General features: G+C 47.2%; 12 protein-coding genes across 15 annotated transcripts; 7 read left to right on the top strand and 5 right to left on the bottom strand.

Moving 5' to 3' along the window:
- Positions 1-59,783: 59,783 nt before the first annotated feature.
- Positions 59,784-110,520, bottom strand: eipr1 (EARP complex and GARP complex interacting protein 1). 2 transcript variants are annotated; one of them, XM_080870356.1, is made up of 10 exons: positions 110,340-110,520; positions 110,147-110,230; positions 105,370-105,502; positions 102,491-102,647; positions 90,441-90,540; positions 87,961-88,119; positions 81,857-81,993; positions 67,697-67,864; positions 62,445-62,612; positions 59,784-60,084 (listed from the first exon to the last, which is right to left on the bottom strand). In XM_080870356.1, the coding sequence occupies exons 1-10, from the start codon at positions 110,379-110,381 to the stop codon at positions 59,910-59,912; spliced, it is 1,323 nt and encodes a 440-aa protein (XP_080726482.1). In that variant the 5' UTR covers positions 110,382-110,520; the 3' UTR covers positions 59,784-59,909. The 2 variants fall into 2 exon arrangements, with proteins under 2 accessions (XP_080726482.1, XP_080726483.1); XM_080870357.1 differs by lacking the exon at positions 87,961-88,119 and having other exon boundaries at positions 59,785-60,084.
- A 32-nt stretch (positions 110,521-110,552) lies between these two features.
- trappc12 (trafficking protein particle complex subunit 12) lies at positions 110,553-140,741 on the top strand. Of its 2 annotated transcripts, none has more exons than XM_080870352.1 (12): positions 110,553-110,677; positions 112,100-113,365; positions 113,483-113,599; positions 128,657-128,770; positions 131,018-131,156; positions 133,644-133,756; positions 134,094-134,166; positions 134,938-135,011; positions 135,884-135,982; positions 136,951-137,054; positions 137,788-137,875; positions 139,165-140,741. In XM_080870352.1, the coding sequence occupies exons 2-12, from the start codon at positions 112,109-112,111 to the stop codon at positions 139,405-139,407; spliced, it is 2,421 nt and encodes an 806-aa protein (XP_080726478.1). In that variant the 5' UTR covers positions 110,553-110,677; positions 112,100-112,108; the 3' UTR covers positions 139,408-140,741. The 2 variants fall into 2 exon arrangements, with proteins under 2 accessions (XP_080726478.1, XP_080726479.1); XM_080870353.1 differs by lacking the exon at positions 110,553-110,677 and adding an exon at positions 110,708-111,054.
- adi1 (acireductone dioxygenase 1) lies at positions 140,285-142,366 on the bottom strand. The gene is made up of 4 exons (XM_080870361.1): positions 142,146-142,366; positions 141,581-141,700; positions 141,008-141,187; positions 140,285-140,923 (listed from the first exon to the last, which is right to left on the bottom strand). Exons 1-4 carry the CDS (start codon positions 142,266-142,268, stop codon positions 140,807-140,809), a joined length of 540 nt encoding a protein of 179 aa, XP_080726487.1. The 5' UTR covers positions 142,269-142,366; the 3' UTR covers positions 140,285-140,806.
- A 615-nt stretch (positions 142,367-142,981) lies between these two features.
- On the top strand, positions 142,982-146,416 carry dnal1 (dynein, axonemal, light chain 1; the record flags this gene model as incomplete). Its single annotated transcript, XM_080871122.1, is given in 10 exon segments — positions 142,982-142,990; positions 143,591-143,626; positions 144,940-145,049; positions 145,747-145,802; positions 145,856-145,911; positions 146,015-146,052; positions 146,054-146,084; positions 146,088-146,139; positions 146,245-146,279; positions 146,330-146,416. Coding segments are annotated over 10 exon segments (510 nt in total).
- A 222-nt stretch (positions 146,417-146,638) lies between these two features.
- tedc1 (tubulin epsilon and delta complex 1) lies at positions 146,639-151,119 on the top strand. The gene is made up of 8 exons (XM_080870358.1): positions 146,639-147,128; positions 148,095-148,176; positions 148,252-148,451; positions 148,522-148,659; positions 149,006-149,068; positions 149,323-149,409; positions 149,534-149,671; positions 150,590-151,119. The coding sequence occupies exons 1-8, from the start codon at positions 146,988-146,990 to the stop codon at positions 150,935-150,937; spliced, it is 1,197 nt and encodes a 398-aa protein (XP_080726484.1). The 5' UTR covers positions 146,639-146,987; the 3' UTR covers positions 150,938-151,119.
- A 137-nt stretch (positions 151,120-151,256) lies between these two features.
- pth2 (parathyroid hormone 2) lies at positions 151,257-155,596 on the bottom strand. Of its 2 annotated transcripts, XM_080870360.1 has the most exons (4): positions 153,666-155,596; positions 152,085-152,189; positions 151,760-151,939; positions 151,257-151,478 (listed from the first exon to the last, which is right to left on the bottom strand). In XM_080870360.1, the coding sequence occupies exons 2-4, from the start codon at positions 152,186-152,188 to the stop codon at positions 151,304-151,306; spliced, it is 459 nt and encodes a 152-aa protein (XP_080726486.1). In that variant the 5' UTR covers position 152,189; positions 153,666-155,596; the 3' UTR covers positions 151,257-151,303. The 2 variants fall into 2 exon arrangements, with proteins under 2 accessions (XP_080726486.1, XP_080726485.1); XM_080870359.1 differs by lacking the exon at positions 153,666-155,596 and having other exon boundaries at positions 152,085-152,775.
- A 140-nt stretch (positions 155,597-155,736) lies between these two features.
- rin3 (Ras and Rab interactor 3) lies at positions 155,737-187,027 on the bottom strand. The gene is made up of 14 exons (XM_080870351.1): positions 186,572-187,027; positions 178,340-178,844; positions 177,084-177,198; positions 176,938-177,010; positions 176,679-176,770; positions 170,543-171,581; positions 169,155-169,335; positions 168,889-169,060; positions 168,600-168,721; positions 168,233-168,419; positions 167,817-167,948; positions 167,567-167,733; positions 157,858-157,972; positions 155,737-156,554 (listed from the first exon to the last, which is right to left on the bottom strand). The coding sequence occupies exons 1-14, from the start codon at positions 186,604-186,606 to the stop codon at positions 156,286-156,288; spliced, it is 3,204 nt and encodes a 1,067-aa protein (XP_080726477.1). The 5' UTR covers positions 186,607-187,027; the 3' UTR covers positions 155,737-156,285.
- Positions 181,010-214,736, top strand: LOC308389632 (uncharacterized protein). Its single transcript, XM_080871121.1, has 5 exons — positions 181,010-181,539; positions 197,506-201,538; positions 202,901-203,024; positions 205,851-206,723; positions 207,338-214,736. Exons 2-5 carry the CDS (start codon positions 198,121-198,123, stop codon positions 207,909-207,911), a joined length of 4,989 nt encoding a protein of 1,662 aa, XP_080727247.1. The 5' UTR covers positions 181,010-181,539; positions 197,506-198,120; the 3' UTR covers positions 207,912-214,736.
- A 27,638-nt stretch (positions 214,737-242,374) lies between these two features.
- gphna (gephyrin a) lies at positions 242,375-266,948 on the top strand (the record flags this gene model as incomplete). Its single annotated transcript, XM_080871534.1, is given in 25 exon segments — positions 242,375-242,385; positions 242,387-242,434; positions 242,436-242,536; positions 249,707-249,785; positions 249,870-249,927; positions 250,373-250,465; positions 250,540-250,634; positions 251,151-251,217; positions 252,271-252,576; positions 253,782-253,883; positions 254,308-254,445; positions 259,042-259,084; positions 259,193-259,330; positions 259,769-259,861; positions 259,955-260,010; positions 260,465-260,584; positions 260,660-260,718; positions 260,804-261,079; positions 261,307-261,394; positions 261,775-261,848; positions 262,122-262,186; positions 262,723-262,826; positions 262,970-263,066; positions 263,704-263,842; positions 263,917-266,948. Coding segments are annotated over 24 exon segments (2,445 nt in total). The 3' UTR covers positions 263,838-263,842; positions 263,917-266,948.
- Positions 266,949-267,641: 693 nt separating this feature from the next.
- Positions 267,642-269,943, top strand: LOC308389934 (mitochondrial import inner membrane translocase subunit Tim9). The gene is made up of 4 exons (XM_080871541.1): positions 267,642-267,863; positions 268,103-268,151; positions 269,308-269,403; positions 269,488-269,943. Exons 2-4 carry the CDS (start codon positions 268,113-268,115, stop codon positions 269,620-269,622), a joined length of 270 nt encoding a protein of 89 aa, XP_080727667.1. The 5' UTR covers positions 267,642-267,863; positions 268,103-268,112; the 3' UTR covers positions 269,623-269,943.
- Positions 269,944-270,484: 541 nt separating this feature from the next.
- On the bottom strand, positions 270,485-272,604 carry slirp (SRA stem-loop interacting RNA binding protein). Its single transcript, XM_080871539.1, has 4 exons — positions 272,502-272,604; positions 271,374-271,432; positions 271,025-271,132; positions 270,485-270,772 (listed from the first exon to the last, which is right to left on the bottom strand). The coding sequence occupies exons 1-4, from the start codon at positions 272,563-272,565 to the stop codon at positions 270,704-270,706; spliced, it is 300 nt and encodes a 99-aa protein (XP_080727665.1). The 5' UTR covers positions 272,566-272,604; the 3' UTR covers positions 270,485-270,703.
- Positions 272,605-272,846: 242 nt separating this feature from the next.
- alkbh1 (alkB homolog 1, histone H2A dioxygenase) lies at positions 272,847-278,995 on the top strand. The gene is made up of 6 exons (XM_080871536.1): positions 272,847-273,165; positions 274,469-274,577; positions 275,061-275,223; positions 276,145-276,235; positions 276,368-276,561; positions 276,639-278,995. The coding sequence occupies exons 1-6, from the start codon at positions 273,028-273,030 to the stop codon at positions 277,078-277,080; spliced, it is 1,137 nt and encodes a 378-aa protein (XP_080727662.1). The 5' UTR covers positions 272,847-273,027; the 3' UTR covers positions 277,081-278,995.
- The last annotated feature ends 6,670 nt before the right edge of the window (positions 278,996-285,665 follow it).

Genomic DNA, 285,665 nt, shown 5'->3' with positions numbered 1-285,665 from the left:
TCCACAGCCGGCACGCCAACATGCGGACACCAGCGCGCAGCTTCTCCGTGAGATAAGATCTTAGAAATGAGCTGGATGCTGTTATGAACGTCGTTCTGGAGCTTTTCTGTTGATCTCGACGAGGCGACCTGCTCAGACAGCGATTTCTGACAGCGGCTCTCATCAGGCTGATTGATGCTGCTGAGGATGTGCTGGCACACCGATGCACTCTGCAGCATGTTCCTGCAGAACATGTGTGCGCATCCTTAAGCAGCTTGTCCTTCCTCATAAATCATTTGCAAAGATGATTTTGGAGAAGAGCTGCAGAGGTGATGGGACTTCTTTTCTCCGTCACCTGCAGTGTTACTACCACCTGTAGCTCACCTGCAGAGCGCCCTCCCCCCACGCTACAGCAGCATACATGCATGAGATAAACCAAAGCGGGACCCGCCCAGACACCAGCTCCACCGTCAGAGCCTTTAAAGTCGTTTTTAGTCACCACTTTTATCCAGTTTGTTCCCTGAGCACTAAGAAGTCGGAGGAAACTACTGAGGCACAAAAGGCCAAATGTGCCAATATATGTACGCACACCTCTCCACATGCTGAGGAGAAGCAAAGGAGACCGCCAACAAATAAATGAAAAGAATATTTTGCTTCTCCACATTGTTTTGTGTCACATGACTGACTTACCTTTGAGATCACTTTGCATCAGCAGTCATTCAAAGGAAATTCCTCTGCAGTACTTTGGTCTGATGCAGAACACATTCTCAGCTCTGTGGAAGTCACCATGTCACCAAACATACAGCTGAGGTAAAGGTCGGCTGTAAACTCAAAGGCTGCTCACACAGGGTCAACATGTCTGCCTATATTTGGTCCTCAGTGTTAGCTACAATTAGCTCAGGTGAAGCTTAGCACACAGCTAGCAGCTACAGCCACCTGTGTCATTCACCTGTCAGTCAAAGAGGCCACGCCCCTAATAATGCAGATTGTAAGTCCAACTAGCGATCAGCTGCTTGTGCCTTTCTAATTTCTTTTTTACAGAAATATCGCTGACATCTGCCGAGCTTCTACTTTGTGACCTGCATGTAAAAAACCTCAGTAAAGCGGCGCTAACCTGCTTCTATTTGCTCCCCGAGGCTGCAGGAAGAACTCACTTATCCGAGCAGATTGACTGTATACTCGCCTTGAGCTGCAATTAAAAAAGAGCATTTGGCCCCCTGATATTTTAAGAAGGATTGGGTTATGAGGAAGACTGACATTTTTTAAGCCAGCTAAGGGTTTTTTGTTTTTTTTTTAAGGTGTTTTCTCAGCATACAAAGAGAGCAAACAGCATCAGGCACGATTTTCTGGTTTAAACGTGGACTTTTTAATAAAAAAATGACAATTTCTGGTTGTGATTTTGAGGTTAAACGGTAAGCAGGCAGGAAAGGACCAGATTTAAAATGAAAAAGTGACAGCTGGTGGTAAAAAAAAAAAGAGCTAACACAGTGAGGTGATGTGATCATATTTCTTGGTTGAGATATCAGGATGTAATGCTCTCGGTAAGCAGGCTCGCAGTGCTTTTTTTAAGGATACAGGACAGAAGACAGCCATAAATAATGAGAAAAAGCAGGATGGAAATATGCCGCGGACACCAGACGGTGATGAAGAACATAGAGGAGGAGGGGAAGACAGGCATGGAAAAAGAAAAGGATGAGCGAGATGAAAGGAGGAAGAGGGAGCGAGGGAGAGGAAGCCGCTAATTCGGTGGCCAGGCAGGCAGGCGTGGAGGAAGGGATTTGGAATGAGCTCTGGTCCAGATCCCTGCCTGTTAGACTGACACAGCAACAACCCTGCCACGGGCCTAATCCTCCAAATCAGCCCTCCACCACGGGAGCAGAGACGAGCAAGGATTGGAGGGGAGGACTGCGAAGGGGAGAGGAAGTAAGGAACGAGGGGAGGATGAAACATGGGAAGAAGTGGAGGGAAAAGATAAAGGATGGAGGGACGAGAGCGGGGAGAAGTGAAAGGAGGAACGGGAAAACAACAGAGGGCCAATTTGGCTGAGAAGGATGGAGCGGGGAGAAACAGGCGAGAGGAGGAGAGGCGGGCGAGAGACACCAGGGGAGAATGGAGGAGAAGGGAAGAGAGAGAGGCTGTTTGAGCTGGCGTTTCAGCTCCATCCAACAGCAGGTCTGCCCGGCACTAATGAGTGTGGCTGCTGCATGTGTGTGTTGTGAGGGTGGGGAGGAGGAGTTGGTGGAGAAGCCTGGCACTGCCAACCACCTCCACCACTTCAATCCTTGTTTCTGCCCCCCCCCCTCGCTCATTAGTATGATTGAATGCCCCCCTCCCTCTCTCGTCTGCTATCTGCCAGGGTCAGTGTGCATGCACAGCTTCTCCAAACCCACCACCCATCTCTTGCTATCTCTCTCCCCACAAAGCAGGCACTGCCTCTGGGCGCTTCTTGCAGCTCGGCTGGCCTCGCTCCCAACATCCGAGGAGTTAGAGGTTGTGGCCTTGAGTCACTCCCGCCTCTTTCACCTCCTCCGGGGGAGAAAAGCAGCTTCTCACTTGAGATGGTTTCCTCATCAGCCTCCTCCAGTTCCCTGAAACCACGTCCATCATTGATTGGTTAAAGGTGTCAAAGGGCAACGAGGCCGCCTCGGTGAGCACGGAGACGGGGGCCAGGTCAAACTGACTTTAGATCCCGGGCCACAGATTTGATCTCACTGCTTAAAACACTTTTTTCTTCTGAACACACTCACATCCATAACACAATGACACATCTGAGATGAGCAGCTATGGGTTTATTTTTGGTGCTTTCAGAGGTGTCTGGCTTCCATGAACTCTAAAAAACAAGATCTGGATCTCGTTTCTTCTCTCGGGTTAGAAGTCAGCACCTTCCTCTCCCTTGCCGCAGGGTTTCTTCTCCCCTCTCTGGAGGCTCCGTCTCTGGTTGGTGAGGTCGTTGCAGCAGAAACAAAAGTCCTAAAGGTTCTGCAGATGAACCTGTTGAAGGATTGTGAGCAGTTGCAGCTGACTCCCTCCGGCTCTATGACGGGGTCTCACCTGTGCAGCTTTCCTGAGGATGAATGATGTGGATGCTGTAGCGGTTTGTTTCGGTAAAAAGGAAGCTGAGCCTGAAGGTCAAAGCTCCCATCCTCACTCGTGACCTTGAGCTGTGCGCAGAGGCTGAAACAGGCTGGGCTTTCCCTTAGAGACGGGGAGGAGCTGTTACTTCTCCACATGGCTGAGGTAGTTCAGCATGTGACCAGGATGAATCCTGGACGAGGTGTTTCAGGCTCGTGGAACAGGGAAAGTCCGAGCACTGCCCCTGCAGCCCACCCACAAAAGGATGGACGGATTAAATGTTCCTGTTCTGACGCTTTAAGTTTGAAGTTGGAGATTTCTGATGTGTCACATTTCACTTTTTCTGTCACAAACATGGGGGTAGATTTGGTTTGAGCATGGAGGAGGGTCTGAAAGATGCTACCAGGACACTTTGGGAGTCAGACACTTCTTTCCTGTTTTTATGAGCTGATTTATGGTATCAATGAAATGAAGCACACTGACAACAAGGACAGGTGAGTCGCCGGCTCTCTTAGCTGTCTGTGTGTTAATAAAGATTTTGTGATGTGATATTTTCCTTATTTAAACTTCAGTCCTACTGCAGTAAACGGTCTGAGAGTAAAGCTATCCTTCTCTGCAGTTCTCACTATGAGCAGAGCCATCCAGCAGGCCGGATCGGACCCTTCGGTGGCCAGCTTTTAGTCCACACGCCACATGTTTGACAGCCGTACTGTGGAGACAGGATGATGGAAATGAGGCTCAGGTGTGGGGAGCATTTCTGTTGATGGAAAGAGAAAAGCAGGAGTGCAGTGTTGTGGGATGGTGCTCAGTATGGCGTTACACAGTCACACGGAGAGGCGCGCTACCCCCCCACCGAGGGCCCTCTTTAAAAATTCATTCAGTCAATAATGACCCTTCGCCCTCCCAGCCTCTCTGAGGAGCTCGCATGGCTGCCTCCTCCCACACCGCCACCCTCTTCCTCAGCCTCACACACACACACACACTCCTCTGTGTCTCACATTAACCGAGCCGCAGCAGCGCCATTAGCTCTGCTATCACGTACGGCTAACTGCTAGCTGCGCGCTGCAGTCACATCTCTCATGATTAACTGCTTCTTCTGCGTCTGACAGATGTTGGAGTCGATTTTCCCTCAAACGACACGAGCAAAGAGACACCTTCTGATTCGCCACTGGCTCAACAAATTAGCAATGCTATGTGGCGGCGAAGCTAGGCGAGATAAGCGTCACGCCACGGTGAGGATGGGACTTTGATCCAGTCGGCCATGTTGCCGGCTCTCCTCTGAGATAATTCCCATTTATCTGATTACTCTCTGCTGCATCTTGGAGCAGGAGAAGACAGTAAATTATATGTTTCGGGGACGTTGGAGTGGCACCGGGACCTGGATGAGAAGCAACAAATTGGATGTAGTGAAAGTCTGGGCGGAGAGCCAAGCTGTTCCTCGCAGCGGTGTCACCGAGACTGAGCGCGAGCCATGTTTGAACTTCATTTGGCGGTTATGCAGAGTAGGACTTCTTCTCTTGTTTCCTCATTCACAGCCGATGAATAAAACGGACGTTTAATTGCCCGAGCGAAGCTAATACACTCTGCAGAAACAGGAAGTCCACTTCTATTTAAACTTCAAGGCCACAACCTTAAAAACAGCAGTCAATAAGAATAAAAACAGCCTACCATCACCTCAGCGAACATCCCAGAGCTGCCCACTGCGTCCTGCAGGGGGCGCTGTGGAGACGATTGTGATTTTACATCTGTCATTAAATGGATTCCTGTCAGCAACATTAAAGTAACTAATAAATTAAGAATAAATTGTGTTATGAGTAGAGATGGACCGATCCGATATTACGTATCGGTATCGGTCCGATACTGACCTAAATTACTGGATCGGATATCGGAGAAAAATAAAAAATGTAATCCGATCCATTAAATATCACGAAAGCACCTCACAAAACTTGCAACACGCCGTAACTCAACTCAGAACGTATGCATCACGTGATAGAGCAGCTGTGGCATGCGGGTCCTGTCGTGGTCTGGATAGCATGTGGAGCTTCGCTAGCAACCTGGCATTTCATCTCCGACAAAGTTATCCCCGAGAGAAGTAAAGCAAGTGTGTAAGTCCATCTCTGAATGTTTGTAAAGCATTCCCACGTTAAGCTTAACAAGCGACTGCCTCTCGCTCTCCGGCTGCTACTTCAATCGTGAAACTGCTTAAATCAGCTGATCGGCTTTTCTGTCGCGAGTCCGTCTCTCTTGTTTGTTTTTGGTCCACTTTGCGCCAGAAAGAGCAAACCAGCGGCTGAACAACAGCAGCACGTTTAAGCTTGATAAGCTGTTGTTAGAATGTATTTAATATTACTTTCTACTCGAGGATCTTTTTCTACAGCTGACGGCTGGTAACTGTGCAGGGGCGGATCTAGCAAAGTTTAGCCAGGGGGGCCGATAGGGCATTAACAGGGAAAAGGGGGCACAAAGACATACTTTTCTTTCTTATTCTCATTTAAAATGTCTAGCTTTTAATAAATAATTATCTGACACCCAAAGTTTTAATTTGATGTAAAATGAATAGAAGTCAATTACTGTACATAGTGACTATTAAGTCTAATATATATACCCTAGTAAGCTATAGTACTTTTTCCTTTGGGAAGGTACCATCTGTGCAGTCTGCAATTTTGTTGAAGAAAGAGGTTGAATCTATTTAATATTTCTTGAAAAATAATTGATTTCTGTGCATTTTTTTTCACACTGCATCAAATTAAGGTTGATTACGTCGATTAAGCATCATGAGGTGGAGCGTGAGGGGTGGTTCCCTATTTTTTATTTATTTATTTTTGTTGTTGCTGGGAGTTGGAACCCTATTAGTTAGGTTGCTTAATATTTACGCTAAGTACTCTTTAAAATACCAGAATAGGGAGGATGGTGTAGGTCTAAGTTTATTAGATTGATCAGTATTGCTGAACTATGAAATATTTTTTTTGTATACAGGTATAACAGAATAGCTTTAGTGTAGTTGTTGTTTTAAACTTGAGTATGAACTTATACAAAATGCAGCAAGATATTTAAAAAACAGTTTTGTTGATTAAAAAACACTATATCGGATTCATATCGGTATCGGCAGATATCCAAATTTATGATATCGGTATCGGTATCGGACATAAAAAAGTGGTATCGTGCCATCTCTAGTTATGAGCAGTGTTGGGTAAGTTACTTTAAATTAGTAACTTAGTTACATTACTAGTTACTTCCATCAAAAGTAACTCAGTTACTTCAAGTTACTCGTTACTTTCAAAGTAACTAGTTACTAGGGAAAGTAGCTTTGGTTTTACTCAGAATTATCTTGTTAATGTGTTGCTTCTGTAACTGGATACCCAGCCAGATTGCCAGTCTTCTAGCTTGCTTACTTGCCACAGTGCACTGTGCCACCTGCCAACAGAAAGGAAAAGATAATGTTCATATTTCCACGAGAGAAATCCCACGCCTGTACCGTCGCTGACCACCGCCAAGATTCTAGCCTACGTCACAGTGTCATGTGCGCTTTTTACATCCAACACAAAAACTGCAGTCGTGGTGCTTTTGATTGTACTCAGAACTCGGAAATTCTGCCTTCTGAATAGGAAGATGTAGGCAACACCAGACTGCAGATGAGCTGCATACAGGGCTGGACTGGGACAAAAAATTGTCCCGGGCATTTTGACTAGAGACTGGCCCACCATTATAGGAAAAATCATAAAGCCTTTGAATGAACATAAACACTGTTGTGACAGTGATGTACACTGTTCTGATGGTATATATGCATCAATCTATAAATCGTTTGTTGTAAGACTCAGATAATTATTTATTAAGAGCGAGACATTTTAAATGAGAATAAGAAAGTATTTCTTTGTGCCCCCCTCTCCCTGTTAATGCCCTACATGCCCCCTGGCAACACTTTGCTAGACCCGCCCCTGCACAGTTACCAGCTGTCAGCTACATAAAAAAGGATCCTGGTGTTATTTGTCTCTCAGAAACAGTTCATAACTTCCCTTCAACTCATTCATGTCACCTAAAAGGTAAACCTGTTTCTCCATCACCTGTTCAGCTCTGATGATTCAGTAAGGACATCTCCTGGTTTCATCTTCATGTTTCCCTCTCATCACATAACCAAACCGATATCATGACCAGCAGGTTTACAGCTGTGGCTCCAGCAAACATCAGCTGATACTAGAAATTAATATTAAATAAATTCTAACAACAGCTGATCAAGCTTAAACATGCTGCTGTTGTTTAGCGCGACATCCGCTGGTTTCCTCTTTCTGGCGCAAAGTGAGCGATAAACAAACAAGAGAGAAAAGCCGATCAGCTGATCATTGATCAGTTTCATGATTGAAGTAGAAACAGGAGAGGGAGGGGAGAGAATGAGAGAAGAAGAGGCAGCTGTGCAGCAAAGACACAGAATAACTCCAGCTTTGTATCTTTTTCATTGTAGCTGAAGTCCGGGACAAACTGTGTTTCTTTTCACCTCAACAGGAAACGTGTAATATTTTCTCTGAATACCAGACGATTCCGTTTTTTACAGGATGGTTGGCAACTCTACTAACGAACCTTATGAATAAAATAAAGTTCACTATCAGTAACATCATAGCACCCACCCAGCTGTATAGAAACTCCGTCATTTATTATTATTATTAACCTTTATTTAACCAGGAAGATCCCATTGAGATTAAAAACCTCTTTTTCAAGGGAGACCTGGCCAAGATAGGCAGCAGCAGATGTCTCACAGTTACAGAAATTACTGAAACACAGGCAGCAACAACACACATGCAACAATAAGTGAAAGAATACAAATAAAATAAAATTCAATAAAATTCTAATAAAATAAATAAATAAATAAAAAGGTCAGTTAAAATGACAATCTAATTGAAACAGTTGCATGTTATGGACTTGGCCTCAAGGATCCGTAGTTTAGATTTAAAAGCACTTAATGAAATGAATTCAGTCATTTTCCTTCTGCAGTTTGTTCCAAGCCGAGGGTGCTAAATGGACAAAAGCTCTTTTACCAAGTTCAGTTCGGGCAAATGGAACAGAAAGCAACAAGTAGCCATGCGGACGAAGAGAATACCGACCAGCATGTTTCATTACAAGCAGGGAACATAAATAAGAAGGCAGCAACCCAAGTATCGCCTTATATATAAAACTGTATAGATGAGAGTTCCTCCGACTTACCAAAGCAGGCCGTCCTACCTGAGAGTATAACTCACAGTGGTGAGTCTGAAATTTACAGTTAGTGATGAACCTCAGAGAAGCATGATACACAGAATCAACCATTTGAAGACATTGAGCAGAAGCATTCATATATAGAATATCACCATAATCCAGCACAGGCAAGAATGTTGCAGCAACAAGCTGCTTCTTTGTATCAACACACAACTTATTTTGAAAATAAAATCTCAGTTTTAACTTCAGGTTTTTCACAAGATTCTCTACATGTGGTTTGAAGGTAAGCGAGTCATCAATTAAGATTCCCAGATATTTATAGGTGTGAACCAACTCTGCCTCTACCTTCAAGAGTGGTTACTGATGGGATTGTTTGGGCTCGTCTGTTAGGATGCCTGGTTCGTTGACCCAGGGTTTTTGAGTTTATTATTTATTATTTCTAGTCTTTGGTTTCTTTGAATTCTGTCTTATGGTTTATGTCTCTGTCTTCTCTAGTTGCTCTGTCTCCCCTGTCAGCTGTATCCCCTTGTCTAGTTCCCGTCTCTGTGTATCCTTAGTTGCTATATCCCCGTGTCCAGTCAGTGTCTGTGTTTGCCCTGGTCCCACGTCTCTGTTCCCTCTGTTGTAGTGCGTGCATGTGAGTCTGTGTCTTTTGTTCAGTCTGTGTTATGGGTTTCCTGTTTTACTTTGAAAGTCCATGTCTGATGTTAATGTGTCTGGTTTTGCTTCCCCTTGTCTCGTTAGGCCTGATTTGCCCCAGCTGTGTTTCCCTCCTGTTACCCATTCCCTGATTGCTCCCTCTGTGTATTTGAGCCCTGTGTTTCTTTGTGGCTGTGTTGCGATCCACCGTTTACCTAGCTGTGTGTTCTGTCAGTCCTCCGGTGTAAGTTTATTTTGATTTTTTCCAGTTATGTTATATTTGAGTTTAACATTAAAGCTGTTTTGAGTTCACATCTGCAGACACACACCGGAGTCTGCACCTTGGGTCCTATTCCTGTCTGCACACAGCCTACACATAACATCGTCTCCTTGATTTAGAAAACAACATGAGTTTTGTTTTGTCTGCATTGAGAACAAGTTTAAGCTGAAGTAATGAGTGCTGGACAGCAAAAAAGGCTTTCTGCAAGGAGTCAATGGCTTGGACAAGAGTTGAACCACAGCTGTAAATAACTGTATCATCAGCATAGAAGTACAAGTTTGCATCTGGCACATGTAGACTAAGATTGTTTACGTACAGTGGGGCAAAAAAGTATTTAGTCAGCCACCGATTGTGCAAGTTCCCCCACCTAAAATGATGACAGAGGTCAGTAATTTGCACCAGAGGTACACTTCAACTGTGAGAGACAGAATGTGAAAAAAAAAATCCATGAATCCACATGGTAGGATTTGTAAAGAATTTATTCGTAAATCAGGGTGGAAAATAAGTATTTGGTCAATAACAAAAATACAACTCAATACTTTGTAACATAACCTTTGTTGGCAATAACAGAGGTCAAACGTTTACTATAGGTCTTTACCAGGTTTGCACACACAGTAGCTGATATTTTGGCCCATTCCTCCATGCAGATCTTCTCGAGAGCAGTGATGTTTTGGGGCTGTCGCCGAGCAACACGGACTTTCAACTCACGCCACAGATTTTCTATGGGGTTGAGGTCTGGAGACTGGCTAGGCCACTCCAGGACTTTCAAATGCTTCTTACGGAGCCACTCCTTTGTTGCCCGGGCGGTGTGTTTTGGATCATTGTCATGTTGGAAGACCCAGCCTCGTTTCATCTTCAAAGTTCTCACTGATGGAAGGAGGTTTTGGCTCAAAATCTCACGATACATGGCCCCATTCATTCTGTCCTTAACACGGATCAGTCGTCCTGTCCCCTTGGCAGAAAAACAGCCCCATAGCATGATGTTTCCACCCCCATGCTTCACAGTAGGTATGGTGTTCTTGGGATGCAACTCAGTATTCTTCTTCCTCCAAACACAACGAGTTGAGTTTATACCAAAAAGTTCTACTTTGGTTTCATCTGACCACATGACATTCTCCCAATCCTCTGCTGTATCATCCATGTGCTCTCTGGCAAACTTCAGACGGGCCTGGACATGCACTGGCTTCAGCAGCGGAACACGTCTGGCACTGCGGGATTTGATTCCCTGCCGTTGTAGTGTGTTACTGATGGTGACCTTTGTTACTTTGGTCCCAGCTCTCTGCAGGTCATTCACCAGGTCCCCCCGTGTGGTTCTGGGATCTTTGCTCACCGTTCTCATGATCATTTTGACCCCACGGGATGAGATCTTGCGTGGAGCCCCAGATCGAGGGAGATTATCAGTGGTCTTGTATGTCTTCCATTTTCTGATGATTGCTCCCACAGTTGATTTTTTCACACCAAGCTGCTTGCCTATTGTAGATTCACTCTTCCCAGTCTGGTGCAGGTCTACAATACTTTTCCTGGTGTCCTTCAAAAGCTCTTTGGTCTTGGCCATGGCGGAGTTTGGAGTCTGACTGTTTGAGGCTGTGGACAGGTGTCTTTTATACAGATGATGAGTTCAAACAGGTGCCATTCATACAGGTAACGAGTGGGGGACAGAAAAGCTTCTTACAGAAGACGTTACAGGTCTGTGAGAGCCAGAGATTTTCCTTGTTTGAGGTGACCAAATACTTATTTTCCACCCTAATTTACGAATAAATTATTTACAAATCCTACCATGTGGATTCATGGATTTTTTTTTTCACATTCTGTCTCTCACAGTTGAAGTGTACCTCTGGTGCAAATTACTGACCTCTGTCATCATTTTAAGTGGGGGAACTTGCACAATCGGTGGCTGACTAAATACTTTTTTGCCCCACTGTAAATGATAAATAGAAGGGGACCTAATACCGAACCCTGTGGCACTCCGTTGTGCACTGTAACAAAGTCAGAACATAGACCGTCAGATTTAATGCACTGAGTCCTGTTACTGAGGTAGTTTGAGAACCATGCCACTGCTCTCTCAGAGAGTCCTGACTGGAAGAGTCTACGTTTTAAAATGCAATGATCAACAGCGTCAAATGCTTTTGACAAATCAATAAAAAGGGATGCACAGTGTTGTTTTTTTATCAAGTGCAATAGTAATATCATTTACCACTAATTGCAGCTGTGATAGTACTGTGATTCTTCCTAAAGCCTTATTGATATTCAGATAAAATGGCATTGGTGTGTAAAAACTCCTTTAACTGCTCACACACAAGAGCTTCAAGAACTTTAGCCAGCACAGATTAGATATTGGTCTGTAATTAGTTAACACTGCTGGGTCGCCCCCTTTTAATAGTGGAATAACAAAAGCTGATTTCCATACTGAGGGAATTTTATTCGTATCCAGTGTGAGGTTGAAAAGTGTTGTGAGAGGCTCTGCCACAAAATCAGCTGCCAGTTTCAAGAAGTAAGGATGTAGTAAGTCTGGCCCTGGAGATATTCTAGGATCTAACAGTTTAAGAGCTTTACAGACCTCCTGCACAGAGAAAGGAACAAAGTTAAATGGCTGACCAGTGTACACCGGAAGGTTTGTGCCAGATTTTACAGAGACTGGGTTCAGAGAGTCAAACAAAGAGCCAGAAGATATAAAGTGCTTGTTAAAGCAATTCATAATCTCCTTCCTATCATAAACAGGAACAGAATCCTTAAAAACATAGGTGGGTAGAGCGTGGGAGCCTTTACTCACTAGCTAGAACGCAGTACAAGTTATTGTAAATGACTGTAAAAAGTCAGCACAGCTAAAATAAACTCCACCTAAACTTGGTTTATATCTGACCCAGATAGACTGCAGGTCATAACTTCTTACCTGAAGTTCAGTCCACCTGACACTCGGACCGGCGGCCGCCTCGGGTCTCTGCTCCTGCCTCCCCTTTCTCTCATCCACCTGCTGGCCTCCACCACTTGCGGAAGCTCCGCCATAGCCACCACCAAACAACTGAGTTATTTTTACACATCTGCCAGCATCTGGCTAATCCACCACCTCTCAGTGTTTATACCGTTACGGGAAAAAAGAAGAAAAAGAAAACACTGGCCCATCAAAACGAAAAATCACCATCGGCCCACTGAGTCCAGCTATGGCTGCATGTGTGTTTAGTAGTAATTGTTTTTTGTAGAGAGCTAGCAAAACAACCGTTTTCGAGGGCGTCGTCATATTGGAATCCCAACTTCTCTGACGAGGCTAACCAGAACGCCGTTTACTCGAGTGTGACATCATTCCCAGGTCCGTGTTCTGATTTCCGAGGTCAGTAACGAATAACGAGCCTAAATCTAAATCCCAGTAACGAGTTCCTAGTTTTGGTATAATAACTACTTACCATGCTCGTTACCACAATAATAATGTAGTTACTGTAACGCGTTACTTAATAACGTGTTAGTCCCAACACTGGTCATGAGTACTTTAAATTCTCTACTCTAAATTCTTTCAGCGCTTTTTAAAACATTTATTTATCATGAGCCAGGTTTAAACTCTTGTGTAACCACTTTCCCTGTAAAACCATCTGTATGAGGACACGGAGCCTCCAAATCACACCAGAATTTATTTTCTACACTCAATTTATATCTAAACTCATCTTCTGCCTTGCTGTGATATGTGGGGGCTCATCTGGGATCTTTGGGACAGTTTGTGGACACGTCATCAGAGGCTGGCTGATGGTAGCATTATGTCCAGGGGCCCGTTCTTCGTACGTCGCTTACTACATCCAAGATCAAATGACACATCCAAGACCAAATCATCGCGCTAACCGTGAGCTCGCTAATCCGGTTCTCCGAACACACCTGCTGTTGACGATTAGTACAGCTGGATGAAGTAATGTGAGATCACTGGGTGTCGTAAAAGGGGCTATGCATCCATAGTAGAAACATTGATCGGCAACCCTCTGATTGGTCGGCGAAAATGTCGAAGGAGCGCGCTCGGTATTTTTCGGCAGCAGAGCAAGAACCCTTGAGTGAGGGATTTCAGGAGTTTAATCAGAACGCAAGGGAACACTGCAAAGGCTGCAAAGCAAGGAGAGAGGGCTGGCAGAAAGTTGCTGACAAATCAAACTCGTAAGTAATTTAATAATAACAATAATAATGGAGTGGATTTACATAGCGCTTTTCAAGGCACCCAAAGCGCTTTACAATGCCACTATTCAGTCACTCTCACATTCACACACTGGTGGAGGCAGCTACGGTTGTAGCCACAGCTGCCCTGGGGCAGACTGACAGAAGCCAGGCTGCCATATCGCGCCATCGGCCCCTCTGGCCAACACCAGTAGGCGGTAGGGTAAATTTATTATATTATATTACATTATATCCCCTTTCACATTAGAGCCACAACAGGACCCACTAGAACATGGGAACAAGTAAAAGTGAAATATAAGAATATTCTACAGAATGGTAATATTTATCACTTATATTGCTTTTCGTCTCTTGGAAAGAGACCCTGGAATAATCTGTTTGTTTGTTTATAACAGCAACCAAGAAAAGGGCAGAGCAAAAAAAGACAGGTGGTGGTCCTGCACAAGTTGGTTAAGTAAATAATACCCTCACGGGAATATCGATATCTCTCAATGAGCACACTGTCGCGCTGAGCTAAAGGATCCTGTCTGTCCCGCAATATGCGCTGAATTCTGAAAACTCTCCTTATCAATCTTGCACCTTCCGCAATGGTATACGGACAGGACATGGCTGCGACAGACTTCCCAAATCCACCTTCGCTTTTATAGCCGTGGTCTCCCATCTTGATTACACGAAGTAATTTACAATTACTACTCTAAAATATGAATTACATCTGTAATAATCACATACATGAAATAGAATGATTAATAGTACATTTCCCTTTTTTAGGAAATGACTTGTATGTATCTGTGTGAAATCAATAAAAGGATCAAGTGCTGCATTATCTTTAGTTACATTGATGTTATTTATTTATGGTGAAACAGTGGTGGAATATCGCTGTTGCTTTCGTATAAATGAAGCGGACATACCTGCGTGGCCGCGATCTAATCCTGTTTACATGAAGTAAGCCTGCTCCCAAGCAGGTTTACGCTTACGGCTCTGTTGCTATGACAGCAAGTCCCGGATGAGCTTCGGGGAACCGAACGATCCAAGATCACGCAAAATCGTCAACAATCAAATCCAGCTAACTTACTTAGCGAGGTACGAAGAACGGGCCCCTGGCCTTGGGTTTTCCAGCCAGTGTTTGAGTTGTGATCTCTTATTCTTAGTTTAGAATATTCTTTCTTTTGTATTCTTATTTTTGGTTTTTGTAAGTTTGAAGTTTGTTTTCTGTGTCTTCTTTGTTTCCCAGTCGTGTCTGTTTTTCTGTCTGTATGTCTCATTCTCAGTGTTAGTTTCCTGTTTTATTTTGATAGTCTCCTGTCTGCGTCACATTCAGTTTTGTTTTCCCTGTCATCAGTGACGTAGTTCACCTGTGTCTTGTTATTTTCCAGCTGTGTTCCATCTCCATAATTACCTCCTGTTTCCATCTGTTCTGTTTGGCGATGCTGCCAGCTCACGAGTTCAGCGTTTAAAGCTGACTCAAACCTGGTGCAGCAGTGTAGGCGAGGCTGGCTAGGCTCAATGCTGGTTTCTCCAACCTTATAAACAGTATGTTTACACAATGACCCAAAGAGTTTACTTCCATGACTGTTACTATGCAAAATGTGGTGACCATTGATCAGAGCTGAGGAGCGGCTGCAGGGAGCCAGACGTCTGTGATGGCTGGAGTTAGATTCCCACCCTGAGTCCTTTCTTCTGTTATACATAACAGAGCTCTCAGGGTCAAAATTACATGTTAAGATCATGTAGTTAGGGTTAAAACACAAATTGAGGGTCACAGGCAGTGTTGGGAAGGTTACTTTAAAAATGTAACCTACTACAGATTACAGATTACATGCCCCAAAATGTATTTTGTAACGTATTTGGTTACGTTACTTAATGAGAGTAACGTATTCTGAATACTTTGGATTACTTAATATATTATCATGGTTTTTACAACTACATGAATGTGATTTATTACTATTACTGAAGGTCCACGGCTCCGAACCGTAGTAAAGGGACCTCTGGCTAATACGTTGGGTTCGTGTCGGGCTCGTAGCTGAAAATTAGCTTTACTTTGTTGTCTGGGTCAACTTTGCTAGAGAGAGACAGAGAGAGGCGTTGAAAGGCTGCTGCAACGGAGCTTATTGTTTCAGAGGAAAACACGAACACGGTGTACAGTCGAGTCTTAGTAGCTTACTTATAGCTGGGCTCGTCAGGCACTCTTCTTGGCTGCAGTGGTTATTATTATATTTACATGCTTCCAGCTCCCGTTTCTGCTCAGTGACAGCTCGTACTTTTCCTTTTTCTCCCTCCTCGCTCACAGACACATAACGGGTATGGCAGTCCATTCTCCCTGCAACACGGACTACACTGCCCATGAGGCTACATTCTTTAGAGCTATACTTGTAGCATTCTGCCTGTTAGCTTAGCACAGGGGTGCTCAATACGTCGATCGCGATCGACCAGTCGATCGCAAAGGTAGTATTGGTAGATCGCATGGCATTAAAAAAATAGATGCCAGCCTATCATCCATCCCGTCACTTGATTGATACAGGGAAGCCAGTCAGATGACATCGGATTTTTTCTGACGCTTAGGTCGCTGCGCATGTGCAAACAGCGGCGCGAAGTGTAGTAAAACTGACAAGCTAGTCAGCGAGTTAACTCCAATTTTTAGCTCTCGGTTTTTTCTAAACCTAAGAAAGGGTTAAAAATGAGTGAGGGAGCTGGACCAAGTAAGAAGACAAAAACGTATCACTTTCATACGGAATGGGAGGAAGACTTTTTTTTCACGATGTCATTTTCGAAGTGCGTTTGCCTCATCTGCCAGGCTGCCATCGCAATGCCAAAGAAGGGAAATGTGGAGCGGCATTTTCGAACTGTTCACGGAAAATACGACACTACATTCCCGCCGAAAAGCGAGCTAAGAAAGAAAAAGGTGAAGGAACTAAAATCCCAGTTGTCCGGACAGCAGTCATTTTTCACACAACAAACTTCAAAAGCGAAAGCCGCCACCGAAGCATCATTCCGGGTGAGTCACATCATCGTTAAAAACAAGAAGTCTTTTCAAGATGGAGAGATGGTAAAAGAGGCATTCGTTGAAGCAGCTGACTCATTGTTCCGAGACTTTAAAAATAAGGCAGAAATAACATCTTCGATCAAAGCTCTCCAGCTGTCAAGAAGTACAGTTACACGGCGCTGTGAAGCCATGGCGGAGGATTTAACCCAGCAACTTTGGAAGGACATCGGAGATTGCCAGTGTTTCTCACTGCAGTTGGACGAATCTACGGACGTGAGTGACACAGCCCAGGTGTGCATTTTCATTCGTATGGTGTTTACTGATATCACTGCAAAAGAAGAGCTATTAACAGTCCTGCCCATGAAAGAACAGACGCGAGGAGAGGACATATTTCAGTCGTTCAAAAACTTTATCGAGAAAACCCAGCTCCCAGTGTACAAATTGGTGTCTATTACCACAGATGGAGCACCCGCAATGGTTGGCCACTTGAATGGATTTATTGCCAAGTGCAGGCAGGACGATGCTTTCCCGGACTTCCTAAATTACCATTGCATAATCCACCAACAAGCGTTATGCGCTAAAATGCTCAACATGAAGGAGATCATGAATGTTGCAACGAAGATCGCCTGTTCTATTCGCGCCAGATCTCTTCAAAGACGGTTATTTCGTGCACATCTAAAGAAGGCTGACTGCGACCACTCTGAGTTGTTGCTACACACTGACGTGAGGTGGCTTAGTCGAGGGAAATTCCTGCAAAGATTTCGAGAGCTCTGTCCGGAAATTAAGGAGTTTTTCCGTGTAGCTGGACAAGCAGAATACATGCAACTTAATGACGGTCAGTGGCTGTTAGACTTGGCATTTTTAACCGATCTGACAAACATGTTGAATGACCTTAATCTACAGCTGCAAGGAAAAGACAAAACAGTGATCAACATGATCAGCTCAGTTAATGCTTTCAAACGAAAGATGCAACATCTCTCTTTAAAGCTGCAGCGCCATGATTTGATAAACTTTCAAAACCTGGCGTCAGAGCTGGAGATGCAGGGGATGGCCTGTTTGCAACTTGACAGTGCACGCTACACAGAGCAGATTGACAATTGTCTGTCAGAGTTTGACAAACGCTTTCAAGACTTTTCTTTGCTCGAGCCAGTCGCTACCTTCATGTGCTATCCTTTTCGGGAAGATGCTGATGTCGATTCACTCGCATCAAAAATTGCAAAACTATTTCACCTGAACTCTTCTGGAGTGGAAGATGAGATTTTGACACTACAAGCCGACATTGAGCTGAAGTCCAGAGATCATGGACAGTTCTGGAACTTACTCACAGAAGTAAAGTACCCCAACATGAGGAAATGTGCTGCCTCTTTGACTGCATTATTCGGCTCCACTTATTTATGTGAGTCATCATTTTCCCACATGAACATCATTAAGTCCAAGTACCGTTCCACCATGACTGATGAACATTTGGAAGTGTGTTTGAGGCTGGCCGTCACCAGCTACTGTCCGGACTATGCATCCCTGGCTGATTCAATTCAGTGCAAGTCATCAGAGTAAACTCAGGTAATGACAAAAAATTTACATTGTTAATTGTGTTGTGAAATATTGGATATTGCGGTTATGCATGTATATACATTGTAGATATAAAGAATCCTCAATATATTTATAAATGAGTATATGTTTTGGATTTTTGTAGTGGGTAGATCATGTTGACTTGGTCATTTTATAAGTAGCTCACATGCGGAAAAAGTGTGAGCACCCCTGGCTTAGCACAACAACAACAACAACAAAAAGGCGCTCTCTCACCCAGGAAACACACAGTCCCAGAGCGCGTCACCCTGTAACCATGGCAACCGTAATGCTGCCGCCTGGAACAACAGAACAAACGAAACCCAAACAGTCCTGACCCGCGACAATATGAAACAGGAAAGTACCGCCGTGTAATCCATTTATTTCAACAAAGTAACTGTATTCTAAATACCACCTTTTAAATCAGTAACTGTAACGGAATACAGTTACTCATATTTTGTATTTTAAATACGTAACGGTGGTACATGTATTTCGTTACTCCCCAACACTGGGCGCAGGTACATCATTAGGTGGGGTTAGTCCTTTTTGGGTGGAGGTGCTGCAGTCTTTGGGTGTTACCTGGGCTTACCTGTAGGAGGGGAGGCACTGCTTTCTGCCAGGCCCCATCAGGCTCCATTAGCTGTCCTTGTAGCTGAGATGATTAAATATTTTAAAATAAGACCAAAGTTCCTACAGACTCTGGTGGTACAGACAGACAGACCTCCTCTCAGCCTCTGAGACTGAAGACGTCACCTGGATGATGATGATGATGTTTCTCCCACTGACATCCAGATGATCAGCGTTTTGAGATTTCCTCACCTGGATGATTGAGCACGCATCACGACGAGTTGACTGAAACATATTCAATCATTGCCTTTTGGTCAGGCTCCCCAAACTAGAACATTAATTGGATAATCTCCCCGAGGCCACGCCTACACCTGTGCGCCGAAGGCAGAGACTGCAGATTCGTTGACCTCCTTTAAATGACACAAACCCACTGAACTCCAGTCTCAGAGCAGTTCTATATTTTAATGCACAGATATTTTTCTCTTTAAACCATATTCAGAAATAAAAGCACATTATTTAAAATCCTATGCACTGTGCCTTCTCTCATTCTTCCACTAAAAGCTTTGGGGAATGCCGACCTAAAGCAGCGGGATCACCTTTGACCCCACCTGTGTCCGCTCCCATTACATCCCATTACCACCATTCACGGCTCTGAGAGGAGGTCCCTGGTGGCAGCGTGTTCTCGCGGTGCACTCCGGGGGGGGAGGGTTCAGCTTCTCCTCTCCATCACTTCGTCCCTCCATTCATCCATCATCAGCGGGCTGCTAAATGGAGCAGAGCGCCTCGCTTCTGACCCCTTTCAATGAGCCACGGGGTCTTCCAGGGGTGCCGCGCTCCCTGTGGTCCCGGGGGGTGCAATTTGGATCAAGCCGCTCACGTCGGTAATGTCCTGTTGCTTTCAGGCTACATTAAGCCTCTGGACATAGCCTCCATCTACTCCACGCAGACCTCTGCACCTCCGTCTGTCTGCATACAGACGTCCTTTCACTCGGCAGCCTCAGGTTTGGTTCACGCGAGGAGAAAGAAAGCAGAAGGAAAAGGGAAATAAATCTGTCTTAACTTAATGCATTCGAGGAGAAAGTCGCACATTTTAATTGTGACACAAATTTTCCTTGGAGAGCTGTAAATCCCAATCTTTCCATTATTCCCGAATCTCCGTGCATCTCTGCCTACCCGTACATACTCGCTCATCTACCACCTCTCTATCCCATCAACAAGTCCTCACGCTCCCCTCTCAACACTTCTCCTGCCACTCATCCATCCACTTGTCTCCCCCCATCCATCAGTGCATTTACTCCCTCTGTGCCTTTAGCACTTCCGCGCTCCCCCGTCCATTATTTCATCCCTCCCTTCTTATTTTCCTCGGACCATTCAGTCTCTCCATCCATCTATGCCAGCCTCCGTCCATTCCTCATTTCAACCATCCATCCTTTACTGCTGTCACCTTCTTCTTCACTCAGAGGTCATTTCTGTCCAGCGGCAGTCTGCCTGTCAGAGCCCTTCAACCCCGGCGAGTGAAGAGAAGCTCATCAAAGATATCGAGATCTGAGCCGAGCAGCCTGAGCTCACGGGGATTACTGCACCCAGACCGAGCACATTATTAGGAAATACTGCCATGTTCAACATTCACCATAGGACATATATGACAGGAAGTGAAGACAAGTAGGATATTTAGACTGTGTACCTCAGTAGGAGTCGCTGGCATGTTGAAGAGACTGATCGAGGATGTGTCAGCTGCAGGTCTGAGGAGGGAAGCCTGTGAATCCCACAGACGTTTGCAGCTGGGAGCCACTGGATTCCTCCTGAGGTCAACGTCCTGTTTCAGGACGAAACACCTGATGATCCCACGGTCTGTCAGCTGTGGACTGGCTGGCGTGGGATCATCAGAAGACAGAAGAGCTCTGAGTGTCCTTCAAGAAGCCTGGAGAACTTTTCCTGAAGATACTTAACAAGATGATAGAAAAGCTGCTCACACCAAACAATTTTAAACTCACAAATGTATTAATTTATTATAAATGAATCGAGGGCCCACTGACATAGACTGTACGTAAAAGATGGACAGAGCCACCCAGCGAGTCTCGTTTTGAAGCCTCGAGCTCGAGTCATCTGTTGTGTCACCTGTGCTTGAACGGAAAGGAAGCTGCCACCAATCACATCAGTGTGTCCATCTTTTAGATACAGTCAGTGACGGCGGCACTTTCTTTACACTTTTTATATTTGATTCTTTGGTTTATTTGATGTTTTTTTTAAAGACTCGAGGGTTCGTCCTCGCTCATGTTTCAATTAAAACAAACGAATCCTCACATAAAATTCTGTCCATTACTTTCTGGAGCTTTTGATCCTTCCTCACAAAGAAGACATTGATCATTTTTGTGTTATTGGCCGACACTCAGCTCCAGATTATTGGATTTGTGACAATCATCCAAAAAGCATACGGAGGAAAATTAACATCCAGCCCGGGACCGCCGCGCAGTCACGGAGCCGGGTTTAGTTCAAATAATTCCCGGTGCGGAACAATCAGACCCACCTAAACACACTCATCTAACAAACACACAATCAGCCTGTTTTAGATGCAGCACCTGGATTCTCCCGCAAATCCCCTCGACGCACCGAGCAGCACAACGCAAAACAAAGAGTTGGCGTCGTCAGCCTGCGATTCAATCCTCCATTGTAATCCCCGAGTTTTTAATCAAGCCGTGTAATTACTGCCTATGATATAGCATTAGTTCTCGTAGCCTAAATTATGATTGCAGAGAAACTGTGATTATTTCTCTGGATCTAACTCTTCCTCCACTGGTGTCATTAAGGCCATATTCGCTCTCAGCAATGGGATAACATCCACCCGCAGGTCAGCCCATTTTCTGCCTCGTTCCACGGGTGTCCACGCCGTTCTTAACAAATGTACCTCTGCAGCGCCTCACGGAGCGAGAATAGCTCCACATGAATGAAGCAATCAGTGCTTGGTGGGTACCAAAGAGTCATAGAGGCTGATTGCACGGTGGGAGCCGCAGAGCGCAGCTCCTCAGACTCTCTCCATGCTCGGAATAACAAGCTCCATCGCCCACAGTGTGAAACAACAGACTGCTAATTGGAATCAGCACGCCTCTCCCCGAGTCTATTCTAATATCTGCCGGCTCCCTGCTTCATCTTATAGGTGAGGCCTGGGGGCGTGCTGACGCGTGTGGCGCAGACATCCGCCGTGGCGCATTTGGCAACGCGTCAAGCCAGAACGCCAGAAAGGGGATCCTACCGTACGCACGCACGCAGCGAGTCTGACCTCGGTTTGTCTCACACGGACCGTCGACGAAACACGCCCGCATCAGTCCCTGAGGCTAAGACAAGAGTCTGTGGACGCTTACGTTCAGCCGACCCCGTCGCCACGATCCAGTCTCACGCTACACGACCCCGACTGGCTGCACAGCTGCTCATAAACTGTGGAAACCAATGAATACACACATTTATTTACATACAGCAACATTATCAGCGGAGACGCTACATTTAAAGACTTCCTGGAGAGTTTCTGCAAACACTCGATGACTGCTCTGCAAACTGGAAACGTTCCCTTTCAAAGTAAAGGTTGTGCCTTCCTGCCAAAAACAACACGTGTCTCTGCAGCGAGCGTGTCTGCGTCAGTGTTTGAGTCGACACTGAGGATTTCATCCACAGAGATGTAGAGTCACATTCATGGTAATGAACATTTGAGCTGTAGTTTGGAATGACAGCTGAAGGACGTCGTTTGGGTGGAGCTGGACCTTGGTGGATGCGCCGCAGAGCTCTCTCCTCCTGATCGCGGACGCTCGTCGTTCTCTCGTGTTTTCCAGCTGAATGCAGAGCAGCTGTTTCCGAGCCTACGCTCGATGTGCGTGTTCAACACAGCAGCTTTAAGATCAAACTGTTCCTGCAAACACAACCCACACAAACTCACAGCCGCACACGTGCAGGGCTTGTAGACGTGCTCATACACATGCAAAACATGTACGAGCTGGAAGCGGAGTGAAGCCACGACTCACTGACTGCAGGGCTGCGTTACATTACAGCTGGGAAACATGCAGGCGGCTGCATGCCCAAATCCATCATCCATCTTCTTAACAACTTACCCAAAATCAGGGTGGGAGGGGCTGCACCCTGGACAGGACCAACACAGAGAGACACTCACTGGCCCTCTCACTGCCACAACTACAGTAACATCATAACTAAGCAGAAGTTTAATAAAAGGAAAATTAAGAAGTGATATGTGAGTCTCCCACACACAGGCTGCTGAACGTGTCCCCCTCCCTCCTCGAGCCAAACCCACACCAGTGTCAGAGGTCAACTGGAACATCTGGAGAAATCCCACACAGGCGTGTTCAGGTTAAACCACGGGGAGGTGAACCAAGAAAAACTCAGAAAACACGGGAACAGAGTGAAACTGAGAAAACAAGGGTGACTCTGATTGGTTAAAGACGTCACTGGGAGGTAAACTGGTGAGCTGACAGAGAAACGCTGAACAACACGAAGCAAAGATCGAGGACAGACACAGTGAAGCTGAGCTTGAAGGCTCTGCCTCCCATTCTACTTTTAAATACTCCAGGAACAACAAGCAGGCCTGCAGTGTGAGAGCGAAGTGCTCTAATAGGGTGATATGGTACTACAAGGTCATTAAGATAAGATGGGGCCTGATTACTGTACACAAGTACTGCCATTGCAGCATTTTGGATTAACTGAAGGCTTTTCAGGGAATTTTAGGACTTCCTGATAATAATGAATTACAGTCGTCCAGCCTTTCTCAGCGTCACTCTGAGACAGGATATTTCTAACTTTAGAGATGCTGATCAGATGACAGCGAGAGCAGTCGTACATATGTGTCTGATGTCGTGTTGGGCTGCAAGGTAACGCCACTGTGGGTTTATCACATCGGTCGGTCAGCGGAGAGGGAAACGTGAGCTGGAGCTCATCTTGCTCCAGGATGATGAATTACCTGGTTTGACGATGGTGGGTGGAGCCACTGTTCTCCATATCTTTACAGCTTAACAAGAGTTATCATACGCAGGAGCAGCGAGAGAGCGAGAGAGCGAGAGACAATGGTGGGTGGAGCCACTGTTTGTCGTGATCCTGGGCCATGTTGGCCCAGCATTCTTAGTTTTCGTGTGTTTTGTTCTTTATTTATGCCTTCGTTTCTAGGTTGCTCTGTTAAGATGTCCCTTATTTGATTACCCCCTGTGTGCGCCTTTGTGTATCTGTAGATCCTCGTTTTTTACCTCGTGTTTTATTTCATGCTTTCCCCAGCCCGTCATGTCGTGCACTCGCTCCTCCTGTCCGAACCTCTGTACTTCATGTTTTACTTTGCCCGTCTCCCGTCAGTGTTGCGTTCACTCCTGCCGTGTCTTGTTATGATTATCTGTGTCACCTGTGTTCCCCGTGTGCTCCCACTTCCCTCGTTAACCCTCTGTGTATTTATGTCTGCGTCTCCCTCAGTTCAGTGTCGCGTTCTCCCTCATGACTGTGTGCCCCTCTGTGTGTTTCCTTGTGAGTCAGTTCCTTAGTACTTCCCAGTTTAGTTTCATGTTATTTTGTATCGCCTTTATCCTCTGTCAGGAATAAAGCTGTATTTTGAGTTCAGTCTTGTTTTCCCGTGAGTTTGCGTTTGGGTCCTCTCCTGCCTGCACACAGCCTGATCATGACACTGTTCTTCATATCTTTACAGCTTAACAAGGGTTATCATACGCAGGAGCAGCGAGAGAGCGACGGCAAGGGTGGAGGCGTGTGTGTTTCCTCATCACACACACACACACCAGTGCCACCACAGTCTGCCATGTGCTGATCACCTGATATGTGGGCGGAGCTGAACTGGTGGCAGGAAGTAACAGTTCTGCAGTATCATTATAAATATTAAATATTGGGAAAAAACAGACATCAGAAAAAGGCAGAGGTGTGTGTGTGTGGGTGACGATGTGCAGCCTGTAGCTCGAGGTGTGGAATATCTGCCACAGCTTCCACAGACTGTCACTCCAAGACGAACAGTGTGGGTTCTGTGGGTCTGCTCATGGTGCACCTGTCGCTTTAAGAAGTGATCGACCCATAAAAATAAAACTGATTTTAAACTAATTTTAAATTCAAGATCAGCCTCTCGTGCTTCAGAGCTCAAACATCACAGTATAGAGTTTCACGTGGAGGATCGTCTGTGGCTCGTTACAGTTTTTAGTTTTTAGTCTCAGTCTATGAATCCTCCTGATCGTGCTGATCTTCGCCAACATCCTGTGGGATCTGAACGCCGGCCTCTGGGGCAGATTATACGCTGTGTCCACACAGTCTCCAGACAAAACTACATGTAGCAGAGCTGGATTTTACTTATTTACTTTTCTGGGTTTGCTGACCGTTCAAAGAGCTTTAGAGTTTACTAACACATTCATCCAGAGCTTTATTCTCTAAATTAGGGAACCCTGCCAAACTGCACCTTTCCAGGATCTCATCTCATTTCAGAAGTGATGGGAAAAGCTGTCAGAGACCCGTCTCGAACACTGGGTCGGCTTTAAGAGTGAAGCCGTTCAGCTGGTGTGGTACAGATGGGGATTTCTCCGTGTCTGCTGGTCAGTGTTTCTCATCCTCTGCTTCCTTTTCTAGCGGTGTTCCTCAGGGTCCAGCCTCTGGGGGATGTTAGTAGGAGGTATAACATCGGTGTTCACTTCTACGCTGATGACCTACAGGTTTATCTTCCACTAACGTCTCAGGATACGCTGTTAAAGGCTGGATGACTAATGAACGATAATCTGTGGTTCAACCACACCTGCTGCCAGCTTCGTCTCACACAAAAGACCCGTGTGTTTGCTTCAACAAAGATATTTGTCACCAGCTAAGACTGGTGACAAACACATCCACGTCCCGACTGCTTTAACTCTCGTGTCTCTTTGAACGCGTTGGCCTTACTGCTTCCTGTTGTAGAACGCACCTGTTATATCACTGATTCATTTACGTTCAGCTCCCAGGTCTCTCTCCTCAAACTCAAAGCAGAGTTTGCTGCTGCATGATTGTGGAGTCAGAGCACCTGCTCTTTGCTTTCAACTCTAAAACTGAGCTTTACTCTGAGGCCTGACCGGCGCTGTCATTACGTGTCTGCTCATTGTCTTAATCCTGCACTCGCTGTGTCCACGTTTGACCTTTTTTAAATGTAACTGCATATCTTCGTGCGCCTTCAGCATGGGTTTGCTTTATTGCAACGATCTGACTCGTGTGTTTCTGTAAGAGAGGACCTTTACAGTTTCTGCAGCTGCACCTTGACCCTCGGCAGGTGAGATAACATCCACGTTTCACCTGTGATTGCCGAGTTACTACGATCGCATCGATTCCTCATTAAAACTAAAAATACAGACCGAGGTGGCTGCCATCCACCTGAGGAGTGCAAACTCTGAGCTGAAAACCTGCACAGCTAAAAATATGAAAACACGCACCCACCTGCAATCGTACGCCACAAACACGTTCACACAGCGTCCACCCTTTGTGTTACTGAGCGCGTGCAACCCTTCTTGTTTTTTCTTCCTTTTCCCACCCCTCCTCACCCCTTTTTAATTAAAGCATGCAGTAAGTGTGAAATTAACTCTCTCCTACACCAGGCCTGACAGCTCCAAGCGGGAGGAGGGAGAGTCAGACGCCTTTGTCTCGGCACATAATTAGTGAGATGGAGAGAAAGACATGGGAAGAGCAAGGAAGAGAGGAGCAGTCGGTCAACCGGCAGCAAGAGATAAAGGAAAAGGAGGAGAGGAGGTGATAAAGTGGAGGGAGGAAGATAAAGTAAGATGGAGAGGGGCATCAAGAGGAGAAGAGATCTGGGGATAGGAGAGGTTAAAGAAAGAAAGAAGGTATGTGGGGGGTTTGTGAAGGGGTCATTACCACCTGCATTAAAAAAAAAGCTCACGGCGAGGATAATGTGGCGACGAGCTGCCGCGCTGCCTCGATCTGCAGAGAAGAAGGAGAAGGCAGAGGTAGCGGAGTCGTGCCCGACTTGATAGATGGCACAATTTGGAAAAGGAGAGAGGCAGGGAGTCTTATGAGTTTAAGAATTGATGAAGACAAAATGGGCCCGGGTAGCAGGGGTAATAACTTGTGGGCTGCGTGCTGCTCCTTATGGGCCGCGTCCCCGGCTCGGCCCGCCTCTGATAGACGGTTTCCCCACCTTCCTCCATCCGGCAGCGCCTCCCCTCTGCAGCTGGGATGAGAAAAGGGAGGAGTGTGATGCCGGGTTGCAGGAGGACGAGGCTGAGTGTGGTGGAAAGGTTGTGCTGCAGATCGGGCTGCGTTACCCATCTGTCTTCATGATTGGAGCTTTAGCTCAGAAGCTCCTGTGAGTCCGACTTCTCTGGTTTTAACCGAGGGCTGAAGCACGAGCGACGAGAAAATAACAACACACGACCAAGAAGTGCAGACTGGTTCAGAATACTTGATCTCACTGGTCAGTGAACTTGTGACAGCGGCTTAAAAATTAGAGACGATTTTTAGTTGCTGAGCTTCAGCTGAGCTGGAGCTTTGTAATCTCCTCATAACCGAGTGTTTGGGAACTCAAAGAGCCTGCAGAGCTCTCCCGGGATCACCGCCTCTCAGTGGTTTCCTACAGAGATGGATTTATAGACCACCTGATCGCATATTACTGTCGACGCAGTTTTTCCTGCGTCCACGCACAGCTGAGAACCAGTTACCTGTTTTATTCTGAACATGTTTAAATTGTTTAGAGTGCATGATTGTTTTCTGCTGTTCAGGCACAAACCATCAGTTTTCTCAAAGCTCCGTCATTTGGTTTTGCCCACTGAGCACAGATCAGTCAGCGCTTTGAATGCACGGGTTCCTTTCTCCTGTTTCTACAACATGTTTCTATGGCCATTCAAGTCTTCACCAGGCGTCAAACCACCAACCTTCCAACTAGTAGAAGCCCTGCTCCAGCTCCTGACCACAGCCACGCGCCGCTGAGATATAAGTCTAGCACATCTGGAAGGCGCGTGCTCAGCATTCCTGAACCTGCGCGACGAATGACTGAGCAGTAAAACTGTTGTGGTGTGTGTGAAAGCGCACATGTGGCAGGATTGGTGCAACAAGTTACAAAGTAATGTGTTACTGTAATCACATTACACAGTAACTACATGTTGTTACCCTGAGGTTATCTGCACATTTACAAGAACTCAAACAAACACACACTGAACGTTTGTGTGCTGTGGAGGAAAATGGTGGAGAGGTCTCCACCTGACGAGGGGTGGAGATACAGACTTTATTTTAATTGCACAAAAGGATGAGAGTTCAACCTACATCTGGACAGAAACAGCTGCATGATGCTGCTAACACAACGTTGGCTCTTTGCTAACATCTGCACAGCATGCTAACAGTAAGCTAGCAGCTAATGTTAGAGCTGAGTGTACGCAGCCAGAGCCTGAACGCAACAGGTAACAATGGAGGATTTTCCAGGTGTGTGTGAGTGTGTGTGTGTGTGTGTGAGTGTGTGTGTGAGAGTGTGTGTGTGTGTGTGTGTGTGTGTGTGTGTGTGTGTGTGTGTGTGTGTGTGTGTGTGTGTGTGTGAGTGTGTGTGTGTGAGTGTGTGTGTGTGTCTGTGTGTGTGTGTGTGTGTGTGAGAGTGTGTGTGTGTGAGAGTGTGTGTGTGCGTGCGTGCGCGTGCGTGTGTGTGCGTGCGTGCGTGCGTGTGTGTGAGTGTTGGGAATAATAAACTAATGTCAGTAGTTCAACATGCAGGATTTTATGAAGCTGCAGGTGTTTCACAGACTGACAGCAACAAACACAACTTCAGACGATATTCACAGGTGAGGCTGATTAATAACCTCTCACAGACAGGTGTGTGTCTGGGAGGTCTAACACGCGCACACACCCTGTAGTGCATTGTGTTTCCAGACCAGTGCTGGTGCTGAACAAGCCTCAGGATGCAAACAAGCACAGCCTGATACTCATTCAGTAATTATTGACTGGGAGACCTAATCCATTTAAAAGCACACAGGCTGTACAAAGCTCTCTGTTCTGCTGTCCGCCGTGTGCGCGCCGCTTCTTTCTTTTTCTTCTCTTATTAAAGATGCTTTCACTCTGAGAGGCACAATCGTACCATCAGCACTCAGGGTTGGTCGAGGTCAGCCGAAGCTATTGTTGGATATTCAAACCAGAGGCGGAGCCAGACATTTGAAACACCCGGGGCTTAGCCCTGAAGGGTAGTATGCATGTGGATTTTTTTTTCTTTTTTCTTTTTTTGGGGGAGGGGGGGGGGGTGTAGAAATGACTGAAAGATTAATTGGCTCTGTTTTGAGTTTTGTTCAAAAAAGAATGACTTCATATAGGGAAAAAAAGATATCACATATACAGGACACCTTAAACTAGTTTTTTAATTAAGCAGCAAGGCAGAATAAGGTCAGGGCTGCATCAAGACACGAGGACTAAACCCCAATTCAACCAGACCCAGAACTGATCCGGAATTAAAACAGGACTACAACAGTTCAAAATCAGGACTACTTAGGATTTAACCAAGACAGAACCAGAATCAGAACTAGATGATAGTAGCACTAAAAATCATCATAGACCTGCACTACACTTATTTTTTAATTCTACCAAAGTACACTATGTAGATTCACAAAAGTTTATATAATTATTTAGCCTTGTTGTGCAAACAAGCCTGCATAACTTAATAAATATAGAATTTGAAAAATAACAAACCTAAAAAGAAACACTAGGTACGAGATACATGAGTACCTATGATACGGTGATACTTTTGGTAAACAACCATTTGACTAACATGTGTGTCTCACCTGCTCTTGTTCATCTCTGTTCTGTCCTGTCTCCTCTCTCTCCTTCTCTGTTCCTCTCTCTCCCTCTTTGTGCTGACAATCATCAAATATACAGTTGAAACCAGATATTTACAAACTCTTCAGATAAAAACACAACACTTTTATAATTGTAACATCAAATCAGACTAAATGTTTATTTTTTTAGATTGATAAATATAAAAAACATATTTGTTAACTTTAAGAGTAAAGAGAGAAACTATCTGTATTTCTTAATTGCAAATGGCACCAAATTGTATTCAAACTGAGCCACACTTATGGAGCTCCACAATTCTTTTCCTGGTGTTTTGGTTGATATCTCTTAATTTTCCCATTTCAAAGAAACAGGCTCTGTGTTTTGCCTTATATGCATCCACAGCTGTGCCACCAGTTTACTCACATGGACTCTACTAACCTATCAGAAGCTTCTTCAGCTCAGAATGGAATCATCTGGTTTTCTTATTAATTAACAAACTTAGTGTATATGTACTCTTAAATTTGATGAAAGTGATAAAAAATAGAAGCTCTGTCTCTCTTTATTCTGACATTTAACTAATTCAAAAGATATTTCAATATTTATCTAAAACAAAAGTTTACTCTAAATTGATGTTGTACAGAAAAAATGTTTTATGTTTTCTCCCTAAAGTGTAAATATCTGGTTACAAATGTGAATATCCTGCTGTGTACTGAAATCCCTCTTGTTTTGCATAGAAATATACTGAACAACATACAAAGCATAATATATAAAATAACATTTACCTGAGTTTTTTCTTTGAAAGAACCCTCTAATGTCCATTCTTATATTTCAGTACATAACTGAAACCGATTTAGTCGGGGAGGGTAAGAACTGAAAATATGAAATAAACACACGTAAGATAAGACTCTATTAAAAAAAAAAAAGCATTTGTTCGGCTTTTCATTTCGCCATTTGTTGATTCACTTGAAGAGCAAGTAACGTAATATTGGTCAAGTGATCAGTTTGATATCAATCTTTCGTGATTCACCGTCATTTGTACGGTATGAATGGTTTGCTTTGGTACCTGGTCAAACTTAAGCTCTCCTTAGTATGGCTGGCTCCGTTACTCCAACAGCGCACTCACAGGCACAAGAGCACCTGGCTGCAGCCCCGCCCCCTCGCTCAGTTGCTTAGTGCCTGAGCTCGGATCATACCAATATTAGGGGGGATTCACGCACAGTCGTAAATTCCCACTGTGTGCATTATGTGCTTCGAATATTGTGTGTACTTTTTGTTTTATACAGTTGTCAGCCAGGCATCTAACTATGAAAAAATTACACTCCAAAAGACCCCGGGCTTCTGACAAAACAACCCGGGCTTAAGCCCAGTAAGCCACCCCCACGCTCCGCCCCTGATTCAAACTCTCGCACTCGCCCCCACACACCGTTCTGATATTTGTATTTGAGATAAATGGGATCATTGAAGGTTTTATGCAGCCAGGCTGCAGGACTCTCGATTCAGGTGTTGTGACTGAATCACCGGTGTGTAAAGACGACCCAAAAGATAGAGGATAGGTCACGGAGTAACACGATTATTATAATCTAGACTGAAGAGAGGCACACCTTGCATTTGACACACAGTCACACACAGTGTTTTTCCAGCCGCTCTCCGGGTCGGCTGCGAGCTGAGAGCGTGAAGGATAAAAGTGGGAGGAATGGATGTCATGCGGTGGTGGGGAGAGAAACAGAGAGAGAGGCAGAGGATGTCAACAGTAATCCCGAGTGGATATCTCACCCCTGAGGGCATCCTGCCCTGCGGCGAGAGGGAGAGAGCGCGAGAGAGAGACCCTCGCGCTGCTCTGAGAGTCGAGTAACAACCAGCGAGCAGCTCAGCTGTTCGACACAATATTTTCTACCTGAAACTTGGAACAGAAACGACCTTAAGATTATCGAACCCTACAAAGACGAGACATCCCACACATAACTGCCGTTTCCACCAACACGCACACACTGAATGACAGACAGGCCACCGTTAGAGTCACATTGCTAGGCAACCCCACAAATTCTCATCTCTTCTTATAACACAACAGAAACGGATACGTGTAAACTCGCTCTGAAAAAGACGTCCCCGTAACCCTCAATCAGCCGAGCGCTTTCAGCCGCTAAACGAGTGGGCTCGTTAGATTTCACACAACAATCCTTTTTAACGTTCCCTTTATCTGTGGCACATACAGTGGGGCAAAAAAGTATTTAGTCAGCCACCGATTGTGCAAGTTCCCCCACTTAAAATGATGACAGAGGTCAGTAATTTGCACCAGAGGTACACTTCAACTGTGAGAGACAGAATGTGAAAAAAAAATCCATGAATTCACATGGTAGGATTTGTAAAGAATTGATTCGTAAATCAGGGTGGAAAATAAGTATTTGGTCACCTCAAACAAGGAAAATCTCTGGCTCTCACAGACCTGTAACGTCTTCTGTAAGAAGCTTTTCTGTCCCCCACTCGTTACCTGTATGAATGGCACCTGTTTGAACTCATCATCTGTATAAAAGACACCTGTCCACAGCCTCAAACAGTCAGACTCCAAACTCCGCCATGGCCAAGACCAAAGAGCTTTCGAAGGACACCAGGAAAAGTATTGTAGACCTGCACCAGACTGGGAAGAGTGAATCTACAATAGGCAAGCAGCTTGGTGTGAAAAAATCAACTGTGGGAGCAATCATCAGAAAATGGAAGACATACAAGACCACTGATAATCTCCCTCGATCTGGGGCTCCACGCAAGATCTCATCCCGTGGGGTCAAAATGATCATGAGAACGGTGAGCAAAGATCCCAGAACCACACGGGGGGACCTGGTGAATGACCTGCAGAGAGCTGGGACCAAAGTAACAAAGGTCACCATCAGTAACACACTACAACGGCAGGGAATCAAATCCCGCAGTGCCAGACGTGTTCCGCTGCTGAAGCCAGTGCATGTCCAGGCCCGTCTGAAGTTTGCCAGAGAGCACATGGATGATACAGCAGAGGATTGGGAGAATGTCATGTGGTCAGATGAAACCAAAGTAGAACTTTTTGGTATAAACTCAACTCGTCGTGTTTGGAGGAAGAAGAATACTGAGTTGCATCCCAAGAACACCATACCTACTGTGAAGCATGGGGGTGGAAACATCATGCTATGGGGCTGTTTTTCTGCCAAGGGGACAGGACGACTGATCCGTGTTAAGGACAGAATGAATGGGGCCATGTATCGTGAGATTTTGAGCCAAAACCTCCTTCCATCAGTGAGAACTTTGAAGATGAAACGAGGCTGGGTCTTCCAACATGACAATGATCCACAACACACCGCCCGGGCAACAAAGGAGTGGCTCCGTAAGAAGCATTTGAAAGTCCTGGAGTGGCCTAGCCAGTCTCCAGACCTCAACCCCATAGAAAATCTGTGGCGGGAGTTGAAAGTCCGTGTTGCTCGGCGACAGCCCCAAAACATCACTGCCCTCGAGAAGATCTGCATGGAGGAATGGGCCAAAATACCAGCTACTGTGTGTGCAAACCTGGTAAAGACCTATAGTAAACGTTTGACCTCTGTTATTGCCAACAAAGGTTATGTTACAAAGTATTGAGTTGTATTTTTGTTATTGACCAAATACTTATTTTCCAGCCTGATTTACGAATAAATTCTTTACAAATCCTACCATGTGGATTCATGGATTTTTTTTTCACATTCTGTCTCTCACAGTTGAAGTGTACCTCTGGTGCAAATTACTGACCTCTGTCATCATTTTAGGTGGGGGAACTTGCACAATCGGTGGCTGACTAAATACTTTTTTGCCCCACTGTATCCTAGGACATCTCACGACATCATTGATTTTTAGTCATTTTTATGCAAGAAGTTAACCTGTCTCATCTCCATCGGCTGAGCCACTTTCATCGTCACTTTGGGCTTCAAGATTACAGTCAAAAATATTTCACTCAGCTCCGCCCCTCACTGTGTTGTGGTCCTGCGTCTTTGGACTTCATCATGAAATATCTTCGATTTGATTATCAGTTTGCTTATTTGGGAGGTTTTCACCTTCATGTAGCCCCTCAGAGTTTCCTGCCTTTTGCTTATGTGCCAATGTTTAGTTTATTTCTGCATCTGTTCACTTCCTGTTTTATTTTGGTATCACATTTAGTTTTACTTCCTGCTCTGCCTCGTTGAGGTGATTGTCTTCACTTGTGCTGGTTTGCCTCAGCTGTTTCCACTTCCTCCTCGGCCTCCCATGTTGTGCTTTGATCTTTGTTTCTTTGATTGTCAGACTCAGTTTTGGAGTTTTTAGCTCAGTGTTGTTTTTAAACTCCGTCTTTGGGTCCTGATTCCTCACAGTCCACATCACGCTTTAACCATGAAAAGTTGTAGATGTTCATTGACAAATTCCCAGAAGGAAACATTTTAATGATTGAAAATATTTTATGTGAGCGTGAAAGCTGTAGCTTTCTAAAGATGTGTTCAAAATGCTGGATTTGGAGCCACTGTGCACTTCGAGACCTCTAACTCTGAAAATAATTGTCGTATGAGCTATAAGAAATAAATAATAAAGTAATTGTACCAAAGGAAAGACTATCAGCTGATTCAGACTTCCTGGACGGTCTGTTAGTACAGTGACCTCACAGCAGCCATATTGTTGGTCACATGATGTCATTAAAAATGCTTCAGCAGTACAAACACAGTCCAGAGGTCCAGCTAGCAGACAGCTAGCTGCTATGACCGCCTGTGACATCATCCAGCTGTCGGTCAAAGAGGCCACGCCCCCAACAATGCATTAATGTGAGCTATAACCCCCCCCCCCCCCCCCCCCAAGCACACACACACACACAGAACCCCATATGGTTGTTATAAAGGCGGAAACAATCGATACAGACTAAAGGAGGGTTTTTGTATCGGTTACGTTTTAACATGGGACTGACTCACTGCTGCCTCTGCTGGACATCAGAGGACCTGTGGCGTTTTTGCTCCCCAGAGTTTAAGTTTTCACTTCCTGTTTTTGCCACTTTTCTCCTCTTCATTTGCTGAATTTGTCTCCTTTGTTTTCCTTTGACCCATTTTTGTTCTCAGTGGTCATTTCCCAGCATTCCTCTTGTTCTTCGTCATGCATGCCTGTCTTTAATAGCTGATTTTACATATAAGACTTGTTTTGGGACTTTTGTGTCCTACAGTTAGGTCTTCTGACTTTCTCTGAAACTGTTACGGCCTCGCAGTCTTTCCCTCGATTTGGAAGATGGCTGAGACAGCTCAGTGCAGTTTGGTCGTACGTGGTCACGGCGGCGCTGAGCTCTGACTCTTAATAAAGAATGCCTCGCCGCTCTCAAACAGCCGCTGACTGGTTTAATGTTGCATCCACAGAAAACAAGCTGCCATTCATATTCAGCAGCTTCAACACTCGGCCGTAAATATGACAACTTGTTTGTATGGAAACGACTGTGAATGTATGTAATTACAGGGCAGACGGTTTTTAGGATGCATTTACTGTCTGGGGTTCATTTATTCAGGTTCTGTCAGTGTTTCCCAGTAATGGGAGCTCTGATCAACAACGCGTGTGATGGAACAAAAGCCCCGAAACGGCCCAACGTGAAGAAAACAGGAATATTGAGTTATGCACCACACAATGAATTTTGGTCAACTCTTCGATCGGCTCTCAGTCGACCACTTAAGCTGTCTGAAATGTGAAAGGAGGGCTGTCAGAGCGCTGAGAGCAAAATCAGCTGGTGACGCGGCGCCGCTCTCCGCCATTGATCCCAGCGTCCATCTGTCCGGCCCTCACGCCACCCTCTCCTTCATGTTTACGACGTCCCAGCTCTCGGGGTCGGCATTGTCCCGGCCCGTCCAAGCCGTCTATCAAAACGCCTGCCCAGCCCCGCCCCCTTTCCCCTCCATTAGCTGCACACAAACCCCTGGCGGCTCCACGGGACCAGACAGCCCGCCTCTGGCCCTGGCTCCGCGTATCGATTGGTTCTTATGGTAATGGCCGTCTGTCTCCCTATAGTCTAATTGGCTAAGTGATGGGATTGATCCTCAAGATTGTTCACTAAGTTCATTTGCTGCGGCCACCATCGAGACCAGCGAGTGGACTGCATGCATGTTCAGAGCTGCTGCGAGGCATTCAGGGTAATGGCTCTGTAATTGATCAGCTGCGAGCGCAGGTGGGAGGGGCCGGTACATTAGTGCAGGAGGATGTTCGGAGAATGTTGATTAAGGCTCGTTATGGCCGTCATTATGTGATAATCGATTGAGGCGCGCGTGTTGTATACGGGCCGGTGCGCCCTCTTTTTGGAGCAAACCTTTTATGTGACGTCTGGTCTGCAGAGCGGCTGTAACCGAAGACGCCGTCGCGAGTCACGTCACGGCTCCTCGTTTCAAACCTGGTTATAGTCCTGTTTAAACAGCTACTTCCTCTCCGCTGTAACTCCAGAACTTTCTCACCACCTATTTACACAAATATTTAAGCGTCACGGCAGCGTGCACGTGCTCTTTTATTTTATCCGCAGCCAAAACAGCGAGTGCAGGCCGCCGCCAGCCTCCTGTCCCAGTAGTAATAACACGTACTTAATTCCATATCTGAGTCTCACCTTGCTACTCCCACACTCTTATTGTTCCTCTCTCTGCGTACACAGAGCGGGCAGCGAGCAGAAACAGACGCGTGCACGCCGCTCATTGATTATGACACCTCTGAGCACGCGCACACACTCATGCACGCCACACGTGTGCGCTCACCGGCAGCGTGCACACCAGTCCGTGTTATCTCCCGCACATATGTTTACCTCAGGGCCGTCCCCGGTCCCTGTAATGAACTCAGTCAGTCTGAGCTGTGCTGGAGGGATTGTGGGATGTGTGTGTGTGTGTGTGTGGGGGGGGGGGGGGTCGCCTGTCACTCTCCTATAAAACAATTAAATCTGAAATCCTACCCCACCCCGCCTCGCTGCAGTGGCCCGCAGTGACTGCGACAGACACACACCGCAGATCTGTGTGTGTGTGAATATGCATGACGCCGCGTTCAGCTTTATCAGCCTCATTATGACTCATCGACATGATGCGAAGCTTCATTCACATTCAGGTGAATGCTGCACGTCTCCGGTATGATCCCGTCGTGTCAAGAGCACACATACGGCGCCACTTGGAGGAGAGTTCAGCGCCCCGGCCCACGTCAGCCCTCCGGTCTCCTGTGCATGTCAGTCTGCTATCAGTAATGCTTGAGCCTGAAGGGTGAAGATTTCCTCGCAGCAGGAGAAGAGGAGCAAAATAGCGAGCGTGGGATGAGGCGGCAAAGGGAAGGAGAGATAAGATAGGAGAGGGAGGGGAAAGGAGGTGACACGGTGATGCACAGCGATATGTCGTCACAGAGGGAAAAAAGGTTAATCCGTTTAATGTGCTGCATATGATCCCAAAAGCTGAACGGCTGCGATGCTATCGCGCACACAGAACACACCCTTTAAAAATAAACATGAGAACAATTACCCTCCAGAGGACGTGGGGGGACGGTGGGGCTCCCACTGTCTCCATTTGTAATGAGAACATTTTGACAACAAGCAGGTCGCCGCTGAGGTCAAGACATCCTGAGACTGGGACAATTATAACGCCGGGGCAACGTGGACACATCGACTAGTCTGAAATACAGAAATTAGAGTTTCATTTGAAAAGAAAACGAATGTGAAGAAAAACAGAAACGTTAGTTACATGAAAGAAACAGGACGATGTTATTTGCATCATGGGTGACATGAAAATGTAGGAACATTTTAGTTGTTAAGCACCAAGATAAATATCACTAGCTGCTTACAAAGATGAGTTTTTATTGGCTTTTAAAAGGGACCACGAGGCTGCAGCTCAGTCTCAGAGAGAGAGACGTGTGGAGTTCACTGATGGAGGAGCTGTGTCTCCTTTAGGTAGCAGCCTCGTGCGCTGCACAACCAGCTCTGATCGCATGACCTCAGGGTCCTCCGGGAACATAAGGGTGTAAGTTCTCGGACATAAGCTGCTGCGTGTCCATGCAGCTCAAAAACCCAAAACCAGAATCTTCAAGGGAAGACTCTGCGTTCTGCACATGTTGCAAACAAGCTTCGCTAAGACAAGTGAACACTGAATGACCACGATGATGAAATGAGTGCACGAATAACAATCTCCAGTGACGTGACTCCACATGGCAGTATTTCTCAAGTGATCCAAACAGAAGCGAAGCATTCAGAGAGAGGATTCAGGCGACCAAGACTTCCCGTCACCTTTGACACAAATCTGTCAGGGACACAAACAACAACCTGTTTTCTCTTCATCAGTTTGGAGAAAACTGTCAGCCGTCCAGCTTCAGTAGAGTCTAAGCAGCTTTGCAGCATCTCCAGCTCAGGAACATCTCGAGACATACAACAAGATGTCGTTGGCATAGAAGCGAACAGAAATGTTCTTAAAACTGCTCAAAATGTGCTGATGAGGGAGCAGGAATGACAGAAACATTAAAGGTGTCACGGTTTGCAAGCCGTGTGAATTATTTAGGACCAGGACGCGGCAGCTCTGGTGCAGGTGAGTATTTATTAACAAAGGAAATACAAACAACAAAGGCACTGGGAACATGAAACTGGAACCTAAACTGGGTAAAACTAACAAAACAAACCAGAAACAAAGGTGCAGGGAGGTCCGGGGAACTACACATGGAGCGATGCAGGGAGACCGAGGGAAACCAACACAGATGAACCAGCAACTACTATGACAGAAGACACAACTTAAATACACTCAGAGAATACAGGGAGATTACACACAGGTGGGGAACACAGCTGGGAGTGATTAACGTGACGAGACTAGGGAGGCAAACTGAAAACACTCACATAAGACGCAGACCTTCACAATAAAACAGGAACTTACACATGAAAGGACACAAACTAAGAAACGCGGACTAGATACAGGAACACACGGGCAGAACAGAGTAACACTAAACAGAGGAAGAACAGAACCAAAATCGCAAGAAGAGAAAACACAAAACGCTGGGTCAAAAGGACCCAGGATCATGACAAAAGGCACTGAAAGAGAACCTTGTGGCACACCACAGAGAATGATATGAAGCTCCACCCGATACACCCACCCAGTATCTATTAGCTAAGCATACTGGATAAACTCATGAATGAAATTCACTGGAAGTATACTTGTTACGGAGTATAGCATGGTGGGAAAGGACGGAGAGAAACCCCCCCCCCTAAGTTTTGTTGGTTTTGTTTTTGAGTTTGTTTTGGATTAATTGCATGTTTTTGTGTTTATTTACGGTTGTTGCACCTGTGTGGGAGGGGAGATTTTACTCTAGCCCAGCTGCCAGTGAGGCGGAGTTGAATACAGGGAGCGGCTGATTGGAGTTCCTCTTTATAAAGGGGAGAGGAAGCAGGAAGTGTTGTTGTTGTTTTTAGTAGGACCTCGGTGAAGCAGGAGAGCCCCGGAGATCCAGGACAAAGTGTGCGCATTTTTAATAGAAAGGATTTTTTTTTAGCCTGGCCTGGTTTTTGCTTTTAACGAAACGGAGGACGTGGAAAGGAGGACGTATTCCTATGGAGCTGTGAGAGGACGTGCTGGAAAAGAGAGGACGTGCTGGAAAAAAAGGGACGTGTTGGAAAAGAGGAAAACGAGCACTAGACTGGAGACCTCCTGCGCCCCGATAAGAAGAACTGGACCAGCTCGGGGAAGTTTAACTGCCGGGAGGTAATGTGGAGACCCAGCCTCGAACAAAGTTAAAGCCTGAAAAGGTGGGTGGCAAACCTGTTTTAGGGAGCTGCAGGATTGATACGTGTTGGTTGCGTGTTCGTGCAGTGACCCTCTCTCCCCTGTTTGTAACTAGGCGAAGAACTCGGACCGCGGTGGTCTTTGGGCTTTGGATCCCTGGCCGGGGTTGTCTTCAGCCGGTAGTTTGCCTAGAGGAAGAACAAATAAATTTTGTGTAACCCATTGCAGTGTGTGCGTGGTGGTTTGTTGCTGGTCCCTACTAGAATTCCTATTCTTTTTGCACGGAGGCTCTCTTAACAGACCTCCCGTAACATACTCGGAGGTTATTAGATTAATTTAAGCTAGCTTAGATAAGGTTATAATCATTATTATGATATTAAAACTAAAGATAAACTGCGATACTTGATTAAAATTAGCGGTAAAATGATCTGAATGTACGACTGGTGGAAAGAGCTCGGACTGAATACAGCTGTTCGTGTAAGTGATAAATCAAACTAGTGACTTAGACTGATGACACAGTCACCTCATAGGCACAGAGCAGCCGAGCTGGAATCAAAGCTAATCGTTAGCTTCTGAAAAGCGACACTGCAATACCCAAACAGACTGAACTCATGGCGACCTCTGACCTTTGTCAGCAAGTTCCTGCACCTGCTGCTGCAACCAAACTCAAAGTGTTGTAATAAAACCATATGTAATGAAAGCCATTATCGAGACTACTGTTATTTAAGGGTACAAGTTGTTGAAAGTGCAAAGTCGAAGCTGTAAGTGTCCACGACGTCCTGCAGTCGTTTGTGATTCATCGCCACAAATGAAGTGACTGTTTCTGCGTCCGTGTGGATCACCCTCCTGTTAGCATGTTAGCTACATGATAGCAAGAACAACATGCCGGCGACTACCCAGAATCCACTGCAATCCCTAAGTCCCATTAAACAGTTAGCTAAACGTACGGGTGAATAAAACTTTAAATAGATTATAAATAGAGAAATGGTAAACTGCAAGCTCATAGTATGGCTAAAGGTTTAAATTATTAACACAAAGTTGGTTTTTTAACAGTTTTTGTTTGCTAAAAGTTGAAGGTTTGAGCTAATAGTGAGCCAACAGTTGTGGATAAATGGTTGAGACACTTTGCTGCCATAAACGTTACCCTGAATATCCGATCTTACCCCGAGAGGCGATGTTGGTGACGGAGCGCCGCCATCCTGATGGAAAAGGTTGGAAACAGGTGAGTTTGGCCAAAGGAACGAAGTGTGATGAACGAAATTCCCTGCGATTGTTTAGGCTGACATGTGACTAACGGTCCTGATTAAGAGCAAAGTTAGAGCACGCAGGATTCACCAAGTGTGTGTTAATGGTGTCCAGCAGTGCATCAGTGTGTGCGTGCGTGTTCGATGGCCGGCACGCCAATTACAGACGGCAACAGGAGTAGCAGCAATATCTATAGGTCATTACTGTGATACAGAGCGTGGCTGGTTCCTATGTATTTAATGGACACAGGGGTGTTTGGACCATTAGGCGGCTTCTCTGCAGCCATCTGGTCATCTGAAGAAACTCCTGTAACAACCCAACACTGCACATCATTACAGAGTGTGTGTGTGTGTGTGTGTGTGTGTGTGTCAGGAAACGGAGGTTAGCGCTCGGCCGATGATAGAATCAGCAAATGGACGCCACCTTTTGCAGCAGGAGGACAAGTCATTTTAGCAGCATAATGGAATTTCGCAGCACTGGAATATAGTGTGTAGAAGAAGATATCATCTGGTGCAATAGGAGGAGCTGTGTGCTGCGGGGAATTCTGATATTTCTATTTATTCACTCACAGTGGAAGATGAAACTTATTTCCAGGTGAGGTTAACACAGATGAGACTCGGCTGCGGGACTTAACCCTCGCTCTGAGAGGAAGCCGGCCTGCAGGTGGAGCGCGCGCTCGTTGGCTCAAAGGTAAATTTCAGGGGCGTTTACAGCTCGTCGAGCGCCACGTCTCGCTTTTTAATAAGCAAAGCGTGCAGCTGTAAATAACTGCCAGATTCACTCAATCATTAGCCACTAGCTGCTATGTTATCAAAGGGTTTGCAGGTGAGGTTTATGTGTGTTTATTGGCACTGTGAATTTTTAAGGAGGGCTTCGCTGAGGGCAGGAGATCAATAGCTTTTCTATATACAAGTTCTGCTCTAAATCATTTCGCACTGCGAGTCAGGTTACAGCTCTGTGACATGCTGATGATGGAAGTTATGAGCAGCAGTATTGCTGCCAGAATAAAAAGCCAAGTACCATTACCAGGAGGGGGATAAACTTCACTTTGATGCAATTAAAATGTGCGGAGCTGCATAACTGTGGACGCTAACATAGCAGAGTGGGACTAATCACACACAGCACAGCCAGAGGTGGCTGTTCAATCTCTGCTTGGTTTTTGTTCGTGAACGGACCTTCAGCAGGAGGCAGCGCTGCTGAAAATCTAAAACTCCAGTTCTTCTTTGGCCCTCTAAACAAGGCCTGCTGATTGGTCCGGTCTTCCTCAGGTCGTTTAGGTCTGCAGCATTCGTTCATGCACAGCTCTCTGAGCTCTGCAGCAGCTCCGTTCTTTCCTTTTTCAGCCGTTCTGTTGGATCTTTGTCCTGCTGATGACCCAGTTTGGTCCCAGCTTTATCTGTGGGACAGACGTCCTCACACTGACTCTGGGACAGTTCATCATCCCTCCTCCACGTGCTCACAGCTGTTGTCAGGTCTTTATGCACAAACATCTGCACTTTGGTCCGTTTGCTCCTGAACTCGTTGCTCTGTTCAGATGCAGCTTTGCAAAAATAAGCCATGTTCTTGTAGACAGACGAGGCTTTTTCCTTCCTAACTTTGACCTTTAACCTGTAGAGTCTGAGGTGTGACCTCGGGGTGAATTTCCTGGCCTGCCCACTCCTGTGGGATGTGCTAACACACCTGAATGCTGCAGACCTGCAAACTGTCCAAGCTCATTCAGCTGTGCTCACAGTGGTGACGATCACGGCGCTGCTGCAGGAGCAACTGTGAAAATAAATCACTGAAACAGCTGAAGTTAACTAACTCTTAAAGTGTGTCCTGCAGTCAGAACTGTTAGCGTCCAGATAAACAGCTGCCGCACGCCGCTCTGCCTCGTCTTTATTTCTTCTTCTTTGGTATTGGGGTTGGTTGGAATCCTTTGCAGGCAGCACGAGCGATGACAGTCTGCTGAGGATGGGCACTTCGCACACTTGCTGCCAGAAACACGCTTCTTTACCAAAGTCTGCTAACCACTTCAGGTCGCCAAGAGCCGATCACTACAGCACCGAGACGTCCTTATCTCCTCAGCAGCACGCCGCTTTAGCTGGCCTTCAGAGGGGAGGAGACCAGCTGTGCATACAAAATATTCAGTCACAGATAAACAGAGGAGGGGAGATTTGTCTTTCTTCTCTTTCCTCCACGTCTCCTCTTACCCACGAGGCTGTGGGAGATGCGATGTTGGAACAGAAGGCGTGTGCAGCAAACCATGAGAAACACAACCAGTGTCACCCGTCGCCTAATTGCGGTGCTGCTAGCGTGAGGGCAGCGCCGCAGGAAATAAACTGCAAACAGTCGAATGAGATTTTATTCAAATGTGGCTCCTCTGGGGCGCCGCTGAGGTTCACCTGACCTCCGTTTTGGACCGCTTTCTGATTGTTGACATGTTTCACGCTGAAACTTCCTGTTTACTCCCCAAAGAGGAGTTTTTGTGTAAACTCCCTCAGCACCTTTGCACTTCCAATTTGCAGTATTAAGTCGATTTGAGCGATCATTCTATTAAGCTGTCAGGTCCCAGAGTCCCAGCACTAGTTTGGGAGGATGAGATATTTCCAGACCTGTAAACAGAGAAAAAAACTGCTTTTTACTTTGTGAGGAAGCAAAAAAATGGCTGCTTATGGTTTCATGTTATAGTAAAATCTGGGCTGATGCACTGACTACAGCTCTGAGAGAACTGGGGAAAAATATAGAATAATCAAACTGGCTGAGCCGGTCAGTGAGAGCACCTGAGAACCACATGAAAGGAAGCAATAAAAAGGAAAAAAGAGCTGAAAGATGAAGTAACCTCCACAGTGGCAAATGTGCGTTACAGTTTCTCCTCCAACAAATGATCGGCTGTTCCTGCCCTCTGTTTTCCATCCTTTAAAGTGACTCTATTTTGTATTCAGTGTGATCTTAAACTGAAGGCTGGGCCCATAAAATCACCTCCACCAGGAGCAGCTCAGCACGAAGCTCTCGGTTTGGAGGCGCACGTCAGGGCTCGCAAACGCCTCTGTGAAGGGGTCCTCTTCTTCTGAGCAGCAGCAGTCTGTGGACGCTCTGATCCACGGCTCACGGCCCTCGGTCTGGTCGGACAAAGAGCCACAGGCCACGCCCACGCAAGTGTCCCAGAGTAAGATACAGGGCAGCAAAGTCGGTGTTAGGAGTCAGGCTGGTGACAGTGCGAAAACAGGAGTTCGAGCCATCACACGTGAACCATTTCCTTTGATTTTTCCAGTTTCTTCCACAGATTGTTTGTCACTGTAACTGTTTCACAGGGACACAAGCGTCACCTGTGAGAACAGAGCAGCGTTAATAGGATTGTTACAGTTTTACATTAATAATCTGAATCAGTAAAAATAAAATCTGAAGCTTTAAAGCCGACGTGGTGAAGATGTGCGCCTGCACGCTGCAGTTTGCCACAAACAGACACGTGAGCTGAGCTCAGATGGTGACAAACTCAAACTTTCATTTCATGAAGGATTTTATTGTGAAAGTCCCACCCACCCACGGCTGACCCTGATGTCGAACTTTCTGATTTTGACCCCGGGCGGATGTTTGAATACGAGGACATAAGAAGGCATATCGGCTGTAATCTACTGCTTTCACACCTTGTTGCAGGCGCGCTTACATGATTAAGATTTATAGATGCAGTAAATATTGCCTGCTGATGAAAATTAATTGCACATCTGTCCGTTTTTTATTATTATTATTTATTGAAACACCGACTGTAGGTTCCCGTCCCAAAGAGCCTGTGTTGTTGCTCCGTGAGTTGCTGTGAGACTCCAGGGTCTACAAGTTGTGCGGCGCTGAAACTTGTCCGACTCATCCATCATTGCCAGGGAGACTTCCCACCTCTGGTGGCACAGCTGTTTGGGCAGTGACACCGGCGTGCCCGCCGTGGCCCGTACATCTGCTGCCGGGTGGGCGCCGACAGAGTCATCGTGGTTTTTTGGAACACAACAGGCAGCGCGGCGCCGCCTGCAGCAGACGAACCGAGACACAAAAGATGGGGTCAGGGGGCTGGAAGTGATATTTTGGGTGGAATGAGTTTGAGATGGAAGCTGATCAAGAGGAAAATGGACTGAAAAGAAACGTAAAGGCTTCATTTTGGGGTTCTTTCTCCTTTCTTGGAGCTTCTTGAGGAAAATATTCACTCTGCTGATCAAAGTAATGAGGTGAACATTCAGTTACAGGAAAGTGAGCACCCGAGTGAAGCTTCACAGGTCATCTGTGCATGTTAAAGCGTGGTTTTAAACTTGCTGACGTTTTCTTTTCTGTAAATTTTTATTTAATATTCATTTATTTTCACGTAATAATTGATTTAATATTTATTAAAGGCTCTGTCACTACGAGGCCTCCAGCAGAGTCGCGCTAACCTTTCACTGAGCAGGAATCCACATTTGGAGGCACAAACACGAGTGTGGCTAACGTTAGCAGCAGCCGCCTGTCCCTGCAGGTGAACACACCTGTGCTGAACGTGATGATGCGAAGGGTTCATCAGCATGGTTTCAAATCCTGTAGGTAACATGCATGTGCCTCTGTGGTGGGAAGGGCTTATAACGGCCAGCGAATAATGATTGGTTGTTCCTTCTTCCTTCTTGTTCCTGCCTGCTGCAGCTCTCAGTCCTGTCGGTCCAGATGCTTGTGTTGTAGCTCTGCAGCAGCACTGCGCTGAAGCCCATCAAATATTCTGTCTTCCTCCAGGTCCTCTGAAACCTCGCTGACTCTCATCACGCTGTGTTAGCTTCACATCACGTTCCTCTTTTTACTCTGGGGTCACATTAGTGAGAGAAACCACCCACGCACCAACAGAACAGGTGGATTTTATAGCAATTTGAGGGCATCATTATGATTATAATCAGGTGGTATTCACCATAATACATCAAGTACTTTATAGTTTATGCAGTTATGAAAGTTTGTGTTCATGAACAAACTACACACAAACGAAGCGAAAGTTAACTCAGAGAGGACGAGACGGAAAAGTTTCCAGAAGCTAAATTCATGTCTGTGGTGGAGATTTGAAAGCATCCTAATTTATATTAGCTGTCATGAGGCTTTTATTTTGATAGTCACACCTGTCTATCAAAATAAAAGCCTCTGTCTATGCTGTGATCAACAGAAAAGTTAACTGAGGCTATTCTTTTAGAAAAATTATAGTCTTCCATCAGGAAACTGTGAGATCTACTTTGAAATGTGAGACATTTAAAACATCGATAAGTATCCCGCAGTTTTCAGCAGGGGCGCCTCTGTCTGACCGGATACAAGTAAGTAAACTTCTTCCTGGAGAGTTTATTCTTATTGAATAAAATATGATGCATGATGGGTAATATTTTCTCTGGGGGAGGGCTCTGAACACTCTGCTGGGTTACATGAGTTAAGTCAGTGTGGTTACTGCCATCTTTTATATACAGTTTATGGGCTAATTTTAGAGCAGTTTGGATATTTTTGGAGTCGTAAAAAACTTTTTAACTAAAACAAGAAATCAGCTCTGAGGCTGTCAGCGTTACCTCCGGTGCGGCGGTCGATCTTCTCACAGATGCACACAGGTGAAGCTCTCTTTTTGAGACTCTTGTAGCTCCTACTTTTTTATCCACAGACTGACGATTTCACACCAGGGATGGAAGGAGGGGGATGGTACGACTGGTATGTGGGTCCTTCATGGCAGATCATCAGAGTGTGGTCTGTTTGGCACCAGCAGGTTTGGAGCCACAAAGAACTGAAGGACGGCGACACTGCAGAGGCTCTTATCGTCAGGATGCCACAAAAAACTCGGCAGAAGGTAAAATCTCACATTTTCATGATTAAACCTGCAGTGCCACTAATGTCTCCTCTGCATCATATCGAGCATTCTCATTATCACTGTGTGGTTCCCAAAATGTATTTCTATAGTTCGCTTAATATCAGACGCAGCAAAACAAACTGCTCACCAATAAAAGATTAAAAACACAACATTCATTCCAACTAACATGTTAAAAATCAGCATTAAATATAATCGCTCATCAAACATCGATACAGCAAAGAGCACAGGTGAGACCTCAGCTATGTGACACCGTGGTCAGCTTCTTAAAGGGAACAAAAAACTCTCGCCAGTAACATAATCAAAAATCTGAGACCTGAAAATCTGCAAAAAAAAGCTGAAAACCATCCATCACATGTGCTGTGACGGTGTCACCTCCCTGACTGATACCTGCATTATTCAAACAGCTGAACCCAGAGCAGGTTCATTACTTTATTGTTATTAAGCTTTTTACTTTATACATACAGTTTACACACGGACCAACCAATGATGCTGAACCAGTGACATGAGGCCTGAGGAGCTACTGAAGAGATGCAGGGCTGAAACTATAAGCTGCCATCATGCAGATGCTGAATGCGACAGTGCTGTGCAGCTCAAACTGCATTACAAATACTCCACGCCTTTCATACGTCGGCACAGAGATCAGCCTGTAAACATGTTAATTTCTGCTTTAGAGCCTCCGGTGGACATTAGAGGAACTGCACGTATTGATGGCTCACCTGCATACCTACAGGAGCCCTTTGGGGACATTTCACTACAGCCTAGCGTGTATTTTATAGTTTTCTTCAATTCTTTCTGCGACTCTCTGACTCCATAATTTCCCAAATAACTTCATGTTTTCTTCAGTCAGACGTAAGTCAGCTGACGCGTAAACTCATCATCATCACTGAGCTCACAGATCAGCTGAGCAGGACGCTCACGTTCTCAGACTTCTATCCAATCAGACTTCAGAGGAGTCGCCCCCTGCTGGACTCTAGAAGGAGTGTAGGTTTCAGGGCCCGTGATGATAAAAACAAAGTCAAGAAGACATGTTTACGTTGCAGGCGTGTTTATGGTCGTATGCATATTTTGGTTGGAACGCAGCTGTCGGGAACACGATCGCTGAAACGAGACGCTGTTTTTTCCCTTTTGTCAGACATGAATGTCTAAACTGAAAGAGGAGGAGCCTCCAGTCAGCGTGATAAAGTGGTCAAAGAGGGGAAACAGACAGAGGGATGCTGTGAACACACTTGGAGGAGGAGGAGGAGGAAGGATGAAGTCATTTTAGAGTTCAAACCCACAAACAGCCTGAAGAGCTGAAGGGAGGCGAGCTGCTCCTCTCCTCAGCTGCTCCACCCCAGCGAGCTTCTCCTCGCACCTCCCCTGCTGAGAAGTCAGCTTTCATGTTCTTTTCAAAGTCTCAGGTAATATTACCCAGAGCAAGCCTGACAGAGCCCGGGGCAAAGGCAGCGCTCGCTCTCACCTGCAAGCACGCAGGCGCGCTCGCCACGCACGCACGCCATTACCCAGGCATCACCGCTGCGCCCTGCCTACCCACCCACACACTGCCTGCACGCACACACACGTACAATAACACACAATCACACACACTTTGATTGTCTCCACGCTGTGGCTGTCATTAAGACTCATTAAGGGGGATGGTTTTATTGAAGGCGGCCATGTTGAGGCATCCGCTGAATTATTCATTTCCACCATGCGCAGACGCACACACACAGACGCACACACACAGACGCACACACGGTGGAGAGGCAGGAAGCTGGAGCAGACTGAAGAGAGAGAGAGATGCAGCCTATATAGGTCACTTCCTCCTCCACCCGCATCGCTCAGAGAAGTGGAACTGGAAGGCAGGAGGGAGGGAGATGGAGAGAGAGGCTTATTATAGCAGGCGCACACACAGAAACAGGGAGGCCGTGGAGATAAAGGAGGCGCACCTCAGAGAGTCGACTGTCACAGGCATGAATGAAGCTTCAGCGCAGCACTAATTCACAGAGGGAGACGGGAAACGGTGTTTAGAAAGGTTTCAGCGTTGAATAACCGTCTCTCCCGGTTACGATAAAAAATCATGTCATCATCTGCTGCGGGTCTTTGTTGGACGTCCTAACCAAAGGAAGTTTGTGTGCACGTGAGACGCTCCTGCTCAAGAAAACAGGAAAGATAAACATCTGTGCATGCGAAACACAGACTGTATATAAAAGATGGACGTGGTCACTGTGACATCACCTGGAAGCATTTTCACCATCGCCATCTTCAAACGCAATGAAGCCAGGGTGACTCTGACTGTGGAGAGGAGAGGATTACAGCCACTGCCCCCCCGCCCCCCACACCCACCTCACAGGAGCCTCACAGGAAGTTTTTCCTTCCTGCTGTTGCCGAGTGCTCGCTCATAGAGGTTAATCTCATTGGTGGGGTTTCTCTGTGTTATTGTAGGTCCTTACCTTACAGTATAAAGCACCTTGACGCAACTGTTGTTGTGAATTAGCGCTGTATAAGTGAATTTAACTGAATTAAGTTTATTGGGGCATGGTGGTTAGCACTGTCGCCTCACAGCGGGAAGGTCCTGGGTTTGAATCCTGGGCTTTTCTGTGTTTGATAAACAGGCAGCGAGTTTGCACGTTCCTCCTGCGTCTGCATGGGTTCACTGCGCGTACTCCAGCCCCAAGTTAGGATCGGCTGATTCGGCTGACCTTAAGCTGTACATAGGTGTGAGTGTGAGCAGGAATGAGTGGCGACCTGTCCGGGGGGTTACCCTCCCCTCTCGTGTCATGGCTGCGGGGTCGTACATGTTTGTTGTGCAGACGGAGATGAATCCAGAAGTGAGGCTGGTGTTTTGGACTTGGTGGCATAGGCTACCACAGAGGGTCCACCTGGGCAAAACGTTATGAGTCTGGGACCGAGGAGCAGAAAACATTTTTGAGAAGAAAGATGAAAACGTTCCAGACATAGAAAGGTGGAGATCTGCTGCTGATGCGACTGTTTTCACTTTTCCACCTCTGACACTGAATCTGACTTTAATGTTCGGGTCCAAATCAGAGCAGATTTCTGTCACAAGAGGAAGACGTGGAAAACTGGAGACTTTCTGCCTTTATTCCAACAGTAAGGTCGATGCTTCTTCTCTGTTTTCTGTGGATTTCCAGTTTTGCTGTTTTGCCTGGAGAAATGTTCTCCATGTTTGCTGGGTAGTGGAGGCTTAAAGGCAAAGGACAGACTCCACGGACCTGAAGGAAGTGATGATCATTTCTCCACCCCCTCCTGCACTAAACCCACAGTGTGAATGGAGCTGGGCACACGTTTACATTTAGTTTGATCAAATATTCATCACATACAATCAGGGTTAATATGACTCAGCACCACGTGGCTGCAGAAGAAGGAGCTGAGTGTTGGGGTAAATGCACACTGGAGGCTAAAATAATTACACTGTGGTGCTGATTATGGTTCCACAGTGTGGCTCTTATTTCTGTTTTTCCACTCCTGTTTCCAACGATGTGCTCGCACGTTTCTTTCTTAGCTTTAACGATGCAGAGCGTAATCCCACAGCGAGGCTGTGGAAACCAGAAAACAGACCACGAGAAATCTTGGAGTGAGAGTGCGTCCCGGATTCAATCATCCTTGTCTGAGGTGCCTTTTGGAGTAGATAGGGAGGAGCCGTTTCCTTGGGCCCTTTGTGTGATGCCACAGGTGGAGGAATAATCCTGGTGGTCCTCACACGCCATCGAGCGTCTGCGTTTCAGTCGTGTTTCTGCTGCTTCGTCTTCAGGCTGGTTTCTGTCTTTAGCCCACTTGTGTGGCGGCGGCGCTTTGAACTCTCGGGCCGTAAATCTGTGACGTTACCTGCACGGAGGCGCCGGCAGCTGAGAGATGACAGAGATCTGTTTGAAGAAGCAAACCCATGCTGAATGACAGGTGAAAAAATAACCCTGAGCCATGCTCTCGAGAGTCTCTGAGCAACGCACGCTGCACCAAACGAGGATGAGGAGGAGCTCCCGCCTCCTCCCGAGGAAGATCTGTGGTTTGGTGGCACGCAGCAGGTTCCTCACATCGAAACTTTCAGTCCCGGAGCAGAAAAATCATCATGAAGAAAAGAGAAAAAGTGTGTTTTTTAAATATCAGAGCAGCCTGTGCTCTCACTGAGAGCACTCTGCAGCATGTAGTAATGAATGGCTCCATAATAAGGCTCAGCAATCAAGAGAAACCACTAAAGTTTGAAAATCCATCATTAATTCACCAGAGCTGAGCGTTCATGGAGCTCTGAGCCGGGCAAATGAGTTTTAATGGATTTCACGGGGCGCCGTGTGACTGACGAACACCTACGCCTTACCTGTTGGTCGCCGGCGAGTCTGCTGCCGAGGTGTACGTTGAGCCGAAACACAACGCCTAAAGAACATAAAGCGGCAGTCCTGATGTCAAAGTTTCTGGATTTTTATAGAAAATAAACTAAAAGTGAGGAAAAGTTTACGACGCTCCATTACGAAGCACCTGATCATGGGAAGAGTCAGAAAAGGGATCATCCAGGAAATTTGTTCGCCAATAAGCATTCCCGACAGGAGTGACCAATCCCGTAAACTCAGCAGGAACGTGTTTCCAGAGGCATGCTGTGTTCCCAACACCTCCTCTAACAGCAGAAGTCTTTTTGCACCCTCCTCGGTGACGGCGGTGCGTCTGTGGTGAGAAAGGTTAACAAGTAATGTGTGAAAGACCCCGGGGCCGCTGCGCTCTGAGGGCCGCTGTAGTGCCGGAAAGTGAATTCCAGTGTTTCCGTGTCAGTTTTAGGTCTAATATCTTTGAAATGACCCATGTTACCTCTGTGTTTTTGTGTCTGCAGCGCAGTTTAAATATCGTTATGGGGCTGTGATTGCTGTTGCTGCCCTGGTGATCCGAGCTCTCTGGAATCAGACTTTTTACGCGGATAAATAAAGGATCTATATTAAAGCTGTGCCCCGTGATACGGTTGTTCCTAGGGGCTCAGAACGACTCAATGGCGTTAAGGAGAGATATCTGACTTCATCACGTTACAGCAGTTTAAATGGAGGCGAAGAGTTTTTGGCACAGCATCAGAAACTTTGAGTTCCATAAATCCAGCATCGCCTGTCAATAAGTCAAACGGTTTAAAATCATCAACACTAACATTAATCTTACTTTTTATTCGACTCTAAATGTGCTCACCCGGCACATTCTTTACATGCATTGTTGCTTTTAAGAAAACAGGGCGTCCGTACAACCTGATCATCTGTGATCGAAGGATCAGTGACCAGAAAGAACTGGAATGAAAACCAAATCTAAAAGTAAACAAGTGTAAATGCACAAACCGGATGTAATGACAACATCCCGTCATCCACTTCCTGATTGGCTGTTCAAAGGAGGACAAATAACAAACACGCCTCTGAGTCAGGCCTCCAAAGCCACGAAAAAAAAAGAGTGCCTCCATTCCTGACAGGCAAACACGGCGTGGAGACGAGCGTGAGCGTGTTCACGGGCTCACAGGGCCGATATCACAGCAAAGGTTCACTGCTTCTCTCCGTCACCTGGGCTCCTCTGTCCTCACCTGATGTCCTGTCAGAGACCCAAATGTCAAGTGTGTGTGTGTGTGTGTGTGTGTGTGTGTGTGTGTGTGTGTGTGTGTGTGTGTGTGTGTGTGTGTGTGTGTGTGTGTGGTCAACTGGGCAAAGAAGACAGATCTGGGTCAGGCGGCTCCCACGAGTGTGTCCGAGCGCTCTGCGGCAGATGACATGTCTGATATGAGCGAGTGAGCAAGGAGGAGAGAGAGAGCAGCATGACAGAGGAACAGCCGGGGGGGTCAGAGGAGGACACACACACACACACACACACACACACACACACACACACACACACACACACACACACACACACACAGCCCTGCTGCCTGGTAGCTCATCCACATGCATCAGTGCGTCAGCGCTATGACAGTCACGCAGCGGTGTGTGCGTGCAGCACACACCGCTGCGGTTTCCCCTCCACTTGCCACGAGGCACGTTACCGCTGAGAGCAGGTAACGTGCAGAATACAGTATGTTAGCTCACATGAGAAAAAGGTATCGCCAGATTTATTCACCTGAATAAACCAAAACAGGAGCCGAGGCTGAAGCGAAGGCTGGACAGGAAATGTCCGCAGTTCATTCATCAGAGCAGCGAGAAGAGTTTCAGTTTCAGGCCACGTGTGTTTAACATGAACAGGCTGCAGCTGCAGCGAGCTGAGGCTGGTGATGCTGCAACACCGTTTTCATACGGCGTTTTTGGAGGGCGCCATCCAGAAGACTCTGGGGTCATTTGTACAATATGTACATACTTGTTTGTGGGTCTGCAGTCATTCGAGCTCACGTTTTCCTGCCTGTTTGACCTCCTGCTGCGTGTCACGGGTCCAGACAGAGGTTGACCGGTGCAACACTTCAACAGTGCAGTGCAAACATCAGTGAACCCTCCTTGTGTTAGCCTTAAAAATGAAAGAAAACAGAGACTGAAGCTGGCTTTATTAGCCTCATATGTGACGGAGCAAATATGACATGTTGCTCATCAGCCTCCGGTTTCCCCTCCACTTGCCACGAGGCAGTGAAGGAGCGTGAGGGGAAAGGAGACGAGGCGGAAACTGGATCAGGAGAAAATAAAAGAGCACAAGACGTGATGCTGAGCTGCTGCTAGCTGTGGAAATGCAAACAGGAAAAAAGGAAGGAAGGTGTCTCCCATCTGGGAACACCTGGCTGTCCCCTGTGGACAGGTGGAGGTGAGGGTGTTGCTGCCCACCCCCGAGACCCTGGAGCTACAAAAACACAACAGATAGTTACAGGGCAGACATTCGGTCTCCTTTAGGACCAAACGCATCTGCAAACTCGACCTTTGCTTTAAAGTAGATCAAGTCTGCTCTAATTTGTCATTGGTGGACCAGAGCAGCTTTGTACGACTCACAGCTCACAATAATCCTTCTTTATCTGATTCTGGGCCTCAGTTCATGCTTCGTCTGAAACAAGCTCCTCCCTCCTTTAAGCCAACGTTCTGATTGCCCGGCCTTCATAATGGGTGGGGCTTCTGGGACAACCTTAATAGAGATATCCCCTCTCTGGGACGTCATACAGATCCATGAGTAGAAAAACTGTGATTCAGTGAGTGTTTGAAACCATCTGCAGCATGAACATCGAGCTCAGTGGAACAGGAAGCAGGAAATATGACAACATGTTTGTATATAATCCTGCTGTTTCTATCAAGATAGAAACGATTACACTTTCAAAGAGTCACCTGTGACATTTTTTCTTTTGTGTTCGCCCAAGTTTTGTACATTTGTTGGATTTTCTGATTTTCGACTTCCTGAGAGGCCTAACATTTCAAATCAAATCCGTATTTTTGTACCTGTCAGAGCTTTAACGATCAATAGACTGAGCTCTAAGTGAGGTGAAAGTTTTACCTTTTGGACAGGTAAATAAGTTACAGTCCAGAAGCAGCAGCACTTTATAGAAATAGTTTCTGAGTCAGAAGAATGTTACCGGGGGGGAATCAAAAGGAAGTCGGTCCATCAATCAGCCCATCCCCTCACTCGACAGAACAGCAGAATTATTTTGTAAGAGCAAAGGAAATGGAACAAAAAACACAGTTTTTAAAATCAGATCAGCCTGTATGGACTTGATGTTGAGCGATCCCTCACTGAGAGCGCTTTTCAACACATAATAATGAATGACACACCAGGTCGTGGAAATAATACTCAGCAATCAGCTCAAACCACCAAAGTTTTGAAAATCCATCATTAATTCACCATGGGCTGAGCGTTCATGGAGCTCTGAGCTGTGCAGCTCGGGCTAAATTGGTTTTAATGGATTTCATGGGGTGCCGTTCGAGGGCCGTTTGATTGACAAAGAGGTTTGAGAGTCGCCGTAGCCCCTGCTCTCGCTCTGTCCCCGAGCTATGCACCATTGATCAAACACATACAAACTGTCACTCTGTATTGCCGGGATGCCAGTGACGAACTCAGCAGTCACTTCAATCATTAGTCAATCAGCCTCACATCCAAAAGCTGAGGTCACAAAGGGAAGCACAAGGAGGATGTTGCGTGTATTTCTAGCTGGTTCAAGGCGAAAACAAAAATAATTAATTCATGTTATATGAAGAATTTTGGTTTGTTAAGATTTTTTTCTGGCATGTGATAAGAAAAAAGGGACAAAAGCATGTGGACACAGTATTTTTTAGCAATGAAGCAAACTAAGGTTCACCAAGTATGTTGGTATCAGACAGTTTTTCCATGTTAGTGGGGTTCCCTCGGGGCAAGCACGGCAGGCAGAGCATGCCCAGTGAAATCTAAAAATAGACATGAATTAAAAACTAACTGAATCTAATTTCTCTAACTGAAAATTCATTAAAGTTTCACTGAACATGGATGAAAATTCACTTTTACACACTCAATTATGATTGAAATAATACAGAAAGTGATGATCGACAGGAATCCAACAAATTAAACCTGATAGTCGCGTTTAATTGAATCAATGTTGAATTTTGAGATTTATCGTTTTTGCACCATGATTAACAGTGAAACACCACTGACATCATCACTAAGAAAATAGTATACTTTCTTATCTCCAGCCAGGATAAATGTTTTAGTGATGTTGAGTAAATATATTTAACCTATTAAACATTAGAATCTATCTAATGCAGGCGTGCCCAATCCCAGTCCACGAGGACCGGTGTCCCTGCAGGTTTTAGATGTGTCCCTGATCCATCACAGCCGATTTAAATTGATAAATGACCTCCTCAACCCTCATGGACTGGGATTGGGGACCCCTGATCTAATGTTTAAATAATAACAGACGGCTTGACATCTGTGAGGAAGTTGGGGTTCTGTCAGGGCAAGCAAGGCAGGCAGTGCTTGCCCAGTGAACTACAAAAGATTGAATCCTCCTGTCTCTGCTATTTGCCCTGACCGTCTCAGTTAATGGTACAGAATGGTACGGCTGCACCAGTCATAAAACTTGCCAGTACTTAAAATATTTGTGAAACCCTTCGGTGACAGTTGAAACATACTTTTATAAAGCATATGAACGTGTAAAGATTGTATGGTATTCATGTATTTTGTGTCAAAACAGTGTACATTCATTTAGCAGCCTCGATCACACAGTTTCTACAAACACAGTAAAGAAACACACTTTTTATTTGTAGTAAATAATTGAATCAATGACAGATGCTACAAACCAAAGCAGTTACAATCATTATGATGATTGTACCTCTTTGTCTCCAGCCAGGATAAATGTCTGGATGTGGATTAAAATATATTTAACCTTACTATTGAACATTAGGCTCAGTAGGTTCATTTATTTAATCAACATTATTAATAAGTTTAAAGCAAGGTTAGAAAAACTGACCTGTGCACGATGAGACGAATCACGGCAGATATAATGGACTCATAATGCCCCACAGGTAAGAAGGCGTCTTATGGCTGGTTTGACTTGATATCTGACAAAAAGTAATCCTTCTTTATGTTCAGTGACATTAACAATGGTATCTGTTAATGAGTGATTTTTGTGTGAGTGTGTGAAGTCGGGTTAAATGTGTTTGAAGTAACAGAGAACCTGCGTATGGACGTGAACTACAGCTGCAGAAACCTGCAGAGCTGCACGGCTCGTGGCGTGGACGTGTTTCGATCGGCAGACCGCAGATCACAAACAAATCACTTTAAAGATTAAAACCAGAAAAAAGAAGAAACAAACCAAACTTGGTGATTTCAACAGTTTACAGACCTCTGCCTGCACAGATGCACGTGCACAAGTCGAGGGAGAAAAAACAATCGTTTTATTGTAACATATGAACAAGCAGCTTCTCCTCTCCAACCTACCATCAAATAATCCAATCCAACATTCAACCTATGACCCGTGATGTCCTTCAACAGCAACCGCCTCTCAATCTCCATGGAGACACCACGAGGGCACAGGGGGGCGAGTGTCGGCACTGGACATGAGAAATGAGCGCAATTACGCCGTTTGAGAGGTAATTACATGTGCGTCGTGGTAGCGAGGCCCATAAATAACCCTGGATCTACTCTGTGTGCTTGTTCAATAATTGAAGAACAGCAAGGTGGGAGAAGGGAGGTGGGCGCACGCCGCAGCGCTATAGCTCATCATCCATTGTGGTCCCTTTCACCCCGGAAGAAAGGAGGGTCGGTCAGCCAGACAAAGCCGGACAATGACGAGCACCGAGGCTACGAGCCGGGCCGAGGGCGCTCCTGACAGCAGGCTGGAGGACAGAAGAGTCACAGAGACTGGAGAAACAGCTTCAGGCACTAATACGTGTCCCAACAAAAGGTCCATACAGTTTTAAAGTGCTGGGAAACCCACAGTGGGCCACAGTGGACTGTAAGGGCTTCCTTCTAAACCTAAATACAGACTCCTCCTGTAATTTTGATGGCTTAATAGTCTCAGTTCTAAAGCACTTTATCTCCTCCGGAAGCGATAGGATGGTAAATAAGTAGCTTACGGCACACACAGGAGCTTTTCCCCGACTACAGGGTGGTTGTCAGTGTTAAGTAGCTATCCTCGCACGCTCTGAGCTAACATCAAAAGTGATGGGACCGCGTTTCAGTGGCACTAAGAGCCTGAGAGTCCCAACAAAGAGCTCCCAGCAGCTGGGTGCAAGGAGGTTAGCGTCTAACAGATTTCTTCCCCTGTACAGAAAATCCCCGCACATTTCAAACCCTTTGTTTACTTTCAGTCGTCCAAAGGCTCATCTCTGGGTTTCGGGGGCGGGGGGCACCATCTTGAAAAATGATCATCCCCCTTCGCGTTGCTTTGCAGCGTGCGGCTCAGGATTCACAGCGAAGCGCTTTTAAAAGCACAAACGTAAAAGCGGGATCTGCACGAGTATCAGTGAGCTCGCCGTGAAGCCCCGGAGGACCACGCGTGGCCTCTCCTTCTTCTTCTGTGCACATAAATAATGGTGAACGTACGTTTGTCTGCTCCCGCGGGCGCCTTCCTCAGACCTCTGAAGTCTCTCCTGCTCTCCGTCGCTCTGTCTTCCTGCAGAGAGCGCCGTGTTTGTGCATAATTTTCATTTCGAGGGGTCACATAAATTCTCTTCCATGCAAATGAGTCGAACTCTCAGAGGTAATAATCACCTGAAAGCCCCGCTCGCGCTCACGCTCATAACACACACACAAACACCCCAGGTGGCTCCATATCGCATTGCTGACATGAATAAATAATTAAATGAAATCCCATTTTTTAAAATTTCATTTCCACAGCAGCCCAATCTAATTCCGCCTCCACCCTCGGAGGACGACGCCCGGGTGACCCTCAGGTACAATTACCTCCATTCAAGGCAAACACTTGTGTTTCAGGAGCATTTCCTGTGTAACACATGACACACGCAGCAGACGGCACGCGTGGTATTTGCAGGAGGAACAAAGACGTGCAGTCATCACGTCTCTGTGGCAGTTTCCTCCTCGGTTTGATTGCAGAAGCTTCAAAAACATACTTCTGTCATAGGTGCGGAGAAAACGGCGTCCCGTTTCCCGGCGTCGTGAATATTTCAGCGGTTATCCCCGTCTCCTGAGTGACTGCACTAGCACGCATGAGGCTCCCGGCAGCCACAGCAATGCTGTCACGTCGCATCAGGGTCAAAAGGGTCGCGACCCGAGGAGGCACAGGTGGCCGCCGCGTACAGCGCCTCGGTCACGTGACCTGCAGCACTCCATTCGTGTCGAGGAGCAGCTTCAGGATGGGAGACATCAGCTTCACACCAATAAGTGAACACAGCTGCCTTAATTCTCATTGGCTCAGATTCAACAAGCCGCTGGTCCATGATGTCATGACATCATCATGACATCATCACACATGCCGTATCCATCATGAGAATCTCAGGATCCACAGCCCAAAGGCGCTTAGATAGACAGACTGAACAGACTAATACACAGAGGTCACTCGGGGAGGCGGTGGAGTTGCAGTTTGGCTGTTTGAGCTTCGGTCGTCTTTGTCGTGAGGCGTGTGGATGTGGACACAGCGCAGTTAAATAACCAAGAACTAAGACGTCACTCTGCTGCAGGAGGCCGACGTGGCAGAAACGCTCACAGGCAGGAAACAAAGAGCACGACGAGGAGCTGAGGCTGTGACGCACTGATATAACAGGAAACAAACACAGCTGACGCTAATCATGGTGGACGAGACACAGGAAGTAAAAGTAAATATCTAAATGTCACCATCAACTTCCCCCTCTGGGAAAAAAGCCCTCTGAGCGCCCTGAATCAGCGTCGTTCTCCGTTGGAAATCTCTGTGGACTCACCAGGATCTGCCTCCTTTCCTTCAGTGAACTCGTCCCCAGACCTGGAACGAGCTTCCATGTTCTCCTTGTGTCCTGTCTTTGCATCATCGGCTCTATAACTATTGGCTGAGCTGACCGTGACATCACCCTTCCAGTTTGAAAGACCTTCCCACTCTCGGGTAACAAGCGTGGTTTCTGGTCTTTGGTGGAGGTCTTGGCTTTGTCCCGGTGCCTTTTTGTTCTTATATGAACCAAAGGATCCAGGGACGGCCTGTGTCCACGTCACGGCATTCTCAGGATTCGGTGGTTTTCCTTTTGAAGGATGGCTCGGTGTCTCTTTGTTGGTGATGTCATACTATGATCACATCGTGAGAATCTGACAGCCCCTCAGTCAGAAGACCTTTGGTGATCCTCGCTGATGCCCTCCAAACTGGTGCGGACGATGGTGGAGCAGGTGGAGCTGGATCTTGATGCTGGCAGAACAGCCACAGACTCTGGGTGGCGTTTGACTCGGAGGAGGCTCAGAGTTTGATTCTGGAAACAGAACCGCTCTGAAGAAGAGGATTAAGTGTGAGAAAGCACGTGAGCGGTTTGATGTTGGAGGGTAACGACAGATCCCTGCTTCACCCACCAGCTGACATCACGTGTTCTTGGCCGGGAAAACGCCGCAGGCTGTAAATAGCAGCCAAATATGATGCAGGTTATTCACGCTGTCAGTACGCATCCAGATCTCCACATCGACCATCGATGCATCACAGCTAATGTAATTTGTCGCAGGCATACTAAAAAGGTGCTGTCATCGATTGGCATGCAAACACTCAGCGGTTATTAGCAGGCGGATTGACTGATGGGTCAGAAAGCTGCATTCATAATTTCATACTGTGTCACACTCGCCCTCACACGTCTGCACGCGACAGGAAGGAGGTGACGCTCACCGTCCCTCTGCATCTCCACCCTGATCCCTCTTCTTAATAATTGACTGCGGGGCAACGAGGCCTCCGAGTGTGTGTGTGAGCAGCCTCTGTGATTAGACAGATGCATACGTTGAGTATTCAGCCACAGCTCTGCTGGCGCTGACTGGCATACCTAATGAAGTGCACGGCTCCTCCTTCATTGTGTGTGTGGAGCTGTGATGGTTGGAGTCGAGCTGCAATTAAAAGGCCCATCAGAGCCGTCTGAACTGTCGCCGCCATCGATCGGCCTCGGCACACACTGTACGAATCCACAGAGAGGGGAGGACTACGGCGTGGGCGGCAGGGGAGCGAGGACCGAAGTTAGAGGAAGCGGAAATATTTCCTGTTCTGATGCTGGTGCGCTGATGGGCCAAAACCACAGACTGTATATAAAAGATGGAGGTAGCCACAGTGACATCACTGCTTAATGACATCGCATTGTTAAGACGTGTGGTGTGTTTTGTAACTTTTACACCTTTAATTAAACTGAGTCGAGTTTAGACTAAAACTAGCTTACATGCTGAAATTATGACAAGAACTAAACAACACTTTTGTTAAAGATTTGTTGTCACGAAGAAAAGACGGCGCCGTCTCAGCCGTGTTTGGATCTGTAGCCCTGCGTACCTGTGACCCCGCCCACTGACGTCACAGCCAACGTTAAAGAAGCACACAAACACAAACTTCATCCAACGGCCAGTTTTTACTTCTAAGCAACACAGATATTTTTTACAGTGGTCAGCATCAACACAGCCTGTCACACACAGACACACACACACACACAGGCAGCACGACCCCGCTCAGAGCAGGATGCGGTATTTGAGGGCGCGCGGGACTCTGTTGATGACGAGCCGTCCGTCATAACTGAGTGAAGCAAAGAGCCACGGGTCGGCCGATGACCACTCCGCCGCGTACACGCTGTCCTCGTGCTCCTCGTAGGTGGACACCACGCTGTCTTTCAGCGGCTCCTTACCCCTGCGGCGCACACACACACACACACACACACACACACACACACACACACACACACACACACACACACACACACACACACACACACACACAGGTGAGCTGTGAAATACCAGGCAGCCTCATTTGTCTTATTTTCACTGAAAGGTTGACTTAGATAATGTTTCCAACACAATGATGGGCAGTATCCATAGAAACAAGCATCATGAGGTCAGCAGCAGCATCAGCACCACGAGTGCCGACAGAGACGCTGCTCTGAACGCTGGAGGAGCAAATCTGTCGCCATCAGTCAGAGCAAGGCACCTTTGACCTGCGAGGTTCGAACCCGCGACCGTTCTGATGTGAACCTCAGCGTTCCCGGCTTCATCGACTCAAACCTTCAGGGAACCTTAAACCTATTCAGAATTGGAGGAATCGGCATCCCGGCGTCGTTCACTCAGGTCGCCGTGTGACGTGAGCGTTCCTCCCTCCATCGCCTGTGTGTTTAATTCTTTTATCGACTCGTGTTCATGGTACGAACGCCTGTTTGTACCTAAATATAATAACACAGCAATAAAATCAATAATGCAGGAAAAATACGCACAACGCGACTTTATGGTCGTGAGCGCGCAGACGTTTGGAGATTCTCCCGACTTAAAAAAAGATGAGCTGCTGAGTGTCTGTGAGGTCACTTCCTGTCTCGACCTGAGATGATGGTGGCTGAGCTGTAAAGCACAGACTAAATCAGACTTCAGCGTTAGCGCCGTCCCCACTTCCTCCCAAGCTCGCCGCTGTTAGCGCTCCTGAGGGGAAATCCTGACATCATATTTCACGTTAACCGTTTCACGCCGGCTCGAGCGGCTCCCTCCGGGCTGTGCCCCGAAATAAAATCACTCCTCAGCTCATCACTCGTGCGGATCCATCAGGAGGAGAAACGGGGACGAGCGCGTCTGATAAATACTCAGCCCGGCGCCAGTTAGTCTAACGGACCGGAGGGTTTAGGTCTCGTGTCATTGGATGGACACCGCCGTGACATTTGACTGTTTCAGGGGAGCAGCAGGTACGCTGATGATGTCACCAGGCACGCCTCTGCAGCCTGCACGTGCACGCTCGTCAGGGTCTTTGTGGCCTGTGTTCATGTTTTCAGTCAGGCTGTGAGCTAAACGCTGCGCAGCAGACGGAGCGCCACGGCGATGAACGTAGCAGTCACAGCAGTCTGTCAGATCGTTGTGGTTGCAGGGAGGTCGCCGTCCTCTTTTTGGTCTAGTGTGACTGAAGCTCCCCAAGCCCCGCCCACAATCAAGCCTCTGTCATTATTATTATCTTTATGGTCAAGTCTAATTCCTGCACACGCCGTGAGGTTTGCCTTCACGGTTCGACAGTAAGACTGAACAGATCCTTTTCACCAGAAACAAAATGTACAGTCTGAAAAAAATACCCACAAACCCACGGGAGGAACTGTGGAGTGGACACGCAGCGCACAGACGAGAGGGTCAGCGGCTGCAGTGGGAGGGTTCAAACTGGAGCTGAGTGCTGGTGATTAGGAAGGAGAGCTGATAATTGTGGATGAGAGTCGGTCATTGACGATGAGAGGCGGCGGCCGAGGCTGAGAGGGGGACTGGGAGCGTAATGGATGGAGGACGGCGGCAGGTTTGGAACCATTACAGACGATCTCCCTGCTGTGTGGGAATCAGCTCTAAACGCCACGGAGAAAAACTCCTGAAGTGTTTGACAGCAACGCATTTTTAATGTTTCCACTTTTATCACCGCGAGCGCCGCAGAGCCGGAGAGTTCAGCCCATCAGCTTTCATCTGAGAGGATGATTATCAAATAACGCGCTCAGAATATGCCGCGCTCGCGTCATCAGGCTCCTGATGGGCTCCTGACAGCGTGCCTTTACACAGAGCTGATGTGAAGGATAACATCGCAGCATCGGCACAGAGGTCAGAGTTCACGAGGGCTGTGAATCCAGAATAATAAAGTTGCACCTGATCATGTTTAAAGGAGGTGTGGAGAAGGAAATAACATGATAGCAGCGCCGCTCAAACACCTTTAAACCCCGCCCACGCACGTACAGATCACCTGCAGCTGATGGCTGTTTGCACAGGTGTCCACCCTCCCTCCTCTCACACCAACAGAGGTCACGTGAGGAAATAATAGCGTGTTAATAAGAAGGCCGTCCAAAACCAAACGGACCCTGGGGCGGCGGGAAGCGTGCCGTGCCCCCGACGGCTGCGTTAGGTTAGTCACAGTCACTCAGACGCCGCTGCAGGTACGGCGAGCTTTAAGCCTACGGCGGCTAACCTCTGACCCCTAACCCAAGGTTTTGCAGTGTTCCATCAAAGTCATGTGACCTGTCTGAAGTCAAAGGCAGTGTTCTCTCTTACTTGTCCTCCTGGTGAAGCTCCTCCCCCTCGCTGAGCTCCTCGTCATCCACCAGATGTCCAAATGGCTCCGAGGAGATGGACACCATGTTGGAGAGGATGAGGCGGCTGTCGCTGCTGGCCGTCAACACCAGCTGGTCGTGGCTGTGGTTGTAGCGGACGCTCCAAACCCTGAGGCCACACACACACACACACACACACCGAGGCGCTGGTTAGATTAAGAGTGGTGCTTTTTACGACCTCGCTGCACTTCCAAACAGGGTCTCCCAGAACCGCCAGCAGGCCCCTCCCCTACAGCACAGGTAAGATCCAGGCGATCACCTGGATCAGTCACAGCCGCCTGCACGCACGTTTCCACTGTGACCGAGGCTCTGAGAGGAGGCTGCTCTCATGTTATAATCGCTCACAGCTACACGCCCTGCAGCCGACTCACTCATGATGGAGCTTTAACAAGCCACACCCCCAGACCCACATCCATCTTTCAGACAGCTCACCGCAGACCAAATATGAAAACATGGCATCAGAGGCTCCGCCTCCGCTCCCAGTGAGTCTGGTGTGAAGTGTATTTCGGTCGCACTCACTACAGCTGCAGCCTGTAAACACTTACAGTTATTGTATATTCATAACATAACTTCATACAGCGCACACTGTAACATACCTATGATCAGTGTTGGTCAAGTTACTTGAAAAAAGTAATCAGTAACTAATTACCAATTACTTCCCCCAAAAAGTAATCCCGTTACTTTACTGATTACTTATAATCAGTAATTAATTACTTAGTTACTTCTTAAAAACACGATTTACAACCTGAATAGGTGATAAAGCGATAGATCTTTCAGCCCAATTCTACTTTTTCTGCATAATCCATCATACACAATGTAATCAAATGGAAAAGTCTCTTTTTAAAACTTGTGTTATTAGTTTTAATCTTTTAACTTTATGCATCAAGCAAAAAATTTAATTATATGCAACATTCTCTGACTGGAAGAAATTTGTTTAATACTTAAACCTATTTTCTGCACATTCCAGCACATAAAATAATTATTTTTTTGTGTGTGTTTACACTCACTCTTTCAAATAGATGCAAGTAAAACACAGCAGAAATAAAATAAAGTCAAAGACTCAGCGGTCCTTTTGCTCTATTTTCATCTGTAAAGCAGGAGTGGGTAGGCGGAGGTTTACCCTGGTGCAGGTGTGCCGCGGCGGTCAGTGGAAGAATCCGCGAGTTTCTCTGTGAATTTCCCATTACGTGGTAGCTACTCGGAGCTTGCTTGGAAGTTTAGGGGTTTTTTCGCTGTAAAAAGTTTTCTTCCCACGCACAACGGACACTAATGTTTTTGTCACTTTTCAACTCAAAGTAAGGTCAGTACTTCCACGCTTTAAACGCTGCACGCTCATACTCTCTCCCGCACTCGATATATGATCCACTGTTGATCTGCACACAGCTGCTGTCACTAACGGCGCACTCGCTTACGTCACTGTCATGAGACACTCTCGCAATAAAATCACGGTTTTAGTAACGCAATAACACAGCGTTCCTACGGGAAAGTAACGGTAATCTAATTACCATTTTTGCAAAAGTAATCCCTTACTTTACTCGTTACCTGAAAAAAGTAATCAGATTAATGCCCATCTCTGCCTATGATAGATCCATATTCTGTAATATATCTGTATTATTGCTAAAGCACTTAAAGTAATCTGACGCATTTATTTGACTTTAAGCCCAAAGAGTCGATAAACTGAGACGCACTGATGAAGTGACTCCTCCTTATCTTATATTATCATCTCTCACAGCTGTGTGGTTTCACTCGCCCACACACCTGAGTCTGACCTCGGCACCATGTTGGGCTTTGAACCAGCAGGAGGTCCCCTTCAGTCTGAAATGAGCTAAGTTTTCCAGCAGCACCGGGGAGCCAGGCGGGCTTTAGAGGAGCGGCGCAGAGCTTCCCAGCAGTAACTGAGCTCGCCTTAGTGGGAAGGACATCATGGTGACAAAACCTGAGGACCAATCACTGGTGAACGTCTTACATTAGCCCCTCCCATCCCTGTGTTTTTGGTGTTTTTTTGTAGAGAGGGGCTCTGTGCCTGTATTTGTAAGAGCGCTGCGTGTGAGAGCCAAACGCTCGGACCAATCGTGCGTGAGGAGACCACACGAGAAGCTCCTGCATCCATCTCGTTCACGCACTCGCGCCCACACCCATCATGCGGTAAACACGGCGACTCCACAGTGTGTCTCTGCGAGCGTTCACGTGCCAGCAATGGGGATTCTGTTCCTCGCGGCCGACGTCTGAGCTTCTCATGAGCTGATGATATCATAAATGATGCTTTCTTTCTCTCCTCCCCACCTTTCCCCTCGCTCTCTCTGATTGGTCACTCCGACTCCCGCCTTGCTCTCTCTCTGCGAGCCCGGGGGTGCAGCTCAGAGTCCCAGTTCCCTCACAGGGAGGGATTGAGGGATAACCGAGGCTGTTGACAGAAAATCAGCCACGGCCACGCCGTTCCCCGCGCTCCCCTAATCCGCTTCCCTGCTAAAAAATAGTCCCTAATACCCCCAGCAGCCCTGAGGCCATATCCTGACTGCGCTCCGAAAAACGAGCACACACACACACACACACACACACACACACACACACACACACACACACACACACACACAGACACACACATGCACTACACAAAAGATGCGTGAACATGCAGAAACCACACACAGAGATAAAAAGAAAACATGTCCAGAAAGACAGATTAGATGCTCACGCACGCACGCACGCACGCACGCACGCACGCACGCACGCACGCACGCACGCACACACACACACACACACACACACACACACACACACACACCTACCTATATCTCGTATCACAAGAGATCCCATCTGCAGCCATGGATATGTTTGCCAACTCTACTTTGGTTTGGAGATAACGGCTGCTCTTGAGTGTGTGTCTCTCTGTGTGTGTGTGTGTGTGTGTGTGTGTGTATCAGGTAAGGGTTGGTGTGCTGCAGCAGTAGCCCAGTTTGGCTCTCAGACACACTGATCATCTATTCAGCTCACACACACACACACACACACACACACACACACACACACACACACACACACACACACAGAGCGGACGACCCCGAGCAGGCTGGGTGGCGCTGCGCTCCGGTCCTCAGTGACAAAGCGAGTGGCTGCGTGTTTAATTAGTAATGAGGGCGTGACGAACTTTTTCTGCAGCGGGAGCGGTCAGGCCGTTTCATTAGCTGGGAGATAAAGGTGTTAATAAAAGCAGGAGCCAATGAGCAGCACGGCCATGTTTCTCCTCACTGCGGCTCAAGTGTCCTGCGACTAGGGATGGGTATCGTTTAAGTTTTATCCGATACCGGTGCCAAACCGGTACTTTTGAAACGGTGCCGGTGCTCAAACCGGTGCTTAAAGAATGGAGAACACAAAATTGGTCCAAAAACCTCTCATGTTCAGCTGGTTTTTCGTAAAAAGATAACAATGTTAGCCTTTTCTGCAGCTATGGGGCATATATGGTATCACTCTTGGATGGAAGCAGTGCTTAAACAATGGAAAAAACACAAACTTTGTCCAAAAACCTCTCATGTTTAACTGTTTTCCACTTTTTTTTGGTCATTTTAGCCTTTTTGGCCAGGGTGAAGGGAGTATCTGCCATCAAACAAGAGGACAGCCGCATGTAGCTATGATGATGTTTGCTAGTTCACCTTACATGCATTAATGTAATAACGTGGTTAGCCTACTCAACGTAAATTACACACGAACAACATTAAGCTACTCACGCAGAGAAGAACGGCTGCTGCTGCCATCAAATACGGCGCATTTCTCGGCTTTAAAAAAACCCCCGCTATGCGTCGCCAGGTGTTTCATCGGATTCGAGGTGTTACCTCCTTTGACAGTATCACAGTATCAGCTTAAAGCACTTGTTGCAGGCTGCTGAGTTTGCTTATTTTGCTGTGAAGTACAGCCAGACTTTTGACCGCTTCGCTTTGGGCATTTTTAATCTGTAGCTCTGCATAAAAGAACGTACGTACCTGGCCCCGCCTACTATCCTCGGAAACGTAAAATGATTGGCTAGAAGTGTATCACAGCTCAGGAAAAAAAGCACCGAAATAAAGCACTGAAATGTGCGCTGCTTTTCGATCTGGTTACTACCATTTATGTCAGAACCGGTGCCATCATGGCACCGGACACCGGTACCATCCCTACCTGCGACCCTACAGTTGGTTCTGCAGATGAAGTCAGGAGAGGTTTGCACACGTGCACACAGGAAGCTTTAATGAAAGAATCACTGCTTCCTGTCAGAGCGTCTCAAATATTAAAGCTCATGTTTGCTTCCCGTCGCTGTCTGCATCTGTTTTATTTTGCCAGTGACTTTCTTTGCCTTCCATTTCCTGTCCTTGTCTGTGTTCCCACCTTTGTCATGTGCTGCCCCGCCCTCATCGTTCACCTCTGACTCTGGTTTTTCTGCTGAGCTTCATTAAAGCTCGTCTAAAGATAATGAAGCAAAGGCCAAACGTGACATTAACGCGGTGACACCACATCCTGAGCACAGGTCAGCACATCTCGCCGCTCGTTCTGGAGGCGGGTGGAAAACATCCCCCTCAGAATCAGCTGTTATATTTAATGAGGCCGTGCAGATGATCCTGCAGGTTACGAACACATGCTTCACCTGCTCTATCGTCTTCTGAGCAGACACCTCTGCCACAGGCTGAGGAGAGCCCTGAAAGTTTACCCAGAATGCACTTTGGGATCAAACATGAGGCACCAGCGCTGCTTCCTGCAGATATTAAACTGCTGCAAGTTATTCTCGGCCTTGGTGTAAATGTGATTGTTTTTTTAAAAAAGCTGAAATTAATTTTTAGCCCTGAAATGTTCACCTGGAGGTCTGCTGCAGGTGTGACGTCACGACTCCAAATGCTTAAATACTTACAGCTCCACATTTGTACTCCTGAAACTGTGAAAATAAAGACTGTTACAGCTCTGTGGCAGACTGGAGCTGGGGATGGAACCTCCTGAGCTGCAGCCACGTCGGGCTACATGAAGGTTAAAGGTCGCATGGCTACATTAAATAAACTGAAGTAACTGTATTTAAAGAAAACTACAATAACTTGGGGACTACTTTCAGATTTGAGCCCAAATTAAAGAAAAATCTGCAACACTTCACTTCATGGGCTCCAGCTGGAACTCCACCCACATATGGGCACGGTTCAGGTGTTGGACACCCGCCCTGACCTCTCTGCATCCACCCACCAGTGCGAGTGCTCCTCCAGCGTCTTCACGGGCTCCTGCACGCTGCGCACGTCCCAGAACTTGACCTTGCAGTCGTCCCCGCAGCTGGCCAGGTAGTACTGGCGGTTTGGGTTAAAGTCCAGGTCGCGCACCAGCTGACCGTGGGCGTTCTCTATACAGTAGATCTGACTGGATAGAGAGGGAGAGAGAGCGGTTAGAGGCATGAAGGCAAATGCACAAGAGCAGAAACGAGCAGGATGAGAGTGAGAGGAAGCAACGAATGAGAGGAAGCAACGAATGCGAGGAAGAGGAGGAGGCGTAACAACAAGAGCAGATATGAGGGAGAGGAAGCTTCACCGAGGCTTCCCGGGTAAATCAAAGCCTCTCTGTGTCGCCGTCAGCGAAGGCCAGCCTCAATAAAGCGGCCAACACCGGTGGTGGTAAATTACAAAGGCGAGCCTCACAACGGCACAGCCTCGACTTCCTGCTAACAGACACGACAGCGCCTCCACCTCCTTTTATCTCCCTCAAACACACCTTTAAAAGAAAAACCGTCCCGCTCTCACACCCTTCCTCCTCTGACCTCAGAGCAGCGACTCCTCTGTGGTTACCGCTGTAAGAGGCGAATTCAGGCCGTCACCCGTGAAGCGCTGCCAACGTTCAGCTCGGTCAGCCGGAGCGCGGCGTGAGCACAATGACAGCAAACGCCGCGCTCTTAAAGATTCTCATTAGTGGAGCATCACCAGGGAAGAACCAGTGCTCCCAGAGCTCACGGGTGGAGGCTGAGGTTTTTACACCACCCTGAGAATGAATGCATTTAAAATGTTATTAAAAAGACAGCGCGCCCAACAAAAGCCTGGAGCTGCAACATTTAAAGCTGCTGTTCTTCACTGAAAAATACAACATCGATTAAATGGAACAGGTCGGGGTGGGTTCCAAAGCAGCTTGCAGAGAATAAAGCAGCTTAAACACTCTGAACTGTACATGATTTGTTACTCGCCTGCACCGGCAGGTATGAGCTGAGCCACAAGCTGATGTGGGTGGGGTCCGAGGTCAGCTGATCCATCAGGACCGCCTCTGCAGTGGCAGGTGGACTCAAAGAAGCTCATCTGAAGTGGGGAGGGGGTAGAAATCTGGTAAATGTACAGGCATCATTGTGCTTTTCTGCTCCATGTGACCCCACTGAAGCAGCCGGACATCGAACGCCCAACCTTCACGTCCAGGAAGATGACTCGTTAGATCAAAAGTTTCCTGACGGGCCCGACTCACAGAGAGACCACTGTTACACGGTTATCACTCAGTAACATGCTGCATTTGTCAAAACTCTAAGTTTAGTCCAGGAATGATCTCAGCGTTTGGTCTTTAGTGCCGGCTCCGTTCTTTCTGAGAGGCTGCAGAATTCAAAACGACGACTTAATTGAGACAAATGAAGACGACATTTATGGAACGTTTTACCTGCTGCTTGCTTTGGTTTGCTCCGGAGTCGGAGGTAATAGTTGGAGCAGACAATCACACTCTGCGTGCAGGCTACCGGCCAGCAGCCATCGCACGGCTTCTTTTGTTTCCGCCTCCAACCCAGACCTGGTCAGAGGGATCAGCCTGTGGTCTGGCTTCAGCTCTGGTCACTTCCTGTTTTATGTCTTTGTTTCTCTCAGCTTCTGTTCAGTGATTTTCCCTTTGTTTTCATTACTTTTTGCCTGTTGTGTCCACATTTCCACAAACGTGACACCCGAGCGTGCAAATTATGCACGAGTAGATGGAAACCTGCGTGAGTGAAGTGGTGGCGCCTCGGCCACAAATGCAGCGCAGTGTTGCAGAAACTGCAGGTTTTCTGCAGGCCGGCTTGGCCCGGCACGGCTCGGCTTTGTTCGTCTGCGTGGAAAGCCTCTGTGTTGTGGCGCAGCTGGATGCCAACAGCAGCTAGCCAGCTAGCTCGTCGCCCCACTGATTGCGATAGGCAATTAACATGCTAATTAAAAATCTCATTAAAATAAGGAAGGAATAAGAGAACGACCCGAGGCAGACCGCTGGGCTCCAATTAGGTCGAGACGGCTCGGGGACTGTGTGCGACTCAGGAAATGTCAAACAACGAGGAAGAAGTTGAAGCCCACAGAGAGCGAGGGGACGCACGGCCGGCGTGACCCCTCGCTCTGCTCACACCTGCAGATCTGAGTTGATGCCGGACATAGAGCCGTCACCCTGAAGGTCTGACGTGCGCCGCGTCGGTCACGGCATGCTTCAAGTTTTTTATTATTTAGCATCATCACACATGACAGACTCACTGCTCCACCCACTGAACCCACTCAAGCAGGAGAAGACGGAGGATGGACCAAACATGGCGCCTCTCATGTCTTCTCCTTGGACACTTGGCCTGGAGCCACGTGACCACGCCCACCCTTAGATGTATCTGGATGAAATGGTCGTTTCTGTTTTTTTCTACATGTCTGAATTATTTCTCCGATGGAGGCCACAAGCGTTGCTGATGTTCTGATGAGCTGACAGATGTTTTCCATCTCGCTGAAGATAAACAGGCTTCAGAGGGCCTGATGCTTTTATAAATGAGCGGCTCTCATTTCCTGTGTGATGTGATGCCGTCAGTGTTTCTGACCATGAGGACACTCCTACTCCAGCTCGGTACGATTGGTGTCAATAACATGCGTCACCATGGTTACGTCTTTACGTGTCACTCCAACATAAAGACAGCACCATCAGTGAGGATAAGTCGTACCTGCCTTCGACGACAGCGTTCCTCCTGACCTGCCTGTGACATCACTTTCCTGGATGCTGATGCATGTGCGGGTCACGGGGATGTTGGGTCGCCGGTAGGAATAAATACGCCCGAGCTCGTCAAGCAGCAGCTTCCTGATCCGAGCTGACTCGGAACTTCTGGTGAACTCCCAAAATAGCAATTTCATGAGTAATTTCGAGTCGCAGCACATGATTTATTTACAGCGCCGCCTCCCTGTCCTGCGTACGACTCTGAGGTATAAGGCGTGACCCGGGGCTGTAGGGTGGCTGGTGTTCAACCCGGCCCGCTGTGGAATGGGACGCGCCCGCCGCGTGAAAAGGAAATGGAGCAGGAAATTGGGTTAGTTTCGCTCTTTCCCTCTCTGGTGTCTCTGAGCGATCCCCCCGCCAAGCACGCAGGCACACACCGGCACACGCAACCCTGCCCCCCCCCGGCCCGGCCTAATGGAGGAGGGACCTGGGACTGTGTGTGTGTGTGTCTGTGTGTTTATGTTTGCATGAGCAGGATTAGAGCTACAGTCGACCCATCAAACACGCTCAATCTTAAGTCATCCAGCGAGTGTGTGTGATGGGGGGCTGACGAGGGGACGGGGACCTATTACACACACTGTTACACACACACGCAGATAAAAACATAAAACCGGGAAAACACACTCCCACAAATACCATTTATGTGTGTAAATACAGGCAGAGTGTGAGCAGGAAGCTACAAAGGTAGAGACGCACACACACACAGGCTTAGTCTGGGTGATAAATCTCTCTGCTGAGGGGATCGACAATCTCACACACACACACATACACACACATCCCTGTTTCCATGGCAACCACAGCAAGATGGGAGGGGGAAGAAAAGAAAAATCGAAAGAGGAGAGCAATCATTTCATCGCTGATCAAAATTAAAGCCTGGCTTTGAGATGGAGCTGGCAGAGAAAGAAAGATGGGAGCAGGAGAGGGAGGCAGGGAGGGGGGAGGAGGGGGAGGAGCCTGCAAACGAACAAAAAGTAAAGGATCGTGGCATCAAGCAGGCTAAACGATGGAGGAGAGCACAGAGGTTCGTGTGAAGCAAAGAGTCCAAACTTCCAACATAAACGAAGTTTAAACACCTGAAACCTGCGTTTGTTATACTGCCCAGCAGGGGGCGACGCCCCCGATCATAAACACAAAGGAGAAAATGAGCTCGCTGCTCACCTGATCTCTGAGCTCGCTGAACTCTTTCATGATGATTTTATGTTCTCAGGTCTTACTGAATAAAACATCTGACCGATCACGTGACTGCGGTGAGGTTACTGTCCCAACTGATAACCAATCAGTGCAGGAAACAAAGGCCAAAGAGTGCAAATATTCACCCAGTTTCCCCCTTTCTCCCTGTAACCTCCGTCCAGCGTGTGCTGCAGCAGGTGGAGCAGCTAAATAAGCACGGCGGTGGGGGTGTTAAACGTAAAGGTGTTCTCTGTAATTATTTCAAAGCCTGCATAAGGTCCCGACCCCTCCATTATGAGAGCTACAGCGGGATGTCTGGTTCGTGTCTTCCGAGGAAAAGCCCGGAGCGCGGGAAAAGGTCACGGATGATCGATCTGACAGCGGCAGGGTTCAAAAGGTCACCCTCAAATCAACAGTGGCATATGGAAGAGCACTATTTCAAAAACAGCTGACATCTTTTGCATAATGGCCCGTATTTGAATGTGAAATATGATACTTTGAACAGCCAACACTTTTTGCATAATAGAGCCAGATTTGAATATGTGAATAAAATATGCTAACCTCGGCTAACCTATCATCACGGCACGCCGAGGCGCTGATGGGTAGGTGGAATGGAAACGCTGGTTTTGGTCAGGCAGCGTTCGGGCTGATCCAGGCGAGGAGGTTTGACGATGTCCGCTCGTCGTCTTTGAACCAGCAGAGAGCCGGCGTTTAAAGAAGCAAATGGCACCGCCATCAATCATTTCGGCTTCTTTCGCTTCGCTCTACATATCTGCTCGTTCTGCACATGCTCACATACACACCACAGGGGAGATGTACAGGATCCATGCTTCACTGCAACACGGCACTGCTGTTCAGTATGCACCCTGCAGAGCATGGTATGGCTGCAGGCCTGACAGCTATTACACAGCTCAGTGTGCGTCTGTGTGTGTCTCACTGTGGACTGTGGGTCCAAAAGGGAACTCTGAGTCGATGCAGAGTAAGAACATCTCCAGTGACAGGCCTCTCTCCCTCATAGAGAGGCACAGCTACATGCCCAGTGGCGAGTACTACATGGCTGTTAGCTAGCCTAATATTATTCAAAGGCTTAAAGCCACCCGGTGGGCCCACAGTCAGATCCTCACAAACTAACAACTTGTTTTCATCTTTCCTCTTTAAAGACGTTTTTAACTTACAAACAGCAGTTACTGGTTGTCCAAAGTGGGAAGTTATTTTAAAAAAAAGTTATTTCTTTGTCTCTGGGAACAGTCCATTTACTCTCTGCAGTCAGCAAGACTTCACATCCGAGTTATTCCACATGGAAGTATGGTTTGTGCCTCTGTGGGGAGACGAGTTACCCGCACAAACAGGAAGCAGCTATGAGAAAGGAGGAAATGGGGCACTTTGAACCAATCCATGATTCCTATAGTGCGCCAAAGCATCCTCGTCACCCAGGCCTGCAGACCGGGGACAGACCAGACCAAAGAAAGTCTTCTTCTGCCTTGGAAACTTGGAAACTGAGAATGTTTGCCTTCAAAATAAAAGTTGACCTTACCAGTGCCACAAACATGCTTCAAAAGGCACTTATTTTGAAGGGCACCAAAGAAATCTCAAGCTTTTTGGTGTAGCATGTTCTTCGCCACTGAATTCAACCAATGACAGAAACGTGGGGGAACCGTTCACCAACCGGTTGGGTTGAATCCATGTTTTTCCCTGGTGACTGCAGGTCGCCCAGCAGTCTGCATGGCTGCGTGCCTGAGACGTAAATCTGTTTCATCACCTAAACCAGGGGTGGGGGAACTCCAGGTCTCAAGGGCCAGTGTCCTTGGTTAAAAGACCTCCTCAACAGTTCTCCAGAGGCCTGGTGATGAACTAAACATTTGATTCAGGTGTGTTGACCCAGGGTGAGATCTAAAACCTGCAGGGCTTGGCCCTCAAGGCCCGGAGTTCCCCACCTCTTACCTAAACTAACAGAGAAGTCTCGATGCATGAACACAGCCAAATAGTTTTACAGGTTAACCCGACCAAGAAATCCTGCTGCCTCTACCAACTGAGTAGCTGTGCTGCTTAAACCTAAACACACGTGGAGGATCACGCGACCTTTACACGAGTGGAACTGTACCGAAAACAAGTAAATACCAAACATCCTGACGAAACTGGTCCCAGTTCTTGAACTGGTTGAGAACATGACTCCAGCCCAGACATCTGGCAGTAGCTCCGATGGAGCTGTTGACTGACCAAGAAACACAGCGATTGGAAGAAGAAACCAAAGTAATGCAGACTGGATCCCGAATCACATACGTCGCTACATGCTTTTAGAAATACTGACAGTGTGGAGAGAGCCGCCTTTCTCAGAACAAACTGCGTGATTGGCTTGTCCAAAGAACACAATGAGTAGGCGGTCCTTCAAGGCGGCCCAGGACGCAGTGAACCGCCTCTGAATGAAGCCTCAGGCATCAGTGCAGCGTCACCCGAGCGCCTTCGGGGCGCCTTCGGAGCACTGCGTAGAGCGATCGGCGTCCTCTCACAGGTGCTGTGAGCAGGTCTCTGTGGGGTCATACGCTTTACATTTTTATGACCGGCTGCATGTTTCGGGTTGTCGTGTCACGCTGGATAAACCTGGAGTGAGCGACTGCAGATAAGTGCATGAGACTTTTGCATAGCTCTGCTGCCTGTTCTCAGTTTTTATGTCCTTCAGCACCAGCAACCATGGTTACACTCCAGCGCTGTGAGCCCTTTAATTAGAGACAATCACACTCTGAATTCTATTGTTGTAAACCGATGACTGACTTTATTGACGAGCTCCACATGGCTTTAGGAATCAAAAATGTGCGAGTAAAGCTGAATTACTGACATTTTAGTTATTCTGACATTGAGCTGGATCCTTTCTGGACTGTTTGTGTACACATCACCAGCTCCAATCTGCAGGATAATTAATCTGCTGTATATAATTATGTGATATTTGTTACAGCCCACATGCTCCACTCTGTGAGCTGATGCACATTTTGCACACATTGTTCATCTCTGCAACAATGCTGCCCAGCTCTCACTAACGACCTGTGGCACAACTGAAATAAGACCTTTTAAAAATACATTAATGAAACAGACCTGCCTAAAAATAAAAAATAAAAAAATCACAACAGCAGCTCAGTACAGCAGGGATTACTCTGTGAATAATGTAAAAGCAAAGGTGCAGTGAGAACAGCCGGCTGAGGAGGAGTGAGAGTGTGTCAGGATTTTCCATTAAACACAGTTTTCTGTCCCCGTATCAGAGCCGAGTATTCCATAATTTACATAATGCTGCATATTACATCAGTACAAAGTGGAACAGGCATCATATATGTTTTATAAGCAGCACTATCTTTGCTTTTTTTTTTTTTTTTTAAAGAAAAAAGCTATGCATCTGGGAGGCAAGAGGGTGCTGTAGAGACCAAGCTCCTCTCCAGGGTGTTAGATAACCAGCTCGAGGCGTCTGCTGCTGGTGGAGCTGCACTCCCAGTCCTTATTTTAGAGAAGAGGAGAAAAAGAATGCTATAGTCACACCAGAGAACCACTGTTGACTGAATGCACAACCAAAATTATTGCCATCGTGCGCAATTAACTTGCAACCAGTTTAGAACTGGTCTGCATCCGGTCTGTAACCGGCCTGCATCCAGTCTGTAACCAGCCTGCATCCAGTCTGTAACCCGTCTGCATCCAGTCTGTAATCGGTCTGTAACCAGCCTGCATCCAGTCTGTAACCGGTATGCATCCGGTATGCATCCAGTCTGTAACCAGCCTGCATCCAGTCTGTAACCGGTCTGTAACCAGCCTGCATCCAGTCCGTAACCGGTATGCATCCAGTTTGTAACCGGTCTGTAACCAGCCTGCATCCAGTCCGTAACCGGTATGCATCCAGTCTGTAACCGGTATGCATCCAGTCAGTAACCGGTATGCATCCAGTCTGTAACCGGTATGCATCCAGTCTGTAACCAGCCTGCATCCAGTCTGTAACCCGTCTGCATCCAGTCTGTAATCGGTCTGTAACCAGCCTGCATCCAGTCTGTAACCGGTATGCATCCAGTCTGTAACCAGCCTGCATCCAGTCTGTAACCGGTCTGTAACCAGCCTGCATCCAGTCCGTAACCGGTATGCATCCAGTTTGTAACCGGTCTGTAACCAGCCTGCATCCAGTCCGTAACCGGTATGCATCCAGTCTGTAACCGGTATGCATCCAGTCAGTAACCGGTATGCATCCAGTCTGTAACCGGTATGCATCCAGTCTGTAACCGGTCTGTAACAGGTCTGCATCCGGTATGCATCCAGTCTGTAACCAGCCTGCATCCAGTCCGTAACCGGCCTGCATCCAGTCCGTAACCGGTATGCATCCAGTCTGTAACCAGCCAGGAGAGTGTTGCACCATCATCTCAGCCTAAGAAAATACGAGCAGTCAGTCAGTGAATGGAAACAAATTCAAAGCAGTGAGAGGAAACCACCGATGGGTCGGTCTATTTTTACTCTGTGTGTCAGAGAGAAGTGGGGGGAGACACCTCAGAGGTCACCTGCAGAGGTAGTGGAGCATGATGATAGGCTGACACACACAGACACACACACGCGCACACAGACACAAAGACTGCTCTTTCACACTTGCAGCCACTTCACACATGCACAGACAGTGAAACACAAACACGACATGCTGTGACCTCGGTGTGTGTGTGTGTGTGTGTGTGTCTCTCTGTGTGTGTCTGTGTCTACTGAAGCATCTGAATGTTTTTTATTCTTTTACATTTTTAGATTTGTGTATCAATTTTGTGCCGTTAAAGCAGAGCTCAGAGAAAACAAACCATCACTGTTTGTGATCCAACAGGAAGAGTCACTGTTTTGACATGTCAGCATATCAGAGTGGCAGACATCGCTTCAATTTATATATACATTGTTGAAAAATTCGACCACGTGTGTCGGGGTCTCAGTTGGTCGTACAGACGTCAAACAGTAAGTAAATGATGTTTGTTTGTTTTGTTTTTTAAACACAAGCACGTTTTTCTTTTTACTGATGAATGGTTAAGGTTTGGGTTTCTGCTCGTCTCTCAATGTAAGGTGATCTAACAAACACAGCTGTGACACACGCATGCTGATCTGACATGTAACACGGGCAAAAGGCTCGATCAGGAACTGCTGCACTTTCCAGTATTCGGCCCAAACCATCGTCCAGCAAACTCCTCAGCTACAGGAGCGGCATTTGTCATTAACAAATGAGTATTTGTCCGTTTGCAAAGTTACTAAACCACAAAACCTCAGACAGCAGGCGGTCTGACGTCTTCAGAAAAGACTGAAAAATGAAATCTGTGGTTTTTTCCATGTTCATTCAGAAGTTTGGAATTTTAAGGAAACAATAAAAATAAATGACAGTTTTGGACTGTAGTCGGGTTTTCAGATGATGTACATGTTATTTATTCTCTGTGCTTGTTTGCTGCATTAGTCCTTTTTTTGTTGGCACATCAAACATGTGCAGATGAGACTCTTTTTTTGTTTCCTTTGCAGAGTTAAAATGATTTTGTCTGTGCTGAGCTGATGGAGGACTGCTCTGAGATCAGCTACTAAAATACTTAATGATTATTTTTCTGTCAGTTTAATCTAATAAATGGATCATTTACACAGGTCTGGAGGGACAAACACAGGTCATGAGCTTCCTGGATCTCTGAATATGAGGCCACTCAGGTGTCGTCCTCCGGTCAGGTGGAGGTATAAATTCAAAGAGGAGAAGATTAGGTTTGACTTTAACTGTAACTGAAATGTGGTTTGTTAGTTTGATGTTTGGTTGTCTCTTGCCTCCACCCCGACCTCCTCTGTGCATCTCTTTACCTGCTGTTGGTTCAGACACTTTGGACCAAACGAATCAAACGAGGAGACAAATACGTCCTAATCCAAGAAAAAAAACAAATGTGCTGCAAGAGCTCCTCATTTCCAAGTTTCAGCTTATTTTTAAAAAAACATGAACCGCATACTTAAAATGAAAAAATGAATCAAAGTGCAGATTTTCAGTCCTGACAGCACTTGGATATATTCCTGCACAAACATCTTACTTTATTTAAACCAACGAAAAAGTCGATCGTCCTTATCGGACCATTTTATTGTTTTTCTTTAAAACGTCTGTCATGGTGCGCCCTCTGCTGGCTGCACGTGTCCCTGCAGACTATAATGGTGTGTTTTCACAGCGATATCAGGGATGAGGCTGCTCTCTGCTAACAAGCCCCGCTCCGCCGCCCCCTCCTTCCCTTTGTGCCGATGGCTAAATCAGTACTGTTGCATCCTTCAAAACAGCACAGCGGGAGGAGAGCGGCCAAAACGGGGTGTGCAGGAACTCTTTAATTTGTTATGGGGCTGACGGGGAGCGATATCAATGATTCAACTATCTTATCTGGCCCTGTGATACGCATCGTGTAAATACATTCTTACTCTCTCCTCCTCTCTCCTTCACCCGGCACCCCTCTCAGTCTCTTCAGCACTTTGCTGTTATCATGGCGATCGATGTCGAGGTGATTATTATTCCTGCAGCACAGCCCACACGTAAACACACGCTGACCTCACTCATCAAGTGCTGCAGAAACACACACACACACACACACACACACACACACACACACACACACACACACACACACACACACACACAGTGAGAGGTCGGGAGGTGGGCTGCTGATAACCTGCAGTTACAAGGTTAATGTGTGGTAGTACACATGCTCCGTGTCACACAGGAACATTAGTGCTCAGCCGCCTCGCACTTCATCATCTGGCGAGCAGAAGAACGCGCTTGACTCGATTCACGGGCGTCCGCAGAGAGCCGACAGACACACCTGGATGCAAATACGAACACAGACCGCTCAGGTTTGTGTGTTCGTCTTTGTTAGAGACACAAAGCTGACAGCTACGACAACAAGCTGCAGCCACAGCTCATAATAATCCCTCCATCCTTTGTCTGAAACAAGCTGTGTTAGCTCCGCCCCTTTCAGACAGCCTTCTTCTGATTGGCTGGCTGAACTACATGTGGGTGTGTCGTCTCCACTCAAGATGGACTACTAAAAGCTGCAAGCCACTTTACAACTCGCTCCTGAGCATACTGATTTAATCAGTGTCATCTCTGATGAATGCATAAACAGCTCCAGGCCAGGTGCTCACAGGCAGGTAACGGTTACTGTAGAGCCAACAGAGCTCCTCACTGTGGGTCAGGACTCCAGTTTTTCCTTTAATTCGAGCCAGCAGAACAACTAATCTCACTAATCGTGAATGAATTTGATTCGTGGAGCAGTTCTGGCTTTGGGTGGACAATGTAACATCTGATTCCCCTTAAGCCTCGTTTCATTGCCAGTCCTTTATTGACTTATGCATTATAAGAGTCCATGTGCTAATTAACTGCAGCCGAGTGCCGTGTTACCACTCCGCTGCCTGTAGTGTCGCAGGTTTCTAACTGCTTTATCACATCAGCAAAGCCTCTGATGTAACTGTGCAAAAAATATTATTTCATAATGTTGGAATCTGATAAAGACCCGCAGGCCACGATCGATGAGTGTTTAAACAGCAGTTGAAGGTTCGAAATATTACGGTTCTTTTTAAATAAAGGCACATTTATTTTTATGTACAATTACCTAAAAGTGATCAAAAATATTACAAAATACTCTTAATTGTTCATCATAAATCACTTTGATTTTTTATGAAACTCTATGGAGGCTTTTGTCCTGGTGGCACCTTCTTACCTGATGCAAGTTCATATGTAGTTTAATATTATATTTCAGTATATTTGTAATTAAACGCACTCATTGTCTTTGTCTTGGAAATACTTTCTTTGAAGATAAAACACAATTTCAATTTGAAAGAAAAGACAATGTGTAATAAAAAAAAAGTGAGGTCAGAGGTCAAATGTGACATACCGTAATTGTCGGGCTATAAGCCGCTACTTTTTGCACAAGCTTTGAACCCTGCGGCTTTTAGTCAGGTGCGGCTTTTCTATGGATTGTCCATGATTTTTGTCATATCGTAAGACGATTTGTTTTGTTTGTTCCGCTGTTGTACGGCACTACGTTGCCTGGCGGAAGGGCATGTGATCAGACACACAGTATCGGGGTTCAAGAGTGGTATGTTGGTCACATGTCCATTCGCCAGGCAACATAGTGCCGTACAAGTAGCGCGAAAAACAAACTTCAAATTAACGCTACGCGTTCAGCGGGAGTCGTCGATGACGAGCGGCGATAAACTTGCGAAAAGCAAGTTATGCTCAACTCCACCGGTGGATTCTGACAGCGTGGAAAAGTGTGAAAACATCCATGATCACCAACGGATTTCGAAGGGCTGACCTGCTGCATGATGGAGAGGAGGACACCGCCACGGCCCTTCAGAGGGTGTTTGACTCTGACACTGACAACGAGGATTTGTTTGGTTTTGAAAGTGACAACGAAGGAAAGAAGCTGAGAGTGGATGACGAAGCCATCCTGAGCCTGTTCGTATCCGACACTGGAGAAGAGGACTTTGGTGGTTTTAGTGCGCAGGAAGAAGAGAAAGATGGTGGTGAATGACTGACTTTTCTTCTTGTTAAAGCCGTGTCACTGCACCTGAGCCTAAAAGGTAGTCTGAATCTATTTTTCTGGTGTGCTGTAGGTTATTGTTATGTACTACATTTGTTACTCATTTATGAAGCACAGTACATGTTTCGTACTTGTAATTACCAGTACTTGTACATATACCTAAAAAGTTATGCAAATATGTACCCATAACTTGTTTTTCAAAATATTAATAAAAGTGATGTCTCCAAACAGCCATCTCTTTCCTGACAATTCCCTTTGTGCATATTCTCTTACATATGATAAGTCAACATTGAAACACCTGCGGCTTTTAGTCAGGTGCGGCTAATGTATGTACAAAACAGGATTTTCCCCTGATTTTAGCTTGTGCGGCTAATATTCAGGTGCGCTTTGTAGTCCGGGAAATACGGTATATTTAATCTGTATGTTACTTTCTATATGCTATGCTAACGCTAAGCTAGCCAAGAGCTGAGTGTGTGCAGACTGCAGCCCTGCAGCCAGAGCCTGAACATCCACAGGTGACAGGCGTGTTTCTACAGCAGAATCACCATGACGACCGCTTTGAAGTGTCTGTGCTGGTTTCATCTTTGAGTAACAGCCCCAACACCAATCACAACAGAGCAGAAATATCTCCAACATGCACAAACATTTCACCTAAGCATGAATGAAGAGATGGCGGTGACTCTGACGCCAATGAGAACCCACTGAGAATCAGTGACATCGATATTGGACTCCCATCAGCACCGCTACAGAGTTCGATCAGAATTCATTCAAAACTTTTTCAGCAGTCGAGTTTTCAGACAGAATGAAAAACGGGATAAATGGTTTGCGACTATGATACGATATCCAGGCGGATACTCCGGACACTCGGCTAACCTGATGTATCGCTTCTTACGTCAGTATGACAGTTTTCAGCTTTGCTAGCATAATTAGCTCCCTACTCAAAATGATGACAAGTACATTAAAGCATATGATGGTTTGAGCAGAGCAAAAAGCCTGCACTGCAAACATCTCAAAGTCGGTTTAAAATGAAAGAAGAATCAAAATGCATACACAGAAAATAACTATTGTTTTACCGCCCGGCGAGCGAGCTGGCTCGGTGGAGGTTTGTGTTCTCGGAGGGCCTTTTATCACGATATCCAATAACGACTAACGACTCAGTCATTAATCGCATTTATGACGCTGCTCGTTTCCAACGGTTACACAAAGTTTTCATCAGAACCAGAAAAAAATCTGCTCACAGCATGAGGAGATGATGTGAACCTGCTCTGAAGCTGTAATATGAAGACACGCATGTGTTTCCTGATGCACGGAGAGGCAGTCGTGACAAAACTCCCTCAGCATGATGAGTAATATTAAACACACAGCTCTGTGTAGTGCATTCAAATGTCTGCATGTAATGACATGCAAACACCCAGTAAAACCAGTAAGCCCAGAGTTTAACGTACACGACTCATTTCGGTCAGATTTACACAGACGGCAGCTCCTTTTAATCAGGTGCAAAGAAAAAAGCAGAGCATTAACGCTGACTGGCAAATAAGAATAAAAAAAAAAAACACCAACCGTCAGTGACACCTCAGCTCAGCGGCTGCTGTGGGACTTATTCCATCAGATTCAGCGATCAATGCCGTGAAAAAGGAGGTGAAGTCTACACGTCACCTAAATAAAACACCTAAAGGATCTCTCGGGCAGCGGCGCTCACCTCATGGTGCGGAGGTCCCAGCCTCGTATGGCCGTGTCGTTGGCTGTGGCGAGCTGGCTGCAGTTGTGGTGGGGGCTCCACTTGCCGGAGGTGAACTTCAGCTGACCTTTACCCTCGAGGGTGGCGGTGCTGGAGACCTGCGAAGGAACGGGGGCGCCTTTGTTAGCGGGGACGAGAATTCATCTGTACGTGTGTGACAGGTCGAGCGGAGCAGTTCATTAAATCAGCATAATGAGGCTTTATTAGGAGTCATTTTCTCTGCAGGCCGCTCTCAAAACTACAATCGCTCGCTAACAACTGTAGTAATATTTGGGGTATTAGTGGCACGCCAGCATCACGCCGGCGTGTACACTCCTGCAAACACACCTCAACTCGTGCTGTTGGAGTTACACTGATTCACTATTCGTTTAAAGACTCTAATAATAATCATTTCACAGTATCTGCATATAAAGAAAGGCTGTGCAGTTTGATGGGGGCATGTCTGCGCACGGCTTTTTAGCCTCGTTTAGCTTCACATGGTCCCGTCATCAGTTATTAAGTCCGCTGTCCTGAGACGTGTGTCGGGAACAAGTTACAGATTTAATTTACTGGAAAAAAGAGGAAGCTGAGAGGGAGACAGACCACATGCACAGGAGGAGATCAGGGCAGAGTGGACACACGTGGGGACACAGCTGGACAGAATCTAACCAACATGATCACACACAAGAGGGACTGTCAAAATAAAACAGGAAGTGACTAACACAGAGACCAGACTAAGACATATGACCTTGACAAAACAACAGTGGAGACAGACACGGGGACATGAAGGAGAACCAACATCAAACAAGAACCGAGAACTAGAAAATAAAAGTGATAAAACTCCAGAAGTCCACAGGCGTCAATCTGGGCTTTGATATGTTGCTTTGTGATTCGAGCTTACGTTATTGCCCCCCAGCACAACAAACACACTGAAACAAAGTTCCTCACACCGCAGATCCAGATTTCTACTTTTTATGAAGAACACATTATGAGAAATATTAAAACGTTATAGATAATTACCAAAGCTTCTTTCCAAAAACAGTTGGATGTCGACCTCGTCTGTCAAATAACAAACACGTGTCTTTTCCAAAACTCTCTCCAGCTCCAGGAATTAGCATTTAAAAGCTGTTTGAAAGTATTGAAGTATTGAAAAGCCTGATTCTTTCTCCCATCATTGTTTCGCCTCCTCTGCATCGTCCTTGGTCAAAGTGATGCTATGATACAGTTTATGACGAATCTTTTGGTCCTAACAGAATCATGCACATCAGTGACGTTCTGTCGCGTCCACATCCTTAAACCTCTTTCAGAAATATAAAAGTCCTGCTTTCCAAACACAAACGTCTGAGTTCCTTCCACCATCCTGCATATGGAGTAAGGTTGGACAAATTTATCGACCATTGATGACAGACTGAGCCGTTCGCCGAATGGTTTTGCAAGAGGGACTTATGTATTTCCCGTCAGTAAGTTAGCTTCAACCAACATTATTAGAAAAAATAATCTGTTTTAAAGCACGCTCTTGCAGCTGCGAACACATGCACCCTCCTCAGAGTGCGCTGGCTGAAAAGCTTTTCCACAGCTTGTTGAGCTGCATGCAGCTGCAGGATTGCTCCACCCATCAAAAAGTCACCTGTGTGAATACAGTGGGGCAAAAAAGTATTTAGTCAGCCACCGATTGTGCAAGTTCCCCCACTTAAAATGATGACAGAGGTCAGTAATTTGCACCAGAGGTACACTTCAACTGTGAGAGACAGAATGTGAAAAAAAAAAAAAAAATCCATGAATTCACATGGTAGGATTTGTAAAGAATTTATTCGTAAATTAGGGTGGAAAATGAGTATTTGGTCACCTCAAACAAGGAAAATCTCTGGCTCTCACAGACCTGTAACGTCTTCTGTAAGAAGCTTTTCTGTCCCCCACTCGTTACCTGTATGAATGGCACCTGTTTGAACTCATCATCTGTATAAAAGACACCTGTCCACAGCCTCAAACAGTCAGACTCCAAACTCCGCCATGGCCAAGACCAAAGAGCTTTCGAAGGACACCAGGAAAAGTATTGTAGACCTGCACCAGACTGGGAAGAGTGAATCTACAATAGGCAAGCAGCTTGGTGCGAAAAAATCAACTGTGGGAGCAATCATCAGAAAATGGAAGACATACAAGACCACTGATAATCTCCCTCGATCTGGGGCTCCACGCAAGATCTCATCCCGTGGGGTCAAAATGATCATGAGAACGGTGAGCAAAGATCCCAGAACCACACGGGGGGACCTGGTGAATGACCTGCAGAGAGCTGGGACCAAAGTAACAAAGGTCACCATCAGTGGCGGGAGTTGAAAGTCCGTGTTGCTCGGCGACAGCCCCAAAACATCACTGCTCTCGAGAAGATCTGCATGGAGGAATGGGCCAAAATACCAGCTACTGTGTGTGCAAACCTGGTAAAGACCTATAGTAAACGTTTGACCTCTGTTATTGCCAACAAAGGTTATGTTACAAAGTATTGAGTTGTATTTTTGTTATTGACCAAATACTTATTTTCCACCCTGATTTACGAATAAATTCTTTACAAATCCTACCATGTGAATTCATGGATTTTTTTTTCACATTCTGTCTCTCACAGTTGAAGTGTACCTCTGGTGCAAATTACTGACCTCTGTCATCATTTTAAGTGGGGGAACTTGCACAATCGGTGGCTGACTAAATACTTTTTTGCCCCACTGTATATCGCCCAACCTTAATATGGAACAGGTACCAAGTCCACAGCTGTCTTATAGCGCTGGTGCAGAGCCAGGGTGATTTGAGCAGATCTGTCCAGATGTTTAAAGAAGATTAATCCATTGTCTGGATGTCTCAAGTACTTTTATTAACACAGTCGAGCAGGGATTAGAGGGTCGAGCCCGAGAGTCTCGCAGAGTTTCTGTATTTGCAAAACTTCAAGTTTGATTTGAGGATATTTTCATCATAGAAGAAAACAGCCAGAAGACGCGTTCCTCATCTTCGCACAGTGGTTTGTTCTGCTTACAACAACACTGAACACGCTTGGTTTGAATCTGAACGTCCAGAAACCGTCACCGGCATGACGAGAGCACGCCAAAGCTCGGGCAAAGCTGCGGCGATGAGCAGAGTAACGCTGATTAGCTCGAATGCTGCTCTCGATAGCGCAGCTCACCCATCAGTGTAAAATTTAAGACTGATAGCTGAAAGCCAAATCAAAGGGCTTTAAAGACTGCAATTGATTGCACCGTCTTTGGTTTTTAACACAAACACATTAAAGTGACAAAATGTCAGCGGAGAGGAGCTCAGCTGAAAGGCGGCAGGTTAAACTGCAGCCGGCGACGTATATTTATCAAACCTGCTGCACATACTTCACACGGCAACAATGAAGGTGAAATGAATCAAAGTCAAAATACTTCAAGGACTCTGAATTATAAAGCGTATCACTTCATCGGCTACTTTAAAAATGGAATCCAATTAATTCAGCGGGCCGCTTTGGAAATGATTATCTTTCCTTTAAACTGCGATGCATCCAACAATTCAAACAGCAGCTCTGCACCGCTTCATTTTTCTCTGCTCTATCTGCAGGTTTTATCCTCACCCCCTCCACCACCCCTGCCTGTTGGAGCAAGGATCATCGATCGGCCCGTCACCGCACAGCGCCGCGGTACACTCTCATTATTTCAGCTAGAGAGGACAAACAGAGGGAGGCAGAGCGAGGAAGGCCGGCTGAGCGGGGAGGTTTGAAGGAAGGAGACCAAAGTAGGCAGAAGGGGAGAAGAAAGGGAGGAAATCTAAAGACAGGAGCTGAGGAGGAGGGGAGGAAGAGAACAAAGAGGAGAGGAGCACGGCTTCCTCCGCGGCCTTGAAAAATATTTCCACGACTATTTCATGAATGTCCACTCGTAAACCTCGGCTTCTCAGTCTATGAAAAATATCATTTACACATTATTTGTAACCAGAGTTTCCACGCCGCAGCCGTGTCCATGCCGCAGCCGTGTCCATGCCGCAGCCGTGTCCATGCCGCAGCCGTGTCCACGCCAAATCCTCAGCCTCAAAAAGGAAAAGCTGGACACCGCCATCGTGACATCACTCGCCTTATGTCAGAGGCACCGGAAACAGACTGCAGATAAAACAGACACGCCTACAGTGACGTCATGCTGTAGGTGCTCAACGTTAGCATTTTGACCGACAACACTGATCATCGCCTCACCTGTCAGTGGGCGGGACCCGTCACAGAGCAGGTGAACATTTTGTCCTCAGAGTTTATGTCTGAAGCAACGTGAGGTGTCGTGAGGATTTGGCTGTGTGGGCGTTCCCGGTCGGCAGGGCTCAGCATCCATCAAAGACGGTCCAAAGGTCCAAGGAAAGAACGGCGGCGAGTCACGGCCGCGGGGAGCCGAGGCTGGCGCATGTGCAGACGAGCTGAAAAGGTTCATGCTGGTTCTGATGGACAGGTGTCAGGACACACTTACCTGGAGAACACCTGTCACCAGGATGCATTATGGGAAGAAGGCGAGCGGACGGGGGCAGTGTGATGCTTTGGTTGATGTTCTCCTGGGAAACTCCTTCCGTCCATGTGGATGTTTGACATGTAGCAAATACCTAAGCATTCCTGCAGACCATGTACGCCCGCACACGGACACGGTGCTCCCTGATGACACTCTGCCATAAAGCAGAAATGTTTCAGGAATAGTTTCAGGCGTTGACTTGGTCTCCAGTGGAGCATCTGTGGGATGTGCTGATAAAGTGATGGGTGTATATCCAGCTGTATCACACAGACACCTGCTAATCAATAAGATCCACATAAAATCACTCAAACTGGAGCACAGCCTCTGGGAGGGTCTGTTAGTACAGTGACCTCACAGCAGCCATATTACTGGTCAGATGATGTCACCACAAACGCTCCGAAAGGCTCCAGCAGCACAAACACAGCGTTCCACGTAGCTTTTTTAGCGCTTGGCTTTCACAACAACGTAGCGTCGGAGGACGTGTTGCCAGCGCTCTTTAAACAAGCATGAAATAAAGTCTCCTTCTTCCTGCGAAGCGATTCCTCTCCCAAATGTGCAGACAGACTCTGAGCTCTTCAAAGAGCAGACGCGCTCCCCAACTCAAGACTCTGGAAACCCGTCCAGCAGCACAGCCGGGGCGCCGTGCATCCCAGGTTCCCAGCTTTATTAGCACACTAACCAAATTAGGGGCCCTAACAAGGCAGCACACACAACACTGGGGGACGCATTCATTTAGGACGCAAGCGGCACTAATGCAGAGCTATCTGTCAAAGCGGCGCGCAGCCGTGCCTCCTCTGCACGCCGAGAGAGCATTAGTGTGCGTTTGTGGAGCAGATGTGCAGGACAAGGTGTGTGTGAGTCAGCCAAGATGTTTTCACTCAGTCCCACCAGCTGGGCTAATTGATGAGCGCCACACACACACACACACACACACACACACACACACACACACACACACACACACACACACACACACACACACACACACACACAGTAATCTAGCACAGGCCCTGGAGACAGACATGGACGCTGCAGCTGGACATGCTGGAGATGAACACGCCACCATGTGACAGACAGGCACCGAAGGAATCCCTCTCTCCTCATCGGGCTTCTTTCCCGATCGCTGGTTCCATATTTGATTATTGTGTCTCTACTTCAGTTCCAGGTGACTTTAGGTGGATTAGTTTCCTTTAGTGTTCCCTTTAGTGTTCCCTTCCTCCTCCGTTTAGTTGTGTCGGGTTGTAAATGTATGTGTAGTTAACTTCCTGTTTTATTTTGATAGTCTTTGGTCTCTTGTGCTTTGAGATTACTTCCTTGTTCCTGCTCTGTATCCTCCCGTCTGCCTCTCATCATCATCATCTTATGAACACCTCAGTTGTCTCCTTGCCCTCTGCCGTGTCCTCCCTCTAGGTCGTGGTGTTCCGTGTTTTCCGACTGTTGAAACTTCCTGTCTGTGAAACACAAAGATGCAAACTCTACGCTGAACGTGTGGAATATGTGCCGCCCTTCATTTTTGATGTACAGGGAGCATCTTCCACTTATAGAGCATTAAACATTGACTTGAGCTGGTCTTGACCTCCAGACCTGGGAAACTGAGGTAGCCTGCAGATACGAACTTCCCCCCGGGACAGCATCCTGCAGGAGTCTGCAGGTCCTCCTGCGACGTGTCCTCCTGCGACGTGTCCTCCTGCGACGTGTCCTCCTGCGACGTGTCCTCCTGCGACGTGTCCTCCTGCGACGTGTCTGTGGAGGCCATCGGTAATCGGTGAGGATGATTTGAAGCATTTCTAACCTGATGGTAAATGGACTGGTTCTTATATAGCGCTTTTCTACTCTATCTGAGCACCAAACTTTATACAACTAATTCATTCACCGAATCAGGCCCTGGAGATGGACGCTGCAGCTGCAGCCAATCACACCCATTCATCCCACAAGCACTTCTTGTGTGCTTTAAGTGCTGAGTATCTAACATTCATACACATTCACACTCCGATGGATGCATCGGAGAGCAACATGGGGTTAGTATCTTGCCCAAGGATGTTTGGCATGCAGACTGGAGCAGAACCACCGACCTTCTGGTTAGTGGCTGATCTTCTCTGCCACCTGAGCTACACCCCACACACACACACACACACACACACACACACACACACACACACACACACGCCCATGATAATGACGTGAACTGACTGTCCCGTCAAATCAAACACACTCACCTGCCACTTTATAAGGTACACCTGCTCAGCTTCTCATCAACTCAAACATCTAATCAGCCAATCACAGGGCAGAAACTCATGCTGAAGATGACCTGTTGCTCCTCTGCCCGGAGACCTGTCCCTACGTCTGATTGGTCAGGTGTTGCTGGTGAATGCAGCTCGACTGATAAACCCTGGAACGACTTCTCCAACAGTGCAGCTCGTGAATGACCACACACACACACACACACACACACACACACACACACACACACACACACAAACACGTACAGGTGTGTGTGACCTGGTTGGCCTTTATGTGAATCACTAAACGAGTGCATGAATCACTAATGACTCATCTAGAATCATCGCTCCGGATGGAACAACACACTCATGAAAGCCGGGGCCGACCCACGCCGCCGCTCTATTACTTCTTCCGCGCGCGCCCGACGCACGCCATTATTTCCAGGCTTTAAACACATAATGGGCCTTTTGAGGGCAAAGCTGGCAGGTTGGAAGACTGAGAGCTTACAGTGAAGAGCCTCTTCACCCTGCATTAGGAAGGTCCACGCACGATTCAGCCACACACTTGACGCTTTATTTTTACTGCAGTGAAAGTCTCGAGTGTGAGGCGTCTGCAGCGTAACAGGGGATCCTGGTCTGAAGTGGGTTCTCCCAGTTTGCACTGGTAGAACCAGAAGAGTCCAGGACTTCTCTCCTTCACAGAGCTCTTAACTCTGCCCCTCGTGCTTCACTACATCCGTGAATCTTCTCTGAGGTCTTCCTTCATCATGTTTTCTCCAATATAGCCCATTCTGACTGTGAGCATCGGCAGCTCGTCCACCTCTGCAGGCTCTCCTCACTGTAAACGCTTCTCTGATGAGTTCACGGACTTCAGGTCAAAGTTCTAAGTGTCAGAATGACGGATTATCTGAGGCATGGAATAAATATCTGAGTAAACTGTATATGAGACCGCAGACCGGCCTGTGCAGGCCTCTAACCTCTAACTTGCACGAGCTAACGGTCACTGCAGTGCATCACAGTGCAGAGACAGACGCCATCACAGGGCAGGAAGAAGACGCCAAAAATGGATCCAGGAGAAGGTGTGAGACGATCCACCCAGAGCACGAGGCCGGTCACTAATCTGCTGCTGCCTGGTTTGGATTACTGGCTGTGGAGAAGTCCTGATCCTCAGTTTCACGTCCACGCTGAGTGGATTCTCTTATGAAGGTTTCAGAGCTGCAGGACGTTACAGGAAAACAGGCGCTTGAACCGTGACCGCGGTGGGTAAATGAATAAACGAGGGGATAAAGTTTATGCAACAATTCTGATTTCATCGTCTGTTAACACAAAACAACGACTAACTAAAGCGTCATTAACGAAAGTCGGTCTTACTGAAGCAGCAGAGCAGCGTCCGCGCGCGCTTCGAGAGACGCTGGGCTTCACGCGTGGTGTGTAATGTTCCTCACACATACATCAGGTTGTGTACTGCAGCGCCTGTAAGTGAAACTTAATGTATAACTGCAGCAGCTCTACTTCAGTGAACTGTGAAAGGAGATGGAGCGATTTCCCTCGTACGTATTAAACAAGACTATTACTGTCACAGCAGGAGCAGCTTGACCAGAATAATATTAAAGCAGCCACAGTGCACGTGTGTGTGTGTGTGTGTGTGTGTGTGTGTGTGTGTGTGTGTGTGTGTGTGTGTGTGTGTGTGTGTGTGTGGCAGGATGAATAGTGGACGCTGTGCTGTTGTCGCACACAGGGAGGATGTGTGCGTCTGATAACACCAGGACGATATGGCAGTTATCAAATAATGAGTTAGCTATTGTGCGATACGGCGTGCGTGCCTCTGGTTTACAGTTTCCTCACCGTGGCCTGTGTGGAGCTCTCCTGCAGGTCCCAGAGCAGCGCATGGTTATCAGCCAATGAAATCATGCGCTTGCCGTCCCCCATGGGCTCCCACAGCACGCTGTACATACACAAAAGACACACAAACACAGAAGCACAGGGCCACAGTCAAATCGAGCGCAAACATGCTGCAGACACACAGGGGGCGGGGTCTGTGACATCCGCAGCGATGGTCACACAGCTGTGTTCTGCATGTTTAAAGAAGATGAATGTGTTTCAAAATCATTTGTAGTAAAAAAATTTATAAGAAATCAGTTAAAATAATAAGGATTGACCTCAAAACCTGCAGTCCCTCTAGTGTCCAGCAGGGGCAGCAGGGGGTCGGTCCCCACAGACTCATGTTAAAACTTTAGAGCAGAAACAAACATGTTTACAGCCTGATGCACAAACTCTTTGGACTCTTAGATCATTTCCTCTTTCACAACAGCTGTTTAAGGCTTAAATCTTGCATTATTAGCGGCGTGGCCTCTTTGACTGACAGCTGCATGGCGACACAGGCAGCTGTCGGTTGCCATTGGATGTTGGTTGGACTTTTGTTTTATGCTGCCCTCCTTTTTACTTACAGTTAGTCATTTGTGTTTGAGTTCTTTCTTCTTTTCCCCCGACCGCCTGACTCACCTTTATTCTTCCCACCTATGTCTCGATTGCTAACTGACCCTCTGTGCACACCAGTCTGTTTACTTCCTGTGTCCATCACGTGTTTCTCTTCTTCTTATCTTTGTCACCATCTGACCATTCGGATCAATAATGCGGCTGCTGTGAGTTTACCTGTACCATCCATGAAGTGTCAGCTCATATTAGCACGTATCTCTGGCAGTGAAACCTCAAACATGCTATTGTTGGTGTGGATGACATCACAGTGGTTGCTTGTACTTCCAGCAAACAAAACCAACTTCAGGTTCTTTGAATCTGCGTTTAATGGTGTCAGGAGTTTTGAGGAGCAGAGCAGAACCATCAGCGGTGATTTTCTGTGTAGCAGAGCTGCGATACGCCTCACTCCTCCGTGCCATGGAGCCCTGTTGTTGTCTAAACTATTGAAAACCCATCAGTGAGTCATTCTGTTGCACTGGGCTACACGCTCCTTTGTTAACATAAGCTCGCTGTAGTTTATTTTGAGCCAAATCCACACACGCTGTTGTGCTGCCACCAATACTCACCGGAGCGCCAAACTGGTATTGACCTACCCATTTACAGAAAAACCAAACACACCAAACAGAAACAAAAGAAAAATAATACCTTTAAAAAATGCCAAATCCTTTAATCCGCCTGTCGGGTACAAACAACCGGAGCCGGATGCTGGAGGCAGATTTTTAAATAAAGCTGGAGCGAGGCTGTAGTCACGCTTTAACACAATTTAGGGTGAACTCATAAACCAGCTGTTCCCAGCAGGTGGCACTATGACGACTGTGGTATTCCTGCCTCTCCGGACTCTCAGGTGCTCATGAAACATGAACGCCTCCAGCACAGCTTCAGTCAGGTAAAACCTTTGGTGCACTCTGCTTCCAGCATGATTAGCCTAAATAGATCGTGACAAGGTATCACGTGCTCTCCTACAGCAGCTTTGCATGATCCACAGGTCATAATAATCCTTCTGTATCTCACACTGATCCTCAGCACAGCCCCTCTGAAACAAGCAGCCTTAGCTCCTTCTTTAAAGACAACTCTCTTCTGATTGGCTGTCCCGGTATGCCAGCCGTACCCTCACGGTGACATCACGCAGTGTGTGTTTGATTGCTGAGCATACGCTCATCTCATTATTAGAAACCCTGGCCATGTTTAAACTCGTACAGGTGAAACTCCTCCCACAATTTAAGTTTGGACGCTCTCATCGTGCCACGCCCCTCTGGCCCCTCTGAAGCACGGCTGCTACTCTGACATCACTCACACGGCACACAAAGTTTGTGTTTGCGCGTCCATAAGGCCTCCTGAGTGCTCACGGTGCTTTGAACCGCTATGAGAAGGCACGCGCTGAACTTCAGATCCATCTCCTCTGAACGTCCCTCCGGTGTCTCAGGGCGTTACCGTGGATCCCCACGCCGACAAGTGCAGGGACCATCGGGACAAGTTAAAGATGGCAGCAGTGCCGAGACCAGTCCAGAGGTGCACGAGTAGGTGATCTGATCAAATCAGCATCAGGACTTTCTGATCACACTCATAAAAAGGAGAAAAAAGCCCATTAGTGCACTTTAAACGCTGCTCTGTGAGTGCTCTTAGTCACATTAGCAGCTTTCTGCACAACAGCCACGAGAGTGACAAAAGCACATAAGCTCAGCCCGGTGAGCACAGAGGACCCAGTTCTGTCAGTCTACTCTGCAGCAGTAAAGTACAGTAGAGCGTTTACTGCACGCTTTGATTCCTCCTGCGCACGCCCGTCTGCAGAGTATCGACCTTTTGCTGCAGCTTCTTTAGGCGAGCCTCTCCTCTGCGCTCTACTTAAACTCTGTATTCTGGAGAGACCTTGCACACCACACTAACTGTTGTTCATCATTCCCTGGATACTTGTTTGCTTTTGTTCCCTCCTCTTAGTTTGGATGGTTTAGCAGCTAAATCGAGACAGAAAGCGACCGCGTGGTCAAAGAAAGACGACAGCCCGAGCGAGAAAGCTCTGCTTTTAACCCGAGTCCTGCCAGCTCTAAAAGCAATGTGTCAGTGCAGTCAGAGACCTGGCAATAAGCTAAATACAACCTTGGCCGGGAAAAGCTGCTATATGCTCGTTAGGGTTTTGATTTAGTGTGACTTTTCAGCTGCGTCTAATCTGGGTTAGAGGATGTAAAATGTCAGCAGCGCGATGCAGACGTGGTCTGGCTGAAGATCTGGATGTCTGTCACGGCTAGAGAACCGCTGCGATTAGAGCTTTACTAAATGATGCCATTTATTTAAGGAGTTCATCAATTAGACAACTTCATTTCCTTGGACTCATCTGTCAGCGGCAGCAACAATGCCAGCGTTTGAAAAGGAGAGAGAGGAGGTGAGAGTGTTCAGGGGAGATAAAAGAAATGACAGGGGAAAGGAGGGGAAGTTAAAGTTTGCTTTTGGGCTTAATCCAGGCTTCAAATACGCACAGTGCTATTAGAAAAGGTGGAGCAGCGACGGAAGGAGGGAGGGGAGTTTATAAGGGCTGTGAAATCACAGCTGCTGAGGGCGGCTTTTACTGCCCTCCTGAGGAGCAGCGAGTCATGGACGCACTCACAGCACGCAGCCTTCGTTTTGTCATTTAGGAGCACTTCACACTGACTCACAGTCAGACCCTGCAGCCTGAAAGGGAAGATGATTTTCTAAATCTCCCTTAATGCATTTCTCACACTCGGTGAAGAACCTGTGCAGCAGGCCACCTTCAAAGGCCGGACAACTAAATGTAGCCATAAACAAACTGCATCGCTAAACGGTAGGCTGAGCAGATTGCAACAAACTACAAGTGAAAACAAAGATGGGCCATAATCTGGAAACACTGCATCTTACAGGACAGCAGAGCACGAATATATCTGCATCCATCCACGGTGCAACAGCTCATCACATGATGCTCATCCTGGATTATTCTTAATCTTCACTGATAACACTTCACTGTCCGTCCACTGTTTAGAAACAGAGAATATGCACTGAGGTAGTAAATACCAGCAGCACGTATCACACCAAGTAATCTTTCCACATGAATAATCCTCCCAACCAAGTTCTTTAGTATGTTTAATCTCAATCTAAAAAAAACCAAAACGTAAAACTGAATTCACTATCCGGTCGTTAAGTCTGACGTCACTAGTAGAGATGGACCGATCCGATATTACGTATCGGTATCGGTCCGATACTGACCTAAATTACTGGATCGGATATCGGAGAAAAATAAAAAATGTAATCCGATCCATTAAATATCACGAAAGCACCTCACAAAACTTGCAACACGCCGTAACTCACCTCAGAACGTTAGCATGTCGGAGCAGTATGCATCACGTGATAGAGCGGCTGTGGCATGCGGGACCTGTCGGTGGTCTGGATAGCATTTGGAGCTTCGCTAGCAACCCGGCATTTCATCTCTGACAAAGTTATCCCGAGAGAAGTAAAGCAAGTGTGTAAGTCCATCTCTGAATGTTTGTAAAGCATTCCTGCATTAAGCTTAACAAACGATATATGGAGCGACTGCCTCTTCTTGCTGCTACTTCAATCATGAAACTGCTTAATGATCAGCTGATCGGCTTTTCTGTCGCGAGTCCGTGTCTCTTGTTTGCTTTTGGCCCACTTTGCACCAGAAAGAGGAAACCACGTTTAAGCTTGATCAGCTGTTGTTAGAATGTATTTAATATTACTTTCTACTCGAGGATCTTTTTCTACGTAGCTGACGGCTGGTAACTGTGCAGGGGCAGATCTAGCAAAGTTTAGCCAGGGGGGCCGATAGGGCATTAACAAGGAAAAGGGGGCACAAAGACATACTTTTCTTTCTTATTCTCATTTAAAATGTCGAGCTTTTAATAAATAATTATCTGACACCCAAAGTTTTAATTTGATGTAAAATGAATAGAAGTCAATTACTGTATATAGTGACTATTAAGTCTAATATATATACCCTAGTAAGCTATAGTACTTTTTCCTTTGGGAAGGTACCATCTGTGCAGTCTGCAATTTTGTTGAAGAAAGATGTTGAATCTATTTAATATTTCTTGAAAAATAATTGATTTCTGTGCATTTTTTTCCACACTGCATCAAATTAAGGTTGATTACGTCGATTAACCCTTTACAGCCGATCGGAGCGGGCACGCTCTGTTTTGCGTAACTATTTTTAAATCCCGGTAGCTCTGCAACCACGTAAGCTAGCGCAAAAATTTTTTTTGCATATGAAACCGGAGGAGTTGTACTTACATCTTATGCCATCAGCTTGTCCTAGGTCACGGTTTCCTTCCACATAAAGCTTTGCAAAAACTGCATAAAAAGCGCTTGCAGCAACAAAAACATAATATTCCAGAAACACGCTTTACCGATCCAATCAGCTGGTCATAACACTTCCTACGTTGGAATAGACGTCAGCGCGAACTTTTGCATTTCCGCCATTACCTGCCCGAAACCGGAAGTGACGTCATTTTCGCGGAAATGTAGTCTTTTTTACTATCAGGGCCTCAGGGCCTATACTCGTCTTTTTAAAAGTTATCTTTGACTTTATGACTTTCTGTGTCGTTTCTGGGATGCTTAGGACTCATATTGCACTGCTGGAAATAGTTTATTTTGATGCATATGCTGCTTTTTTGCAAATTTGCAGTATAATATTTATTTTCGTTTTTCCTGCAGTGTATAAAAATTGGTGTATTTCAAAAATAAAACTATGAAGACACTCAAAATAAATTTCCTGTGGTGGGAAACTATTTTGTGCAACTTTTTTGTATTTACATTTTTGCGGGATTAGCCTCTTAAATTTCTCTAACTACAAATATATGTTAAAAAAGCAAAAACGATTTTCAATTTTTTTGTAGTTTATTGCACTTTTTTGCAATTTATGTAATTACTATGCACTTAATGAATACATATTATTAAAATCTGGGCTATAATGGTTGTATTGATGTATAGCAACTTGAAATGCTCCCAAAAATGGCTCCACAGCATGTAAAAATATGATATAAGCTCTGGCGGACTTGGTTCTATGGTAGGTCTTAAAGGGTTAAGCATCATGAGGTGGAGCGTGAGGGGTGGTTCCCTATTTTTTATTTATTTATTTTTGTTGTTGCTGGGAGTTGGAACCCTATTAGTTAGGTTGCTTAATATTTATGCTAAGTACTCTTTAAAATACCAGAATAGGGAGGATGGTGTAGGTTTGAGTTTATTAGATTGATCAGTATTGCTGAACTATGAATTTATTTTTTTTTTTGCATACAGGTATAACAGAATAGCTTTAGTGTAGTTGTTGTTTTAAACTTGAGTATGAACTTATACAAAATGCAGCAAGATATTTAAAAAAACAGTTTTGTTGATTAAAACACACTATATCGGATTCATATCGGTATCGGCAGATATCCAAATTTATGATATCGGAATCGGTATCGGACATAAAAAAGTGGTATCGTGCCATCTCTAGTCACTAGCCATGTCTGGGCCTAAACTCTGCTGCAGGTCCATATATCAAACGAGTTGAAAAACTGTCTAAAGTCTTTCATCTTTAATAAAATGATCAGCGTTCTGCTCTACCAGGTGTAACAATTGAGTTTAACATCCAGGCATCCATGAAAACGGAATTTATGACATTTAACGGAGTTAGAAGTTAGCAGGGAGTTAGCTCGCTAGCTTCTATCTAAATACAATATAGCATGTCCTGATTGCGGGGTTTGGGAAACAAATTCAAACGTACAGCTCTGTTATCACTTCCAACATAAATGAAGACAGAAAACTAAACAGCAGTGACGTTTGTAGGGTTACTGAAGTTTGGCTAGCTGGTATATAATGATGTGCTACGTGACCGCTAGCGGCACAGCTATGTTAGCATAATATAAACAAGATAACTTTTTTCCACTCGATAAAAGTTAACGTGAGTGTTCTCGGTGGTCAGGAACAAATGTAATCGCATGGCAGGATGCTGTAAAAGGACCAAACTTCAGCCAGGAGAACAACTGAGATAATCCATCCACAATACGAGGTTAGTCATTCATATACTGTTGCATGGGCTGGGCTGTAGTTACATCCTAAGGTTTTAAAAACTGAGCTTAAATAAATGATTAGTGGTAATAAAAGCCGAGGGAGGTCAACAGTGATCACTGACTGTTTTAGGAGCTTTTTGAGATAAAATAGAAGAAAATACAAAACATTAAACATGTTAACAACACAAAAGCCATATTAAACGCAGACTACTTTAGGCCCAGAAGTAGGATTCGTCACGTCATCACTTAACGACCGGATAAGATTAACTCAAGGGTAGACTTAAGCAAAGCCCTACTCAAGCTAGCATAATCCAAAAACTCGTGAACCCAACTGTAACTGTTGGAAGCCAAACTAACAATCAAAGGTAACATCTGATCAATCGATTGATGCTTTGTGTCCCCAAAAGAAAGGCAAGTCCCCACAAAAGCCCTGTGAACACTCTGTCCCCTTAATGTAGCAAAACAAGTACACACACACACTGAGGGCTCCACATAGACCTTGTCGATAGCGACTGCAGCATGTTCGATACCACCACTCCTTCCTTCCTAAACACACACTTCAGCACACCACAGGACCAATTAAAACACACTCCGCTTTGGGATTCACAGCCCATCGTTCCCTGTAGGATCAATTAATTCATGCAATACTGAGAGGCAGACAGTTCGCCTCCCTCCATCTCTCTCTCTTATGAAACACTCCAAGTTATGTGCGTTTGACCTTGAGCTCTGCAACAAGCTGGCACGCTGTGTACTGGAATGTATGCTGGGAGAGCTTTTACAGCCCCATATATCCACGTCGAGCCATGCACTCTCTCTCTGCTCGCCCACTCTGCTGTGCTTTGCATCCATATGAGTTTAATCCCCCGTTACAGAGAAGCCAACACAAATACTCCCTGGTCCTTCTTGGGCATGAACACAGGGACAAACAGAGCATCTGGAGCTGCAGGACGGACGGACAAATGCAGTGTTGCTACGTACAAACTCGCCACATCTGCATCTCCACCACTTCACTTCCTGACATCACCAGTGGGACGATCTAAGCTACAACCTCCACCCAAACTGAAAAGAGTCAAGAATCTGGATATTTACATGCTATTACCATGACGCAGGCTCAAACCTGTTTCCTTTGTTTAGTGTAAAGCAGTCAGAACGCCGTCAGCACAGCTCAGACTTACAGACACACGTTACCCTGGAACTTAAAAGAAGACGTTTTCAGTCCTGCTTTTCCTTCACAGTAGAATCCCGAATGAAAAAAATAAAATAAATAGAAACCTCCACAATGAAAAACCTAAACTGTTCTGTTATTTAACGTTTATTTGGCTGTATGTCAGCAACAGGTGATTTTTTTCTATTCAGGCTGTAAAACTGGTGAAAACAGCCTCAAATTTACGTCCTTTTCGCCTTTCAATCGGCTGGATTGGACCCTTTGACGGTCCCTGGGCCTTATGTTTAGACCCTCTGGGTCAGGACACCGCTTGATTTTAACATCTTCCACCTGTGGACTGTTTCCTGTGTGTCTTTGTGTCCTGGATGCTAGAAAGCTTCAGTTTTCAGCCCCAGAGGTTTCAGTCTGCTTTGCAGTGCCGACCGTGCAGGAGTCCCATAAACCACCCTGTGGAAAACAGCCAAACCCCACCTCCACCTGTAATGATACAGGTGGAGGTGGGGTCACAATAAACTGGAATTACCATTTAAGGTAACTGCGAGCTCAGCCGCAGACAGATTATTTCTTTGTGCAGCAGCTGCCGTCACAGACGGGAAAAAAGCAGCAGAGCTACAAGCTTCAGCCCAGCGCCTGCACACACACACACACACACACACACACACACACACACACACACACACACACACACACACGCACACACACATACACGGCTGATAGTCCACATGACAGCCCACGTCGGGGATCCAATTGATTGAGACGAGGCGACGCTCACAGTGAAAATAAGGCTCACAAAGACACTTTGCATGACGGGGCTGGGACGCAGACAGAGAGCAGAGCCCATCGGGCCTTACAAACGACCACACAACAATAACACACATGGCTGCATCCGTGTGTGTGCGCACAAACACACACAATCACCCCATAAACACCTCCTACCCCCTCCTGTCACACCCCACTTTAGAAAATCAACCTCGCTGCCTTTTGCGCTTTACCGCTCCCTCCTAGGGCCGTGATTGGCTCAAATGGCTCCACGGGAATCGATGCACTCATCTGGCAAGGCTCCCAATCGAAACCAAGTGCAGGAAGAGGGGGGAAAAAAACACAACATGATTTTTCCCGAGGTTTGTTTAGTCCCGTTATTTTTATTTTTTTGAGTGTGCTTTGCCGATATTTCCATTCAGAGCACGCTTCACGACGGGCAGAGGCTCGAATGTTTGCCCACCCAAACAATGAGGGGATTTGGGGAAGAAAAAAGTGTTATTGTTGCTGAGAGTGGAGGGACTTGCCGGCAACCGGAAAACGCACACATGAAGGATGCGGACACGCTACAGTGGACACACAAGCAGGTGAACAAACACACAAAACAGACAAAAGCCTCATAAGAACTCAGATCTCTTTACTCTTTGTCTTCTTACACACACAAACATGCATGGGTGGTGCAAGCTGCCAGCATTATCACTGTGTGTGTGTGTGTGTGTGTGTGTGTGTGTGTGTGTGTGTGTGTGTGTGTGTGTGTGTGTGTGTGTGTGTGTGTGTGTGTGTGTGTGTACTTGCGTTGCTATCTAACCGTGGACTGCTGTGTCATTACAAATCCACAGACACAGGACCGACAGTGAGGACATTCTTCCTGTCCTGTGTTGGTCCTGCTTTAAATGAGATTAAATGATTTTTAACAAATTCATTTTAGTAAATCAGGCACAGCTGTGATTGATGACTAAATATACAGTTAGAGAAAAGATTAATAATTACTGTGGGGCTGTACAGGGCGTGGCTAACAGTGACTTCCTGTATTTAAACTGCTGTAAATGACTTATCAAACATATCTCATGGATGATCCACAGAGAACAATCCTGCCACAAGCTGCAATCAGTTTTTATCTAAATCACTGTCAGAAGCTCTTTATTTGTCCAGAGGGCAGAAATTACAGCAATGTGTAATTTTCTATAGCGATATTTTAAATGGTCATAAAGATATATATTATTTACTGATGTATATCATTTATATATAGCCAATCCGTAACTGCTGTTGACTACAGTCTATGTACCAACACAAGCAGAGGCTCACCGTGGCAGAGTGGGGAGTGCGTGAGCGATGGAGGAGCAGTGGGCCATCAGATGGTTTCAGCTAATGTGATCTGACCTTTGTCGTCTGTGACAAAATGATCCACATCATTTATAAAACTAATAAAGAGCCAAAATTAATCCCACATGCTCGTTTTGTCAAAATGTCCTTAAAATGACAAAAAAGTTAAAAACAACTTGTTGAAGAAATGACGTCTTTGCAATCCCTGCTGCTGTTAGCAGGACGGGGTCAAAACGAGCACTCCTGCAGGTTCTGCTGTTACACATCGCTGATGCAATGAACAACACCACGCACATACAAGATGTCACATTGCATGGCACACTGTGGCTAACAACAGCAGTGCTAGCAGCAGCAGCAACCTTCCTTCTGTCCTTGCAGGCTAGCAGCTACATGGAGCCTGCAAGGAAGGAGAGCTTTCCACCAAGCTTTGTGACAGCTTCACATCACATGAGGACTACAGGCAGGTGGCGCTGTAACACAATCTGTGGAAGACTGATGGGTAAACATGGGCCGGGGTTGCTTTTGTTTTGGGGGTTTTTGTATTTGCAGTTATTTTGTATTTTTTTGATCTAAAATAAATTTTCCTTTTTACATTTTGTTTCTTAAAAATACTGGAAATACTGGTCCCCTCTTGACCAGTGCAGAATGACAGTCCACACTAGATAAGGTGTGTGTGTGTGTGTGTGTGTGTGTGTGTGTGTGTGTGTGTGTGTGTGTGTGTGTGTGTAGCAGAGAGATGGAGGAGGTGGGCAACAGACCAAAGCCATCCATCTAGAGAAGCCAATAGTGCACAGCATAGGCTACAGGCTTCACAGCATTGAATCCAGACTCCACAACACACACACACACAGTTTGGTGCCCTTGTGAGGGTTACAGCTCTCGGTGTGTTAAGATGGTGGAGCTCAGAGACATCAATCTCTACCCAGCAGCCTTGCTTGACCTGCCCTCTGACACACACACACACACACACACACACACACACACACACACACACACACACACACAGACTCACACTCACACACAGAACTGCACAAATTCAATCTCCTCGGTCTCGTCTCCTTTCTTGAGCTACCCTCCATCTTTCTGTTTTCTTCACCTCCTCCATCTTTATCTCTCCCTCGCAGACACCTGCAGTATGCATCACACTAACTGATTGGTGCCTCTAAAAATGATCGCAATCATGAGGCGGACAATGAAGAGTGGAGTAAAGGCCGGGGGGTGGGGGGGCATTGATTTTGGCTCTCGTGGGGCTCTGAGTTATGGCGAGGAGCTCTGACAGTAAGACAAAAGGATCGGGCCGTGACTACAACCAGAGTGAAATGAAATGGACCGGGACTCATAGGGCGCCGCTCAGGCGGCCATTCGAAATTCTTTCTGCTACACACACACACACACACACACACACACACACACACACACACACACACACACACACACACAGCATTTTAATCTGTAATTAAGGACTTTCTAACAGGCGGGAGGACACACACGTTAGAGGAACTGCAGCTTTTGGAGCTTCTCTGCTCAGCTGCAGAGGTTGCACCTTGGTGCTAACATACCAGTGTTAGCTTTATTGAGCCTCAACTTCATGTCAAGTATCTGCAGAAAGGCAAAAGCTACAAAATCCAAGGCTGACTCTTTGTTACAGTGTAATTATGACGACTTCCTGCCTCGCTCTCAAATATGTGATATCTAATAAAGCTTTGGGAGCATCAAATGAAGACACATAAATGATCACATTATTTATGACAGTGCAAACACCCGGAGAGACTTGAACCTGCAGCTCTACACTCACATTCCTGCTGGGTTAGGGGCCTAGTTGATCTTAGGCCTGACAGCGGCCTGCAGCCGCTCTGTTTCAAAGTCAGCCTCCTCCTTCATTAGAAAGCCTGCGTTGTGCTCCGTGCAGAGTTTTGCTCACAAGTGTGTCGTTTGATAGTAAAGTTTGCTGAAGATATTTTGAATTGAGAGAAAAGCTTTAAAGGAGTTTTGAAATCTGTTTTTTGTCGTTTATTTGACTCTCTGTGAGCTGCAGGTCGTCCTGGAGTCTATTATTAACACCCCGTCTTCTAATAAGCAGTCGAACACATTACTGCGGATCAAAGGAGCTCTTGCATCATTTGTGCCACGACTCTGAGCGGTTCCCCGGCAACACCTACCAGGCAGCGTTGCCGTGGGTGCTGTCGTCTAGGTGACAGAGCAGCTCCAGGGTTTGGGGGTTGTGGGCGGATTCGTCAGGTGACTCGTGGTTTCCTGTCTCCCAGTCAGAGGGCATCCGCCACACGGCCGCGCAGGACACCACCCTGCTGTCGCTAGCTGCACACACACACACACACACACACACACACACACACACACACAGTGTTAGGGAGGAGGGTGCTCTTGTTTTACTGATACTGTGGGGACAGTGGTCCGAGTCCCCGATATCTAAATCAGGATATTTTGAGACATTTTGCCAAACTTTCAACTTTGATTAAACTCTGGAAATAAAAAGTGTTGCATGAAAAACATAGTGCATAGAGTACATTCCAGGTGGATAAAGTAGTCCACCTCTAAGCGCTGCTAATGTTTGTTTTTTGAATTTCTATTTTTCCTCATTGTCACCCAGTTTCAAGCTGAATCACTGCTTAATAAATGAAACCGTTAACGATCCCCGGTGGCTTCTTAAGCAGGTTAAACCAGTGACTGGAGCATAAGGATAAGCTTTGTTAGTGTGTGCGTGAGATGTACAGGCACTAATGTGACCACACTCTCTTCCTAATCCACATAATAAACGAGTTATTTTGGCACATCCACGCCAGGGCTGGAGCTGCTAATTGGAACCAGAGGAGTAAATGTAGAGTAGAGTACAGTCATACGGTAATTGGACTAAAAGTTTGCGGGTGGAGAGCACGGGGAGAGAAAGACTCATTTCTTTTTGGTGTACGTATTGGCAGCGCGTGGGCAGGCGTGGGGCCTATTTGTCAAATTAAAAGCATGGCGACACGAGTCCACAGATTTCCTGAGTGGTTTTAGACGAGCCTGCGCTCGGACTAAGTGGCCGAGCAAACGCCGGGGCTCTGTGCAAGCCCTGCATTAATGCGCTGCAGTGTGCTGCCTGTTGTGTTTCTATATATTTGGGTTGCGCCGGTGTCGGTGTGGGCAGCGGCGCGTGGTGGGCCGTCCACCGTGGCTGTCATCCTGTGAACTCGAGCGTGCAGAACTCAGCTGACAGACAGACGGAGATGGAGGGGGGAGCGTGGAGACTACACCCAGTCCCAGAGCCATCCGCCCCGAGTCCCACCTGACACGGCTGTCTCCTCTCCGCCTTCTATCCTCCAGAGGAGCTCAAACTCCACCAGTCTAGCTTTATTAAAAGCCTTTATTTATCCAGGCGAACGTCTCGGGGAGACTCAAACGTTCGTTTTGAAGTGCGACCGAGACCAGAGGGCATCGGGCACCAACGAGCGAGCGACGCAACGTCTGGGTTCACGCAACAAACAAAAACCACCCTAAAAGATCGACGTAGTGTCCGGAAGTTAACGGCCACCAGGGGGCGACGGCTGTGTTACAAAAACATCTGCTGGATTCATGCACTCTTAGCTGTGGGTCACGTGATATTTATTATAGTGCTTAATATAAAGCTCACAACTCGTGTGTTAAAAATGTTTTTGATACTCACAGCGATGATGTGGTGTCTCAAATCTGACCAATTAGAGCACTGCATTTGGCAACAAGTGCGCTCACAGCTCAAAAACGCTCACTGGGACTGAAACATGCAACCTGTTTGACCTCAGACACATGGCTACGGGTCAGTCGGCTCTCTGGAGGGATTCCCGACTGCCCCGCGGACATCCTGAAGCATGCACGACTCTGGGATTGAACCAGCGACTCCTCCCTGCTGTGCCCGGTCCTGAGAAGACGAACCAGAATCTGCATTTCTTCTTTTTTGTCATTCAGGAACATCAGGATCAGCTCGTCACTGATTCTCGTCCACTCCGGTTTATTCACGGCGCATTCTCGCTTTCGGTGTGCGTACACCTCACGACGAATTTGAATCTGAAAAATTCTGAATTTCGTGTAGTTTTTTCGCTCACTGTGTAAAAAAGCCTTTTAGAGCGACGGCAGCTCACTGGGACGGTTCGCTGGTGGGAAACGCCCGTGCAACCTTTTATTGAAGGGGATCTTGGTCCTTCCAGTTTTCAGTTTAAAGCTGGGTCCGTGGGTTTTACCCGCTGTGTCGTGCTGCCTGAGGCGTCTGCTACATCTTTCCTTCTGTTTGTTGTCGGGTTTGTGGAGACATCGGTCTTCATCTTCTACTTCAGGTTTTTGTCTTTCTGAGCACAGATTTTTCTGATTCACGCCAAAGATGCTTCGTTTATCAGCTGTTTTCCTCATATAAGCTTCTACTAAATGCAAGTGAACGAGTCATTCAGTATATAGTTGATGGATAAAATACTCAAACATTATTCATCTTTATTATTGATTATTGATGAAGATTAGATGGTGCGTCCTGTGGTGACAGATTGTGATTGGGTGATCTGGGGTTTCTGCGTCGCCGTTCCTGGAGAATGCGAACAAACTGCGACCTGCTGAGCAGCTGCTACTTCGAGAAACGGGAATCTGCAGCAGTCGGTCTCCCAGACTCCTACAGATGTGCGTCATAGTGGAAACTTGCACTCATTTAAATAAAACAGCATTTCCTGTCACGAGAGCCGAGGCCCGCTCGGCTCCTTTCATTTTACCGGTTACCGGCGGGCCCGTGCGAGCAGACTCTCTGTAAATAAAGATCAACAAAACGTTTGTGTGACCTTCATCCTGCCACAGCGAGACTCACGTGGCTCCTCGTGTTCACAGATTAGTATCGATTCTATCAGAGTCTGATATATAACGCAGCTGCTGACGTTAGGCCTGTGAGGACAGCGCGGCTGCACAGGGTCATTAGACATAAGAAGTGGAAATAAAAAGAGGAGGATGTAATATATGCACACAGAAAAAAAAGAGGAACATAAAGAGGCAGCGAATGGAGCCACAGACAGAAGGAAACAGTGGGACTCACTTTTGTTATAGCAGGTGGTAAGCACAGCCTTATCTGCAGGACTGGCGCCGATGTGCCATATCTCCCCAGCTTGGTGCAGAAGGACGTTCTTATTAATGATGTTATTCTCATCATCAAAGTCAATGATGTGGATCTGAAAGAAAAGCAGAGATGTGCTGAGGATGAGGCTGAAAAACACCCGGTGCAACTCCCTCCACTCACACCGACTGCAGTTCAAAGCGCCTCTGATTCCTCCGAATGAAGAAGAAGAAAGTTCCTCTTTTATTTTAATGTGACAGTAAAAGTAATTTCAAGGCAGACGTCGCTTTGGTTCAGTTTTTTCTTTTTTTACCCCGTAAACTTCACACGGCTGAAGATCTTCATCTCGATTTGGCCTTCAAAGCAGCGATTAAGACACTGTGAGAGGAGCTGTTGGATTCACGCTGGAGACGTCGGGGAAGGAAAGCCAACCGATGAGGGCTCAGCGGCGTTGGCTCTCTTTACACAGCGCTACATGAGATGACACGTGTCATCCCTCTCATCCTTCTCCGTGGACACTGTGGACGTTTCAGGAGGCCTGTGACGCCATCTTCAGCACCTGAACTGTAAACTCTCCCATCTTCCTCAGGAAACTTCACAAAGTTTCTCCGAGCTCTGCTTACAAAAGCTTCATCTCACAGACTCTCTTTACTTAAACAGGCGGCGAGCGAACTTTATCAGACATGAAATGAAGACTTTAAAATCGTCTTAACAAATAAGAAAATATTGTTTCATTTTCCATTTATCAGCAGAAAGAATTTAAGGAAAATGATTCTGACCCAGAGCGAATCAGCGACAGCAGATTTTTATCTCTGAGGGTGGATGTTAAACTGATTTGGCTCCAACTTTAACAGACTTTATGTTTCCAGCCGCGAAGGCGTAACGTGGACGTCTCCTGTTATGGAGCTACAATGGACCAAAAATGCTGGAAAAACTATCAAAAAGCACCAAATTTGGACCCACGTGTGTAATTCTGTAACAACTGATAGTTTGAAAGTAAAATGTGCCGCGGCTAAAGTTACTATGAAACCAGCTGATTCTGGGGGTAACGTGCTGCTGACCCTGCACTTTTCACCGTGAAATGAGAAGTGAATTCTTGCGTTTAACGTCCTTCAAATGTCCGCCTCCTTTCACCAGCTTTTGTGCCAGCGTGCAGCCGGCTCGGCGTCCCAGCGAGGCTCTCCGGCACGAGTCGCAGTGCCTTCGCTGTGAGCTGGAGTAATCGTGGAGCGCACTTGAAAACACCGCTGAGTGTTTTACAGCGCACGAGTTCAACAAACAAGCCAAAGTTTTATCCAGGAGAAGTTAATGGAAACTCCTCCTCGCTGCGCTCCTTTCATTAGATGGAAATCTATTCTGAGAGGGTCCTCGATTGAATGCGGTTCAGGGCCCGCGCCGCAGTAAAAAAGCGAGGGTCTCAAGGTTTGATCAGACAATTAATGGAGGTTTCTCCCATAAGAAAGACACTTACGGCACCTCGGGGGATCGTTAATGGGGTTGCGCTGGACAATAACTCCTTCCCGGCACTTCCACTCCCCTCGCCTGCACTACTTTTACAGGCTGAACAAGAGGATGAAAGCAGGAGGTGTGAGGAGGTGGAGGAGGAGTGGCAGCATCCTTCAGCCTCCTCAAAGTCAGCTCGGCGGCTATTAACCTTGAGTTGGACTGCGACGAGCAAAAAATTATTAGGCAAAGTTATAATTTTATGGCGGTGGGGGAGCAGTACAAATAAATTCAGGCCGGCGGGACAGGGTAATTGGAGGGCCCGGTAATAGGGTCTACCCCCCCCCCCTAATGAACCTAGGTGAGAGAGGAGACAGAAGTCCCGGCCCTCCTCCCCCAGGTGATTTATCCCCCGTTCTTCCTAGCCTGGAGAGTGACTCACAGCCTTCAGCCGCTCGGGCAGCCGGCCCAGCGCTTTTAATTATGTGCCAATGGAAGAGGAGGAGGAGCTGGTAAAATACAGGGGGGTGAGGGATGCACGAGCCTGGCTCGTGGACCCCGCGTCACGGGCTCCTGCAGCAAAGCTCTTTAGCCGCACTGATGACAGTAAGCAGGAGGAGCAGCGATCGGGCGAGAGGTGCCAAGCTCGGGCGCTTTATCTCGTTAGCGGCCTTAAATGCCACGATCTGTCACCGCAGCGACTGGTCTCTGAGGGATCTGAGAGGGGCTCGGCGTGTGGAGATACTTCCACTCCGCATTACGCTTAATGGGAGGTGGAGAGGGCAGCGGGCTTACGGGTGTAGCACGAGCTGTCGGGGCTGAAATGGCAATCGGAAAAATGGTTTTCATGGGAGTTCAAAGCAAACCGAGCGAACCGGTGCTGACGACCACCGCGCTCCTGATTCAATGGTCCCCCCGAAACCCAGGAAACAAAGACTTTAGAACAAGGCCCGCAGCCCTGCAGCGCGACACACCAGTAAAACCAGCAGGATCACAAACTGCAGCCATCACCGACTCAAGGTTACACCAGTCAGTCTTTCCACCAGAATCAGCTGATCATTCATGAAGCCATGCAAGATTTTAGTGATGATTTAGTCTGACTGTGAAAACTGATCTGGTCGCAGTTTTGTTTCATGTCACGCGGAGATCTGCTGCATGTGTGAAGTTATGATCCCCCCCCCCCCCCCCCAGTGTGTGTAGCCGGAGGTCCTGGAACATGTTCACGGTATGGAGGTAAAGCTGGCATCAGCTGACCGTCCTGTGATGTCATCGGGACTGACACGTCTCACCGTCGGCCTTTAAAGCAAACAGCCCGCTGAACAAACGAGCGGCACGACTGAAATCTGCAGCAGGTTTAGGAGGACGGCGCTCGGGCATGCAATAAGAAATCCCGCAGATCGACCGGGACGCGTTGTCACCGTTCCCGACGAGCTGCGCGTTAGCCTCGCTAAACAAGACTTGGACTGCAGCGCGTCTGCGCTCGGTGCCAGACTGTTTTCACACTGACGTCTGCCAGGAAACAGGCTCGCTTATTCAAGGCACAAATCTCTCCCTCGCTTTCACACAGCTAATTATTTCTCCCCCGTTTAGAGCCAACTGTTTCTGTCATCTGTCTCCGTAATGACCTCTGCAAGATGTGCATGCATGCTCTCATTCTTCCTGCACCACACACGCACCACACACACACACACGTTTTCACAGAGAAAACACACAAACAGTTCAGACGTCCATGTGGAGAGGAGCTGATATTAATTCTAAATATAACCATTGAACACATAATTAATCATCAATATCTTTAAAGCTGAATATAGAGTCTATAACATGGTTACAAACTCATAAACCATGTGAATAAAAGCCTTCAGCTGCCTGTAACACAGCGTCTCTGAGGATGCTAACACAGAAAGTCCTGATTACTTTACATATCTGGCCTCTGACCCCTGGTTTGGAGGTCTGTAGAGACACTGAACTTTGATTTCCTGCGTCCTTTCCTTTGAACCTGCTGAGTGCTTTCAAACACATCAAACCAGGGATCCACCTCCAGTCCTGCAGCTTTCAGATGCATCCTTGATGGCAGGACAGCAGCTCTTGAGGACTGGAGTTGGACACCCCTGCATTAAACCTCATTAAACTTCATTTGAATGAATGTTTAAATTCTCATATGTATGTACAGGCACAGTTCAGAAGCATTGTTTCCAGGTGTCCTGTGAGACCCTAACAGAGGACAAAGGCACCCTGACAACACTGGGACACACACACCCCTCTGCACGGTAAGGTGGGGCTTCACGGAGGAGAAAGAAGCCGAGCAGGAACCAAAGGAACAAGACTGTGAACACAAGCAGGCAAAAGGAGCTTCCTCTGAAGGGCGGCTGCCTCTCCCTTAGAGATCAGGTGAGGAGTTCCGGAGCTCAGAGCAGAGCCGCTGCTCCTCCACACTGAGACCAGGACGTCTCCTGGGCGGGCCGTTTCATAAACGTCCTACTGTGAGGAGCCCTGAGGCGGACCCAGACACCTCGGTGCTCCCCCAGATGAGTGGGAGGAGGTGGCTGGGGTCTGGACTTGAGATGACTCAGGGTCTAAAAGGTGTATTTCTTTGTTTTTACTAAAATAAACACACTCCTTATTTACATGGTTATGTGTGTAATCAGCTTTAAAGGCCCATTGTAAGCAGGAAACCCGTTAAAGTCGCAAAGTGGGAGGAAATTTAAATCTTAGCTGTGATTTAGTGATGAATAAAATTAATTTCTCCAAGTTTCTTTTTCCATCAGTTTGTGTCTTTGTCTGGTAGGAGTCTGGCTGCTGCTCAGTTAAGAAACTTCTATACTCAAAACATTAAAACTCAAAGAACCACTACAGCGAGGCCGTTTATCTTTATAAATGCTTATAAGTCAGAAACCAAAAAGGTGTAATCTCACAAGTATCCAAAAGTCTTCATTACTTCAACAAGCGTTCAATGAAGTCCATAAAGGAAAAAAGATGGGGGGAAAGAGGGGTGCAGTGACCACAGAGGAAGAATGGCAACACATTTGTTTATTTCATTGGAAAACCAGGAATCACAGGTGTGGAAGGAAAGGTGTGCTGGAAAATTCCTGCCGTGTTTTATTACCCCAGCTCCAAAGGCGCACTATGATGATGGAGGCTCTGTGGCTCGGAGGCAGCACACCGCTACCATATATTTGGGGACTGTACGAATATTAAAAATTACTGGAGTGTTTTTGTTGTGATGTTTCCACGCCTCCCCCGGGTCCCTGTTTTTTAGTATTTACATGATTTCGCCTAATCCCGAGCTCCCCGTCACCTGTGGACAGGTGCTTCTCACCTGGTTGTCAAACTTGAGTGACTGCGTGCCCACGAGGAAGCGAACAGCGTCGGTCTCAGCTGTCTGCGCCGTCAGAGCTCGAGCCTGCGGAGTAACGAAGTACAGAGTAAGGATTACATACAAGATTCCAGCGCAGAGGCAGCTGACAGACAGCTCGACGGGAATGAATGGAGCCGCAGTGAAGCAGCAGCACCTGAAACTCGAGCCCGTAAATGACGGGAGCGTCGTCCTCCATTTGCGCTGCGTCCTCTGCGCGGTTTGATTCTTTTAATGAAAGGCTTCGCTCAGAAAGCGCCTCTGCGCTCCTTTCTGCTCCAAACACAACACAGCGCCTCACTTCCGCGATTTAAAACTGAAACGTACGGATAGCATGCGCAGCGACGGCCGTGTGACGACACTTACGCTTTAAAAACAACGTAGAAGAAGATCCGGAATAGCAACCATGAAACGTGTCCTCTCTGACGCACCGTACTAGTAGCTGTACTGTGTGACGCATGCGTGTTACAGGCGCGTCTGTCAGGTTGCAGTACGGTAAGTAAACAGTCCGTCCTGCTTCTCTTCCTGGTCTTTTATGCGTTTGCGGCTGTTTGTGCGGTGATGTTAGCGGCAGCGGAGCAGCTGAAGACGCTCTGCGCTGTTTTAAAACACTGTTAGCGGCATTTGACGGTTAGCGGCTCGGCTGGCTAACCTGAGCTAGTTGGCTAAAGTAGCACTAGCATGACAGACAGACCCAATAACCGGTTTTACCGACTTGGTAATCCGAGTACCGGCTCCTGTGTAATCGTGAATAAAAGGCCGAGCAGCTCTGGTGCTGCAGCTCAGTGCTGACAGAGACGGAGATACCATACTGTGTTTACAGTTACAGGAAGCGACGAGACTACAGGAAGTGGGATTCATGCTGATTTAAGGTATCTGACATTCAAAATAAACCACACCAGAGGCTTCCTGGAGGCTGTTTAAAGAGCTGACGGGCAGAAACCAAGCTGTGCTGGCCCAGAGGTCACTGCAACCACACGTTTAACCACGGTTTAATCGAGGTAGCCTCAAACACCCTCAGAGGTTACAGATCCTACAGTCAAAATATCAGGACGCAGTAACTACTTTTAAATAAACACCTGCGGTGATCGGTCTGTGTCATCACTGTGGGCGAGCTTTGGCCCGCTCTTCTTTCAGTCGTTGAGGTTTGCAGCATTCGTTCATGCACAGCTCTTTGAGCAGCACTTTGGTCTCGTTTGTTCCAGAGGTCTTGTGTTTTGTTCAGATGCAGCTTTTTCTGGTTCCCTGAGCATCGCAGGGTCTGACCTCGGGGTGAATTTGCTGGGCCGTCCACTCCTGAGACGATTGTGTCATTGCGTGAACGCATCTTAGTGCTCCAGACCTCCAAACTTCTCGTTTCACAGAGGTGCTCACCCTGATGATGATCAGTTAATAAATGCATTTGATTAGCAATGTTTCCCTGCGTCTCATCCTCTTAATTCCTGTGGAAGCGGTGAGGGTGGAATTTTTTTCCCGCCGTTGGCACGCCTGCTTTGTAGTCCCAGCTCTCACTTTATTCTTTAAACATCTTTGAAAGTTTAAAGTTGTCCCAAAAATTTGGAGTCTTAATGACTGAATCTCTTTTGTTGTCTTTTACACCGTTTTGACAGTCAAACTTTCTGAAAGTTTAGTTTTACAGTTCACGTTACACCAACAGTGAGACGATGTCACCAACCCTAAAAACATCTTTCTACTTGTTTCCAGCTTGTAGTTTTCCTCTACAGGCATAAATTACACATCATAACTGGACATTTTTGTCCTCTTTCACCTGATGTTTCTGTCCCGTGACGCAGAGACCTGTAATAAAATTTGAAAACAATAAAGAATGACAGGAAATGAGTGTTCCTGCTTCACAGGAACGCCACACAACAATGAGAGGAATTGTTGGTTCATGTGTTTGTGTGTTTCTGTGTGCAGAGCAGTGAGATGGACAGCGGGGAAGCTCACGCCCAGCGGCCGGTCTCCTTGGACATCGCCGTAGAGGATGTAAACCAGGAAGTCTCGGCTCCGGCCCCTCCTGAGGCGACCACAGGTCAGACTCCGCCCACAGACGGTGGTCTGCCCCAGGAGGACAGCATCGATCTAGGTCGGGACTTTGCCACACCACAGGAGGACAGCAGCGCCACGCCCTCAGAGAGCCTCATGGACAAGCTCAACGACCAGATGATGGAGAGCGTCATGATTTCTGATTCGCCCAATAACAGCGAGGAGGATGACGTGGTGCCTATCGATTCCCTCCTGGATGGAGGCGAGGAGGAGGAGGAGGAGAACGCGGTGGAGGGAAACCAAGAGGAGCAGAGCGAGATCGGACAGAATACGACTGAGATTAAAGTTTCGGTGGAGGAGCAGGAGGACGGAGGCTCGCAGGAAAAACCAGAGGAAGTGGCGACCAGCGCCGTTTCCCCGGGTGACGTGAAGAGTCTGTCTGACAGTCGCAGCGAGGAAGCGGCGCCGGAGATCACCAGAGCGACCAAACCAAAGGACGAGCCTGTCCCCGTGTGCACCATATTCAGCCAGGGCACCCAGCCCAAGTCTTTAGTGCCCGACGGCTTCCAGCCCACCCTCATCAAGTCGCCCAGCTTCAGCATGGGCGGCGGCGAAGACACCGTGACGCCCAGTAAGATGGCGGGGGCGCTTGTGTGCCAGCCCAGCCCGAGCCTCAGCAAGTTCTTCACAGATAACGGACAGACCAACCCGGCGTCCGACTTCTTCGACTCCTTTACCGCCCCCTCCTCCTTCATCTCCGTGTCCAACCCCAATGCTGAGATCCCTCCAGGCTCCGCCGAAGCACCCGACCACAAGCTCTCATCCACCTCCTCCTCTATCTCTACCCCCGGAGGGATCCTGGACTCTGGCGCTCCCACACCGAGCTCAGCGTTCGCCCCTGCTGAACCATCCCCCAAGCTCCAGCCACCCACACCTCAAACAGCCTCGGCTCCAGGCTCCGCCCCCACCTCAGCTCCAGCTGTCCCACCACAGCCCTTCAACCAGCTGTTTTCAGGCAGCGACGACGCGTTTGCGACGGCGCTGAGCCTGAACGAGGCAGACAGGCGCCACGATGCCTGGCTGCCGTGCGAGGAGACCAGGAAGGTGCTAATCTCCGTAGCAACGCAGCAGTACGGCCCCGCCTACTTGGAGAGCAGCAGACTGACCATGCCAGGACTCAAGTTTGACAACCTGCAGGTAGGAACTCTGATCCCTCAGCAGTAAACCCGCCCATGCTCGTGTTCAGGTGACTGCGAGGACGTTTCTGTCCTGTTGCTTTTGGATGATGTTGAATTTCTGTGTTTTTAAAAACAGGGCGACGCCGTCAAGGACCTAATGCTTCGTTTTCTGGGAGAGGCGGCGGCCGCGAAGCGTCAGGTCCTCACAGCCAACTTCGTGGATCAGTCCTTCAACGGCCTTAAACAGCTGATTGTGAGTCCTTTTAGTTTGTGAGCGGAGCATCGCTCGGCGTGAAACGGGACGTTTACGTGTGGGTGGAGCTGACGTTCTCCTCCACCTGCGCGGTGTCGTCTTCAACTCTGCACTAACCTGAGAAATTGTCACAGTTAATCTGCTGATTTCGTTGCTCTGATTTGTGCTGATTCTTTTCATTGTACACAAAGTTAATAGTTTCCTGTTTGAAACGGTGAAAAAGGTCGGCACCATCAGGTTGGAGGAGTGGGTGGAGCAGCAAATCATTTTGCTTGAAGTCATACACGTGGCAGACTTTCACGTTTTTATTTTTAGCATTTTTAAACACGTTATTAACTAAAACCAAGGAGTGCGGCTGAGTTTAGGAAAAGATCCTGATGAAGTCTTTGTTGTCTTGGTTTCCACGGTGACGTGCTAAGTGATTACTCGTGTCCATGAAGAGTTTTACACTTTGGCTCCACCCAAAGAGAGTCACCCACACGGTGATCACAGACTCAGGTGGGCCACTCGTGTTTACCTGCCTGATCACATGTGTGTATCTGCACACACGGGTCCATGAACACCGCACAGCGCAGAGGCACATCATAGAAATCTCAGAGAGCAGGAAGGTGACGTCTCCTGGGTCAGGTGACACTGGAGAGGATGATTTGAGGAGCTGGAGATGGTTTTACTTTTGTTGTTGTGCATAATTTGAACAGTGTTTTAAGTTAAATTCATGGAGTTGTTTGAAAGCGTATCTGCAGCTCTGATTGTAACCAGAAGAGCTCAGGCAGCTTTTGCAGATGGTCTAGAAACAGGTCACTCTGCATTTGTAATTCTTGCACCAGGCTCCTCGGCGGCAGCTGGAAGGCTCTGAGAGCTCGTGCTGTCCTGCAGGAGCTTTCTGGAGGTAAACGAGTAAAGCGGCGCTCGGCGTCCCGCGGCGGCTGCAGCCTGTCTGACCTCCTGACAGTCGGTGTTTCTGCTGAAGCCGCTGGCTGCTTTCGGTCTCAGCTGACTGAAAACAGTGAATCATTCGCCTCCTTTCTCTTCATATCCTGTTTCTTCTCCTGCCAAGCATAAAAATGCGTGTGTGTGTCTTTGTGACCGCGCAGTCTCACCTCATTCCCTCCGCTGCTGCCATCCATCTCTCGTCTACCTCTGCAGCCCTCGTGCATTCCCTCCATCATCATTTCTGACCCACAAACGACCCTGAGAGACGCTTGTTATTTAAAACATATGCACAGCAGCAGCAGTGATGGAGAGAGGTGGAGTGGAGAGATGGAGAGGTGGAGATCCACTCTGCTCACAAGTTCTCTCTTCCTGCTGTGCCCATGTATTATGCATAGGACTGCTGTGCATATTTCAAGGGCCTTCTGGACTTGGTGTACACACACACACACACACACACACACACTCAATATGGTGCTTTCAGCCTGCAGTCAGCTGCACTATATGGCGTAGGTGAGTGTGTGAGGATCATACGCCGTCTGCTGATTGGTGTGGGTGGCTCCCCGGAGCAGGAGAGATGGCGAGGCAGGAAGGTGACGCGGGCTCGCCGATGAATGACGAGCAGAGAGAGCGAGCATCAAAGCAGGCTTCGCCTGGACTCACAACTTTTACCCACAGAGCCCATTAAAGATGGATGCAGCCGCCCTGATGTCACAGGTGGCCTTCGTTTTCCTGGAGGTCGCCGCTCGCGCTCACCTCCTGCTGTGTTTGGACGTTAGATTATTGGAGGCGAGCTGATAACAATGTCTGTAAAACAACAACCTTGTTTATTGAACAGTTATATCATTATGTGAAAGACTGAAAGGTCCAAAGCTGCTCCTGCACGTGGAGCGCTCTGGGATCCCTGTGACTCCTCCTCCTGGCTGTTCTGATCGGACCCCATTGGCTGAGACCTGGAGCTCACCAGACCTGGGTCCAGGTCGGGGCCCTGCGGTCCCTGTTCTGGGTTGGAAGTTGTCATCCTCATACGAGGTTTTCACACACATGTAAATAACGTATATAATCCACAGAAAGAGCCTAAAAGTGTGGATGAGGCAAGCTGTACAAAGCTTGTATATGAAGCAGTCCATTTACCGTCTACATAAGACTAGAAATGTTGGTGAAAGAATGGCTTGCTCAGTGAATTCCAGCGTGGTATCGTAATAGGATGTCACCTGTGCTCAGAGGTCACCGACTTTCTGGAGAGTCAATCGCTGCAGACCTCAAAGCTCATGTGACCTTCAGATGAGCTCAAGAACAGTGCGCAGAGAGCTTCATGAAACAAGTTTCCATCTAAGACTACTGCATTTGGAAATAAGTGTAGCTCAGCGTGCACCGTTATTGAATATACAACAACAGTATTTCTGTATGACCTGTTAATGTGTGGTTTCGTGCTGTTTGCTTGGAGTAAAGGCCTTTAGAGCGACAACCTCCACCTTTCATTGGGGCGGTTCGCAGTTCAGTCGGCACCTGGAAGCTCAGAGCTGAAAGAGGGCAGAGCGCCCAGTCTGACCCGGGCTGCTCGACAGTGATGCGGACGCTGTACTGCTCTGTTGTGCAGAAGGCAAAGCTGCTGGTCGATCCGTGACCACAAGCCGTGGGCAGAGACCAAAAAACAAGCTCCAGGATAGACGCAGCAGAAATGAGCTGAACGATGTCTGAGCTCCGAGTTGACCGAGTCTGAGGAGGTGTGTCCTGTGCATGGCTGCAGAGATCTCTGTGTTTTTGCAGGAGATGCCGGTGAAGTTTTGTTGTTCTCAGAAGAGCTTGAGCAACACTGGATGTGTCAGAAGTCATGCAGTGGTGTCCTCAGTGGAGCTGCGTGACACAGAAGAGCTTCAGATCTTCTCTTTGCTGAATGTGCAGATGCTGTGACACGTCTCACTCTTATATCCTTCTCCTCCACATCAGCACGTCTCGGTGCCACAGACCTGGAAATCCCACATAACGTGATACTTGAGCGCCTCTTTTTTTCTCGGAGTTCAAAGGTCAGTGCGAGCTACAAGGCGGCTTTCTTTCCTTCTGCTGCCGCCTCAGATTCGGCGTCTTGCTTTTGTTCTGTGAGGCAGATGATTTCCAACACAGACTTGAACCCGCGGCCTCCGGCTGAAGGACGACATCTCTGCTCGCTGCATCCTGCTTAATAAGGAGCTTGTGTGGCGTTGCTGACATAATAATGGAGCGCTGAGTCACTCCGGCTGATGAATGGATCCGACACCATCTGCCTCCTCCATCTACGACCATCTACTCGCATTCAGATGATTTACTTACCAATAAATTATGAAATTTTCAAACTTCCAAGATCAAACAAACTCGTAGATCAAAGCTGTCGTAGGCGATGTAGCTCGCTGAGCTGGGAGGGGAGGTTAAGATTCAGAAAACGAGAGGATGTGAACGCACGCAGGCGCACACGCACACACACGCACAGTTAGGGAAGTGCAAATGTCAGAAAGCTTTAGGCCATTAAAAGTGCAGCCTGCTGAAGAGTGATGCCTTTAAAGACAGCTGATCAGTCGCTGAGCTTTATCCTGTCGTGCGGCGTCCTGTGTGATGCAGAGGCCGCTATGAGCTGGCAGAATGAGTCATGCTGCAGATCCAGAGTGTGACTTCACCCACTGCCACTGTTCATGCACACACACATGTGCAGCGAGGACACAAACACACACTGAACACACTCACCGGAGGGCCGAGAGTCTGCACTTCCTCTCTCTCTGACTCTTGGCGTCGGCCTCTCTGCCCTCAGCTGATGAATGAGGACATCGGAGCTGCTGTCACACACCACTGTGCTGTTATTCAGTAGTCTGATTACAGTTACTACTCTTCAGTTAGCTGCACAGCGGGGAATCGAAAAGTAAAAATAATTAGACATTCTTTTTTCCCTGAACACATCTGATTTCTGTTCGTGTGGAGGAGAAACGACAGCAGGTCGCTTTGGAGAGGAGACTTTATTTAAATTTTTATAAAACATAAAAAGAGCATCGCAGTAAAGATCACGCAAAAATACTTCAGCTTCTGGTGCGAGGGGAAAAAAATTCAGGATGTGCACCACTAGCTGACTAATCGTCGCTGTTGTCGCTCGTCGGTACCAGAATAAGGAGTCATTTAATCTTATCTTAAAATCTTAAAATTTTAATGGATGACCAACGACGGTGAAGTGTTACGCAGCCTCCTGCCACCAGATGGAGCAGCGTCGTTGCGACGGCGCTTCATGTGTTTGGGAACATTATTACAATCAGATCGCAGATACGCGAGAGCAGCGGAAATGAGGTGGACGAGCTCTGCCGTGCGATACGGCGAGGAGTTAAGTTATGGAGGCGGCCAGGGAAGATCCGCTGCTCCTCCACATGGAAAGGAGACTGTCGCTACCCGATCTGTACTGGAAACCCGATCGGTACCCCGCATGCGTGAAAGGTGTCTACTTCCGGTCGAAGCGTTTTACGATACTTACGGGTCAGAGTATCTGTTAAGATGTTAAGAATAATAAGTATCTCCTAAAATGTTTCCAATAATGAAACATTTCAATATAATGTAGACAAAAACGAAAAAAAAAGATCTTTACGGATCAGGACTCCCCGATCCTTACTGCGCATGTGCAAAGTCGGACCGTACATATCGGCTGTATCCCAATTCAGGGTCTGCAGCCTTAAAGTACGCAGCCTCAACGGTCCTCAAGGGCCGCGTACTCAAAGACCGCTAAGGCCGGAAGTGCGAGGCTTGTGAAATGGGACGGTCTAGCCTCCGTTGCGCTGCCCAGGTTGCCTAGCAACCATGATACTAACAGCTGGAAACTTTTCAGCTTTGTTTGACAGAAATGAAGGAGAAAATCTTTTGTTCATTTGTTTGTTTCTACATGATCTTTGATCATTCTCTGTAAGATTCAGCTCAGCTATTGAACGGCGTATATTTTAAAGTAAAGGCTTTAAAACCAAGTTCGTACAAACGTCACTAATGTCACATAACTTTGCCGACATGTGGCCAACCGTAATGTTTTAATGTTCTTCGTTATTAAACATTTGCACATAAATAAGTGACATAATATTCAGTACTTAAAGTTTACTCTTCGGGCGCCCCTCATCCGCCGTTTTTTTTCGGCAAAATTATCCACACCCACCGCCGTGCTATGCATTCTGGGATATGTTGGGCCACGAAGTCTACACCGCCACGTCGTTAAAATTCAGGGAAATGAAGGACGCATTTCAGGGCTGTCACTACCCGATCCGTACCGGAAACCCGATCCGTACCCCGCATGCGCAAATCTTACGTCACTTCCTCTCTTTGCCAACATTGCGACATTCAATATATTTGAATGATACGGTTAGCGCCCAGTTAGCTCCTAGCATTTCTCAGCAGCTCTGCCTCCTTTTCGACTGCCCGGGACATTTAAACAATGGATAATCCGTATACAAAGAAATTCATGCTTTTCTCCTCAACAGAGAGCGTCCCCCGATTGAACAACAGCGCCGTAAAATAAGAAGAATGGCGCCAAATTACAGACTTATTAATATTGACTTAGCAATGTGTCACGTGAAGATTCATCAGCCAGATTAAGTGTTTACTGACAATTGACAGTGACAGCGGACATCATCATCACTATTCCAACAATCCTCTCCACACAGACAAGCATAAACACACTCGACTATCACTAAATCAAATTTAACACACGTTTGTAATGACGCTAATTCAGTTTACAATAGGGTTCATTCGCTCAGTCAGCAGGTGGCGGTATCCTCGTACACTGGGGAGTAAACTGCCATTAAACGAACAGAAGAAGAAGAAAACCCCTGCACATGCACGGTACGGATCAGGTAGACCCGATTTGTACGGTCCGACTTTGCACATGCGCAGTAAGGATCGGGAGTCCCGATCTGTCACTATCTTTTTATTTTTTTGTTTTTGTCTACATTATATTGAAATACTTCATTATTGGAAACATTTTAAGAGATACTTATTATTCTTAACATCTTAACAGATACTCTGACCTGTAACTATCGTAAAACGCTTCGACCGGAAGTAGACACCTTTCGCGCATGCGGGGTACCGATCGGGTTTCCGGTACGGATCGGGTAGTGACAAGGGCCGCATTTCGAGCAGCCTTTGAATTGGGACAGCCTTCGTCGCGTCGCTGTGACGTAATCGGCCTTAAAATGGTAAATGGACTGATTCTTATATAGCGCTTTTCTACTCTCCCGGAGTACTCAAAGCGCTCTATATAACATGCCTCATTCACCCATTCACACCCACTCGTACAAGCACTTCTATACACAAGTGCAAACTAACCTGCATTCACACGCATTCACACTCCGATGAACAGAGGGCAATTTGGGGTTAGTATCTTGCCCAAGGATACTTGACATGCAGACTGGGGAAGCCAAGGATCGAACCACCGACCTTCCGATCAGTAGCTGATCTGCTCTACCACCTGAGCCACAGCCACCTCTTTAAGGCTGCAGACCCCGAATTGGGATACAGCCATTGGGCCTACCCGATCCGTACCGCGCATGTGCAGGGGTTTTCTTCTTCTTCTGTTCGTTTAATGGCAGTTTACTCCCCAGTGTACGAGAATACCGCCACCTGCTGACTGAGCGAATGAACCCTATTGTAAACTGAATTAGCGTCATTACAAACGTGTGTTAAATTTGATTTAGTGATAATCGAGTGTGTTTATGCTTGTCTGTGAGGAGAGGATTGTTGGAATAGTGATGATGATGTCCACTATCACTGTCAATTGTCAGTAAACACTTAATCTGGTTGATGAATCTTCACGTGACACATTACAAAGTCTGTATTCTTAACAAACTTTATAAAGACGCAGCTTTTACTTTGAAGCTGAACGTTCTTTGTTTCCAGTTTGCATTTATATTTATACAGCAGCACAACTGTAACAACTGTTACAAGAACTGTTACTGTTACAACAGTAACAGTTCTTCTAACATAAAGGCCCTACAGTAATACTGAGACACCCCAACCATCACATGACCCCTGAACTTGGCGACAGTGAGAAGAAAAAACTCCCTTTAACAGGAAGACGCCGCTGGCAGAATCGGCTATCTGATTGGTTGGGGGTGAGGCAAGGAAGCTGGGACAGAGTGGACGACTGTTCTGTGAGTAATTGGCGAGTTTTTCAGACAGGTTTGCGTCTTCCATGCAGACTACAGGTTACCATGGCAATCTGAGGTTTACCATGGCTGAGGGTTCGGTGCAGCACCCTCCCCGTGACCAACGCCAGGTGACGTCCAGGCTGACCTAGACAACGTCACACGAGTGCTTTTCATGTTGCGTCCGATCAGCGGCGGTTGTAATAACCTGGTGTCGTCCTCCATGTTGGCAGCCCTGTGAGCTAGGCTGCACTTTCACAACAGGTGTGAGCGTACGGCTGCAGCTACATAAACACAGCAAGGTGAAAACAACTGGCAGGAAGGCTTAAACGTGCCCTTCAGCACCGCAGAAGCTGACGGTGCATTACTGCGAGCTCGGCGGCGCGGAGGTGTAATGACGGAGGAAATGACAGCTACGTAGAAAGGTTACGATAATGACAAGTAAAGGTTAGAGCAATGATATCAAAGCCGGCTGCAGCTGCCGGGTCGCTGCAGTGATTATAGGGGTGTGTCTGTCTGACCCGCCAAGGTAGGTTTAACACACACACACAGACACACACGGGCACACGCACGCTGGCCGTGGGCCCAGGCAGCTGCACAGTGAGGGAGGGGAGCGAGGTTAGAGTCTCTGGTGGGAAGCACGGAGGGAAGGAAGTAGGAGACAGAGATGAAGGAGATGGGGGAGGGGCGGGGGCGGCGATGCTAATGAGGGAGACGGATGAGGAGCAGCCCGGGGTGGTGCTGAGCTGGAGTCTAACTCTCTGCTGACCACAGCGGGGACGAGAGAGGAGACGGAGGTCACCGTGAAGAAGAGGAGAGCCAGCCGAGCTGAGCTCATAGATTATCCAGCCTCAGCCCTTCATCACCTCTGCAGAGGAGACAGAGCCGTGCGCTAGGCCGACTCTCACCTGTAAACCGCACTGTTTGCTCAGCTTAGTCGGTAACGTGTTGCCAAAGTTACATCAAAGTGCAGCCAGGTTTGCAGTCAATCAGAAGCATCGAAATTTGGCCGGTCACCTGTTCAGGGTCGTGTTCTCGTGCTGTTTTCAGAGCAACTCTTCTTTTTAGGTCTTTGATTTAGAGATTCAGCTGCTTCAGATACTCAGCATCCATCTTTGTGTTGAAACACTAATACAGTATTTTACTAACACTACTGGTGGGTGTACGTCCGTCTGTCGGGTAGGGCTGTCACGATTACGTCGACTATCAAAATTGTCGACGACAAATTTAATAGTCGACGCGTCATTTGAAGCTTTGTAAGATCCTGAAAGACGCAGGAATAAGTAGTAGGATTTAAGAGTGTAATAACGGACTGCAACAGAAGGTGGCAGCACTGCATGTACAAGGATGCCAGCTGCCGTTAAACCCCAAAGAAGAAGAAGCTGTATCCGGTATCATTGCTGTGTCCAAATTCAGGCCGCATCCTTCGGAGGCCGCATTTGAAGGCCGATTACGTTACAGGGACGTGAGGAAGGCTGTCCAAATTCGAAGACTTCTCTAAATGCAGCCGACAAATGCATCCTACTTTCCCCAGATTTAGCACGGCTCAGCCAATTCCAGTTTCCAACAATGGCAGCAGTTTTAATATTACTCTTATTATTCTTTCTGGGTCACAAAATAAACGTTTAACATATTTTCAGGCGAGAATGTAGCTGTGTAAACCTCAAATATCTGCTCAGTTTATCAAGACACCACATATTTTCAAAAGCGCTTTTCGGAGACGTCTGTTACCCACTAGCTTGATAGCTAGCCGGGGGAAAGGCTCACTAGAGCCGGCGAGAGCAGCGGACTCCCGGCTTCAAACCCACCGCCGTCTTTCACTACTCAGGTTAAACATATATGAGTCACTTACAGTGTTGGGACTAACGCGTTATTAAGTAACGCGTTACAGTAACTCCGTTATTATTGTGGTAACGAGCACGGTAACTAGTTATTATGCCAAAATCAGGAACGCGTTACTCGTTACTGGGATTTAGGCTCGTTATTCGTTAGTTCGTGTGGTGGCTATCGCGGAGCTTCCACAGATTCAATAACATTAGCAAGTGGTGGAGGCCAGCAGGTGGATGAGAGAAAGGGGACGCAGGAGGAGGAGAGACCCGAGGCGGCCGCCGGTCCAAGTGTGAACTGAACTTCAGGTAAGAAGTTATAACCTGCAGTCTCTCTGGGTCAGATATGAACCAAGTTTAGGTGGAGTTTATTTTCGTTGTGCTGACTTTTTTGTACTGCGTGCTAGCTAGCATGACGGGGTTTCTATACAGCTGGGTGGGTGCTGTGATGTTAATGATGTTGAACTTTATTTTGTTCATACGGTTAATTATTAGAGTTGCCAACCGTTCCCTAAAAAACAGAATCGTCTGGTATTCAGAGAAAATATTACGCGTTTCGTGTTGAGGTGAAAAGGAACACAGTTTGTCCCGGACTTCAGCTACAATGAAAAAGACACAAAGCTGGAGTTATTCTGTCTTTACGCTGCACAGCTGCCTCTTCTCCTCTCATTCTCTCCCCTCCCTCTCCTGTTGCTACTTCAATCATGAAACTGATCAATGATCAGCTGATCGGCTTTTCTCTCTTGTTTGTTTATCACTTTGCGCCAGAAAGAGGAAACCAGCGGATGTCGTGGTAAACAACAGCAGCACGTTTGATCAGCTGTTGTTAGAATTTATTTAATATTAATTTCTAGTATCAGCTGATGTTTGCTGGAGCCACAGCTGTAAACCTGCTGGTCATGATGTCGGTTTGGATATGTGGTGAGAGGGAAACATGAAGATGAAACCAGGAGATGTCCTTACTGAATCATCAGAGCTGAACAGGTGATGGAGAAACAGGTTTACCTTTTAGGTGACATGAATGAGTTGAAGTTATGAACTGTTTCTGAGAGATAAATAACACCAGGATCCTTTTCTAAGTAGCTGACAGCTGGTAACTGTGCAGGGGCGGGTCTAGCAAAGTGTTGCCAGGGGTCCATGTAGGGCATTAACAGGGAAAGGGGGGCACAAGGAAATACTTTCTTATTCTCATTTAAAATGTCTCGCTTTTAATAAATAATTATCTGAGTCTTACAACAAACGATTGATAGATTGATGCATATATACCATCAGAACAGTGTACATCACTGTCACAACAGTGTTTATGTTCATTCAAAGGCTTTATGATTTTTCCTATAATGGTGGGCCGGTCTCTAGTCAAAATGCCCGGGACGATTTTTTTTGTCCCAGTCCAGCTCTGTATGCAGCTCATCTGCAGTCTGGTGTTGCCTACATCTTCCTATTCAGAAGGCAGAATTTCCGAGTTCTGAGTACAATCAAAGCACCACGACTGCAGTTTTTGTGTTGGATGTAAAAAGCGAACATGACACATCAACGACGGTCCAGGCGTGGGATTTCTCTCGTGGAAAATATGCACATTATCTTTTCCTTTGGTAGGTGGCACAGTGCACTTGTGGCAAATAAGCAAGCTAGAAGACTGGCAATCTGGCTGGGTATCCAGTTAGCAACACATTAACAAGAGAAGTCTGAGTAAAACCAAAGTTACTTTCCCTAGTAACTAGTTACTTTGAAAGTAACGAGTAACTTGAAGTAACTGAGTTACTTTTGGTGGAAGTAACTAGTAATGTAACTAAGTTACTAATTTAAAGTAACTTACCCAACACTGGTCACTTAGATAACTTAAAAATGTTATTGTTTGGCTTTTTTAGTATTTTATTTGTTCCTGAGTAAATCGGTTTGGCTGAGATTAAAGTTATAGCTTTTACACAGCTGAATAAACGTCAAGCAGACAACTGATTATCAGAAGTGTGAGATGCTCGAGAATTTACTCCGGTGTCCCGTTATATTTTAGATAGCAAGGAGTTTATTAAACTTCACCGAAACAATCTGCAAATTTCATTAAAATTTAATAAACTATCATCTTGTCTTTATTTTTAGTTAGCACAGACCTTAAACACTTAAAGCTGTAAGCTAATGATAGCTATATAAGAGCAGATGCTGCTGGTGCAATAAGCTGTACGTTTTATGTCCAATGGATGATGATTTGATTAGTCGACTATCAAAATAATCGTTTGTGGCGGCGCTACTGTCGGTCTGTGCAGCCTCTCAGGTGTCCTCATGCTCCCTGCAGCGACGCTGAGCCAGGCCAAGTGCAAAACTAGTGAAAAACAGAAAAGATGAGGAGGGAAAGTTTCCAGTGTCCTTCACCTGTGAAACATTCCTGTTTTGTGGTCGTCTCACTGTGTCCGCCTGTGGTTCATGTCATTAACATCAAAGCCCCCCTCTGCTACTGCACTGACCACATCAACACGGCAGAGGTTTAACAATGCTGGGAGTCTTTCCTGCTCAGTCAGTGCAGCTCCTGGAAGCAAAAACGATGTCAGTACCTCCCTTAGCTTTAGTAGAAGTCCTCTCGTCTCCCTTTGCTGGTTCTCCTCCAGTGTGTCAGAACAGCAGGAGACGGGTCGGTGACTCCATCCCATAATGTCTGAAATCCCAGTTCAGGTGTTTTCCTCCTGTTCTTCTCTCTGTCACGCCTCAGGATGTTCCAACACAGGTATGTCTCACCCTGTGAGGTGAAATAGATCATTAAGCTCGATAATGCAAAATACACAGAATAGAAATGTTTTATAAATGTAGTAAAGCAGTGACGTTCAGCATGGCAGGGCGGTGGGAGGGATTTAAACATGACTGGCCCGTTACATCGCGTGTCTGAGAGTTTCAATATCTGCTGCTCGCTGTGTTTAAAGCTTTGCTCCGACTTCCTCTGCCACCTCCATTAATGATTTGGGATTGGCACTACAGGGCCACCGTAGGGAGGACTGTGATGGCGCTGTGCAGTCAGTAAAGAGAAGCCGGAGGTTTCTTCCTGTTAAAAGGGAGTTTTTCCTTCCCACTGTCCCCAAAGTGCTTGTTCAGAGGGGCTTGTTTGATTGTTGGCGTTTCTGTATTAATGTAACCTTACGTTTAAAGTCGGGTCTGTGTGTTGTTTAGTTTTCTGTGCCCGGCTGTGAGACTCAGTCCATGAGCAGCTTTGCTAAAGTGTGACGTGCTCACAGCTTACACCTGCACTGCTGGCATGCACGTCGCTGCGAGCTACAGAAAGACATCAGTGTTTCCAGTATTCAGGTTGATTTTCATCTATGAAGACTGTGTGTGGAAGATTAATGATGCTTTGCCAGCCATGAGGCCTGTCAGGTCGTCAGCGGCGCTCTGGGGTGGCTGTGTGCTGTCCGTCGCTGCTTGTGCCTCAGACCTGATGCAGAGCTCTCTGATGCTCCTGCAGCATCGCCGGGGTAACAACTAAACCTTCAAACGCCGTCCGGCAGCGCGTTTGTCCATCAGTGGCTGATTTGACCCACAGGAGCGTCTCCGGGAGTGTCGGGCTGCATCCCGCCGCGTCTCTGTGAAGAGACAAAATGGCTGCTGCGTGAAGTTGAGTAACCAAACTCGACGTCCTTCAGCTCGAGGGCGGAAAGCGTCCCCTGGTTCGAGTGTCTGCAGACCAGCTACACAGGCATCAAAGCACCTTTTTCTCTTTTAGCATATCACGAATGTTTTTTTATTTCCCACCCCCTCTGTGTAATCCGACATGCAGGGGCTTAATTGAAGCAGTGCTGCAGCTGCGTTAAGCAAAGCCGGTGCGAGGAAGCCTTTTTATGTCTGCCTCGCCTGGAGGCTTCTGGGTCTTGCGAGAGAACGAGTGGGCGTTCGTTTGTTCATCAGGCTTTGTTATGCCGGATTTTTTAAAACTCACTAAAGGATGGGCGCAGTGAACTTCCGATCTTCAACGCAATTAAGGAGCCTCACCACTTTTAAACTCGCGACGAGACTAATTATGAGTGTGTGTGAGGGGAGTGTGAGTAAGTGGGAGTTTGGGTGAGGCGTTGTAATGCTGCTGAAGTCAGAATCATTCATAATTAGAGTTAATAAAAGTGTTTTCATGTTATATTTGAAGCCACGATGTGCAGAGATGGCCTCATCAGTGCTGATGCAAACTGACACCAGAGCTCAGCCTCTTAAACGTTCTCTCCTTCATCCTCTTTCTTTGCTCTGATTTCTGCTGTAAGCACGTTTAAACGTGCCAAGCTGCAGTTCCTCTGACGTCCACTGGAGGCTCCAGAGGTGAGGCAGTCCCCACAGACGCTCGTGTCAAACCCACCGTGCAGGCAGGACGTCACACGTCACTCAGGTCAAAGAAGCTGGACCACCGTTCAGTGTGTGACTGGTCTTTCCTCCATCGGCGGGGTCAGACCGACGTTTGCCGTGACTCCACTCCGCGACCTGCTCGCTCTCATCACGGCTTCACTCTGGCATTCGGGCCAGTGACAGTGTCTGAGCATGAAGTTATAGTTATGTAAATCCTGAGGTTTGGCTCCTTGTAATGCATGTTTCTGCATTTTTGCTCCTCCCTCTCCTTCTGGCCCAGAAAGACCTGCACAGAGCAGAAAGACAAATATCACCAGAGTTTAGCTTAAAAGAGCCACAAAAACATTTATTTATCTGTTAAACCAAACATCCAAAACAGCGCTGTCAGCCAGGATTTAACACAAACAGGAGCTCACACCTCTATTAGCACGATGAACCCCACACCAGCCATGCTATTGGTCAGATAAGTAAGACCACGCCCCTAATTATCCAAACTTAATATGATATAAACAGGTGTTACAAAGGAGTGAATTCTCTATAGAGACCAACCAGTTTGTGTATCAGGCTGTAAAGATCTAACATGGGAGTCTACGGGGCTGACTCACTGCTGGCGCCCCAGCTGGACGATAGAGGAACTGCAGGTCCAGGGTTTGGTTTTTCACGCGCCATAAAGTGAAGAAAACATTGAAAAACAAACCCCTCCAATATGTGGGGCCACACTAAAGGTCATTTACTTCCTGCGGTCTCTTCCCCTCCTCACGCAGACACCGTCTTCCTCTCGCACCCCGTGGCGGTGAGCGGCGTGCTGTAGCGTGCTGCAGGAAGTGTGTGCGTGTGTGTGACTGACTGCAGCTGCTTTTGGCCATCCAGGCTGCCTCCTCGTTTTCAGCTTCATTTCCCGCCCTAATGAAGATTCAGAGGCAGCGCAGCGACTGGCACAGGAAGGAGAAGAGGAAGCGGTGACGGGAGGAGGAGGAGGGCAGGCAGGAGTGAGAGTCAGATGAAGGGGAAGGAGGCGAGGAGGAGAAGGGAAGTGGTGATGAAGGCTGTGATAAAGAGAGCAGCCCTCTCGCTGCCTCTCTCTCCTAATTAGCTCGCCGGCTGTGATGAATGGCGCAGCACTTAGGATCCAATCGGCGAGCCGACCTTGTCATGCGTGTTGATGGGGTGGGGTGACTCTGCGCCCCACCCCCTCCCAGCACATACTCTTACCTATTGTACCTCCTCCTGTGGAAGCAGATGCTGATATCTGGGCATGTGTGCACTCGTGTTCTCGGCCTTAATGACCCCCCCCACACACACACACACACACACACACCTGAGCTCATATGGTCACTTTCACTCTGCAGTGTTAAAGTCACAGCAGGATCAGCTCAGGGTGACTCATGCAGTGTTTCAGTGTCTCTGCTGCAGGATGGAAAACATCCACAAGCGTCTTCTGGAGATGAGCTGATTTAACCTTTGACCTTTAAGGTCTTTGTCATGTCACATGAATTCAGAGGTGCAGTCATGAGTCGTCCTGCTGCTCAGCAACGCAGGTGGAGTCATGTTTAGGTATTTGACCTCCTGTCATCTTCACCAGGCTGACACTGAAACAATCTAAATGGCACTTTTAGAGGGAACAAGCACGTTTGGTGAACTGTGCCTTTAAAACAAAGTCTCCAACAGTCTCTGAGTACAAAAGGTCATCGAATCCTCTCGAGCCGCCCGGTCCTTCCAGAACCTTCTTGAAGTTCTTTGTTCTGAGCTGCATTATATTCTGTCTGATGTCGGTTCTCCTCCCTCAGCTTCCTCTCCCTGTTTTGTGCAACAGTTATTCTGACTTATTTCTGACGCCTCGTGTCTCGTCACCCCTGCAGAGCAGTAAGAACTGGCGCGCCGCGGTGGATCTGACGGCCCGGATGCTGACGGCTCACGGTCAGGGATACGGCAAGGCCGGCCAGCCGACCTCCCACACCACCGACTCGCTGCAGGTAAGACGCCTCACTGGTTCCCGATGGCATGAATCCCGTGTTCGCTGACATCAGTCGAGTCTGCGTCAGTCTGAGATACTTTTGTTGTTTGCTTTGTCCTCATCTCATACGTTTTACTGCCATATTTTCCCCGTGTGTTTGTGGAGCTCCATCCAGAAGATGGATGGCTGCGCGAGCTCATTAAGAGGCCACCCTCGTGCTCGGCTCTGTGAATTAATTAGCCGTGTCGCTGCCTCATGCCACATATCACAGTTAGTTTTATGTTCTTAAACATCCGGCTCACTTTAGTGCAGGAGTTGGAGTCCTCGTGTTCCAGGGGTTTCTCACATGTTGTGTTGCATGGATGTGCACATGTTAGAAACATGGCAGCAACTGTTTTTCTGTTCATAGATCTGTGTGATGTCGCAAAGAGGGAATAGTCCCGCCCACCCTTATGTTTAAACCTCCTATCCGGTTGTTCAGTGATGACGTGACGAATCCTACTTCCGGGCCTAAAGTAGTCTGCGTTTAATATGGCTTTTGTGTTGTTAACATGTTTAATGTTATGTATTTTCTTCTATTTGATCTCAAAAAGCTCCTAAAACAGTCAGTGATCACTGTTGACCTCCCTCGGCTTTTATTACCGCTAATCATTTATTTAAGCTCAGTTTTTAAAACCTTAGGATGTAATTACAGCCCAGCCCATGCAGCAGTATATGAATGACTAACCTCGTATTGTGGATGGATTATCTCAGTTGTTCTCCTGGCTGAAGTTTGGTCCTTTTACAGCATCCTGCCATGCGATTACATTTGTTCCTGACCACCGAGAACACTCACGGTAACTTTTATCGAGTGGAAAAAAGGTTAGCTTGTTTATATTATGCTAACATAGCTGTGTCGCTAGCGGTCACGTAGCACATCATTATATACCAGCTAGCCCAACTTCAGTAACCCTACAAACGTCACTGCTGTTTAGTTTTCTGTCTTCATTTATGCTGGAAGTGATAACAGAGCTGTACGTTTTAATTTGTTTCCAAAACCCCGCAGTCAGGACATGCTATATTATATTTAGATAGAAGCTAGCGAGCTAACTCCCTGCTAACTTCTAACTCCGTTAAATGTCATAAATTCCGTTTTCATGGATGCCTGGATGTTAAACTCAATTGTTACACCTGGTAGAGCAGAACGCTGATCATTTTATTAAAGATGAAAGACTTTAGACAGTTTTTCAACTCTCAGTAATGCCACAGTGATCGTTTGATATATGGACCTGCAGCGGAGTTTAGACCCAGACACAGCTAGTGACGTCAGACTGAACAACCGGATAGCCAGTCGTCTTCAAAGGGGCGGGGCTACAATGACTTCTTTGACCTGTTGGCCTGCGCTAAGGCTTATTTTGAACTGTGAATCATGCAAAGCTCCTCAAGTTGAGTGGACAGCAGTCCTGTTTAAATGTGCTGCAGGTTCTAATAAAACACACGTGACCATCAACGCTGACAAAAGGTTCAGACGCTTTTCACGCCTTTGAGGGTTTTTTCATTTCCAAAATATGTAATACAGGTCACGCTGAAATGGTCCGACACAGAATTAGAGCCACAGGGAGAGAGCACACTGTGGGAGAACTGTCTTTTTAAAACAACGTTTTTAAGACTCCCTGAATAAAAATGGCCACAAAGGTCACAGTCTTCATCCCGAGGCCGCCGGTCCTTCCCGAAGTCTTCTTGAAGTTCTGAACAGTTGACCTCGTGCCACCGTCCTAACTCCAGCACGCCGCCTCAGCCGGGTCGAGAGGGAGCAGCGTGTCTGCAGGGGTTACACATGCCGCTCGCGACCTTCTGGATCTTTCCGTGGCGAGGCGGTCCATCTTCCAGCTCGAGCGGCTCAGGGTGCAGCATGAGCCCTGGCTTCTGTCCAGCAGCTGAGAGAATCCAGTGCCCTCCAGATGTGGAACAGCAGCCTCCACTCAGACTGCAGCCTGAGGTGGAAGCACTGATGTGTTGATGAAGTAAAATGCTGCATGTATTCATACATTCAAAAGGTTCTTGGTGAGCCTTTCACAATAAAAGCCCTCAACATACACATTGTGACAGCTGTGCAGAGGAAACTGTGGATAATCATAGAGGACATTATGTCTTAGTCGTGCCTGTAGTTTAACTCAGGAGTGTGGGTTTCATCTGCACAGCAGGACAGCTGAATGTCACAGTGTGGGTCTCTGTGTAATGTAGTTTACCAACTCACACAGTGTGTGTGTGTGTGTGTGTGTTGCAGCTCTGGTTTGTGCGGCTTGCTCTGCTCACCAAGCTGGGCCTTTTCCAAAATGCCGAGCTGGAGTTTGAACCCTTCGGCAACCTGGATCAGCCGGACCTCTACTACGAGTACTACCCCACTGTGTACCCAGGCAGGAAAGGTATGGACACACACACACAGCGTTGTATCCCGATGTTCCTCGTGGTGTTTTCTGGGTCATACAAGAAGAATAAATCTGACTAGACTTAAATATTTATTTAAAAAAGTCTGTAATCACACCGTCATGGAGTAAACACAGCTCCAACTTTCACACGTATGAAACTGGGTCAAGAAATGACGTCCGCAGCCCATCGCACAGATGTCGTTACCGCCTTTACGTGACAGCAGCCAACCAGGTGAGTCTGCGGTGACGCTCGCATTATTTCCGCTGCTGCTATTGATCATAGGTCAGAGGCTCGAGCAGAGCCCGCTGCGTGTTGCGTGTTCTGTCCGTGAGCTGCTCGCTGAGGCCTCTGAAGGCTGAACGGCAGTGTTCATGACGGCGCTGAGAGGCTGCTCTGCGAGCGTTGAATGTGTTATTAGGCTGCTGGCTGCTCTACGACAGGATTTAGCATTTTACCCACTTTTTTTTTTTTTTTTTTTTTTTTTTTTTTTTGTAGGAATGCACCAGCGTATCCACCACTGTCCTATTAAATATTCAGAGGAAAGTTGGTGCCAGGAGCTTGATATCAGCCTGTATCATCGAGAAGCTCCAACAACTCCACTTGTCTCCAGCAGCTCTTTGGTTTTGTTTTTCCTCTTTTTACACTGCATGAATTGCTCTCTAATGTATTCCCATTACTTTGGATCTGCTTCGCCCCTCGGGCTACCGCAGTGTGAAGGCAGCACACATCACACAGACACACACACACCCTTACATAAAAAACACTTGAAGCTACACTGCACAGCTCTCTGAAGAGCACCGATTGACTTTCCATTGCTCAATATTAAACGCTTTGTGCCCTGCTAAGGTGCTCTCAGACAAACTGGCATGAGTTGTGTTGCCTGGCATCACAAGTCGAACAATTCTCCGCTTGCATCGACTATCTATTACCCGTGATCGTGCTCTTTGAAGGCCTTCAGAGACGCCCGGTCTGCGCAGCAGCGAGCGAGCGCTCGGGGAAGGAGCAGAGGTCCTCCGTTGGGTACGGGCGTGAAAAGCTGAGTCCAGTTTGGGCTGAGAGACATCGGAACCTGCACACAGTTACTGCAGCTGGTTCAGAAGGAGAGGTCCCACCTGACCCGCTCACAGTCAGCTGTTTGTGCTTTTTGTTATATTCATACTATGAATATTTTCAGACTAGCAGACCTCCAAGTGTGCAGGGCCCGGTTCAAATTTGGTGCTTTTTCAATTGTGTTATTTTTCCCCTCCCAGCGTTGGAGCTTTGAGAGACACAGTGAGACATTTAGCAGTCTAAAGGCGAACTCTGTGTTCTGATAATTCACTGAAGAAAAACGTCAAACTTCTGGCTTAAATTTTCATGGCTCGTATCGCCGTGCGGGACACAGAACACGTAGCAGTATTGTGCTTTTCAAAATAAAAGCATTAGGATTCCAGAGACATTGTTTCTTCTGAAGGCTTTTATTGTGATAGGATGTTTCTATCCTGTTTGTCTTCAGTTCTCGGGTCGTTGTCCTCAGCACCTTCAGCTGTCTTGCCTCGATGTTAGCTCCTACCTGCTCCTGCTCACCAGTACATGTCAACTCCACAGTGTTGGCACCTTGGCTGCTGCCATGTTGTGTTTTTGTTTCCAGAAGTGACCATATTTGGAAAGAGGCCGTATTATTGGTCAGATTAAAAAGGCTCTGACAGCACAAACACAGCCCAGAGGTTCAGCAAGCAGCTACAGACACCTTTGTTGCCATTCACCTACAAGTCAAAGAGGCCACGCCCCCTAATGATGTCTACTATCCTGACCAATCAGGCTGTTTATTTTAACATGGGCATCTCTGGGGACTGACTCACTGCTGCCTCTGCTGGATGTTAGAGGAACTGCAGGCTCTGGTTTAATCCTCATGCTCATATTTCCTTCATTATGAAGGATGCTGCTATTACTAATGAAAGTAAAAGCCATAAATTAAATCTGCTGAAAATGACTGACACCCCGGGAGACGAAGAATAATGAATCGCAGAGTCGTCGAGGTCCCGTCACCGTGACGATAAAACCCTATAACGCAGGGCGGGGGCAGAGCAGAGAGAGTGTCGAGTTGGAGCAGATAGACGAGGAGAGATGGAAGGTGAGATAGAGACGGGCAGCGATGGACCAGGCTTTCACATCTGATGGCTGATATCAAAGAGGCGCTGATCAAAGCCCGGGGACTCACCTGAATATAGGCTCTTCCTCAGGGGCGCGTGTGTGTGTCTGTGTGTGTGATGTCGAGGCAGAGAGATGAGTGATGGAGCTGAGCAGCGCACAGAGAGAGCGAGATGAGAGGGTTTAATAAGCAGCCATACGTAGCTCGGTGCCATCTGTAGGTTCCTGCCTCCAGGGCTGTGTGCAGTCTGTGTGTGGGTGGATGGCTTTATATTCTCATCCTTCTCCCGCTCTCCTTCCTGCTCTGTCCTCATCCCACCTTGTTTCTTATTCCCTCCCTCCATCCTGTCCAGGCTCCATGGTGCCGTTTTCCATGCGGCTGCTGCACGCCGAGCTCCCACAGTACCTGGCTAAGCCCCAGGAGGCCCTGGACCGCCTGCACCACCTCAAAACCGTCTGCCTCACCGTTGGTGCTAACGCGCACACACACACACACACACACACACACACACACACACACACACACACACACTGTAGTATTCACACAATAAAAGCACACACCCACGCAGAAGCACATTAGCTGTACAAATCCTGAAGCCCACCTGTGTAAACACACAGGTATGGCAGGATTTTGGAGTTCTTGAATATGCAGATTGTAACACACAGAAGTGCTGGCACTCAACCAGATCTCACACACTCACACAGACACACACTCACACAGACACAGACACACACAGGCACACACAGACGCACAGACCATCCTGAAGTTTTAGCCCCTCCCCCCTGCTTCCTGTTCCTCACAGATTCTGGAGAACCTGGAGACGGGCTCAGCCGAGGACGGCAGCATGATCACCTTAATGCAGGAGAACAGACAAGGTAAGCTCACTGTGAGCTGGCCGCAGTCCCAGAATGCATCACACTGTGGGAGGAGAGTGAGGTCACGGGCCCCCACCGGTAACACACACACACACACACACACACACACACACACACACACACACACACACACACCTGGTGCAGGACTGCAGCATAGCTCAGCCTCTCAAACACACCGATGCGGCGCTCTGTAGGTGTTTCTGCCTGCGCTGAATACCAAACGGCTTCTTTCCCGGCCGCGTGGATCCATACCGATCACTCCCGACCAATCCGCTCACACCTGCTCTGCCACGCCAGGGAGACGGGTGGAAACCCACGCCTGACTTAATGTGCACTCTGGTGTGTGTGTATGGCTGTTTCAGGAAGTTTTCCAGTCTGAGCATGAGCAGTGGCGTTCGCCACGGCGTGTTTTTAAAAGCAGTCGCGTCCTCTGTCTCTCCTCTCCCCGCCCACGCCAACAGTCAATAACGCCGGGCCTCGCCTTCGCACATGAGACCCCTGCTGAGTGATTAGCTCTTCTCCCCAACACACACACACACACACACACACACACACACACACACACACACACACACACACACACACACACACACACCATGAATAGTAATAGGCACATGAGCTCTTCCACTCTGTGCCGCAGTGTGTTTGTCTTAAAATAAACCCCGCTGTATTGGGGGGGGGGGTATAGGGATGCCAACCCCCCCCCCCCCCCCCCCCCCCCCCCCCCCAAAAAAAAACCCCCTCTTCTTCTTCTTCTCTCCCTGTTTGCAGTGTCTCTAAAGCTGTGGAGGTCTCGCCTCAGCCGGGTCATGTACTCAATGGCCAACTGCCTGCTGCTGATGAAGGTAGGTGCGTGTGCGCGTGTGCGTTTGTGCCAGAGATCTCTGATGCCAGCCTGCTGGAGGATTCACAGTGAAATCCCCTCAGACTGACCACTAATTGGATTCTTGGTCAGTGAGTGAGCGAGCGTGGGTGAGAGAGGTGGGGTAGAGACACAGTGCCATCTAGTGGTCGCAGCTCAGATTACACCACCCTGTTCAGATTACATTAGCTTAAATTTAAACACGCAGAGTTCCGACTCTGAATGAATAAAGATTTTATTTTATTCACGTTTAAGCTCCAACCAGGTCATGTGACATTCAGAGCCTGACATCAGCGTCATGAAGGCTTTGTTAACGAGGGCGCGGCGTTCATCAAGTTTAAGCCTTTAACGCTTATATCTGTTTATCTGACACTATTTTTGTGTATGTTCACGTCTTTCTGTATACAGTCGTCTTCTGCTGTGGGACACGCCGCGGCGAGTCATCTTCGTCACAGCTGTTCTCAGCACGCTGTCTCCGCCATGTTTGACAGTGTGATCTTGCAGACTGCTGTGTATCGATTTCAAACTTAATCCGTCTCCAGTTTTAAACTTTTGGTGATTTAGAAACGTGCTCATGAGCAGCACGCCGCCTCCGCAGGTCGTTTCCAGCACACGCCCTCCCCCCTCCCCTCTCTGACCCCTCTGTTGCCCGCTCAGCGCTCCAGTCGCCACGTGAGCGATGTGGAGGTGGACGGAGGGTCACTCCGCCTGCTATTACTCCATATGTTTGATTAATGCTCTCTCTCTCCACACCTAAGCTCTGCTCTTTCTTTACCCTGCTCGCCCTCCACCTGTCTCCGCCACCCACCACTCCCCTCCGTCACTCTGTGTCCTCTCTGTTCTGTCTGTCCTCAGGACTACGTTCTGGCTGTGGACACCTATCACTCCATCATCCAGTACCAACCCCAGCAGAGAGCGCAGCTGCTCAGCGGCATCGGACGCATCTTCCTACAGGTCTGCACGTCTGTACTCCACCCTGCTACACCACCCTCTGTTACTCCAACCATTTAAAGGGGACATGTCACACATAAAGGCTCATTTACATCAGTGAGCTCAACAGCTGCAACTGTGAAGCTGGAGTTAAGAAGTTTTATAAAAACACACACACACACACACACAGACACACACACACACTCACTCACAGACACACACACACTCACAGACACACACACACTCACAGACACACACTCACACACACACACACACACTCACACTCACAGACACACTCACAGACACACACTCACACACACACACTCACACTCACAGACACACTCACACACACACTCACTCACAGACACAGACACACACTCACTCACAGACACACTCACTCACAGACACACACTCACTCACAGACACACACACACTCACAGACACACACTCACACACACACTCACACTCACAGACACACTCACAGACACACACTCACACACACACACTCACAGACACACTCACACACACACTCACTCACAGACACAGACACACACACACTCACAGACACACTCACTCACAGACACACTCACACTCACAGACACACACACACTCACAGACACACACTCTCACACACACACACACTCACACTCACACACACACTCACACTCACAGACACACTCACAGACTCACACTCACACTCACAGACACACTCACAGACACACACTCACACACACTCACTCACAGACACAGACACACACACACTCACAGACACACACTCACACACACTCACTCACAGACACACTCACAGAGACTCACACACACACTCACTCACACACTCACTCACAGAGACTCACACACACACTCACTCACAGACACACACACACTCACAGACACATTCACAGACACACACACTCACAGACACACACACACACTCTCACTCACTCACAGACACACACACAGGTCGGGGCTAACATGCTGTTCCTCTCGCACAGATCGGAGACGTTAAAACTGCAGAGCAATACTTCCAGGACGTGGAGAAGTGCAGCCCGGTGAAAGGCAGCCAGCAGGCTCTCGCCACATGCGTGTTAATGAACAGGTACCTGCATGCGTGTGTGTGTCTGTGTTTCATTTAGCGCCTCGTGCAGCGTGTGAACTTCATGCCTCAGCGGCGTGCGATTTCGAGGAGGTCGAACGTCTGTGCCGACCCGACTCCCTCGCACGCCGATGCTCGCCTCGCAGACCTGCAGAGCTGCTGTAAACTAGAGCGGTCTCGTACTTCCTGTGATCGTCTGCGTCCGTTTATTTATTTGGCAAATGACAAACTGAAGTCACATCACTTCCCCCGGGTTCGAGCATGCACACAGTCAGTATCTATAATTTGGCATCTTAATCAATATTAATCATATCGTGGTTCCTATTTTTCAGCTTTTTCACTTCTATCTTAGCATTGAAATATCATTTTGATCAATGGATGATTAATGAAAGGCCTTTTGTAATGTCTGTAGCGCCCCCTGGGGGTTGTTGCTGTTTAATCAGGCTGTGATGAGGCTGGTTGCTCTGAGAATAAATGTGATTGGTCCTGAACAGAGCCCCTCCCCTTTTTTATTTTCTTAATGATTTTCACTTTGGTGTCAAAACTTGTTGCAAGTTTCATTTTTTGAGGTGTTGAAAGAGTTTTGAAAAGCAGTGATTTTGTGGCAGCGGTTGGTTTAGTTGCTGCTGAGCTCGTCTGTGTTCAGGGATTCACCTGAACGCAGGTAAACCCGTTTAAACCTGTTTGAACGCTCGACGCAGGTTGGAAGGGTTTGAAATGTGTTTCCTGCTTTCAGGGCTTTCGTCCACCTCAGTCAGAACAACTACGCCGAAGCACACGCCTCCTTCATCGAAGTGCTAAAGATCGACCCAAAGAACCCCGTGGTAGGTACCGCCGCCATCCTCCAAACGGTCCCCAGAGCAGTGCACAGAGTGGGTCAGGCCGCCTCTGTGGGCTCAAACTGTGCTCGTGAATATTTTGTACTTGTAAATCAAAGTTGAGAACTGAGTTTTGTAACCTTGTAACCCAAAATATCCGAATATTTTATGTTTGTGCATCTGTAGATGAGAGTGTGTGTTTAAAAAATATTTACACGAGTTACAAATTGTTTTATTAAAGTCTGCTGACAGGAACAAAGCAAAACACTGCGTGTGAAACTCCCTGCTTCTGTGTGAGTTTCAGCTTACACTACGAATTCTTCCTTTCAGCTGATTGGTCAATGTCATGTCAATTACAGATGTAACAATCCAATCAGAGAACAGATGGGTTTGGCTGTTGGTGGGGTACTTTATTGACCAATCAGCTGAAAGGAAGAATTCGTAGTGTAAGCTGAAACTCACACAGAAGCAGGGAGTTTCACACGCAGTGTTTTGCTTTTTTCCTGTCAGCAGACTTTAATAAAACAATTTGTAACTCGTGTAAATATTTTTTTTAAACACACACTCTCATCTACAGATGCACAAACATAAAATATCCGGATATTTTGGGTTACGAGGTTACAAAATATTTATGAGCACAATTTGAGCCCATATTCCTCCACAGTGACGTCATCACATACACTGACTGCAGTCATTACAGTGGTGAGGTTACTTTTGCACACAGGCAGGCCGCTGTGGATCACTTTGTTTCTACGTCATCGTTTCAAACTGCACTTTGTCTTTACTCGGGTCACCTGAGACTTTAATATGTGAAATATTGAAGTTTGATGATCAGTGTGGCAGATACATCACGTGTCACAAACATCGTCAGTGACGATGATGATGAAGATCAGTAATAAAATCACAGTAAAATGTCATTTTTTTGAGCTGCACTCATGTCCTTGTATCATAACCATCACTCTGTATTATTAGCTTATGATAAAGTGTCACCAGCAGAGGGCGCCAAACAACCACAGCCAAGCTGGTGACTGAGCAGGTTCCTGTAGGAACTAGTTTCTTCATACTGGCTGCATCCTGCAGCCGTATCACTCCTCAGGAGGAAGTGTGTGTCTACTCTGGCTCATGTGACAGGAAGGAAACATTAAATGTGTCGGCCATTAGAAACAAAATAGTTTTGTGCTGCTCAGAGCAGCCAGTCAGAAGACTTAAAGTGGGAGGAGCTAAAGTGTCTCGTCTCAGACTGTTACACCGGTGCGTGCACAGTTAAACCCTCCTCTTCCTCCGTGTGTTCGCAGGCCAACAACAACGCGGCGGTGTGCCTGCTCTACCTGGGCCGCCTGAAGGAGTCGCTGGGCCAGCTGGAGGGCCTGGTGCAGCAGGACCCGGCGCAGTACCTGCACGAGAGCGTCCTCTTCAACCTGACCACCATGTACGAGCTGGAGTCATCCCGCAGCACGCAGAAGAAGCAGGCGCTGCTGGAGGCCGTCGCCTGCCGGGAGGGCGACAGCTTCAACACGCAGTGCCTCAAGCTGGTCTGAGAGGAGGAGCAGCTTAGTTTGACCTCCCAGACACAAAACAGCGAGTTTTATTGTCACGAAACAGATGAAGGGCACCCAATCATCATCATCCTCACAATAACCCACAGGAGCAAAGCCTGCAGCAGCGTCCTCCAGCGCAGCACAACCGCAACCCGAAAATCGTGTCCTCATGGCCTCCCTCTGACTGCTGAATCACACCAGAGCCAGTCTGCGTCTCCAGGTTCAACACACAGCTGTTCAAAAACAACAGATCTGAGCTGCAGGAAGGAAGCTCGCTGGTTTCCATTTGTAGTCCATTTAACTGGACTACAAACTGGCCAACCATGTTTGAGTCGAGGGTTAAAGAGGGAACAAATTTACTGAAGCACAGACAGCAGAGACCCGCTCTTTTATTAGTCGGGGCAGGAAGAATTTTCAAAATAAAAGTCCCAGTGCAGAGCAAAGTCCAGGATAAAAGCCCACATCGGTGTTTCCCTGGTCAGACGGCAGGACGGCTTCATGTTTCACACATTTTAACTTAAACTGGGTCCAGTTTAATTCAGCTTTATCCCAGCTCGCCTTTTAATTTGTAGTAAAGTCTAAGCCCACTTTGTGTTTTGGGAGGAACAGACGGGATGCTGGAGGCGGGATGTCAGAGAATCCGGCGGGCATTATCCTGATTATCTGCAGACCAGACAGCTTCAGTGACTCGGCCCGCTCGTGTTCAACATATCAGCAGCAGGGTTTCCTTTGAGTTCACCAAGAATTATTATATTTAAGTGATTTGTGTTTACTTTCTGTGCTGATCATATTTATGTAAATGAAATAAAATGTGGTTTTAAGTGAAAGCGCAGCTCACTGTGTGTGTTTGATGTGGGAAAAAATGACAAACAGCAGCTTCATATTTATCCTTTAATCCAGAGACAGGAAGGCACTAACGAGCTGGATCCTGAATAATCACAAGAACCTTTAAAGAAGAGTTAAAGTCCTGATGAAGGAAGCTGTGCTACAACATTCAAACCACCCAGGACCTCTGTGTGGAGGGGCGGAGCCTCCAGGCTCACCGGGCAGGAGTTTTGCACGTCTTATCCAGGCGTCGGGCAGCAGTCTAAGAGTCACCTGACCTCTGCAGTCTAAGAGTCACCTGACCTCTGCATTCTCTCTCACGGCCAGCAGGGCGACGCTGCCCTCACGCCATGACCTGCTGATGGTCTCGTCCTGAGTCGTGAAGCACTCATGGTGATGTCATGTTCTGGTCTTAATGTTGTGGCTGATTGTTCCTCACAGTAAAAACTAAAATTTCTGTCTAAGAAGTAGAAACTGAAATTAAAATCTTCATGCTACATCGTCGTCCACATCATCGTTCTCTGCTCTGATTGGACAGCCTTTTTCTGCAGTGGGAATGGCGTCCGCGGCACTCTCAGGATCCCTGCATTGACGCCACGTATCGCTGACGGATCTCGAAGTTGTCAGCGGGGCGGTTGTAAGCCTTCCACACCGGCTCGCCCACAAACAGCCGCATGGCCTTCGTGTAGTTCTGCAGAAACAAACAGATCAGACAGTCAGGATTCAAACCAGCAACCAAATACGCACTGTACAGGCGCAAGGCGTGTTTTCGTACCATCTCGTCCAGCGTGAAGCGGTGGTAGATACCCGCCGGCAGCGTGATCAGGTCCCCTTTTCTCATGGCGATCCGGATCCACCGGTCCTCCTTGTCCCTGACATCAAAGTAGGCCTGGCCGTCCAGGATGTAGCGGATCTCGTCGTCCAGGTGGAGGTGCTCCTCGAAGAACATCTTCAGCTGCAGGAGAAACAGGAAACCTCTCACTCACTTCAAATAGAGCTCACATTCCAGTTTCAGCACCGCCGACGCTCGAGTGACCCGGGAATCTTTAACACCAGGATTAAATCTGGAGCGTCTCTGCGATACACGAGTCTGACTTGGTGCAACGATTGAGGCGGGAGGAGCCCTCAGCCTGCCTCCATCAGTGCACAGCTGGACTCAGAGGTGCTTCAGATTCCTCTGCATGCGATCATGCGCTGCCACAGTGAAGTCTGAGATGAAGAAGCTCAGAGGACTTTTCCCTCCCTGCAGTGAAAAACCTAAAAAAGGAAGTGTGGTGCTTTTCAAATTAAAAGCTCCGCAGACACAAACACGTGCTGGTACTTGCAGCTTTCAGAGCGCGTGGGTTACCTTCTCCTCGTAGTTGGGCAGAGTGTCCTTGTGGATCGTGATGATGTCCATGTAGGAGTAACCCCGGTCCTTACGGATCTGCTGCAGCTCCGGGTCGCTTTCATAGATGTCGGCGTTCAGCTGCAGGAAACAGGAAGCAGTCAAACCCTTACCTGATGTGTTTAGTGTAGCAGAAAAAGTAAAAAGCACATCAGTGGTTCCCGTATCAGTTACCATGACGATACACCCCAGCAGTGAGTGGACGCCCTTCTTGGTCAGAGTTACATGGATAAGGTGCGTCACAGTGCAGGTATCTGGACTTCACGTGCTCAGCACGTGACCTGTAACACCTGCTCTGTGTGCAGAAAACATGGGTGCTTGAGAGCAGCTTCAGCTCAGTGACCAACACTGATACCTGCTGTGTCTCAGCTGAACCCTCAGCACATAGTTTTACCTGCTTCAAACCCGAGAACTCTGAGCTGTTCGGGTCCAGCTGGGGATCAAGGGTCTGCACAAACTCCCACCCAGGAACCGCTGACCTTTAACCCGAAAACCTGCACACGTGAGCGGCCTTCTGCGGACTCACCTGCCAGTAAAACACTCCGAGCTCCTTCAGCTGCTCCAGGCTCACCGGCTGGTGCGGCTCCAGCCTGTGCGGCCTCCTCTGGTCCTCCTCGGACCCGTCCATGTACCAGGCCTCCAGACCCATGACGAAACACTTCACAGCTGGACCCGCGCGCTGTCAGACTTTCTTACTGCTGCACGGCTGTTTCGCGTGACTCCGGCAGCACTTCCGGTGTGCTGCTTTCAAGTACCTGGAATGTAGCAGGAAAAATGACGACTGAGAGGTCTGCAGATCTGTGACTGATCATCAACATTCCAGCAGACACCAGCTCCCGTAAAAACATGACAGATTGGAGGGAAAACAAGTTACAGACAAAGAACAGTGAAAAACATTTAATGTTTCAAAACATTATAAATATATGACACCCAGTCTCACAAAGAATGACCCCTGAATGACCAGAGATGATGAGAGAAAACAGAGGAAAGGCAGACAGGAACACTGCCTCTGACATTTCCATTCAGCTGTATTTGTTCTATTATATTGGACTTTAATATATTTTTAACGTATTTTAAAGAAATTTTTACATTTAAAAATCTAATTTGAGTGACAATTTCTTTCATCGCTCAAATTAGAATGAAACGTTTTGTTTAATAGATAATTTAACAATAATAAATTAAAATATTATCTCACACAGGCATAATTTCATAGCGTCAAATAATTTATAGACCCTTTTTTTTATCTGACTTAACAACAGAATTTAAAAGCTCATTTATTTTACATAAATCTGGGTCAAGTGTTTCTAGTACGCAGGCGCAGTTGGTTTACCATAGCAACAGGAGGAGCCATCAGTTGCTGACATGGTGAATGTTTGTAGGTTCTTTTTGGGGGGCTCTTTGTGTTTTTTTAAGTTATTGTTATTTGTATTCCTTTGTTTATTAGCAAAGGAGAGAAAGATGGAGTCTCTTCTTCGACCCGCTGGAAACAGCGCTACGGCGGCTAACAGGCTAACTTTAACGAGTTCTTAGCTTGTTTGATTCGGCAACATTCGAGCGTTCGCGGGTTTAAACTTTTCCATGGTAACGGCGACCTGCACCAATCAAAGACGTCGCTTCAGTGTGTGATTGTGGGTAGAGCAGTTCTTATCCAGGAAATCGTGGGGGAAAAAGCGTTTTTGTCCAAAATAAATGAAATAACGGTTGATGAGGAGAGTTGTGGTTTCCATAGGAACAGATGGCACTGTTTCACAGGGTCGTAGTCAGGCTGCTTTCCATGGTTACAGCACTGTGGCTCAAAATCCCCTCCCTGTGGAGAATATGAGCGCCATGTGTACAGGATCAACAGCACAAACCACAAATATAAAACATACAATGAATTCATGTTGTTGTTGATTTAAAGATGGCTTTTATTCAGAGTTATTAACATGAACCAAAGCAGAGTGTAAACCCTGCCTGTCTGACTGTTTCCAGGCCAAAGCCACGACTGTGAGAGACGCGCTGGCCAAATGAGTGAGACACACACACACACACACACAGTCTTTATTAAAGTCTGAGTAAGTTAACTTCAGATGCCTGCACTATGATTTGGGGAGGATTTTAATCAGGTAACCATGGTAACTGATACTATAGAACCAACCTGCTCTGGAGCAGATAATGTTCAAGATTAGAGATCCTCATGCGTGACATCCCTACGTACGGACCAATCAGGTCTTTGAAAAATAGCGTCACAGTTTGTGAAGATCCCTCAGAGCTCAGACAGTCTTTGTGTTTATGACGGAGCGTCGGGAAAACATTCGTGTAATGGAATAACGATCATAATCAAACAGAAGTTATATCCCACACAGACTCATTTATCTCCACCGGACAGACGATTGCACAGTTTATCTCAAAGTCTGTGCTCGTCTCCAGTTTCAAGTTTCTGGGTGTGCACATAGACACAGACCTCCAATGGAGCTCTAACACCTCTGCGGTCTTAAAGAAGGCCCAACAGCGTCTCCACTTTCTGAGAATCCTCAGAAAAATGGACCTGAAGAAGGAGCTGCTGACCGTCTTCTACCGCTGCTCCATTGAAAGTGTGCTGACATATTGCATCGGTGTGTGGTTCTCCAGCTGCACCACAGCACACAGAAAGGCACTCCAGAGGGTCATCAACATGGCCCAAAAAATCATTGGACATCCTCTTCCCTCCCTGAAGGACCTGTACAGCACTCGCTGTCTCAAGAGGGCACGCAGCATCCTACGGGACTGCACACACCCAGGACACCGGGTGTTTAAGCTGCTGCCGTCTGGCAGGAGGTTCAGGCTGCTGAGGTCCCGAACAAATAGACTCAAGGACAGCTTTTACAACAGGGCAATAGCCCTGATCAATGTAAATAGCTGACCTGACTGGATACCTCCCTGGACTTTTTAGGGGGAGGTAACAATGTTTAAAACGATAACAATAATATTTATATTTATATAAAGGTGCAATAATAATTAATGTGCAATAATAACAGTGTGCAATACACATACACTTATTCTTTTTTATACTAAGTTAATATACTGTGTTGTGTTGTTTGTTACGTTGTGATGTGTCATATCGTGTCGTGTTGTGTTATATGTAGTGCCGACGTAGGACAGTTTTTCCAATTTCATTGTACTACTGTACTATGTATGACTGTGCAATGACAATAAAGAGTTATCTTATCTTATCTTATCTTATCTTTTGTTTCACACGCCATCACCACTTTCACTGCCACGGGACGGCGGTCAGACAATAACAGCGCACTTACAACAGTATGTACATGTATGTAATAATGTCTGTGTGTGTGTGTGTGCAGGAGAAGCAGTCAGGAGAGAAACTGAGCGAGGCAAAAGTCGTTAAACTATACGGTCAGATTCCTCAGATAGAGAAGATGGACTCGTCGCTGTCCACGCTGATGAACTGCGAGTGAGTCCTGCAGACGGACGGCGTCTCATCGACTCTCACAGACATCATTTGGGAGCCTAAGAGGGACTCAGACTCAGGAGTTTATAACACAACAGTCCATTAGAGCTGAAATAAAGCTTGCATGCACACGTCTGATTAAACATGTCAGGTGCACTTTTCTCACAGCCGATTGGTCAATTAAAGTGTTCGTGGCGTTTTCAGGCCCGTGTTGCCCGGCTCAGATTCTCAGCCCAGGTTCAGATGCTTCTGCAGGCACGACTCCGAGCAGCTCGACTCAAACGCTGAAACCTGAAGGAGACGCGTAACTACGACTCCCAGGGTGCATTTCACTCGATGAGTCTTTTTAATGGGTTTCAGTTTGAAGACGGTCCCTGAACACTCATCACGAAACACAGAAGCTCGCCGTCAGTGGCTCCACTCACCAATATACATTTAATCTCTGTTTCAAATGAATCAGTTCATTCGCCTCCGATCAGGCCTAAGTTGACAGGTTGCGTTGACGGATGAAGCGGCAGTGTGTGGAGTGTAAATGTTGACTGCGCTTTATAGATCTGCCCACTCATATTAGACAGAACAGCCTTTAATGTCATTGTACATACACAACAGAGTCAGAGCTTCAGTTATTTACAGAACAGTGTGAGGGGCACATGGGAGCAGGAGCGTCAGTGTCTTTGACCTGTTGCTTCTTCCTCCACAGGCAACTGTCTCTGTCCACGAACTGCAAAGAGAAAATAACCAACCTCAACGGCCTGAGTGAGTGACACACACACACAGTCAGTGTGTAATGTGATGTTGTGTCCTTCCAGAGAACCTGAAGATCTTGTCTTTAGGGAGGAACAACATCAGACTGCTCACCGAGCTGGTAAGCCACGAATACGGAGGCTGAGAAGGTGGCCGGTGTGTGTCTGTAAAGCTGTGTGTGTGTGTGTGTGTGTGTGCGCGCGCGCGCGCGCGCGCGCGTGTAGGAGGCCGTAGATGACACGCTGGAACAGCTGTGGGTCTCATAACCAGTTGGAGAAGCTGAATGGAATCCAGTGACTGAAGAGCCTGAGAGTCCTGTACATGTCCAACAACCTGGTGAAAGACTGGAGTAAGTTCAAAAAGAACCGAGGCTTCAGGAATACTCACTCAAACCAATTTGTTTTTAAGTTTCTCCTTGTTGCTGATTGGTGGGATCTGGATGTGATGCGTGCAGGTGAGTTCATGAGGCTGGCGGAGCTGCCGCCTGTGGTTCGTCGCACCGCTGTTCGTCTTATAACGGACTTTCTCTTTTGTAACAGCAGCTCGGGACTGTGCTGCAGACGCTGGAGAATGCCTCGGCTTCTAACAGCTGTTTGCAGCTGGTCCAATGTTACAGCTTTAAGTGACTCAGAGTTCGTGTTCATACGTTGTGACGGTTCCTTTATGATTTTCAGTGATTCTGATCATTTAAATAAATACTTTTGATTTTTTTAAGAATAATCACTGCTGGAAGGTTTCTCACAGTTGGCTTTAAGATCAGATGATTCAAATATATTGGACGTCTGTGACACGAGGAGCAGAAACGCTGCAGGAAACTACAACAGAGTGCATTCTGGGTAAACTTTCAGGTTTCAGCTGTGCGACTCCTTCAGGTTAGAGGAAGACTGACCAATCAGAAACGAGCTTTACTGTTTCTACTGGACTCTATCGGAGAGTTCTATCAGAGGGGGGCATGTTTGATGTTTCTGTCACAGGGCACTGTTATCAATAAAGTTTAGATAGAAACGAACACGAAAAAATAATAATGAACTTACGCCCCACCCACCGCCTCAGGATCTATCTTCTGATTGGTTACGACGAACATCAATCTGCGGCTTATTCCCTTCCTTGGTAACGGCCTCGGACCCGGAAGTAAACACGTTAGCCGCGAAATGCCAACAGACTGACGGCAGAGAGAACATCTGTCCAGCTGCTGCGATGAAGAGGAGCGCAGACGTGCACGTGAAGCAGGTGAAGCACGTGATCGCGGCTCTGTGCAGGCTGCTGGCGGCCGCGGGGCTGGACTCCGTGCCCCCCCCGGACTCGTTCCGACGGGCCAAGTTTGGAGACGCGGTCCAGGTGAGTCAGGAGCACGTCACCGGCCGCTTTATTAGGTACACCTGGTCAACCGCTCGTTTACATAAGTATCCAATTAGCCAATCACAGGACTGCACGTGATGGAGACGAGCTGCTGAAGCTCCAAGAGAAGAAGAAGAAAAGAGATTTAAGAGCTGGGTTTCTGAAATGTCAGAGGGGGGTGGACAGACGAGGAGAAGAGCATCTTTCCCCTCCAGTCAGTAAGAGCTGGTGCTGTGAACGTGGAGCGTGAACCAGCACCAGCTCGCTTCATTCACTCATCCACAGCTTGGCTGCAGTGACATCTGCAGGTGACATAGAGGCAGCAAAGGGCTCGATAATCACGCTGAGTTCGGGTTTGTGCGGATGATGCTGGAAGGTGTGCTCAGGGAAGCAGGTGCTGGGATGGTGGGGTGTGACGGGGTCACCACTGTTTTCAATACAATAGAACGGATTTTATTGTAACTATACACACATACAATGAGATTAAAAACAAATAAATAAGGGTTTGTATTTATTGTTATTGTTGTTGCTATTGCACAGCACTGATGGTAATTTGCATAGTCTGTGTACAGAGGGGAGTCGGGGGCTGGCGGGGTCAAACTGTATGGTCAGTGTGAGTTCAGGCTGGTTCAAAATTCAGCCTTCAAGAGATCTGGAGCTGCTAAATGTGTTCCTGAGGACTGACTGCAGTCTTTAGTTTTCCACTGGTGCTTGAACTCAGCGTACACGTCATGTGACGATCCAGGTGATCTTCACCTCAGTGAAAAGAAAGCCACAAATATTAAATGTGTGTAAAGCTTGGACATTTGAACACATCCACACATGTAGTAGTTTCAGGTGTGTGTGTGTGTGTGTGTGTGTGTGTGTGTGTGTGTGTGTGTGTGTGTGTGTGTGTGTGTGTGTCACATCGTGCACACTTCCTCCTCTTCCTGATTGGACTAACTCAGCGTCTCGCTGGATTTTCAGGAAGATCCGTTTTGGCAGCTGCTCGCCGACATCCTTCAGACCACCAGCGTCGTTTCCTGTGACAGCTCTGAGCCGACAGCAGGTCAGCACTTCTTCATCTCGCCCTAACTTTGCTCGTGCACACTGTAAGTGACGTTTGATTGGTGCTTTTCCTCAGAGCGCAGGAAGCTCGTGGCCGCCGGCTTGTGGCAGAGCGGCTTTCACGCTGACTGGATGTATGAGGGAGAAGGAGGAGGCGCAGCCTCCAGCCGGGAACTCCTCCTGGCGCTCGGCTGGCTGCTCGCCACCGGAGCGCTGGAGAGCGTGGTGATGAAGAGAGTGCAAAAGCTGGACAGGATGCTGCTCACGTGCACACCTGTGAGTACCACGGCAGCGTGCAGGTGAGCCTCCCCCATGTGTGCTTACCTGTGTTCTCCCTCTCTGTCAGGTGCTGCCACACCTTCCTGCTGACCTCCATGTAGACTCCGCCTCCCTGAGGAGACTCCAGTGGCTCATTGGCTGCCTGAGACATCAGAGACGGATGCTGCTGTCGATGCTACGAGAGCAAACCCGAGCTCTGCACGCTGTGAGGAAACCTCACCCTTTCATTCACGTGACATTAGAATAATCAGAAACAGCAGTTCCACTTTCAAACAAACTGAGTCAGACACATTTAGCTCAATGACGTGAAACACAATGTTCTATATTATATTATGAACACAACAAGCTCGAAACAGCTTCCCAATTTAGAAATACATCCCAGCACTGACGCTCCCAGTCAGAGCCGTGCTAACCTCCAGCTCACAGGGCTGCTGCGAGCCTGGACCATAAATCCACATTACTGTTTCCACTCATGCCAGGATTTCCACTTTTGTCACGGATATTCTCCACTTCATGTTCACTAAACCAAATTAAACCAACTGTGTGTTCAGGTTCTTTCTGCGAGCGTCACCCCGACGCCGTCCTCTGAGCAGAGCTCGGCTGCACTCGAGGAGGTACGTCTGAGTGTTTCACAAACTCTGTATATGAAAGATGGAGGCAGCTTCCAGCAGTGAGGTCTGTGAGGAAGTGAGCAGATCTCTGAGCTCAGACTAGCTTATGGTCTGTGCGTATTTGGAGATGACGTTGCCTTTAGCGATACAAGGGAGCAGGAGGAGGGAGGGTTTAGGGCGGGGCTACCAGCTGCTGATTGAACAGTACTGATAAGTTTATAACAGGAGGAGCTGACAGGCGTGTCCTTCTGCTGCAGGACTGCGTTTCTCTGCAGCAGCTGTGCAGCCTCCTGGAGGCGTACCTGAAGTGGAAGCAGGTGGAGGATGTCTTCTGGACTTGGATGGTGCGTTTGTGGTTCTCACACCATGAAAATATGATGAATTTAAAAAAGTAATCAGCTTCACAGCAGAGTGGCTGAAACAGCAATGTTAGAGGAAGTGATGCTGTGTGTGTGTGTGTGACTGTAGGACAGCGTTGTGGACCTGAAAGATCCCATCACCGGGAGGCCCAAACATCTAACCAATGAGAACCCCAGAGTGTGTTATCATGGAAACAGCAGGCTGGAGAAGCTGGAGGCGGTGCTGCTGGGACTGCCTGCAGCTCAGGTGAGCAGCACGCAGAGGTCAGCCAACACAGGTCCTTACTTTTGTCCTAAATGGGACAGATTTCTCCTCATTAGAAAGCATTCAGTCAGATGTAGGCACTGAAAACGTCTCGGTTAGGTGGAAATTTGCCCCTTTGTCACAGTGGATCTGTCCCACCCCACATTGACTGCGTCAGTTTCAGAGTGATGCTGATGCATGGAAAACCTGCAGACCGAACCGTGATGTTCCATAGATGTTTAAACTCAAATCGATGCTGTGCGGGCTTCGAGCATTTCCCATGATTCTTTGTTGTTCTGTGCTTTACTCAGATTGCAGGCAGTCGCCTTGACGACATCCAACATAACGGAGCCTAACTCCATTTCAATTTTTAGTTTGAGTTTTATTTATGAAGCACCAAAGCACAGCTGAAGGGTACGGACTCAGTATGCAGCGGCCCAACAATCACACGACCCGCTGTGAGCAGCAGTGGGGAGGAAGAATTCCTTTTTAACAGGAAGTAGCATGAACTAGTTTTTCTCTATCAGTCTTGCAAGAAAGCAGTCTTACATATGTGTTTAATATGTGCGTTGAATGACATGTCCTGGTCAACAATGACTCCAAGGTTCCTCACAGCGTTACTGGAGGCCAAGGTAATGCCATCCAGAGGAAGAATCTGCTTAGATACTATATTTCTAAGATTTTCAGGGCCGAGTACAATAACCTCAGTTTTATCTGAATTAAGAAGCAGAAAGTTAGCGGCCATCCAGGTCTTTATGTCTTTAAGACATTCCTGCAGTTTAACTCATTGGTGTGTGTTATCTGGCTTCATGGACAGATAGAGCTGGGTGTCATCTGCAGTGAAAATATGTGCAGTGTTTTCTAATCAGGCTACTTACATGGACGTTTATGGTGTTTATACTGATATTTGTGCTCCTGCAGGGAGGACAGAGGAGACAAGGAGGAGATGGTAAGGACAGAGAAGGAGGAGAGAGGTTTGGCGTCTCCTTGTCCCTCCCTCCTGTTCTCTCCTCCTTCCCATCCATGCCCTCCCTCTCACAAGTCTGCCGAGTGAGGCCTCAGCTGGAGGAGCCGAGGAGGCGCCCGGCCAGAGGCCCCGGTGGGCAGGCGGAGCCTCCAAACGAGCTCCCGGCGTCCGAGGCCGTGGCGCTGCTTCTTCATGCAGAGGCCGTGCTGATGAAGAGGAGGGACGAGCAGAGGCTGACCAACAGGACGAAGCTGCAGGAGACGATCGGCAGGCTGGAAGAGCTGGTGCTGATTCCACCGTGAGCGTCCAGTTTAAACTGGTGGAGCAGAAGCTGTGAGGACGTTATCGTCTCTGCAGAGACTGAAACAGCTGCTGCATACGAGTCACTCAGAGCATTTAATAACTGATAAACACACACCGTCATAACTGGATATGTTGGTCCGATACATGAAATGTTGTGAAGTCAAACTACAGGCGTCAAAAACATCATTTGCATATTTATTCATTCATCAAATTAAACACAAAGTTGTTTTCAGCAGAGCCAAAAGAGTCACTTTAAATTTAAACATTTTAGAAATTAAACAGATTCCAGCTTCTGATGTTTTCTGTCGTCGGGTAAATTTCTGGGACTTGTCGTCGGGTAAATTTCTGGCGACCGTGGAGACACGTCACGAATTCACCACCAGCAGTTTCTGCATGTATGAATTGAGCCACTTCTGCCTCTCCATGGAGGTGAGCAGCTTGCTCTTCTCCCTGAAAGCCGCGTCGTCGGCCACCACCAAGTTCCTCTTCGCCATCCCGGCTCCCGGAGACGACCATTCTGCAGGCCACGCCCCCTCCACACTACAGACAGAAAACAACACAGTGCACCACTGTTTAAATGGGAGAGTCAATTTTTCCCCGTTTAAGTTTGACTGTTTGTTAATTTCATAATAATAACAACAATAATAATAATAAACCAGTCTTTATTTTTCTATCCAATCAGACTGCTTTGTACAGATAGAAGAGTCTCCCCCTGCTGGACGCTAGAAAGAATGCAGGTTTAATGTTTTTCATCATTGTCCTTCTTTCATATACAGTCTATGATGTTTCATTATGAATTTATCAGTTTTGCCCAGCTGTACCTTGTCTCCGCCCCCTCTGGAGCAAATAGCCACGCCTCCCTCATCAGTCCTGCTTTGCTGTTGGCTGCTGCTCTAAGGCCGGGCGCTGACATCATTTGGATGCTCCAATCACGGAGAGAGATGGAAGGGTAGAGGACGTCCCAGTCGACTCGTTTGTGTTCCTCCGAATCTTCCAAACTTCTGCGATTGGACGAGATCACAGTGACATCACAACGTCATGTAAACATCATTCACACGGCACCCTCAGGCCTCCGTAGGAGGTGAAATCCTCTTTCCAATGTCCGGCAGAGTGTCTGGCTCATTCATTGGTTCGGAGCGTACCCACCTGAGAGGAAGGCGAGGCTGAGGGAAGCCAGACGTCAGCAAGATCATACCCAGAATGCAAAGCAGCGGGACGCACGTGCGGGGAAAAACAGGAAGCTGAGACATCCTAAAAACAAACAGAAGAAGAATTTTCAGTTTCATGAAGCTCGTTGTGATGTCACGTTGCAGCACCTCCTCCGGAGAATGATGGTCACTGATGTAATTCCTAAACATTTTTATTCTGCATTGAGGACCAAAGTCTGGCTTCAGGTGTGCGCGTCACGTGTTTCAATCTGAGGCTGACAGAGCGGCTGTAAACCACGGCGCCCTGACCCCGAGGTCACCGCTCGCCTCTGGCTCATTATTTCTCAGGCGACCGTGAAACAGCGAGTTTGAGCCCTAACGAGGAGCTTTTGGTGCCTGGAAGTTAATCGGGCTGAGCTGACCTTTAACCCCGGAGACACCTGTTTGGCATGGCTGTCGTCTCTCTGCAGCGGGCTGACATGGGCACGTTCTTAACATTGATTTTTTTTTTCATTATTGTAATATTGCAGGATTCGCTGGCATTGTTTTCATAACGACGACAGCTTCGTGACTTTTTCATAGACCGCAGGTGTCATTTTTTTTATCACCGTGGCAACGCTTCCGCAGCTTTCATGAAATATTATTTCCTCAGTCTCTTCAGCACATATAATAATAATAATAATAATAATAATAATAATAATAATAATAGTGATTAAATCACATACAGTTAAAAGCGTTTGATTGTTCGGGCGTGATGACAGGCGTCACAGTGACAAAACAAACATTAACGATGATTCAGACGAATGTTCTTAGATGTAAACAGCGGTGATGAAGGAGGCGGCGCCGTCACGTTATACTCAAACTGGGCTCATGTAATCCATTACTCTTTTCACAGGAAGTCGAGTGATGTCACCACTGTGGTGTTTTTTAAATGTAGCTTATTTGACTTATTCGCCTGTGCAGGCGGACACGGACGCTTTTTATACTCCAATCAAGTTAGTTCAGCAATCATGAAGACGTATTCTGATTGGAGCCGATGTGTGCCGTCACGCCTCCGCCAGTTTCACCCTGATCTGATGCCGGACTGAATTTGGCGCACTGTGAGGGACTAACCTGATCTCAAATTCAAATTTTATTTGTCACGTACACAGTCATACACAGTACGATATGCAGTGAAATGCTTGGACAACTGCTCGTGACCTAAAGAAAACAAAAAAGGAAAAGGCTATGAATAAGATAGGAAATAAATATGAAAAATTAAAAAGGGTAAATTTTACTAGGAAGGAATAAAATATAAATTAAGGTTAAAAATGAAATAACTGTACAACACAAATTAGAATGAAGGGTAAATTTAACTGGGAAAGAATAAGATAAAATATATAAATTAAAGTTGAAAATTAAATAACTGTACAACAAAATACACAATATAGAACTATATAAGAATGTATGAAGAAATATAAATAAATATATACACAATAACAGCAGCTGTACAAGTATTAACTGGAAATGAAGAATGTAGTGACCAGTGTTGTGCAATCCACATTATGTCTTATTTCAGTGCCAGTTTGGCACTTCTTACCTGCTGCTCAGGTGTCGCTGTGTCTCCTCGGAGCTGCTCGCGTCACTCGGGGAGAGAAACCAACCAGAAACTGAGCAGAGCTCCAGGCGACTCTGTCCCAGCCGCTCAGATTTCTGCTTCCTGTCAACACAATAAAGTTTGAATAGAAAGAATAGATCCTCACTCGTGCTTCTTGGTTGACGCTTCGCCCTGTGCAGATGAATGGTGGTCTTTCATACTTATATACAGCTTACTGTGGAGGGTCTGAGCCCCCCCCCACACACACGCGCACACACACACACACTGAAGCATGTACACCCCTCACCAGATCAATCCAGCTGTGGTTCAGTGCCGAGGACGCCGTTAGCTTGTTAGTGTCCCGTTTCAAAGACTGTTAGTCACGGTGCTGCTGCAGAGGGCCAGCGTCCTCATTACAGAGCGTGCGTGTGTGTGTGCATACGTGCAGGACTGTTCATTCGTGCCAAACAGAGAAGCTTTATAGGACGTGAGAAATGTTCTCTCTGGAATAACAAGAAAATAAATCATCATGAAAAACAGAAAACGCGTTCATAAATAGAGACACACACACCTGTCTGAGCTTCCTCCACACTGACAGGTTAACGAGGCGTCCTTATCCACGGTGAAGGCCACTAACACAAACTGTGGGCGATGTGAGCACAGACGTTTCCTGCGTGGCGCTGAAGCACCTCAGATCGTCAAACGTGTCCCAGGGATGATTCCTGCAGGACGTCCCAGAGTTACTGAGGACCACAGCGTCCACGTGCTGCTAGAGGACGGTGGCATCAAAGGTGTTTCAGGTCATTTTACCACAGAGGACCTGCTCCGCCCACCTTCAGTCCCACCTGTCTCCTTTCCCGATCAGCTCGCTGTTGCTGAAACTTCCCGCCCTCCAGTGTGCGGCTGGTGTTTCAACAAACCTTCATATTAATAGAATCTATATTTTATATCAGCGGCCCCCAACCCCCGTGTCACCGTCTGTGAGAGTTGAGGCTCGGGTGTGAAATGTATGTTTTTCAGGGTTTTATCGGTTTTTTAACGTTAACTCTGTTTCTCTGGGTCTGTTCCCGTGTGTTATGAATAATACTGGTTTTATTTGGTTGTATTCATCCGTGAACCTTTAAAGGCCGGTCTGTGAAAATATTGTCGGACATAAACCGGTCTGTGGCGCAAAAAAGGTTTGTGAGCGCCGATTTATATTATTGATCAAACTTAGGCAGAAAATTAAATGAGTCATGATGAGGGTTCCTGATGTGCTCACACTGAGCTTACCTGAGTTATGTGTTTGTGTCTGTGTGTGTTTGGTGGGTCATGAAGCACAAAGATAAAGGTGAAAACAGATTCTGACAGGAAGCTCGTCTCCTTTTAAGGAGCTCGTTATGGGCGCTGCTGGAAATAATGACCACAGACAGGAAGCAGGTGTCTAACACCCTCACAGGATAACGAGCAGCAGACGCCGAGCGTGAGCCTCCTCACCGTGCCTGTGCTCATCAGAAATCCCCGTCGCCGGATTCTGCTGGAAATGATATTTAGGCACTGATCAGACTGGAGAGATGTAGGTGAATCAGGGCGTAGGTGAGTCCTGTTGACTCCATCGTGGACCAAACGCTGAGTGCCTCCTCTCAAAGCTGTCACATGTCACAGACTCTCTCCACCGTCCTGCACGTTTGAACTCTAATTCACTCACTGATAGCAGTGGTTACCATAATTCTGCACGCACACATTTTTATTTGAAGTCATTTATTCTTTAATTCTCTTATTTAGAAAATGGGGAAACTTGAGCTGTGAGAGCTGCAGCTCCTGTCTGTGGATCCTGTGCTGATTCATGTGACGCTGAATCTTCCCAGATATCAGCGGCTGCGAGGTTGTTGTACCGTCAGCATTTCTGCTGCTTCATCAGTGTTGGAGTTGTTTGGATGGAGCCTTCGGTCACTGACAGGTCGCCCCCTGGTGTCAGCAGTGCGCCTACAGGACTGGAAAGTGCAACAAAAACTTCAAAATAAGAGTTGTGTTACCAAAGCGGTAAAACTCTGAGGATCTTGTGACCCAGCGAGAAACATTACAGGACACAGCATTGGTAACAGGCGCTTTATTAACAGCAGGGACAGCGTGAGATGACTTTTGGAGTGTGGTTGGGTTTTGTTTGAGGACGAGACGTCAGAGTCTACCCGACCACAGAGGGATCGAGCGGGCCTCAGACAGTCACCCCTAACTCAGCCAATCACAATATCTCATTTTTACTAAATACTATTCCAGGTCTTAGAGAAAATGATTCGCATCGTTTCCAAAAACTTGACTTTCCCTTTCGGTTAAATTCGTCGCAGAGAGTAGCATCGTGTATCCAAAGGCCATAAACAGTACAAACATGATCATATATGTGCATGCTAGCATTACATGTGAGTCCTGCCGCAGTGGGCGGGGTTCCAGACCCCTGCCCGCTGTGAGCTCAGTTTGTCTTTGTTTTCTTGTGTTTTGTCGAGCTGCTCGTGTTTCGCCATGGCTGAACTTCCTGTTGTCCTGCGTGCTCTCGTCCACGTCAGGCTTCGAATGACACCTGAGGTGGAAACGCTTCATTTTTGCTTCCCTCCTCTCAGCATCTCCGCTGCTGCTGATGGGGGAGGAGCTACAAGCTGATCAGGCTCTCCTCCTTCACCCTGGGCTCCTCGGTGTCAGCGGGCGCCATGTCTGCAGGGATGAAGCATTCTGCAGGTGGAGCCGGCGGCGGGTCAAGGGGACAGGTGCGGCGGGGCGGGGCGTCGGTGGGTTGATCGGCGGGGTGATAGACGAAGCAGTAGGCTCCTGGCTGGCAGCCACTCTTCACGCTGAGGGCGAGCTCTGTTTGGGCCACGGGGTGATGGATGCCATCGATGTACACGCTGAGGGTGTAGGAGTCTGCAGAGGAGAAACACGAGTCACTTCCTGCTCAGACAGGAACCAACATGTCCAAACTGGTCGCAGCATGGCAGTAAAAACCAAACCAGAGAGGAACACATGGTGTCCTCCATCGCCTCACAAAGCAAGAAACAGCCAGCAGATTATTGCAAGAAAGCCAACGCAAAGTCGGCGAGGGAGCTGGAATACACGGGTCAGCAGACAGAACACAAGAGAGGTGGAGTGCAGGCAGGGCGGAGCGGGTGGAGGGGGTGGAGATGAGCGTGACACAAGGACAGCAGCAGGAGGGAAAGAAGGTTTAAAGGTGGAGATGGTGGAGCTGAAGGTGTTCACTGAGAGTGAGCAACAGGGGCCGCTCAGTCAGAGGGTCTGAGCATGTGCAGATGAGGGAGGGTGGAGGATGAAGATGGAACAGAGGAAGACCTCAGAGTAGGTTCATGGATGCAGAAGAAGGACATGCAGAGGAGGATGCTGGGATAGGAGGAGATGGATCAGGACCGGACGTCTGGAGCCTGGTTTGATTTTCTTACTCTTCTCTTGATTGATAATATTTTATTTCAAAAAGATGAACCTCCAGGTGATGCTGGAGTACATCGAGCAGGTCGGACGATGCCTCTGATTTTTATCTTAGAACTATCGTTAACCAAAACGACACAATAAGAAGAGACGATCTCAAAAACAAGGCTGCAGCCACCTGCCAGGAAAAAACTGATTGTTCAGAGGTTGCTTTGAATATTTTCACTTTTCCAACTGGAAGTAGTCGCAGTGACCTGGGGTCACCCGGAGGTTACGCATGTAGCTCCCTCTGAGTAACCCCCTGTCAATCACACGGTGACTGCACAGGTTGCCTCGTGGGTGCAAGCCTGTCTCCACTTAACTGCAGCCACCGTGACGCAGATAGGTGACCCCAGGTGGGCAGGGATAGCTCAGTAGGTAGAGTGGTGGCCCCATGATTGGAAGGTCGGGGGTTCGACTCCACTGAACGGCTACCCTGAGGTACCCCTGAGCAAGGTACCGTCCCTACACACTGCTCCCCGGGCGCTGCACTGGTGGCTGCCTACTGCTTCACTGGGTGAATGGGTTAAATGCAGAGGAACTATTTCCCTATGGGGACTAACATGCACACTTTTACTTTTTTTAGGTGAGAGCTGGCAGTGCACCAACAGGAAAACCCAGAGAGCCAATCTGCTGTGTGTGAAGAGCTTCATCTGAGCAGATGTGTGCTGATGTTCACTGATTCTGACTGCCAGAGGAAGAAAGCTGCTTTGCGTTGTCCCCGCCGTGACGGCCGACGTGGGGTTACCTTGTTCGAAGCGTGCGGCGCACTGCTCAGAGAGCTGCTGGATGGTGGTCATGGGGAGGACGCCCAGAGTTTTGGGGTTGGCTCCGATCTCGGGGCAGCATATCGTCAGGAAGTCCTGCAGAGAAGCAGAGAGGTCTGAGCGCTCACTCGCCTGCATACGGTTTTTTGTAATGTACAGAGATTTGTTTCTGGATTCAGTTTTGGTTTTATCATTGCGTGTGTCCCTGAGTCTTCTGTTACTTTGAGTTTCCTGTTTTACTTTGACTTTTAGTTTGACTTCCTGCCATGTGGTTATCTTCACCTGTGCTTTGTCTCAAATACGTCCGTTAACTAAATGAGTTTCAGGTTATTTTAAACTCTGAGTGTATTTTAGCTTCAGCATCGGATTTTCTGGTTTAAGTTTAGATTTTTTAACAGTTTGAAAACATTTTAATTTCATTTTTTAATAATAAAATTAATATTTTTTTAATTATTGTAACGTGGAGGATGTCTGCCAGAAACACAGTTTAGAAGTTCAGAGCAGATATTACAGTCCACACAAACCACAAACAGATTCACTAAAACCTCCAAACTGACCAAGACTAGAGCTACAGAACTCACGGAGTACCTCAGGGTTCCCTGCTGGGTCCCTTTCCTTTGTCTAACAGCCGTGTTTTTACCAGGCAGCGGTCGACTGTCTGAGAGATTCTGCCACAGTTGGAGATTCTTACAGTCTCGCATGCAGCTGCAACGTCTTTGCTTTGAGCGGAGAACATCTGTCTTCTTACGTAGTTTCTAAATCCTAAATTTAGTTACTTTACAAATGATTTCACCGAGATGCCGTTTGAGGTGACGTTGAATCTTATAACCTTGTTTAAGACCTTCCAGTAATAATTCTCACACTTAGACTTTTACTGTGCACACATGTGGCTCCTCCTCCTTGAATCGCTACCTTATCGTGGTGGAGGGGTTTGTGTGTCACAGGGATCCCAGGGGCTATGTTGTCTGGGGGCTTTTGCCCCCTGGTAGGGTCTCCCATGGCAAATTGGCCCTGGGTGAGGGACCAGACAAAGAGCGATTCATAAGACCCTTATGAAAAGGACACCGAGGGAACAGTTTACCCTGCCCGGGATAGGGTTACCGGGGCCTCGCCCTGGAGCCATGCCCGGGGAGGGTGCCCGAGGGCGAGCGTCTGGTGGCCGGGCCTTAGTCCATGGGGCCCGGCCGGGCACAGCCCGAAGAGGAGACATGGGCCCATCCTCCCGCAGGCCCACCACCCGCAGGAGGCGCCACAGGGGTCGGGTGCATTGTGTGCTGGGTGGCGGCCAGGAGCGGAGGCCCTGGCGGACTGACCCCCGGCTGCCAAGACTGGCAATAGGGACATGGAATGTCACCTCTCTGGTGGGGAAGGAGCCTGAGTTAGTGCGTGAGGTTGAGAGGTACCGGCTAGATATAGTCGGGCTCACCTCTACACATGGCTTGGGCTCTGGAACCAGTCTCCTGGAGGGGGGCTGGACTCTGTCTCAGTCTGGAATTGCCCTTGGTGAGAGGCGGCGGGCTGGGGTGGGTATCCTAATATCCCCTCGGCTTGCTGCCGGTACGTTGGGGTTTTTCCCGGTGGACGAGAGGGTTTGTTCCCTGCGCCTTAGGGTCGGGGAACAGGTCCTGACTGTCATCTGCGCTTATGCGCCGAGTGGCAGTTCAGAGTACCCAGCCTTCTTAGAGTCCCTGGGGGGGGGGGGGGGGGGGGGTGGTGCTGGAGGGTGCTCCACCTGGAGACTCTGTTGTCCTGCTGGGAGACTTCAATGCTCACGTGGGTAACGACAGCGAGACCTGGAGGGGCGTGATTGGGAGGAACGGCCTCCCTGATCTGAACCCGAGCGGTGCTCTGTTATTGGACTTCTGTGCTAATCACAGTTTGGCCATAACGAACACCCTGTTCGAACATAAGAGTGTCCATAAGTGCACGTGGCACCAGGACGCTCTAGGCCGTAGGTCGATGATCGATTTTGTAATCGTATCAGCAGACCTGCGACAATATGTTCTGGACACTCGGGTAAAGAGAGGGGCTGAGCTGTCAACTGATCACCACCTGGTGGTGAGTTGGATCAGGTGGCGGGGGAAGACGCTGGACAGACCTGGTGCACCTAAACGCGTAGTGAGGGTGTGCTGGGAACGTCTAGCAGAGGCCCCAGTCCGCGAGATCTTCAACGCACACCTCCGGCAGAGCTTCAACAGCATTCCGAGGGAGACTGGGGACATTGAGTCCGAATGGACCATGTTCAGCGTCTCCATTGCCGAAGCTGCTGCATTGAGCTGCGGCCGCAAGGTGGTTGGTGCCTGCCGTGGTGGTAATCCCTGAACCAAATGGTGGATACCAGAGGTGAAGGGAGCCACTAGGCTGAAGAAGGAGTCCTATCGGGCTTGGTTAGCCTGTGGGACTCCGGAGGCAGCCGACAGGTATCGACAGGCCAAGCGGGCAGTGGCTGAAGCAAAAACTCGGGTGTGGGAGGAGTTCGGAGAGGCCATGGAAAAAGACTTTCGGACTGCCTCGAAGAGATTCTGGCAAACCGTCAGACGTCTCAGGAGGGGAAAGCGGTGCTCTACCTGCACTGTGTATAGTGCTGGCGGAGCGCTGCTGACGTCGACTGAGAAAATTGTCAGGCGGTGGAAGGAATACTTCGAGGACCTCCTTAATCCCACTGACACGTCTTCCGAGGAGGAAGCAGAGTCTGGGGATGAGGGGAATGACCCGCCAATTTCCGGGGGCGAGGTCACTGAGGCAGTTAAACAACTCCTTGGTGGCAGAGCCCCTGGTGTTGATGAGGTCCGCCCCGAGTTCCTGAAGGCTCTGGACGTTGTAGGGCTGTCCTGGTTGACACGCCTCTGCAATGTTGCGTGGAGATCAGGGGCAGTACCTGTGGACTGGCAGACCGGGGTGGTGGTCCCCATCTTTAAGAAAGGGGACCGGAGGGTGTGTTCCAACTACAGGGGGATCACACTCCTCAGCCTCCCTGGGAAAGTCTATGCCAGGGTGCTGGAACGGAGAGTTCGTCTGTTAGTCGAACCTCGGATACAGGAGGAACAATGCGGTTTCCGTCCTGGTCGCGGAACACTGGACCAGCTCTTTATCCTCTCCAGGATACTTGAGGGTGCATGGGAGTTTGCCCAACCAGTCTACATGTTTTTTGTGGACTTGGAGAAGGCATTCGACCGTGTCCCTCGGGGTGTCCTGTGGGAGGTGTTGCGGGAATATGGGGTGTCTGGCCCATTGCTACGGGCCATTCGATCCCTATACAACCGTTGCAAGAGCTTGGTTCGCATTGCCGGCAATAAGTCGGACTCGTTCCCGGTGGGTGATGGGCTCCGCCAGGGCTGCCCTTTGTCACCGGTTCTGTTCATAATTTTTATGGACAGGATTTCTAGGCGCAGCCAAGTGGCGGAGGGCTTTCGCTTTGGTGGCCTCAGAATCTCATCTCTGATTTTTGTGGATGATGTGGTTCTGTTGGCTTCATCGGGTGAGGGCCTCCAGCTCGCACTGGAACGGTTCGCAGCCGAGTGTGAAGCAGTGGGAATGAGGATCAGCACCTCCAAATCTGAGGCCATGGTTCACAGCCGGAAAAGGGTGGAGTGCCCACTCCGGGTCGGGGATGAGTTCCTGCCCCAAGTGGAGGAGTTCAAGTATCTCGGGGTCTTGTTCGCGAGTGATGGGAGAAGGGAGCCGGAGATCGACAGACGGATTGGGGCTGCAGCTGCAGTAATGCGGACGCTGCACCGGTCCGTCGTGGTGAAGATGGAGCTGAGTGTAAAAGCAAAGCTCTCAATTTACCGGTCGGTCTACGTCCCTACCCTCACCTATGGCCACGAGCTGTGGGTAGTGACCGAAAGAACGAGATCGCGGATACAAGCGGCAGAAATGAGCTTCCTCCAAAGGGTGGCTGGCCTCTCCCTTAGAGATAGGGTGAGAAGTTCGGCCATCCGGGAGGGGCTCAGAGTAGAGCAGCTGCTGCTCCACATCGAAAGGAGCCAGCTGAGGTGGTTCGGGCATCTGACAAGGATGCCCCCTGGGCGCCTCCTGGGTGAGGTGTTCCAGGCATGTCCCACCGGGAGGAGGCCCCGGGGCAGACCCAGGACACGCTGGAGAGATTATATCTCTCGGCTGGCCTGGGAACGCCTTGGTATTCCCCCGGATAAGCTGGAGGAGGTGGATGGGGAGAGGGAGGTCTGGGCCTCTTTGCTTAGGCTGCTGCCCCCGCGACCCGGCCCCGGACAAAGCGGATGAGGATGGATGGATGGATGGACACATGTGGCTCCTCCCACCGTCCACAGACATGCAGTCAGCAGGTCTGAATGTGATTGGCTTGCCTTGGTGGGTACCAGAGGAAGGGGGTGCCTACTGGGGTCAGCGGGGGAGCTGGCCCTAGGGAGGGGCATCCTCCCCTGCCTCCTTTTCCTCCCCATCCCCGGCTACCTCCCTCTTCCCGCTCCACCACACTCACCCACACAGGTAGGGCCTTGGGGTGCGGGTGTCTCACCAGGGTGCAGGGGAGACATTCCCCCCCCCTCTGTCCCCTTCTGGCCACCTGTGCCTCAATTTTATCTCACAACTTAGACATCCACATTACTTACACTCTCATAACACACACATATATACAGTGGGGCAAAAAAGTATTTAGTCAGCCACCGATTGTGCAAGTTCCCCCACTTAAAATGATGACAGAGGTCAGTAAATTGCACCAGAGGTACACTTCAACTGTGAGAGACAGAATGTGAAAAAAAAATCCATGAATTCACATGGTAGGATTTGTAAAGAATTTATTCGTAAATTAGGGTGGAAAATAAGTATTTGGTCACCTCAAACAAGGAAAATCTCTGGCTCTCACAGACCTGTAACGTCTTCTGTAAGAAGCTTTTCTGTCCCCCACTCGTTACCTGTATGAATGGCACCTGTTTGAACTCATCATCTGTATAAAAGACACCTGTCCACAGCCTCAAACAGTCAGACTCCAAACTCCGCCATGGCCAAGACCAAAGAGCTTTCGAAGGACACCAGGAAAAGTATTGTAGACCTGCACCAGACTGGGAAGAGTGAATCTACAATAGGCAAGCAGCTTGGTGTGAAAAAATCAACTGTGGGAGCAATCATCAGAAAATGGAAGACATACAAGACCACTGATAATCTCCCTCGATCTGGGGCTCCACGCAAGATCTCATCCCGTGGGGTCAAAATGATCATGAGAACGGTGAGCAAAGATCCCAGAACCACACGGGGGGACCTGGTGAATGACCTGCAGAGAGCTGGGACCAAAGTAACAAAGGTCACCATCAGTAACACACTACAACGGCAGGGAATCAAATCCCGCAGTGCCAGACGTGTTCCGCTGCTGAAGCCAGTGCATGTCCAGGCCCGTCTGAAGTTTGCCAGAGAGCACATGGATGATACAGCAGAGGATTGGGAGAATGTCATGTGGTCAGATGAAACCAAAGTAGAACTTTTTGGTATAAACTCAACTCGTCGTGTTTGGAGGAAGAAGAATACTGAGTTGCATCCCAAGAACACCATACCTACTGTGAAGCATGGGGGTGGAAACATCATGCTATGGGGCTGTTTTTCTGCCAAGGGGACAGGACGACTGATCCGTGTTAAGGACAGAATGAATGGGGCCATGTATCGTGAGATTTTGAGCCAAAACTCCTTCCATCAGTGAGAACTTTGAAGATGAAACGAGGCTGGGTCTTCCAACATGGCAATGATCCAAAACACACCGCCCAGGCAACAAAGGAGTGGCTCCGTAAGAAGCATTTGAAAGTCCTGGAGTGGCCTAGCCAGTCTCCAGACCTCAACCCCATAGAAAATCTGTGGCGGGAGTTGAAAGTCCGTGTTGCTCGGCGACAGCCCCAAAACATCACTGCTCTCGAGAAGATCTGCATGGAGGAATGGGCCAAAATACCAGCTACTGTGTGTGCAAACCTGGTAAAGACCTATAGTAAACGTTTGACCTCTGTTATTGCCAACAAAGGTTATGTTACAAAGTATTGAGTTGTATTTTTGTTATTGACCAAATAGTTATTTTCCACCCTGATTTACGAATAAATTCTTTACAAATCCTACCATGTGAATTCATGGATTTTTTTTTCACATTCTGTCTCTCACAGTTGAAGTGTACCTCTGGTGCAAATTAATGACCTCTGTCATCATTTTAGGTGGGGGAACTTGCACAATCGGTGGCTGACTAAATACTTTTTTGCCCCACTGTATAGGGCCTTGAGGGTAGGCACGTTAACGGCGTCCAGTGGACGGTCTGTGTACTCAAACCTACCTCTGGTGCCGGTGCCCACCTCTCAATTTTAAATCCATGTAGACATTGAGGGTTCTCGGGAGGGGCCGTGCTAACACCCGCTGCTCTCTAGCAGCAGCACCATGCTCTCCCTTGTTTTAAATGCACTTTAGAGCAACACGCAGCAACACTACACCTGAGCGGGAGGAGGAAGGTATGGGGTCTTCACACACCCCCGTTCTCTACTGGCCATCGGGGCGGGGTGGCTGGGAGGAGATGTTGACTGTCCGATTGGCCTCCCTGCTGCTGCGGAGCCTGGGACGGTCTGCTTGCCTCCACCTCGGGGGGAAGGGTAACATCTCTTGGGTCTGGGTGCTGTTTCCCCCTCTGGGGGCGAGGGTACCTGGACCCGGGGTATAGAGTATGTTTGGGGAGTGTGATTGTGTGTACATGTCCATTTATGTCAATCCTTACGTTGGGTGAGTGCTGAGTGTTTGTATATGTGTGCATGAGGGTGGGAATGCATGTTTGTGTCTGTGTGTGCCTGTTTGTCTGTGTCTATATGTCAGGTCGGGTCTTAGACTCTACCTCTCTGGGAACTCCCAGGCCCTCCAAGGCCTATCTCCCCTCACCACACTCCCTGCCGGTGACTGATGCCCTCAGGGGTCGGTGCATTGGTGGTTCTTGGTGTCCGGGGCTGGGCGCTCAGGTATGTACCAGCTCACTCCCGGTGGCTACTTGGCGGGGCCTGGCGCCTGTTGCTCGGTCAGGCCTCCTCCGGGGTGCGGGGGGCCCTCAGGCCTCCGGCCTCTGGGCCTGCGGCTCGGTTCACTCTGGCACAGCTGGCTGCCGGCAGAGCCGGCGGGCACGCCGGTGCAGCCCCCTCTAGCTTCTGCTCGGTGGCTACTGGGTGACGCCTCGTCTGGGGATCCTCAGCCCTTCCCATGAAGGTGGCACGGATGCCCCTCCGGTGGTCCTCCTTGGGCTCTCGCAGTCTGGGGCCTCTGGATGTCTGGGGCCTGGATCTCCTCCATGCCTGCTTCATGCCCTGGGGCACGGGGCTATGGCTCTCTACATCCTCTTGCAGACCATTACATGTGGAAACCATTTGAATACAAGCGCTGATCCACACAGGTGTGCACACGGGTGTTCACTGCTCGTAGACTTAAATTACACCTTTCTTGGCTGCTACTTCAAAGCACATTGTGCGCTGTCTGTCCTGCGTGCTGCACAACAACATTGAATATTTAGTATTTACTGCTGTTTACACTTAGCTAGATTAATGCGATGGTGTTGTGTTTAGTACACTCAACAAAAATATAAACGCAACACCTTTGTTACTGCTCCCATTCCCCATGGGATGGACGTAGAGACCTAAAATTCATTCCAGATACACAATATAACCATCCCTCCCAAACAGTGGTCACAAATCAGTCCAAATGTGTGGTAGTGGGCACATCTGCTATATTGAGATAATCCATCCCACCTCACAGGTGTGCCACATCAGGATGCTGATCTGACATCATGAGTAATGCACAGGTGTACCTCAGACTGCCCACAACAAAAGGCCACCCTGGAATGTGCAGTTTTGTCTCACAGCAAAATGCCACAGATGCCACAAGCAATGAGGGAGCGTGCAATTGGCATGCTGACAGCAGGAATGTCAACCAGATCTGTCGCCCGTGCATTGAATGTTCATTTCTCAACCATAAGCCGTCTCCACAGGCGTTTCAGAGAATATGGCAGCACATCCAACCGGCCTCACAACCGCAGACCTCGTGTAACCACACCAGCCCAGGACCTCCACATCCAGCAGGTTCACCTCCAAGATCGTCTGAGACCAGCCACCCAGACAGCTGCTGGAACAATTGGTTTGCACAACCAAACAATTTCTGCACAAACTGTCAGAAACAGTCTCAGGGACGCTCAACTGCATGCCCGTCGTCCTCATCGGGGTCTTGACCTGACTCCAGCTCGTCGCCGTAACAGACTTGTGTGGGCAAATGCTCACATTCGATGGCGTCTGGCACGTTGGAGAGGTGTGCGCTTCACGGATGAATCATGGTTCACATTGTTCAGGGCAGATGGCAGCTGAGAATGTCCCAGTTCTTGCATGGCCAGCATACTCACCGGACATGTCACCCATTGAGCATGTTCGGGATGTGCTTGACCGGCGTATACGACAGCGTGTACCAGTTCCCACGAATATCCAACAACCTCGCACAGCCATTGAAGAGGAGTGGACCAACATTCCACAGGCCACAATTGACAATCTGATAGACTCCATGCGACGATGTGTTGCACTGCATGAGGCAAATGGTGGTCACACCAGATACTGACTGGTTCTGGGTCCCCAGACCCCCAATAGCGCAAAAAACTGCACATTCCAGGGTGGCCTTTTGTTGTGGGCAGTCTGAGGTACACCTGTGCACTACTCATGATGTCAGATCAGCATCCTGATGTGGCACACCTGTGAGGTGGGATGGATTATCTCAATATAGCAGATGTGCCCACTACCACACATTTGGACTGATTTGTGACCACTGTTTGGGAGGGATGGTTATATTGTGTATCTGGAATGAATTTTAGGTCTCTACGTCCATCCCATGGGGAATGGGAGCAGTAACAAATATATTTTTGTTGAGTGTATGTTGCTTTGGTTTTTTTGCTTGTTTTCTATTCTTTCTCTCTCAATGGGTGATCCAGGAGATTTTATTTTATTTTATTATTATTTTTTTCCCTTTCTCACTGTCCCTCTCCCCTTCTGTTTTTCATTTCCTTCCTCTTTCTTTCTCCTTTTCCTATCTGTCACTCATGTCTGTCCCGTCTGTAACAACTGAAAATAAAATAAAATAAATAATAAAAACAAAGGTCGATCAAATGGACCAATATGGCAATGCCACGATGATCCATTTGGCAAAATAAATCCATTGGGTATCCTTGTTGGTCCTCAGACAACAATTCTGACGGCTAAAGAACCAAATGGGACAGGCCAAAAAAAAAAAGAATGTGATTGGCTGTCTGTCTCAGTGTGTTGGCTCAGTGATAGGCTGTCACGTGCTGTGTTTTATTTGAGTATTCTGATTACACAAACACAGTCGTATTTGCTTGATTAGAGTTCTTATAGATTTTTCACTTTTGTTTTCATTCTATTTACTTTTACTTTGTTTAAGACTTTAGTTTTTTTCGTTTTAGATGATTTCAATGAATATTGTATTTGTGAGGCAAGATTTAAGATATCAGTGCAAATATTACAATATGAACTTTTAGAAAGCAGAGTCAAGTTCATAAACGTCTCATCAGGCAGGAAACTTTACTTATTCAACAACAACAAAACGAAGGATAAGCCTCTATCATTTTATTTTATTTCAGTTTTTTAAAACTGAAATTTTCAGTTTGTGTAATTGTATTTTTTTTTTAAAACAAATATTACTCTGTGTGTGTGTGTATACCCGTATTGATCCCTGAGACGTGCGCTCCTGGTTGAATGTGCGCCGTCTCTCCCAGCGGTGGATCGAGTCCTGGACCTCTCTGCTGAGCTGGCGCGTCGCTGACCTCTGCTGGTCAAATGTCTTAATGTGCTCCAGCGCCCCGTAGGTGGTGGTCAGGTAATAGGAACCTGCACACACACACTCAGTGATTTCAGTGACATGATCAGCACACAGATGAGTGTGTGTGAGTATTTTCGGCGTGGGTTGGCACCTTCTCCCAGCGTTAGCGACGGGTCCATCAGCTCCATCATGTACTCTACATCCAGCTGCAGGGCGCACAGGTTGGACCGGGCCAGGACGTACATCATCACAGGCAGGAAATCATCAGCGCCATGGGACCGCCCTGCAGGGACAAAGGGAAATCTAAACCTGCACTTTATTCTTACAGTCAGCAGGGGGCTACTCTGCTCTCCACAGCTGGTTCGCACTGATGCGCCTCAGTCGCATGTTTGTTACTCCACGCCTCGCTCACCAGGCTCAGTTTTGAAACAGAGCGATTGAGGCTCGATAACCGCAGGGTACATAACTATACGCTGACCTCCAGATATTTATTAATCTGCACTTTTTCCTGTACATGTAGTTTAATAATGTGGGGGCGGGGCTTAAAGCACAGCTGGCGATGCTGACCTGGACAGCTGATAGACATGGAGTCGTAGATGATCTTGCAGGCCTTCAACAGCTGCTCGATCTTCTTCTGAGGAGAATACTCCTGATGGAGGTTGTTTAGTTTGATGCTGATCTTCTCCATAGACGAGGCCTCAGGGACAGCCGTGGTAATTCCTAACGCCGTGGTGGTGCTGCCGAGGACTACAGACTGACACACAAGAACACAAACACCATCAGCATCGCAGAGGACGCTCCTGCTGCTGCGCAGGGACTGCAGCAGGCCTGCAGGTGCATGCATGAAGGATAAAAACAGGTGAAAAACTTTAAAAATTCAAAGAAAAGAGTGACGGTCGAGGTTTTATTTCATGGAGGCAGCTCGCTGCACCACCTGGTTCTGGGCCAGCTGTTTGAGGCCGCCGTTGCCCGTGTGCAGCTTCTCCAGCCTCTGATAGATGGACTCCTTCAAGGGCTTCAGGACACTCTTACACAGAGCAGCTTCCACAATGCTCTCTGCAGGCACAAGATCAGAGTTAAAGTAGAACGGCTGACGTCACCGTTTATTTCTTCGTAACCACAGAAACGATGACGTTGTGCGATGTTCGAGGAAATGACTGAGCTCAAACTTCCCCGTGTGACCTCCACATAATGCAGTCTAAAAATAAAAAGCTGTGAGTTACCGAGTTTGTCCTGCATGTACTGGTGCTGCGGCTCCAGCATGGCCTGCAGCTCCGTGCTCTGCAGCAGGTAGCTCTTCAGCTGAGTCATCATCTGTCGGATCTCCTGCAGCATCTCAGTGGAGGACGAGTGGCTCGACATCGTCTCCAGGGTGAAGGCGCGGTGCTCTTTCACCTAAACACACAGACTGGTCACATGACGTGGCATCCAGGCGGCGCGTGGCTGAGCTGAGGGTTTGGGTGGAAGGCTTCCGCCTCTGCGCACTCACCAAGTTGCCAAAGTAGCTGAAAGGGTCCCTGGCGAGCTCCACAATGCGCTGCGTGAGGCGGCGCTCGTGACTGATGAGCCCGGTGAGGACGGTTGACAAACGGTAGCGGGCTTTGTCCAACATCACAGTGGTGGAGGTTCGTCTGACGGCTGCTTTGGGGCTGCGACTCTCTGCCAGGCGGCTGGAAAGAAAGCAAAGCCTTTAGTTTGAGCTCACCGTATCTGTGCGACACCTGACGCTTGCATGAACAAACTTTCTGCACTTTACTGCGATTTCCTTTTGACCAGCATGATGGTGCAGCAGACTACGAGCTCCAGTCCTTACTGAGACATCCTGCACAGAGGAGTGGTGTTTATAGGTTTCCACACTGACCTCAGAAGCTTTGATGATGTCAGCTTTACAGAGAGGTGTGCAGCCTGAGAACCTGAGACCATGAGTCTGTCGGGGGGATCGGAAGTGTTTCAGAACGTGTTAAAAATGTCGCGTAAAGTCTGCTGTGGTCTGAAAGGAGCTGCACAAAATCTGAAACCACAGGATGACCAGCTGAGGAAGCCTCATCTCTCCACTCTATCACAACATTCTTGTAAATCTGTAGCTGCTGCAGCTGCATTTAAGGTGGATGTTTGTTGCTAATCTCGTTCTTCAGCCTGTTCAGAAGTATCTGCAGGTTTTTGTGCTTCGCTGATCAGATGTGGTGTGCAGCAGGGGTCTGCGCTGGGACCCTCTGCTTCCTGATGTTAGCTGTAAACATGCAGTCACCCGCCGTGCAGTCAGCAGAGGCTGCGCTGTGTGCAAAACCCAGATAGTAAATGCAGTTTCATTTTGGCCTATTGAAGCTTGACTGCATGATGATAATAGTTGACCTTGGTGTTATCAGCCGAGTCCATGGACCCGGCTGGCCTAGCCTCTGGGTGTCTGGCTGTGCTGATATCAGCCACAGCCTGGTTACTGTCCGGTTTAAGACCCACTCTACATGGCAGTGGAATAAATCACAGCATGTGGTTCTCATCCTGTTTGGACTTTGAACTTTAAGCTTAAACCAAACCAGCGCAATAAAAGCAAAGTTTTATTTTGACAGAGAACAGATTTATGATCCAAAACTTCCAGAACCATAAACTTGCAACATCTGGCACAGCCACCTGTCTGACCTCCTGATCTCCATGACCTGTGCATGTGCACAGGTGGATGTAGGCGGGGTCTGAGAAAGAGGCGGTAAATGATGGCCCAGAGGAACAGTTAGTGGTTAAACTCAAAATGCACGACAGAGTGAAACTGATTTGTTTTTAACGTTTGCTGTCTGCGGGGAAAATGCTTTTGTTTTTGTTGCAGTTCCATCAGTGACCAGTAGGAGGCATGCAGCCAGGCCCAGGTGATGGGCTCAGGCGTACCTGTGGTTTTGCTCCAGTTCCTGGTTCAGCTCTATGTCTTCTTCTGTGCTGCTGGTGGAGCTGGAGTCGGGCTGGGTTGCCAGAATAGCGCCCCCCTGTGGCGAGTACAGCGACACATCCGGCCGCCGTGCTGGGGATGGAAGGGGCACTTTGATTGGAGCGCTCTGATTGGCTCCTACGTGCTGGGACGCAGGTGAGTCGGGTGAGGTGGGTTTCCTCCTCGGTGGAGGTACTGGGCGGGACGGTTTCTTTCCCGGCGGGGGGCACGGTGGGCTGGCTCTCACTTTGTCCTCCTTCTCCTCCTCCTTGCCTTGTCCTTCTCCCTCCTTCTCCTCCTCCTCCGCCGCCGCTTGGTGCTGGTCCTTGCTGTCCTGCTCAAACAGCAGACCTGATTTACTTCTCCTTTTCTCCCCCTGCTCTCCTCCCTCCTCTCTGTCGGCTTTCTTTGCAGCATTTTGTCCCTTCTCTCTCTCTGTCCCTTCTCCAGCCTCTCGCTCAGAGCTTTTTCTGCAGGGAGAGGTGCGACAGAGAGGAGCAGGAGGCAGAGGGGGAGCAGCTCGGCCCTGCGGGGGGATGGGAGGCCTCGACGGGTGAGGTGATGTCAACGCTGACTTCCTCCCTTCTCTCTCCACTACTCCTCCCCTTCCTTCCTCTTTTCTCTCAGCTTCAGGAGTTGCAGAAGACAGCGGCTCAGGCGAGGGGGGAGGAGGGGAGAAGAGGAGGCCCATCCCGGCCCCTGAGCCCAGACTGGGGGGGCGGGGTGGGGGGCGCTTATATTTAAGCTCAAAACTTGTTATGGTTTGACCTTTGTCCTGCGTGCTAGGCTTCTGTGAGGCTTCTCCGTTGTGCAGGGAGGAGGTGATGCTCTGATTGGTGCTGATGTTGTGTTTGGATGTGGAGGAGGAGGGGCTCAGGTCTTTGCTCGTGTCTCTGGGCCGCTCCTCCACAGGAACAGAGTTCACGTACAGATACATGTGGGTCTGATCCAACATCAGGTCCTGATTCTCAGCTCGCCGGTTCAGGTCAGACGTCCAGAAATCTGCAACGCGAAGAAGAGTTACTCCCATTTACATGATTTCATCACCATCATTATCATCACTTCCTCTTCCTGTTACAACACAGTGGTGTTTTTGTGTAGCATATCTAAAAGCTTCATTAAAAGCGTAGGAAAACTTATTTCTTGTGTAACACAATGCAAAACAATTTTTTTATACAGCACCAAATCACAGCAAGTTGCCTCAAGGTGCTGTATTATTGTAAGGTAGACCCTACAATAGTACATACAGAGAAAAACCCAACAATCATATGACCCCCTATGAGCAAGCACTTTGAAGGAAAAACTCCCTTTTAACAGGAAGAAACCTCCAGCAGAACCAGGCTCAGGGAGGGGCGGGGCCATCTGCTGTGATTGGTTGCGGTGAGAGGATTGTTTGCCGAGCGTTATCCAAAGCACACTCTCTTTTGATTCACCTGCTAATTTTATTAACAGTATTCACTCACTGTGTCTTTGGGGTCTTGCTAGCTTAGCTTAGCTCATAGCCGACTCGTTAGCACCAATGCTACTTCACCTGTCCCTCCTGCACTTTCTTGCTCATTGTGTCAGATGTTTAGTTACTCCTCGGCCTCCTTTAGCAGTAATGATACTTGTAATAAATGCAGCATATTTGCAGCTCTGGAGGCCAGGATTACTGAATTGGAGACCCGGCTTTGCACCCATCATTCACCCGTAGCTAGCCAGGCCCTTGTAGCTGGTGCAGCCGAAGATAGCGTAGGCCCTGCTAGCTGTTCCCCGGCAGACCCCAAGCAGCTGGGGAAAGGGGGCGGCTGGGTGACGGTGAGGAGGAAGCATAGTCTTAAACCATTTTTCCCCATTCTGCGACACACCCGCCGGGGGTCAAACTCTGGTAATTGGTGATTCTGTTCTCAGACATGTGAAGCTAGAGACACCAGCAACCATAGTCAATTGTCTTCCAGGGGCCAGAGCAGGCGACATTGAGGGAAATTTAAAACTGCTGGCTAAGGTTAAATATAAATTCAGTAAAATCATAATTCACGTTGGCAGTAATGACACCTGGTTACGTCAATCGGAGGTCACTAACATCAATATTGAATCCGTGTGCAACTTTGCCAAAACAATGTAGTTTTCTCTGGTCCCCTCCCCAATCAGACCAGGAGTGACATGTTTAGCCGCATGTTCTCCTTAAATTGCTGGCTGTCTGAGTGGTGTCCCAGAAACGATGTGGGCTTCATAGATAATTGGCAAACCTTCTGGAGGAAACCTGGTCTTGTTAGGAGAGACGGCATCCATCCCACTTTGGATGGAGCAGCTCTCATTTCTAGAAATATGGACAAATTTATTAAACCCCCCAAAATATGATTATCCTGAGTTGGGACTAGGAAGCAGAGTTGCAGTCTTACACGCCTCTCTGCAGCTTCTCTCCTCCTGCTACCCCCCCCCCCCCCCCCCCCCAAAACCCATCTCCATAGAGACTGTGTCAGCTCCCAAACAGACAAAAAACAAACTAAAAACCAGCAACAAACAACTTAAACATAAACAATCACAAAGAAAGAACAATACAGTATCCACATCTGAACCAAAGAGTAAAACAGTGAAATGTGGATGATTAAATATTAGGTCTCTCTCCTCCAAGTCTCTGTTAGTACATGACTTAATAATTGATCAACAAATTGATTTACTCTGCCTTACCGAAACCTGGTTGCAGCAGGATGATTATGTTAGTTTAAATGAATCAACACCCCCGAGTCATTCTAACTACCAGAAATCTCGAAGCCCAGGCCGAGGGGGCGGTGTGGCAGCAATTTTTCACACCAGCCTATTAATCAACCAAAGACCCAGACACTTTTTAATTCATTTGAAAGCTTGATGCTTCGCCTCGTCCACCCCAGCTGTAAACTCAGAAACCAGTCTTACTTGTTATCATCTATCGTCCACCTGGGCCTTACACAGAGTTTCTCTCTGATTTCTCAGACTTTTTATCTGATTTAGTTCTGAGCTCAGATAAAATAATTATTGTGGGTCCATGTAGATGCTAAAAATGACAGCCTCAACATGGCATTTAATCTGTTATTAGACTCAATTGCCTTCTCTCAAACTGTAAAAGAACCCACCCACCACTTTAATCACACTCTAGACCTTGTTTTAAGATATGGCATAGAAACTGAACATTTAACGGTGTTTCCTGAAAACCCTCTCCTGTCTGATCATTTCCTGATAACATTTACTTTTACAATATTTGATTACACAGCAGTGAAGAGTAGACTTTATCACAGTAGATGTCTTTCTGAAAGTGCTGTAACTAAGTTTAAGAATATAATCCACCCACTGTTATCATCTTCAATGCCCTGTACCAACACAGAGCAGAGCAGCTATCTGAACGCTACTCCAACAGAGGTCGATCATCTTGTTAATAATTTCACCTCCTCACTACGTACGACTCTGGATACTGTAGCTCCTGTGAAAACTAAGGTCTCTAATCAGAAGTACCTGACTCCGTGGTATAATTCTCAAACACGTACCCTAAAGCAGATGACTCGTAATCTGGAGAGGAAATGGCGTGTCACAAATTTAGAGGATCATCATTTAGCCTGGAGAAATAGTTTGCTGCTTTATAAGAAAGCCCTCCGCAAAGCCAGAACATTTAAATACTATTCATCACTGATTGAAGAAAATAAGAACAACCCCAGGTTTCTCTTCAGCACTGTAGCCAGGCTGACAAAAAGTCAGAGCTCTTTTGAGCCAACAATCCCTTTAACGTTAACTAGTAATGACTTCATGAACTTCTTCACAAATAAAATTTTTATCATTAGAGAAAAAAATGACCAATAATCATCCCACAGATGTAATATTATCTACAGCTACTCTTAGTACCATTGATGTTAAGTTAGACTCTCTATCTATCTCTAATAATAATACTACTAATAATAATAATAATCTCTAATAATCAGCTATGTACCACAGGCCTTCAAGCTGGCTGTAGTTAAACCTTTACTTAAAAAGCATCTCTAGACCCAGCAGTCTTAGCTAATTATAGGCCAATCTCCAACCTTCCTTTCATATCAAACATCCTTGAAAGAGTAGTTGTCAAACAGCTAACAGATCATCTGCAGAGGAATGGCTTATTTGAAGAGGTCAAAGGAGCTTGCAAAGAAAAGCGTCTGGACTTCTATAAGTTGCTTGAAGACGTTTCACCTCTCATCCGAGAAGCTTCTTCAGTTCTAAGGTCAAATGGTGGAGAGTCCCAGATATAAACCTAGTGGGAGTAACCCCCCACAGAGGGACAAAAGGACCCCCTGATGATCCTCTAATCGCCTGAGCCAAGGTGTGAAACTGGGTGTGGGTCCCAATCAGCCAGAGTTTCGGGTGAGCTCATTGCGAAACCTGGCCCCACCTTATCATGCGAATTCCTGAGGTCAGATGGCCCAGGATGTGAGTGGGCGTTAAGGCGTCTGGGAAGGGATCTCAAAACTGGATTATAGATGGCAGAGAGTTGGTGTCGTAAACCCCCGCCTCTGTTCAAAGATGGTCGCTCACAGTGGACATAGATGGCTTCTTTCACTCCTCTTTCAAACCATCTGTCCTCTCTGTCCAAAATGTGAACATTGGCATCCTCGAAAGAGTGACCTTTATCCTTAAGATGCAGATGGACTGCTGAGTCTTGTCCTGTGGAGGTGGCTCTTCTGTGTTGTGCCATGCGCTTGTGAAGTGGCTGTTTGGTCTCTCCAATGTAGAGGTCTGGGCATTCCTCGCTGCACTGTACAGCATACACCACATTGTTACGTTTGTGTTTTGGCGTTTTGTCTTTCAGGTGAACCAGTTTCTGTCTGAGCGTGTTGCTGGGTCTGAAATACACTGGGATGTCATGCTTGGAGAAAACTCTCCTGAGTTTCTCTAATACACCGGCTACATAGGGGATGACAATGTTGTTGCGTCTGTCCTTCTTATCCTCCCTCGCTGGTGTCTGGTCTTCTTTTCTGTGCCTCTTTGCTGACTTTAAAGTCAGCAAAGAGGCACAGAAAAGACATTGGAGAGACCAAACAGCCACTTCACAAGCGCATGGCACAACACAGAAGAGCCACCTCCACAGGACAAGACTCAGCAGTCCATCTGCATCTTAAGGTCAAAGGTCACTCTTTCGAGGATGCCAATGTTCACATTTTGGACAGAGAGGACAGATGGTTTGAAAGAGGAGTGAAAGAAGCCATCTATGTCCACTGTGAGCGACCATCTTTGAACAGAGGCGGGGGTTTACGACACCAACTCTCTGCCATCTATAATCCAGTTTTGAGATCCCTTCCCAGACGCCTTAACGCCCACTCACATCCTGGGCCATCTGACCTCAGGAATTCGCATGATAAGGTGGGGCCAGGTTTCGCAATGAGCTCACCCGAAACTCTGGCTGATTGGGACCCACACCCAGTTTCACACCTTGGCTCAGGCGATTAGAGGATCATCAGGGGGTCCTTTTGTCCCTCTGTGGGGGGTTACTCCCACTAGGTTTATATCTGGGACTCTCCACCATTTGACCTTAGAACTGAAGAAGCTTCTCAGATGAGAGGTGAAACGTCTTCAAGCAACTTATAGAAGTCCAGACGCTTTTCTTTGCAAGCTCCTTTGACTACAATGACCTGGATGACTGAGAACCTTCACAGACTTATTTGAAGAGTTTCAGTCAGGTTTCAGAGCTCATCACAGCACAGAAACAGCTTTAGTGAAGGTTACAAATGATCTTCTTATGGCCTCTGACAGTGGACTCATCTCTGTGCTTGTCCTGCTAGACCTCAGTGCAGCATTCGATACTGTCGACCATAATATCCTATTAGAGCGATTAGAACATGCTGTAGGTATTACAGGTACTGCACTGCAGTGGTTTGTATCATATCTATCTAATAGACTCCAATTTGTTCATGTAAATGGAGAGTCCTCTTCACACACTGAGGTTAATTATGGAGTTCCACAGGGTTCAGTGCTAGGACCAATTCTGTTTACATTATACATGCTTCCCTTAGGCAGCATCATCAGAAGACATAGCATACATTTACACTGTATGGTGAATGCTGATGTTTGCCTCAGTGATAATTTGACAACTTTAATAACCTGATGAGTTAATTATTTTACCTGCACCCATAGCAGCAATGCTCTCCAGCTCCTCTCTCTTAGTTGCCGTGGTAATGGCCGTGGGTGACCTCAGCAGGACGGCCAGGATGTCCCTGATTTTTGGATCGAGTTGGGAGAAGGTTGAATGAAGCAGGTATTGAAAGAGTGTGCACATGTATGTGAATGTGAGTGTGTGGATACTGCGAGCACCGCAGGCTTGTTTTTACAGTGTGTGTGTTGTGCGATGTCCTGCGTGCTGCTGCAGGTGTGTTTGTGTTACCTGCTGTGGAAGTAGAAGGAGATGAGTTTGAAGATGTCATCAAAGACCAGAGAGGAGCCCTCCAAGTGGACGACTGGGGGAGACAGAGAAGAATGAATGGCTTCCTCCTTTGTGTGAATGTGTGTACTTTCTGAAGCAGCACCTACACGTCTTGTGTTGTTGGATCTTCATGTCGCGTACGAGCGGCGCCCCCTGCTCGTCAGGCAGCCGTACCGATAGCGTCGCGACGTCGTTGTCCTCTGTGCTGCGCACCAGGAAAGCCTGCAGACACCAGCGAGTGTGGTTTTGAGTCTGAGGTCATGTGATGTACAATAAGAAGCTGCCTCCTCTTTTAGAAGCGCACAGCTGTATGACTCACAGCGCGAGCGTCAGCACAAGTCTGAGGACACTCTCACATGTCAGCGTCTCACAAATTTAACAGGTCCCATAAAAACAAACATGCAGCTGTGATTCACCTGGATGTGAAGTCATTCCATCTCAAACCAACCACACAATCTTCTGCTCCACTGCTCAGAGTTGCTATTTGATATATGCTAATTATTAAATATGTTTATAATAGATATTAGATGTTATCTCTACTGTGAAACGGTAGCTTTCAAGTGAATGAAAGATGGAAAATGGTAAATGGCCTGCATTTGTATAGCGCTTTACACTACATTCAGTCATCCACACATTCACACACTGACGCAGGTGTGGAAAATGAAGAAAGGTCCATATAACCAAATGATTTGTGAGTTATGATCAGAGCCTGGCTCCTGTAACCCGTCATATTTGCTCAATCCAGCACAAAAGCTAAATGCAAATCAGAGCTGGTCGAGCAGGAAATGAGATGGGTTGGCTGTATGTTCATGTCAGAGGGGATCTCCGAGGTTCCTCCAGCAACACCAGAAACTTCATTTCCTTCATTTGGTGAAGTTTTGAACCCGTCTGCAGATTTTCTGCATCAGTCTGTGATGTAAATGTCTTTATTTATTAAAGGGAAGAGGAAAATCAGGGAGCAGTCACCACTTCAGTGTCATTATTCCCAGCTCTAACACAACAATGACTTCCTGCTGAGTCGCCACGCGTGAAGACGTAAATTGCTCTTCGTAGGTTTGTTTGGTTTCCAGATGTGAGTCAGAGGTAAAGACTTTGTGATGGTGTCTGATATCAGGCCCTCGTTTCTGCGTTTTAACAGCTTTAAACCTGTTAAACATGTTTCACATTTCTGCTGTTGATTCAAACTTTCTGTGCATGCACGCGTCTACAGGTAAACGAAAAAAGGAGATGATGACGTATTTCCATCAGAGTAAAGGATATTTACCCTGTAAATAGGGCCCATTATAGAGGGGATACCTGTGTGTGTGTGTGTGTGTGTGTGTGTGTGTGTGTGTGTGTGTGTGTGTGTGTGTGTGTGTCTCACCCCGGCTGGCTCCTCCTCCAGTATCCTGGCGGTTTGCTCTCGGCTGAGTCCTTCGGGCCGCCACACGGAGGTGCTCCCGACCAGCCGGTCCACCGAGCTCAGCACCGGAGGAGCCGGTGAGGCTGGTGGGAACACAGGGGTGGGAGGGGGGGAGGAAGAAGAGGAGGGGGGTGGGAGTGTAGGAGATAAAGGAGCAGGAAGAGGGGGAGGAGAGAAAGTGGGCGTCAGATCAGAGGAGACAGAGGACAGCAGGGGAGGAGCAGGAGTGGGGACAGGGGAAGGTGAGAGAGGGGGAGGCAAAGATAAGGGAGGAGGTGCGTGGACCGGAGGGAGAGGGGGAGGGAGGGACGGAGGGGTGGCTGGAGGCAGAGGAGGTCGAGAGGGGAGATGGGAGTTCCTGACTGCAGAAGGTGGAGGTTTGGGCCGACATGGCCGGGGCGGCGGGTGGGAGGGCAGCGAGGGCGGAGGCAGGGGGGGGGGCGGGTCAAGTGGTCCTGTCACAGGGCTGCAAAGAGAAAAGGTCAAAGGTCAATAAACAGATTGACAGCTGGCCGGTGATGTTTCCTGTGATCAGCTGCTCGGACTTTAACCACACTGAGAGGATGGCCCACCCGCTGGGCCCAGGCCCTGCCTTTTAAAACACACCTGCTGCTGCTGCAGATTTCATAATGGCTGGCATCATCGCCGGCTTCAAAGGGGCGGAGTTAAACATCTGACTTAACACCAGTGCAGCCGACTCAGAAAGCATCCAGACGGCGGAGCGGGCCTCAAACACGAGCTGAACTATCACCGAGCGCCACGTGCTGCTGCTGGGACGACTCCTACCGCCCCTCTGTGATCCCTGACGGAGCTCCCAGGTCACGTGACCAGCTCCTGAGTCTGGTTTCATTTGTATTATAATTGTTTTATTTTTTCAGTGTCGTGTGCAGCACTTTGTGTCTGCCGTGGTTGATTTAAGGTGGTGATAAAGACACCTGAGGGACCCTGCAGGTATGTTGTTGAGGCCAGTTTACCCCAGGTAGGGTCTCCCTGCATGAGCGAGGGCTGGAACATGGATGGATGCTAACGCAAGCTGTGCTGGTGACCAGGTGGATGTTAGGAGGTGAAGTCTGATGTCAAGGTCGTGGTATCACTGACTCATCCTGTGCCTGTCAAGGCCCGGGGTGTGTTGTTGTCTGAGTCATGTGACCTAAGGTGTGAAGTCTTTGTGCGTCGCGTGGTGAGTTTCAGGTCCGCCTCCGAGGTGCCAACCACAGAAGGATGCTAGAGCTCATCAGGTGAGAGGTGAAGCATCCTCAGAAAGCTGAAAATGAGATCCCGTTGCTTCAGCTGAGGCGTTTAAGCCTTAGAGAGACGATAAAGACTAATTGAATCTAAGTCTTCTTCACTCGCCACGGCTGCAGCGCTCAGAGCTCCTCGCTCGCAGCAGCCTGGAAACCACACAGATGTTAGCGGTGCATCAGAAACCGGAGCACAGGACAACAGCAGCTGATGAGAGCGGTCTCTGGGGTTTGTCAGGGCAAGTGATTTATTTACATTACATCATCTGACATTACAGCATGGCCTCTAGGGGTCACGGGGTCACCAGTTTGGCTTTTTAAGGCTATGAAACGGTAAAAGCTGGTCCAGCAGGAGCACAGGCGTGTTTGAGACGTCTCCTCCCCCAGCCTGACACACGGGCAGCAGGGCGCCGTGTGTCTGTGTGTCAGTGAGCTGCTCCTCATCATCACCTGGTGAACACAGTGAGTTAATAGCGCAATGCTGTTAGAGGAAGTCTGTGGTCAGTTCGTCTAGTCCTGTGGTTACCAAACAGAGAACAAAATAGCAGGTTGGTGTTGAAGGTAGTCCGCCACTGATGGCTGCACATCGTTACCATCAGTTCTTCTGATCGTGTTGTGAGGTGAATGCACGGCCCGCCTGCAGTGTTTGCATCTACCCGGCTTTACCTGCCAGGTGAGTCCGACAGGTGCCGGACAGGTGGACGTTGGGTTTCCAGGTGTGTGTGTTGCTACCTGACAGGTGACTCACTCAGCGGTCCAGATGACACCAAAAAACATGAAAAGAAACACTTTCACAACACTTGTGTTGTTCCTCTTGCAGTTCGCCACATATAAGAAGAAGATCTGTTTCCTGTCGTTGACCCCCTGAGGGGTCAGGGTCACCTGGACCCTTCCCCCCTCCCCCCATCAGTCGGGGCCTCCTGTGTTGTTCTATTAAAATCCCAGCATGCACCTGCACGCTGCAGGCTGCAGCCTTTATTTACCTTTGCTGCAGTCTGAGTTACCTCTGCCTTATCAGTGGTCTGGTGGTTTGGCTTTAAATAGACGAGTACTTGCTAGCAGTATGTTACAGCACGGTCATGCTAACTTACGTTTGTCTCTGTAGCTAAGTTTGAAGTGCTGTTTGTGGCCCGTAGATAACAAAGGCTCTCAGCTGAGAGTGGCGCCATCAGCGAGCGTTAATATGTTTGCTTTATGGCTTCCTCTGCTCACTTCTCCCTCTGCAACGCAAAGAGTGCCGGTGATTGTAAATTACAGCAGATTGCTGACAGCAGAGTGACGTAAGGTGTTGTTCTTGAGCTCCTCGTGTTTGTGTTTAAAGCAGCTGTTACACACGGGGGTGGTCTTTAATTAGACCTGTTTGGTGCCCAAGTGTCACTTGAGGACGAGCTCATGGAGGTGCAGCGTGGATGAAAGTGTCTTTAGGGTTGTGGACCCTGAACCGGTCTGTGATCGTGCACAGCATGCAGGTGATGTAGCGGCCGACCTACGTTCCTTTGGGAATCTCGGGGAAAGCCGGGACACAGTGGAGAGATTGCGTCACTTAACTGTCTCCAGGAAAAGCTGGAGGAGGTCCTGAGAGGGACGGCGTCTAAAAGGAGCTGCCGGGGCTTCGGTGCCATCCGTCTCTCAGCCAATGGCGTGTCCAGCGGGGTGGCCTGGGGGGGCACAGGCCACCCCCCAAACCAGACTGGCCACCCCAGGTGCCACCCCAAAGGCAAAACAATAAAATTCAATCAAATATCAAATGTCCGATTATGTTTTCACGGTGACGCTCAGATATCCGAGTGTAAGTGAATGCAGCATCGCTTCTGCGCTATGCGCATCACGTTAGCAAAGGTAGGAGAGCCAAGCGCGAAAGACGGCACTGCAGGAAACAATTTTTCGGTGAAAGAAAATGAGGACAGAATAAATGTCCCGGTAAGTAATATCAAGTTTGTTGAGTTTAGTAAACTTCGGTGAAATTAGAATACCAAGGAAAAAAATAACACTTAAAGAATTATTGCAGCTGTGGAATATTTCAGACAGTATGCTACTGAGGGCAGCTAACATAAGAGTTATGAGTTATAAGATATAATCTAAGTCGTAACATTGCTGTATGGAGCTGCAGATTTGGTTGCAGGTTAACATAGCTGGACTGGCCATCGGGCATACCGGGCATATGCCCGGTGACTTATTTTTTATTTTTTTTGTAACGGCATGAACAATGAGAGGTGGTGGATTGGCCAGATGCAGGTCGATGTGTAGAAATAACTCCGTTGTTTGGTGGTGGCTATGACGGGGCTTCCACAGAGGCAACAGGTGGATGAGGGAAGGGGAGGCAGGAGGAGAGACCCGAAGCAGCCACCAGTCCGAGTGTCAGGTGAACTGAACTTCAGGTAAGAAGTTATGACCTGCAGTCTATCTGGGTCAGATATAAACCAAGTTTAGGTGGAGTTTATTTTCATGTTGCTGACTTTTTACTGTCAGTTGCAATAACTCATACTGCGTTCTAGCCAGTTTGACGGAGTTTTTATACAGCTGGGTGGGTGCTATGATGTTACTGATAGTGAACTTTATTTTATTCATAAGGTTAGTAGAGTTGCCAACGGCTCCTTAAAAAATGGAATGGTCCCTCATTCAGAGAAAATATTACGCGTTTCGTATTGAGCTGAGAAGAGACGCAGTTTGTCCCGGACTTTAGCTAGAATGGAAAAAAGACACAAAGCTGGATTTATTCTGTCTTTACGCTGCACAGCTGCCTCTTCTTCTCTCATCCTCTCACCCTCCCTCTCCTGTTGCTACTTCAATCATGAAACTGATCAATGATCAGCTGATCGGCTTTTCTCTCTTGTTTGTTTATCGCCCACTTTGCGCCAGAAAGAGGAAACCAGCGGATATTGCGCTAAACAACAGCAGCACGTTTAAGCTTGATCAGCTGTTGTTAGAATGTATTTAATATTAATTTCTAGTATCAGCTGATGTTTGCTGGAGCCACAGCTGTAAAGCTGCTGGTCATGATGTCTGTTTAGATATGTGGTGAGAGGGAAACATGAAGATGAAACCAGGAGATGTCCTTACTGAACCATCAGAGCTGAACAGGTGATGGAGAAACAGGTTTACCTTTTAGGTGACATGAATGAGTTGAAGGGAAGTTATGAACTGTTTCTGAGAGACAAATAACACCAGGATCCTTTTTTATGTAGCTGACAGCTGGTAACTGTGCAGGGGCGGGTCTAGCAAAGTTTTGCCAGGGGGCCAGGTAGGGCATTAACAGGGAAAGGTGGGCACAAAGAAATACTTTTCTTTCTTATTCTCATTTAAAATACCTAGTTTTTATTAAATAATTATCTAAATCTTACAACCAAAGTTTTTATCTGACGTAAAATGTATAGAAATCATACATATACCAACAAGACTGTACATCACTGTCACAACAGCATTTGTTTTCATTCAAAGGCTTTATGGCTTTACTACCTGGTGGGCCGGTCTGTAGTAAAAATGCCCAATTTTTTTGTCCCAGTCCAGCCCTGCAGGTTAATACTGGCAGTGTCACCATGCCAGCTGACTGTATTTTATCATCAGCCAGTGTTGTTCTTTATCAATATTACCAAAGTTTACATTAGGCAGCATAGAAAGTATTTACTTGCTTTCAGGTTTTATTCAAATGTTAGTCTTTTCAGTTGTTTCTCCACTTTTTTCCTGTTTCAAAATCAAACACCAGTTTGTGAGAAGATTATCTTCTTTTTTTAACAGGCAGATAAAGTTTTGCATTGGCTAATTTGTCAATTGTTTGTTACAAATGTTCGTATTTTAATTTTCAAAAATGTTTTTGCCCAAAACATATGTGCACTATATGTCAGTAAAAATACTATGCAAATATTGCTGTCCTTGAATGCTGAGTAAGCACTGACAAAGCACTGATTGTATCTCTTGTACTTTATCAACGCAGTATCTAAAAACTTTGCACCGTAGTGGTTAAAATCTCATTCTAATAAGAGTTAAAAGTGCATTTGGTTATTAGGTTTATAGGATTATTGAATTATGGTTAAGGGTTGGTAGAGTTTTTTTTTTAAACATTATCTGCCAATTAAATCTGCCACCCTTCTCCAAATCTGTGCCCCTACCTGGCCCCCCCAACAAAAATTTTCTAGACACGCCACTGCTCTCAGCTGTTCTTACAAAAAGAGCCAGTTGATTCCACTGAGACGTGTCTTCAGTGGATTTCAGGCTGATGAAATCATGTGACTAACCGATCCCAGTCCAACGGCCATAAGTGCCCGTCTGCTCACAGGAAGACAGGCGGCACAATAAATCGTTCAGTCAGCTGAATTTTCAAGCTGTGGCCAGAAGCAGACATCCTGTGTTTGATTCATGTTTGCTGAGCTGCATGGAAACACCACGCACGCACATTTACTCCACCTTTGATTCCAGCGGAGGAGACGTTAGAAACGGCCTACACCCATCACGTCGCTGAGGTGCGTCTTTACCTGACACAGGTTTAAAGTCCACGCTCGGTCTGCTCTGACTCTATTAAACATGAAGCAGTGCCTTCACTCGTGCTCTGCTGTGGTTCACGTTGCAATGCAGTCTGGGTGGTGATGTCATACAAGTGGAATGGTTACGGTCCCGATCTGTGCTCAACCTGTTCAAAGGAGGAACATTTGGGGGGCGTAGCAACACGAAAGCGATCACGGGGGTGAGGGTGTCCGTGTGGCGCTCCACGCCAACATCCGGTCGTCAGATGTTGGACGATTAAACACCACCAAGCAGGACTCCATCGGCACCTGTATCGGAGTGTCTGTGCTGTCTGAGCTGGACACGCTGAACTCAGCCTGACTGCACGGGAAGGTTGTCACTTCCTGCGCAACGCTTCACAGCCAGCAGGGCGGCCTCTGATACTTCCTGTCTTTCATGGTTGTTAGGCTGGTTCACATGTGCTGCCTCAGGATCATCAGGCTGAAAAGTGTTCGACCACTAAAGTCTGTCAATGAGTAAACGGGTGGGGCGGTAGTTCGATCCCTGGCTCCTCCAGTCTGCGTGCCGAAGTATCCTTGAGCAGGGCACTGACCCCTGAGCTGCATGAGAGTGTTGGTGTAGTTTGTATGGAGAGTAAAAAGTGCCCTGAGTGCTAATAAGGACCGGCCCGTACATAAATAATAAAAGCTTGTGAAGACGATGACAGGCATCTGTGACCTGCTCCTGCAGCCGCAGACGGATCAAATGCCAAGAAAGAAGAAACTATAACTCACTTATAAACTCACAGCTAAATGCTGTGTTGGTTATTTATGCTTGTTTAAAGATATGGACGTGCAGGTGATGGTGTAGGTCTGACAGCAGCCTGTCACTGCAGGTCAGGCCTTATAGATTGTTTCACTGACCAAAAACACGAAGACAAGAAAAGCAGCAAAAGAGGTCTGTGCCCCAGAGGGAGCCCCCTGCTGCCCCCACGACCAACGTAAGGAGAGGATGGACGGGTGGACTTAGACTTTTACAGTTACTGCATCAGTTTTTACTCCACTGCAGTTTTTGCTGAAATGAAGCAGTCACATGTGAGCTCTGCAGGTTTCAGTAACAGTCCTGTGATGTGTAAGCATCCACTTTTACATCTCATACATGAGTTATCTGGGCCTTTTATCCCCGAGGAGTTTTAAATGAAGAAGTGATACTGCAGCGTAGTAAAGCAGCACAATACTTCACCCGCCGCTGACTCTGCGGTGACTGAGCCTTCAGCACAACAACACTCGCGCTCCCTGCCGCCCTGCGGCCTCGATAACGTAGTGATTTGGACACAGGCGAGCTGAGTGAGAAACGAATGCCACAGAGCAGGACACTCATTTACAATGACTTCTTTTCACAGCCAGAGAAGTCGCCCCCTGCTGGACATTACACAGAATGCGGGTTTAAACATAGCCTGTATATAAAAGATGGACATAGCCAGCCGTTGTTTTTGGACTCCTCAGTTTGAAAAATCATCTTTAGAAACGAGGGGGGAGTGCTGGCTGCCATGATTGTAGACTGTATGAGACCATCACACAGACTGATTACTATTTAGTGCTCTACAACATCCAATCAAAACCCTAGAACTTCACTGTGCACCACACCTGGAGCTCCGCCTTTGGGGACGGTCTGTTAGTACAGTAACCTCACAGCAGCCATATTATTGGTCAGATGATGTCATTAAAAATGCTCCAACAGCACAAACACGTTGCGAGGTCTAGTTAGCAGACCGCTAGCAGCTGCAGCCACCTGTGTCACCATCCATCTGTCAGTCAAAGAGGCCACACCCCCAATAATGCAAACTTTAAGCCTTCATACAAGTCAAATAGGAAGGAAGAGATCAAAACAGTTTTTCTTTCTTTCTGCTGTAAAGTTGGACGTTTTATCTCGGGAGCCTCTGCTGGAGCCTCTAGTGGGCGTTAGAAGAACTGCAGCTTTTGGTGCTTTCGACTTCCATTGTTTACACAAAGTCTTTGATTCTTTGACAAATTAAGCAAGCCAATTTAGAATCGGGAATAGGAGCAATAATCGTTCAATAATCAAGCAATAATTGTTCCTCTCAGTAAACCTCAGAAATGCTCCATGAGGGAAGGTTTTTGTCCTTACGCTCACTACTGAAGACTTTTTCATTTAAGTTAAATCCTGAAGCATTAAGCTGACATTCAGATGTGATAACAGTCAATGCGCCTTTTTGGAGCACTTCACATCAACTCAGGCCTCTCTAACTCTCCCCTGGAAGTATGGAAACAGACTCCAATCCTGCACAGAATCAGGATTTTCCCCGCTCTGGGAGGACACTGACCTAAATATGAGCGAGTGAGTCATCACATCTGTTTTTCCTGTCTGACTTTCGACCCCCGACTCCCTCCTCCACTCTGAAACCGCAGCACCATCCCCCTTACCCCTCACTCAAAAATGCCTCTCGCTGCTTTTTCCACCCGTACATATCATCGCAGACCCCCATTAGACTCACCCTGCGTCCTGGGGAACGACGCTGGCCTCCATCATAACGGCGGCAACTGACTGTTTGACTGCTCCGTCTCTCTCAGCTCCATCGAAAACCCCGCCTCCTCTTTGCCCCCTTCTTTCCTCCTCCTGTTGATCTGAGCAGGCCTGAATAAGGAGAAACTACAAGGCAAAGGGGAAAATGTGTTCCTGTGTCGGCCCTCCCCTGTGTTTAAGCCTCGACTTCCTGAGCCGTTCGTGAGGCAGGAAGAGGCCGAGCACTTTGGTCAGACTTCCCCTGCTCTGCCTCTTCTTAGCTTGTGACACACTCTCTTTGCTTCAGCGCTCTGCAGCTGATCCTGCTCTTTCTCAACTCGGCTGCTCAATCAGACCTTTGAATTTCTGCATTTTTACATCTTTTGGAAACACAACCCTGCCTCCTCCACGTCCCTTCTCCCCTCCCCTCTCTACTTTTAAACTTTTCCAGATGCTCTCCGCTCAAACTCTGGAATGCTGGACTTCATGTTTCCTGCAGGCGTCACTGTTTTGTTTTTTTTTGGGTTGTTGACCCCGTTCTCCTCCTCCTCCTCTTCCTCCTCCTACTCCCTGCTCACATTTACAATAGAAACTCTGCTTTTGCTTCTCTACACCTACTCCTGTCTGAGCTTATCTCTTCTCTCATGTATAATCTCTCCCTCTGAAGACATTCCTGCCCAAAGAAACTATTAAGATTGGACTGATAGCTCAAATTAAAGTGTGTGTGGCAGGAAGACTTCATGTTTGCAGTTTTGGGAGACAGAGCTGCAGAGTGAGCGTTGATGTTAATCAGAAACTCTGCAGCGTGTGCAGAAGCTACAGACGCTATAGGTCTAACCCCCCACTGCTGCTCTGATGGCTGCACTTACTGTAAAACTTTAAGGGTGCATGGTGGACATGCATATGTGGTCACACACACACACACGTACATGGTGCATTCATGTGTGGTGAGTGTGCAGCTGCTTCCTGTGTGATCATTTTTCACTCCGACAGCCTCCACTACTCACATGAAAAACCAGGTGAGAAGCTGACTTCACACTACATCGTCAGCATCAGTGAGCATCCACCAGAGGGCGCTGCGGCCCACAACATTCACTTGGGATGAAACCAGGAAACCTCATTACAGAAACACCAAGAGTCACGCTCGGTCATTTTCAGCTGGCTGTTTTTATCCTCGGCTGCTCGAGCAGCAGGGAGCGGGGCTCATTAAGGCCCACTGTGACCACGGTAACGCTCGCCTTCACCACCGTTTAATCACGCTGCCGACGCCAAAACAGACCTGACCTCAGACTGAAGGCTGACCTGAACGATTTTACCGCCTCTCACTGATTTTTCTGGTGAGCTGCATGAAATGCGAACATTTAAAAAGTACAGATCAGCTCTGGAGACCAGCTATAAGCTCAGGGCCTCAAACCTTCTCTCTGTAACGCCCAGCAGGGGGCGCCTCCTCTGAAGTCTGATTGTATTGAGGTTTGTGAGAAAATGAGCGTCCTGATCAGCTGAGCTCAGACGGCTTTACGGTTGCTGGTTTCAGAACTGAACGTCCATCTTGCATTTACAGTCTGTGGAAAAATCACAGACTAAGTGAAAACTGATTAATGCTGCAGAGAAGATCCCTGATTGGAGCATCGAACGAGGCATGTGAGGGTCTTTCTGTGCATAAATTACTGCACATGCATTTCTCAGATCACCTCCTGTTCATCGAAGCTTGGACGTGCCATATATCATAATGGATGTAATGTGATATATTTTGTAAGACATTCATGCTGGCTCTTTGCTGTGCCTGGCTGTTCTCACAGTGAAAGCATGATTGTAGTATATGTGTCAGTTACAGGCCACCATATGCTGCCCCAGAGGCCTGCTGGGATGAGTCTGAATAGATTTCGAACCTCGTCTTTTATCTGTGTTCTGTTTCAGCTGAAATGGCAGCCAAGCGTTTGATTTAGGTGATTCATTTGTTTACTGGGAGCCGGCTGCAGGATTTGACGGCGTTTCAACATTTTCTACAGATGACGTGGAAGGAGTGAAAGAGTGAGAAGATCAGCTGTTTGTACAGCATGAGGTTTTTGTTCCAGACGGAGAAAGACGTGACTGACAGAGCGAATAAAGCACCGCTGGAATATGTAACATGACAAAGACTGTATCTAAAAGGTGCGTGCTGCTGTCTTTGGTTTCTGGAGCCTGATTTTTAAGATTCAGAGGTCGTGTTTTGGATGCTGCCGTGTTGTTTTTGTGTTTCAGGAAATGGCCATATTTGGATGTGAGGGTGGAGTTATCAGCTAATGCTCCCTGCTACTGCTGCCCTCACAGTTCCTCAGTTATGACTTTTGGGAGACTGACAACTTCACGTAAAGGTGTAGATCTGAATATAGAGAAGCACTAAGCTCCTCACACTTTGTGCTGGGGCTTCATGCTCTCACAGATGTTCCTCTTATGAAGCCCAGCTGTGCGGTGTGCACACAGATTTACAGGCTGCTCTCACACAGACGAATGTTTCTGTCCATCTTGTCTCAGCAGACACGCAGAGTCAACACCGCTCGAGCTCACATTGCAAGCCAGCATAATAATAAAGACGAGTCAGTCTGTGTGTCAATCACACGAGCGTCACAGAGACGACTGGCCCAGTTTTAATGAAATACGTTTTTAGAAAAGATTTTCCCCCCAGAGAATAAATGAAATCATTCTAATGTATGTTAACTACTGCCTCAGTGTTCGACTGTGCAGTGAGGGCTCTTGCTGGCTTTCAGAACCATCCACTGGCTAAATACTAAGTGAGCCTAAATAGCCTTGCTGCAGTAATGGATTCGGGAAAGTACTCCATCCATCCATCCATGCAGGGATGCTCAGGCCTCCGTCTCCCCACCCACTTCCTCCAGCTCTTCTAAAGGGGCAGTGAGGAGTTTTCAGCCAATATGGACACGAGGCATCAAGGAGACACCTGAACCTCCTCAGCTGGCTCCTTTGAGGAGTAGCGGTCTACTCTGAGCCCCTCCTCACCCTCTCTCTCAAAAGTTGAGACCAGAGGAAGCTTTTTGATCTTCTGATTGGCTCCCCCCTCACACAGCCAGAGTTGTGTGCTTTGGGTCACATGATCCTAACAGGTGAAGAGTGTATATTACTCAACCAGATGGTGAGTGATTGTTGGGTAGTATCAGTGGCACCAAAAACCTCCTTTGTGATGGTTTGGTAGCCCACAGTCAGTGTGGCAGACACTGACTTATCTGAAAACATTTGCTAATAACAGCCGAGCAGTCATGAAACTGTTTTCCATGAAAAATGACAAAAACCAGCTTCAGAGTAAAAGTTCTTACCCGACTGAAACAGCAAACTTCAAAAGAAACTTTTAAAAACAGTTTTTAACTTTTAAATATTTTGTTATGCAGCGGTCACTATAATGTGGTTCACCTTTCACTGTTTCACAGATTTTTTTTTTGCAATTTGGTAGTGGTGCAGCGGATCGCGGTTGATCCGTAATCCGAACCGATCCCACTCCACGGTTCGGTACGCACGTGATCCGAGGATTCGAAAAAGAAGAAAAAAAAGTATGTTTATGGTGGCGTGGTGGGTCTGTCAAGCGATAGTTCTGGCCAGCGCTAGCGGTCCAAGTGCAGGAGCAGAGGAGTTTGCGGTATTTAAGCAGCCCTTTGCTGCCCAGTCCAACTGGCTAAAGCTATTACAGAAGCTGTTGGGGTGTTTAGCTGCAGACGGGAGGCCGTATTCTGTTGTGCAAAACAAGGGGTTTAAACTGTGATGAACGTGCTTGAGCCACGCTATGATATGTCGTTTGCGTCCACTTTAGTGGCAAGATCGTTCCAAGCATGTATGAGCGGGAAAAGTTTAAAGTTATGGCTGAACTGTCCCAGGCATCTTCTGTTGCTCTAACTACTACAAATGGGTGGAGCTGTCACGGTCAACAGAAAGCTACGTGACCGTGACAGCTCATTGTATCACAGCGGAGTGCGATATAATGACCGGTGTGTATTATTGTAGGGTCTACCTTACAATATAAAGCACCTTGAGGCGACTGCTGTTGTGATTTGGTTCTTTATAAATAAAATTGAATTGAATTGATGATGTTTGGATGCTGATCCAAAAACTGATCCGAACCGTGACGTTTTTGATCCGTTGCACCACTGCAATTTAGCATGGTTTTTTTTGTTGTTGTTTTTTTTTTACAGCACATTGTGTTCTGCGTCCTGATTGGCTGTAGACCATGGTCAATCAATCTCGTGCCGTGTTTCTGGACATGCTAAAGGAAGGTAGAAGTTACCGTCCATGCAAACTACAGAGACCTCTGGTTTTAGCCAATGATTTCACAGCAAACTCCAGCAACCACTCACCAACCAGTCGCCAACCAGTCAGGGAATAATAATGTTTCCCTGGTAACCGATGGTTCAAACCTCTATAGGCCTCCGTGATGACCATATTAACGACACGCCCCTTCTATGACATCATACAGATGGAAGCAATGTTCCCTCTAAGCTGAGCGCGTGAGCAATCGCGCACTGCTGACACGGTCTCCCCACACATACAATCATCCAGCCTGAATTGGAATTAAAGTAAATACATGTATTTATTTTATTTTGCTGATTTTCTGTGCGGGGAGACTGTGTCAGCGGTGCTCACGTGCTCAGCTTCGAGGGAACAGTGGATGGAAGAGTCAAAACTCCCGCTTGCACTCGCAGCAATTTCATTATTTGAAATTATCCACATCTAATATGAACATCCAGCAGAGCAGCTTCCTGGGAGGAAAAGCTTTTACTAAAGTGGACTGTGGAGCCTTGGCAGTGGTTTTAAAGTGTGACTGCGGCGCGTTTCTGATCTCTTGAGCTCACTTGTCAATCAAAGCGCGTGGGTAGCATGCTGACATTTTCTTCTTTAGTGGAGGAAATTTGTGTTGCTGTGGGTGGCTCTTTTCCATTTATTAATGTGTGTTATTTAATTTTTATTTTGCCCAAACATGGTGAACATTTCCTGTTCTATTCATTCAGCATAAAATGGAACCAAACAGAGCGCGTGCAGAGCGCGTACCTGTCGTAGCACACAGGTGCAGGCGTGCATTATGTCTCCTGGTGGTAAAAAATAAACCCATCCACAGCAGTTTATGGTCAAACGCTGCCACTGATGACGATGCTTTTAAATTGCAGTGTACAGTAATGTGCGTACCCAATGTTGCTGTTTCTTTGTGTGTCGCTCTTACTCTCCCTGCCGCCTCCACACCGATGCGTGTTGTTGCATTAACGCGGAGGTGAAGAGTGGGAGGTAGAGGGCAAACTGAGAGGACTACAAGAGGGATGGAGCGAGCCAGGGAAGAAAGAGAGTGTGGGAGTCCGAAGCATAGATACAGAACAGATAGATAGATAGATCTATTTGACTGTCCTTCTTTCTCCTTCGTTGCCTCATTTCTAAAACGTATAATGACGATGATTTCCCACGGGTAACCCACTCAGGTCAAACTAAATCTAGAAGGTAATGAGAGAAGGGGAGAGATAAAGAGTGATGATGAACGAGGGATGAGATGGAAAGGAAAGAGAGGCAGATGGAGAGGAGAAGTTGGTCTCTTTGCAGCTCCAAAGCTCGTAAAGCCCCGAAGCTGTGTGGAGTGCAAACGGGAGGGAGGGAGGCTGAGTCGAGGAGAAGAAAAGCTCGAAGGGAGAGAGAGTGAAAGGGAGAGGAGGAGGAGGAGGGTTTGCGTTGGTGTGTTGGCTGGCAGAGAGAGCGCTTGTCAAAAAAACCTTCCACTGACAGAAGGCATGATTCACAGCAGAGAGAGAGAGAAACAGCAGAGATAAAGAGAGAGAGAGCGGCGACAGGGCAGAGATGCCAGTTAAGAAAAACAAACGAGGATGCTGATTTGAAGCGGGATGACAGCACGCCAGCAGGATGGGACTGAGATCGACGGAGTGGATTGACTGACTGTGACCACGCTGATAAGGTTTTGGCTTTTCTATTGATTGGTTTGAAAAATAGAGCAGGTGGTGGTGGCAGCGATGAAAGAGAGCAGGAGAGGGAGAGGATGCTTGAGAACGAAGGCTGAAAGAGCTAGAGAGACCTGGAATTATTCTCAACTATCAATAGGCTTCTTTGACGGCTGATGGAAATTAGACAGCTCCGAGTGCTCACCGCCGCGCTGGAGACGGGTATGAGTGCGAGGACTGTGAAAAGCTTTCTGAAGATGTTCAGAACACGAGTCAATCAGTTCTCTTCATGTGGAGATGACAAGTTCTCCACATTCAGTTTGTGAATCTGTAAATTGTGATTTGAACTTTTTTCGTCTGCTGTGGTTCTGAGGTTAGCACATCTCTCAGTTTGTGTGCTGGATGTCAACATTTCAACAGCCTTTTGCAGAAAATAAATTAGCTTCTTGTACATTTACTGGTACAGTTTGTCCTCGGGACTGTACCCTCTCAGGTAACCGAGTCTTAATTTAACAAGGTGCAAAATCGGGTGCAGGAGGAGCTGTTCGTTTATTTTATGTAATTTTATTTTCATTCATCATCCACTTGGATGAGGGCCCGGTGGCGCCAGTGTCCGGCAGCCTCGCCTCTGTCAGTGCGCCCCAGGGTGGCTGTGGCTACAATGTAGCTTGCCATCACCAGTGTGTGAATGTGTGTTTGAATGGGTGGGTGACTGGATGCGTAAAGCGCTTTGGGGTCCTTAGGGACTAGTAAAGCACTATACAAATACAGGCTTAAAGCAGGCACCTTATACTGCTTACTAAGACACATTTGCCCTTTTGGCCCCTTGCAGGGCAGACATAGTTACCCTGAGTTTTAATAATTAGACCTGAACTCAATACATCCTGTTTGTGAAAGTCTATGACGTGCTAAAGAATGCTATGTGATGGACCACTTTAGTGCATTAAACCTTACACCAAAAATGGAAAATCAGCTCTGAAATTAAAATGGATAATTTGCAGGAATATTGAGGCCATTTTAAACTTATTTTCATCGAGCATTAAAGCAGCTGGTGCTGCATTAACATCAGAATCAGAATCAGAATCAGAATACTTTATTGATCCCTGGGGGAAATTATTTTTTGTTACAGTGCTCCATTTTAAACCAACATTAAGACAAGACAGACAATACGCTAACTAAGAATAGTACAATATATACATATACATACATACATACATACATAAGTCACTTATAAATAAATATTTGGAAAAGAAACATGTGTAGTTGTAGCAGCAAACAGTGTGTTAAGTGGATGCGTTGTACAGGGAGATGGCCACAGGCAGGAATGATTTCCTGTGTCGTTCAGTGGTGCTTTTCGGTAATCTCAGTCTCTCACTGAACGAGCTCCTGTGACTGACCAACATGTCATGGAGTGGGTGGGAGGTGTTATCCAACATTGTCTTTATCTTGGACAGCATCCGCCTCTCCGACACCACCTTGAGGGAGTCCAGCTCCATCCCCACAACATTGCTGGCCTTACGGATCAGTTTATTAAGTCTGTTGGCATCTGCGACCCTCAGCCTGCTCCCCCAGCATGCAACAGCATAGAGGATCGCACTGGCCACCACAGACTCATAGAAAATCCTCAGCATTTTCTGGCAGATGTTGAAGGACCTCAGTCGCCTCAAAAAATAGAGACGACTCTGGCCCTTCCTGTAAAGTGCTGTGGTGTTTTTAGCCCAGTCCAGTTTATTGTCAATGTGTACTCCAAGGTATTTATAGTCCTCCACAATGTCAACACTGACCCCCTGGATTGAAACAGGGGTCAAGTGTTTCCTGGTCTTCCTGAAGTCCACGATCAGTTCCTTGGTCTTTGCCACGTTGAGCTGCAGATGATTCTGCTCACACCACGTGACAAAGGAGTCGACCACAGCCCGGTACTCTGTCTCATCATCCCTGCTGATGCATCCAACCACCGCAGAGTCATCAGAAAACTTCTGAAGATGGCAGGTCTCTGTGCAGTGGCTGAAGTCTGTGGTGTAGAGGGTGAAGAGGAAGGGGGAGAGGACAGTCCCCTGTGGTGCCCCTGTGTTGCTAATCACCTTGTCAGACACACACTGTGGGAGACGTACATATTGTGGTCTTCCTGTCAGGTAATCAACAATCCAGGACACCAGAGAAGCATCCACCTGCATCGCTGCTAACTTATCACCCAGGAGGGTCGGCCTGATGGTGTTGAAAGCACTGGAAAAGTCAAAAAACATGACCCTCACAGTGCTCGCCGGCTGGTCCAGATGGGTGTAGACACGATTGAGCAGGTAGATGATGGCGTCCTCTGTTCCGAGACGAGGCTGATAAGCGAACTGAAGGGGATCCAGATGTGGTCTTACTATGGGTCGCAGCTGGTCCAGGATGAGCCTTTCCAGGGTCTTCATGATGTGGGAGGTCAGTGCCACGGGCCTGTAATCCTGGGGGCCACTGGGACGAGGCGTCTTTGGTACAGGGACGAGGCATGATGTCTTCCACATCACCGGGACCCTCTGCAGACTCAGACTCAGCATAAACAGTTTATGAAAGACTCCACACAGCTGGGGGGCACAGGTCTTGAGGACAAGGGGACTCACTCCGTCTGGTCCAGCAGACTTGCCTGAGTGAAGTCTCCTCATTTGCATCTCAACCTGGTATTGAGTGAAGGTGATGGGTGGGGGAGGGGTGTCAGGAATCTCACAGGAGGCAACATGTGAAGAGAGAGGCTGGCACAGTGGTGTGGCTCTGGATTCCAGGCTGACTGCAGGTGAGGTTGTGGGGGTGGGAGCAGACACTGTGGTGTCAAATCTATTGAAAAACAGATTCAACTCGTCGGCTCTATTCTCACCTCCCTCAGCTCCCCTGCTGTTGGTTGGCCTGAATCCAGTGATGGTCTTCATGCCCCTCCACACCTCTCTCATGCTGTTCTGCTGGAGTTTCCACTCCAGCTTCCTCCTGTAATTGTCCTTAGCCTCTCTGATCTTGTCCTTTAGTAACACCTGGACCTTCCTCACCTCCTCTTTGTTGCCCCCTCTGAAAGCCCTCTTCTTGTTGTTGAGGAGGGCTTTGATGTCCTTAGTCACCCACGGCTTGTTATTTGGGTAACAATGAACAGTCTGAGCTGGAACAATGGAGTCGGTGCAGAAAGTTATGTAGCCTGTGATACACTCAGTAAGCCCATTGATGTCCTCGGCGTGAGGCTCACAGAGTGTTTCCCAGTCAGTGTCCTGAAAGGACGTCTCACCTTTTAGGCTGTAAGAACTATACCTGTGTAAAATGTCCAAAGAGTTTAGCTAAACAGCCTTTTTGTAATAGCACCAGCAAGTGGCCAGGATGATGTTAGCACCTCTGTAATTGTGGATGTTGGTGCCGGTGAGTGTGCTAATGAGCCGGGTTTAAATATGCAACTCTCAGCTGTGACGCACGAGGTCAGGACTCGAGTTCCAAGCTTGCTTTTAGGCTCGACTTTCTTTATGTTACATTTGCTTCAGGCACGAAAAGCAGTGTCCAGAATGTTTAGGTAAAAAGCACTTGCTTAGGCCGAGGCACCAAAAATATTTGACTCCGTCTAGACTGAAAGTACTCGGTTACATGTAGACTAAAAACATACTCAGCTATGTTTAGGCTCAAGACATAGCTATGGTTAGCTAAACATAACTTTCATACTAGAGCAATAGTACTCATGTGAAGACAACAAAAGTACTTCATTAGGTTCAAGCTCCAAAAGTACTTGGTCGTATTTAGGCTAAAAAAAAATACTGGCTTAGCTTTAGGCCAGAAAGTACTTGGTTAGTTTTAGGCTAATAATACTCCTGGTTTAAGTACCACGAGTATGCGGTTACCTTTAGGCTCAATTATGCTAAGTTAGCTTCAGGGCAGGAAATACTTGGTTATGTTTAAGATCAAAAAGTACTCAGTTATGTTTAGGCTGAAAAGTACCAGGTTAGCTTTAGAGTAGGAGCTTTTTGTTTAAGCCCAACAATTGAATGATTTTCTAACCTAATGAGTTGATGAGTTATCTCAGCTTTGGTTAGGATTAAACTACAAAAAGTACTTTGATATCCTCAGGAAAAAACCTAATCTACTAGAGTAAAAGTACACAAATAGGTACAGGAGCCAAAAGTACCTGGTTGTATTTAGACAGGGTACAGGGTTAGTGTTAGACCCTTGGTCAGGCTTAAGCTCCAGCAGTGACCTATATTTTCAAACTTAATTGAATCACCTCAGCTTAGTTTGAATTATCTCAGTTTTGAGGGGAGTCATTGAAATGACTGCTCACAACAGTAAAATATGGCGCTGACTGACACATGACAGGAAGTTACATAGATTTTCATCCATCTTCTTCCACCTGAGCATTTTCCATCTGTCACAGGCTGGAGGTGGAATACACCTTGGACTGGTTGCCAGTCTGTTGCCGGACTTTAGCAGGTTACCTATCCAACCAAATCCTGGAACGTCCACTGGCTGCCCCCTGTCAGCCACTAAGTGATGCAGGACGAATGAATTTCTTTATATGTGGACGGGGTTTCATTTCTGCAGCACTCTGTAGGCTGGAGGACATGGTTCACTATGTTCTGGACAGCACACTGCTCCCCTGAGTTTGTCAAATGCTCTGCAGGCACTGTCAGAGGAAGGTTTTAGAGAAACGCTCTCAGTTTACGATTAAACTTGAAATCGAATTCAGACTTTAACTTCCTGAGAGTGGTCACGCTCCAGCATCAACACAAGCTAAATGCATCTTTCTGTAGAGGTTCCCTGCAAAGTAAAGGCCATATCCAGGCTAGTCTCAAGCCCAGTTAGGGTCATTTTTCTCTCAGGACTGTGTGCAGCACCACCAATGAAGGAATTTCTATTGTCAACTAACCTGAATGAGAGTCCCTGTAATTGTGTGTTCATTGCTATTATTACCTAATATCCTGCTCACTGACTTTGATACATACGGAGAGACTTTTTCAGGCTCTTTTCCATGCAAATTATTTTTATTTGCTTTCTCTCTCCACAGCCAGACGAAGCTAATCATCGAGTACGGCCAGAATGAGACGAGAGGCTTTGACTGGATTCAGTCGTCCATCCACCGTCGCTCTGTCTGACGGACTGCCGGTCTGCTGGATGAAGATTTAATTGGCTGCGAACAAACACAGAACAATAAACAGCCAGAATAAATACAAATGCAGGCACATCGGGGGGAGAGTGGGAGAGAAGATGAGCTAAAAACAGCAACTGTGTGGACATAAAAACTGGACCCGTTTCATCTTTTCTTGCTGTTTTCCGAAAGCTGTTTGGAATATTTCTCAGAGTCGGATTCCTCATGTTGTTTGCACCGTTGTTATGTCATGGATTATTTGACGGGACAGCCACTTTTTTGCAGGAGTGTCATACTTTGATCATCAGAGATGCTCCTGACTTCTCATTAAAACAGAGAGAACACACGTCAGGAACATGTTTTTGAATGTGACGTTTTATTCTGGCATGGCCGTCTCAAACCCAGTTGCCATGTGTCCTTCACTGCCTGAATTTTTCTTTTAGATTTAGTCAAATTAACGACTTCACAATTCGCTCTTCAAGCTTCACCCGTGACTCCCACCAACCCCTCCCACCCTCAGCCATCCAACCAATCATGGGCAAGCCTCTCAGCCGTCCCGGGTGTTTCAGGAAAAGCTCTTGCTGCCTGGAGAAACATGGAATTGGGGATGGTGGAGTGGGAGGGCGAGATGGGGGGATGGAGGGGGGATACGGGGATGGCTACGTACCCCAGCGATCCATTTATGACACTATGTGCATCAATCAGCAGATTGACAGCCATCACCACCACCACCCTGGAGGGTCCATACGGCGAGACGGTTGCGGCGAGGGCAGTTTTAGCTACTCTACGAGTGGCTCGCTCCGAGTCAGCAGAGCACCCCCCGACATGTTTGACTCGCAGCCACGGTCTTTAACGCCAAACCCCTCCTTTGTTCGGCGCTTGGATGAGCGAGCCATCTATGATTCGCTGAAGCTCGGCGGTCAGGACGGAGATGACGGTGGCTGTCATTCGCCGGGGCGGTTCACCCGATCGGTTTCTCCCTCTGTGTCTTCATTCTCAGCTCCGGGTGTGTCCTCCTCCTCCTCAAAGAAACACCACCATCACCACCACCATCACCATGGAGACAGCACAAAGAGCCGAGACGGTCGACATTCCTGGAAAGTCCTGACGCCTCCGAAGCACCTGGAGTGTCTGGAGCTGACTACATCTGAAATGATGGACAGAGGAGGTGGATATCTAAACCCGGGGCACTACCCTCCAGCTGGGGGGCAGTCCTCCTCCCTCACCTCCCCCCTTATTTCTCCCTTCTCTGGCTCCCCTCTCTCCTCGGGCTACCACACTCCGGTGTTCTTCTCCCCCGCCAAACCTCGACCCAGCCAGACTCAGAGTTTACGCTGTTCACCTCCCCACGTGATCCAGCCCAGGCATTACTCCCAAACCCAGAGCCTCAGGCTGTCACCCCCCCAAGAGCTGAGGAGATCCCCTTACCGCTCCCCGCTGGTCCAACTGTCTGCTCACGACCTGGAGCAGGACCTCAGGGATCGAGGAGGAGGAGGGGGAGGAGGAGGATGGGGACGCAGCGAGCGAGAAAGGGAGTGGGAGAGGGAGAGAGAGAGGGAGATGGAGCGAGGGTGGGCTCAGCGAGAATGGGAGAGAGAGAGGGAGAGGGGAAGGCTGGAGAGGGAGCGAGCACGGGAACGGGAGAGGAGGGAAACATCTTTCGCGACCTTCGGGTATGGCCGACCAGTTCCTCTGCGTTCGGACAGAGACTCTGTGTTTCTGGAGTCCGAACAGGGTCTCGACACAACGCCATTACTGCTCCCCCAGCCCTCTCCTTCACCCTCGCCCAGCGCTGCCCCCAGAATGGGCACTGGGGCGGTGGGTAGGAACAGAGCTGGGTCAAAGGTCGGCCCTGAAGGTGTGGGAGGGGTCATGGTTTCCAAATACGACAATGGAAGCGTGGGTTTGGTGTTGGTTGATAGTAAATCTGGGTGTGGGCCAAGGTTAGTGAGCGAGGTTGGGGGTAGAAATGTGATGGAGGCTGAAATGAGGGCAGGAATACAAGAACACCATCGTGCTGAGAGCTGGAGCAAGTATGACAATGGATCCAGGCCCAGCGTTAAAAACGAAACGAGGATGGGCTCCCAGGTAAAAACAAGACCAGGGGGGCGGGATTTGGAAGGAAAAGTGCAGTCTGGGGTGGGGAGGGAAAATATGGCTCCATCTGCAAACAAGGAGGTACACAGGGCAGGGTCATCAAAGAGTGGAGAAAGATCAGGAAGGGCTGTAGCGAAACCAGAACCAATCGCTGAAGCTACACCGTCAAATGTGACTGAGAGCAGGGATGAGCCTGGAGCTAGAGCAGATCCTGCAGCTGGATCTGGTCCAGGGATGAAGCCACAGGGAGGAGCAGAGGTAGAGACTAAGGCAACTTCAAAGAAGGTGGAGAGACAGAGTGAGGCAGAAGCTGAAGTAGCTAAAGTAAATAAGGAAGTTGTTGCCGCAGCGGAGTCCAGGATGGAGGAAAAACCTGAGACCGATGTTACAATTGCTCCTACATCTAAGCCTGAGGCAGCAGTAGAAGGTGGAGCTGGCAGTGAGACAGGAAATAAGACTAACAGTGAGCGCGGGGTTGACACTGAAGCCAACAGCACCAAGACCGCAGACAAGGGTCCTACCTGTGCTGCGGCCGAAGATAAAACCAAGCTTCCTGCTGCAGATCAACCTGAGAAAAAGACTTTCAACATTGATAAAACTGAATCCAACCATGTGGAGAAAAGTTCACGATCCAAGAAGTCCAAATCCTCCAAGTCCAGCTCCAGGACTCGACCAGGCACCGCCACGGGCCTGCGGCCAGGTGTGGTCAGCCCGCGGCAGAGCAGGGCGCTCGGAGACCTCGAATCAACAGGCCCAGCTGAAGGCATCGAGTCCACGTGGCCTCGCCGAATCATCGTGAGAAAGAGGACCGTTCGTCAAGGTGGAGCACTCCACAATCTCCCCATCCTCCCCCCCCTCCCCTCCGTCCTCTCTGCGCTGGAGAAGAGACGCCCACTCGGCCACCTCCGTGCAGGCCACTTCTCAGAGAACCCTTTATCAAATATAACAAACTCCACCAGTATTGTGGGACGATGCTCGCTCAAAGAGCCCTCGCATCAGGAGCCGGGGTTGGGGTCCAGTTTGGTGGGCAGGGCTTCGCTGAAGGAGCAGAACTTGGAGCACTGGAGGATCTGCAGAGAGCAGGAGGAGCCAAAGAGATCCAAGAGCAAAGAAATACAAGGGGACAAGACTGAGGAGGAGAGGAAAGGGAATGAAGAGCGGAAAGAAGAGAAAGACAGAAAGGAGGAGAAAGTGGAGATGGACAAAGAGAAGGGTGGGGTGGGGCTGGTGGAGGAAACAAAACAAGAAAGAGCAGAGATGGCAGTCGAATTGAAAGTCCAAGACAAAGCAAACAAGTACAAGGAAGCGAAAAAAGGCAGAGATATCGAGATAACTCCTGAAAAAGTGGAGGAGAAAAGTATGAAGATAAGGGATGAAACTGCTGGGCGAGGCTTGGAGGAGGAGGAGGAGGTGGTGGTGACATTACAGAAAGAAGAAGGAGAGGCGGAGGGAGGAGAAGGAGGCACACTTGGCGAGGAAGGAGGGGTGGAGAGCTGGGACGCTGTCCTTGATATGGTCAACACTTTGTGGGATGACGGTTGGGATAAAGGAGGAGCAGGAGGAGGAGCAATAGGCGATGCAGACTCCCTCTCGGGCTCCCTGCAGCGCTGGCCTCTCCTCCGACCCCCCATCGGGTTCGGAGGGTCCCACCCTCCCTCCTCAGCAGCCTCGGAGCTCAGCCTGACGGAGCTGGAAAGGAGAGCCCGGGAGCTGGACTCTGACCTGGAGCACCTCGACCTGTCTCAGCCCCTCAATCAGGAATCGTACCCAGCGCTCCTGGAGCCTCAGAGGGAGCGAGCGGACATGTACCAAACTCACCCCGGGCCTCAGAGAGAGAAGGCTGGCCTGCACACAGGTAAACACCGCACACACCTGCAGGAACTCGCACTCGACACACGGACGTTCACGCCGCTTTAGAAATCACACCTGACAAACGTGCTGGCAGCCTGAAGCGTTAGATGATGAGTTAGACGATACAAACACAGGAGTCAGTGAAGCTTACTGACGAACACGAGGCAGGCAGGATGAAGGTGAACACCACCTCGTTAGCTGAGAGCTGATTGGGAACAAGACAGGTGGAGACAAAGGAACACGAGGTCCGAGGAGAAATGTGACTGTGACCCACATGAGTGAATTTATAGTCCAAACACGGTGGATAAAAGTAATGAAACATCTGTCGTCGCAGTCACACACTGACTTCTTGTTCCAAATTAAAATGAATTTGGCTCCAATAAAACACAAACCAAATCGAGTCTGTCAGTCGGGGTAACATTTTCAGATTTTCTAGGCTGTATTTCTTTATTTCTGTTTTACAACAACAGGTGTTTAATCCCTTTAAACGAAGCCCGGAGAAAGATGCTTTTGTGCTCGCTGTTTGCGCTCCGCCGGTGCAATCACACTGCAGACGCTGAGCAGGTTTTGGATTTCAGTCGCTGTTCTGTATTGTTTGTGACTCAGAGTTTAGCTGTGATGCTGGCTGTGAATTATTGGACCAAAACAGGAGGTGGTGGTGAGCTGGTGCCAGAAGCCTGCTCCTCCAATCGATGTATTTATTCACAGAATTTAGAAGAAACAGCAGCAAAGCATTTAAAAGACATGAAAAGAGTGAAAAGAAGAAACACAAACAAAAGTCAATAATAGAGAAGATCAATCATCTATGAAAACTTTATAAAAGCTTCACAAAAGCCTGTTTATGAAGGAGGTTTTAACAGTTTGCAGTGAGGAGCTGAAAAACTGTTGGGAATGCTGCTGTGGGAGGCAAACCTGAGCCGAGCTGTTTCCCACTGCTGGAGCCCCTGCTGGACCGTAGAGGAACTGCAGGTTCAGGTGTGCAGCCACTTGCAGCAAAGTCGTGTGGATGAATGTTCCTGCATGTAAATGTAAAATATAAAAAGCAGTGATAATTGTTCAGCACAGCAGGGAGTGGTGTTACCTTCCCCCTCGTGGGGGCGGTTGAGTCAGAGCCAGGTGGAGATTTGGAAATGCTTCATGAACTGTAGCAGCAGTGACAGATTCACTGGTCCATAAAGGAAAAGTCAGGGCTTTAAAACAGGAGCGTTTCTGCTTGATTGTCATGTGAGCAGTGGCTTTCTTTGCTTAGATCCTTCCAGGAACCAAAGAAAGCCTCGGATACAAAACAGTGGGGAAGAAAAGGCAGGATGCACTGGTTATAACTGTTTCTCTGTTTAAAAAGGTAAATATGTGATGTTCTTTTCAGGGGTGGGCAGCAGGTCCCAGGTCAGCTTGGAGCTCAGTACTACAGCCTCACTGGCTACAGACGCTGACAGACCTCCCGGCTCCTGGTCAACCAAATCTGCCGGGACGTCCACCACTGGCACAAGGTAAGGAATCTAAAAGTGCAGGGCTCTAGACTAACTTTTTGCCATGTGCCAGTACACCTAACTTTTTAAAGTTAGGTGTACTGGCACAAAAGTTAGGCGCACACAAATTTTATAATAATTTATATAATATAATGTGTTTTTCTGGATACACTGTGCTTTTTCAGCATTCAAAGATTGATGACACCGTGTCAGAGCACTGGCTATGAATTTCAGAAGGATCAGGCCTTAACTTAACAGAAAAGTTAGCAATAGTTCTTTTCCTATTACAGCGACATCCACTTCTGTCGTGCCTAGGCTGCTCACTAGGGCTGGGTATCATCACTGATTTCTATAATCCATTCGATTCTGGTTTTCAAAGTCCCGATTCGATTCAACTTAGCCAGAAGAGTCAGAAATATTATAATTCTGATCATTTATCAGTACTGACTTCATCAGAATTGTGAACATCACAGCAGATGCCTTTGTGTGAAAGTAACTGAGAATAAAACACAGAAAAACATGAAGGAGATTTTCCCTGGTCTGGCTTTTTATAGCAGATAACCTTAAAAATATTCTACAATGTTCTGTATATAAAGTTTAAATTTCTTCAGTATTGAACAACAAAAAAATAGGCTTTCTTGTCCGAGGTCATTTAAGTGAAAAAAAGAAAAAGAAAAGAAAAAGACAGCAGTCACAGCGCTGTAAACAACGGTAGACTGGTGGGTAATAAGCGAATGAATAATACAGAAAACAGAGATTGGAGACGGGAAACTGTTCTTGAAGTACAGAGAGAGATAGAGAGAGAGCTAGCTGTGCATGAAGTGTGATTTTAATAGTCGTGGAAGCAAAACAGCAAAATTCATGACGACATTGATCAAATGTGAAGCGCAGTTTGCTGCTTCTTTTGCTGCTGGCTCGGTGAATTTTGGTTGGAGAGACAAAACCTGCAGCTCAGAATCAGCGCAAAAAGACGTAATCACAGCGCGGACCCGACACATCAGAATCGCTAAGCTCCGACAGCGTGTCCGTTTACGGGCCGTCGGGTGAGAAAGCCGAGAAAGACAAAGCTGATTCTGATGCGTCGGGTCTGTGTTTACATCTTTGTGTGGAGTCCGTGTACCTGCTCTCATTTGCTGTTTGGTTGTTGTTGAAATGGTTTTGTGAGCTTTAATCTGAGAATCTGGCGTTTCTGGCAAAACACAGTTATATTTAAAAGTTGATTCATGATTTAATGAATTGATATCGCTTTATTCAAGCTACTCACCTCCCACTTCCACCTGCACTTTCAACTGGACCACGGCCAATCAGAGAGGTCCCGCCCCTTACTATCTCTGATTGGTTTAGTCCACGATAGGGGCAAAATGTGTGTCTGTTGTTGACCACAGGGAAGGTTGCAGATTTTTTATTTATTTATTTTTTTGCTACCGGAACAGTTGGTCGCACAGGTGCAACCAAAATTTTTTTTTTAGTCGGACCACTGAAAAGTTTGGTCGCATTTGCGACCAAATTGGTCGCACTCTAGAGCCCTGAAGTGTCACTGCAAGATGCCAGAATCCAGGATCAGCCATGTCTCCACCCCTCAAAGGCCTGTCCTGTGTCTCGTAAACTGAGGACAGATACAGGTGTGTTTGAATGTAATGGGATTACTGACGGGAACAGGAACCAGTGCAGAAACAGCACTGGCAGCTAAATGGGCAGAGCTGTTTCTCTAAACTGGAGACCAAAACGATGTGTCAAGGTGATCAGAAAAACTGATTTCCATGGATGAAAATACGTCATATTCTGATTTCATACTTAGAAACAGGGTGGGTTTAATTACACACCAGGCTGATTTTGAGCCAGAATCACACTACAGTCAAAATGAGCAGGGGGCGACCGTGGTTCAGGGGGTTGGGAAGGTTGTCGGTTCGATCCCCAGCCCTGTCTGTCCTGGTCGTTGTGTCCTTGGGCAAGACACTTCACCTACCGCCTACTGGTGATGGCCAGAGGGGCCGATAGCGCGATATGGCAGCCTCGCTTCTGCCCCAGGGCAGCTGTAGCTACAACTGTAGCTGCCTCCACCAGTGTGTGAATGTGAGAGTGAATGAATAGTGGTATTGTAAAGCGCTTTGAGGGTCTCGAAAAGCGCTATATAAATGCAATCCATTATTAAAATAATGATGACCGAAGTTACTGCAGCTGTGCAGTGAATCCAGTGATGTCACTGCCTTTGAAATGATCACATGTGAGAAACTGAAATTGAGGAACTGCAGCACAAACAGTGATGTACAGTATATACACTGAGCAATAAAAACATCAGACTGTCTGTTTAATGGACTCGAGCTGCTGTTTTATTCGCTGTTATTAGCTTTTGTGTGAACGTCCCAGAACAGAGCGAGCTGTACCTTGATGAGCTGAATCATTTAAGCTTAAATGTCATCCAACTAAATGATCTCTAATCATATTCTTCAAACTGAGCTTTGAGGGCTGGAGCTGCTGTAACTGTGTTTGTAATCAGCATTGTTATGAAATCATTCATATGAAGCTGTTGCAGGCGTCACACGTTTTATTAGAAACTGATTAAAAACTGCACAGTTAACTTTCCTGTCTCTACCTGATCATTCCTCATGGCTTACAAATAAAGACACAAACCAAACCGTGTCACAGCCGCAGCAAAATTTAGAAAGTGAATGTATTTGTAGTGATGTGTCCATCACCCGGGATATCTGTGCCGATGGCTTGGGGCTGTGCGGCTAAAACAAATCAATGGCCTTGATCTGAAAAGTGGGTTATCACTTTAAAGGCTTCGGGGGGGCTGAGCACACATGGGGATGCTTCACCGCCTTCTGTCCTTTTCTTCTTTTCCAGCTCTGCTAAAGAGGACAGCTCTCCAGACTCCAACCTGACGCTGGAGTCCGACTCAAGCGGCGTTTTCCTCTCCTTATCCAATCAAAGCCAGGAGGAGGCTGGCTCTGACAGTGACCAGCCAATCAGTGGTTCCGACCTGGGCAGCAGCAGCACGTCACTGGAGAAAGATGGGGACGATGGAGGGTTAAAGGAGTGGGGGAGGGAGGAGAGCGCGGAGCTACAGTGGTGCTACCCGTCACTCCTCAACACGTGCTCGCAAGAAGACATCGAAGGCGAGAGGGAGGAGGCGGGGCGCGGAAACATGGAGGAGGATGAAGAGCGGGGAGAAGGCGAGGACAGAAGGAAGGATGGGAAGATGGGAATGGTTTCAGTCATCAAGAAGCCGTTAGAGCAGAGCGTTATTAAGAGCTCCATGGCTCTGAGAATTGAGGACATGCCCCCCAGGAAAAAAGTCACCCTCATGGGAATAGACTCCCCTCTTCCTCTGTCTCCTTCAAAGCAGCCAATCAAACACTTTCTAGATCCCAACCAGAAGCCAATCAGAACATCAGGGCTGGACTGTGGTGACATAGATCCCTTCGTCCAGTCGGACAGCTTTGTTTACCTTGCTGTGTCTGCAAGACCTGCCTCCAAAGGTGAAGTCACCACGGTGACAGAAGCCCACAACGTGAAAAAGGACAGTATACACCACCACACACACGGCACGAAAACGCACGTGGATCCGCCTAACCCCAACTGGGACGCCAAGCCAACACAGCTCGCCCCACAGAAGCCAGAGGAGGGAGATTTCCTGTGCACCGACAGCTTCGTCTACCTGGCAGCTCCAGCCTGCCTCCTGCTGGGCCCTCCAGGAACTACAGCCTACAGCGGCAAGTGAGTATGCACTCGTCTACACTCCACCTCTCAGCTGAAAGAGATGTATTCATTTATAAAAACCATCCATCCGATCATCTGATCATCCATCCATCCAGTCATCCGATCATCCATCTGATCATCCATCCATCCATCTGATCATCCATCCATCCATACAATCATCCGATCATCCATTCAGTTTTGGTTTCTTGTGCAATCTTTTCACTGTCAGCTAATGTCTCAGTGACACTAGAGTAAAAATAGGTTGCCGGCCTCCTTACCACCAGGAGAAACTGGTGGTTGCTCAGTGATTGCATTGAATGTTTGGTGACCAACTGGCGACATTCTAGTTGCCCGAAGGTAATATCTTCCCCTGTGAGAGGCAACCTGTCTCCCATCACAGTCTGACTCAGACTGACTGCAATCACTCTGAGACAGATTGGTAAAGGTTTGAAATAATCAGTTTGATTTATAATCACACACAGATTACCAACATTCCAATCAATCACTCGCATCAGTCTGAATGAGCCTGCGCTGATGAGCACCAGGTTAAAAGCAGAGCTTTAGTGCTTTTAAAAAGCACAAATGATGAAGATACCAGAGGGGTACATCTGGCTTTCTCTTCTGTTTTTTAGGGAGTCCGATTCGGAGAGCTCAGGTTCGGGAGCTGCTGATGTGTCTGTGCTGGGTTGCGGTTCAGTGGCAGGGGACAGCGATTGGGACTCGGACCTGTCCGACTCCGATCCGAGCCGCTCGTCAAGGACCTCCGCCACTGGGAGCAAATCTGGCCGTCCGAAGCGGCTGCCCGCTGAACCTGACTGGGATTTATTCGGAGAAACCACTGAACCCGAAGTGCTGAGCGAGCTCTTCACGGAGCAAGACAGGAACAACAACGGCATAGCAGAAAGAGTTTCCGGGGTTACCACCAGCATGGCAGCAACACCGTCCGTCCCCATGGCAACTCAACCCGCCACTCCACCGTTGAAGAGGATGTCGACCGTGGAGCAGTCATTGACGAAGAAGGTGACGTGGCAGTTTAAACCTGCTCAGAGGTCGGTGTGCACGGGAAGCAAGAAGGACAAAGAGAGGGAGGCGATGTCGTCATTGGCGGGAAGGTTTACTGAACTCGGAGGTGGCGAGATGTACAGACCCACCCCTTCATCTTCATCGTCTTCATCGTCGTCACCATCGTCATCGTCATCCGGCTGATTTCTGAAAGAAAAGCTTGTTTGGAGAAGCTTTTGATGGGCTGAAGAAAGGTAGAGGCGAACTTTAGCTCCTGTAGACCTGCAGCTTTTGCCTGTCCGTTCCGAATTCTGTGTCTCGCTGCTGCCGTTGCCTTGGATGACCTTGTAAAGGCTGCGTTGCATTTTCTTCAGTTAGTCAACAAGTTATTGTTATTATCATATATCACTTTAAGTTGGGACGGTCTTCACAGAAACAGCACCGTTCCTGTACAGTTTTACTGACTGTCGGTTGTTTTTTTTCACTCACACGTTACATCCACGTCTGTTAAAATAACAGATCCGAATAATTCTGTTGGAGTTTTATTCTGCTGAACGTACTCTGAGGGAGGATCCACCTTCAGACTGATTTCACATCTTATACTATTAGAGCCATGCTGGAATTAAATCACAGTGATCCGTAAAGTGATCTGAGTAGGAGAAAGTGGTTTCTGCTGCTCTCTGATTTTTACGGATGTAAGAGTGTAAACGTCTCGCCTGCTCCCCCACGTCTTTGAAGACGGACTTTTACAAACTGGCTGAGTTTGATCTCTACAGTCTATGGTGTGTTTTATAATCACAGCCAAGTTTACAGTGTATTTAACAGTGTGATAGTATATTTTGAACATGGAGATAATTATTGAGCAAAGTATTAATATATATATGTGTGAGTGTGTGTGACGAGTGTGAACAACTAATTGAAGGATTTAACAATAGAGTTTAATTTAAATGGTTTATTTATCACTTAGACTGAAATTGTGAATGTTATAAATGAGCAATATGCTTACAGATACATGCTATATTCTATGTTTAACGCGCCTTCATTCAAAGGGAGTCAAATACGGCTGTTCTGTCAAACCTGCTGGTGTCTCACTGATACCTGTCAGGTGTCTTTTGGTGAGGGTCAAATTTGAAACAGCTGCCAAATTCACATGTAGAAGCAGGAGAGTTGGCAGTGATCAATAAAATTCTGCCGGCTGGTTTTATCCACCAAATACCGCGGTCATGTTTGGGTTAAAATATGTTTGCAACACGACACACTGAAAAGATGTTTCAGGATACTCGGCACGTGTGCAGTCAGTGCTTAATGTGCAGTTCCTCTAACGTCCAGCAGGGGCTCCAGCAGTGATAGACTCCCACGTTAAAACTTTACAGCAGAAATAAACACGTTTGCATTCACCCTACACCGGGGGGGGGGGTTAGGACCTCACTTGTTTAGATTATTGGGGGCGTGGCCTCTTTGACTGACAGGTGGATGGTGACACAGATTGCTCTAGCTGCTAGCTGTCTGCTAGCTTCACCTGAACTGGACATCTGGACTGTTTTTGAGCTGTTGAAGCATTTTATACGACATCATCCGATCAATAACATGGCTGCTGTGAGGTCACTCTACTAACAGACTGTCCATGAAGGCAGAGCGAGAGTTTGCTGGGATTTTATTATGTTATTTAGCGCTGATCATTAGGTATCTGTGTCTGTGCGATGCTCCCAGCCGCAGGTTGCTAACCTCGGTGGCTTCAACTGGCACAGGCTGGAGGGTGGTGCAATTAATGTAGCGCTATTAACAGCTAATGTGTGGCACAGATGGAACATGGAGTGCAGAGATCTCAGCACACAGAGGCTGCAGAGACAGGCAGGGAGCATGTAGTGCTGGGAAATCACTGAATCACGACAAAGATTTATTTATTTACACTTTCTTCTACTGTTTGAGGCTCTTTTAATAAACAGCTACTTCAGCGTGTTTGATTTGGGGGAATCTTACTGTTCCTGACACAACCTCAAAGGGATATGTCTCTCCTCCCACGACTGAACCAGAAAGCTTTGATTCGTTAGGTGAATGTGGAAACACGATGGAGCCACTGCTTTTTCAGCTACATGTGAAAAATGACAATAACATACAGTCGCTAACTCAGGTTGTAGTATAGAAAAGAGTCTCGTTTTTAGGCCCAGCTGGGGCTCCGCTAAAATGCTCAATCGGAGGCTCCACATGGGGGCTTGTTAAACCAACTGTTAGTGCAGTGGTTGGGTCCATCTTTTATATACAGTCTGTGGTTTCTCTAACACCAGCGGTTTGACAGACGCCGTTATTTGACGCCCTGCCAGCGAGAGCGGGCTGGAGTGTTTAAATGTATAATAATGGCTGAGTTTGATTTTTATTTATGCAGCCAGATTTTGATTGTAAATGCAGTCTTAGACTCATGCAGAGGTTTTATGTGTAACATTTTTAATCATCAGGTAGTTCGGTTTTAAGTGCCATAAACAGCAAGACCACGGCTGAGATGATTGGTCGTCTTTGTCTCACACTGGGTTTATTTCTGCTCAGAGTACAGACTTCTTCTTTTGTAATCCTCCCCCTGCCATCTTTGGCTTTTCTGAGGAGGATAAACATGCTGGAGACGTTTTTCTCCTCGCTCCCCGCCGCCGTTTGTCACCGCTTCAGCTCTGTTTGTGCTGAAAAGCAAAGCAATCCAGGAGATTTCCCTCTGAATCCAAAGCGAAGTGCAGCCAGCGGGGAGGCAGGTGGAGCTGCCAGTCATCCCAGCAGTGGTTCTGCTGTTCAATCATTACATGATGAATGTGGTTATCATTCACTGAGCTAAAAAAGGGGACAGGCAGCACCTTCCAAAGACATCGCAGACATGTCAGGTCACTGATGAGAGCGGCTGAAAGTCTGTTTTATGCACGATGTTGCTGATAAAGGTCTGACAGGCTAATCGTCCTCACATTTAGTCTTGTTGTTCTTAATGTAAAAGTGAAAATGAGGAACGAGGGCCAGATTTACTAACGGTTCATCACTTTTAGGCCTTTTTCTGGTTTTCATGAAGCTGCTGTTGACGAGATACTGTAATAAGGTCTTGGCCCCTCACACAGGGACCAATCAGTGACCTCCGGCAACCTGAGATTGCTAGGGACAAATGAGCATCTCCAACCAGTTTGCCAGAAACCCTTGAGTGAAATCAGCTGTAAAGAGGGCGCTGCCCCACAGATGTCTGTGATTGCTGACACGTCTGCAAACACTCACCAACCGCTGCTCAAACTCGCCTTCAGAATAAAAGTTGCATGTTTTGGTTTAGTAGAGCAGAGCTTTTACGTTGGAGTCAGATTTTCTCTGGTTGGTGTTTTTCGGGTTGCATCGCCGCTCTACAAACAGAGAAATGGAAAACGTTTGACTCCACATGAGATGTTTTTCTTCTTTTGTGCGGACACTCAACGACTGCGGAAATCTGCTGCTCATCCAAATAATCTCATGGAGGTTTCAGGTGCAGCACTGTAAACCTCCAGCAGCTTCCAGCAGCCAGTCAGCGACCAGGTCTCTGGGCCTGTGTGACGGAGGCCTGCTGGTGTTATTGAACTTGAATTCAGAGTGTTAAATTTAAGAGTATCAGAGAGCTCAGAGTGTGAAATGTCGTTTTAAGGAGCTCTGACCTGTGTTAGAGAAATGCCTGCAGCTTCTGGCTGCAGGGAGCAGTAACAGTAACCTCACTAACACTCGGATCGGTCAGGAAATGTTTGAGCATCCTTCAGGTCAGCTGTTCGTCAGCTGTTCGCGAGTTCAGGTTTAGATGGTAGAACTGATGTGAATCTGCAGATGCACTGCGTCACGTTTGTCATCGCTTATTTTTGACCTGCTTGGTGCTCTGTTGCTCAGTTGCCTGGTTGCGTTGCCTGTTACTGAACTAAACTGGCTGTGTCTTTGTGTAAATTTGGTGCACTGCTGGTGGATCACCTGCCGAATGCACCTGATTAGTAAATCTGGCCTCAGAGTTGCTCGTGATGTTTGAAATTCTGGATTTTTAGCCTTGCTGGGATAAGATGATGTTTTTTTTGCCATGAGCAGCTTGAAGCAAGCCGCACACAGAAAGGCTTCAGTGACGACGTTGATGATGATCTGTGTAAACCGACAGGATTTGGTCGGGCCTTAAACGCACCTGTCAGACTTCCCGGTACATCCACAGAGGATTGGAGTGTTTCATTAACATGCCTCTATTTTTAAATCTGCAGCTTCTTGTTTGGACTGTCTGAATGTCTTTGAGGTGAATGTTAATCGGGACACAGTTAATGACTGATGAAGGCTTTTACCCCTCATGTTAGACTATTCCTGGATGGGGCTTTTTTTGCACAGCGTCACCTCTAATCCCCGTGAAAGTCATCATTTAACAGGAAAAGCAAAATGAAGCTGTGAGGAGACTCCCTGGGCCCCACTGACCTCCTCTAGCAGGAGAAATGAACACAAATACATGACTGCATCACTGCCATGATTAAGAAAAAACAAAGACTAAAGTTTGGTTTCAGCAGAAAATGAGACAAAATGGGCTGCAGGAAAACTACTCCACACTTTTATTACTTCCAGGCTGGACGACTGTAATTCATGATTATCAGGAAGTCCTAAAAACTCCTTGAAAAGCCTTCAGTTAATCCAAAATGCTGCAGCAAGAGTCCTGACAGGGTCTAGAAAGAGAGAGCAGATTTCTCCTGTTTTGGCTTCCCTTCATTGGCTTCCTGTTAAATCCAGAATTGAATTCAAAATCCTGCTCCTCACATACAAGGTCTTAAATAATCAGGCCCCATCTTATCTTAATGACCTTGTAGTACCATATCACCCTATTAGAGCACTTCGCTCTCGCTCTGCAGGCCTACTTGTTCCTAGAGTATTTAAAAGTAGAATGGGAGGGAGAGCCTTCAGTTTTCAGGCCCCTCTTCTGTGGAACCAGCTTTCAGTTTGGATTCAGGAGATAGACACTATCTCTACTTTTAAGATTAGGCTTCAAACTTTCCTTTTGCTAAAGCATATAGTTAGGGCTGGACCAGGTGACCCTGGATCCTCCCTTAGTTATTCTGCTGATGGTTTGTGATGCTCTCACCGTGACTTTATGCTGCTGCATTAGCTCTGTCACAAACTTTATTCTGTCTCAGCAGATTCCCTCTCCGATCCTCATTCTGTTGGAAGTTTCTTCCTGTTAAAAGGGAGTTCTTCTTCCCCAGACTCATCGAGTCCTGCTTGTATAGTAGGGCCTTTCCTTACCATCTAAATCAGCCTGAGATAAACGTTGTGACGTGGTGTTACATGAACAAAAAGCAGCCCTGCTCAGACTGAAGTTGTCTAAAGCTCCGAGCGACAGCGGCAGAGGACGTTGTCATGGGAATGATTGCATCTCCAAACTGAGTCTGAATGTTTTTGTCTCTGACAAGCTGCAGCCTTGTTCTCCACCTTCATCCTGTCCTCTGTCTCCTCCACCATCCCCTGATACCATCTTTCACACAGTTTGATTTCAGCTTTTACTGCACAGCAGCACCGTGTCATCACGTTCCTGCACAACATTAACGTAATCTGCTCCAGCCGCCGTGACCACTTGCTCTGTAAACATTACATTTAGTCAAAGAGAGCAGAAACTTCCACTGACAGCGGTCACAGACTGTGTCGCTCGTTCTCTGTTTCACACGTCTGTGTCTCGTCCTCCTCCACGTTGCCTCGTTTCATTCTGCAGCCCCGCTCGCACTCGCCCTGCAGCTGTCGCTCAGACCTGCAAATTCTAATTACGTGATTATCTTTTCTGTTCAGACAAACGGTGCTCGCTCGGAGCTTTTTAGCTGAGACTCGCTCTTTCCTCCCAAAAAACACACGCGTGTGCACCAGCGTGCAGCTGCCAGACGATCAGAATCAGCAGTTCTCAGCTTCAGTCACCGTGAAAGTGATGGAGGTATTTGGAGAGGATTTGTCATAAATCAGTAAAGGAGTGCATGTTTTACTTGAAATCTTTAAATAATCAAAGCGTTCACATTTTGCTGCTTTAGCCTTTGCGGACACTGGGACGTCTGTAAAGTCGTGCCTGTTTCATCGATCCGAGGTCTCGTCACACAAAGTACAATCAGCGGGACTCCTTTCAGAGTCGCCTCCTTGTGCACCTCTGGACCACTTCCTGTTTCGATCATCACTGTACGTCTGGTCACTTTGCCTCTGAGCTGCACACCGCATTCTTTCCACTGACTCAAACTCTTCGCTGTAGAACCGGACATCCTGGGAAAGGTCCAGAGGTGCACACAGAGCTGAGCTTGAAGGAGAGACTGGCTGAATTTAAATAATTGCACCTTCTTTGCTCACTTTGTTTCTAACCCAGCTTCAAATCATGCAAAAGATCTGGGACACATCCCACCCACTTTTCACACCTGAGCAATATATAAACGTGGAGGGGTGGGCCGTGTGCGCTGCTGTGATCCTGGCCCTGTGATTCTATAAAAACGATGAGAAAACGGCTGCAGATCCAGTTTCCCCTGCAGCTCCACAGTCGGGCTTCGGGCAGCTTCTTGGTGATTTGCCGGCAGCTCCAGCTGAGCGGTTCTTTTGAAGCAGACTCTTTCTTCTTGCAGCGATGTGACGGGGCATGGTGAAACTATCTGTGTAGTGACCCACTCTGCATGTTTGTCCTGACCCTGTGTTCAGGCCGAAGACCGAGGCTGTTTATGTGACACTGTTCATTGATTAATTTTTTTTATTTCTGTATTAAACTATTGGCTCTTTGAAGTGTTTCAGCTGAAAACCTGCATCTCACTGGAACATTTTCTAACCTGCTGCTTCACAGTCTGATCGACGAACAAAAGCTCAATAACCGAACGGACGAGTCAGACGAACTTTATCGACCTTTGAATTTCTGTTGCATCAAACTGTGGCAAAACATCTAGTTTCACTGTGATGGATAAAAACCACATCCTCTGCTGACTTTTGTAAAATCAGGCCTGCGTGTAATACTTTGCTGTTCATATCGACGCTGCTCACTGGTAAAGCTTAGCGATTAAGACCTGAGACGGATTCTTAGCTGGAAAATGATTTATGTGAAATCTTTTCGTGTGCCATATTCCCAAGCCTTGTTGAAGTGCATTATTGTACAATAAAGACTAAAGTTGATGGTGGCTGTGACTCTGGCCTGGTTATTTGCAGAAGCAGTAGGTCAGAGATCGGACTGCGTGACAACACCGAAGGAAACGTGAACATTTTAGTGAAGTTTCACAGTTAGGAAGGGCTCATTTAGCTACTATGAAATGACAGATTTATGGCCATGAGCCCAATGTGTGTCCACCTCCTCGGGCAGATGAAATCTTCCTTTACATGATGCTGTCTCCGACCATCAGGACTGAACACAATTCAAAAATAGAACCTTTTCAAATCGTTAGGTGCTGTGGACCAGCCGTGACCTTTAACCTTTTGATTTAAGGCTGGGATGCAGAGGCAGCTGAGTCAGTGCAGAGCTATCCCGAGGTGATCTGCGGGCTTTTATTCAGACAAATGCTTCAGGAAGTCTTTAGACAACGTTTCTCTTTTCAGCAGGACGAAAGTCAGAAACATCCGGTCAAAGAAACCGAAGAGCTCCTCAGGGCTGAGAGGTCGATATCCTTCACCAGACTCGGTGTGAAGATCAGACAGCATCACAACAGAGAGCTGCAGATAACAGCATCTCTGATTCAGGCAGGTCTGCTCAATATTTTTACTTCACTTCTGCCCAATGTCATCGTAGCTAACTGAAATAAGCTCAAGTCTAAAACTAGACCTGAAAAAACATTTCAATTAACTAAAGTAAAATAAAACCGAGCTTTTAAAAACACATTACTGAACAGGGATAACCCCTGAAGGTGTGCTTCAGGGCTCCAGCTTCTTCAGTTCTAAAACTGAACTGAAGAAGCTTCTTGGATAAGAGCTGAAACACCTCCAAGAAACTCAACAGTCGCTTTCCATCCGAGCTCCTTAGACCACCATGGCCTGGCTCACTAGGAACCTACACAGACACTATATAAGGACCATTTACCATCTGGGGAATTTGGAGAACAAGTCAACACTTCACACTTGTGATTGGGCTCCTCAAATCCTTCCTGGACCACCTTTGCTTTGTGGCAGGGCACATTATCCTGCTGAAAGAGGCTGCAGCCATCAGAGAGTACCCCAAACAGGTTGATTGTGTTCATCTGGATGTTTTCAGTGGGGGAAACGTTTCATCCAACTGACTTCTTCAGTCTCAGCTGACTGCAGGTTTGCCCAACCTTATAAACCCCCATTGTTCATTCAGTGGGCTAGTTTCAGTCGTTGTGCAAATGTATTGTTTATAAGGTTAGTGACGAAACACTTCTCCCACTGAAAACATCCGGATGAACACAATCAACCTTTGGGATTTACTTACCTGAAGGATTGAGCCTGCATCAAGACCATCAGGGAGTACCGTTTCCATGACAAGGTGTGCCTGGACCGCTAAATAACGTCCACATGGATGGACATTATACAGATCATTGCCCAAAGCCACTGATGTTCAAATAAAGCCGAGACTTCAATGTCCAGCCTATTCGAATACTTCCTGCCAGTGAAAGAGTTCAGATAATGCAATGAAACAATAAGAAAGTTTGAACTGAAGACAAAGAGCTCAGCTGGAGTGTTTGTTGACATCTCGTTTCCAGGGTTAAGGAGGACATTCAAGCTTAACAAGATAATCTGGAAGTCCTGAGAGTCAAAAAAAAATTATGTTTTTCTAATTTTAGCCTGATTGAAACTGTTTCCTGTCCTGTGTTTGTGGATGAACTCGTCTGAGGTAAAGCACCATCACTAACTTAAGCCTGTTCCTTACCTTGACCTTTTATCTCCACCTACTCCTGTCCGTCCTATCACAGGAGCTCTTTGGTAATGTGACGAGATGTTCCTAAGAGAACCTGGCTGTGACCCAGTATGTAATCCATGACCGGCTGGTAAGTTGGTGTTTGTCTCTAAGCTAAAAAGTTGTAGAACCAACTCGTAGTTGCTTTGGTCACTGACAGGTTGCTGTGGTCACCCAGAGGTTTCAGGGAAGATGCTGAGCTGTCTGCAGGCACTCGTCTTTTGCTCTTCAAAGTAAAAGTTGTCCTACCGCTGAAAACAACATACTTTATAAGGCACAACTTTTACTTTGAAGGGGAACAGACTCTGTTTCTAGTTTGGTGAGTGTCTGCAGACAAGTCGGCCTCTTCCATGCTGGTGACTTTAGTCACTAAAGCAACAACCTGCTGCAACCATCCACCAACTGGGAGTCAGCAGGAGGTTACTGACTGTTTCTAGGCCTGTGTGGATGTGGCTTTAGCAACTACTCACACTCAGGTAACACACATCTTTTACTTGGTAACAGCGGGTCACCGACCACTCTGCACGCCCGGACCCTAAGTCGTCGCTGGTTATGACCCCAAAGGGAGAAAGTCAGAAAGGTCAAATGTAACCAAGAAATTATTTTTTGTCCTCTGACTGAATGGATGCCAATGACAACCTGACACACAGCAAAAACTCCAGTGTTAAATTAACACTGGAGAGTGTCTATATGGGTCCACACCTCTGAGTGTTAAATACAACACTGTTGAGTTTTAAATTAACACTTTTGACAGTGTTATATGTTTAAAAGTAACCTAGTCAGTTTTGAAGATTAACAATGGCTAACACTGAGCAGTGCTGATTTTCTAACACTGGAAAATAACTCAAAATGTTAGAAATATTCCAGTGTTAGAAAACTTATCTCGGTCTCCCTGGTGAGCAGTGTGGTGTTTGCTGTCTTTGTTGACCTGTTTGTTTGTTCATTCCTTTTCTGGATGTCGGCCTACCCGCTGAATTTTCTCTTTTAATTGAATCATGCACATTTTGTGGAAAACTCGCCATTTTTACCCCCCTGCCATCTGTCTCCCTGGGCTTTCTCTAACAACTCGTTATGAAACTGGAATTCATTTAGTGCTGTATCTAAACGAGCGACGAAGCCAACCCCTGGTTGCAATTTAGGAAATGAAATTTTAATTAGAGGTGCAGCGATTTCATTGATATCAAATCAGCGGCATCAGGCTGCGTGATTAATCATTCCTGGGAAAACTGTGAGAGACTTGGAGACACACAGCCAGCCTGCAGAGCCATCTGTGTGTTAAATAGTACATGGTGCAGGAGGAGCTGTGTCAGTAATGTAGGTCTGTCCATCTATTTAAGGCTGATTAATTAGAGCACTTTGAATAAGGCCACGGAGAATGAGAGAGAGAAAGGGGAGAGAGACCACCGTGATGAATGGATAATCCATGTGCCATTTGCACAGCCGCCGCAGGGACTGTGGTGATTTACTGGGCCAGATGACACAGTCTGTTTGCCGTACAGTCTGAAAAAATATGCGAGCAGATTTCGTCTGATTCTTGATCTAATTTGGAGAAACTTTTGAGGATCAGCGACAGTAAACACAGACAGGCGTCCTGCTCGCCACGCGGAGGCACGTAAAGCGGTCATGGCGCCTAGCTGACACAGCCAACGGGACAAAATCGGGATAAAGTTCCTCACGAGATTTCCTCCTGATCGTCAAATAAACACACTAAAGACGCTCTGATCTTCACATAGGATGACGCTCTCGTCCACAGACCTGATTGGTCAGTTGGGGTATTTTTGGTACTCGCTGATCACCGATCAGGAGCAGGTCAGGTCTGCTGCGTCGGTTACCATGGTGAACGCCATTATAAAACACAGAGTGAGGCTCAAGTCCTCCTTCAAAGCGCAGTCGTCTGATTTTCAGTCGTCCTGTCAGCCACACAGTTGTTACTGTAACACGCTTCTGTTCCTATTAATGTGGCCACTTTGACCCGAGCCCCGTACTGCTTCTCCAGTCGCTGAGGCGTCTGTCCCGTCTGCTGCTCATTTCCTCCCCATCAGATCAAAATTAATTCGATGGCCTATGGTTTTTCAGCAGACAGCTCTCTCTCTGGCTTTCCTTAGGCTCTTTGATCTGCATGCTCAGCTCTGATTGGTCAGTTTAAGAGGAGACCAGAAAACCTTTGAACCAAAAAAGTTTCATGCTCAGCGCCTAAATCCTAAAATCGGATGGTCACCATAGCGATGCACCATCATGACGAAGATCTCTGTCTCACTGTTGAATTGTGGCTTTGCTGTCTCCTCTGTGCCGCGTCCTCACTGTCAGTCTGTTTGTCATGATGAATGTTAGCGTGTTGGTCTGCTGTGACTGGTAAATGGTAATTGGCCTGTATTTATATAGCGCTTTACTAGTCCCTAAGGACCCCAAAGCGCTTTACATATCCAGTCATCCACCCATTCACACACACATTCACACACAGGTGATGGCAAGCTACATTGTAGCCACAGCCACCCTGGGGCGCACTGACAGAGGCGAGGCTGCCGGACACTGGCGCCACTGGGCCCTCTGACCACCACCAGTAGGCAACGGGTGAAGTGTCTTGCCCAACGACACCGGCAACCTTCCGATTACAAGGCGAACTCCCAACTCTTGAGCCACGATCGCCTGCAGCGGTCATCATCTCCAACCTGTCCTCTGGATCACGGACCCAGCTGCAGATTAGTCATTGAAGAACAAAACGCATTCTGACCCACAGTGAGAAAGTCACCTAGCATCAGGTTTAACCTTGAAGGTGGTTCAGTTCTTGGTGAGGTACGCCACCAGACCCCGGGCATGCCAGAGAGACAGCTGAGTGTGAAGGTAAAGGTGATTTAGCAGTCGATCGATGTCCTTACCCTCAGCTGTCATCACGGGCAGCAGAAATGAGCTTCGTCTGAAGGGTGAGGAGGGTGAGGAGCTCAGCCACGAGCTGCTACTCCACATCGAAGGGAGTCAGCGGAGGTGGCTCCAGCAGCCCTGCTGGGTGAGGTGATTCTGGCATGAGGAGAGACCGGGGCTGTGGATGGACGGACAGACCAACACATGGGTGGATGCTCACTGCAGCACAAAAGGCCCTTAGCTTTTGAGTGTGTGTGTGTGTGTGTTCAGGGGTATGTATGTGCATGGATATGAGTGTGTGTGGGTGGCTGCTAGCTTTTGTCATGGTGTGTGTGTGAGTGTGAGCTGTGTGGGTGCTGGCTGTTTGTATGCACTGCATGTGTGAAGAGAGGCTGCTGTATCTCAGCAGAATCTAACACACAGACACACACACACAGAGGAATATAAAGAGGAGGGCATTAGGATTCAAGGCTGACTCTCAGGCCTGTGAGATAAAGAGCCACATACTGAAGCATCAACACCCTCAGATCCTCCAGTAATATTAATAACTCTCAGCACCATCGTGGATATTCACCAGCAGTCACCTGTGACGTTTACAAATGAGCAGCTCTTATAAGTCAGTGTGTGGGTTTTGGTATCTCCTCTATGCTGATGATATTCCACTTTAGCTCCCCCTCAGTCCCAACAAGTCCAGGTGGATAGCATCATCGTATCAATCAGGACATCAAGAACCGGATGGCTCAGAGCTTCCTTCGCCTGAATGAGGATAAGACAGGAACGCTCCTTTTCATCTCCTCTGACTCCATCAGAGGAGACATTCTGATCCGCTTGTCCACCGATGCCAAAAACCTCTGACCCCGGCTTTGACCTCAGGGTTTAAACAGAGCTTCTTTCACTGCCGCTCCATATCCGGGTCAGAGCTTCCTGTGAGAGATTGTGAAATTGTCGTTCATGCTCTCGTTTCCTGTCAGTTGTACACCTACACTGGTGTCAGTCGGGCCTCTCTGTCCCGCCTCCAGCTCTTCCACAATGCTGAGCTTCACTGCACCGGCTGCAGTCAGGTCTAGAAGCCCTCCACAGTCCGGGTCCTTCCCTCAGCATCCAGGTCCCTCCAGTCAGGTGCTCTGTGTTTGACCCAAACTGTGGAGTCTGCTCCCTCCACCGGCTCTGACTCCGTCTGATTTCTAGTTATTTCTTTTCCTTCACAGATCCTGGATTATTTCTTCAGGATTCAGGAATTAAACACTGAACAAGGATTATTTTCAGGCTCTCTGATGACTCCATGTGTTAGAACCTTTTGTTTTTATTCTTCACACGTATCCAGAAGGAAAACACTGGAAATTCGCAGCTGATTAAAAATATCGTCTGAAAAACTTCTTTAATAATGTTTCCATCATCTACCCGATCATCTGACATATTTCACAGAGGATAATAGTTTAGATTAACTTCTGAAAATACAAATATGAACATTCATGAATTCATATTTAATCTTTGTGCTGTGAAACTAAAGCGAACAAGGACACTAAAAGGTTTTAAACAGATTCTGTCTCAGTCGAGTTTCTGTCTTTGCTGTTTGTGGATGAATCACAGCCGTGGGCTTTTTCACAGCAGCAGGAAATAATTCCACTAATGGCGACTCCGATCCGGCGATCAGCACGCTGTGCCTCGGTGATGTAATCAGCCTCACCTGCATTCAGACAGGTCAAAGTGATGCAGCAGGGGAGGATCACTCAACAATCTGCAGCACGTCCACGTGGCGTCTCCAAAGACAGAAATCCACCCGGTAACGATTCAGATCAATGATTTATTTACTCCAAAAGATCAATCAAAGCAGGCTGGGAGGAAGGAGAAGGAGGAAACCAGCCCGAAAGGACTCATTTCCTTACCATCTTAGCCCCTCCCACCAAAGATGCGAAGCAGGAGGTGAGGAAAGAGGGCGAAAAAGAGACATTGTTCCCTTTAAAGCATCATGTTTGACCAACTCTGCACTGACCCCTGATAAGAACACGAGCACAAACTAAAGAACGGCTCCTGTTTGAAGAGTCCTCCTCCTCGTGTGGTTTCCATATTCCAGCTGTGGCCACACCTCTTTCAGGAGAGACACACCTGTGCATACTCCTCTGTCTGTCTAATGCATTGCAGGATTTGAGAGGTCACCCGCAGGAGGTTAGACAGCGAGGCAAGCCAAGCAGCAAAAGTCCCAAAACCCCCTTAAAGCTCCGCGACACGAGGCTCCGCCCACTGTGCAGAGTGAAAAAAGGCTTTAGTTTGGCGGTGACTTTAACATACGTAATCTGATCTGTCCTCAGAGCCCTGGGGGTTGAGTTCAGTCAGCTGATGTAACCCTTCTGTGGGGTCTGTGGAGACACAGCCTGCACGAGCTGCAGTTCCTCCTACGTCCAGCAGAGGCAGCAGTGAGCAGTGCCCATAGACTCCCACGTTAAAACTTTACAGCAGAAACAAACATGCTTACAGGACGATACAGGAGCTGTTTCTGTGGATAATTTCCCCCTCATAACGTTTTTATAACTCACATTCAAGTCTGCGCTATTAGGGGCGTGGCCTCTTTAACCCACAGCCTCCCTGTTTGTGCTGTCTGATCCTGTCGGAGCATCTTTAATGACATCGTGTGACCAAAAATATGGCCGCTGTGAGGTCACTGTGCCTACACAGCGTCCAGCCCGTCTCTGTTTCAGCGCTCGTGCATGCTGCGTAACGAGCCCAGCAGCCCGCAGTAAAGAGCGCACAGACGGAAGCTGTCACAGATAAACGGGCTCTTCAGTTTGTGTAGGAAGAGTAAAATGCAGGACCATTAGCGTACCGATCATCCTTTGTGCTCGCTGCATGTTTACCTCATAGGCAGAGCGCGATGAAGCACGATGAAGAGGAGGATTTTTAATGTCTGTCTGTGTGAGGGCAGACGGGATACTTCTGACAGATTCATCCTGCTGCTTTTGTCAGAGAGAGTGAAAGAGATTCAGGCAGAAAAAGAATAGGATACAAGCTCCAGCATGAAGAGGAAGAGGAGATCAGGAGGTGCCGATTATATAAAACCCTCACAAATATCAGCTGAGCTATTTTAAACCCAGGCTCAGAGAAAGCAGCAGTGTGGGCTGATATGTTGGCCATCACAGCAAACCCAGCACTCGTGTGTGTGTGTGTGTGTGTGTGTGTGTGTGTGTGTGTGTGTGTGTGTGTGTGTGTGTGTGTGTGTTCCCTCCCTGCAGAAACCTGGCGGACTGGGACTTTAAAGCCAGGTTACATAATGTGTAACTGGAGCTTTTATCAGCGTAGAGCTCCTGCAGGTTCCTCCTGGTCGGAGCATGCCCAGTCCTGACTCAGAGAGGAGGCCCTACATCCGTGCGTGGAGGGCGTGCGGACGAGATGTCGGGAATGTTTTCATACGCATGTGAATCTGTCAGCAGGGATTTGGACAATGAAATCAAAGACAAAGTGTCTGCTATTTCTGAACGCTGAAAGCTTCGCACTAAATGCTCTGCACTTCCACGCCGCCTTTTAACCCGAACAGGGCTGTTTGGTGCTTTCTAACTCACACTCCGAGCTGCTGGCAGGATCCAATCAGACACAAAAATGTCTACCTTTGGTTTTCTGAGCTGAAATCACACCAGTGTGCGCTAAAAGAGCACCTCAACAATTCGTCTGAGTACCATTTTACATCTTTTGCTTTATATAAACCGACTGGCAAATAAAACTGGCCAAGCGGCGAGAACACGAGCTGTTCGCCACCTGTGAAGGGCTGCGTTTGCACTCAAACCACAACCAGACGTCAAATGAATCTGCAAATGAGCAAAACAAGAAACGCAGAAAGCTGAGAACCGAACGAGGTTCTCCAGGCTGAGGAACCCCGAACTGATGAACGCTGGGCGCCAAATAAAAGAGATGATCCCCCATCATACGTGGATGTTCACAGCTCAGGCGGGAGAATCCAACCTGGTGGAAAAATAAATGCACACCTGCACAAAAAATAATTAATAGTGATAATAATGGTGACGGAGGTTCTGCGACACAGGAAGTGCTCACGAGGTGGAGGTTCAGAGGTCAGCAGTACCCGAGCCTTCAGGTACGTGAAGCCTTGAGCCGTCTCTGGTACAGTTTAGGGTTTACAAACTGTGACCTGGCCCGTTTCCTCCACATCTCTCCCACCCGTGGGAGCGCAGAGTCCGCGTCACACGCTCACCTACATATATTTATAACCACAAACCGATGTTCCCTTTTCTCCGAGCTTTACAGGAAGCTGGAGCTCCTCAGAAAGCTGCCAGCTCTCGGCAGAGACCCAGATCTTTTGCTGCTCGGCCCCGTCCTCACACTCTGTGCCGTTCACGTCTGCAAACGGCGAATAGTGCCAGCTGATCTGACACAGCCGCGTGACGTCCTCCCTCCCCGCGGAGGCCAGGTGTCGGGTTCACCTTGAAATTCTCCCACGCAAACAAAAAGCGGCGTTTAGAGAGCGAAGCTGGATGCTGGTTAAACATGACTCACTCCTGCTCTCACAGCGCCTCAGTGATCCTGCCTCAGATAAAAGCAGCAGAAGCCTCCAGGTGCAGCCAGGTGGAGCTCACAGCGCCCTCTGCTGGTGTAACTGTCGACACCCCACAGGCAGCTCCATCCACAACAAACGCGACACACAGGCAGATGCAGTTCGCACGTTTAATGATCTCAGACTTTGGCTCTGTTGTCACTGCCAATAAAAGTTTGTTGTACTTTGAAGTTCTGCTGAAATACTCTCGTTACTCGTTACATTACTGTCCCTGCTGTTAAACTTTTTATTATTTTTTAAATATATTTTTCACCTTTATTGCAGAGTTTCTGCCTCTCGTCATGAATGAGCACACGTGGAATCTGCCTCCACCTTCAGGTTTGTCCTGTGGTGGGCGCCTCCACACTCACTGACGGCTTCCTCACAAACGCGCGCGCGCGCGCGCACGGCCCGAGTGATCCCCACAATCTCCGCGCACACTTTTCTCGTGTTTTTCCTCAATCCCACAATGTCTGACCTCCGCGCGCCTCTTTCCTGGGGGTTGATGCGGGTACGCCGATATGACGAGGTGGCCGAGTGGTTAAGGCGATGGACTGCTAATCCATTGTGCTCTGCACGCGTGGGTTCGAATCCCATCCTCGTCGGTCAGAAGTTTTCCCGCTTTACTTCAGCGCGTGCACGACCCGCTGCTCATCTTCATCCAGAAAAACACGGGGGAACTTCCGGCACCAGCTTTCACAATAAAATCACGCCATTATCGTTCTCAAAATCAGCTTCTTCTAAAATCCACAAATTATTCAATTCTCACATTTCTGAGCTGATCTCCTGACACCAGGGAGAGCTCCCGGGAATGATCTGCAGGGGGCGCTGTCGCGCTGGTTTCTGTTTCATCACATTAATGCTCAGGTCAATGTGCAGATTTATTCATACTGGCTCATTATAAACGCACAAAAATATAAAATCTTCTTCAGATAAATTAAAGCCAGAAGTTTATGATCAAATAAAAATTCACGCCTCATACGTGACTTCGTCTCATTATTATTATTACTGTTGTAGTTCCCGACATTGACCACAGGGGGACAGTGTTCCCTCATGGTTCAGCTGTTTCTGCTTCATGTGCTGTGTGGGGTTATTTCCTGTTTGTGATTTTGTTTTTAAATCCTACTGCTAAGATTAGTGATTCTAAAAGAAAACAACTATTTTACAGAGCAAAAAAGAGCACAAAATTCTAAAGGGAACATTTATTTTGTTTATTTTTATTTTATTAGTATTTTCCTTAAATGTGTCAAATATACAGTATACTTTCTCATTTAAATGTCCACTGAGCTGTGAGCCACATTGGTTACCAACCAAGAAGAAGCTTTGAGCCAGGAGGGAGGGGGTGAGTAGCTCAAATGTGCTGTTAGCATGTTAGCAGAGCGATTTTGTTTTTTGTTTTTTTAAACTTTATTTACAAACAACAGTATAACATACACCGTCATTAATCTGATTATGTTACATCCTCGGTTGAGCATTATAGCAAGAAAAAAAACCCGAAAAAAACAAAACAAAAAAGCAATAAGCACAAAACTAAAAGAGTTAGTACAAAAGAAAGAACAGTCACTGAAGGATTTGAACCAAAGGCAAAAAATAACATGAGCAAAAAGGGCAGTCATGATTATAAAATAGGGAGGTTTTTTTTTTTTTAAACTTTATTTACAAACAACAGTATAACATACACCGTCATTAATCTGATTATGTTACATCCTCGGTTGAGCATTATAGCAAGAAAAAACCCCCGAAAAAAACAAAACAAAAAAGCAATAAGCACAAAACTAAAAGAGTTAGTACAAAAGAAAGAACAGTCACTGAAGGATTTGAACCAAAGGCAAAAAATAACATGAGCAAAAAGGGCAGTCATGATTATAAAATAGGGAGGTTTTTTTTTTTTTAACATAGATTAAACTCTTTAAATAAAACAACAAGTTTATGGGCTTTCTTAGTATTCACGAGTTTCAGCGACTTAGCCCAGAGTTTAAAGTCATTCAGCCATCTGTTTATACATGGTTTAGCTTTAAAGTATCTGCATTTGTGAATAAAAAATTTTCCCATTAACAAAAACGTCCTAATCAACAGGTCAAAATCTGCATTCTCAGCAAGTATTCCAAATTTTATTACTGTCACCGTCAAATGTGGTAACTGAATTCTCCTGGACTGTAGCCAGCTCCACATGTCAGTCCAGAAGGAGTGCACTGATTCACAGTAGAAAAACAAGTGATCCAGACTTTCAATATCATTTTCACAAAATGTGCAGGCGTTCACTTTAAGTTAAATTTCCGTCTTAAGAATTCATTGGTTGGATAAACCTCATTAATGATTTTAAAGTGAACCTCTTTTACTTTAGGTGAAAGAGGAAGTGAGATATACTTTTTTCTTATCGCGTTAACCTCCATGGTCTCAAATTCTTTAAGGATATAATTTCTTTTAACCGGATTTGGGCAAATTTCGTTTATCAAAATATTCCTGATCACTTTGTTTGTAAACCTGCTGTCACCAAATTCAACTCCAGCTATGCAGAGCTGCCTCAGTCCAGGAGAAATTTTAGAGTGCACAATATCTTCTTTTATCGTTGATCTCAAAGGGACTGGGATGGCTTTCACTGGGGATTTATATCTCTTAACAGTACATCTTACATCAAATTTCTCACAAAACGTCTCATGTTTTAATAAGACCCCATTATCATCCATAAAATGAGCTACAGCCCAAATCCCTTTAGATCTCCATTCATCCACGTACACAGATTTCCTACACAAACGGATATACCTGTTGTTCCATATAGGGGTATTGTGAGGAGTAAAGTTATGTTTATAGATTAATTTCCAGTAGAGACGGACCTGCTGATGGAAAGCTGAGAGTTTAACAGGTAACGAACTGCAATCAAAGTCACAACGTAACAAAAAGTCTATTCCACCCATTTTGCCAAAAATCACATTGGGAATAATGTTCCAAAATGAATGTTCCTAATGAAAGATCTTAACCATTTCAATTTTAGTACACCATTCATAACATCAAAGTCAGTGGCATTAGCCCCACCCTCTTCATAATTCTTAATCATATCATTTTTCTTTATATAATGACATTTGTTCCTCCACATGAACCTAAAATTAAGATTATTTATAGATTTAATTAGTTTTGGAGATATGGGCAGAGAAAAGGCTGGATACATTAGTCTGGACAGACTGTCCATTTTGGTTAGCAAGATTCTCCCAAACAGAGTTATGTCCCTTTGCAGCCACCTGTTTAAAATTGACTTACACTTTTCTATATTGGTACAGATATTTTTATTTTCTGTTGATGTCTTATCCTTGCAAATTACAATGCCTAGATACTTAACCTCTTTTTTGATCTGTATATTATTTATTGCTTGCAGGGGACACTCATGCAGAGCAGTGGCGTGTCTAGAACATTTTTGTTGGGGGGGCCAGGTAGGGGCACAGATTTGGAGAAGGGTGGCAGATTTAATTGGCAGATAATGTTTAAAAAAAAAATTCTACCAACCCTTAACCATAATTCAATAATCCTATAAACCTAATAACCAAATGCACTTTTAACTCTTATTAGAATGAGATTTTAACCACTACGGTGCAAAGTTTTTAGATACTGCGTTGATAAAGTACAAGAGATACAATCAGTGCTTTGTCAGTGTTTACTCAGCATTCAAGGACAGCAATATTTGCATAGTATTTTTACTGACATATAGTGCACATATGTTTTGGGCAAAAACATTTTTGAAAATTAAAATACGAACATTTGTAACAAACAATTGACAAATTAGCCAATACAAAACTTTATCTGCCTGTTAAAAAAAGAAGATAATCTTCTCACAAACTGGTGTTTGATTTTGAAACAGGAAAAAAGTGGGGAAACAACTGAAAAGACTAACATTTGAATAAAACTTGAAAGCAAGTAAATACTTTCTATGCTGCCTTATGGTAAACTTTGGTAATATTGATAAAGAACAACACTGGCTGATGATAAAATACAGTCAGCTGGCATGGTGACACTGCCAGTATTAACCTGCAGGGCTGGACTGGGACAAAAAAATTGGGCATTTTTACTACAGACCGGCCCACCAGGTAGTAAAGCCATAAAGCCTTTGAATGAAAACAAATGCTGTTGTGACAGTGATGTACAGTCTTGTTGGTATATGTATGATTTCTATACATTTTACGTCAGATAAAAACTTTGGTTGTAAGATTTAGATAATTATTTAATAAAAACGAGACATTTTAAATGAGAATAAGAAAGAAAAGTATTTCTTTGTGCCCACCTTTCCCTGTTAATGCCCTACCTGCCCCCTGGCAAAACTTTGCTAGACCCGCCCCTGCACAGTTACCAGCTGTCAGCTACATAGAAAAGGATCCTGGTGTTATTTATCTCTCAGAAACAGTTCATAACTTCAACTCATTCATGTCACCTAAAAGGTAAACCTGTTTCTCCATCACCTGTTCAGCTCTGATGGTTCAGTAAGGACATCTCCTGGTTTCATCTTCATGTTTCCCTCTCACCACATATCTAAACAGACATCATGACCAGCAGCTTTACAGCTGTGGCTCCAGCAAACATCAGCTGATACTAGAAATTAATATTAAATACATTCTAACAACAGCTGATCAAGCTTAAACGTGCTGCTGTTGTTTAGCGCAATATCCGCTGGTTTCCTCTTTCTGGCGCAAAGTGGGCGATAAACAAACAAGAGAGAAAAGCCGATCAGCTGATCATTGATCAGTTTCATGATTGAAGTAGCAACAGGAGAGGGAGGGTGAGAGGATGAGAGAAGAAGAGGCAGCTGTGCAGCGTAAGGACAGAATAAATCCAGCTTTGTGTCTTTTTTCCATTCTAGCTAAAGTCCGGGACAAACTGCGTCTCTTCTCAGCTCAATATGAAACGCGTAATATTTTCTCTGAATGAGGGACCATTCCATTTTTTAAGGAGCCGTTGGCAACTCTACTAACTAACCTTATGAATAAAATAAAGTTCACTATCAGTAACATCATAGCACCCACCCAGCTGTATAAAAACTCCGTCAAACTGGCTAGAACGCAGTATGAGTTATTGCAACTGACAGTAAAAAGTCAGCAACATGAAAATAAACTCCACCTAAACTTGGTTTATATCTGACCCAGATAGACTGCAGGTCATAACTTCTTACCTGAAGTTCAGTTCACCTGACACTCGGACTGGCGGCTGCTTCGGGTCTCTCCTCCTGCCTCCCCTTCCCTCATCCACCTGTTGCCTCTGTGGAAGCCCCGTCATAGCCACCACCAAACAACGGAGTTATTTCTACACATCGACCTGCATCTGGCCGATCCACCACCTCTCATTGTTCATGCCATTACAAAAAAAATAAAAAATAAGTCACTGGGGATATGCCCGGTATGCCCGATGGCCAGTCCAGCTATGTTAACCTGCAACCAAATCTGCAGCTCCATACAGCAATGTTACGACTTAGATTATATCTTATAACTCATAACTCTTATGTTAGCTGCCCTCAGTAGCATACTGTCTGAAATATTCCACAGCTGCAATAATTCTTTAAGTGTTATTTTTTTCCTTGGTATTCTAATTTCACCGAAGTTTACTAAACTCAACAAACTTGATATTACTTACCGGGACATTTATTCTGTCCTCATTTTCTTTCACCGAAAAATTGTTTCCTGCAGTGACGTCTTTCGTGCTTGGCTCTCCTACCTTTGCTAACGTGATGCGCATAGCGCAGAAGCGATGCTGCATTCACTTACACTCGGATATCTGAGCGTCACCGTGAAAACATAATCGGACATTTGATATTTGATTGAATTTTATTGTTTTGCCTTTGGGGTGGCACCTGGGGTGGCCAGTCTGGTTTGGGGGGTGGCCTGTGCCCCCCCAGGCCACCCCGCTGGACACGCCATTGATGCAGAGAGAGATTTTCGCATTTATTAATATTCAGCTGTAGGCCAGAAGCTTTGGAGAAGTGGTTGATCGCCTGTAAAGGAATCTGGTCCTCATTTCTTAGAAACAGGGTGGTATCATCTGCGAGCTGACCGATTATTATCTGTTCACCCATCACAGTTAACCCCTCACCGCCTTTGCCTCCGCGAACACATTGGACTACAAACACGCACATTACCAACTCCGGAAGACGATCAAAGCAGCCAAACGTGAGTACAGGGACAGGGTGGAGCAACAGTTTGACAACCCTCGGAGTATGTGGCAGGGACTAAACACGATCACAGACTTTAGAGGGAGACCCAGCACACCGCAGACCACGGCCTCTCTGTGTGAGAATCTAAACATATTCTACGCTAGATTCGACACAGCGAACACCATGAGACCGGACAGTGTGCGCACCACGGATGACGTCAGTGCGCACACTGTCGTCATCCGTGGTGCGCACACTGTGTCTGAGGAGGATGTGCGGAAGTGCTTCAGGAAGGTGAACGCACGCAAAGCTACTGGTCCGGACGGGATTCCCGGCCGCGTCCTCAAGTCATGCGCGGCTCAGCTGGCTGGAGTGTTCACGCACATCTTCAACCTTTCCCTCTCTCTGTCTGTAGTCCCAGCCTGCTTCAAAATGGCCACCATCGTCCCTGTACCCAAATCCTCCACCATCTCCTCATTGAACGACTGGCGACCTGTAGCCCTGACCCCCATCGTAAGCAAATGCTTCGAGAAGCTGGTCAGGGACTTCATCTGCTCTGCACTACCCGACTCACTGGACCCTCTACAGTTCGCATACCGCCACAACAGGTCCACTGATGATGCCATAGCCCTGACACTACACACTGCCCTGTCACACCTGGAGAAGAGAGACACGTATGTGAGAATGCTGTTTGTAGATTACAGCTCAGCATTCAATACCATCGTTCCCTCGAAGCTGGACAGGAAACTGCAGGATCTAGGACTAAGCAGCTCCCTCTGCAGCTGGATCCTTAGCTTCCTGTCTGACAGACGCCAAGTGGTCAGACTGGGCAGCATCACCTCATCCCCCATCACACTGAACACTGGTGCTCCACAGGGGTGTGTACTGAGCCCTCTCCTGTACTCACTCTACACCTACGACTGCACAGCCACTAACAACTCCAACATCATTGTGAAGTTTGCGGACGACACTACAGTGGTGGGTCTTATCACCAATGGTGATGAACGGCTTACAGGGAGGAGGTCAGCGCCCTGACCCACTGGTGTCAAGACAACCATCTCACCCTCAATGTCGCAAAGACAAAGGAGTTGATAGTGGACTTCCGGAGGTGCAGAGAAGTACACACCCCCATCACCATCAACGGCGCTGCTGTGGAGAGAGTGAGCAGCTTCCGGTTCCTTGGAGTACATCTGGCTGAGGATCTTACGTGGTCAGTACACACAAACAAAACAGTGAAGAAGGCGCAGCAGCGCCTCTTCTTTCTCAGGAGACTGAAAAGATTCGGCATGAGCCCCCGCATCCTCAGGACCTTCTATCACTGTGCCATTGAGAGCATCCTCACTGGATGCATCACCACCTGGTATGGCAACAGCACCGCCTACAACTGCAAAGCTCTCCAGCGAGTAGTGCGGTGCTCTGAACGGATAATTGGAGGTGAGCTTCCCTCCCTCCAAGACATCTACAGGAAGCGCTGCCTGAGGAAAGCGGGGAGGATCATCAAGGACTCCAGTCACCCCAGCCATAAACTGTTCAGACTACTTCCATCAGGAAGGAGGTTCTGCAGCATCCGGTCCCGTACCAGCAGACTGAGAGACAGCTTTTTCCATCAGGCCATCAGACTGCTGAACACTTCATAGACACCTCAGCTTCACTACTGGAACTTCAACATTATGCACTCCACACTGTATATAAATGCCACTTGTTTTGCACATATTCAACTCTGTATATTTTATATATTTTATTTATTGTTTACTCTATTTAATTTGTAAAATATGTGTACACACACACACACACACACGTAGAAAAATATTTAGTATACACATCCAGAAATGCATATACTATTATATATTGTACATATATTTATTAGTTTCAGATGTAGCCATTCTTGTATTTTGCTTGTTTACATTATTGTATTTTGCACAACTCTGTTGCTTGTGAAGCTCGCACACAAGAATTTCACTCACATGTGCTGTACCAATGTACCTGCACATGTGATGTGACAATAAAAGTGTGATATCCTAAGACCAAGGAACCACGGAGACCATGTTTAGCTCACAGTTGCTTCTTTATTAAGAGAACCGGGGCATGCGCCCCCACAGACTGAAAGCTCCCCAACCACTGTTGCCCCCTGGTGGACAAATCCTTGCCACAACATAACATTCCTCCCCCCTTAAACTGGAACTACTCTGTAGTTTTAATCACTACAGAAAATACCCATAACCAAAAACTTCACCTTTATAAAAAAAATGCAACAACCCCGTCCCCAGCCTTTATTGAAATTTCACTCCGGAATAGTGAACCTTTAGTCCAACAGTCTTAGGTTAACCTATAACAGTTCACCGTAATCACGGCACAAAGTCTCTCAGGTGCTCCGGCTTTCTCTTGGTCCTTTGCGATCGCCGTAACCCAGTGGCAGGTGATTCCAGCGAATCACTACTCTCCATATGTGGCTTCACCACTGGTGTAACTTGCACCTCTATGTGTCTCTCATCCTCGTCTCCTGTCTCAGCGCTGATGTTTGGGGCTGCCTTTGGGGGCTCGCCTGGGTGGCCTTCAGGCATTCCTGCTGCCAGGCACGGCTCCAGGCGGGCAAACAGCTGATCGACGTGACGCCTCACCACTGTCCCATTGCCCAGCATCACCAAGTAGGAAACAGGCCCCGTCATCTCCTGTATAAGTCCTGGTATCCATTTGGGTCCTCTGCCATAGTTTCTGGTATATACTGTGTCTCCAATAACAAACATGCGTTCCTTGGCATGTCTATCATGATACCGTCTTTGGCTATCTTGTTTTGCTGTCACTTTTTGTTTCAAGTCAGGGTGTATGAGATCAAGAGTACACCTCAACTTCCGGCCCATCATCAACTCAGCGGGAGACTTCCCTGTTGTGGACTGTGGTGTGATTCTGTAACTAAACAGAGCCCCGTTTAACTTGGTTGCCAGTGTGTCTCCAGTACTCTTTTTCATGAGTTCTTTGAACGTTTGCACTGCTCTTTCTGCTAACCCATTGGAGGCGGGGTGATATGGAACGGAGGTGACGTGAGTGATTCCGTTCTTTGCCATGAACTCTTTAGTTTGTGCACTTACAAAACACTGGGCATTATCTGAGACCACCATCTCAGGAAGGCCGTGCGTGCTGAAACAATTTCTCAGGCAGTCTATGGTTGCAGCTGCTGTAGCGGATGGAACTGTATACACATCTAACCATTTGGAGTGGGCGTCCACTATTACTAAGAACATTTTACCCAAAAACGGGCCCGCATAATCGATATGTATCCTTCTCCAGGGCTTTTCTGGCCACTCCCAGGGGTGTAGCGGTGCCTCTTGTGGCCTGTGTCTATGTTCTTGACATGTACTGCAGGACCTCACCTTGTCTTCAATGTCATTCTCCATATGCGGCCACCACATGTAGCTTCTGGCCAGGCCCTTCATGCGGCTCATTCCTGGGTGTGACTGATGTAGCTGTTCCAAAAGGGGGCGTCGACCTCGTTCTGGTATCACCACCCTCGCCCCCCACAGCACACACCCATCCTGCACACTCAGCTCCTGTTGTCTCTGTCTGTAGGGCTGAAAATTAGGATGCTGCGTAGTGGGCCATCCTCTCATAGCATACTCACGCACTCTGGAGAGTATGGGATCTTTGGTTGTCCATCTTTGCAGCTGCTCAGATGTCATCACGCCCTCCTGGTCCTGATCTACCATCAACACTTGGTCCTCAGCTGCCACCTCTTTAGGGAGGTTCTCTGGAAGAGGGAGACGACTCAGACCATCAGCATTACTGTTATTTTTGCCTTCTCTGTATTTAATGACATACTCATAGGCTCTTAATAACACTGCCCATCGCATGATCCTCTGTGACGCCATCTGAGGGACGGCCTTCAACTCATGGAACAAACTTATCAATGGCTTATGATCCGTGATAATCATGAACTTCCTGCCGTACAGGTACTTATGAAAATACTGTACACCAAATATCACAGCCAATCCTTCTTTATCCAGCTGTGAGTAGTTCTTTTCTGCTGCATTCAGGGTACGCGATGCAAACCCAATGGGTTTTTCCTGACCATCTGGCATGCGGTGAGCTAGTACTGCTCCCACTCCACAGGGGGACGCATCGCAAGAAAGAATTAAATCCTTTTGCTCATCATAGTGTACCAATACACTGCTTGACTGCAACAGTTCCTTTGATTTGCCGAAAACCTTCTCCTGTGCTGGTCCCCAACACCATGGTTCCCCCTTTCTCAGAAGCTTGTGCAGTGGGGCCAACAGTGTGGACAAGTTTGGCAAGAACTTATTATAGAAGTTCAACAACCCCAAATAAGCTTTGAGCTCTGTCACTGATTTTGGGGGTGGCGCCTCCTGCACTGCTTTCACTTTTGCCGGCACTGGATGTAAACCGGTCTTATCCACCCGATGTCCTAAAAATGTCACTTCCTTCTCCATGAATTGACATTTGCTCCTTTTTAAGCGCAGGCCCGCCTCCTCCAAGCGCTGCAGCACTCCCTCCAGTGTTTGAAGATGTTCTTTGTCATTCTTTCCCGTCAGGATGATGTCATCCAGATACACTGCGACATTGGTCAGACCTTGCAACACACTCTCCATGGTGCGCTGAAAAATGGCAGGACTTGAACTCACACCAAATGGCAACCTGGTGTATGTAAACAAACCCTTGTGTGTGTTCACTGTGACATACTTTCTAGATTCCTCATCAAGTACAACCTGTTGATATGCGTGACTCATATCTAACTTGGTGTATTTTTCTCCTCCCGCCAGCCCCGCTATCATGTCCTCCATTCGTGGAATGGGGTATTGTTCTACAGGCGACACCTTGTTAACAGTCAGTTTGTAGTCACCACAAATTCTGGCGCTGGAGTCTGGCTTTAGTATGGGTACAATGGGTGCGGCCCACTCTGAGAATTTCACTGGTTGGATGATTTTCTCCTCCAACAGTCTCTCCAGTTCCTGCTCCACTTTCTTTTTCATAGCAAACGGAACTGATCGGGGCTTATAGAAGCACGGTTTGGCATCACTGGCTACATGTATCTTTGCTGCAAACCCCTTCAGCGTTCCCAACTCATCCTTAAACACTGTTTCATGTCTGGCCAGTATCCGCTGTAAGGCATCCTCTCCGCCTTCGATCTTATGTACAGGTTGCCAGTCTAATTGGAGGGCCTTAATCCATCCCCGACCCATCAAACTAGTTCCAGCCCCTTCAACCACCACCACATCCAGTGTTTTCTTACTGTCTCTGAATTCCACCTGCACTTGGGCTGCTCCCCACACGGGTACCTTGTGGCCTCCATACGTTCTCAGTTTGATTCCACACTTGCTTACTTTGGGCGCCTTACTGGCTTCAAAAAGTTTTTTAAATGACTCCTTCGACATGATAGTGTAACCACAGCCTGTGTCTACTTCAAATGTCACATTCTGTCCATTTACTTTTAGCTTCTGTCTGATGGGTTCTTCCCTTGGGATGCTAATCTCCTCATGCACATTATACATAGTCACACTTGCCTTTATGTGGTGCATTTCAGCTCCTTCTTCCTCACTCTCCACATTCTCCTCTTCCAAGAAATGGGCTTGTTTACCTTGTCTGCCACGCCCTCCTTTTTGTTCCATTTTCATTCGGCAAACCCTTTTTATGTGTCCCACCTTTCCACAGTTGTGGCATTTTTCTGAAACAAACCTGCAGTCCTTGGCCACATGATTTAGTCCTCCACATCTGTAGCACTTCCTGACAACCTGTTGTGACGTCGAGCCGCCGTCCTCCATCTTGTTCACGGCTCCTAATCCTTTAGTGAATCGCGACTGTTCCGTCATGCTCTTCAAATCCACAATGTCTCTGTTAGCAGCCTCCATTGCTTGAGCAAACTTCAGTGCCTTTTCAAATGTTAGCGAATCCTCTGCTAACAATCTGCGCTGTATTCTGTCGTCGCTTATTCCACATACTAAACGATCCCGCAGCATCACCGTCAGGGAGTCACCAAAGTTACAGTCCTGTGCGAGCTTCCTCAGCTCCGCTACATAATCGCCCACACTTTCCTCCGGCCTTCTATTCCGTGTGTTAAACTTCCACCGCTGCACAATTTCACTCGGCTTAGGGTGAAAATGATTGTTCAACAATCCCACCAACTCAGCATAAGAACGATCCCCTGGCTTGACCGGACTGAGTAGGTTCCTAATCAGGGCATAGGTCTGTGCGCCCACGCAACTCAACAGTACCGCTCGCTTCTTCTCCTCCTCCTTAATATCATTCGCCACAAAGAAGTAATCCAAAATCTCACAATATTCCTCCCAGGATTGCAGCTCGCTGTCGAACGGTGCCACCGAGCCCAAAGTGGTAGCCATTATTCCACACTGAGGGTTACGCTCCACTTCCCACAGATGCTAGCGCTGTACCACTTGCCAACCTCAGTTCATAAGTCACTTAGCACGGTGTAACTTCACAGCAAAACCTGGCTTTTACCCTCGTCGCCATATGTGATATCCTAAGACCAAGGAACCACGGAGACCATGTTTAGCTCACAGTTGCTTCTTTATTAAGAGAACCGGGGCATGCGCCCCCACAGACTGAAAGCTCCCCAACCACTGTTGCCCCCTGGTGGACAAATCCTTGCCACAACATAACAAAAAGTGATTTGATTTGATTTGATTTGTGACTGTTTTTAATCAAAATAGACAACAGCTCAGCAACCATGATGAACAGAAGTGGTGAGCTGTGAATTCATGGATTTTTTTTTCACATTCTGTCTCTCACAGTTGAAGTGTACCTCTGGTGCAAATTACTGACCTCTGTCATCATTTTAAGTGGGGGAACTTGCACAATCGGTGGCTGACTAAATACTTTTTTGCCCCACTGTACATCCCTGCCTTATCCCTCTATTAACCTCAAACCCTGAACATGTACCATGTTCTAGCAAAACAGAGCTGTTAATGTCATTATATAGCATCTCTATAACACTGATAAATTCCTCTCCAAAACCAAAAGACTGCAGAGTTTTTAATATGAACGTATGTTCAACTGAGTCAAATGCTTTGTAAAAATCCAAGAACAGGATGTATCCTCTCTCTTGGATTAATTCACTGTATTCAAGGAGATCCAAAACCAGCCTAATATTGTTATGAATTAGTCTTCCTTTCAAAAAACCTGATTGTGTTTCACTGATAATGTTTGACATGCCTTTCTTTAGCCTCTCAGCTACAGCTCCAGACAGGATCTTATATGAATGTGAATTCTCCTGGACTGTAGCCAGCTCCACATGTCAGTCCAGATGTTAGCAGAGCGATGCTACTGTGAACCAAGGAGCTATTGTCTTGATGTGTACGGAGCCCCGCAGGGGACATGGGAGAAAAAAAATTAAGACGGACTTTTGCGAGATCTCGCAAAACAAACTCGGGATCTCGCAAAACTTTTTGAGATCTGGCAAAAGTTGAATTCCAACAATAGCAGCTACTTAGTTGTAATATTACTCTTTCTGGGTCACAAAATACACTTTTAAGATACTTTGAGGCGTGAATGTAGTTGTGTAAACGTCAGATATCTGCTCAGTTTACAAGACATCACATATTTACAAAAGTGCTCCGACGTTTTCGGAGATGTATGAAACTTTTGTGAGATCTCGCAAAAGTCCGTCTTAATTTTTTTTTTCTCCCATGTCCCGTGCGGGGCTGCGTATGATGTGAGCTTCTACTCAGGGTTTTTTCTTCCAGTTCAGAGCAGAAATGTTTTTGTTAAGATACTGGATGTTGTGTTTTTCTCCACAATATTAATTATAAGCTAGATATATTTCTACTAATGAAATTAGTTTGCTAACAGCAACAGGGATGAGTCAGTGAGTCAGTTGGGCTTGTGAATCATGATTCATGGGTCAATAAAGTGATTCTCGAGTACTGAACGATTCATTCATGATTCGCGCATCACTACATATAAGTGCTGGCTCTGTGATGATGTCATCTTTACGGCTCAGAGCTGTTCATGAAAAGAAGCACATTTCATTGGTAGAAGTGTTTTTCCCACTGTTACGGCATGCTGCACTTTATTCGTGACTTTAAAACTGACCACAGACATTTTCTGTATGAAAACAAATTTTACTGGACGGTTTTTACATGTTTGGATCTTTTTGTTTGGGTAAAAACAAAAAGAGTCATATTCAGAGGGTAATAAGATCCTGTGTTTCGTCTTTAAATGGAGTTGAAAATTGTTTGAAAAGGGTTAACTTTGGTTTTTAGTGATTTCAGAGGAGGGGAACGACACCCAGGTAATCACATATCATTTATTTTAAAATTATTAAGAAAATAAGCGTGGATAGACCGTGTTCCATTAAGTTAAGTGTTTTACTTTATGCTTGTGGAACAAAATTCCATGTAATCGAATTACTTAAAGCCCCCTAAGTCACAGCTCGATGTAAACAACTTCCTGTAGAACAAAAACAGCTGTTCTGATCCAGGTCGATGATTATCAGGACAGCTGGATTACTGCAGGCTTAAAACAGCCAGAAGCATCACAGTGTGATAAACCAGAGTGGAAGACCCTCTGTTATAGAAGAGTACACACACACACCTTCCTCGCTGGCTGTTGGTGGAAAGAGTGAGATCACCAGGTGAGTCTCGGCCCGTACAGGTGGTGTTCGATGTCAGAGGCCACGCTGCAACTTTAGAGCTTCAGTTCATCAGACGCACTGTTGTGAGTGGCGTGCACGTGTTTGTTGGCGGTGGACTGAACGCGCTGCACTGTCTGGACATTTGACAGTGAGCCAATCAGCACACTGCAATAACTGCCCCTCCCCCTCCTCCATGTGCACAGACTTCATTAGGTGAGCAGGAAGTGGGACTGGATAAAGGAGCTTTTTAAAAGAGAACGTGACTGGAAACTGAAGTCTCGGGTTTAGGGTTTGCGGTCCCGCCATCACTTCCTGCTCCGATGATCATGTCCAACGTCCATGGCTGCAGATCAGATCTCACCTGTGAATATTTTACAGGAGGATTCATCAGGCGACAGAGGCAGCTGAGAAATGCATTTATTTAAATTCAAGTAGATTTTATCAGAGACGGGACAATAAACCGAAAACTCCGACATCAGGCCTCACATACAGCTGCAAAAAACTACAAAAAAATAAAAAAAAATAAAAAATAATAATAATAATAATGCTTTAGGGACATTTTAAAGACATCCTGTGGGGCTGTGCCAAACTTGCAGTTCCTCTGATGTCCAGCAGGGGCTCCAGCAGCGAGTCAGTCTCATAGACTCCCATGTTAAAACTTTACTGCAGTTATTATCATTCAAGAATCAACTGTAATTATAAATTGACTGAATCCATTCTGGCTTGTTTCTTTTCTGAGGTTAAACCTGCACCTAAAATATTTACTGTGACGTCTGATTTCAGTTTTAATCAGTTTTTAATGTGTTTATTGATTTATGTTAATCTGATGCTGTAAAAGCCTCCAGCCCTGTGCAAACGTCACAGTTTCCTTTCTGCGCTTCTTTAAAGGCTCTGTGTTTGTGCACTGGTGATGGGTGGCTCTTCGTCTGCAGTGAATGAGCTGATGAAGAGTCTGAGTCCTCGCCGGCCTGCCATGGAGTACTGTTACAGATCAGGTGACTCCTCGGGGCTGAGCTGGGACGTGGGTGAAGGAGGCGCCCGTCTCTCGGAGCGTTTAAAAGAAGGTGGAGGGCTCGCGTCCGATCCATCTGCTGAGCCAACAGCAAACAGGAGCGATGAGAAGTTCGGATGCAGCCGTGCACAGACAACACGATCGGTTTCATTTAAAGAGGAGCGGGAAGTCCGGGCGCCAGGGTCTGCCTATCAGCGAGGAGACGAGTCAGACTCTGGAGATTAGTGTCCGGCGGATCAACAGATCATCGTCTAACCTTCACACCGTGAGCAGGTTAAACACGGGTCAGTGGTCATCACAGATGGGCCAGTCTGAGCTGAAACAAGCTGCTAACATCCCTCTGCCGCCCATCAGGGGCTGCAGACCCGGCAGAGGAGAAGTCCCTGCAGCTCCGCCTGCCATCAGAAATACGATCCTTCATGTGTTTGTGGCAAAGTGGGGGAAACCAATCCAACAGTCAGACAGACTCAGCGAAATCCACAGCAGACCGGCACTCGCTGAGCGGCTGGAACAGCAGAAGAAGAGCGATGACATCACTGGTGTGGACGGTGGCCGTACGACAACGATGCCGGTCATAGTTAAAGATGACGGCGGCGCCTGTGAGGAGCGGCGACGGCAGAGAGAGTTCTGCTCCGATGACTCAGCTGCTGAAACATCATCTGAGGACTCAGAGGTCAGAGGTCACGCAGAGACACTGGAGGAGGACGATGGCGGTGATGACGAGTACTACAGCGAGCAGAGGATCACAGAGTGGATCCTCCAGGTCAACTCGAGCCTCTTCTCTACAGGAAACACTCAGAGAGGCGCCGAGCCTGCAGAGGAGCGCGACGTGGCCACCATAAAGATCATCTACAGCGGGGACTGAACTCCCAGCTCAGTCTCCTCCTCCTTTCACAGGACGCTCACAACCAGGGAGGAGCCCGAGGTCCTCGAGGAGCAACGCTGGCAAAAATAACAGAAAACGTTTCAGCAAATAGAACAGCTGTAATCTGGGACACTGGTGATACCAGCTCCAATTCACTTTAATTCAAATAATTTCATGTATATAAAGAAATAACTGTGTAATTACATGAGTAATTTAAACTTGGTACTGTGGCCCACCTGCAGTACCATCGCAGCCCACCGGGGGGGCACAGTGCATTAATTTAAATAAAATGTAATCAACCTGGACGAGTGTCAGCAGATCCTTTCAGATCTCACCGAGGCTTTGCTCCGACCGATGTTCTTCATCAGAAACAGAGCTTTTGATTGGTCAGTGACGTCCTGGGCTGAACGTTTCTCTGTAGCTTCTGCGCAGGTTAAATTCCCACAATCCTGTTCTGTGCGAAACCAGAGAGCAGGAGCATAAATCCTGCATACATGGGGCATAAATCAGTTCTATTAAATATTATTTATATAGCGTTAAATGAACATCAGCTTTTATTCACGGAGGCTCAAACGAGAGACTAACCCGGCTCGGTCATTCTCACCAGATTGTCTCGATGGGCGGGGTTAGTGCTGATGACTCAAACTGCGATCTTGTCCTAATCCCAACAATACGAAGTTAAAAAGACTGAAGTTAAGTAGCAGATAAAAAATAACTGTCCGTTATCTACGTTCACTTATCCTAACATCAGCCTGTTTCAAATGGCTGAGTTCACCCAGGGTCTAACCTGTACGTTCAAGGGGCGGGGCTAGCAGCATCTGACCAATCAGAAACATGGATAAATGTGCTCACAGCAGAGCAGCTGATTTCACAAAGGAGGACCGGTGTGTGTGTGTAAACACTGCTGTATTAATAAAGTTTAGCCTGTTTGAAGCCGACTGTGTGACAGAACAGACTGATTCATATCACAGCTCTGTCTCGACGATCGAGTGTTTCATTAATGTGTTAAGGACGGTCTTAGCTTTTATCCTCTGAGCTGCAGACTCGGTGGAGTTTAACACTGAGAGGAAAGAATAAAACCTCTTTAAACGCTGACAGAACAAAAACTGCTGAACAGCTCAGAGGGAGTGTGACGCTAATTTCCAGAGATCTGATTGGTCAGTTATTTCATACCTGCTGATCTGTAATCTAGAAACTCCCCTACTCCTGGGCAACATCAGTTGCCATGATGATAAACCCTAATAAGAAGGATCCGCCTTCACAGTACAGGAAACCCAGAGCTAATCCTGGAAAAGGAGAAATCCTGCCTAATAGTGCAGACCTTAGGGTGACATTATGACTCCGCCTCTCCGACCTGACGTGGATGCTGTGGGTTTGTAAAGGAGGACAAAACAGAAACACATAACTTATTTTTAGAACCGGGGGTCTGAAGGTGCACACTCAGAGGACAGCTTCCTGCTCCGTCCCGACTCTAACGCCACCAAGGTTTCCAGAATAAACTTCCGTTGTACTTCAGTCACACCTGAGAGCAGCAACTGAGACCGTAAACTCATCAGGAAGGTGTTCACTGAGCTCAGGTGAGCTGGACGCTCAATTCTGTTACACTTCTATCCAATCAGGCCTCAAAGAGGTCGCCCCCTGCTGGATGTTAGACAGAGCGCAGGTTGAGTTTGGCACCTGAGTTTGTTTAAAGCTGCTCTGTGATTGGAGGACATGGTGAGGTCAATGTCACGGCTCCACTCAGAGGTCATCCAGCTGCAGCTCTGGCGGTACCGGGTCACCTGATCGTATCGGTAGTTGGAGGGGATTCAGAATGCACGCGCATGCACACACTGGTCCTCCTCCAGAGGTGCAGCACCCCCTCCCCCTCCACCCCCCAGCCTCTGTATGCGCCGTCACAGTGCAGACAGAGGTTGTAAACATGGCGGCGGACGGGATGGTGCTCACCAACCACGACCATCAGACCCGCGTGGGGATCCTCACAGGTAAGGACACCGTGTCATCACATGCGCTAAAACGCCTCTGGGCAGCGTACCTGTGCGCCGTTTTGTGCCCGGCTCCCTGCGCAAGTCGGTGTCACGATACGGGCTGTCTCCGCTGCAGAGCGGGCTAACGTTAGCCGCATGCTAACCGGGTTCCCCGCGAGCCGCGCGGCTGCTGGCGCACAGGTGCGCGTTTTGCGCTAAAGAGCGGGATTAACGTGTTTGTGTGTGACTGCGGATTAACGTGTGAGCACCGGCTGCACCTGTCAGCGAAACTGCGGCGCTCAGAGGTGTTTTATTCGCCGTGAAGCGGCCGGGAGAAGGGCCGGGGAGCTCTTTCAAAATGCGAGACGAGCTGTGCGTGCTACAGTGAGTGTCTACCAGAAGCCGTGCTTTTATTTTGGAGGTAACCCCGCGGTGTTCCGGTGTTAGTGGCTAGCTTGCAGGTGGTATTTTGAGCAGTGTGCCGTTACGGAGCCGACATGAGCTGCATTATTCATGTCCCTCTGCGGGTCTGACGAGGGCCTCGGCTCACGGTGGGCTTTTTTAAGATAACGGGACCTCGCGGCTTTTTAACGGCCGGGGTTTCACCCCGTTAGTGTCCGTTTAACGCAGTAATGAGCGTTTTCCCTCCTCACGCCATTTAGTTCAACATTAAACACGAACGCGCAGCGCGGCACCGAAGCTGTAGCTGATGTTCGCACCGGAGTCGTGCCCGCGGGAGGACTGGGACCAGTGAACCCAGTAACACTGGACATGGACAGGGATGCTTAGCTAACTGAGGATAGCATGGGCAGTCCACTGTGCGCCCAGCAGGGGGCGCTGTGGGAGGGCCCGCAGTGATTTCCACACAAAAACACGCTAGTTTCCACAAATCCAGAATCAGTACTGTGAACTGAAACAAATCAATTGTAATGATCAATATTTTATTCACTCTGACGCTGATTCTTGCCCATAAAACACTAGCATTCGGCTAACATGTGCTGATTGGTGAGTTTTAGAATAGGAGGTCCTCTTGATGGCGTTCTTTTCCCGGTGATACCTCTTGTAGGTGTTAGCGTCGTAGTTATGTGGTTGAAGTGTTTGAAGGTGATGCTAACTGCTGCTGGCTTCATGCCCCAAATCAAAATGGAGGATGTATTAAAGTGGCTTGTGGTGCTCATAGAAAAGTACTTTACTGCATTAAAAATCCATTAAAATGTCTAAAAATACAACTTTATGTATTGTTTCAATCCTTTCTAGTAAAAACATGCTAAAGATTTCCATGAGAAAAATGTTTATGTCTCGAAATGTACATTTTTGTTCTTCAGCTCCATTGAGCTCCATTCATCCAAGATGAGCTTGAGAGTGCCCTCTATGGAGCAGGAAGAGAACAGCTGCTCTTTCATCCACCGTGCTTGCAGTTCCTCGTTAGTGACTTTAACGAGCAGAGAGAACAAAGTTTGAACACACCAAATAACACAGACAACCAGAGCACGATACTGCATCGTACGCCATCTGTCTGTCGTAAGGTTTTACGTGTCAGGACATCAGAAAAAATTTGGTGTTAAAAATAAGAAAATACAACCTCAGATGAACAACGCGTTGTACATTACACAGTAAATATTTAACAAAAAGACCAAATCCAAAAGTGGTGTAGCTCCTTCAGCAGCAGTGACCTGCAGTGATCGGTCTGCGCCATCACTGTGGATGAGCTTTGGTCGTTGAGGTCTGCAGCATTCGTTCATGCACAGCTTTCTGAGCTCTGCAGCAGCTCCGTTCTTTCCTTTTTCAGCCGTTCTGTTGGATCTTTGTCCTGCTGATGACCCAGTTTGGTCCCAGCTTTATCTGTGAGACATCTGCACTCTGGCCTCGTCTCAGAGCACATCGTTCCTGTTCAGTTCCTTTGAGCACTGCACGCTCTGATCTTTTGGTGAATTTGCTGCATCCACTGCTGGGAGAATGTGGATCCACCCTGTTCTCTCCTATAGAAGCAGCGAGGGTCGAGGTCTCACACAGTTTCTGTATTTTGACCTATTTTCCCATAAATGAATTCTGACTAAGTTTAATATGTCACATTGTTGTTGTTTTTTTAAGGTTGTATTTAAATCATTTTAAACTAGCTAAGGACCAGATTTTAAACTAGCTTACTTTCCTACTTTCTTTTGACTGTGACTGTTTCTGCTAATATTCGTAGGCGAGCACTGATCAAACGTTTCCCAGTCCGGATGCTGACTCCTTGTATTTGAGTTCCTGACGTAAAATAAAGTAATAAAGGACGAGAGGAGCATGATAAATAAAATTTAAAAAAACCTATGTTTTGGCGTTACTCTTCTCGTTTACTGTCGCTCATCAGATTGGAGCTGAGTGTGAGAGTCTTTCCTGCTGTTATGTGCACAAACGGTTTAAAACCTGCGAAGCAAACCACTGAAATCATATTGAAAGCCAGACTGAGCTGTGAATCAGGTGAGGATACTCGGGTAGAGTCCAGGAATCAGAAAACAGCAGGAGGAAATTAACCAAACAGCTGAAGTTGACTGACGTTGTCCCCCTTTGAAGTCCAAAGTCTGGATGAGGAAGATCAGGGCTTCCTGTCATGTGACGTGCGAATTCTCGGTCTATTCCTGCTTCCTTAGATGCGCTGTTCTTTGCTATTTCATTGTTTGTCTTGATCCGTTAACTCTGGACTTGCAGCGGCACTGAGCACGCCTGCAGGACGGCGTTCTTCTACAAGCTTCGTGGTCGTGAGCGATGCTTTTTTGAATCTGCCGAGGTCTTCCCTGCCAGCTCCTCAGAGTTATCGGACCGCCGTTTCCTCCATCTTCCTCTGCAGCACTTCACCCTGAGCGGGTCCTTGAAGGTCCGTCCTTCAGCTCTGACGACACGGCCGCAACATTTCAGTCAGTAGATCTTCACACGGAGCTCTTCAGCTGTCCCTCACACTTCATTGTGGTTGTTGTTGGTCATGTGATCAGTGTAGGAGGTCTTTCCTGTGGCCGTGGTTTTGTTTGGACGCTCTGCTGGAGATGACGAGGACCTGCAGGTCTTGTTTTGTCCTGCTGCTCTCAAACTCTGCAGTTGTTCAGTCTTGTTGGCACAGCGTTACCAGGCGTCCTTTGAATTTGTTGTTTCTGTCACTCTCATTTGTAAGTGCCATTTATTCTTTGTGATCATTACTCTCTGACTTCCCCTCAAAAATAAAGATTTTGTTCACACGGATGACGCTAACAACGACCTGTTCTGCTCACTTCCTGCTCTTTCATTTTAAGACTGGACGATGATATTTTGGCGTCTGTGTTCTTGTAACTTGTGGAGAATCTTCGATCCTCCAAAAAAACTCATCCTGTTGGTTTCCAGCTCCCTGTTTTTATCTTTGGACTCTGCTACAGCAGTTTTGCATGATTTACAGTTGATAATAATCCTTCTTTATCTCACACTGAGCCTTGTGCAGCTCCTCGGTTCATCCATGTCTGAATTGAGCCGATTTAGCTACTCCACCTTTAAGACAGCTTTGTTCTGATTGTCTGTGAAGGTTCTCAGTAGGGCTGCCACGATTACGTCGACTATCAAAATCGTCGACGACTAATTTAATAGTCGTCGCATCGTTTGAAGCTTTGTAAGATCCTGAAAGACGCAGGAATAAGTAGTAGGATTTAAGAGTGTAATAACGGACTGAAACAGAAGATGGCAGCACTGCATGTACAAGGATGCCAGCTGCCGTTAAACCCCGAAGAAGAAGCTGTGTCCGGTATCGTAGCTGTGACCAAATTCAGGCCGCATCCTTCGGAGGCCGCATTTGTAGGCCGATTATGTTACAGCAACGCGGCGAAGACTGTCCAAATTCAAAGATTCCTCCAAATGTGACCTTCATTTCCCCAGATTTGAAGGATGGGTCGACGTATCCTTTGTGGCACAACCTATCCCAGAATTCATAGCGCAGCTCAGCCAATTCCAGTTTCCAACAATAGCGGCAGCTAGTTAGTTTTAATATTACTCTTATTTTTCTTTCTGGGTCACAAAATAAACGTTTAAGATATTTTCAGGCGAGAATGTAGCTGTGTAAACCTCAAATATCTGCGCAGTTTATCAAGAAACCACATATTTTCAAAAGTGCTCCGACGTTTTCGGAGACGTCTGTTAACCACCAACTCGATAGCGAGCCGGGGTTCAAGGCTCACTAGAGCTGGCGAGAACGGCACACTCCCGGGAAATTGTTTTCAGAACCACCGCTGTCTTTCGCTACTCAGGTTAAACGTGATATATATAAGTCACTTAGATAACCTGAAAATGTTATTGTTTGGCTTTTTTTCAGTGTTTTATTTGTTCGTGAGTAAATCTGTTTGGCTGAGATTAGATTAAGTAAAACTTTCTTAATTCCCTGGGTGGTTTTCACACAGCTGAAAAACGTCAGACAAACAGCTGATTATCAGAAGTGTGAGATGCTGGAGAATATACTCCGGTGTCCCGTTATATTTTATATAGCAAGGAGTTTATTAAACATCACAGAAACAATCTGCAAATTTCATTAAAGTTTAATAAACTGTCATCTTGTCTTTATTTTTAGTTAGCACATACCTTAAACACTTAAAGCTGTAAGCTAATGATAGTTATATAAGAGCAGATGCTGCTGGTAGGGCTGGGCTATATCATACCGTTCACGGTAATACGGTGTAATTTTGGGCAACGATAGGAAAATGAAATATCGCAATAGAATATGGGTAAAACGCGCATGCGCAGTGCCTTTGTTTACATACGCACATGGCGGTGATGCAGAATGAGAAGCGCGAAAGCGGATCATTGAATGAAACAGATGAAGCTGAACTGGTTTGTAAAAATGCTGCAGCTTCAGTGGTGGAACTGGTTTAGCTTTCGTCCGTCAGATACACAACAAAGCACTATTTTTGGTAGATGCTAGCGGGCCGTTGTTATTACCGTGTTGTTTGGAAAATAAGGCACACTTAAAATCAATCCTTTGATTTTCTGTAAAGTCGACAGTGCCCCTTATAATCCCGTGAGCCTTATGTATGAACTCTGGTTGTGTTTACTGACCTCGAAACGATTTTATGTACACGGGGCTCGAAAATCTGTCAAATGCTTTAGTACGACTTTGCTAAGCTACGAAGCCGCCACCGCTTGATGGATTGTCAGAGCATTACAGCTATCGTAGACAGGAGCCTCGTGGAGTGATACGTACTGTGCTTCAACATAATATTACCGTATTGTGTGTGTAGGGCTGCCACGATTTGTCGACTAGTCACGATTACGTCGACTATCAAAATTGTCGACGACTGATTTAATAGTCGACGCGTCGTTTGAAGCTTTGTAAGATCACAAAAGACGCAGGAATAAGTGGCAGGATTTAAGAGTGTAATACCGGACTGAAACAGAAGATGGCAGCATTGCATGTACAAGGATGTCAGCTACCGTTAAACCCCGAAGAAGAAGAAGAAGCAGCTGTGTCCCAGAATTCATAGCGCGGCCCAGCGCAGTTTCCAACAATGGCGGCAGCTAGTTAGTTTTAATGTTACTCTTATTATTCTTTCTGGGTCACAAAATAAACGTTTAACATATTTTCAGGCGAGAATGTAGCTGTGTAAACCTCAAATATCTGCTCAGTTTATCAAGACACCACATATTTTCAAAAGCGCTCCGACGTTTTCGGAGACATCTGTTACCCACTAGCTCGTTAGCGAGCCGGGGGCTAGGCTCACTAGCACCGTGAGAACACCGGACTCCCCGCAAATCGTTTTCAAACCCACCGCCGTCTTTCGCTACTCAGGTTAAATATATATATGAGTCACTTAGATAACTTAAAATGTTACTGTTTGGCTTTTTTTTAGTATTTTATTTGTTCCTGAGTAAATCAGTTTGTCTGAGATTAAAGTTATAGTTTTTACACAGCTGAATAAACGTCAAGCAGACAACTGGTTATCAGAAGTGTGAGATGCTCCAGAATATACTCCAGTGTCCTGTTATATTTTAGATAGCAAGGAGTTTATTAAACTTCACCGAAACAATCTGCAAATTTCATTAAAATTTAATAAACTATCATCTTTTCTTTATTTTTAGTTAGCACAGACCTTAAACACTTAAAGCTGTAAGCTAATGATAGTTATATAAGAGCAGATGCTGCTGGTGCAATAAGCTGTAGTTTTACGTCCAACGGATGATGATCTGATTAGTCGACTAATCGCAAAAATAATCGGTGACTAGTCGACTATCAAAATAATCGTTTGTGGCAGCCCTATGTGTGTGTATAACCTGTTTTTAAGTTTAGTGGATATTATACATGGTTATGCTGAGGATATGTCGGCCAGTCTCCACTGGAAATGCCTTTTGGTTAAACTGTCAGCAAGGAATTTGCATTTGCACTGTTACATTTGTATATTACTTTAATGCACATAAAAAACAGCTGCTTGTTTAAGTGAAAATACATTGATGGGGTTTTTGCACTAATAAAGTTGTGAAGTATTTTGTCTAGTGTCAATTACATCGTCAGTTATGTCGTTAGCGCAAATTTTCAAATGTATATCGTGATAAATAGTTTTGGTCATATCGCCCTGCTCTAGCTGCTGGTGCAATAAGTTGTACGTTTTACGTCTAATGGATGATGATCTGATTAGTCGACTAATCGCAAAAATAATCGATGACTAGTTGACTATCAAAATAATTGTTTGTGGCAGCCCTAGTTCTCAGTCATCCAGATGATCGTAGTCTAAGGAGCTTGGAAAAAAAAGCGTCTGGACTTCTTTAAGTAGCTTGAAGACGTTTCACCTCTCATCCTTGAAGCTTCTTCAGTTCTGAAGAACTGAAGAAACAACTTAAAGAAGTACAGACGCTTTTCTTTACAATATCCTTGGACCTTTGTTCTGATTGGCTGCCTCTCACAAACAGAGGGTTCAAACAACAGGTAGACGGGGCTTCCGCAGCTGAGATGAGCATACAAGGGTGTCCCCTATTTGTGACATCATGCAGGTCCAGCCTGAGAGTTCAGAGCAGCCTTAGCTTTGGGCTCACACTCTGAGCTTAGTGTTAGAAACCTGCAGCACTGGAACACGAGACATGTGACAGGAAGTGAGGAGGAGGTGTGTGTGTGTGTGTGTGTGTGTGTGTGTGTGTGTGTGTGTGTGTGTGTGTGTGTGTGTGTGTGTGTGTGTGAGAGAGAAACCGTGCTGAGCTATTCTTCCTCTGCAGTGAGCGACAGCTGCTTCAAGAACCTGGCTGAGGACCGCAGCGGCGTGAACCTGAAGGACCTGGTCCACGACCCCTCGCTGTGAGTCCTCATCAGCAGATCTGCAGCATGCACGTACACACGTGAGCAGCATGACAGTAACTGTCATTGTGTCACTTCCTGCAGACTAGGAGGAGTCATCGCGGCCTACAAGATCGTTCCAGATGAGATCGACGAGATCAAGGTAATCCCAAAAACAGGAGTCCTTTTTTAATATCTCTGTTTGTGCCAATAAAGGGAAACGATTTAACGCTTTTTCACAGACGTTTGTCTGTCAGTGGGCGGGGTCTACGTGTAAGTGAGGTCGTCCGCAGCTTTCGTCCAGTCAGACGGCGGTAAACTGGTTTAAACCCACTGAGCATCATAAATACACGTTAAGGATTTGGATTGAAACAAATTAGAAATCAGTAAAAATTCTGAGTTGTGATGATTTCTAATCGCGTACTGACGTCTGCTCCACATGCACGAGCAACGTGGCCTCTGTCTTTATGCATCACTGTGTCCACGTGATCGCCACCGCCGGCATTTCAGACTGACACGTTTCTGTTTCTCTGATTCTGTGGCTGTGATTGCGGCTGCTCAGCGTTGGTGCTTTTATTTTGGCGGTGACGAGCTATGTGTGTTTGCAGGAAACTCTGCTGGAGTGGTGCGATGAACAGGAGCTGAACCTCATCCTCACGACCGGAGGGACCGGCTTTGCTCCGAGAGATGTTACTCCTGAGGTACAGGAGGTTCAGAGGCGCGGCTCGACGGCAGACCGCCGTGTTCTAACTCGCTGTGGTTTGTCGTTTTCTAGGCCACCAGGGAGGTGATCGAGCGAGAGGCTCCGGGAATGGCTCTGGCCATGCTGATGGGATCTCTCAACGTCACGCCACTGGGCATGCTGTCCAGGTGAGCGCTCTCACTGCTCATTGACCAGTCACTGTAACGTGGCGTGCGTTTATCTTTTGTAAATTCACATCTGGATCTGGAATGTTTTGGGAAACTGTCTGAATTTAATGCGGCAGCACGTCTGCCCACCGAGCTTTAACCCTCTGAGGTGATCAGCAGGTGTGTCAGAGGATGATGTCAAAGCTGTACTCGGGTCAGTTATGGAGCTCCGATAAGAAGCAGACTGTGGCAGATGTTCCTCCTGAACCTCCAGATGTGCTCCTGCATTAATGGTGCCTTCACAGTTAGTCCTGTCACGTGACCATCTTGAACTCTCGGCCTCTCTGGGAGGATCTTCTTACAGCCAATCACGTCTCTGATTCACCTGGTTAGGTGCTGTCAGTCACATTGAACGTGTCACTTCCTGTTTCTTCTGTTACTCACTGGATTCTGATGAACGGTGCAGTTTAAGTTTGACACAGTGTGGAAACGTTTGTTTTCTAACCTGCTCTGTGTGCCGTGTCCTCTCCTCTGCAGGCCTGTTTGTGGTATTCGTGGCAAAACTCTGATCATCAACCTTCCAGGAAGCAAGAAAGGCTCTCAGGTACGAGTCTGACTTTACTCTGCTCAGTCTGCACCGTGTGGATCTTTGCACTGAACTCGCCGGGTATGTCGTAAGACGTGGCGATCCAGTCAGGTGGAGCTCAGCGTTTGTGTTATTTACCGTTAAATTAGGAAGAGTTGAACTGCGTCGTTACAAAACTACAGATGTTGGATTACAGACCTCTGTGGGTGTCTCCAACCTCCTCCCTGACCAGCTCAGTCTGAGTGCGTTCAAGCAACGTCCTGAAATGTCGAGCAGCTTTTAAAAGTATAACAGAGTCTGAAAATATAAAGTTTGAGTGTCTAAGCCACCAAACGTGTGTGATCCACAGCTCAGAGTAACACAGGCTGAGTCAGGAGGACGGCGTGTCTGAGCTCAGACTCTGTGTGCACCACTGAAACCAGTACACCTGTCACACATCACTGCAGTCCAGTTCACATGCATCTGTAAAGTGTGGGAGCTCATGGACTTCTGTGTCCCTAATGCCCACTCGCTCCGTGTTGCCAGCAGTGAGTCAGACTGTTTACAGACAGGATTTGTAGGCGGAGCCAGGTGTCTTACCTTTGTGCTCTCGAGATCTGGTGGTTCTGTTCAGGTGGCCTCCAGCTCACACAGGAGCGGTTTGCAGCGGTGATGAGAAAGCCAAAAAATGGCGGGGTGCCACCCTGAGTCTATAAAACTCAGAATGGTTGAAAGGAGCAGCTCGCCCTTCAGTGGCTGGCCTCTCCCTTACAGATGGAGGGAGGAGTTCAGACTTTTGATATGCGCTCAGAGTAGAGCTGCTGCTCCTCCACATCGAAGTTCAGATGGTTGGATATCTGACCAGGACGCCTCCTGGACGGCCTCTGGCTGAGGAGGCGTGGGGCAGACCCAGGACAGGCTTGGGAATGACTTGGATGAGCTGGAGGAGGTGGCTGGGTTTGGGATGGGGGAGTCTGTGCTTGGACTACTCGGCGCGACTACTGTTCGTGTAAACGATCCACTGTGCGTGCAGCGTCTGCTGTGAGAGTTTGACGCCATGACGACGATGATGATGAAACTTTGATTTTTCAGGAGTGTTTTCAGTTCATTCTGCCCGCTCTGCCTCACGCCATTGACCTGCTGCGCGAGGCCATGGTCCGGGTGAAATCCACGCACGCCGCCCTGGAGCAGCTGCCCTCCCCCTCCCCTCTGCAGGCCAACACGTACGCCAACACACACACCAACACACACACCATGGAGCGCGGGACCCAGTGTGAGGAGGAGGATGACGAAGAGGAGGACCGGAGGAGAGGTCGGCACGCGCACAACCACCACCATCATCACCACCACCACCAGCACGGCTCCTCCCACATCACCGCAGCTGCCATCGCTGCCAAGGTAAGCGGTGCGCAGGCCGCACGTAGAGCAGCGGCGGTGCTGGAAGCTGCCAGATGAAAGTTTAATGATCAGTGTGGGGAAAGTGGGTCACTGCAGCAGCTACTGTACTACAGACGCATGCAGCGGCTGCTGCAGGACGCACAGAAATTACCGGGAAGCGAGCGCTCCGCGGGCAGGACGGAAGACAGGAGGCCCGCCTCCCAGTAGCGGAATGACATTTAGAAAACACTTCCTCCTCAGGGTCAGGCGGGTCATTACAGGCTCTGCCCACGGGGCATTGCAGGTTCTTATAACTGTAGAAGAAATGAGCACCAAGGAAACTCGTTTTTCAATCCGTCGTCACGTTTAGATCCACAGGTCACGTGACAGAGCATCACGTGACCTGTGTCGGACGCTGTCAAGAAGTTTCGATCAAACTGGTCATTATGGCTCCTTTATAAAAGGAACAACTTGTCAGGTTTTAACACTGAAGGGGTGGCTGTAGCTCAGGTGGCAGAGCAGGTCAGCCACTAATCAGAAGGTCAGTGGTTCGATCCCAGGCTGCCTCCTGGCTGCATGCCAAATATCCTTGGGCAAGATACTAACCCCATGTTTGCCTACTGGTGGTGGTCAGAGGGCCCGGTGGCACCAGTGTCCGGCAGCCTCGCCTCTGTCAGTGCGCCCCAGGGCAGCTGTGGCTACAATGTAGCTTGCCATCGCCAGTGTGTGAATGTGTGTGTGAATGACTGAATGTAGTGTGAAGCGCTTTGGGGTCCTTAGGGACTAGAAAAGCGCTATACAAATGCAGGCCATTTACCAGGCCATTTGCCTTGTTATGGTTTTTTAGAGAGGAGACGACAGGAAGTGATGACTTGAGGACAGTTTTGGTTCATCGATACGTGTGTAAACATTTTAACACGAGCATGACCTCCATCGTGTTAGGGTTTACCCGATGCAGGGATGTCCGGTGTGGACTAACTGTTGGCTTTAGTATTGTTAGTTTGTAGCGTTCCTCTTAAAGCCACACCCCCACAATGACCGCGAACAGCTCCTGTCGTATCAGTTAATTTACAGAACGAATCCATGTGTGTGAGCCCAGGTTTGAGCTGTGACGTGTGGAATGTTTCACTTCATCCCATCATGTCCTTCACCTGTGTGTGTGTGTGTGTGTGTGTGTGTGTGTGTGTGTGTGTGTGTGTGTGTGTGTGTGTGTGTGTGTCCATCAGATGAGCCATGCTGTGCTCATGGCTAAAGGGAGTCCCTACCTGCCTGGCCACACCCCTGTCCCTCCCACTCATTTCACCTGCTCCTCTGCCCATGACCATCAGGTGAGACTTCACACATGCACCTGTCCTCTCCTCTCATTGGTCAGTTCATTGTGTCAGTCACCATTCTTCATCAGCTCCTGCCTGAACTAGCTTGAAGATTATCTGATGCCACCTTTTTTTTAAGGTGGACCTACTATGAGTTCCCTTTTCAGTTCAACCTATGATAATAATGCTGGTAGTAAAAACAAATCAGAAAGTATTCAGAGTATGAAAGTAAAACTTTGCATGACTTCATTAAATATAGTAAAGTTATAAAAAGAACAGCTGATTGTGAGGGGGTCAGGGGTTATGGAGCGTGTTCAGCTTTGCAGCTTTAGGTTCTAATAAAACAACTGAAGGAAATCATTGGACTAGCATTGTGTGTGTGTGTGTGTGTGTGTGTGTGTGTGTGTGTGTGTGTGTGTGTGTGTGTGTGTGTGTGTAGATCCCGGACTCGATCATTTCTCGAGGTGTTCAGGTGCTTCCACGAGATTCGGCCTCTTTAAGCTCCACCCCCTCCGAGTCACCCCGGGCGACACAGGCAACTTCCCGCCTTTCCACCGCTTCGTGCCCGACACCCAAGGTACAAACAAACCTTCACACATGCACACAGACAGCACCGCTAAGAGCTCGGCAACAAAAAACGCCATTCTGCATGAAACACCAGCTTTCCTGTTTGTGCTGTGTAACGGTTATAGAGCATGCCCAGTAGATGTACGCTGATTGCTGATCGAAGCCCTTTATCAAACAATGACAAGCACTTCCTGCATGATGAGAGCTTTTAATTACTTTCTTTATTTCCTAACCTCCTCCGTTCACTTCATAGAACCAGAAAAATCACATTTGATTTCCTGGCATAAAAAGCTCCAGCTTCAGGACCGAGCCAATTTATGGTGAATAACAAACTCGGTGTGTTCGATTTCATTGGAGCAGAAAAACGAGTATTCACAGTTAGACTTGGTTCACGTGCCATTTTTTCAAATATCAAATACTTTCTTATTGCCAGTATCTGAACAGATTACCATGTAATTTAAAAACACGCTAAGAAAAGTTTCTTCCTGTTTGTCCCGTGGCGTTCCCTAAGGTGCTATCCTGGGTCCTCCATTATTCCTTATATACTTGTTCTCTTGTATATGTTTCCATTTTTTTTTTTGTTGTTGTTGTTGTTGTTTTGTTTTTTTAAATCACTAGTATTTGAACTGATTGTAAAATTATTAAATCAATTACATATTCCCCAGCTTGTCAGGCGGTGGAAGGAATACAAGTCTTTTGCTACAGCTGTTGACACCACCCGACATGAGCTGCCTGTTAAGAAGGAATACTTCGAGGACCTCCTTAATCCCACTGACACGTCTTCCGAGGAGGAAGCAGAGTCTGGGGATGAGGGGAATGACCCGCCAATTTCCGGGGGCGAGGTCACTGAGGCAGTTAAACAACTCCTTGGTGGCAGAGCCCCTGGTGTTGATGAGGTCCGCCCCGAGTTCCTGAAGGCTCTGGACGTTGTAGGGCTGTCCTGGTTGACACGCCTCTGCAATGTTGCGTGGAGATCAGGGGCAGTACCTGTGGACTGGCAGACCGGGGTGGTGGTCCCCATCTTTAAGAAAGGGGACCGGAGGGTGTGTTCCAACTACAGGGGGATCACACTCCTCAGCCTCCCTGGGAAAGTCTATGCCAGGGTGCTGGAAAGGAGAGTTCGTCCGTTAGTCGAACCTCGAATACAGGAGGAACAATGCGGTTTTCGTCCTGGTCGCAGAACACTGGACCAGCTCTTTATCCTCTCCAGGATACTTGAGGGTGCATGGGAGTTTGCCCAACCAGTCTACATGTGTTTTGTGGACTTGGAGAAGGCATTCGACCGTGTCCCTCGGGGTGTCCTGTGGGAGGTGTTGCGGGAATATGGGGTGTCTGGCCCATTGCTACGGGCCATTCGATCCCTATACAACCGTTGCAAGAGCTTGGTTCGCATTGCCGGCAATAAGTCGGACTCGTTCCCGGTGGGTGATGGGCTTCGCCAGGGCTGCCCTTTGTCTCCGGTTCTGTTCATAATTTTTATGGACAGGATTTCTAGGCGCAGCCAAGTGGCGGAGGGCTTTCGCTTTGGTGGCCTCAGAATCTCATCTCTGATTTTTGCAGATGATGTGGTTCTGTTGGCTTCATCGGATGAAGGCCTCCAGCTCGCACTGGAACGGTTCGCAGCCGAGTGTGAAGCAGCGGGAATGAGGATCAGCACCTCCAAATCTGAGGCCATGGTTCTCAGCCGGAAAAGGGTGGAGTGCCCACTCCGGGTCGGGGATGAGTTCCTGCCACAAGTGGAGGAGTTCAAGTATCTCGGGGTCTTGTTCGCGAGTGATGGGAGAAGGGAGCCGGAGATCGACAGACGGATTGGGGCTGCAGCTGCAGTAATGCGGACGCTGCACCGGTCCGTCGTGGTGAAGAGGGAGCTGAGTGTAAAAGCGAAGCTCTCAATTTACCGGTCGATCTACGTCCCTACCCTCACCTATGGCCACGAGCTGTGGGTAGTGACCGAAAGAACGAGATCGCGGATACAAGCGGCAGAAATGAGCTTCCTCCGAAGGGTGGCTGGCCTCTCCCTTAGAGATAGGGTGAGAAGTTCGGCCATCCGGGAGGGGCTCAGAGTAGAGCAGCTGCTGCTCCACATCGAAAGGAGCCAGCTGAGGTGGTTCGGGCATCTGACAAGGATGCCCCCTGGGCGCCTCCTGGGTGAGGTGTTCCAGGCATGTCCCACCGGGAGGAGGCCCCGGGGCAGACCCAGGACACGCTGGAGAGATTATATCTCTCGGCTGGCCTGGGAACGCCTTGGTATTCCCCCGGATAAGCTGGAGGAGGTGGCTGGGGAGAGGGAGGTCTGGGCCTCTTTGCTTAGGCTGCTGCCCCCGCGACCCGGCCCCGGACAAAGCGGATGAAGATGGATGGATGGATGGATTCCCCAGCTTTTTGGTCACATGTTATTTAAATGAGCGCCACTAACTAATGTTAGCTTAGAAATAATTACCAAATGAACATCTCTCAAATATAAACTGTTCACACAGGGTTTAGATAAAGACTCTAGACAGCGAGTTAAGGTTAGCCAGCTATATGCTAAGTTGACTATGAAGTAGTTTGTGTGTGTTAGCAGCTAAGTTTATATTAGCTACCATTAGCCAAAAACCTGCCAATGTAATGAATAAAAAGCTGTCTAAAATGAAACCCTAAATACAAACTGATCTGGAAGCTATATTGGTTATTTTCATGTTTCTTTGTCAGTGAATATTAGCTAATCCTTACTAGATTCATGCACTGTAGCTAAGATAAGATAAGATAAGATAACCTTTATTAGTCCCACACGTGGGAAATTTGTTTTGTCACAGCAGGAAGTGGACAGTGCAAAAGTTATGACGCAAAAATTAGAATACAATAAGAATAAATACAGTACACAGCTGTACAGAATAGAATAAAATAATATACTATATACAGTAGAATAAAATAGAATAAAAATATACAATAAGATAAAAATAGAATACGAATGCTATATACAACTGAGTAAAAATACAACGATGCCAGAAAAGATTATTGCACTTAGTGTTATTGCACATGTGTGGATGTGTGTGTTTGTTCAGTTAAAGTCTTTATTATGGAGTCTGACAGCAGTGGGGAGGAAAGACCTGCGAAATCTCTCCGTCCCACACCGTGGGTGCCGCAGTCTCCCACTGAAGGAGCTGCTCAGTGCTGTCACAGTCTGCTGCATGGGGTGGGAGACGTTGTCCAACAGGGATGACAGCTTAGCCGCCATTCTCCTGTCACTCACCACCTCCACTGGGTCCAGAGGGCATCCTAGAACAGAGCTGGCCCTTCGGATCACCCTGTTCAGTCTCTTCCTGTCCCCAGCAGAGATGCTGCCGCCCCAGCAGACCACACCATAAAAGATAGCAGAAGCCACCACAGAGTCATAGAAGGTCTTCAGGAGTGGGCCCTCCACCCCAAACGACCTGAGTCTCCGCAGCAGGTACAGCCTGCTCTGCCCTTTCCTGTAGAGGGCGTCTGAGTTATGAGTCCAGTCCAGTCTGTTGTTCAGATGAACACCAAGTCATGGCTTGTTGGCTAACTTTGTCTGAACTATGCCTGAAATGAATTAAATGCTAGGTGGCTAGCTTCCCAAAATCATTTACCTGTTAAGTGAACCATTGTTATAATTTACATTTTATATAAAAATATGATTTTTGTCAAAAATTAAATGATGTAACCGTTTAAATAGATAGCAAACTAGCTTAGAGCGAGCTTGGTTAGCTAGCTGGCTGTAACTTAGCTTTACAGCTTGTAGCAGACATTTATAACATCCAGGTCAGGTGTAGTGTGTGTATGCTGCTCAGTCAGCTGTTGGACAAACATACATGACGTACAGACCATACAACAGAGAAACATGACAAAGTTGGACAGTCTGTGCACGATTCGGCATATTTTAGATGCTAACGTGTTCTGAGCAACAGATGGGTTTCTGAGGTTTTATGCCTCACCTTTTAATTTTGACTTGTGAAACAAACTTACCCCCCCCCCCCCCCCCCCCCCCGGTAACTATCGGTAACCATCATCACAGCATCATTAGACTGTTACAGATGAGTATCTTTAGGTCAGATTTGAATATCAGTGTCATTCCAGGTGTAAGCAGTGATCGTCCTGATTGAAGCTCTCGTTATGTGCATGAACTTTATTCAGGAAGTCTCGGGACGTGTGCTGTCTGTTGAATGGGAGTGAATGGGACTGTGATGGTTGGAAACACTCAGATCTATTGAAATGTCTTCAGTTGTGGTACATTTAAAAATAAATGACCTAAAATGTAGCATCAAATTATGCTTAAATCATCTCTGCAAAGCAGCCAATCATCAACCTTATGTACCTTTGCTTTTAGTAAGAAGACGCCGGCTTTCTGACCTCTGGTTTTAATTTGCTGTTAACATCAGCTAGGAGAGCAGAATTAAAGCTCTGGCTTATATCTGCTGTTTATTCAGCGCTCAGACTGATCTGATGAGTAAGATTAACCCGACTCGCTCTCTCGGTGCTCCTGAAATGCTTGAATGTTGCATCCAGAGTCATTGTTTATGTTTCCACATCCTGTGAATGAGACGCATGAAAAGAAAATTATTCTTTAAGATGATTTCAATCAAAATAATCTGTTTTTCTGCAGGTTCAGTCACGATGTGGCAGCAATGAGAACATACTGAGAGCCAGTGAGTTCAGTATGTGTTTCGTTTACCTTTAAAGCTCGAAAAAATAGTTTTCAGGTGTTTACAGGTGTGTGTGTGTGTGTGTGTGTGTGTGTGTGTACGCACTCATAGGCCACAGCGCAGTTGACATCAGTAAAGTGGCGCGTCGTCATCGCATGTCGCCGTTCCCGCTGACATCCATGGACAAAGCCTTCATCACTGTTCTCGAGATGACGCCTATTCTGGGAATTGAAGTCATTAACTACAGAGGTGAGTGTGTGTGTGTGTGTGTGTGTGTGTGTGTGTGTGTGTATGTGTGTGCGCGCTGCTCTAACACAGGAGTATCGAGCCCTGCACGCCCACGTGTCCACTAACTGCTCCACCACAGAGCTGATGCTGCTGTGGTGATGGCATCTGATGGGAGAAGCATTTCAGCACCTGCACACTCTGTTTGAACCATGAATGTGTAAAAGGTTGCTCCACCTGTTTGACTTACGGAGGTTTTGGACCTGAAAGTCAATCCAGGTTGACGTCAGTCTGATCGGCTTTTCCCCGCTGTCGGTCAGCTCGTCCGGTCAGGACCGTAGCCGCCCTCCTCCGTCGTTCCTCCACAAGCTGCGAGAATCGCTCCTCCCACAGAGTTCAGATTGTAGTGAAACAATGAATTTGTCCTGGATAAGCCTCTGAGAAAGTCTTCTCTCTCTGCAGATGGTTTGGGTCGAGTTCTCGCTCAGGACATCTATGCCAAAGACAACCTTCCTCCGTTCCCCGCCTCTGTTAAAGACGGCTACGCTGTGCGAGGTGAGACTGTGGGCACCGCCTCAAACATCTGCGTTTTTTTTACCTTTTATCTGTTGAACTGAAAGCTCTAACCGACTCATGTTTGACTCGTAGCTGCCGATGGCCCGGGAGATCGCTTCATCATGGGGGAATCGCAGGCTGGACAGCAGGTCGGCTCTCACACAGCAGCGTTGTGCATAACCATCATCTGTCAACCAGATTCTGTGGGAGACGCTGCTAACCTCAGCGTTATCTATGAGCGGGCTCATGGTACACACACCATGATCGGCACAGCGCGAGCCATGCTCAGACCGTTTAAGTTCACGTATGTGCAGAATGTAGATCAGGATCAGATTGATGCACATCACCGAGTTCATATCAGCAGTGAAGGCAGACGAGGGTCTTTAGAGCCACACGTGTCACAGAGCAGGAAGTCCTGGGAGTCGACCTCTGCAGCCAAACGCTGGCAGCATAACAGCTGCAGTTCCTCTAACGTCCACTTGAGGCTCCAGAATTTAGAAAACTTCTCATCTCCTCCTGATTACTGTGAATTTCAACCTTGACTAAAAGCCTTATTACCAGATGATGTCATCGCTCTGTAAACTATGCTTCTTGTGTTTTCAGCCCACCCACACAGTCATGCCAGGTCAGGTGATGAGGGTGACGACCGGCGCGCCGATTCCCTGCGGAGCTGACGCCGTGGTCCAAGTAGAAGACACGGAGCTGCTGAGGGAGTCTGAGGATGTAAGAACACCAGGATGAAGGTCGATGGCGCTGTGCGTGTGCCTGCTGGCTTTACTTCCTGTTCGTCTGTTACAGGGCACCGAGGAGCTGGAGGTGAGGATCATGGTCCAAGCCCGGCCCGGGCAGGACATCAGGTGAGAGAGGAACGCTTCTCAGGTCGTGGATGTCAAACGGGTGAAGGAGCAGCGTAGACAATTTGGTGCTTTTGTGTCCACGCAGGCCGATCGGTCACGACATCAGGCGAGGGGAGTGCGTTCTGGCTAAAGGCACGCACATGGGCCCGTCTGAGATCGGCCTGCTCGCCACAGTGGGAGTGACCGAGGTCAGCGTGCACAAGTTCCCCGTGGTGGCCGTCATGTCCACCGGGAACGAGCTGCTGAACCCGGAGGATGACCTCCACCCGGGGAAGATCAGAGACTCCAACCGCTCCACTCTCCTCGCCACCATCCAGGAGCACGGATACCCGACCATCAACCTCGGCATCGTCGGAGACAAGTGAGCGCGTTTCCCCGCCTGTCGCTCCAGTCTGATCATTTCCTGTTCTGACATCTTAAAAAAGCTCCAGCCCCCACCCCCCAGCACGGTGCAGTCAGGGTTTAATCTTTCATCCACCCTCTGAGGTCCACAGGTCCCTCAGTGGGAAATCTGAAATCTTCCACTCGAGTCCGACCTCAGTCTGTATCCTGAACTTCCTGTGACACCCGTGTGTCCTCTCTCTGCAGCCCTGACGACCTGCTGTCAGCTCTGCACGAGGGAATCAGCCGTGCTGATGTCATCATCACTTCAGGGGGTGTGTCCATGGGAGAGAAGGTACAGTAACTTCAGTAACTTAACTAACTTCAGGCCACGCCCACCTGCTGAGAGTCTCAGCTGCAGTACCAACTGCACGTTCGCTCAGGAAGTGAAGCAGGACTGGGCGGACTTCTTCGCCGCTGCTACAGGAGGTGTGTCTCTCTGTGGAGTGAGACCGCAGAGAGAGCCGAACGTGAAGGCGGAGCTGACGATTTACCGTCTTTCATCAGCTCTGACCGCGAGCCGTCACTCCTAATCGAGCTGAGGGCCAGGTGAGGCAGCAGGTGGGCGTGGCCTAAAGTATCTCAGTGTAAAGCTCACTGATTGAGTGACGCACTGAGCAGATGTTCTGATCGTCAGTGTGCAGGAAACCTGACTGTGTGTGTGTCTGTGATCAGGACTACCTGAAACAGGTGCTGGATATCGACCTGCACGCACAGATTCACTTTGGCCGAGTCTTCATGAAGCCAGGGTAAGACGGAGCCGAGACTTCCTGCTTTAGTCCCAGAACTTAAGCACCACAGTCACACCTGTGTGAAATACCCGAGAGCTTAAAGCTTCAGGCGGCTGTTAATGAGCCTCACCTGTGGCTGCAATGTTAGTCTGTTCACTGAAGTCACAAATGTTTCTTCTGATAGCTGAAGGAGTTCCTCACTGCAGGTACTCGCAGTACTGCAGGTACACCTGACGGCTGATACCTCAGTCTCTGCCTCTGCTCACGCTGCTCTGTGTTTCTGTCCCTCAGTCTTCCCACTACCTTTGCCACAGTCGACATCGACGGGACACGAAAACTCATCTTCGCCCTGCCAGGTAACATATTAACCCTGCTGTGTAATTCACCTGCCTTTGAAGCGTCCTCGGGTCGTCCCCACAGACGCCTGTGATCAGAGTCACGATTCCTGATTGTGGATCCCAAAGCGAAGCAGGAAGCTTGAGAGCGTCCTGAGCCCAGACTTTAACCTCCTGGAGACCAGAAAGCTTCAGTGCAGGCTGAACGTCAGCAGCCTCCACAGAGATGGGCTGAGAATTAGCAGTTACTACATGTACTTCACAGTACATGATTGTACTGTGAAGTACATGAAGTAAGGAAGGGAAAAAAATGAATACAAATCAACAGATGACGCAGACACTCTTTCAATGTTTCGTATTCGTTGCAGGCAGATACGTGCATCTTAAAATAACTCCTCACAGTAAGCTCCATAAATGTTCCAGCAGCGCCTCGTCGACACGAGTAACTCCAACCGACCACGTTTATGACATCATTCAGAGGCCGCTCGTAAATGCGCCACATCATGTTATCGAGCTTCTGCACCATCATCACACGTGGTCTGTTTATTGTTTCCAAGGTAACCCAGTGTCCGCTGTGGTGACGTGTAACCTGTTTGTGATTCCTGCTCTGAGGAAGATGCAAGGCATTCTGGATCCTCGACCTACAATCATCAAAGCGAGGGTAACACACACACACACTCTCTGAGGTCATGCTGTAACCCTGCCTGCAGGTCAAGGTTAACCGAGTGTTTGATGCATTGCTCGGGTTACATAACACAGTTATTGTTGATGAAAGTCTGCTGATGCCACTGTTCTTCTCTTCAGCTCTCCTGTGACGTTAAGCTGGACCCCCGGCCTGAGTACCACCGCTGCATTCTCACCTGGCATCACCAGGAGCCGCTGCCCTGGGCTCAGAGCACAGGTGAGTGCGCACACACACGGTGATGGTGTGTACCGTCAGTCATTGGTGTCTAAGCGTTGCTTCCTGTTTCCTCCTCGCCGCGGTAAACTCTGGCCTCTTCTCGTCCACACGATTAACTTTATTGATCACATCATGGAACCGTCATAAAGATGTTCCACACGTTCATACAGCATCGCGCTGTTCAGCTTCCTCACTGCACTTGGCCCAAATGAGCCGTTACGCTTGTGTCCTGTAGCGCCGCCCTCAGAGCTTTACATCAGCTCGTCCAATCAGGTTTGTCGACGGTGCTGAGCGGTTTGTCTGCTCTGAGTCCAGCTCACGGATACTCGCTCCAAAGTCTCTGAACCTGCCAACGAGGACTCATCTCCAACCGGCTTTCTTGGAGACGGAATCGACGTTTTCTCCTAAATTCATCGTGCGTGTTCCCAGATACCCGAGGCTTCCGCAGGGCGTCCAGTGACGCGCCGTCGCAGGCCCATCCATCACGCTGGCTCTGTGGTCGACATCAGTCAGCTGATTTATGTCAGAGGCGTCGTAAACGAGCCTCTTAAATGTTGTTCTAACCGCTGCCTCGGTCAGCGTCCTGTCAGTCATCTCACTTGGGTAATGCGACTGACCACACCCCTTCTCCCTGCAGGTAACCAGGTGTCCAGCAGGCTGATGTCCATGCGCAGCGCCAACGGCCTGCTGATGCTGCCCCCTAAAACAGAGCAGTACGTGGAGCTGCGCAAGGGAGAGGTCGTAGACGTCATGGTCATCGGACGGCTATGATGCAGGTACGGCGGCTCCACGGACACACTGAGCACGTGCGAAGCGTGTGCTTTCTGTTAACACTTCTTTTTCTCTCCAGACTGAAACGTCACTCGCTACCGATTACCATGGCAACGCCAGGACTTCTTGTCTGCACAGGAAACAGCCGGGGTGGGGGGCGGGAAGTGGTGCATGTCTACCTGGTCGCCATTAGCTGTGATGTCATATGCAACAGCCAATCGGAGCCAGCACAGGCTGAGTCCTCATTGGTCTGCTCTGAGGAGATCACTGTATTTCAAAGGAGAAAAAAAATGTGAAAAAATATACGAAATATGAGATTTATTCTGTAATATTATTATTATCCTGATGATAATGATTATTAATATTCTTAATTAATATTCTATTTATTATTATTATCATGGTTCTGACTGAATATCATCATCTTAGTAGTATTCATGCCCTCTTCTCTCCTCTTCATTTGCTTTGTGCGTTTTTCCCGGGTAGATTAGAGACATAGAGACCCTCCTCCTCCTTTTTCTACCCTTGCTCTGCTCTGGCGTCCTCTCTCCTGCTATAGAAACCTGCCGTTTCACTACGTCTCCTCCTGGATCACACAGACTCCAACATCAGCAAAACACGGCTGATGAAGACGTCCTCCGAGTGAACCTGCTTACGTTGTTTGTGCCTCTGAATATTTTCTGCCAAACAACAAAAAAGAAAAGAGAACAAGCTGCAGGTGTCCTCTGGTGTTCCTTTTTTACCTTTCTGCAGATTCAACCCTCTCAAACATCTGGAGACATCTCAGCGAAGCCATGAAATCGTCCTCGGTGGGTCAGCGGCTCGTCTTTGGGGCGCCGAGCGATTTCTCCGCTCCGATATAAATGCGATAAAGACGTCTCTGATCGCGGTCGTATCAAGGCTGCGCCACACTGGCGGTTCAGTCCAACCCTGCGTTCAAGTGGTGTTCGACCAGAGTGTGACGTTTATGTTAAGGTAGCTCCAGAACCTCTGGGCTCACCTGGAGTGTCGGGCGCGATTACATGATTACTCCACATTTGCGTCTGGAGCTCTGGGTGTGGGATTTGTCCTTTCACTCGCTCTGATCAGGCTGTCCAATCGGGAGTCTTTATTCAGATTTTTACCCACGACCGCACGTGCAGGAACTGACCGATTTGGCAAGTTCGGAGAACAGATGCGATTCCCGGTTTTTCCATCTGCTTGCATCACTTGAAGGCAGGGTGTCACATTCAGGTGCTTGTAACTACACCACGTGTATTTTTGCCATGACGGTGTTAAGGTGCTCGTTATGGTCGGTTCGAGGCTGTAAATCAAAACGTCATCTGACCGCCGTTCTCTCCGCGTACTGTATGAGCGTGCAGAAACCCTCCTTTGACAGTTCGCCCACTACAAACGCAGAAGCATCCGAGCTGCTCGCCGTAGATCCTGCTGATAAATGTTTACCGGTTACCAACAACCAGAAGCGTCCTGTGAGATCTGAGAGCCCCAACGCAAACCGCCCACTTCCTCTCATCCTTCCCGTTGAACCGGTTTTCCTGCAGCGCGGTGTGTGATGTGTAATCTAGAGCCAGCTCATATTTACCCAAGTTTCCCAAAGTCCATGTTGGTGGTAAAATGGGAATACGGTTCTTCCTGCTTTGACCCGTTTTCCACCGATGTGGTACCGGGGTGCTACTTCATCAGATCTTAACCAATAAAAAGTGCCACAAAACCACTGGCACCTCAAAATCAGCGGTCCCAAAGCGCCCGTTTCTGATGCTTGGCATTCCGGCCTGTGAGACAGAGTCTGGTTTGCTGCATCCACACCAACAGCTCTGCTTTGGAAATCAGGTGGACAACTCATCCTGTTACGACCTTTTTCCAACAACTCAGTGCCGCTGCCTCACCCAGACCCCGGTCCTTTCTGGGTTGTCCCGTGGTTGGATTCGTGGATCAATGGTGGGAGTGGGAACTGCACGAAATTTCTCTTCTTACTACAGACGTTACCCCGGCTCGTGCTACCTAATGTTCTGGTACTGCGTTTGTGTTGGGACTTCTTTTCCACTGGTGTGGTACTGCTGCTAAATCTAGAAGCAGGTTATTGACTTTGCACTGAAATGACGGTTTCCCAAACATTGTAGCCCACAGTTGGACTCAGAGAGGTTACCACTGATTGGCCGAGGCAGCTCACAGCGGTGCTTGGTTCTCAGCCTGTTCTGGGAGAGAACCCAGGCAGAACCAGCTCTGTAACTTCTTCCTGTGAGGCTCTTCACCTCCACTCTCAAAACCAACCAAGAGCCGGCACCACGTCAGTGAAAAACCTGAGTTAAATATGATCAACCAAACCCACAGGTCAAAGGTCAGGCGCTGCATTCAGGTCATACTGGAGTAACTGCTCTGTCTGATTTTAACAGTACCGACACGGCGTCCTGAATGCAGCGTGGCTCGTTGTCCTGAATTCCCCCCCCTTCTTGTCACACCTGCATGCCCATAAAAAAGGGGGCGTGTCTTTCCTCTTTGGGCAGGTGTGATTCCAGGCGTTAGAGTGTGGTGCAGCACCTGGGCGGGGCTTCTGATCTGACTAAACGTGACGCTGATGCTCTGGTGCCAACACTATCTTTAAGTCCTCTGGCTTGGTTTCCAGAAACTTCCCAGTTACCTCAAATGCACCGTATATATACAGCATATATGAGTGGCTCGTGCTGCGTCCGTGTCACATGGGAATGGTGTGATGATGTTTGGCTGTTCGTTCAAAGAAATTCCTAAAATAGTAAATAATGCTTGCCGTTCGGCAGCTCGCGTTTACGGCAGCTCACTTACGACACAAACGCAGCATCAGCGCGCGTCCTGCCGCCTGCCCAAGGAGGACCAATCAAACCCAGATAGATCCATCAGAGCGAGCAGAAGCAGGTTGTTGAGAAACTGCCTTTGTACCGAGTGATTCGTAACACTGGGCTGAACTCAGTGTCACACTGCACACACTATAAACTATGACCAGCACTTGTAATGAAGCAATGACACAGCATTCTACTACTACTGTATAAATATGATGAAGAGGATGTTTTTCTGTAATATTATTGAACCTGAAGATGAATTAATAAAAATAATCCTGATTATTCTGTAACTGCTGTTTGGCTCGCTCGCTTCATTCATAACAGCACTCGTCTGAGAGCGTCAGGGACGGTAAACGTCACATCTTGTCAGTGTGAAGAGCTTTAACTGCACATTTAATCCCTCAAATAATTTAATCTGAGAGAAAAGCGCTGTTTTTCTATATGATAACACAATGCTGATGTAGGAAATGAAAGACCTCTGTCAGGTGTAGACTTAAAGAAACAGCTCTGGTCGCTCATTTCCCAGATTCGCAGTAATTATAAATAAAGTTTTGCAATAAATTATGAAGAAATGTGAACTTTTCAGATAAACCATTATTAGTCCCACATGTATGAAATTTGTTTTTTTCAGAACATTAAAAATGTTATTATGATGAAATATTTAAAAATAAGAATTTTTCTTAGATTCTTTTCCTATAATATTACCTTTTTATAAATAATGAGTACTTCAGGCTTCCATACTGCATGTTTAAAGGCAGGTAGGAACCATCCAGCAGGAACCTTTTGTTGCTGCGCTCGTTCTCCTCACCTGAACATTCGTCACATTTTTCTCTCAAATATAAATTTTTATTCGTGTTTTGAGTTTAATAAAATTATTGATTTTAATAACTGAATATTAAGCTTAGTTTTAGCCTCATGTTGAACGTGTTTATTTTTTTAATTTACATGAAAAATCGCAAAAATATCGGAGAGAATCTGCTGCTCTGTGCGCATGCGTCCTTCAGTCCGTCACTCGGAGGTTCCCCTCAGGCAGCTCGGAGCTCTGGTGAAAAACTGTCCTCCTGCTGCTGTAAAGGGAAACTGAGCGCTGCTGCTCGGGAGGCTGAAGAAGAACATCCCCAGGAGAACAGAGGGACCCTCATCAGAGGGCGGGAACAAGGCGCTAACCGGGCTAGCCGTTAGCAGCAGCAGTCCGTTTAAAGTGCTGTTTTATCAGGTAGGTTTGTTCATCATGTCACTAAATCCCGGGTAACCTCTGCTATCTGAAGCGTTACTAAACCAGCCAACCTAAGCTGAACGGTACACCTGTAAGGTCACATTGAAAGAATAACACGTGAGCGCCGGAGGAGCTTTAAAAGAGGCGGACCACGAAGTGCGCTAAAAATGGAGGATTTATGAATGGAGTCTGGTATGTTAGCATTACTGCTAATTGTCGCCCTGTTTCCCCTCCCACAGAGTCCGAATCATGGCGGTCCAGGTGTCCGAGTCCGACCAGATCAAACAGGTAAGTGACCCCAAGAGTTTTCATGTCGACTCTGAGAAAAGAGGCTCAGAATTCAGAGGCACAAAGTCCGGTTACTGTGGCCTCCAGGGTCCATAGAAAGCCCGCACTGAACTATACAGCAAGGAGGCCTGTGAGGGACAAAACAGGAGAGAGCGACAGAACCGTAGGTAAAAATAAATAGATAAAAATAGAATCAATCAAAAAAAAAACTCAAATACCGTCAATGCCAGAACACTGTGGCAGCTTATTGGGACCAATACTGGAGTGAGAATGTGTGGAGATATAGATATAGATGTATATCTATGTGCAACAGAAAGTGCACATGTAAAACTGCAGTGTTAAGCGATGCGGTTGAAAAATTTGGGTGCGCCTAAGAAAAACATTTAGGCGCACCAGTGCAACCGTGGCAAAGAGTTAGTCTAGAGCTCTGCATATTATATATTTTAATTTGAAATAATAAGATTAGTATAAAGCAAGAAAATACAACCGAATCACAATTTAGATATGGAAAAAGTAAGAAAAACATTTTAGGTCAAAAGATAAAGTTTAAGAAGTTAACTTCGTACAAAATCAAGTGATACAGGAAATGGTTTAAAAAGTAAATAAACGTAAAAACAGCAGAGTCTGAGGAAAGCATGACAAACATTTGAGTATTTAAACAATTAAAAAAGACTGAAAAAAACAAAAGGAATTTATCTGAAAGTTTTTTTATTATGACATCATAATCCCAAAAGTCGCCCCGTCGGTTGACCTGGACGTTTTCAGCGGAAGAAACATTTGAATTCATACATTAATGAGAAAAGTTCTTTAAACTAAAAGTCACAGCTTTGATCCAGTGGCATCGCTCTGATCGTTTTAACCTGCAGCAGGAAGCCTCTGTCGCACACGCAGGTCTGAGTTAATACATTTGAGCTCCCACCTTGGCTCTTTAGAGCAGCTTCACAGTCTTGGAGCACTTTGAAGAAAACCAAAACTGTTGACTGCATCAGTAAAACTGAGCGTGCCTGAAGCAGCGAGAGGACGGAGGTTAAAACCTGTTTGAGGAAATTTCTTCCCAGACCTGAACCTCGGATCCTTCTCGGTCGTCTCTCAGATTGTTTTGCTGAGTTGCTGCTCTGCAGCCGTTTTCTGAGCTGTGTCTGTTTCCTGTGTTCAGTTTAAGGAGTTTCTGGGGACGTACAACAAGGTGACGGAGAACTGCTTCATGGACTGCGTCCGAGACTTCACCACAAGAGACGTGAAGCCCGAGGAGGTAAAAAAAAAAGATGATTGGATGACGGAAACATGTGAGTGAAGGAACATCTGGATAAAATCCTCACAGCTGTTTGTGTTTCAGTCGAGCTGCTCCGAGTCGTGCCTGCAGAAGTACCTGAAGATGACTCAGAGGATCTCCATGCGTTTCCAGGAGTATCACATCCAGCAGAACGAGGCTCTGGCGGCTAAAGCTGGCCTGCTGGGACAGCCGCGCTGACCCTGAACCTGGGCCAGGCCGGGCCGTGCTGGTCCAGCAGATCCTCCGGCGCTGTAAAAACAGACTCTGAAGCTGCGCGTGAGGACGTTTTGTTGTAGTTTCTGACCTGAAGCTCCGCCCCTTCAGATTCTATCTGCAGGGTTAGTCGGCTGTTCTGTGCATCATGGGAAATGTAGTTTCAGATTCTTTATTAACATGCAGAATATTCATTTAATGTGCACATTTGTCTTTTTATTGAACACAACGACCGACCGATGTGGTGGTGGTGATGATGAGCTGACTTCATTTTTCATGTGTGGAAATAAAAATAATCCGACATCAGGAATGTGTGGATGTTTTCATCCCTGTTAGGAAGTGCTTTACTGCATCCGGCCTCACTCTGGCTCTGCTGCAGATCACACAGTCCTGAGAAACGTTCATTTTCTTTTTGTTTACTGTATTTTTAACAACATGCAAAAAGTAACAAAGTTACTCAGTTACTTTTAAAGTGTTTTGCCTGCATTTAACATGAAATGTACTGTGTCTTGCATCATGATTCAGATCATTACCAAATACAATCAAACTCAGAATGATGAGGTCAGATTCTGAATGCAGGTCTTTTATTTTGAGTGTTTGGATTGTGATGTTCGCTCAGTGTGGAGCAAACTGCTTTAAAGACAAGTGCGGTTTCATCAGGATGGACGTGTTTCTATTCAGTTTGGTTTTTATTGAAAAGTAAAAACTAAAATCTTTGTCGTTTTACATTTTTGTGTGGACTTCCTCTGCTTTGTTATTTTAAAAGAAGTCTGTTCAAAGTTTTTCCTTCATTTTGTTCCCAAAGTGAAGGAGGAAGTCTTTCCTGACAATAGAACCATGAGGCAAATGGAGTTTAGTTTGGTCTTTATTGGCTTTTTTCTGTACAGCTCGGCATGAACGGTTTCACATTGCAACAGGAAGTCCAGCACGGCGGCTGACAATAAATAACAAGATGACTGACGGCTCGGTCACCAATTCAGTGACGACGATCAAACGGTAAGTGTGAAGCCGGCCCGAGCAGGCAGCCGGAGCACAGAGAGAAGAAGAGCAGCGCATCCTCGGCGCATCAGTCGTACTCGGCGTCTTTGTCCGACTTCTGTCCTGCGAACGGGCGTCTGTTCCTCTGAACCTGCAGCTGGAAACACACCAAACAGTCAGAACATCTCACACCTTCAGCGCCACAGCCGCCGTCTGTGAGGGCGGGGACACTGAGCGATCAGAGGCAAAACTTCTGCAAACGTGCAGAAGATGACATCATAAAAGTGATCTGGTTTAATCCAGATGATCGGAGGAGCACAGAGGTTTTCTGACTTGACCACTGCTGCTTCAAAGAGACCACAGCGACTCCATTACCCAGAAGCCCTTGCTTTGGTGACATTGGTCTTACCTTGGCGCCCTCGAGCACATGCGGGTCCTTCTGCAGAGCGTTGTTGAGTCCTTCCTCGGAGGAGAAGCCGATCCAGCAGAAGCCTCTGTGGAAGCCCGTTTCTTTATCCTGAGGACACACAGAGACGTCACTGACGTGCAGGCGCGCGCACGCACACACACAGACGCAGACACATACACACTCACTGCCACCACCTGCTGCTCACATCGTCATCTCAGGCAGTGCTGACACACTAAAAACATGCAGAGCTGAATTGAGGCATGTGTGTGGCTGTGAGGCTACAGGTGATCACTTCCTGTCGGGTCATGTGACTGTGTGACACTGAGTGATGTCAGTGATGATTACTTACAAACGGCAGCAGGCACTTCTTCACGGCTCCAAACTGCCCGAAGTACTCCTTCATCTCCTCTGAAACACACACAGGAACACGTCAGTCCGAACACCTGAGTGTCTGCACCTCACCTGTCCTGCTTCCTCTCACATCCCCTCACATCTGCCGTCATCTAGTGCTTCGAGTGGGTAGTGTCTCACACATCACAGCCTGTCCAGCCCCTCCCTCGACCCCACGGAGGATGCCATCACCCTTCACACAGCGCTGAGCTATCTGGAGAACAGGAAGAGCTCCATGAGGATGCTCAACACCAAACTGGACCACCTTCAGATTCCCTGATCCTGGGATCCAGAGAATAACCTGAAGCTGAACATCCTTAAAACCAAAGAACTTATAATGGACCTCAGGAGGCACAGACAGGTCCACTTCCCCCCTCATTATAAACAGAGAACGGGTAGAATCTGTTTCCACCTTCAGGTTTCTGGACACCTACATCTCCCCTGATCTCACCTCCGACCTACAACACCATCGCCGTGGTAAAGGAGGCCCAGCAGTGGCAGCACGTCCTTGGTGTCCTGAGGAAGAAGAACCTGGACCTGCTGCTGGCCTTCTACTGCTCCTCAGTTGAGAGCGTGCTCTCCTCATTCAGGTCACTCACACACAGACTGTTCACACCAAGTCTTTTCTACCTCGGAGCACTTTGCTCTCCACTGTGGGCCTTCCTGTTGTTTCTCTACATATTCCTCCTTATTTATTCCTGTTGTCTACTTTTTATATTTTATTCCTGCACAGCGGTGGAGCACCCACAGTTACAATAAACGCATATTCTATTCTATTCGTGCTTCAGAGTGTGGACGGAAGCTCAGGATCAGTCAGAGGATCACTCAACTGTGACTCAAGCAAAACTGCTCTGACGTCATCAGCGTGGCCTGTATTAAGGGCAGTCTTTTAACGTGAACTGCCTCAGGTAAAACACCGGTAAGCTGCAGACACGTGACTGACCTACCGGACACCTTAGTGCACGTTAAATTCTTCCCTTCTTCGCGTGCTAATCTACCTGACGATAATCGACACGCGTGATCGGCTGCACACGTCACATGTCGTCACTAAAATCAAACCTGACTGATTGATAATGAGCAGACTCACTGGTGGCCACAGTCCACGGCACTTTGGACACGAACACCTCGAACACTTTCTTGGACGCCGCCATGTTGCTCCCTCTGACCTGTGACGTAATTGTGCGTTCAGGGCCCTGGGTAGCGTCTGATTGGTGGGTGCAGGAGTTTAAATATGTGAATTCTTTCAAGCCTAACTTTGAACAAATTTATTTTTCAGAGTTGGTTGTTCTTCCGTTTTTCTCTCAAATCCTTTTAACCAATATTTCGACGTGTCTGCATTTTATTTGTAATCTATTTCTTATTCCTGATCAAGGCTCTGAATAAAATCATTTTTAAGAAAAAATGATTTCCGAGGTTCAGTAAATGCAGCTTCGATCACGTGATTGAGCACCGTGACCCGCGTGCACAGTGACATTGAAACATGTTACAGTTTGTCTCTCCCCGCTCGCGCTGTTAACTGTTTAAATATCTGTTTGTTTGTTTGTTTGTTTGTTTTGTTCTTTCATTTTTGTTAGTTTTTACTTCCGGAGCAGGGCGTGCAAGACAGTGACGTCATGGCTAAGATGGCAGCCTCCATGGTGGAGGGTGGAGAGGATTCGTTTCGGAAGATATTCAAGTTTTACAGGAGAAGGAACCCCCCGCCGGACCTTAGCGACGTCATCGACTTTTCCAGGTGTGCGCCCGGTGAACAGGTGAGAGCAAAGCGCGCTCCCGGCGTCTAGCAGCCATCTTTCTCCTTGTTCTTCTTCATGGGTCAGTTTGAAGTTTGACTTCTCTGACCAACAAAGTGAACAGTTCCACAGGTTACCTCCACCTGCCCTCATCTGTCCACTTTCATTTCTGATCAAACTCACCTGGATCGATTATTTCATCGATCATACCGATGACTGTGTGTCACAGAGGGAAGTTTGAAGGTGGACTGGTTCAGGTCTGCTGAAGAACAGGTGCAGACAGCACCTGAGCGAAAATGATTTTACAACCCTGACGTCTGCTAATGATGTGTGTGCAGTGTTGGGAAGGTTACTTTTAAAATGTATTCCATTACAGAATACAGAATACATGCCCCAAAATGTATTCTGTAACGTATTCCGTTACGTTACTCAATGACAGTAACGTATTCTGAATACTTTGGATTACTTAATATATTATCATGCTTTTTACAACAACGTGAATGTACTATTGCTGTGTGATTTATTACTATTACTGAAGGTCCGCGACTCCGAACTGTAGTAAAGGGACCTCTGACTAATACGGTGGGGTCCCTGTCGGCTCGTAGCCGAAAACTAGCTCTACTTTGTTGTGTGGGTCAACTTTTCTTGCGAGAGACAGAGAGAGGCGTTGAAAGACTGCTCCAACGGAACTTATTGTTTTCGGAGGAAAACACGAACACGGTGTACAGTCGAGTCTTAATAGCTTACTTACAACTGGGGTCGTCAGGCACTCTTCTTGGCTGAAGTGGTTATTATTATATTTACATGCTTCCAGCTCCTGTTTTTCCTCGATGACAACTCGTACCTTTCCACTCCCCTTTTTCTCCCTCCTCGCGCTCACAGACCCATAACGTGTATGGCAGTCCATTCTCCCTGCAGCACGGACTACACTGCCCATGATGCTACATTCTTTAGAGCTATGCTTGTAGCATTCTGCCTGTTAGCTTAGCACAACAACAACAACAACAACAACGAAAAGGCGCTCTCTCACCCAGGAAACACACAGTCGCAGAGAGAGAGCGTCGCCCTGTAACCATGGCAACCGTAACGCTGCCGCCTGGAACAACAGAACGTAGCTGTCAAACAAAACCCAAACAGTCCTGACCCGCGACAAAATGAAACAGGAAAGTACCGCAGTGTAATCCATTTATTTCAACAAAGTAACTGTACTCTGAATACCACCTTTTTAAACGGTAACTGTAACGGAATACAGTTACTCATATTTTGTATTTTAAATACGTAACATGTATTCCGTTACTCCCCAACACTGTGTGTGTGTGTGTAGATTGTTCCAGTTAACCTCGACACCGCCGCGGTGAGCGATGTGGAAGCCACTAGAGTCGGATTACAGCCCGTCAGAGAGTGGCGAGCCTTCGGCCTGCGAGGACACCCAGGTACACGCTCACGTCAGAGTTTAAATAAAGTTTGGATGCGTGCGGTCTGGTTCAATTCAGTCCGGCTGTAAAGAACCAAATAACAGCGACAGTTGCCTCGCGGCGCCTCGTACTGTGAGGTAAAGCGTAGGGAGAAGCCGGCTCTGAGGCAGGTTACTGAGAGTTGGTCTCATTTTTCCATGTTTCAGGAACTGAAGTGTTTTTAGTCTAGCTCAGTAGAATGGTCTCGACTGTAATGGACAGTTCTGATTGGCTGTCCACTGGGAACGTAATGTCAGCATCGTCTTCATCCAGCGAGGACTCGCTGGATGAAGACGATGCTCTGCATTCACTCTGCTGTGGCCTGCTGCTGAACACACGAGCTGCTTTATGTCTTTGTTACCTGCTTCATCTGAAGATGGCCCATGAACTGGACCGAGTTTAGTGCTCTGGGTACACGAGGATGATGATGATGATGATGATTCTGTACTCTTCCTCGTCCAGGGTTCATCTTCATCTCCGATCCGTTCCTGCGCGGCACGCAGCCGTTCTGGCTCCGACAGTGTCTGAAGATTTACCCTCAGAAACCAAACATCTGCAACCTGGACATGCACATGTCCCCCTTAGAGACTCAGGACATCTGGGGACAGAGTGTGCACAGCCTGAGGTGAGACTCACAGGTGTGTACAGGTACGTGCTGCACAGGTCACAGCAGGAGGAGCTCGACCTCCCGATGAAGGTAAACAGTCTACTACCAGCAGGGGTCACTGCGACACCACCACAGCCACCAGCTGCTCAGGTGTATCTGCGCCTGGTCATGTGTGCGTGTTTGGAGGTGGCGGTCTGAGCATGGCTAAAGACCATCAGAGCTCTGAGTTTACAGCTGATTTTCAAACCGTTTCGCTTCTTCCAAATCCTCAAATTATGCAAATGACCCCGTTTAAAATGCCGTTTTTTCTCCCCCAACATTCCTCTAACATTCCTCTGATCTTCCCCCAATGTTCCTCGAACGTTCCTCAGACATTTCTCCAATGTTCCTCAGATTTTTCCCAAATGTTCCTCTGACATTCACCTGATGTTCCGCTGATGTTGACAGGAGCGCAGATTGTTTCTTTAACCTGATGTTCGTATTGCCATCGTTGGTGTCAAGCAGCTGCTTTTTGTGACCTTCTGCTGTGAAAGCTGAGAGTGAAGTGAAAAAGTGAGGAAGGGTTAGTGTTTATGAGAGTGCAAACAAAACCTCGGAGCCTGTGTTTCCTATTTTATGCAAGAAAAAGCAACTCAAGTGTTTAATTACTGAAAATCCTCGGTGCTCGACTGCTGCAGTGTCTAATGAATTCAGTGCCACTAGGTGGCGCTGTTTTAAGGTCCGCTGTTGTTCAGCTGCTGTCGGATCTTTGAACAAACTGTGTGCCCTCGTCTTCCTCTTAAACCTATTTCAGAATCAGCATACTTTACTGATCCCTAACGAAATTATGTGGGTTACAGTTGCTCCAGTACAGTAACAGACCAGACTATTTAACAATGCAATGTGTTCCAGATCTACAGATTTAAGAAATAACACAATATGTAAAACTTTGATCCGCAGATCTTCTCCGGCTGGAAAACGAGAAGCGCGGACTCTCCTGGAGCGGCTGCGCTGGGTCACACTGGGCTATCATTACAACTGGGACACAAAGGTGAGCATCTGCTTCACCTCTTCGCTGCTGCTCCTCCAGCAGCACAGGCGGGGACGGTTTTAGAGCAAACGTTTGCCACGGTCTGTTGTGGCGCCCTTTCTCTTCATCTCACTCCTCCCCTCCTGTTTGCAGACGTACTCTCCCAGCAGTCACACTCCTTTCCCACGTGACCTCCACCTCCTCTCCGCTCACGTGACAGCTGCCTGCGGCTTCCCTGGCTTTATCTCGGAAGCGGGAATCCTCAACTATTACCGATCAGACTCTTCTCTGGGAATCCACGTGGACGAGTCGGAGCTGGACCACACTCGACCGCTGCTGTCGTTTAGGTGGGACGCTTGTTTTTTCACCGTCGTTATGTGAAGGACATGTTTGAATTCCCTGTTTTTCCGTGTTGTCTTTACAGTTTTGGTCAGTCAGCCATCTTTCTCCTGGGCGGCCCCCACAGACAGGACCCCCCCACAGCCATGCTCATGAACAGTGGGGACGTGATGGTGATGTCAGGGCCCAGCCGCCTTCTGTACCACGCAGTCCCACGAATCCTCCCCGCACCTCCGGGGCGTCTGGCATTAGAGACGGGGGGAAGCATCCAGACCCCCCCACCACAGGAAGGCTCCGTGGTGGAGCCGGTGTCCAAGGAGGAATGGGCTGTCTGCTCCAGGTACATCCAGAGCTCCAGAGTGAATGTGACTGTCAGACAGGTGCTGGCACCTGGACAGAAATTTCCAGAAACTCCCCGTTCTCACCAAACCACGGACACTGGACAGACGGACGGATACGATGATGGAGAGAGCGGAAAGAGGAAGAGGAGCAGCAGTGACTCTCCTTATGCTGCAGAGACTCACTGAGGGCACTTACAGCACGGGCCTCCATGAAGGACGGCTTCTGCTTGGTTACTGGGTTTATTTGTTAAAGGATTTATGTGGGTCAGTGTGTAGATGCTGCCAGAGACGGGACGAGACCCGATCTAAAGATGAACTCTTAGGAGTCGGTGCTAATCTGGATCTGTTAATCTGTTAAAATGATTGTTTAACGATTGTGTGAATACAGTCCATGATTCAGTGAGCAGTAGTCATGAAGAAAGAAGATATAATCCAGTACCCAGATCGAGCTCTATGTATGTATGCAATGTTCTCTCTAAGCTGCGCACGTGCGCACTGCTGGCACGTCTCTGCGCACAGAACATCTGCGTTGCGCACAAAAAAATCTAACCTGAATTGAAATTAAAACTTTAACAATTCTGTTTTGCAGTGTGAGTCAGTGACTGGCTGCTCCCGTATGGGATCAGAACGATGCCACCGTATCCCATAGTCCAGCCAATGATGCGATTCACATTCGTATATACGCAGCTAACCAATGTGGTTGACAGGCTATGACACGTTAATGACAACGTGTACAACCATTGGAGACGTGAGCAGGACAGACGGAACAACTGACGGGAAAAGTGTGGACTTTATACCAGTTTTTAAATTGTGTTGATCATTGTTTATATTTACTGCAGGAAGAAACGGTAAAAACATTGTTTTATAAGGGAACGCTCGAAAGCCTGTGAGCAAAAACAAAACCAAAAACACCCTCACTGTGAGAGATTTGCACCATAGTTAGTGTGTAGTGTAGTCAATAGTTTTGTTGTGTGTGTCAGAACAATGATGCAGAACAGCTGATTGTGCTGTAAATAGTTGGAAACACCTTTAAAAAGAAAAAAATAAAAAAAAATATATATATATATATATATATATATATATATATATATACACACACACACACACACACACACACATTGGGTGAATGTGCAGTAGTAGCAGCAAGCAGGTGAATTCTGTACATTAATATGAATAGACATCTGACTATTTTACAGGATAGACAATATAAACATATTTAAAATTAAAGGAATTGAAATGTACATTGTGCCTTGATTTAGTGTCTGGAAGAGAGTCCTGTCTCAGTCAATTATAGATGATGTGAGAGGGCGGGTGTGTGTGTTTAGGGCACGGGTGGCTTGGGGATAGAAGCTCCTCTTGAGTCTCTCTGTCCTTGCCCGGAAGATGCGGAACCTTCTACCAGATTGCAGAAGTTGGAACAGTTTGTGGGACGGGTCCTTCAGTATCTGCGCTGCTCTAGTCCGGCATCTCCTGGTGTAGGTGTCCTGAAGCGGGGGGAGAGCAATCCTGCAGCAGCGTTCTGCTGTACGGATCACTCTCTGGAGAGCTTTTTGGTCCTTCACACAGCTGTTCCCAAACCACGATGTCATGTCATCATCAAGGACTCCAGTCACCCCAGCCATAAACTGTTCAGACTGCTTCCATCAGGAAGGAGGTTCTGCAGCATCCGGTCCTGAACCAGCAGACTGAGAGACAGCTTTTTCCACCAGGCCATCAGACTGCTGAACACGTCATAGACACCTCACCTTCACTACTGGAACTTTAACATTATGCACTCCATACTGTACAGTAATGCCACTGTTTTGCACATGTCTCAACTCTGTATATTTTTATATATTTTATTTATTGTTTACTCTATTTAATTTGTAAAATATGTATATACACACACACACACACACACACACGTAGAAAAATATTTAGTATACACATCCAGAAATGCATATACTATTATATATTGTACATATATTTATTAGTTTCAGATGTAGCCATTCTTGTATTTTGCTTGTTTACATTATTGTATTTTGCACAACTCTGTTGCTTGTGAAGCTCGCACACAAGAATTTCACTCACATGTACTGTACCAATGTACCTGCACATGTGATGTGACAATAAAAGGGATTTGATTTGATTTGATGTTCTGTGTGAGGATGCTCTCCACAGCACCTGTATAGAAAATCCTGAGGATCTTTGGAGAGACCCTGAACTTCCTCAGTTGTCGTAGGTGATACAGGCGCTGCCTAGGCTTTTTGGTCTGGACCTGAATGTGGGCAGCCCATGTCAGGTCTGAGGAGATGTGAACACCAAGATACTTGAAGGACTGCACACTCTCCACTGGAGCTCCATTGATGATAATGGGCTTGTAGTCTCTGTGCTGACCCCTTTTGAAGTCCACCACCGTTGTTGGAGATGGCACCCAACACCACTGTGTCGTCAGCAAACTTCATAATGGTGTTGGCGCCATGGGTGGCCACACAGTCTGAAGTGTAGTGGGAGTAGAGCAGTGGCGAGAGGACACATCCCTGAGGTGCTCCTGTGTTGATGGTGATGCTGTTGGAGAAGCACCTGCCCACCCTCACCACCTGAGTTCTGCCAGTGAGGAAGTCCAACACCCATGCACACAGACGGCTGTTAAGTCCCAGATCCCTGAGCTTTGTGAACAGTCTGCAGGGCACTATTGTGTTAAACGCTGAACTGTAATCAACAAACAGCATTCGCACATAGTTACCCTGTTTCTTGTCCACATGGCTGAGAGTGGTGTGTAGGACGTGGGCGATGGCATCCTCTGTGGATCTGTTGGATCTGTAGGCAAACTGCAGCGGATCTGTGGTGTCTGGGATGGAGGAGGAGATGATGTTCTTCAGCAGCCTCTCAAACACCTTCATTACTACCGAGGTCAGTGCAACTGGCCGGTAATCGTTCAGGGATGAGGGTTTGCTGTTCATGGGCACAGGGATGATGGTGGATCTTTTGAAGCATATGGGGACCACAGACTTCGCCAGGGACTCGTTGAAGATGTAAGTGAACACACCTGCTAGCTGGTCAGCACAGCAGCGCAGCAGACGGCCGGTGATGCCGTCTGGCCCCGCCGCTTTCCTTGTGTTCACTCTCCTCAGTGCCGCTCGGACATCATGCTCCGCGATGCTGGTCACCGGTCTCTCGCTGATGACGTCACTGTCCTCGGTAGTCAGGTGGTAGATAGCATTAGCCGATGCAGAATTTGAATCCCATCTTGTGTTAATGTTGCCAAGAACTCCTAATACCTGACAACTTCCCTCAATAAGTATGACGGATAGACATCGTAAATTGAAAACGCCAGAAATTAACATTGAAACAAATGACAAAGTCTCCTGAGAGACCAGCAAAAATTGCCATAGCTGACTGTGTTTCAAGTCATCAAGGCGGGAATTGGTTAAAGTTTTCAACCAGCAATAATCACGTCTCAGTAGAACTTCATAGACTATGAAATTGCCTCTGCACAAGAATAACCAGTGAGTTTCAGCTTTTCAGCTGGGTATGAATCAACACTCACATCACTGATGGTGCACTTTCAAATGTTGGGTGATGCAGGAACTAACTGGGTTTGAATTGGGGGATTACTCACGTGATTGGTTGATCATTTGGAAATCCCGCCCATTTATTGGTTCAGTTAATTGTATACGTTGACCAAGAGCAAAGGGTCAATACTTTGCTTCACTCGAAGAAGGACTTTAATCCCATCTTGTGTTAATTTTGTCAAGATCTCCTAATACCTGACAACTTCCCTCAATAAGTATGACGGATAGACATCGTAAATTGAAAACGCCAGAAATTAACATTGAAACAAATGACAAAGTCTCCTGAGAGACCAGCAAAAATTGCCATAGCTGACTGTTTCAAGTCATCAAGGCGGGAATTGGTTAAAGTTTTCAACCAGCAATAATCACGTCTCAGTAGAACTTCATAGACTATGAAATTGCCTCTGCACAAGAATAACCAGTGAGTTTCAGCTTTTCAGGTGGGTATGAATCAACACTCGCATCACAGTGCTGTCAAATGTTGGGTGATGCAAGAACTGATTGGGTTTGATAATGCCAGACACCTTCCCTCAACAAAAGCAACGGATAGAAATAGGAAATTGAAGACGCCAGAAATTAACATTGAAACAAATTACAAAGTCTCCTGAGAGACCAGCAAAAATTGCCATAGCTGACTGTGTTTCAAGTCATCAAGGCGGGAATTGGTTAAAGTTTTCAACCAGCAATAATCACGTCTCAGTAGAACTTCATAGACTATGAAATTGCCTCTGCACAAGAATGACCATTGAGTTTCAGCTTTTCAGGTGGGTATGAATCAACACTCGCATCACAGTGCTGTCAAATGTTGGGTGATGCAAGAACTGATTGGGTTTGATAATACCAGACACCTTCCCTCAACAAAAGCAACGGATAGAAATAGGAAATTGAAAACGCCAGAAATTAACATTGAAACAAATTACAAAGTCTCCTGAGAGACCAGCAAAAATTGCCATAGCTGACTGTGTTTCAAGTCATCAAGGCGAGTCATCAAGACGCATCACAGTGCTGTCAAATGTTAAATGATGCAAGAACTGATTGGGTTTGATAATACCAGACACCTTCCCCTCAACAAAAGCAACGGATAGAAATAGGAAATTGAAGACGCCAGAAATTAACATTGAAACAAATTACAAAGTCTCCTGAGAGACCAGCAAAAATTGCCATAGCTGACTGTTTCAAGTCATCAAGGCGGGAATTGGTTAAAGTTTTCAACCAGCAATAATCACGTCTCAGTAGAACTTCATAGACTATGAAATTGCCTCTGCATAAGAATAACCAGTGAGTTTCAGCTTTTCAGGTGGGTATGAATCAACACTCACATCACTGATGGTGCACTTTCAAATGTTGGGTGATGCAGGAACTAACTGGGTTTGAATTGGGGGATTACTCACGTGATTGGTTGATCATTTGGAAATCCCGCCCATTTATTGGTTCAGTTAATTGTATGCATTGACCAAGAGCAAAGGGTCAATACTTTGCTTCACTCGAAGAAGGACTTTAATCCCATCTTGTGTTAATTTTGTCAAGATCTCCTAATACCTGACAACTTCCCTCAATAAGGATGACGGATAGACATCGTAAATTGAAAACGCCAGAAATTAACATTGAAACAAATGACAAAGTCTCCTGAGAGACCAGCAAAAACCTCCATAGCTGACTGTGTTTCAAGTCATCAAGGCGGGAATTGGTTAAAGTTTTCAACCAGCAATAATCACGTCTCAGTAGAACTTCATAGACTATGAAATTGCCTCTGCACAAGAATGACCATTGAGTTTCAGCTTTTCAGGTGGGTATGAATCAACACTCGCATCACAGTGCTGTCAAATGTTGGGTGATGCAAGAACTGATTGGGTTTGATAATACCAGACACCTTCCCTCAACAAAAGCAACGGATAGAAATAGTAAATTGAAAACGCCAGAAATTAACATTGAAACAAATTACAAAGTCTCCTGAGAGACCAGCAAAAATTGCCATAGCTGACTGTGTTTCAAGTCATCAAGGCGAGTCATCAAGACGCATCACAGTGCTGTCAAATGTTAAATGATGCAAGAACTGATTGGGTTTGATAATACCAGACACCTTCCCCTCAACAAAAGCAACGGATAGAAATAGGAAATTGAAGACGCCAGAAATTAACATTGAAACAAATTACAAAGTCTCCTGAGAGACCAGCAAAAATTGCCATAGCTGACTGTTTCAAGTCATCAAGGCGGGAATTGGTTAAAGTTTTCAACCAGCAATAATCACGTCTCAGTAGAACTTCATAGACTATGAAATTGCCTCTGCACAAGAATAACCAGTGAGTTTCAGCTTTTCAGGTGGGTATGAATCAACACTCACATCACTGATGGTGCACTTTCAAAAGTTGGGTGATGCAGGAACTAACTGGGTTTGAATTGGGGGATTACTCACGTGATTGGTTGATCATTTGGAAATCCTGCCCATTTATTGGTTCAGTTAATTGTATGCATTGACCAAGAGCAAAGGGTCAATACTTTGCTTCACTCGAAGAAGGACTTTAATCCCATCTTGTGTTAATTTTGTCAAGATCTCCTAATACCTGACAACTTCCCTCAATAAGGATGACGGATAGACATCGTAAATTGAAAACGCCAGAAATTAACATTGAAACAAATGACAAAGTCTCCTGAGAGACCAGCAAAAATTGCCATAGCTGACTGTGTTTCAAGTCATCAAGGCGGGAATTGGTTAAAGTTTTCAACCAGCAATAATCACGTCTCAGTAGAACTTCATAGACTATGAAATTGCCTCTGCACAAGAATGACCATTGAGTTTCAGCTTTTCAGGTGGGTATGAATCAACACTCGCATCACAGTGCTGTCAAATGTTGGGTGATGCAAGAACTGATTGGGTTTGATAATACCAGACACCTTCCCCTCAACAAAAGCAACGGACAGAAATAGGAAATTGAAGACGCCAGAAATTAACATTGAAACAAATTACAAAGTCTCCTGAGAGACCAGCAAAAATTGCCATAGCTGACTGTTTCAAGTCATCAAGGCGGGAATTGGTTAAAGTTTTCAACCAGCAATAATCACGTCTCAGTAGAACTTCATAGACTATGAAATTGCCTCTGCACAAGAATAACCAGTGAGTTTCAGCTTTTCAGGTGGGTATGAATCAACACTCACATCACTGATGGTGCACTTTCAAAAGTTGGGTGATGCAGGAACTAACTGGGTTTGAATTGGGGGATTACTCACGTGATTGGTTGATCATTTGGAAATCCCGCCCATTTATTGGTTCAGTTAATTGTATGCATTGACCAAGAGCAAAGGGTCAATACTTTGCTTCACTCGAAGAAGGACTTTAATCCCATCTTGTGTTAATTTTGTCAAGATCTCCTAATACCTGACAACTTCCCTCAATAAGGATGACGGATAGACATCGTAAATTGAAAACGCCAGAAATTAACATTGAAACAAATGACAAAGTCTCCTGAGAGACCAGCAAAAATTGCCATAGCTGACTGTGTTTCAAGTCATCAAGGCGGGAATTGGTTAAAGTTTTCAACCAGCAATAATCACGTCTCAGTAGAACTTCATAGACTATGAAATTGCCTCTGCACAAGAATGACCATTGAGTTTCAGCTTTTCAGGTGGGTATGAATCAACACTCGCATCACAGTGCTGTCAAATGTTGGGTGATGCAAGAACTGATTGGGTTTGATAATACCAGACACCTTCCCCTCAACAAAAGCAACGGATAGAAATAGGAAATTGAAAACGCCAGAAATTAACATTGAAACAAATTACAAAGTCTCCTGAGAGACCAGCAAAAATTGCCATAGCTGACTGTGTTTCAAGTCATCAAGGCGGGAATTGGTTAAAGTTTTCAACCAGCAATAATCACGTCTCAGTAGAACTTCATAGACTATGAAATTGCCTCTGCACAAGAATAACCAGTGAGGTTCAGCTTTTCAGGTGGGTATGAATCAACACTCACATCACTGATGGTGCACTTTCAAATGTTGGGTGATGCAGGAACTAACTGGGTTTGAATTGGGGGATTACTCACGTGATTGGTTGATCATTTGGAAATCCTGCCCATTTATTGGTTCAGTTAATTGTATGCATTGACCAAGAGCAAAGGGTCAATACTTTGCTTCACTCGAAGAAGGACTTTAATCCCATCTTGTGTTAATTTTGTCAAGATCTCCTAATACCTGACAACTTCCCTCAATAAGTATGACGGATAGACATCGTAAATTGAAAACGCCAGAAATTAACATTGAAACAAATGACAAAGTCTCCTGAGAGACCAGCAAAAATTGCCATAGCTGACTGTGTTTCAAGTCATCAAGGCGGGAATTGGTTAAAGTTTTCAACCAGCAATAATCACGTCTCAGTAGAACTTCATAGACTATGAAATTGCCTCTGCACAAGAATGACCATTGAGTTTCAGCTTTTCAGGTGGGTATGAATCAACACTCGCATCACAGTGCTGTCAAATGTTGGGTGATGCAAGAACTGATTGGGTTTGATAATACCAGACACCTTCCCCTCAACAAAAGCAACGGATAGAAATAGGAAATTGAAAACGCCAGAAATTAACATTGAAACAAATTACAAAGTCTCCTGAGAGACCAGCAAAAATTGCCATAGCTGACTGTGTTTCAAGTCATCAAGGCGGGAATTGGTTAAAGTTTTCAACCAGCAATAATCACGTCTCAGTAGAACTTCATAGACTATGAAATTGCCTCTGCACAAGAATAACCAGTGAGGTTCAGCTTTTCAGGTGGGTATGAATCAACACTCACATCACTGATGGTGCACTTTCAAATGTTGGGTGATGCAGGAACTAACTGGGTTTGAATTGGGGGATTACTCACGTGATTGGTTGATCATTTGGAAATCCTGCCCATTTATTGGTTCAGTTAATTGTATGCATTGACCAAGAGCAAAGGGTCAATACTTTGCTTCACTCGAAGAAGGACTTTAATCCCATCTTGTGTTAATTTTGTCAAGATCTCCTAATACCTGACAACTTCCCTCAATAAGTATGACGGATAGACATCGTAAATTGAAAACGCCAGAAATTAACATTGAAACAAATGACAAAGTCTCCTGAGAGACCAGCAAAAATTGCCATAGCTGACTGTGTTTCAAGTCATCAAGGCGGGAATTGGTTAAAGTTTTCAACCAGCAATAATCACGTCTCAGTAGAACTTCATAGACTATGAAATTGCCTCTGCA

Source organism: Rhamphochromis sp. 'chilingali', assembly GCF_963969265.1.
Source record: "Rhamphochromis sp. 'chilingali' genome assembly, chromosome: 21".
Taxonomy (NCBI): Eukaryota; Metazoa; Chordata; class Actinopteri; order Cichliformes; family Cichlidae; genus Rhamphochromis; species Rhamphochromis sp. 'chilingali'.
Note: the sequence above shows the minus strand (reverse complement) of the source record. Positions and strands in the feature narration are given on the sequence as shown.

Coding starts and splice junctions, on each gene's coding strand:
- trappc12 (XM_080870352.1), top strand. CDS start 112,109: ATGGACAGCGGGGAAGCTCACGCCCAGCGGCCGGTCTCCTTGGACATC. Junction 135,012..135,883: donor ACTGCCTGCTGCTGATGAAG/GTAGGTGCGTGT, acceptor GTCTGTCCTCAG/GACTACGTTCTGGCTGTGGA. Junction 135,983..136,950: donor TCGGACGCATCTTCCTACAG/GTCTGCACGTCT, acceptor CCTCTCGCACAG/ATCGGAGACGTTAAAACTGC.
- tedc1 (XM_080870358.1), top strand. CDS start 146,988: ATGAAGAGGAGCGCAGACGTGCACGTGAAGCAGGTGAAGCACGTGATC. Junction 149,410..149,533: donor ATGTCTTCTGGACTTGGATG/GTGCGTTTGTGG, acceptor GTGTGACTGTAG/GACAGCGTTGTGGACCTGAA. Junction 149,672..150,589: donor TGGGACTGCCTGCAGCTCAG/GTGAGCAGCACG, acceptor GTGCTCCTGCAG/GGAGGACAGAGGAGACAAGG.
- LOC308389934 (XM_080871541.1), top strand. CDS start 268,113: ATGGCGGTCCAGGTGTCCGAGTCCGACCAGATCAAACAG. Junction 268,152..269,307: donor AGTCCGACCAGATCAAACAG/GTAAGTGACCCC, acceptor TCCTGTGTTCAG/TTTAAGGAGTTTCTGGGGAC. Junction 269,404..269,487: donor GAGACGTGAAGCCCGAGGAG/GTAAAAAAAAAA, acceptor TTTGTGTTTCAG/TCGAGCTGCTCCGAGTCGTG.
- slirp (XM_080871539.1), bottom strand. CDS start 272,565: ATGGCGGCGTCCAAGAAAGTGTTCGAGGTGTTCGTGTCCAAAGTGCCG. Junction 271,433..272,501: donor GCCGTGGACTGTGGCCACCA/GTGAGTCTGCTC, acceptor TGTGTGTTTCAG/AGGAGATGAAGGAGTACTTC. Junction 270,773..271,024: donor ATGTGCTCGAGGGCGCCAAG/GTAAGACCAATG, acceptor GTGTGTTTCCAG/CTGCAGGTTCAGAGGAACAG.
- pth2 (XM_080870359.1), bottom strand. CDS start 152,296: ATGTTTAGGAATTACATCAGTGACCATCATTCTCCGGAGGAGGTGCTG. Junction 151,940..152,084: donor CAGCCTCGCCTTCCTCTCAG/GTGGGTACGCTC, acceptor GTCCAATCGCAG/AAGTTTGGAAGATTCGGAGG. Junction 151,479..151,759: donor CCAGAGGGGGCGGAGACAAG/GTACAGCTGGGC, acceptor TTCTGTCTGTAG/TGTGGAGGGGGCGTGGCCTG.
- adi1 (XM_080870361.1), bottom strand. CDS start 142,268: ATGGGTCTGGAGGCCTGGTACATGGACGGGTCCGAGGAGGACCAGAGG. Junction 141,701..142,145: donor TCGGAGTGTTTTACTGGCAG/GTGAGTCCGCAG, acceptor TGTTTCCTGCAG/CTGAACGCCGACATCTATGA. Junction 140,924..141,007: donor GCTTCACGCTGGACGAGATG/GTACGAAAACAC, acceptor TTGTTTCTGCAG/AACTACACGAAGGCCATGCG.
- LOC308389632 (XM_080871121.1), top strand. CDS start 198,121: ATGGGCAAGCCTCTCAGCCGTCCCGGGTGTTTCAGGAAAAGCTCTTGC. Junction 203,025..205,850: donor ACGTCCACCACTGGCACAAG/GTAAGGAATCTA, acceptor CTTCTTTTCCAG/CTCTGCTAAAGAGGACAGCT. Junction 206,724..207,337: donor ACTACAGCCTACAGCGGCAA/GTGAGTATGCAC, acceptor TCTGTTTTTTAG/GGAGTCCGATTCGGAGAGCT.
- rin3 (XM_080870351.1), bottom strand. CDS start 186,606: ATGATGGAGGCCAGCGTCGTTCCCCAGGACGCAGG. Junction 167,949..168,232: donor CATGTCTATCAGCTGTCCAG/GTCAGCATCGCC, acceptor TTGTCCCTGCAG/GGCGGTCCCATGGCGCTGAT. Junction 157,973..167,566: donor CGTCTCAGGGATCAATACGG/GTATACACACAC, acceptor GCTTCTCTGCAG/GACTTCCTGACGATATGCTG.
- eipr1 (XM_080870356.1), bottom strand. CDS start 110,381: ATGGAGGACGACGCTCCCGTCATTTACGGGCTCGAGTTTCAG. Junction 81,994..87,960: donor AGGCTACCTCAGTTTCCCAG/GTCTGGAGGTCA, acceptor GTTCCTTCGCAG/GTCTCCAGCACCGCCACCCT. Junction 60,085..62,444: donor GAGCTTCACCAGGAGGACAA/GTAAGAGAGAAC, acceptor TGTGCGCCGCAG/GGGTAAGGAGCCGCTGAAAG.
- alkbh1 (XM_080871536.1), top strand. CDS start 273,028: ATGGCTAAGATGGCAGCCTCCATGGTGGAGGGTGGAGAGGATTCGTTT. Junction 273,166..274,468: donor GGTGTGCGCCCGGTGAACAG/GTGAGAGCAAAG, acceptor GTGTGTGTGTAG/ATTGTTCCAGTTAACCTCGA. Junction 276,236..276,367: donor ATTACAACTGGGACACAAAG/GTGAGCATCTGC, acceptor TCCTGTTTGCAG/ACGTACTCTCCCAGCAGTCA.